Source organism: Passer montanus, unplaced genomic scaffold, assembly GCF_014805655.1.
Source record: "Passer montanus isolate IOZ18808 unplaced genomic scaffold, ASM1480565v1 scaffold76, whole genome shotgun sequence".
In the NCBI taxonomy this organism is placed as follows: domain Eukaryota; kingdom Metazoa; phylum Chordata; class Aves; order Passeriformes; family Passeridae; genus Passer; species Passer montanus.
Window position 1 is genome coordinate 1,436,820 of NW_024372813.1, and position 223,645 is coordinate 1,660,464.

The 223,645-nt window shown below is 47.0% G+C and overlaps 2 protein-coding genes across 11 annotated transcripts; both read left to right on the plus strand.

The window, feature by feature from the left end:
- The first annotated feature begins 13,715 nt into the window (after window positions 1-13,715).
- NEXMIF (neurite extension and migration factor) lies at window positions 13,716-171,743 on the plus strand. Of its 2 annotated transcripts, XM_039731301.1 has the most exons (5): window positions 13,716-13,799; window positions 122,829-122,963; window positions 162,570-162,694; window positions 166,318-170,593; window positions 171,428-171,743. In XM_039731301.1, the coding sequence occupies exons 3-5, from the start codon at window positions 162,619-162,621 to the stop codon at window positions 171,615-171,617; spliced, it is 4,542 nt and encodes a 1,513-aa protein (XP_039587235.1). In that variant the 5' UTR covers window positions 13,716-13,799; window positions 122,829-122,963; window positions 162,570-162,618; the 3' UTR covers window positions 171,618-171,743. The 2 variants fall into 2 exon arrangements, with proteins under 2 accessions (XP_039587235.1, XP_039587234.1); XM_039731300.1 differs by lacking the exons at window positions 122,829-122,963; window positions 171,428-171,743 and having other exon boundaries at window positions 13,722-13,799; window positions 166,318-170,980.
- Window positions 171,744-191,844: 20,101 nt separating this feature from the next.
- On the plus strand, window positions 191,845-206,649 carry RLIM (ring finger protein, LIM domain interacting). Of its 9 annotated transcripts, XM_039731331.1 has the most exons (5): window positions 194,483-196,307; window positions 196,798-196,870; window positions 200,770-200,958; window positions 203,225-203,308; window positions 204,128-206,649. In XM_039731331.1, exons 2-5 carry the CDS (start codon window positions 196,843-196,845, stop codon window positions 205,660-205,662), a joined length of 1,836 nt encoding a protein of 611 aa, XP_039587265.1. In that variant the 5' UTR covers window positions 194,483-196,307; window positions 196,798-196,842; the 3' UTR covers window positions 205,663-206,649. The 9 variants fall into 9 exon arrangements, with proteins under 9 accessions (XP_039587266.1, XP_039587267.1, XP_039587268.1 ...); XM_039731332.1 differs by lacking the exons at window positions 194,483-196,307; window positions 196,798-196,870 and adding an exon at window positions 191,845-192,399; XM_039731333.1 differs by lacking the exons at window positions 194,483-196,307; window positions 196,798-196,870 and adding an exon at window positions 191,845-192,351.
- Window positions 206,650-223,645: the final 16,996 nt, after the last annotated feature.

The following is a 223,645-nucleotide window of genomic DNA, read 5'->3' on the forward strand; positions in this document are numbered from 1 at the left end:
TTACAACCTTCCCTTTATTTTCCCTAATTGTCTGCTGGTTGAGCTGCTGACAGCAGGACTGTAATGGTGCAGTTATCTCCCAGCTGCCAGAAATGGCAAAGGTTGATTGAAAATCTTATTTATGAGGAATCTCCTTTTCCTGCATCGTGACAAACCCCAAACTATGGCTCTTCCCCTGCTCTGCAAGAGCTGATTTTGGAATTAATCTGTCTGCTGTTCATCCAGCAGATAACGGGAAAAACTGTAAATAGTAACATTTCAATCCTAAGATTGTTTTCCTCTTGGCACAAAGATGAGAAATTACTCTGGTCTGAAATGTGCAGGGAAAGGGCTTTTCTCAGTGAAAAGTTTTCCATGTTCCAGGCCTTGGACATCCCAGAAGGTCCTGACAGGGTGCACAAATCGGGAATTGTCTGTGAAATGTCTGGAATCAAAACCCACTTTAATGCCAAGTCTGATTGTGTTTGTGAGGGACAATTTCAGATGAAAGCTGATGGATTTGTCACTGGGGATGGACTTGGCAAGGACTGAGAGTCTTGGGCATTACAGGTTTGCAATGAGGATGGTTTTCAGGTGGTGAATGCCAGGAGTGATCAATAATTGTTTGAATCTGTAGGGTTTGCAGGTTTAAGGCCATTACCTGTCTCTGCCACCCTTTTGGTGCCAGTGGATGTGCTGCAGCTCTGTCCAGCTCCAAATGGAATGGCAGGAGGGAACTCTGGACAAAGGCAGGTCCTAAACCAAGAGGCTGCTCATACAGTAAAATGTGTTTTAAAGAAGGGCAGCGAGTTTCTGGAGAGGACTGAAAACTTTGCCATGCCATGGAGTTGCTTATTAAACTCTCCTGGCTGTATTGGGTGAATTGCTATGGAGAAGCAGCAGCAATACTGGGTGTCTCTCCTGTCTGCTGCAGAGTCAAACTTGTGCTCTTTTTAATTTTTTTTTCATTTAAATTTTGAGGTTTTATTCCTGTACTGTGACTCCAAAATGTCAGCACTGAAGCAGATGCTTAAAGCACTGAATGGGAGAGTGATGAATTTGGAGAGACTCACTGACCCTTAGGACAGTCTGCCTGGCACCTCTCAGAAAAGCCTTACAATTCCCACAGAAACAGATTGATTTGGGGGCTCTCTCCCAGCCTCAGTGGATCTTGGTAATTCTGCTGTGCTGCAGACTGAAACATCCCTTTTCTAAACAGCAGCTTTTCATATTCTGGACTCGTAGCTGGTTGTTCAAAATTCAAGTTATCTACTCCCATTATAAAATCTTTGCCTGCAATTTTAGAGTAGAAAAAGACATTTATATTTTTTTCTCTTTACTTTCTGTTTTTAGAGGAAATGTGTTTGTAGAAAATGGACTTTAAAAAGGGGCTGCTTCTTGCAGTCTGTAGTGATCTGTTAACTGTGAACTTAGATAAATCAATCCTAATTTCCATGTAAAAACTTTTTAGGCTCAGGATATCAAGTCACAACACACAAAATTTGGGCTATTTTAACCTCCAAGTTAGGAAACCTAACGAGTTATTGACAGGGAGGTTGTGCTTTTTCCAAGTGGCTGTTCCAAGCTTACTCTTTGCAGATGATCCCTCAGGTTATCTCAGCTCTTCTGTTCCATGGAGGTCTAGTTACCTGCATCTCTCAACACTGAGATTTTGTTCAAGTTTCTTTTCAGAATGGAAATGTAAAACTTACATTGTATAGGAAGTTGACATGTTCCAGAACAACACAAAGCTCAGCTGAGATGAGATTGTGTAACCCTTGTGCTGGAAGACTCCTTACCCCTCTCCTGTCCTTCATCTGTGTGTAGATAATTCTTACTAAATAAAGGATTTATCTTTGTGAATAGAAACGGCTGTCCTGTCACAACAGCTCTTCCAGCTTTGCAGCAATTCCCAGAGGAAACCGTCACTGCTGTGGAATGTGAGCCTTAATTCAGCAATTGTTTGTGGTGCTTGGTGGTGCCAGTGCAGCAGGTAACCAATCCCGGGTGTGGGTTGGCAGAGGGTGACTGAATTCCAGTGATCCATTGGTGAGTTCATGGATCTCACCTGGATTCTGCCCCCACTCAGCTTTCACACCCCCTGTGTTTGTGTGTGGAGCTGCCAAAGCAGGTGAGGAGCTCGTGTTGGCTGCATCCCCCTGATGGGAATGAACGTGCTGGTGAGAAGCCTGACTGTTTCTTGCTTTAAAACACTGTGTTTTTTATAAATGTGAACTCTGAACGTGTGCTCAAAGTAGAGCAGTTTTAAGAATCTGCTTGAACCCTTGACATGACAGTGTAATCACTGACTGGATTTCTAATAGCAGCTGTAGCTCATTATCAAAGCAGAATGCAGGAAACATTTATTATTATTATATTATTATTAATTACTGCACTGCACTGTATTGATCTGAGCCACGACAGGCACTGTCCTGCTGTCACTGAGCTCTGTGAGGTTGTGCACAGGGCATGGGGGGGGATGGATGGATGGATGGATGGATGGATGGATGGATGGATGGATGGATGGATGGATGGATGGATGGATGGGAGATCCTAGATCAGCCTGGGGTGTTTCAGGTCTGACTGGATGAACTTTCAGCTGTTGTTTTTAAGTGTTTATTTGTTCTGCCCATAAATCCTGTAATGGTACAGTGCAGGAGTGCTCCATAAATGTTACTGACATTAATGGAATGGCCACATCATGGACGGAAGGACAAGAGGTAAGTTGTAGATAGATATAGATATAATAATGTATAGAACAGATAGGATTCATCTACTTCTTGACTTTAGTGGATAAATCTGATGTCTTCATAAGAAAATCCTTGGATGGTTAATTCTTGAAAACTAACTTTTAAATTCCTCCCAGGTGACTTTTGACCCTTCTGCAGATGTTGGGGCTAAACTCAGGGAATAGCCTTACCCAGCCTGGAAAATCAGCAGAAACCTTGAGAGAGGACTTCTCCAGAGGCAGGTCTGCAGGCTGGGGTGTGGGATCTCCTTCAGGTGAGAAGTGTCAGTTGTACTAAATGGCACAGTGGATTTATTAGTTAAAAGAAAAAGAGCCAAAATGCTTTACTGGTGTTTTTGGGCAGAATTTAAAACAGCATCCCCAAAGCTGAAAGAATCATGTAACATCTCAGCTCCCCCACATTAATTTCCAGTTTCTAATGCCCTTTATAAAATTGTCACATAAAGCATTTTAAGTCACACCAACATAAACTTGTAAAGCTCTCAGCCTTGTGCTGGAGAGGGAAAAGGAGACAAGTTCTTCCCCTCCATTATGGAGAGGAATAAAGAGCCTGGAGCAGAATACATCAGGTGGTGGGGTGTCTTTGAGTGCCTTGTGCAGGGCTCTGCAAGTGCCAGCTGAAGATTTTACTGGCCTTGTGCTCGCACCAACAAATATTTAGAAAAGTGAGGTTGAAGAGATGAAAAGTGTCTGTATTGCACTTGCCAGAGAAAATGGAAAGTGAAGGTCAGTCTGTAGATGGGAGGGAACAGCAATGGAGGAGTTGCGGAATGGGCCGTGAGCTTTTAAAACATGCAAATACATCTTCATGTGTTTGCTCACAGAGTTGTAAAAATCTTTATTTCTTCAGTGAATTGAAAATCTTCCTGGCTTTTGAAGAACACAGATAAAAGATTCAGCTTATTTACAATTAAAACCAGGGAATGTTCTCTGGGGAAAACAGTGTTTGCAGAATCTGTAAAAGGTGATGAGTGATAGCGCGTGTCGATGCCGCTACTTGCGATTGCAGAACGTAGGATCCTTGGCAGGATCCAAGGGAGGGGGAAGAGCACAAGGCACAAGTATTTTAGGCTGGAGTTGTTCCTTCTGCCTTGTGGAAATTGCTGCACTTCAAAGCCCACACAAGGACTATGATGGTAACACACACACACAATGTTTCTGAAATCTACGGGGTAAAAATTAATGACCTGATGTTGTACAGTACAGAGACTTTTTTAAAAGAAAAACAATAATTTTTTTTGCAGTAGTTAAATGTCAGAGGAAGGGAAATGCAGAGTGCTGAGCTTGGGTTAGGGGAAAAGGAGGATTTTCTCCATTCAATCCCTTCACTCCCAACAGTGAGTGCTAATCTGGGCCCTGCATGATGGGTGGCCACGTGCAGGGGCCCCTTGGGCTTTGTGTGAGAGCTGATCTCTCCTCAGACATGACCTTGTGCCTCATATTCCTCCCTCTCCCCTTATTGGGGCTGTAATTCCTAAAAATTAAATTCTCCCTAAAACACTTCCTGTCTATAAACTGGAGAGAGCATTTGCAGCTTCAGTTTTAGGGCTGGGCTTTATCCCACATTTTCTGTGGAGAGTTCTCTGCTGCTTCCAGAGGTGACCTCAGTGGAATGGGACACTGAAGGCTCCTCTGGTGGCTTTGGACATCTGTAGGCCCAGCCTTGCAGGGAGAGGTTTGTTCAGTGAAATGCTGCTTGGGGAGCTGTGTCACAACCTCTGCATATTCCAGTTTGGGCTTCAGGTCACCTGAAACAGCAGCCTGCTCCAACCTGCTCCAGGTGGCTCTTGTCTGCTGGGCTCAGGTGCTACTGGGGTTCTCCAGGTGTCTCATTTTCAGCAGCAGGTCTGGGTGAGGTAGCTGTGCTTCCAGAATGCTCAGGGAGCTCTGCAGACAGCAGCCAGTGCACATGATTCCCACGGCATGGAAAGATCCATTTGAATGCCACATCCACTAAAATTCAGTGTTTACAAGAACCCTGCTTAGTGCTGCTGCAGAGAGCAAACCTGGCTGCTGAAGGTATGTTTGGTGCTGTGCTGCTGCAATATGTGGAGCAACTGCATTCAGTCTTGTGCTTTCTTACCAGTCCCTGGAATTTTTGATGTTAGGAATCTCCAGCTAAACACAGAAACCTTCTGTCACCAAATGTAGAACTCCGTGGCTAAAGTGCTACCTCCTGAAGAGCAGCATGAGCAAGATTTAGCCCATGAGGTGGGGTTTTTAATAGTTGCTGTTACCTGAGCTATGCTCCCAGCAAAACTGGTAGTTGGAATTTCGAGCAGTTAATGAATTTTCAAATCAAAATATGTTGTAACAAAAAGTGGGTGAAAGTTGCTTAAATATTCCTAAGACTTTGTGCAACTTCTGTCCTAGGTTTGTATATGAATTACTTTAATTCTGTTAGATTTAGCTGGATATTTCCATGATGCAATGGCCTCAAAGCTGGGAAGAATTTATTGGTACAGCAGCCATGTATCCAGCATGTGTTGGTGTGGGGTGTTTCCAACACTTTGTATCTTCCCTCAGGAGGGAATCACCTGTGTGATTCACAGGTGAGTAATGCTCTCAGCTCCTAATTCATACAGGAAATGCCACACAATCGAGCTCTGGTATGTATAAATGTACTGAGTAGGTCCAATGAAAAGGGAACAGCAGAAGCTGGGCTGCAGCACTGAAATGATTTCCTGATGGAAATGGTCCAGGAATCATTGACAGCAATTCAAATGCAAATAGCACTCGTGAAAACAAAAGGGAGCCATAAAAAACTACTTTTTAATGGATGATCAGCTCTGGAAGCTGAAAAAAGGTGGGTTTTGTTGATTATTTTGTGGGATTTGTTTAATATAATTGAAGGCCCTAAACTTTCTAACTATTATTTAGCCTGCTGGGAAGAAGTCAAGTTCCAGTAAATAAATGCCCATGTGATTCCAGTAGGTATCTAGGAAAGCAAATCCTCCAAATGGCTGTTTCCAGACTTGAGAGCAGAGTCCCTGTGGAAATTCCTTCAGTGGGACAGAAGATCACATCTAATGGCAGTCTCTGCTTTAGGCCAAAGCTGCTTTACTGACACTCGAGCAGTCCTATGGAGATCCTGCTCTAGCTGAAAACCACACAGACTTTCACAGCCCATAAATCCCATGGAATACATCTCTTAAGTACTTTACTGAAAGGAATGTTAAGCTCTTTTACTAAATCTGCAAATTACAGCTATGTGACAACTCTGAGTTTACAGTCTGACAGCTCACGTCATCAGTCGGAGCGGGATGAGCGGAGTCAGAGGCGGCATCGCTTGCTGCTGACTTGCAGGGATCTGCTAATAACAATCCACTGGAAATGCTGGAAAGCTGTGACAGCCTGGGAATGGTTTGTGACATCTGTTAAACACACTTGTTTTTATTCCCACTGACTGCAGCAAGATCCAGTGATATTTCATGGAGAAGGAGTGGTTGTGTTCCAAAGCGGTTCCCTCGAGGACCCATGCCACCATCCAGGTGAATTTCTATACAAATGACCACATCCCAATACCTGAGCCACATTAAAAGGAAGTTTCTCAACAGATTGTTCCTCCCTGACTGCAGGAGCTAATGAAGTGAAAACAGTGGCCAGTGAACTCTGCAGGAGCAGGAGATGGAGGAGGCTGGTGAAGCCCTGGCTGTGTGGGGAGTGAACACTCACTAATGACTTCATGGTTCAGAGCAACTCAGCCCTGACTTAAACTGAAATGGGCAGTGGCAGGAGAGCTGTAAACTCGCAGGTGCACCTGTGTCATCTGAGGAACTCACACACGGCATAAGCGTGAGCAGCCAAGAAGAGCTGTGTCTTTCTAAAGAAGGCTCCCTGGATGAGCCAGTTGTGCCCTGTGACTGAATACAGGGCTCCTTGCAGTGCAGCTAAAGTTTCTATTTTGTAGGCACTATCTACCTGTTTTAATGCACACTTGGCCTGAAGTTCTTACTGAACCTGCTGTAAGACCTGTGGGAGTGTGGCACAGGAGCTGAAGGAACATTGGTTTGGCAGGTTGGCAGGACAGCCAACTCAATTCAGCCAGTGCTGCTCTTTACAATAGGTGCAGAAAAGAACATGGCTGTAGAAAAAGCTATACTTGCTGAATCACCCAACTGTTGCCAGCAGAGTTTTTGAATCCCAGACCCAGTTGTTGCACTGCAGACTGTACAGCAGAGGTGGGCAGTGGCTCTGAGTGTGGCAATGAGTATGAAGGGAAGCCCTTGGCACTGTCTGAGGACTGAGCTGCTGTTCAGCCAGAGGTTATCTGGGCCATTGAGAAGCTGGGATGAGCCTGGCTGAGGCTGATTGAAGTGTTTGGTTACCCACTGCCTAAATATCCACAAACAGAGAAAATTAAATAATTGTTATTTAAAAAACCCAAACCGACCTAGAGGATAAAATCTAACTTTTCAATTTTTTCCAAAGGCTTCTCCAGCAGTTTGTGATTCTTTCCAGGATTCCATACCTTCCCCACCACCCTTAGGGCTGACAGGGTATGAGAACCATATAATCTATAAATCCTCCATCTTGAAGGTTTTCTCCCATCTGAACAATTCCATGATTCCATGGTTTTATAATCTATAAACAAGCTAGGATGAATTAGGGACAAGTTTGATGCAAGGAAGGTGTGGTAACCTAAACCCTGGTGTTTCAATCCAATGAAACCAGAGTGTTTTATGCTTGGGAAGTGCAGAAGTGAATCCTTTAAATGTGTGTGCCCTTTTCCTGTAAGAGTTGCCTCAAATGAACACCTGTAGCCAAGTCCAGTGATCACACACATCTTGACACCATCTTATTTCTGAGGAGCAGGACCAACGTAAGGAAATGCTCACACAGCTGAGAATATCTGTTTGTCCTAGAAGGAAGATCTCTAAAAATGTCCAGACTTCAGCCTAGATGAATGTCTGTGGATCTCAAAATCTTGGGCCTGCCATCACAAAAGGCTCTATAAAAAGGTTGGAATTGGAGAGGCTGCTGCAGGTCCCGTGGATAATTACCTGGCTCCGTGTGCAGGGAGGTCACTTCACACAGGCAGTGCAATTACCTCCTGGACAAATGGAAAATGAAATTGCAACCTTGTGTGTGATTGCCAAGAAGACAACCCAAAGTGCTGGCTATGAGCAGAACCTCTGCCCTCTGCGTGGCAGGAAAGCTGGCACTGTTCTCCCTGGAAACAATGGATTTGAAAACGTCCATCTTTTAAAATGTGCCCTTTCAAGGTGTGCAGTGAAAGATGATGAGCTGCTAAGTGTTTGCAGTGGTTTCTGCAGCTCTCAGTCTAACAGAGAACTCTCATCACCTGAGACCTCCCAGGGTGCTAGTGGGAAGCTAAAATTCAGACTGGGTTTCAGCAGAGCCCAAGCTGACAGCAGATACAGGGCTTGGCTACAGCGGATGTGATGCACCGAGAAGGTTTGAATGGTCCTGTCAGTGATGGAGTAATCACTGAATGAGTGAGTTTTCCCCCTTTTTTATTCAAATTAGGGGCAAGAAAAAACCAGCATACCAGCACTATAGTGCCCAGGGTGTGTGGGTTGCAGAGGACACTGAGGTGGAAGTCCTGTCCTGTTGAAGGTGGAGGCAGATGATTGATAGGTCTGATAAGCAACAAAAGAAAATTCACTGAGAGATTATGAATTACAATTTTTTTAAAAGCCTTTGTAGTCACTCAGCGTGTAAAAAACTCCTTAGTTTTAACTTTACTCTTAATTTTGGGGAAGGTAATGAAGGATACAGAAAGCACCTTTAACTTGTAACTTCCTGTCGTGATTCTTTGTGTTGTTGAAAGCAAACATTTGGCTTAAGGAAGATTTGCACAGGTGTAAAGCTTTCCTTGTATGAATATTTAAACAAATGGGGGTCTGTCACTGAACTGCAATTTAGTAATTTTTTTATCAGGCTTGGTTGGGTTGGAAAGCATTTCTTCTGTTAGGCTATAAAATAAAAGGATTTTTCCTTAAAAATAAATTCATCAAAAATCTCTTGTGAAAATGCTGAAGCTAAGTGGAAGGTTTCCAGTAAAATCGAACATTATTATGATTTTTTAAAAGTGTGTGTAAAATAATCCAGTCTTCCAAAAAGATGCTTGAAGTTGTTTGGATAGAGTTGGCATCTGCCAGAGTCGAGTCACACATAAGATAACATGATTGACCATTTTTGGCATGGGATGGGCTAAATTGGCTCATCTGTTGGCTGTCAGTCTCTTCTGAATTAGATCCAACGCTTTGTAGGCACGTTTCCATCTGGTTAAGTTTAGGACTCAAGCTGTTTATATATTAAAAAAAAAGTATTTTGTACCAATAACAATTTCTAGAAAAAGGGTTTTGCTTATGTTCCATTTTGAAACTATTTGGTTTTCTTTCCTGGTTAAAATAACCTCCTGAAGAGTGAAAGATGATGTGTCCATGTATTATGTTAAGACCCTTGAAACATGCAAATAAAATGGAAAGAAATTAACAATTTTATATGTACATATTTAAATATATGTATATATGCATGCATATCATTCTGTAATATGTGACTCCTCTAAATTGGAAAACCAGATTTTAAGTCTGCTAATATTTTAACCATGTGCATTAGGAAAGGAGGATGAATACATGCTGTTACACTCACATTGAGTCTTTCTAAGATTGGCCTTGCATTATTTTTATTCTGAATATTTGCCATCTGGCACTGGGAGCTGCAGTATTTAGTGCCACAAATAATAATGAAAAATATGGTAATAGCTCGTGATACTTTAACGTAAAAATATAAGACAGAGGGTATAAAGCTCTGGGCGTATGATCTTACAGCTGCCAAAGCATGTTGTTCCCTCTGCCCTTGTTTTCCATAAATGAGTCTTTGATTGGAGACAGCAGCAGTAATGGGAAAGTCATTGGTTAATGCACATTAATGAAACTGCGTTACTGGAGTTAATGAACTACAGTCCTGAAGAAAAATGAGCAGGAAAAACGCCAGGGTTTGTGCCATTGTGTTCAGGTAGCTGTGGCTGCACCCAAGACATGCCAGGAAATGTCTCTGACTCCACATTCACCTGAGACAGAGAGGCCTCTGTCTTCTTCACATCGGAAGAGCCCCATAGAAATGCCTGAACTTTAAACGAAATTGCCTTTTCCTTCTGTCTCCCCCATCAAAACACAATGAGGAGACTGTTGCATATTCAGCAAAGCTGTTGTTCTTGCTGCAGTTAAATTGCATAATTAGATGGGGCTTAAAGAGAGCTGAACCCTGGTGATTGTGAGGCTGAGGCAGAGGTGAGACCAGCCCATGGAATATATCCAGGTGAGCTGCAAACCAACTCACGGAACTGACTGATGAGGTGTTGGTGCTTCAGGAGAGCAGTTCCAGGATTTTTGGGTTCAAAGGCAGTGGGTGTTTCCTGAACGTCCCTTTCAGAGAAGAGGAATTCACCTTTATGATTTCTGTGAGATGGGTTTGTTTCTGAGAACTGGCCAAGCAGCTCTGGGGATGGCAAGAGCTCTGTGGCCGTGTTTTGTGGCAGCTCTGTTGGCATTAAAATCAACTCCTTCCACCAGCTCTGCTCTATGGGACCTCTGCTCACCACTGCAGCATCCTCTGCACTTGAAACAAGAGAGAAAAGCACAAGGTGCCTCAGGGCACGAAGAGTTTCACCTTTCCTAAAGAAAGGAAATCATTTATAGAACACTACAAGTAACAGCTCCACCCACAATAAGCAGGGCTTGGCTCTGCTGGTCTGTGGAGCAGCCCCAGTGCAATAGGAAAGCTGGAATTGCAAAACAGAATTTGAGATTTCAGCTGTTCCCAAAGAGTCCTGAGCAGCCCTTTGGGCTCTGCCATCTTCACCCAGCACTTCCAGGTGCCAGCCAGCTCAGCCAAAGCAGCAACTGGCCTTGAACCCTGGGACACCAGAAATTGCCCTGAACCTCTGCAGTTCATTCTTGCCAGCCATGGATTTACTGCCTGTGAGAAGATCAAACCTGCAGTGAATCCACAGCAGTTGGTGACTCTGTGATGTCCTGATCCCTTTGCCTTCTCCAGGTTTTGTTCCTGTGCTGTGGCTCGCTGCAATACACCAGGCCATGCTTGAGACATTTTGGCTGCTACTGGTTGCTTTTCTTCTTCCCTTTTTTGATTTGAGATGTTCTGAAAATCCCATTTGTGTTCTACTTATGCCATGGGCAAGCCAGACTCCTCTGGTGGACCTCTGCCTCTGGTATGGTTTAGCAGAGGGGCTGTGTATAGCAGAAATTAGTTGTGCCACAGAAGAATAAGGATTTGACCTGTATTGGGTGTGCTGCAGTGAGGCTCCCATGAATCTGGAAAAGAAGGAATGATGAAGAAAAGAAGGAATGATAGAAAATGGGCACTTGAAGACCTGGAAACCACCATGGCATTGGCCTCTTGTCATAATCCATATTCTTTTCTCTTAGACTGACTCCTGCTTCCTAGAGAGACCAGCAGGCAGAGGATCCTGGCATATATCCATGTCTGGGCACATGGATTCTGTGTGAAGACAGCTGGAAGGCTGGGACAGATGTGAATGTCTGATCTGCTCCGTGGTACAGGTTGCAGTGAATGATCACAGTGCTGGCTGCAGCAGGGCGGTAGGAGAACAGCAGGGCTGTGGGGCAGGGCTGGGCTGGCAGCACAATCACCCCTGGCTCAGGGGCTGCCATCCCCTCCTGCCAAAAGGAGCTTCCTTAGCACCTTGTTCTCACACCTGTGAGCCTCTGTGACAGCCTGGAAAATGAACACCCTGCCAAGGGTACCCTGTCAGTGCCCTTCCACAGCTGTTTGTGGCAGTACATGGAAAGATCACAGTGCACAGACTGTTAATTTTCCAGATTGCCTGAAATACAGAAATTCAGGCTGCCTGTCGATCACTATTGTGGTGGTTCTGTAACTGAAGGACCTTCAATGAGCGGTGTGGGTAAGTGAAATTAAAGGTATTATATTGTTTCAAGGATAATCTTTAAGCCTTACATTTGTCTTCCCCCTAAAATACAGCACTTAAATAAATACTTGGGTTGTCTTTCTAGACTGGCTCCAGGTGCAAGGCTCACTTAATTGAATGTGTCTTTTCATCTCCACCAAGACCCTCCCCAGCTTTACTTCTAATCTTATCTTGGTGATTAGACTCAGGTGATTGCCATCGCCTCCAGCACACAGCTCCAGCGTGGCACCTTCCCAAAGGCACTGGCAGCAGCTGGGTGGGTCTGCCAGGTGCTTCTGGCCATGTTATTCCTGCCCTGGGAGGTGCCTCAGCAGAAGAGCTGCCAAATTTGCTTGTGTGCCTTTGGTGGCACTTTTCAAGGGCACAGCCCCCGTGTGAGGTTGCTGAGGGCAAAACCTGCTCCCAGCTCATTTTGAAAGCAGTTCATGACCACCATCCACCTGTGTGTTTATTTTAGTGAGCACTGCCAGGTGTGCTGTCACCATCTCACCTGACCCTGATTAATTACTTATTTATATTACTCGAATCTTTCTGCCAAGAAAATGACGGGGTAGTGAAACAAAATGCAGCATTACAAACATGCAAAGGTACAGGGACTGAAGTGTGTGATTCCCACAGCAATGTGGTGAGGCTGGAGAGGAAAAACATCACTTGGGATAAGACTAGGAAGTGCTACTTCCTAGAAACTGTGACACCACCTCACTCTGTGGCCTCGGGCAAATCATTTACTGCTGGTCTCAGTTTCTGCACCCCTTCAAGTGTGTGCCCTGACACAGTGGGAATAAATAATTTATTCACACGTGATGTATGGCATGTCCTAGTATTGGGTACTGCTGTTAATGAAGAAAAAATGAGATTAGTTTCTTATTTGCAATGCTGAAGGTTCATGTGCAATATGCTCTGAATTCAGAGAGCATTCCATATGTTGTCATATGTTCTTGTTTTATTACTGCCTGGATGGGGGTCTCTGATGCTGTGGGAACAAGGACTAAGGTGCTTGATACTTTAATATTTTAGCCACAGAATTAGCTAATCAATTTTTACACTGTGTTGTTTAAGATGAAAAAGCGACTCAAGCGATAACTTGACTAGAAACCTCTTAAATATCACAATGTCACAGTGAACTTAAATAAACCTAAAGGCTAATAGGTGTGTCTGGTTTGCCTTCTATTTGCTAAACCGTTCTGTTGACTCAGGAGATGAAACAACAGAAGTTTCCTCGGGTCCCCGGTGCACAAACTCCGGCCTCGGTGCACAAGTGAGGGGACACAGGGACACGGGCTGCGGGGGGCTCTGCGAGAAGGGGAGGCTGCTATCGGCTCGCACTCTCCGGAGATGCTGGCTCCTGCCCTGACTGCTTGTCGCCCTCCCGCTCGGCAAAAGGCAGCGGCTGGTGCGTCCCTGCCTCCCCGGCACCCCGGCACCTCCTGGGCCAGCCTGAGATGAGGCAGCCTCCTCCCGGGCATGGGCATCTGAAGGTAACCCACAGCTTTAGAGGCTGTTATTAACAACGGGATCGTGAAAATGAACCAGAAAAGCTGCTGCAAGCCCTAAGGTGATTCCTATATCCACTATGGAGAATTAAGCCGGATGGCCAGCGCTGGGAGCGAGTTCCGCTGCCGGGCTCCGGCCGAGCCGTGCGCGGGGGTGACACCGCTCGGCCCATTGTCCCCTCCCCGCCGGCCCGGCCCGGCCCGGCCCGTCCTTCCAGGGCCGGCCGTTCCCGGCGCCCCCGCTCCCTCTCCCGGTGCCGCAGCCGAGGGTTCGGCACCTGCCCGGGCCCGGCGCCGGCCGCGCGCCCTTTATGGCCGGGCCGGGCGCGGTGCGCGGGTCCCGCTCCAGCGAACAATGGCAGCGGCGGCGCTGCCCGGCACCTCCTGAATGGGCGCAGGCCTGGGGGGCGGCGGCGGCGAGGAGGAGGAGGAGGAGGCAGCAGCGGCGGCGGCGGGGCGAGGCGAGGAGGGAGCCGCCGCCCCCCATCCTCCCTCCCGCCCTCCGCCCGTCCCTGCGCAGGGAGCGCGGGGCCGGGGGGCCCGTCCGTGGGGCGGCGGCGGGAGCAGCGCTGAGCCGCAGCACCGGCAGCGCCCGGCGGGCGGGGGACCCCCGCTCCATCGCGGGCCCCGCGCCGAGGTGAGTCCCGCCGCGGCGGAGCTTCAGCCACACGCACCCCCAGCTCCCGCGCCGGCACACCGCGGGGGCAGCGGGGAGGAGGAGGAGGAGGAGGGGATGCTGATGGCAGCGCCGGCCTGCGCGGAGGCCTGCGGGGAAGTTGCGGGGTGTGCGAGGGTGGTCTGAGGTGACGGGGGGGCGGCAACTTGGCGCCGTGTCCCCCCCGGGCAGGTGCAGCGCGGGGCGGGGGCGCCGCCCCGCCGGGGCCGCGGGGGCCGCGCTTACTTCAGCCTCGGCCAGAACAAAAACATAATGAAGGAGGGGGGATGGGATTTTTATTTTTATTTAAGGGAAAAAGAGGAAAAAAAAAGCCCCAGCCCTGGGAGTAGCTGTCACCGCGCGCATTAAACTAGAGAACTGGCTAATCAAATAAAACTGGCTCATTGTCTGAAACTCTATCCCAGCGCAAAATGCGGCTGTGAATGCAATTAACCATCTGTCTGGCGGGCGGCGGAGCGCCGGGTCCGTGCGGCCGGCACCCGGGCGCTGCCGTGCCCGAGCCGCGGGATGTGCCCGGTGTGTGTGCGAGGAGGATGCTGGAGCGGGGGGGGGAATCCAATCCTCCCTCGGCCCCGAGGCGAGCGAGCGAACCCAAACAAGCCGCGGGGGCCCGGCGGTGGCGGCCGAGGCGGTGGCTTTGCCGCGGTGATGCTCCCGCGGGGAGCCCGCCGGGATGGGCGCGTTTCTGGGGGAGCCGGGCCGGGAGCCGTGGGTGGATGCGTGAGGCCGGAGGGAGCGATGCGCCTGTGCGAGCCGAGGCCTCAACGAGCCTCTTGCGGGAAAACAAAACGGCTCCGCGGTCCTTAAATCCTCCCGGAGGTTTTTTTCCACCCCCCCCGTTTCCGCCCCGCGGTTCGCTCGTCCCCCCTGCCCCGCGCCGGCCCCGAAACCTCAGTGCAGCCATCAACATCCTGGTACTCGGCTGTGCCGCGCCGGAGGTACCTGCTGGCACCGCCGGAGCGGCGTGCTACTGCGGTAACACCGAGCCCGCCGCACACGCTGCTGCTCGCTCTGCCGCTACACACGCTCCTGCCTCTCGCTTTGCTGTTTTTAAATTTTTTTTTAATTTTTTTTTTTTTGGTGCGCGTGTGGTTTAGTAAAGGAATAATACAGAGGCTAAAAAAAAAAAATAGCGGCAGCGCTCAAGCAGGTAGGATGCAATTTAAAGTCACTTCAGCTAATACCCCATGCAAGACTGCATTTGTTAAGGTATGTGAGCTGTGCAGAAGGCAGCAGTCTTTAGTGATTCACTTTTGAAAAACAAATACTTGACAAAAGAACCAGACCTGCTAAATGGATAACAATTATGTAAGCCTATAGTAGGTTTTGATGTATGTCAAGTCTGTTAAATAAATCAACCTGTTCAGTGAATAAATCTGCTCTGCACCAATGCTTTATTATAATTTTTTTAAGGAGAATAAACCTGTGTATTTAAGACGTTTTTACTGATGTGAATCTCGTGGCCAAGCCCCATAGCTGCCAGTGACACAAGACAAATCCGTGGGGAGGGTGGGGTGCAGGAGCGTGGGGAGGGATAAGGTGGATATTAAAAATACACAAAGATGTGCATAAGGATTCCTAGTGATAAAATTCTCACTGATCCATGTCTTGATGGAGTATTTGCTTTGCAGTGGCAATGGCCCATACAAAGCTACATTGATTTAGCTTGCTCTGTTCACGATGGCAGTTCTGGTGAATAATTATTTTCCCAAAAGCCCTTACCAAGGGAAGAAAGAGAGTCCCTGCTTGGCCTACACAGTAGTACAGTATCTTTGAAAGCGCGTATCCGGCTGCAAATAAAGAGAGCCAGTTCAAGTGTTACTACACTCAGCAGGAATAAAAGGGAGGCAGAAAAGGGGAGCCCCCGTGTGCCTCGTCCCCCTCTCCCTCTCTGCTCCTCGCCCTGCGCTCGGCTTTGGGGGCGGGGAGGGGGATTTTTCTGGGTTTGTTTTTCCCTTTTTTTTTGGTGTTTGCTGTTGCCTTTTGGAGGCGAGGCTCTGGCAGCCCACTTAAGCGTTGAGTTCTGAATGCTGAGGAGTCTCTTTCAGATTGAAAAAAAGAGAAGAGGTTGTGGCCAGGGGGTTTTAACTTCCGTAGCCGGGACAGGGACTCCCTGTGTGGGGCAGTGCCTTGGTGGTGTCCTTCTCTTTTGAGATGGTGGGGCCTCGTGGATGGTTTCGTGATGGATCACGTGTGTATCTTTTTTCCTGGCTCTGCAACGAAACATATGAAAAGGCTCAAATGTGCCTGCAGGACCAAGAAGGCCCCAGGCTTGGGGAGAAAGTGTTCCCAGACAAAGGGGTCTGGCTCAGGCTGGATCCTGGGTGTGGGACCCAGCCAGGGATGCGAGGTGCATTTTTTGGATATTAAGGCTTTTCCATTGTAGCAGCAATCCAGCTGTGCTGCGTTCCCCCAGCACAGCAGTGAACCATCCCCTTGAAGTTTATGCCCCGTTGCAAACAAAAAGCAGCGTTAGGAAATAATCTTTTCCTTGGGCAGAATCCAGGGAGGAGAGCCATGGATGCTCCAGGCCTTGCCCTGGTCCTTGTGTGGGGGCTCTTTGATGCTGCCGTTGCTGAGTTTGTGTTTGGCCCTGAGAGGGTTTGGGTAGCCTGGCTGTTTACCAGAGGAAAATTGCTATTGCTTCTCAGTAATGACAGCTTTTGGTCTGTGAGGGTATGTTAAAAAAATATTTTGAGAATTGGGAGCAAAATAATTGTTATGTAATCCACCTGTTACGTTCAAAGTCCTGTTTTCCACCTGGGAGAGGATTGCACTTTTTTATTTTTATGCTAGATCTTTGTGTACTTTTAGCCCCGCTTGAGTTGGCTTTATAATCATTACCTGTGTATACAGTCAGGTGCTTGACGAGCCTGATTTTGTGGATGCTGCCAGCAGTGAGTAAATGAGCCATGTGGCATGAAACTGAGCAAACCATGTTTTGCTGGTACCTTGCTCTTCCCTCTTTTCTCTGAGCTGGTGCTACCCACCCCTGGTGTCACCTGTCACCTGTGCAGGGGTCTGAGCTGTTCTAGCACAAGGATTTCTCTGTCTGATTTCTTACCTGTATGTGGTGTGAGAGGCGTGGTGGGATCTCAGCCTTTTGGGCTTTTGATTTTAGGGCTCCTGGGTGCCCTTACAACCAAACACTAAACGATTGCCAGGCGTTGTGTCGTGTAGAAAGCAGTGAAGTTACAGATGCTGAAGATGATGGATTGCCTTGAGCATCCAGGTGTGGGGATTTGCCTGAAGGATGCAGGAATTGAGTATAAAGCCTGTGCTGAGGGTTGGTAGCACTGCTGAGCTGCATGGACACGAGGAGAAACAGGGAGTGTTTGGGAAAGCTGAGCCAGAGGGAAGCTTGCAGGAGGAGTTGTCAGTTCTGCAAATGAGTGTTGAACCCTCATCCTTAGCAAATTGTCTTAGGAACGGCCAGGGGAAGTGGCTTTGGTGCCGTGGTGCTCTGGACTCTGGTGGTAGTGCTGGGTGGATTTTGTTTGCAGTTCAGGGGAGTAGCATGTAATCTGTGTAATGCTGCTTTTGTGTGCTCTATTGCAAATTGATGTCTGGGGAATGACATGAAGCAAAGGCTCTAGACCAGCGGGTCTGTGATATTTTTGTAGCGATGTCTTTTTATTCAAAGCAGGTGTCATGGAGATCTTTCATCCCAGGATTTCTTTCATCCCTGGCGTTTGTTAGCTTGTGTTAAAACTTTAAATCTTGAGAATTTCTTCTGTACAGAAGGTGTTCCTCATGTTGCTCTGGCATGGGCTGAGCGATGATTATGCAGTCTCCAAAGAGTGACAGGGATGAGGTGGATCTGTGTCTGCATGGCTACGTCAGCCCTGTGAATAATCCAGGGACGTGGCCCAGTGCCCTCCAGCCACAGGCAGGGTCTGTGCCAGCTCAGCTGGAGGACCTGCCCAGGGCTCTGGGAGTGGGCAGCGTGGGCGTGTTGTCCCTGGGCAGAGTTTTCTTCTAACCCTTAAGCATTCAGGAGGTGATTTATGCCCAGCAGTCTGAGCTCGTATTTGCAGTCTTGTTTGCCTTTAAAAAAGCTTTTGACTACGAGATAACTGATTTGCTTAATTTATCCAACCTCTTGTCTCGATAGTCTCCCATGATGGAGAATTCTGCTGGCTAATTGTTGCCTTTCACTGATCTTATACATCTTTGTTTTGTGCTGCATCTTCAGAACCTCGGTGGATGTGTCACTAGAAGTTTCTGACCAGTCCCCTTGTCTTCATTTACGGTGTTGCTCCCTGCTGGGAAGGTGGAACCACAGTCTGCTGGCCCAACAGCGTTGCTTCTGCTTGGACCCCAGCTAATTAATTACCCCATCAGTTCAACACCTTTCTGAATTGTCACTGTCAGGACTGTGATTTTTGTCTCTTCCAGTAGCTGTTGTTTTCCTGAGGCATGAGACCATGAGTGTCTCTGTCTTAGGAGGGAGCTGGAGGTCTGCCTTGTGGTGTCCCTTGAGTGGTGTTGCAGTGCCAGTCTCTGTGTCACTGGGGCTGGCAGCAGCAGCAGAGCTCGTAGGCCTGGCCTTGACACCAGTTTGGGCTTTTCTGCCAATTTATCAGCTTCCTCCTCTTGCCTCTGCAGGGTTTCTGTCGTGCAGAAGGGACTCCTCGTGGTGGGTTTGGTGTGAGGGTCCCATCCTGCCTTGTGGTGTTCCCTGCAGGGGTCTGGAGCTGTTCCACACTGCTCCACCGAGGCCCTTGGAGAGAGGAGAGTCAGGATTTCCAAAATAACCCCAAACAGCCAAGGTGTTTTCTGCCTCTGCTCTCCCCCAGGTAGGGAGCTCCTCACTGTCCTTTTCCTGACGTGCTGACACTGCTGAGGAGGTGGCTGGTGAAGGAGACTCTTACATTTTTGAGGGTATTTGCACCCTCAGATGGAGGTTATCAGCAGATGAGCTCTTGTGGATCTTGCAGGACTCCCAGGAGTGCCAGGACGTGGCTTGGGGTGCACAGAGCACTCCTGAGCACTTCTTGGTTGTTTCATTCCCAGCACGAGACCTGGCTCCTGGGGAGGGCTTGGGCACAAATTCCCAGCTCTTTCCCAGTTCCATCCCAGGTGAGGTCTCTGCCATGCTCTGGAGCTGCTTCTGGAGCTGTGTCCTTATTAAAAAAATTCAGATTCCTTTCCAAACACTTGGGAGGATTTTAATTGTCAGTTACAGCACAGGGGAGCCAAACGTGGGAAAGACAAGTTCTGTGGGTGAATTTTGTTTCCTGTACAATGTCCCAATGAATGAGATGAGTCTTTGATGGAGGAGAGAAGCTGAAGCCTTATGAAGGGCCTGTTTATTGGCATTAATTATTTTTTATTAGTTACAGCATCCGTAGTCCGTTGGCAGTAGAAGAGCCCAAAGTAAGAATATTAATTCTTCAGAAGTTTTTCAAAGCTTGCATTTTTCATAAGAAGCTTGTGAAGCTTCAAATCTAAAGCTTCCAAAGCCTTTTTTTTTTTTTTTATTCTTCAGAAGTGCCACTGAAGCTCTTTTTTTAATTTCTTGTATTTTAGCTGAAACTATGAGTTTTACACATGGGAAAAAAAAAAAAGTTCTTTCCCATCCACTGCATTGGCCCCAATTTTCAGGTCCCTGCCTGGGTCAGCTAAGCCCTCTGCAAGCATCAGCTGTGCTCTGGAGAGCAGGTATGGACCCTTTGCTCCTAATTTCCTGTCCTTTCCCCCCTCTGGCTGGGGTTTTACTTGGTGGCTGAAGCACAGATGGATTTGAAATGTGGATTTGTTTGTGACTGGCCACTCAGGACAATACTTGACCTTCACAGTGGTTGAATAACTTCGGAGAAATACTGAACTGCTTCATGGGAGCGAGGAGGGTGGCTGGGAATTTAACCAGTACAGAGGGAATCTGGTGTCTGTTTGGCCAGCAAGCAGCATTTTTTTTTTTCCTGGTAGCCTTGCAAGGTCATGTTTTAATACTCTGAACATGAATTTAAGGGTCATGCTGGTATTTCAGTGGTAATGCAGATGGATGCTGGATCTTATTTCATGTTGCTCCAGGGAATGGAGCAATTAGTAATCTTGGCTCTCTCTGAACCTCGAGGGGGAAAATGAAAATTGCCTTTTTCAGGGTGGTCACTGTTCTCATTTGCATGAAAAAGCTGTTGGGGAGTGGGGTGATTTTAGCTACGGAAAGTTGTGATGTGGGCTTTTTTGTTTAATGTTATTGCTGACATTACATGGACAGGTTCACTTCACTGACAGCTGTGCCTTTAACATGACAAGATGGGTGGAATTTTTGGGAAGATCAGAGGGGGAAGTGCTGCTGACCACAATTTTTCAGCTCGTGTTAAAGCAAACAAGCAAACCCCAATCTCCCTGACACCACTGGCTCTGCAGGGAGCAGCACACAATCATTTCCCATGGTTTGTTTATGCCTGCCTCTGAGAAAATCTCCTATATCAAAATCACCTGTCCATGCAGTGACTCGTGTGTGAGAGGGAGAGATTCCTTGTGGAGTGCATGGAGCAGGAATTCAGCTGGCTCTGGCACAGGCTGATGGTGACAGGGGGGCTCAGGACCATTCCCAGCCCGTGGCTGATGTCAGCCCAGCCAGGCATGGCAAAGGCAGAGGAACCCTCAGCCCAAACCTCCTGCAGAGCAAATAATTGTCCTAACCCAGTAACCTTCACTTGCTTAATTGCCTTATTTGTCTGGTTAGTTTATTGTTTGGTGGAGTTTGTAGGAAGAGGAGTTTTGTGTATTTTGTGGCTGTTTCTTTGGTTCATTTGTGCTCCTTCCTTGGCTGCTGGGTTTGAGCAGTGCCTCCTCAGCAGACACCAACAGCAGCCTTTTGGGAGGTGGATGGGAGGCTGGGCAGGCCACTGAGTTTCCAAGGAGCTTCTGGTTTGAAAGAGTGAATTTTTGAAAGGCTTGATTGCTCAGCATCACAATTTATGGCTGTTCTAGGCAGCACAAAGTTGTGTTTCAGGATTTACATTTGTGTTATGGTTTATGTCCCTGCACAGTGTTGAGCTAAGAACCACATGCTCCTCGCAGTTCTCTCTTCTTCTGCAAAGGGTGTTTGAACTGGTGCTTGATCACCAGCAGGGTCTGGTGCTGATTTCACCCTTTGGAAGCATTTCTGGCTTTGCAGGATGAGCATTGGTAGTGCTGCAGAGCTGGAGCTCGTTAGTGACTGATGTGTTGCTGTTATGTGGAATTACTGATGCTGATTGCTGGTGTGTGGAATTACAGGTTCCAATTCATGTGTTAAGCAAACCCTGGTATCTCAGGTTCTCTCTGGATTTTTTCCCTATAAACTGCATCCTCCCTTCCTCCCTTGTTTATGGTGTTCACCTCTCCATGGACAGTCTGTGTGCTGGATTCCTCACTTAGGATGAGTTCAAGACTGCCTGAAATTTAGTTCAGGGGGAGTTGGGAAGCATCTTGGATTAACTTTTCACCCACTGGAGGGGTTGTTGGGTAAAATGAGTGGCTTGAGACTAAAAACAAAACAGCCTCAATGCCAGCAGGAGTGGAGGAGGGTGGCTCCTGGGAAGGGATTGCTGAGGGACATTTCAGTGAAAGTGGTGGGGAAGAGAGGAAAATGCTGCTTAAATTGTGTTTTGAAGCTTTTTGGCCTGGTGTGGTATGGGAAAGTCTTCATCTGCATTGTGATCGATGAGTTTGTGTGTGGTGGAGTCCAAATATTGTATCACAAATGCTTAATGACTGACTTGAGCCTTAAGCCTCATGTGAAGGCAGGAAGGTTTATGTTCCCCTCTGCAATGTGCAGGAACCTAAAATATCTGAAATCTGCAGCTGACAATGTAATTGATGAGTTCTCACCCTGCATTCCTGGGCTGATGTTAAAACAAAAGGCAGTTTAAGGGTATTACAATATTTATATTTAATCTATATAAAATATCTATATATTGTATCTCTACAATAATATTTAAGGGTATGATCCTATCTTATATTCTGTTATTCAGTTAGGCCTGGGCATTTGCTGAAGGGGCTGTGTTAAATCACTCCTACATTTGTGAGGATCAGGTTGAAAACCTGATGTGTAGCTTGGAGTTTAGTTGGTATTTTTGTTATTTTGTTAATACCTTCATCCCCCTCCCTGCATTTATGGGTGCAGCCATACCCTGTGGTGGTGGCTGCTAAACTTGTTATCTGTGGCTGTTGGAATAATTTCTCTTTGGGGCAATGTAAGGCTGCTTAAACATAAATGACAAGAGGGGAGCAGAGGGGTTGGAATGAGCATTTCCAGGTCTCTGCAGGGTCCTGCTCAGAGTCCCCAAATGCTTCACACTCTGCTCTGTCTATCCTTGAACAACTTCTGTGCATTGCACGGTAAATGGAAGTCAGAATAGTTTGTTTGATGTTATTTATTCAAATCTGGAAAGGATGGCTGTGCAAAGACCAAAGAAAAATGGTTTTAGTCTGACAAATGCCAAGGGTTTTTGTTTTGTTTTTAAAGCCCAAACAAACCCTTTGGGATCCTTGGCTGGGTATATAATAGCATGAAATACACCATTCCTTTCATTCTGCTCCCTAAAAATCTAATTTTTTATGCATTTAAAGTGGGAGTTGAGGCAAAAACAGAGTTTAGCGCTGTTGACCTATATTTATGAAAAGAGAAGGCTTGCTAAGTGTTGCAAGAAAAGAATATATAGTGCTGTTGGTATACTCTGACAAAATGTACACACATACTAAAACCACTTTTGGGATTCTTCATCTTCTTACTGAGTGTTTAAGCCCTTTCCAGCCAGATCCAATCCATTTTTGCAGTTCATGGCATGTGTATTCAGGCTGCCATTAATAGCCATGAGGCATCAGTGGAGAGGGGCAGCAAATCAGGGAGTCTAGAGCAAGCAGGGGAGAGTGGTGGTGCTGAAACCCTCCCTGATCCCTGGGTTTAAAGGTGAACTTTTTTCCCCTGTTTCCTTTTTGTTGTTTTATTTTTTAATTCAGCCCACTCTCTATAAAGTGCAGTTTAATGGTTATCATGCTGCTTGTTGCATAACTGTGGCACAGATGTTATTTTTTTGTAATGTTGCCTGACATATTTAAAAGGGAAAGAGAGGAAGGGAATTTATACCCTTTGGAGATGAATATGTGGAGCCTATTAGTCTTAAAAAAAGTGTGAAGAGCTAGTTAGAGCTGGAGCTGGCACATCTCTGAAAGGCTGATCTGTGGAGTGGAGCTCTTCAGATAAAGAATGAACGTGTTTTATCTTCTGGAGTTTGTTGTGTGTGTTACCAGCCAGCCTAAAACCCAAACTTGGTGGGGTACGTAATGTTTAGGCACATGATTAAATATTTTATGGAACTGAGACCAAATCCAAATGCATATTTAATAAAATGCTCTCCAGAATTAAGTTTTATGGGATAATCACTGGTGGTGCTCAGAGTTAAAGGATGTGGAGATGAAATACCTCGCTCAGCATGGGTAGTACTGAATGTGTAAGTGTTTATTTCATTGCAGCTGCAAACAACACCTTTAAAGTTGCTTGCTTACGAAGCTTTGACTGAGAGAAAATGCAGTTATGAGCACAGTTTTAGCAGAAGGAAAAAAATTGCATTCAGGCCTACCATTTCTGGGAGGAATAGGCATGAGAACATGAAATCATCTCCTTTTGGCATTTCTAACAACATTAGAAGTTCTAAAATAGTAGAAATGCAAATAAGTAGAGTGAAAATGGTAGATGCTGTATTTATATTTATTTATGTATAATAACAGAATGCCTGGTGTTTCAGATCAGCACAGTGTGCCTGGATTCTCAGAGTATTTGTTTTATAAATGGGGATAAAGCTGCACAACCCACCTCTCCCTGCTCTACAGAGGAGCAAACCAGCTCACAGGAACATTAATGACCTGCTAGAAATGCAGTGGGGAAGTGAACCCAAGAATCTTGGCTTCCCAGCCCTTGTTTGAGCCTGTGGGCTGGGCAGTGGGATAATTGGGATAAATTGATAAGGGGGAAAGAGGAGAGAAGAGGGAGATATGACACCCACTGTCATGGAGCATCTTTTTGAAGTTGTGGAATAAAGAAAATTCAAATGATTCTTCTGAAAGAACTTGAAAAAAGCTCAGGTGAATAGTTATAAAAACAAACAGAAGGAAACCTGAGAGTGTTTTTGACTTGTTTCTGCCTAGGGCAAGACATTTAGGTTAGTTTTTATTTTGCTTTTGTTCTGCCCTTTGCCCCTCCCCCTTGCTGGATTACCTACTACAGGAAATAACAAATTAGGCAAAATAAATCCTAAATTACAGTTGGAGGAGGCAGGAGCTGCTGGGCGAGGGTAAAATTGCAGGTGTAAATTGGAGGGCAGTCCCTGTGCCTGGGATTTTATTGCCCAAGAAGCAGGTGAGGTGGGCTGCGAGTTCATCCCTCAGCTCTGGGGGTGCTGGGTGGGGAGGACACGGCTCACCCTCCTCCCTTGCTCCACCACAGCCACTTGGCAGGTGGACACAACTCCAGGGCTGGGAATTTTCTTCCTTTCCATCCCAGTGACACCCATGCAGTGTTTGGTGCGTGGTGCTCTGAAAACATCCTCTTCTGGCTAAGGAAAGGATGGAAAATACAGGGCTGAAATAGAAGGTTCGTGCTGATGCAAGCTGTGTTTACTTTTGGAAATTCAGTTTATTAAACTCAAGGCTGCAGAACTCCAGGGATCAGTGATGCTGTCTGAACATCACCTTCCGCACCGCACAAGCAATTTTTCAAAATTACTTTTTTAATTAAAAGTTGTATCGGTTTAACGCGAGTTAAAGGAAAGTTCACAGGCTTAGCATCGTCTGAAACACGCTGCAGATTTGGGAGAGAACCTTTCCCTGCCTTCTAAAAGTTTATCCAAAATAGTGAATATGCATGGGAAGAGAGGGGAATCTCCTCCTGGGCTCGGCCTCTGAGGGATTGCAGGGTGAAGGTATTTATTGATTATCAGTCCAGCTCCACTTCCATTACCTTCAGAAGGAGCTGCAGAGCAGCAGAGTTGGAATATGAACATAAGGAAAACAAGGAGGACTCGAGGTACAGCAGAGGAAAGTCAATACAGAGCTTATTTAAATGTCAGCTGCCTGGAAGAGCTGTGCTCAAAAGCTGTGAGCAGAGATTAGGGCTGGGACACGACTGGAAGGGAGGGAGGGAGGGAGGTGGCTGCTGCTGCTGCTGGGGGCAATGCCTGCACAAGGAATATGTTAAGGAGGGAGAAGAAACTGCTGACTGAAAATTGCATCTGACAATTAGTTCTGAGCAGCTAATTGGAGAAGTTCCGTGGCTCTTGGACAGGGGAAGCCTGTGACTGTGGTTGGTGGGCGATCTGATCCATGTTAACAGTGTTATTCATCAGCGCTGCTGACAGGGATAAGTGACACCCATTACAAATCTGTTTACTACCTCTAGGTAATGCATTTAGTTTCTGAACGCATGTGCAGGGTAGGGAGTCTCTGTGAGCACAGGGTTTCTGGAATTTTATAGAACCATGGAATATCCTGGGTTGGGAGCGACCCACAGGGATCATCAAGCCCAACTCCGAGCCCTTTGAATAATTTTTAATCACATTGACTGTACTTTTCCCAATAGGTCAGAATTGTAATTCTGTGGCATTTGTCAATGTAAGGGGTTTTGTATTTGGGGAGAGCTTGTGCAAAAAAATTGCTGGTTTGTAGAAGCCTGATGCCTGATTCTGAATTTCACGGCCATTTTTATTTTGGAAAGTTAGCCACTAATTACATGCCATAATAAGAAGTAGTTTTATTACTGTTGTACCAGAAATAAAATTAGGTTGAGCACTTTCACGCAGGAAACATTATTGGAGTCAACCTCCAAAATGTTGCACTTGGGGATGTGGCTTAGTGATGGACGTGGCAGTGCTGGGATAATGGTTGGACTCGACGATCTTGGAGGTCTTCTCCAACCCAAACGATTCCATAAAGTCCTCAGCATTTCAGGCAGGACTGGAGGTGAGAAAGATGGGGTGCTGTAGCTCATTGCAACCCAGCCAAGTTTTTGTTTATTTTGTCAGCCTCCTGCTTCATTCTGAATGGAGTTTGGTGGTTTTGTCTGCAGGGGGGTGAGTGCTTTGTGCATGTGATAGCCAGGGAACCCGAAGGCTTTGACATCCTGCCCGTTCCTGGCAGTGCTGCTTCCTTGGCAGGGCCAGACTTTGTCCTGACCCTGATCAGAACCCGTGTGGTGTAACAGGTACTTGCTGAGGCCAGTGAGACCACGACCATGGGAGCAAAGGGCAAAACAAACTCTGCTTTGGAAGTGTTTCTTTGCCATCTACACAAACACACAGCAACAAGCCTTTGTGCTCTTAGCAGCCATCCCTTGCTTTCTGCCTCGCTGTCCCACGCTGCCTGCAGAGGTGCATTTACTGGAAAACATCCCAGCTCTGCACGTGATCCCCTCCTGCAGGGAGGATGGGAGAGCAAACACCGTGTGATGGGCTCTGTTTGCACTGTGTGATGCTCTTCTGAGCAGAAGGCTTCCCACCAGAAGACAACTGGTTGTCCAGGAGGGCAGCGGCCACGCTGGGCAGGCAGGGATTTTACACGTAGATGGGATGTGAAGCAGTGGGCTAAAGTTGCTGTCCCTCTCTCTGGTGTTGACTTTTATTTTCCAAAAGCTGTGGTGACAGCAGAACAGTGGACAAGGGATGTAGGTTTGCATTTAAAATACACAGGAGGCTCCACTGAGCCAGCATTGACTTCTCTCTTGGCCCTGTAACAGTGCCATCACTTTTCTGTCCTCTTCACCCCACTTGTTTAATGGGATTATTAATATGGATGTGTTTGCTTCCCAGGAGTGTCCTGAAAATCAGTTAAAATTGGAAAAGTGTGTTGAAGAAGTCTCTCAGTACTGCTTAAAAAATTTAAAAACGTTAAAAAATTAAATTTAAAAATGTAAAAATTTCTTGATTTCTTTTAGTAAAGAGAAGTTTACTTCTCAGCTGGAGTTTCCTTTTTGCATTTTTCCTTTTGCTTGTGTGTGGTATCCCATGGCTCTTCCAGTCTGAATCCTGCTTTATAAAATATTACATTTTATCCTGTATTGGAGAGTCAGATTTTCAGTATGTATCTTATTACACAGAAAGGAAATAGGAGGCAACCTTCAAAATTTGGGCTGTAAAACTTCTTCCCCTTCAGATGACATAGAGGACTTCTCATGCTTAATTGAAAGGTTCTGGATTCTATTTTCAAGACTTCTATTCCAGTGAAAGGTGGAGAGCTCTTTTTGCAGATTACTTGTGGCCAGAACTGATTTCTTGTCCAAAAATTAAACCCTTTAGCAGTTTTTTAAAAGGCAGCTGGGGAGCCAGTGTCAAGAGGGGGTCGAGTTAAGAGGAACACTCTCTGTAGCATTTAAATGAAATATTTCTTGGAGGGCTCTTCTGAGGGGGGTTATCTGTAGGTGGTGTTCAAATCCTTGGATGTTACTGGCAGTTGGATTGAAGATGAAGGGAGGGAACAAGGACATGAATGCTGGGAGGAGTGAAGAGTTTGCTCTTGCAGGGCAAGGAAACATGGCACCTTCCTCCCTTACAGTCTCACCTGAAGCCCATGTTTCTTTCCCCTCGTGGACTTCTTTGGTTCTCCTTTGGTTGTCTTTCCCTTCAGTATCAAAGCTGCATCCCCTGAAGGTTGTCTTGGCTTCTGGTACTGAGTTCACACGGGGAATGAGATGAAACAAGGCAAACTTGGTTCTAATCACTCTCGTCTAATTCTGCTGCATAATGGAGATGAGCAGTACTTACATAACAATATCCTGGGATGTTAATAGATTTAATAACCCAGAAAGGTGGGAAGAGGTTCTGAATTACCTACAAAATGGCATCTAACTAATGAAGTTTACGGGCAGCTCATCTCTTTGAAGGAGAGTCAGATGGTAGGAGCGAGACTTCTGCATATGCTCAGAAGAGGGAACAAAATGAAGCTGCCTGTCCTAATCAGAATAAAACTGCCATTAAAAATAAGTTCTGAGATGCTGTTGGATTATGCCAGTAATACAGGGCTTCTAATTCAAGTCTTGCAAAAATGTAAACAACACAGACTCCTTTAGATTAAATCTTTTTTTTTTTCCAAGTGTTGATATGTTCCAATCTTGGGGATTAGAACTCTGTATGTGCCCAGCGAAAACAATCGGTTCATTAATGCTGTTTTGTTAGACCTTGCCCCCCTCTTGCCATGGTGATAAGGGACCTTAATTAGATCCCAGAACAAATGCTGGGGAGCTTGACAAAAAGGAGAAACATGGGGAGGGGGTGGAGAAATACTGAGATGTTGTTAGCAGATACATGCGGAGAGCTGCATCCTGCAGAGGACAGACCGTGTTCTGTGGAAAACGCTGGTTTCCCTTCCCAGGAACACAGCCTGTGCTGCTGGGCTGGGAACATCCATGGGCAGTGTGTAGGACTGGCACTGGCAGCTCCCTGCACATCAGATCCTGCTCCAGGGGCCGCGAGAGCGGACGAGGAACGCGGAGCTGCGGATTAAAAATGTGCATCCCTAAATCTGAGCTGGATGCTGCTGATGGTCCCCCATGGGAAGTGGCCACATCATTGGGTTGATTCATGTGTGGTTTGTGAACAAGAAAATGTCTGTGTGGGGAGGCTTGGAAAGGGACGAGGAGGAGAATTCAGAGGATTTTTGTGAATACCTTCAGCAGAGAGGGCAAAAGCAAAAGAGGGGGAATTGTGGTGCTGAAGGTTGGCAAATAATGCTGGCTGGGAAAAGGAGGAGAGCTTTCTCTGACTCCATGTGGTTTCAGAAAGGCAAGCGTGCAGAAACATGAGCGTTAAAAATTAAGAAATGCTGGGTTATTCTGTTTGTTTTCTATTATTGGGTGCTCAGGTTACTCCTTCAAAACTTCCCGTGCCATCATTTGAGGTAGAACATTAACTTCAGGTTAAAATCCCAGCTTCTCATTAACTGCATTTCCAGTCTGAAATCCGAGGACTGTGGCTATCAGCTCTCATACCTTTCTCTCCAGTCTTAAATTACCTGCTGCCTGATTAGTTGTACTTTATAATTATTCCTTACTTAAATTGCCTTTCAATAAAATAAGACTGTCTCTTTGAGTCTCTCATAGGAAGTGTGTTTTTCTGGCCATAAGACAGTCATTCTCTGAGCAACTAATTTATTAATTTATTTTTATTTTCATGTCAGGTTTTCTGTGTCACAGTGACATATCTGGGTACACAGGTGAAGATGTTTCAAGTGAAATTTATTGCATTACAAGATGATGCATAAAAGCCAACCCTGTTGTCAAGGTCTATCAAGCAGTTTAAAGCTTGGAATTGAATCTCTGTCTAGCCTAATATTTTAGAAACTTTTAAGTAAGAACAAGGTGTAATTCCTCTATTTTAAAAAATAGGCCTGTGCAAAGCATGCATCAAACCTGGCAGCATTTTAGTAAATATATCAAAAAGCAAATTCAGGTGCCTGTAGACCTACATCTCATTTAAACACATTATAGTAGGTGCTAAAGTAATCCTGTGAGAGGCAGGTGTTATCTCTGGGTAAACACAGAACTGTCCATCAGCCCTGATGATGTGGGAGTGCCTCTGCCTGATCTCACTGAGCTCCATGTGCCTGGGGAAGCCACAGGAAGGAGCTGAGTGGCACTGAAAGCTGCTGGGTTTGGGGGTTTGTGCCAGTTCCTTCTGAGCTGCTTGGGTTTGGGCAGGGTTTGGTCATCAGGAGTAAAAAAAGCTCCAGGTATCATGGGGTGCTGCCCTGGCCAGGCTGGCTCTGACAGTGTTCAGTAGGCTCATTTTAACAAAGGTAGCTTTGTTTTCCCTGAAATGTGTTCAGAAAAGAGAAGCTTTTTGAAGTTTGCTAAGTACGAGATGTCTTGCCTTTTCTTACTCATCCACTATTTCTGTGTGTTTCCAATCCCTCTCTTTAGGATATTTTTTCAAGGTTAACAGGACCTTCTTTACAGTTCCTGCTGTTCTTTCAAAACCCTGGAATTCATTATTTTTTAATTTATCTAGAGAGCATGGTGGCCTTAAACATCCAGCACTATGCAGAATTAGTTTCTGTTTTGCAAGAACAGAAAGAGGCTTCTCTCTGGAGCTGAATGGGAACTGAGGTGGTCCAGTTTAAGTTTTCCAGTTTTCCTTTGCAGACTGAGAGTGACTATTTAAGCTTAAACAAGCTGTAAGGGTTATAAAGGAGATTTCATGGACCCTCAATGGAAAGGAATTTCAGATAAATACATACAAGATAACTGTAGTTTTAGTAACATTAATAAAATAAGAGATAAAGGTAAAGTAGGGGGAGGAGATTTGAATTTTCAGATGGAAGAGTGAAGAGGGTGAGCAGCCTCTGCCTGCTACTTAATTGGACCTCAGAATAAACTGGAGACCAGGTGTCCCTGCTCTGTAAACCTGTGGTCTGCAAAATTATTGTCAGATAAACATTACTGCAGGAAAGAAACCTATAAACTCAGGTTTTTATGGGTTATAGCACTGTTAGTTGTAAATAACACCGTAAAAATGCACCCTTTTCAGACAGATGCTTCAGGAGAAGTGAGTATGAACTCCTGCCCATCTGTAGGAGTCTGGTTGCTGCAGAATTCAGGGAAGGTCTCAGTGGGCCTGGAGCTGCTCTGGAAGTGGCTGCTGGTGTGGTGACACCAGAGCAGCACGTCTGGAAATTGCCTAAATCGTTCTTAAAGCTGCAGGGGTTGCTTCCATGGTTGAACATCTTGGAGTTCTAGGAGGAAAAAAAGCCAGGCAGAGGATAAACAAACTACATCACTTAATATTAAGCTGAACTCGCATATGGGTTTTAGTTTGAAAGGAATAAAATGAATATTTCCATCTTCATTGTTAGTGCCCCCCTTGGCAGACTCCCTGTGTGTGCTGGTGATGGAACTGTCTGACTTGGGTTGGAGTTGCTCCTGTCAGAGCAGGAAATGCACTGTCAGGGTACTAAATAATGTGATTAGATGGTCTAGAGGATTTAGTCCTAAATCATGATTTATTTTTTAAGCTGTTGTTCCTAGTGTTGTACATATTAACTAAGAAGGTCTGTTTGGCTTTTACTAAGTGAAAACATTGTAGGAGAGTTTTTAAAGTCACCGTTTAAAGCTCAGATTATGAGTTAAAACTCAGACCTTTGCTAATTCCCACCAGTGGCTGGCTGGCCTGTGTGCAGAGGAATACAGAGAACCAAGAGGGAGTGCCAAAATGCCAAATTCCCTGTTCCCCAGGGCAGCAGCAGCACGTGGAAGGTGTGTGACTGCAGGAAGACACCTCTGAGTTAAGCTGATAAAACCTCTCTTTAATCCTTACTCTGGTTTCCACCTACTTCAATTAATTACGGAGATGAGTTGTTAGTGGTGAGTTTTATGAAACCATGTGTAAACAGTGTGTATAATGAAAACAATAAAGACCTCATTTGTAGATCAGACATTAGGGAGATAGGATTATTTCCTGGCTCAAAGCAGGTGTCAGTTACGTGGATAGTTCCCTTTGTGTGCAAGTTTCATGGCAGGCGAGTGTTTTGCAGGGAACAGTGCACTTTGGAGAGGTGTCTGCATTTCACAGGCTGGATTTGTACAAGTGCTGTCCAGCTGCTGCATCCACATCCTTGCTGGAGCTGTGTAGTCATGGTGCAGCCACAGCAGCAGAGAGAGATGTGTGTGGGAGAAGTCCTTGGTGGCCTGGCTTCTGCTTTTACAGTTTCTCCTGAGCTAATTGTTGGAGCCTTGCATTAAAAAATGAAACCTAATTAAGGATTATGTGAGTTGAACAGTGTATTTGCAGTGAGTCTGTTGGAAGTCTTGATTCGACAACTCGGTGTGTTCTCTTGAGAGAGTTCCATGATGTGTCTGAAGCATGTCCAGGAGCAGGGCTGTGAGAGAAGGAGTCAAGGTCATATGGAAATGATGCACAGCTTGTTCAACACCAGATCAGCCATCCCAGCCAGGCTTAGGAGTCACTTTCCAGGTGTGTGTGCTTGACCCCGGGGAGAGCCCTGCCCTGGGGCTGGTTGGCTGCTGTCAGAGGCAGCTAATGCTTGTCCTGGGGCAGGAGGAATACCACTCATCTTCTGCAGCTGGGCTGCTGTTACTTCTTTCCAGCCCTCCTGGGAAGAAAAGTAGTCCAGCAAAAAAATTTGGAATGATAGCTGTGCTTAAGGGAAGGCTGAAGCTGCAGGGAGCATCACACCGACATCTCCAAAAAATACAGCTCTGGTGTGGGACACGCTTTGGCCGTGGTGTCTCTTGGGTGTTGTGGAACTGGTGTCACCATCTGGCAGGTCAGGTGATGCCCAGGCAGCAGAGCTGCTGTCAGCAGTGGTGATGGGGTGGATTAAGCTCTTTTCTGACCCAGGGATGGGGCAGCTGAGAAGCATTTTAAAAGCTTTTATTCCATTTTCAGTCTCATGTGAAGGGTGAGACAATACAGATATACAATACAGTTATAACTCACATCATCACAATCAGAAGCCAACTATTTTTTAATTACAATGCACTATAAGTGTTTCTTGGCCTATCAGCTTTTGCCATACCATGCTGCAAATGCCTTAAAACCAAAAATCTAAAATTACCCCATGTGTGTCCTACTACAGTGCATCTTTCATCGTTCTATTTCTCTAAAGTATCTAGTCTTATTGACATCCTTTGAAACTTGTTTCTAGTTCCATTTCTCTCTTAACACTGTCTGTCCTGTTCTCATCTCAAAGTTTCCATACAGATGTACACTAGGTGAGCCTTCTGTCAGGCTTTGAGAATTCCCAGCAAATCCATTTTCCACAGGTGGCAGACACTGGGGAGCAGCAGTGGTGATGGCTTAGTGGTGACAGTGGGATGGCAGTGGTGATGGTGCAGTGGTGATGATGGGATGGCAGAGCCCAGGAAGCAGGGGTGTTGACAATGGGATGGCAGAGCTCAGAGAGCAGCAGTGATGATGGTGCAGTGGTGACAATGGGATTCCAGAGCCCCGGGAGCAGCAGTGATAATGGTGCAGTGGTGACAATGGGATTCCAGAGCCCCGGGAGCAGGATGGTGATGGTGGGATGGCAGAGCCCGCGGAGCAGCAGTGGTGATGGTGCAGTGGTGACAGTGGGATGGCAGAGCCCAGGGATGGTGCAGTGGTGACAATGGGATTCCAGAGCCCCGGGAGCAGCAGTGGTGATGGTGCAGTGGTGACAATGGGATGGCAGTGATGATGGTGCAGTGGTGACAGTGGGATGGCATAGCCCAGGGATGGTGCAGTGGTGACAATGGGATTCCAGAGCCCCGGGAGCAGTGCTCCATCTCCAGCGGCGCTGGCAGTACCGGAGGAGCCTGGAGTCTGCACGGGGCTGGATGATCATGCTGGCCTGGAATGGTGCTGGCAGGAAGGCTGGGGCACTGCCTGGCTGTTTGATTTGTCTCCCTGGCTTCCCCTGCCTCAGCTCCTTTGTGTTCCTGGCAGGGAGGCTGCATCTCGAGCTGCAGATGGTCACGGGGAGCAGGGAGGCGTGAGCTGGCGAGGGGCTGGAGTGACCCGGTGCTGGCAGCCACCAGGCAGGAGGAGCCGAGCAGCCACTCACACAGAGCCTTGCAGGACTGATTTACTGCTTGCAGGACCCTTCTACAGAATACAGCAGCCTGTAATGTTGGTCTGTATATATTTAAAATACAAAATTCGTTACAGTTGTTCATCTCGCAACTTCCCAGAGTTTCTTGTTGGTTTAACCAAGTGATGTAGTCAGACTCGTAAGTGCAAAAATGTCCAAGAAATTAAATTAGCAAGCCAAAAGTGATGGCATGGAAGGGGGCAGGAGGTAATTAAAAGATAAGGCTTTGTAAAAAGCTTGATTCAAAGATTTGTAAGCAGATGTTCAGAGTGTAATTTTTTCTTTGTGTTCACTGGGAAGTTTCTGTTCTATTCTTGCTTCTCAGTTGATGACAGAATAACAATACAGCTCCAGTGTCTGTTGTGAACAAACTTCTGTGTGTTTTTTTCTGTAAAAATCCTTTTTTCAGTATGTGGAAGTTTACCAGAGACACATCATGGCTGTGTGATTGTATGCAAGTGCTAAACGCTCTTGGTATCCATCAAATTTAGTTCTGCTGTAAAAGCAACACTCTGGCCCTGTTGCTTACTGGTGATGTTCACTAGCAAGTGTTTTTAACTCTTTTTTTTCTTTACAGAAGGTTAAACTGAGAGCAGGAAGTTATGGTCCAGTTGTGCTGTAGACTCCCAGTTCCCAGCGATGTCAGTGATGACAATCAGGCTGAACAGCAAAAAAACCTCCTGTTCTCCCATTGAATCATTCAGGGCAGGGTTCCCTGCATGTAACAGGAGCTGGTGGGTGTTCATCCCTTCAACACAATGCATGGTGTTGAAGTAATTTTATTTATAGTACTTTCTGTGCTCTAGGAAGACCTGAAGCAGTGGCAGCTACAAGAGCCACTGCAAACTGGTCTGCCCCATCCCTGGAAGTGTCCAGGTGTGATGGAGCTCTGAGCTACCTGGGATGGTGGAAGGTTTCCCTGCCTATTTATATAGAAAGAGATGAGCTTTAATGCCCCTTCCAGCCCAGGACATTGTGATTCTGTTTGTCTGGTCCATGTAAGATCCCACATGTACTTGCAACTTCATATTTCTGCAGTTGCACACCAACTCCTGATCTCCAGTGGGGGTGCAAGCAGCGATCACCGGGCTCTGCAGGAGTGTCTCAGAGTAAATGAGGTTGTTAATCAAGGCTGGGGCTTCCTCTGCTTGCTGAAAGCTAATTAGGACTTGCCCAAAAATATGCATTTGAAATGGCCTAATTGAACTGTTCAGCAGTTTAATTTAGCTGTGCTGGAGGCCTAAAGTTTTGGTTGTTGTTGTCAGAGTAGGAGAAGACATTTATGGTTTGTGGTGATCATTTGTAACAGTGCAGTTACACTGCAGCTCCATCTTCCAGTGGAATAAACCCCATGTTCCAGTGGATCAAAAAAGAATCAGAATCCCACTTCTATGGCTTGGATGCAACAGAGAGCAACCTGATCCCCATCTCACTGGCTAAATTCAACTAGAGCCTTTCCCGACTTCCTAAACTCCCCACTATTGTTTTAAGTGCATGTATTCAGTATTCTTGATGCCTGTCCTAAAGCTGCATAGCATTTCTGTAAAACACAAAATACCTTGTGACACTTGCCATTTCTTACTACATGTACGACCTCTGGAATATCTCCAAAGCTCTGGAAAAGAATGAGATTTTCAGTAATGGCTACAGGCATTAAGGGCATAAATACTGTTGAGTATCAGTGGGATTTATGCTCCTAAGTTGCTGTAAATGCTTTTGAAAGTCACATCCAAAATGCATCGTTAAGAACAAGATATGCTGCTAGTGGTTTTTAAAGCAGATGTGTGATATAGATGAACAATAAAATGAAAGGTGCTTTATAATGTTATTCTTGTGGAAGAATTGTTAAATACATAATTATTACAAACAGCTGAATTTTGGAGAGCTTTCTTGTCAGGATTGCAGTTTAGTATGTTGAAATTCATCCAGCTTCAGAGAGAAACCAAGGGACTGAGATTTCAGGGCAAAACTCCTATAGTCTGTTGTTAATCAAGAAGAAATTTCTATATATTCCTACTGAGACAAGAAAATACCCCCAGTTCCCAAGAAATGTTCTAGTACACTGATTGTTAAATGTAAATGAGACCCTGTCATTAAAATCCATAGATTCACAGTGCTAAATGACAAACTGCAGTTACCACATCGCTTAATACACCATTCTTTTATTTTCATATCTTGCAGGTTTGTTACTGCTCAGTGGTGTCTGGGAGGTTTTCTGGGGTTTGGGCTGGTGGCTGTTGTGTCTGGGAGGTTTTCTGGGGTTCCGGGTGGTGGCTGTTGTATCTCCAGTGGAACTTTGTTTTCCACTGACCTTTGAATTTCCTGAAGGCTGGAAATGTGCTGCTGCTCCACGAGCAGATTCCTCCTGCTTTTCTTCTCACAAGTCCCAAACTGTCTTTTCCCCCACGTGCTCCAAAGATGGACCATTTCCCCCTCCTTCCTTCCTGATTTCAGCACTGTGTGTCATTATTTAGATTTGTAATTTCTGACTTCTCTTCCTGAAGAGGTGGCAATTCCTCTGGGAGCGTCTCCGGCGTTTTGCCTGTGCCCAGCTGCTCTCCCATCATATCACGGCGTATTTATGGGGCTGGGCACTCCTATTAGCAGTTGTAGTTACATATTTAAACATACTTCACATAACTAATTATGTTTCATGGCCTGTAGCCAAATTGACTAATTCTGCCTCCTTGAAGCTCCAGAAAAATACACATATTTAGAACGTGGCTAAAACTTCCCTTTAGTGACTCAGTGACGTCTCCCTGAGGTTGGGCTGTTTTAAGTGGGCAAATAAAGGTGTTTCAATGTGAGAAAATTTTGATCTCATTTTCCCATCTGTCTTGTCTCCTCCTTTTTTTTTTTTTTTTTGGAGCCTGTCTTTGGTGGCAGCTGCTCCCTGTTCCAGCCAGGGGGGCTTGTTCTGCATGGATGTGCTGCTTGGGCTCCTTCACATTATCAAATGCAAAAGATTTGTCTTAAGTAACTCCTGAGGTGTCTACTTTTAAAACAAATCATCACACAGAGAAAGAGGCTGGGCCAGCTGCTTGTATTATTGCCCCAGAGAAGAAATACAGACCAACTGTGTTGGAAATGGAAGTGGTTGGACATTTAGAGTTGCTGGTTTTTATTTGTAGAGCTGATTACAGACTTTTACAGGCAATTATCAAAAATAAGGAAAGTCTGGGAATCTTTTTGCCTTGGTGTTGCTCCGCAGGTTGTGTGTTCCCTCTGAAATGCTCATTCCTGACCTGCTGCAGGCTGGGGCTGGGCATTTCTGCCTGGTGTCTGGCTGTAATTCCATTTTGGAGCCCCAGCGTCCCACCTGACAGCTCTCACATCCTGCTGCCATCACGCTAATTGCTTGGCATTCCCAGGATTTTGCTGCGAGGTGTTCATGTGCACGGATCTCCCTCTCACAGGTGGAAGGGGGGGATTTTTTTTATTTATTTGGTTTTGCTAGCCTAAGTTAGGTTTGGAATGGGAAGCCATTAAAGGATAAAAGCAACACACAAGCCTGTAGAGGTCAATTTAACTGGTATAGCAGCACAAAAACACACAGAGGACCCATGTAACAAAACCTAATCGGCTTTAGCTTGAGGGTTACCAGAACCCACAACTCCGAGATTGCTGCTATCAGTTACATTTTTACAGTTCAGCACTATTTTTTATTGCAATTGAAGCACGATATTTGTACCTATTAGCCTTTGAGTTTCCTCTTTAGCTCCCTCCCCATAAAGCGAGATGCAGCATTATTATTAAACTGTTCTCCGGGCTAAACACTGTGAATGTCATTCATGTCTGTGTTTATTAATAAAGCAGCAAGAGGGAGAAGCTTTAGCTTGTCTGGTTTGCTTGACTTGCATCAAGGATAACTTCGCAAGAGAGAGGGAGCTTTCAATAAGTATTCAAAATTGCATAATGAAAAGGTTCTGGAAATAATTATAAAAATCAGACTGAAATCACTTTGGAGAATTGTTCAGGGGTTGGGTTTTTTTTTGTGGTCGGTTTTTTGTGGGGTTTTTTTTTTTTTTTACATTCAAATTGGCAATGAAGTGTAATGAAGACTGTCAGAAATAACCCCTGCCGCCCACGCAGGGTATATATAGAGATTGTATTTACTCTGCTGTGCAAGCATCTACTGCAAGATGGCACATTAAAATGTGAACAAAACAGCACATCCCCGCTCCTGGATGCCGCAGTGCTGCTGGGATCTGATAAACACTTGGAGTGGGGAGCTGTGCTGAGTGTGTGCAGCAGCTGTGCCACGGCCTCCTGCCATCCCCGGCCACCAGCTCTGCCCCCACCAAACCTGGGCATCTCCTCCTCCTCATCCTCCTCCTCTTCCCAGGGCAGTTTTCCAAACCTTATCCAAAACCTGGAGTGTGGAAACCCAGGGCACTGGGAATATTTCTCCGTCTGCTCTGGGTTGCCCTGACCCCCAGGGGAGCACTGACTTTGACCTTCATTCATGGAGAAAGTTTCCAAGACTTCAAGACAGACCAGAATCTACAAAAGTGTGAAATAGATTATACAGAGCAGTGTAGGTGTATCAAGAGAAACCGATACTGGAGCGCTCAAACTTCCCAACTTTCTGCAGGTCTCGCTGCCAGGTGTGTGAGCACCCCCAGGGAGTGGGGTGGTGATGATTTTTGGTTGAGGTGTCTGAAATCAACACAGCTCTTCTTCGCTCTTCAGCACCACGATTTATTTTCTTTCAGGTCTAAGCTTTTATTTTTCCCCCCACCACAAAATTGTTTCCAGTCCTTGTCGATGTGTGTGTGACCTTCAGTGGGTAATCTCTTAATTAATTTTTGTACTGAATATGTAGCATATTGAGACGTGAGCTTTAGGCACTCATCTCGGAGGCTGTGTTAATTCCAAAAATCAAATGCATCAAATTTGGCAAGAAAAGCCCAATTGCAAGTAACCAACCTCTTTCTGCTTCCCTCTTGCTCTTTCACCTCAAAAAATGTCATATTGCCTATATTTGCATGTGATAATTTAGCATAAAAAGCATTTTGAGCACCCTGGAATGAACGTTTTGACATTCAACTGGATGTTTGCTTTTACATTTGCCATACTTGGGTGCACCTCTGTGAGAAATGCATTGCAGAATTTTTGTATCTGAGGTTATACAAATTGTTTTAAATGCTGGTAATTGATTCCCAGCTAATGCTTTCAGCATGGGTTGCTCGGGCTGAGAAGTGCAGGCAGAGGTTGAATTTGAAATTGGAATTTATTGTGTTCCTGTCTTCCTTCCATTATGTTCTGAGTGCTGGGGGAGAGCTGGTGGAAGGATTTTTGTTTGGTTTGGCTTTGGTTTTGGGTCCTGTGGTGAGGTTGGTCTTTGGTTTTGTGGTAAGTGGTTTTTGGTTTTTTCTGTTTTTTTTTTGGGGTTGTTTTTATTTTTTTTTTTGAGACAATGAGAAAAATCAACTTTCTAGTCAGCAAAAAACGGGCATGTGGCTTTTATGCTGCAATCTTGTGGGCTCCCATTTCGTGTGTTCTTGCTCTAATTAAAAGGAGTGTTCCTTACAAGTGTAGGTATGGTAGAGGGGGAGAAAAAAATGTGTGGCTAGTTGTTGGCAGCAGCTACTGTTTGCAAAGGGATGTCATCACCTTCAAAATTTGTTGTTTGTAAGAAGGCTTTTTTACCTCCCAGTGCTGCAAGTAGCATTTAAAATAAGCAATCCTGAGAAAAGATCATCAGAGTTCTTCTATTTTTCCTCGGCTATTTTTTTGAAGATACTGATACAACTACATTCAATGAGTTTTTCCATATTGTATATAGATTTTTCATGTAGCTGTAGTAGGGAACAAAGGTTTCATGTTGGAAAAAAATAGTGTTTGTAAATTCTTTGGGGGAAAACTCTGACAGCAAGATTTGAAATTAATTTCCAAGTCCTGTAAATTTTAAAGGATTTAAAAATCTGATTGGCCTTTTATTATCTTGTCCAGATGCAGTATAAACAATAAAATTAAACCATTATATTCTTTATGTATTTTTCATCAATAATTGAAATGATTTCTTGATGTGGAAATTCTTGAAGGGATTAGTTCACCATAGCTTGGATGTGCACTGTGGTGCCATGATGAGTTATTTACTGATTCTGGTTGGGAGGTTTGTTCTCTTTTTGTTCTCTCTAGGATATTTTTGTCTGCATTTATTAGTACAATACTGAAATTAGTACAGCGACCAGTTTTCCCTGGCAGAAAACCGCTGTGGACAAAAAGGAAGGTCCACACACCTAGAAACTTCCTTTGTGGCTGTAAAATAAGTGACTTGATGATGATAGAGACGTTGCTCAGACTGGAGAGCTCTGCGCTGCCCAGGGTGAGCTGAGCAGAGGAAATCCAGGGGATGGCACCAAATGGAGATGTGCAACAGCAGAACTCTGGATTTACACTGATTTATGAGTGTAATAAAAGTGCATCTGCCTTGACTCTCGGGGAGGGTGCTGTGCAGGGCCAGGAGATGGCCTTGATGATTTTGTGGGTCCCTTCCAACATGGAATATTCTGTGTTTCTGTGATCCCTGTGGATCCCTTCCAGTCCAGAGCATCCTGTGGCTCTGGCTGTGCCTTCCTTGGCATCTGGGCACCACTGGGGAGGGGGAAGAGCCCAGAACCGAACATTCCGGGGGTGTCTCCAGCCCTGCATCCTCTGGCAGCTCTGGAGTGCTTGCCAGGGACTGGGGGCTGTGCCTGGCCTTTTTCCAGCCCTCCCAAAGTTTTCCCAACCGTGTGGCACGGAGAGGCCACAACAAAAATAAAGCCAGGAAAAACTAAATGTGAAAAACGCCAGTCACTTGTTTTTAAGATTTTAAAAGTTTAATAGGAATAAAATGGTTATAAAAATAGTAATATAATTAGAGTAATAAAAATTGGAACAATTGAGATTAGGACAATATGAGACAATAAAAACACAGAGTTACGGGCATCCGTGTACCTTTTTCTGGGCAAAATAAGCCCGGAAAAGGACACACGTTAACAGAGGATTAACCCTTAAAAACAATCGCCTGTTGCATATTCATACACCTCATACATGATGCATAAATTCCATTCAAACAAAGGATTCTGTCTGGTCAACATCAATTTCTTCCTTTTAATCCTGGGTGTCTTGAGGGCTGGGCGAGGTGGGAAGAAGTTAGTTTCTTCTGATAATGGAGCAATAAATTCTTTTTCTCTGAAAGATTTAGGTGTCCTGTGGCTGCTGTCTGGTGCAAGTACCTCATTCCTTTCTTTAAAAAAATATCCCACATACATAGTTTCTATTTCAACATTATATCCTAAAACTATATTTAACACACTTGAGAAAATTAATACAGCATAACTTTCTAACATAACACACATATAATATTCACTTTAATATTTGCGAAAAGCCAATCATAAAGTAAAAATAAAATTTTTCACACTAAAGCTTACTTCGAGAACTAAATTTGCCGTAATGAGTAACACCAGGTGCTCTGGAATGGTTCACATTTGGGTGGTTTCGGTGTGATTTTGTGTGGGCCGGACCCTTCGGCCCTGCCCTGCTGTGGCGGCGGCGGGGCTGCGTGCCCGGGGCCGGGCAGGGTGGCACGGCCTGGGGCAGCCCTGGCACGGCCAGCACAGCCTGGTGGGGCTCGGGAGGCCGGGCTGGCTTCCCGGGAAGCCCGGCAGCCGAGGGGGTTTGTGCGCAGCCCGCCGTGGCAGCGATTGCGGAGCATATGGAGTGCGAGCAGGGCCCGCCGAGATCCCGGCGCAGTGGCGGCATGGGGGGGTGAGGCGATTTGGAGATCCCTGAACTCCTGCCTGCCTTTCCATCCCCCCTGGGAGGGTGAGGCGATTTGGAGATCCCTGAACTCCTGCCTGCCTTTCCATCCCCCCTGGGAGGGTGAGGCGATTTGGAGATCCCTGAACTCTGCCTGCCTTTCCATCCCCCGCGGGGTGAGGCGATCTGGGGATCCCTCAGCTCCTGCCTGCCTTTCCATCCTGCACCCCTGCGAGCATAGGGTTCACCCCGCCCCGTGGTGTGCTTGGTATTTTATGCTGCAGCTTTGCTTTTCTTTTTTTTTTTTTTTTTTTTTTTTTTTTTTTTCCCCTGTTTCCCCTGCGTGGTTGGGTTTTTGTTTGGATTTTTTTTTATTGTGGTTTGGGTTTTGTTGCTTGTTTTGCTGTCTGTTGTTGGTTTTTTTCTTTTCTTTTTTTTTTCCATCCCAGAGAAAGGCAGAGGGAAAATGCTCGGTATCACCTGTAGTTATTGGATACGTCGCTTTTTGGGAATGACATCAGTTTATGTTTGCTAAGCCTTTAATTTGAAAGATAAACCTCTGAAATTATCAATTGCAAGCCAGACTGACCCTTCTCCATCCATATGAGGATTTTTTCTCCATTTCTAGCACTACCTGTCTGGGTTTGAGCACTGTTTTAGTCACCTTTACCTTCCTTGCACCTCACAGAGTTTAATTTTTTTTAAATTCTCAAAGATACTTCACCAAGCATAAATATTTCATTCTATATTTGCACACCTTCCTTACCATTGGACTGCTATATTTAATAAATAAAAAGACAAGAAAATAGTTGCTACAGTTGCTTGTTACACAGAGCTCAAATTTTAATGATTAATGTAAATAAACATGGTCTTTTCAAGTTTAAGTCTGTTTTAAAAAAATCACCAAGACAGTGTTGTTTACATGAAAATTGTGAAAGTAAAGCCTGTTTTTATGAACATTAAATGGCCTATAATCTCACAATAAACAAGTTTTTTAAAAATAGTTAATAGGTATGTTTATGAATACTCACATTGGATTTTTTTAATAAGTCACTTCTTAGTGTCTCCCAAACCTTCAAAGACATCAGCAATCAACTTCATGGAATAATCTTGTTTTTATGTAAGCATTAAAACCTTCATATTAACACTTGGTTGATTTTGAAAAGCAGATCCTAGAGTAGATCCAGAGCTTTGCTTTTTTTATGCTGAGTTTCAGGTTAGAACAGACCTTCAAAATAAGGATAAGGAAGTTTATAATGGTGTGGAAATAGTGCAGCGAGTGTCCAGGAGTCTTGTTGATGTACAGTTACCACAGCAATTAAATGCCATGGTTTAGTTTTGCCTTTTGACCTCCCTGCCAAAACCATCTTGATCTAGTTTTCAAATACCCAACTTCTTGTCACCTTTTCTCAGTTTTATCTCTGCAAACCTGTGTTCCTGTTTGTAATCCCAGGATAAATGCTCAGATCCCAGAACTCTTGGAACCTGTGGGCTTTTCCCATCCGAACCTGAGTCAGATCCATCCTCCTGCTGCTCCTTTCCCTTTCCCTTTCCCTTTCCCTTTCCCTTTCCCTTTCCCTTTCCTTTTCCTTCAGGACAGCATTGCCCTTTCCCAGGATGATTTTTCCTGGTGTTTTCCCAACAAGAGTAGAGCAGCAGGGTGCTCTGGAGCTCCTCTTTCCCACATCCCTGGCTTGACAGGGCTTTTGGAAAACACAGCCTGTATAAAAATAGTTATTTTTCCATCCCGTTAGTGGTGCTGGTTCGGTGGTTGTGGGGTTTTTTTTGGTTGTTTTTTTAAAGGGCTGATGAAAAAGATAATGCTGCCAGCTGGAGATGGGTGAGGTGGTATTCAGTGTTTGTAATGTTCCCCTCCCTCCCCCAGCCTTCTTTTCAAAGGAGCTGGAGCATGGCTGAGTCTGCAGCTCGTTCCTAAGGATGAATTTACCCGAGCTTGGGGAGCAGTTCCCTGTGAGGTGGCTCAAAGTGGCTGTTCCAGCTCAGCTCTGAGCTGGGGCTGCAGAGGGAATCCCCAGTGAGGTTATGGGGCTGTGTGGGATGGCACCAGGGGGTGTAAGGGGTGTCTCCTTCCTTATCCTGCTTCCAAAACCCTTCCCTGGACACAGCCACCTCTGCCAGGTTTGTGGCCCCTGGCACAGCGTCACCAGAGTTTTGTCAGCCAGGAAAAACTAAAGCTCACTTGGAGAACTAAAAATTGCTGTAAGAAGTGACACCAGGTGCTCTCTAACTGTTCACATTTTGGTGTTTTTGGTGTGATACTTGTTTGATGGAGACCCTTTAGGCTCAGCCCCTGCTGTGGGTGATGCCAGGGTGGAGCAGCTGGTTTGGGCAGGTCCCACGTGTGCCTGCCCTTCCTCCCTTCCCCTGCTCCACTGTCAGCGTTGTCATTCAAGTGGTAATCCTGCCTCATTTTCACTGACTAATAGTGGTGATTAACCTTTTCAATTTTGACATTATAGATAATAAATCAAGTGTATTGGCATCACGTCTGCAGTGGTGCAAGTTTTTAAAGGATAACAAAACGGGAATCAGAGCACAGCACAGGCACTGCCTGCTGTCCATTGTGGAAGGGGTTAGGGTTGGAAAAGACCTCTCAGATCATCACACCACCACCAGGCTCACCACTAAACCATGTCCTAGTGCCACATCCACACGTTTTTCCAACGCTTCCAGGGATGGTGACCCCTCCACTTCCCTTGGCAGCCTGTTCCAATGCTTTGTAACCCTTTCTGGGAAAAATGTGTTTCTAATATCCAGTCTAAACTTCTGCTGTTCCCTCTCCTCCTGTCCTTGTTCCCTGGGAGCAGAGCCTGACCTCCCATCTGTCCCCTCCTGTCAGGAGCTGTGCAGAGCCACAAGGGCCCCCTGAGCCTCCTTTTCTCCAGGCTGAGCCCCTTTCCCAGCTCGCTCAGCCTCTCCTGGGTCTCCAGCCCCTTCCCCAGCTCCATTCCCTTCTCTGGACATGCCCCAGCCCTCCATGTCCATCTTGTCCTGAGGGGCCCAAAACTGCTCCCAGGACTAGAGGTTCCTCAGCAGTGCCCAGCACAGGGAGATAAATGATCACTTCCCAAGTCCTGCTGGCCACTGCATTGCCTGTAAATGAGCACTAGCTGCGGTCAGCTGGGGGAATTTCAGACATGTGCATCCATGTGCTGCGGGTGAGCCTGGAGTGCGTGTGCAGGGACAGTTTGGTAATCTGTTTATAGTGTTGGACGTGGATATTTTCAGATCTTTCTCCCCCCGTGCTTTCAGTCTGTGGAAGGAACAAATCCTGCAAGGATGAGAGCTCCTCCAGGGAAAGGCAGCGAGGGCGGCAGTGGGGATGGAGGGAAGAGAAACTCAGTTTTGTCTCTTCCCCTCTGTGGCTGTGCCACATGGGACAGCCAACCTGGCACATGGTGCCTTGCTATTCCTGGTGCCATTCAGGGGTGACAGTGCTGGGACACTCCATTCACAGGCTCTGGGAATCCACAAGCTCCCCTGACAGGTAGATCCACGAGGATCACCATGGTCTGTTGAACATTTTGCTTTGTGGCATTGCCCTGGACAGAAACGTGTGACCCCTGGAGGGGCAGCGAGGAGCACAAGCTGTCAGTGGCAGGCTGGGTGCAGGCATCTCTGTGTCCCTTTTTGTCCTTCCCTGCTTGCCAGCCTGTCCCTGCTGCTGCTGGGGGTCCTGCCCAGCCCGTCACGTGTGCCAGGTGTTGTTTGCTCAGGTTTAATTTGCCGTGGTGCATCGGAGCGCTGGCAGTCACATGATAGCTGGGGACCTCACTGTGCCTTCCTTCTCGGAGATATTGTTAATTAAATTTTTTATGAAGGAGCTGAGGCACACCAGCAGCGATCTCCTTTCAAGCAGAAATGTAGCAGGCAGTTCCCAAAGAGACCTCATCTGCTCTCTTCTCTATGAAAATCAATTAGTGTTATGAATGTGTGATAGCTTCTTAAAAATCTGTCGTGTTGGAGAAGTCTTTGCACCTTAGAATGGCAGAGGGAAGGATGTGGCCTCTTGCTCCTCCTCCCTTCCCTGCTCCCTGCCCTGCTCTGGCTGCTGAGCATGGCTGTGGGCATCCACTTGAACTTTCTTTTTGTTCAGGTGCCTCAGGTTTTTCTGAATTCTCATTTAAGGAAAGAACAAGCATAGAGTTGTTTGGTTTAATAAGGGGGACATGTAAATGAAGACATCCATGCTTTGGTACCTCTTACTTCACCAGCATCCCCAGGCAGGGGTTTGCTGTAGAAATTCTTGTTTCATGTTCTCTAAGAAGCACTTTTTATTTAGTGAGTGACCCATGGTACAAGCTGTGGATGTGGCATCACTGACTTTGTCATGGGGCAGCCATTTGTGCTTGTACTTAAATGCTGTTTTAATTCTCTCTCTGCAGTGTAAACACCATCTCCTTGTTGACTGTTGTGTTTGTTTTTTGAACTTCCTATCCAAGCTTAATCACTGATTTTATTTTCCCCCACACCTATCCAAGCAGAGCTACACACTAAAGAAGAAAAATATCATACTTACATGCTAAAATGCTTAATAGCTATGTAGCAGTTATAGACAAAAGATCATTTTCTCAGCATGACAGTGTTACTGGAGTAAATGACTTCAACCAAATGAAAAAGGTGATGTTTGCAGTATATATTTTTGCCTAAGCCTTTATTTGCTGTTGTGGCTTATACAATATTTGACATCTAGAATATGCTTTCAGGAGATTTTTCTAAACAAATTGTGTAAGAAAAGAAAATGAGGGATTAATCCACGAAAATATAAAAGTTGCTTTTGAAACCACCTTCCCAAAAACACTCAAATTGGAGAGTAGCAATTTGCCTTTTTACCTGGGATGCTGAAGTGTTGCCACTGCTGTTCCACCTTCCTGTCACTGCTTTGTTCCCTCTGTCACAGAAGTGACTTTCACCCATGCAAAATGTATGATTGCACAGGCTTTGACCTTTCCAAACTGCTGTGCTTTCCTCCCCATCAGTCCTTAGAGAAACAGCACAGCTTTCCCTGCTTCGCCTCTCCTGGTTCACATCTCAGAAACGAGGCAGCAAACCCATCCTTCTGCCTGCAGACACACAGAGACATCCCAAATAAACATTCCTGGGCCTGCACTTACCTTAGGGAGAAAGAGAGGAAGGATTTGGTGAGTTCTGAGCTCGCTGTTTGCAGGGTTCACCCATTGCAGGCGTGCAGCCCATGGATCATGGAAGACTCGCTCCGGGGGCAGATGCTTCCCTGGCGGGCTCTGGCACAGTCCTTGTCCCAGCTCTGAGGGGACTGCTGGGGGCTCTGGGAGCTCAGGGATGTATAAAAGGAAAAAGGAGCATCCTGAGATGCAGAGATGTGGGTGTTGGGTTATTCTGGGCAGCCAGGAGCAGTATGGGGAGGGAGAAGCTGGGATCACTGGTTGTTGTCTCTCTTGTTCATCTCCTTGTCCTGACTGCAGAGCTTTTGGTCTTTTCCTCTGCCTTGTCCCTCACTGTCATCATTTTTCCTGGTTATTTACCTTCCAGTTACGCCTGTCCATAAGATCCTGTGGGGAGATATTGTTTCAGGCCTCACTGCAGGTGCTGGTCCTGTTTGTTAAACACCTTTTCCTCTCCTAATACATCATAGACTCCAAGCTACTCTGACAAGGACTTCAGACTCCTTTTTGCACATGTACACCTGGCACTGTGAGATCTTAGACAATGCTCTTAGACAATGCTCTCAATGCTCTTTAGACATTGCCACAGATATGTGGTGGCATTTAATCTATGTCAGATTATATTATCTTTTTTTCCTCCCTTTCCTTAGAATTTTGGAGGTGTATGAACAGTCTCAACACCTTGCAGCAGATGTCTGGGTTCCCAGAAAAGTATTGCTTAGCCTTTCCTTACAGATCCTCATCTGCAAAAAAGAGGTAAATAATTCAGGCATAGTTAAAGGAATATCATGAGGATAAATTGTTTTTTGAAAACTGGCGTTGGAAGTGTTTTAACTGCTTGGGATCTTTCTGTTCCCAAAGTTCCAGGAGAACTGTTCTGGATGTATGTATTTCGTGATTTATTTAGCAGGCACTTCCAAGCATGTGCTGAGCTGCTGCAGTGAGCCAGAGCCTGAGGAGGCAAGCTTGGGATGACTGTTTTATCTCCAGGTGATGGACAAGATCTCTGCTTATTTTGTGTTTTCTGTGCTTGGGAATGTGTCAGCTCCTGGTGTGAGCAGAGCCATCAGTGCTGCACCAGCCAGAAAAAAGCCAAGTATAGGCAGCTGAATTTCAAGGGTGGAAGGTAGTTTCCAGAGGAAGTGTTTATGGGAATGATAATTTCCTGGTTTTTACAAACATGCTGTGCTCTGGATTTCATTCTGGAGCCCACCCCAGGCCTGGATCTTCTGGATTCAGCTAAGGATTTCTGCTCTTTCATTGCCTGAGCATCACCCTCTGCAGTGCTGCTCTCCAGGTGGCCCTGCAGTGTGTGGATGTACCTGCTGCTGGCAGTTTGGAGTTCTTAAGATGTGACTTTTCCCAGTGTACAAACCAAACCAGCAGAGATAGATCTCATTTTCAACTCTTGCATAGTTTTTAAACATTTACATTGAAGTCGAGTATTAATGATCCAGTGGCTGTTCCACACCAGGGTATAAAGCATTTCAAAGTCCTGCAGGCTGCTGAATTTTGTATGGAGGCAGGTTGAGCAGATCTTTAATTGAGCTCCCAGGAAAATCAGGAGAGCGTGGTGTGGCTTTCAGAGTGGCTTTTCATTCTGAGCTTTGTGTCTGGGAAATGCAAACAGTCTCAGCACCCTCATCTCCCTGGCATTGTAGTTACTACAGGATATGACTTAATGAGTAGGCAAAGAAAGGTGTTTGCAAAGCCTGATGTGATATTTAGCTTTACCTTTGCCTGAGGTTTGCCTTTAACTGTATTTATTTTTGTGTGGAGGAAATAGTCATGTCAAAATATGCAAGAGGTGTTGGTGCTCTGCAGGCTCCTGCCCTGGGGTGGTGTGTGGCTGTGTCACTCTGTTCCTGTGGTCAGCTGCCTGGATGATGGTAAAACACACCCTTTTCCTCATGCACAGCTGCAGCGTTTGGGGTTTTTGGAGTTCCCATGTACCTGCAGGCTCTGAGGTGATCCTGGGGAGCAGAAGGCATGGGGTGTCTTACAGTGTGCTGTCAGCAGCTCTGGGAGTCCAGCTCTGGGATTCATTTATCACCAAATTCATTTATCAGATCTGCTGCATTTACCTTGTTCAGGAGTTGCTGACATGGGATCTCCATTGTTCAGTCTGTTTTGTGTCTTGCTGATGCCAGACACATTTTGGTAATTTAGTGATATAATAGTATTTCATCTTTATCCCAAAAAACCAAACAAAAGCCTTCTTACCCAAAAAGCCCTTCAACACCTACATTTAAAGAAGATGTTTTGCAAAGAGGATCTCTTGGAAATCCCTTGGTTCTACAGTTTATATTGTAATGGTTTAAACAACTAAGTATGTCATAGAATCACAGAATATCCTGGGTTGGAAGGGACCCACAGGATCATCCAGTCCAATCCTGGCCCTGCACAGACCTCCCAACAATCCCACCCTGGGCATCCCTGGGAGCATTATCCAAACTCTCCTGGAGCTCTGGCAGCCTCGGGGCTGTGCCTATTCCCTGGGGACCCTGGGCACTGCCCAGCACCCTCTGGGGAAGAACCTTTCCCTGATCTCCAGCCTAAACCTCCCCTGACACAACTCCAGCCATTTCTTTGGGTGCCATCATAGGTCACCAGAGAGAAGAGAGACTTTTGTTGACTCTGTGTGTTCTCTTCTGTTTGGGTAGCACTCTGTAAATGGTGAGTAGTGTCACACCCAGCTCGCCAGCAATAATGCAGAGCATCCTCTGAAGGATCCAGATGCTCCTTGGCTCTGTCTCCTCCTGCACACCAGCCATCTTGTTTACAGAGCTCAGGTATTTCAGTACCACAGGTATAAATCCACACCTGCCCTGCCAACAGAACTTGTTCCTGGATCAGACAGAGATTGACAAGACTTTTCCCGTTTGTTCTGCATCACTTGCTGCTTCCCATCAAACCAGCGAGCTGAAGGAGGCAGAGGTCCTGCAGGAAAAGGAGTTTGTGATCTCTTAAAGAGTGAATAGCAGCGTGTGTACACAGGGGACAGCACTGCACTGCTCAAGTGGGCTCTGCTTAGATGCTGTCAGATCTGGAGTCTTTAAACTTGGACTTATTTTACATGGAATTCTTCAGGGTTTTGGAAGAGGGGGAAAAAAAAACTGCTCTCTTGTGGAACTCTGCTAGACAGCAAAAAATCCTCTGTGTTTTAATAAGAAGCTGCTCCCTTTCTTCTTTCCTCATAGAGTTTGCTCCTCTCATGTTGATTGAGCCGTAACTCTCTCGGGCACCTTTGCAAACACAGCCTCATTGATGGGAATTATTCCTGGCTTCCCTTGTCCCCATCCTCTCCCCTTCCTCCCCATCCCGTGGGTGCCTGGGCTCCAAACCACCAGGCGTCTGCAGGCATCTCTGAGCCAGGTGCTCACCTTGCTCTGTCTTGCAGGGTGTGGAAGGTAGAACCTACTGTTCCATGCCATGGAAACGCCAAACTTCCCAGAGTAATTAGTGATTTCCAAGATGTAAACGTTCATGGGATACTAGCTTTCAAAAATGAACCTACATCAAAATTTCTTGCTAAGAAAACCTTTCCCTCCTGCTCTCCACCACAGGCCCAGGGATTTTTTGAGCCTTTGTAGGCTCTTGGCTGCTCTGGCCTCAGCCCATCATGAGTTCAGGGCAGTTTAGGTGATGGGGGAGTGATTTGGTGAATACTGCACGTGTAAACCCCATCACTAGTCCCTGGATGCATAGGAGGATGGATTAGGAAATGGAACCCTGGTGAAAATAGCTGTGGTGTGATGGAAGCTGCTCATTCTGCTGACACGCAGGATGCTTAAAAACAAAGGCTCGTCCCCCAAAGTTTCAAGCACTGCCATGTAATCTTCTCCCCACTGAACTGAATTGTTCCTGTGGTCTAATGGGAGTTGTGTGGCTCACTCCCCTGCACTGGGCTTTGAGGAGCAAGCAGGGGTTAATATTAAAGCAGAGCCTGCTGCTTTAGAAATGGGGGAAAGTAGATGCAAATTACTGTGAATGCTAATTGTTTCTATTTGAAAATTCTTGTAGTGTTTTTCTGAAAACACTCCCATTAAGTAAGCATTAGGTGGATGGCTGAACTGCTTGCAGAAAATCTCCTCAGCCAAGTGTGGAGGGGCATGGTTGCATAAGAAGATGAAAAATGCATATGGAGCCTTCTGGTGTCTCATATACCCTTCCTTGGGAGCTTGGAGCTGTGCCTGTCACACAGGGAGCAGCGTGGACTTGAGGCACTTGCGTAAAAAAAGGGGAGGGAACAGATTCCTAAAAACGTGTGTGTATCTGAAATCCTGGTGTGGGAAGGGAGTGTCTGGAACAGAGCAGGGTCAGGGAAATTACTCCTTGTTGTACCAGACACAGGCAGGTATCTGTCTCAGCCTTCCCAGTGGCTGTGCTGCCAGTTTTGTGGCCATCCCTGTGGCTTTTTGTGCAACCAGGGCCTGATCCCATCCTGTTAAAAAAGTGAGGATCTGTTCATTGACCAGCAGTCCAAGGGTGCAGCCCCAAGGAATGAGCACAGCTCCACCAGCTCTGGGATCACTCATCCAGGTGGGAAGCTGGAAACAGCTCTGCCAGTCCCCCAGAGCTGGGCTGTAATTGCATCACAAGTTGGGTGCCATCAAATTAACTGCGAGCTGCCACAGCCTCTTCCTGCTCCTGGGCCCTTCCCTTCCTTCCCTGCTCCGTGGGCTCGGGTGAATGCAGTAATTGGATTGCCAGGCAAGCAGGGTGGGTGCTCTGTGTCATGCTGCAGCCCTTTCATCTGCATGGAGCCTTGGCAGCTGTGCTGAACACAGCAAAGGCAGGAGGGCAGCTGGCAGGGCTTGCTGTGGGGGAGTGGGAAGGAGGAGAACAGGGCTGGCTCCCTCCCCATGCTCAGACTCTTGCCAGGGTGTTCGCGTTTTACACCCGTGCTCATGCTTCACACCTGGTTTCGTGTTTTACACCTGGTTTCATGTTTTACACCTATGTTCGTGTTTTACATCTGGTTTCATGTTTTACACCTGGTTTTGTGTTTTACACCCGTGTTTGTGTTTTACGCCTCGTTTCATGTCTTACACCTGTGTTCATGTTTTACACCCGTGTTTGTGTTTTACACCTGGTTTCATGTTTTACACCCGTGTTTGTATTTTACACCTGGTTTCATGTCTTACACCTGTGTTCATGTGTGTGCTCCTCTCCTGCTCTGCTGGCAGCACAAGCCCGGGGGCACTTTTCCTGCCTGACACAGCTCCCAGCATGTGTGCGTTCCTCTCCTGCTCTGCTGGCAGCACAAGCCCGGGGGCACTTTTCCTGCCTGACACAGCTCCCAGCAGTTTCCATGTTTAAGAGGCAGGGGCAGGTGATGCTGTGATGTAAAATGCAGCTGTGAGGAGGGCAGCAGGGACAGCTCAGGGGTTGGGCTCAGGGCTGGGCTGGTCCAGAGCTCTGCAGAGGCTGTTTCAGCTCTGGCTGTGTGCACTCCAGTCAAGCTGGCCAAGTGACAGGGGGGTTTGAATGCCACGGTGTGTTTGTCTTCAGCTCTGTTGTGGTTTAGTGGTGAGTTGGGTTTTTTCCCTGCTTCTTGGATGTGGTGAAGGGAGATGTAGTGGGCTGGTCCACCAAAGCCTCTCTCTCACTCCCCTCTGCATGGGAGAGGAAATGTAATGAAGGGTTCATGAGCTAAGGTCCAGGAGGGATCACTCACCAAGTACCATCACAGGCAAAACAGGCTTGAATTAGAGATATTCATTGAATTTATTACTAACAAAGCCAAAGCAGGACAATGAGAAGTGAAATAAGACCTTCAAAACCTGCCCCCCACCTCTCCCTTCGTCCCAGCTCTACCTCCTTCCTTCAATGATGCAGGGAGACAGGGAATGGGGGTCTTGTTCCAACCCCTGCCATGAGCAGGGACATCTTCCACTACCCCTGCTTGCTCCAGGTCCCTTCCTTGAACAGGAAATTCCCTGACTTGTAGCCTTGCTTGCTGCTCCTTTGGGATGGTGCAGTTTTTGCCCATAGCCAGCTGGTGCCATACACATGGCTATCCCAAACCACAAACACCTGCTTTGTTTAAGGCAGGAATTTTGCAATCAATAACTTTTTATTTGATCCTAGGGTTCTTTAATCTTCCTGCCATAGTCTCAGATTAACATGAGAATTAGGTTTCAGGGACTGATGGGTTTGCTTGTATTTATCCTTTTGTTTGTGTTGACAGATAATCCCATTACTGCTCATCTTAGTAGTTTGATGGCTGTGATTGCTTCTATTACTGATGTCTGGCTTTAAACCTGTAAGCTTATTTGAGCACTTGATTATACCTTTGGCACTGAACGCCTCTCCACCCTCCTGAGGAGTGGACAGGATGAGTATGAATATTCTTGACTTAAATGCTTGTGAAAAAGAAATTACAAAAAGAAAAGACAGAAGCAAAAGGCACACAGAGTTCAGGAAAATACTTCCTTTGACTTCAGAGGGTTTCAGATCTGTTAAAACTGGATATGGAATGGCTGGAGCTCCTTGCATTGTGTCCTTTCTTTGAACTTTGCCTTGTTCTGAGTATCAAGAGGTGTAAACCATAGCAGAAATTATGGAAAGGAGCCCAGGTCTGTTGGGTTGCCTCTCCTTTCTCCCTACAAGAGGAAATTCTTACTGTGCTCCTCCCTGCCCTGTTTTGCCCTCCTTGGTACAAATTGTGTGCCCCACTGAAGCTTTAATTTTGCTGTTGTGGATTTAATAATTCTCAGTGTTGGAAATCTGCAACCCATGTATGACCAGCTGAAGCTTGTAGTGATTCCTGCAAGGGGTCTGGTCACGAACAAACCAGTTACTGCAGCTCAGCTGAGCCCCAGCAGCCATGGCCACCACCGTGGGGCACAGCTCTGCTCCAGGAACCCAGAACAGCTGGAATTACCCTGGGGAAGCCTTTGCCACTGGGAGCTGCCACCTGGGCAGGGAGGTGGCTGTGTGTCCATCCATGGTTCCATCCATGGTTCCATGCATGGTTCCATCCGTCCATCCATCCATTCATCCATCCATCCATCCCATCATACATCCATCCTTCCATCATCCATCCATGGATCCATTCATCCGTCTGTCCGTCCCTCCTCATTCCTCCATCCATCCATCCATGGATCCGTCTATGTCCATGGATCCATCCATCCATTCCTCCATCCCATCATCCATCCATCCATCCATCCATCCATCCATCCATGGATCCGTCCATCTATCTATGTCCATGGATCCATCCATCCATCCCTCCATCCCATCATCCATCCATCCATCCATGTATCTGTCTATATATCTCCATCCATGGATCCATCCATCCCTCCATCCATCCATCCATCCATCCATCCATCCATCCCTGTGGCTCCTGGAGCAGGACACGGGGCTGCTCCAGTGTTGGCAGGGTTGGGAGGAGCCGGTGGCTGTCCCTGCCTGCCTGGGCCGAGCTGCCTTGGCTCGTGCAGCAGGAATGGCAGGGAACCTCTGGAACGTCAGCAGGAGGATGTAAACGTGCCCTGCGGGACTGCAGCAGGCACCTGCTTCTCAATTAAATTAAATTAAAATGAGGGAAAAGATGTTTGGCGTGCAGGTTTGCAAATACAGGTCAGCGGAAGGCGAGCTAGAGGCTTTGTGGTGAGGATTGAAAGGTGTTCCTGCAGTGTTTCTCTCTTCCCCAGAAAAACAGTCTGGATGGAGCTTGTGTGGGGAAGGGCAGGGGGGGAGCAGAGGGCACTTCTTACAAGCCTCTCACTGTGTTTGTGGCAGGAGTGATGCTGAGCTGTGACACTTGTATTGAAAAACCCAAAGCTCTAAACAGTATAAAAAAATCCAAGATACTTATTTTAAATGAGCTGCAAAGCTTCCTGAGCCTGTAGAAACCAAAAAAGGTTTGTCTGTTGGTATGTCCATCCAGCATGAGTTGTCCCAGCTCAAATGCATCTCCTGTGGGAGGGAGTGGGTCCTGCCCAGGCTTCCCTGGAGCTCATCCTGATGGAGCTCTGCCTGGCAGCAAGCAGAGGTAGATCCGTGTATTTCTGGGGGTCTTTGTACTTCCTTGATGTTTTCCCACTGCTTGGAGCTGTAGAGACCCCTGGAAGGATGGGGGAGTGCATGAAGCCTTCAGAGGCTAAAAATCTGAATTTGGCTGCTGCAGTGCTTATCCTCCAGCAGCCTTTTGTCTCTTCAGATTTCATATTTGAATATTTTTATATTAATTTGTAGCCTTCATCACTCGAAAGCAGTGAATTTGCTTTCTTCTGTCTGGATCTGGATTGTTCAGTGACTTTAAGAAGAGAGGTACAGTTTTGCTCTTATGTACCTGCTGTGGCTTCACCCAAAATTTAAGCTGTGATTTATAGAAATTAGCAAGTTTTTTTAACTAGCCAAGGCTTCTGACAGCTCTTTTTTGTATAGAATTTTATTTTCCTGAATAGTCAGTAGGGTTGTTTTATTCCCTTCTAAACGGCTCTTATAAATATCAAAAGAGTCATAAAAATCCTTATAAATTTTTTTTTATTGATTCAGGAAAAATAAACCTAGGACTTTTACTTAAAGGGTAATAATAGAAAATAGTTGTGGTTTGGCTGGTTTTTACAGGAGTATTCTTAAAGGAGCCAGTTTGAGGCACCCATATCTTACAGAATGCTGTTTTGTTTTACTGATCAGCTGGAATTAGTCAGAAATCAGTGTCACCAGATTGTGACAGAAATCAGAAATCAGTGTCACCCAAAATACACAAATGCATCCTGTAACCTGGAGCAGCCTCTGGGCTTGGGATCTGAGAAAAAAAGGGAGTGGAGTTATTTAGATGGCTTTTGGATCACTTCTTTCTCAGACTACTTAATTTTATTCTTTAACATAATAATTTGACATTCCCTTGGTTCACCCCTTTGGATAATTTGGTGTAAAGTTTCAGGGGCTGGGTTTTCAGGAGGGTTTGTGAGAAAGTGGTGGCCACGGAAAGATGTCAGCAGAGGAAATACAGCTGTCACTTCACAGCAGAAATGAGCAGCATTTCCTGTTACAGCTCTCAGCAGAACGCTTCTTGTTCCATCACTGACACCATTCCCCAGTTCTTCCCCAAAAATCTTCTCCAGAGTGTGCCTGCACAGCTTTATTAAGTGTGGAGGAGATGGAACTTCGGGAAAGCCTGTGAGTGGGCAGATAAAGATGGGATTTTTGGGGGAATGGAGTGGGTTGGGATGGATGGGGTGGGACAGGAGGTGATCCTTCTCCCTCCTGAACAATCCCAGCTGCACGATGTGGGATTGGGATTTTTGCGAGCAGAGGAATTGGTATGAATGGATTATCAGTCTTGTCAAAAGGTGCCTTGTTAGCCATTACAGTCTATTCATTTGTTTTCCAGGGTCTTCATCTAGACGTTACCTAACAAAAATGGAAGTTTCAAACATGCTTTGGGATGATTGTTAGAGCAGGGAAAAAATGGCATTCCAATGGTTTGTGTTGGAAAGAACTGTAAAGCCCATTTTGGTCCAACCCCCTGCCATGGCAGGGACACCTCAGTGTCCCAGGCTGCTCCAAGCCCAGTCCAGCCTGGCCCTGGACACTCCCAGGGATCCCAAAGCACCACATTTTAGCACAGCTTTAGTTCTCCACCCCCGTGCTGTGCCTTGGCCCCTTTGCCATCTTCCCTCGTGTGTTTGCCCAGTGTCACATTTGTCGTGGTGATGGTGCAGGTGCTGCAGAAATCACGTCCACGTCTGCTTGTTAGAACTCTTTTTTGGTTTTTTTTTCTCTTTTGAATGGACTAATGCAGCAAGAACATATTTCTGTCTGTTTATTTGCTCATGCTGCATGCTGTTTTATGGAACAAGGCACACTGAACACACCCATTTCTTTAAAACAGGGAGCAGCAACTGGTTTTGCATAATTTCTAAATCCTCTGGACCACAAGTGACTTCAAAAGAAACCCACAACAAAACCACCCAAAACCCCACTATAAAAGTAAAAGGCAAATTGAGATACCAGACTACAAAAGTATTCTGAATAATTGGGGATTATCCTTTAATTTCATGAATTGAGGAAGAACTAAATCTTTTTCTTTTTGTGCAAATTCTGTATTTCACCCGTGATGATGATTGCTGGTGCTGGGGATTAAATGCTGAGAATTTCTTTTAAAAACTCGGCTGTGGTACCTGTGGCCCTGAATGAAATCACAGAATCCAGGTGGGAGCTGCTTTTGGTGGTGGTTGGGGAGCCAGGAGGAGGTTTTGGGCTCCTTTGCCTGGGAGTTACCATAACCAGGGAAATGCTGGGGAGAAGCTGATTCTTGGAAATGAGTTTGAATTTTTTTTTTGTTTTAATTTTTTCCTGCTGCAGCCTTGTGTAGCCCAGATGCATTGTGCAGGTGCAGAGCAGCTCCAGGAAGCAGAGAATGGCATGTTCAGAGCCATTGATGAGAACTGAGGTTACTTTTAATGTCTTGTACCACAAGTATTTCGTGTATTTTTCGTCCTTAATGGCATTCAGGCTTGTTATAGGAATTAAGCACTGTGAGTTAAAATAACAAATCTGCACTATGCTTTGCTGGGTTTTAAATCAAAATGGCATTCTTTTTTCATGAGCCCATAATCCTTTCTTTTATACAGTTTGATGCTAGCCAGCTCTTGCTTCCTGAGGCAGAACCATTAGATATCAAAAATATAATTGCTCTCTATATGAGTGCTCCTTTGTAGCCCAGCCCTTTCATGTTTTGAGGCTGCAGCACTTTTATTTCTTTAAAAATATTCTATTAAGATCTTCTGAATTGTGAATCCCAGCCTCCACAGGTAAGGGGTCAGTGCCCTGTTGGGAATCAGCGGAGAAGTGGAGGTTCATGGTTAGGATTTGCTTTTTGGTGTGGGAGTTCGGCTGGAAATAGTGAAATCCAGAGACAGGAGACTGTAATTATCCCATCAGTGCCAGTTGGGAGTTAATTAATCTATAGTTCCCCACCTGGCATCCAAAGTGGAAACTGTTTTGGGTGAGGGAGAGAATAGTAATGGCTTATCTTGCACTTGCTTGAGTGTGAGAGGTTTGGAACACACAGATGCTGAAATATATACATTGCATTTATTAATGTGCTGCAGGAGCACTGCTTTGCCTCATTCCACACAAAAATACGTGGAGGTGTCTGATTTGTGTGGACAGGTGTTTTAAAACCCCAGGGGGCCTTTTTTGTTCCTTGCTTCTTTCCATTCTGTATCTGTAATTAAAAGCACTGCAGAGACCTGCAAAGCAAACCCCCCGCCCATCCTTCTGTCCCTTGGGAATTTCAGATCCCTGGACGAGGAGAGGCTGTGGGAAGTTCAGCTGACCTGTGCTGGACACCAGCAATTGCTCCTCTCTTGCTGAAGGTTAGAATTATAAAAGCCCAAGTACACAGACATTTCCTTTAATAATCCAAACCCGTTTTCTCTAGTCTGCCAGAATTGGGAGCGTCTGGTGGTTTCCATGGAGAAGGATATTTCTTACAAGGCCCAGCTATTTTTGCAGACTATTTTGTAATGTATTTGAACTTGCAGTCTTGTGCTGTTTCTGTTCTCCTGCTCCACGAGCAGGGCAGGGAAATACAGCCAAATTCCCATTTAGGAGCAGCCGAGGGCCTCTGTCCCGGCTGGTTCTGAGGGTCAGGGTGCTGTTTTTGTGCTGTCCCCCCTGGTTTTACTGTGTTTTCCCCATGCAGGTGGGAGAGGTGGAGCTTCTCCTGCTGTGCACCAGCACAAAGATGCTGCTCAGACCCCAGGAAATGTTCTTTTGGGAAAGGTAATTTCACTGCTGCTCTTTCCTGTTCTGAATTTTACATGGTCTGAGTTTGTTTTCCAATTGACAGCTTGGCTTTCTCCAATTTTGTAATTATATATAAAGTTTTGTCTAACAAATGCCATTTCTTCTTCCTTGATTCCTCTAATTAGAACTTAAACTGTGTTATTGGTCCTTCAGTGCTTTCTTCTCGTGGCTGCAAGAAGAGAAAGCTCAGAAAAACGTGCCTAGACAACATCCTGTCTTTGCAGCTCGTCCCCTATTGCTTCAGTGTTGTCCACTACAAGTTTAATTACTGTGTGAGAAATACTTTTCTCAAGTGGAGCCAAAATCTAGGATTTAAGCCAAAGTAAATTAACAGTTCTCAGAAAACCTGGAGTCCCAAAGCCAAGAATTTCAAGGCTTTTAGGCATCTCTCTGTTATTGGCAGGCATCTCGTGATGTCATGTGGTAGAACAAATGGACACCCAAAAGCTGGAGTCAGCGTTGTGCCAGTTTAGCAGGAAAGATTAAAACCAATTTAATTTAGGGAGGCCAAACTGAAAATAATGATTATACACAGAAACGGTGGGGTTATTTCATAAGCCATATCTGTTCTTCTCCATTAGTGGCAAATTTCCAAGCTCCATTCTCAGTTCCTAAATTTGCACTCTAGTTTTTCCTTTTTATTTTGGGGGGCAGAGGGGACTGCTTATTTGTGAAGTTGTATTTGATTAATTGTATTTCCAAATGTGTTAAATGTAGTACTCTCTCTTTTTTATTTTCCCTTCTTTTTTTTCCCCCCCTAAATTGCCATACTACACAGACCAAACATTGAATTTGGTATAAAATCACTGGTGTTCAAGGACTTGGAAGGAAAAGAGCTATTGGCTGATGGAGTGAGGTTAACATAACAACGTTTGAGGAAAATTCCTGATGATGATTTTACCTGGTGTGTGCAATCAGGAGGGCTCTGCGTGTGTGTGTGTGTGTGTGTGTGTGTTCAGCACAGAGCTGATAATAAGAGTCCCTCTTTGTGTCTGCTTCTTGCAAACACAAAGCCCTGAGGAAGAAAGGGAGCTGTGGTGCTCTCAGGCTGTGGTGGTGGCTCTCTCTGGGGTGGTCAGACCAGGTCCTGCAGATCCAAACGTGTGGGATGTGCTGGGAATGTGGGAGATCTGGGTTCTGCACAGGGGAGAGCTGTTGGGAGCCGTGGGGGTCCTTTGGCTGGTAAATCTTGTTGGAATCCAGGCTGGTTTGGGTGGGAGGGGACTTCAAAGCTCATCTCATCCCACCCCCTGCCATGGGACACCTTCACTGGCCCAGGATGCTCCAAGAGGGCAAAGGCAGCAGGGCTGGAATCTCCCCCCACTCCACCTTGACCTGAGCCCTCTCCTCTTGGTTCAGGGTCTCTCCTGCAGCACAGCCCCGAGGGGAGGGAGGTGTGGGGCTTCTCTGGCATCCCTCCCTCCTCCCCAGCATCTCCTGGGTCTGCTCAGCTCCCACCAGCCACGGCTTTGCTGTTTAACATTCCTTGTGACAGTGCCAAGGTTCAGAGGCTGCAAAGGGTCTGGGGGCTGAACAAATCCACCCTGCCTGGTGGGCACCAGCCATGGCAGAGCCACCCAGGCTACTCCAGGCACTTCCAGGGTGCCCACGCCCTGAGCAGCCACCTGGCCATGTGCCACCTGTGTCCCTGGGCCAAGTGTGCAGCCCTTGCATGTCTGGCAGTGCTCATCCTGTCCTTAGTCTGTGTGCTGATGTGTTCATGAGTGTGTGTGCTCTTGTAATCATAATAATTTTTAAAAGGGAATTCTGTCCCTGAATTTGTTTGTGGAGACCTGTATCCTGTTGAAGTGCTCAAGGAAGGAAATGCAAAGCAAATCCTGATATATCAGCTTTGCTTCCTGGGTGCTGGGAGGGAGTCACCCAGCAGGGAAGGTGGGATGGCAGCATCCTGTACCAGCCCAGCCTGGGCTGGCAGATGTTCCAGACCTGGGTATTGTCCTGTACCAGCCCAGCCTGGGCTGGCAGGTGCTCCAGGTCTCTCTGGACAGGCTGTGGTGGTGTGTGGTTCCTGCACTGTTGCCATCCCTGGTGTGTCCCTGCACGTCAGAACCATTTACTGCAGCTGGTGGGCAAATGGTGCAGTGTGAGAGTGAGGAGGGGAGCAGCACAGAGAGCAGGGTCAGAACATTTTACTGTTTATTTTGCACCAATGATTATTCACTAGGTGTATGTGCATTGTCACAAAATGCATTTGCTCATGCAGGAAAGCGAGGTGGGCTGAGAACGAGCCCCCAGGAAGTGGACATGTGTACCTGTGTGTATGTACACCTGATAACATAAAAGGTGCTGCTGAAGGAGCTTGCTGGGTGTAGCTGTGACAGAATCCACGGAGAAAAGAGGAATCGTGTATTACAACCAATGTGACTGACTGAGTTCCTTGTTTTGATGTTTGCTGTGGGTGTCAAGGATGTATAAATGCAAACAGCACATTCATAAATTATTTTGCGTTGCTGGTAGCTTTCTGAAGAAAATAATTTGTAATGAGCTTCATTTATGCAGCAGAAATAAAGATGGGATTAGGCGAATATTGAACTGTAAATGCACTGGTGATTTTTGGCTTTTGTGAGTAGCACAGAGAATCTCATCATCTATCTCTGCTCTGATCTTGAATATGCAGAGCTGGCTGTGCCTTTCATGCAGCAGCTATTTTAGTGTGCAGCAGTCTGGCCTTGAGTGTGTTTGGAGAGCTTGGCAGCAGCACCTGCCCGGGCTCTCCCGTGGTCCTGCCGTGGCTCAGGGGCTCTGCTGGGCTTTGTGAGCAGAGCCTGGCCTGCAGAACCCCTGCTCTGCCCCTGCCAGGGGGGCTCAGCTCCTGGGCTGGGCTGTGCTCCTGCTTTACCCTGCAGCCCCACAGGTGAGGAGGCTGGGCTGCACAGGGGTCCAGGAGCTCCCACACGAGGAATTGGTCTTGGCAGGAGTAGCAGATGTTACACCTGGAGTTTTTGCCTTCCAGGTGTCCTGCTGGGATTCATGTGCTGTGAATTCCCAGCTGTGACTGGCCAGGGCTACCTTTGAGTGGCTCACTTGGAGGATGTGCTTTTTGGCCAGACTGAAAGGCTCCTGTGTGGTGGGCTGCAGTGTCTCAGCCTTGATGTATGTGAGGAGTGGCTCTGTCTGAGGGGATTTACTCTGTGCAGAAGCTGAGAATGTGCTTTAGCACCCCTGGAGCTGCAGGCACCCCCCACACCCCGTGGCCAGTGCTCATGTGGAGCATGGGCTCACTGATGTCTCACTGCAGGGTGCACACAGGTGTCCATACTGACAAGCCCTGGTTTTGCTGCAGAAGAAGGGTGCATCAGCTCATTTTTGGAGTCTGTTAGATGAGGAAATGTGCTCTTTGCTGATGCATTTTAACGAGGCTGCTGAACCCTTGGGTGATTAGTGTATTGGTGCCACAGCGTGCACAGTGCTGAGAGCACTTACAGCCCTGATCTCAATTTCACACAGGTGCAGACAGCAAATATTTTTTCTTAGCAATTTCAGGCTCACACACTCAGAACGAACTTAGATATCTTCTCCATTTGTCTCTTTATATCTGCTGTGCATAATGGTTTTGGAGGGGTTGGGGTTAGTGACAAGCCATGTGTTTTGGGCTGAATTGCTTGAACTGAGCCAAACCAGTTGTGTTCTTGTCAGCCAGGTTCACTGAGGAAGCAGCTTCTTAAACTCTGCCCATACCTCTGCCCATTAAATGAGGGGCTCTGAGGCAGGAGCTTTGCCATTGGTTTCACCTGCTGGTGTAATTTTGCCAGTTCTGACACAGGGTTGTTCAGCCTGCAGGAGGGAGGGCTCTGAGTAGACCCCAAAGTCCCTTCCAGGCCTAAAGGGGCTCAAGGAGAGCTGGAGAGGGACTTTGGAAAAGGACATGGAATGCCAAGACAAGAGGGAATGGCTCCCACTGCCAGGTGGCAGGGATGGATGGGATATTGGGAATTAGGAATTGTTCTCTGGGAGGGTGGGCAGCCCTGGCACAGGGTGCCCAGAGCAGCTGTGGCTGCCCCTGGATCCCTGGCAGTGCCCAAGGCCAGGCTGGACAGGGCTTGGAGCAGCCTGGGACAGTGGAAGGTGTCTCTGCCCATGGCAGGAGGTAGGAATGAGACAGTCTTCAAGGTCCCTTCCAGCCCAAACCATGCTGGGATTCTGATTCCGTGATGACCAGTGACATTCTCGGTGCCCTTTTTTTTTTTTTTAATGAGCTAATTCTTTAGCTTGAAGGTCTGCTTCATCTTATTTAGCCTTTTAGACTTTGCAAAACAGCCTTGCCCCTTGTTGGGCTGCCTGGAATTGTACTTCCACTTTAATTTAGTCACCTTGAAAGAGGACTGCCAAAAACAAAGGCAGGATTCAGTGATATGGATCAGCTTACACCAAATCAGCATTGTTGCATGAGAATATCTCTTGCAGTGAGAGGAGCTTGAAACCTGCAGGGTGTCTTTTTATGAAAAAAGCAAAATATATACTTATTTGTATGCATAGACCACCTAGGGGAGTTTCTTTTGAATTTTGCAGTGTTTTAAACACTCATTGATGTGAGTGCTTATTGCAAAAGCAAGGACAAATAAGATGTACAGTAGCTAAAGGGCCATTTTTGCCTGGAGGTGCACAGGAGAGGAGTAAACAGGATTCATTAGAATCAGAGGAAGGAGGAACAGCTGTGGGGACAGGTCCCCTGCCAGCACAGTGGCTCAGGACCTCGCTGGTGGAGCAGTGTTTCTTACACCTTTTAATAGATGCCAGATTAAGGTGCTGCCTCAGCTACACAGGCTGCAGGGTGGTGGGTGTGAGTTGATAAACAGTCTGCATTTCTTTGTTGGGTGCTTTGCATCTGATGGTTTCTCTTGCCCTCACTGATGTCCAGCTCTGGGATATTCCTCACTGATCCTTTCACAGACGGCTAAAACCAGTTCTAGGCTTGGCCAGCCCTCCTGAGCTGGGACAGGCAGGACAAGGCAGAGTTGCCCAGCCATGGTTGCCTCCTTGGGTTGGCTTTTGGGCTGACACATGGAGCAGAGGAGTTGCTGTTTGTGATGTTCACAAGAACCCCTGAAACTTGATCAGAACGGAGGAAAATAATGAAATCTGGACTCTGATACATCTTACTGCATAGAAATACATCCTTTATAGTTTTTGGGCAAAGTTTCATGTCTCAATTTGCATGCTGTAAGGGAATAATTGAATTACTGAAGTCTCAGAGAGAGGAAATGAAAGTTCAAGAATTTCTGAACACAAGGTGTTGGGTACAACTTATAAGATGGGGGGTACCTGTGGGCCTTTTAGGGCCTGTTGGACAATTTGCACATTGGGAATAATTGAATTAGTGAAGTCTCAGAGAGAGGAAATGAAAGTTCAAGAATTTCTGAACACAAGGTGTTGGGTACAACTTATAAGATGGGGGGTACCTGTGGGCCTTTTAGGGCCTATTGGGACCTTGGACCACTGAATTTTATTTTCTAGGTTCTGGTGCAGTAAATTTTAGGCAGAAGTTTTTATTTTGAGGGCTCGCAGTGTTGCAGGTTTTCTGTGCCCAGCACACCAAATTGAAGGTGGCTCTAGGATGAGTTGTAAGAAGCTTTTGAGTGGTAGCTCAGAAGTCATTTGATATGTATTCAAAAGCAGCAGGAGGAACTGTTCGTTCATCAAACTGTGGGTGCTAATGTGGTGTGGTGAGCCCACCCAGATCTCAGCACTGCTCACCAGCTTGGCACGGACTGCCAAGGTGACTGGGAAACTTTGGTGAAGTTTATGAATTTAATACCCAATTATTAAATAATTAAATAATTATTAAATAATTGGGTATTAAAACCAATATCCTGCGAGCTGGGAGGCTGCTGTGTGCCCAGCTGCCCTCCCTAACTGGGTGTTTGAGTTTTGAATTTTATTATCTTCCCGTGCAGGTTTCTGCTGATGAGTTTAAAAGCACCTGTGAGCCTCTCCTGCAGGTGGGAGCTTCCCTTCCCTGCTCTCCGAGTCTGTCATTCAGCCTCGCGTTTGAAATCCTTGGATTCTTCCTGAAGCTGGTTGAGAGCAGTGCTGCCATGGTGTGGGATGGGTTTTTAAGCTGAGGGGGAGGCTCGTAGGCTGGATGTACCTTTCCATCAGCTCCCAGTCAGTGTTGGCATCCCTTGCATCCAGGCATCATTCCAGCCTTTTCTTCTCCGGCTCCCTGCCCTTTCCAAGGCTCTGTAAGGGGATGATGGCCCTGCCCCATTCCCCCAGACTGCCCTGGGTGTGCATTCCTCACCCTGAGGCTATTTGGGGAAAAATAACTCCCAGGAGTAGCCTGAAGCTTGTAGGAAGCAGCTGTGGATTCCCAGGATGTGCAGGCAGACAGGGATGGGGCCAGGTGTGCAAGGACAATCTGCTCTTGTGGCTGTCAGGTGCTTTAGGGGTGCTTCTTTGAATTGTTGTGAAAGATTTGATTTTTCCTGTTGTTTTTTCTTAAGTGGCCTCAATCACCGTGGTTTATAGAATTGATTCCTCACCGCCTTTTCCCGGAAGGTGCCATCACACCTGAATAGACCTTTCAAATTCAGCTCCCTTGAAAATAATGGAATTAGGCTGCCGTGTTGTTCCCGTTTAGGAAATCAATCTCTTTTTGAAAACTCCTCCCCGGGCTTTTAGGGGGAGCAGAACCTACCTGTTTGAGGGATCTGCCTCCCCTCTGCAGAATTCTCCTGCAGACATCTGCTGGTGGTGGGCATCCCTTGGTGTTCACTTCCCTGGTGGGGGGAGATTTGCTCTGATTTTGGAGCTGCCATTTCCTCCAGCAGTTCTGTGCTGTTGCCTCTGTTAGTATTTAATGCTGATTTCTTTCCACTCTCCCTTCATCTCATGACATTTCTGTCAGCCCTGGACAAACAGCGATGTGCTGGGTTTTGTTTTCGGCAGCGGAGCACAACCAGCAGCCTGCATTTCACAGCCATCCCCTCTGCCAGAGCTGGAAACTGCTCCTCTCTTCATTCACAAGAGCTCATTACTGCTGCTGGGTCCTCCGTGGCCTCTTTCCAGAGCTTCTTAGTCCTTTCAGAGCCAATTCCCTGCTTTCCCTGGTTGGACACCGAGGCGTGGGGATGTCCTCGCTGATGTGTTGATGAGAGGCTGTGGATCCATGGGTTTCTTCTTGACAGTCCTGAGTGGTGCAATATTGTGTTGGCTGCTCTGCTTTTCTTATTTCCCCTCTTCATTCTGCTGTATTTTTATATATATAAATTATACATATATAAAATAAACAAGGAAGTTTCTGTAGAAAATAAATCGTTGTTGAGAGAGGGCAAAATGACACTAAATTGGCAGCTTTACAGAAGGTATGATGCCTTTGATTGATTAGTTGTCAAAGAAATGTAATGTACTAAACATCATGAAGATTAAGGATGTGAAGATGGTTAAAATTCAAGTTGCATAAGTGTTTGGTGTTAGGTTTAGAGCCTCTTCCAGAATTTTAATTTTGAAAATGCAAAGTATTTGTTTTATGCTATTCCTTAGGAGCCCTCTAGATGTTTTGAAAATTTTGTGTTCTTCAAAAAACAACAACAACAAACAAAACACAATCTGAAATATTTAGTATTCACAGTTCATGAATTAGATAGAGACACTTCTTTCTTTTTTTTTTTTTTTTTTGAGATTAATAATGAGCTTCTGAGATGCATTAGACACCAGATAGAGAAACTGAGCACCAGAAATAATAGTAGCATTATCCTGAACCTCATAATTACTCTCAGGGTCTGATTTATATTGTATCTACTGTTCATGAAATAACAGCAGCATATTTTGGAAAGGGGCTTTTTACAATGACATGTAGTGATAAAAGAGAAGGGGAATGGCAGGGCAGGGATAGATGGGATGTAGGGAAGGAATCCTTCCCTGGGAGGGTGGGCAGGCCCTGGCACAGGGTGCCCAGAGCAGCTGGGGCTGCCCCTGGATCCCTGGCAGTGCCCAAGGCTGGTTGGAGCTTGGAGCAGTGGGATGGTGGGAGGTGTCCCTGCCCAAGGAATCCTACAGTCCCTGGCTACCCAAACTGTTCTGTTTGATTCTGACAAGAACCCCCTCCAACCTGTGCTGCCAGCTTCTGTTGCCCCCCTCCTGAAAGACCCCGATGAGCACCTTGCTGTCCCTCCTGGAGCCTTCTCTGCAGACCTGCACAGACACCACACTGCTCTTCTCAGGCATCTCCACTGCTGTGACGCTGAAGAGGTGAAAAAAATGAAGAGCCCCAGACCTGACAACAGTTCAGCTGGTGACAAATGACTGTCACACTGACCGGTGTAGTCTGCTTGTTCCTATTCCCCTCTCCCTTCAGAGTGATATGGAGTTGGGCTGCGAGCTGAAATCGTCTCTGTTCGGTGCTGGCACCAGCAGCTGGGACTCAGCGTCGTCACTGCCACCAGCTGCACTTCAGGAGAGACCAGGGAAGGCTTTTTCAGACATGCTGGCAGCTGATAGGGACCTCCAGGCCGGTCTGACCACGGCAATTTGCCAGAAGCTGCACCATTTGCAGGGATTTGGCCTCTGAAAGCTGCCCTGGGTTAGCGAAGGTGAGGTGATGACAGCTCTGGTTTTCCTTGCGAAGAAAAACTGAGAAGTTTTAGGCAGGAGTTTTATTGTTAGGCCCTGCCAGTGCCAGCAGGGTTTTGGGTTGTCCACAGACACGTCTTGCTGTGAAAAGGCACTGGGGTGAACTTTAAACTTGTGTTTGCTGTGGCTGTATTTTGCTTTTTTGAGCTGTATTTTGCTGCTCTGAGCTGTGTTTCCTGTTCTCTTCTGAGTGTGGGGGGATGAGGGTTTATCTGCAAACCCTCTGCAGCCCTGTCTGGGTGTTTCATGTGCTGCAGACCTCTCACACAGGGCTGTGGATGGAGGAACCTGTCCCTGCATCCTGCTCCCAGCTGTGCCATGAAGCCAGTATTCTCTCCCTATTCTCTGTGCTTTTTTTTGCCTTTCAAGTTGGATGTTGATCATCTCTGCCACTTGTGTGGTGGACCTACAGTGACACCAAACCCTCCCACGTGCCCCAGGGGTGTTTAACCCTGCAGCAGACAGTGATGGCCTCTCACCATCCTGCAGGAGCAGAATGAGCCAGCTGCTGCCTCTGCTGCTGCCTCAGCCTGGGGTCTGCAGGCAGCCCTTACAGGAGCTCCTCGTGTGGTGTCTGGAAAGAGTTTGTCAGAGCAGACTTGAGATGAAAGTCACTAAACTACAATAAATGGGGAGCTCCAAGGTATTGCTTTTAGAACTTCATTTAAGAGCATGGCAGCTCTTTAAACTGATTTCGGTAATGAATAATTAAAGCCTGAAGTACAAGAAAAGTAAATATTTCATTGAAATGCTAAAGAGAAACTATAACATCTGTTGAAGACAAAGGAGCTTTATTTTTTCTTCTCCTTTCCCTCAACAACTTCTTGTCCTACATGGAGGGCCCTGGTCTGGACAGGAGGAAGCAGGGGGATGTGGAACCATCAAATTCCTCCTTTTTAACCACTCTCTTCTGAATTGTCCTTCTTTGGTTAACTTGTGGATATAATGATTCAGGTAATACCCCATTTATTCCTTTCCTGGAAATGTTTGTGGCCCTTGTAATCACAGAGGTTGGGAAATTTTTCATAGCTGTTCTGTTGAGAAAAAACTGTGTCCAAGCTCCAGTCCTAAGCTGTGTTCAGCAGGAATTAAATAGTGACTAAAGCAGATGAATATGTGGACTTGTGTTGTGTGTTTGCCATTACAATTAATAAAACCTTCCTAGAAAATGGCTGATTAAGAACTGAATGTCACTAGCTAGTAAATTAAAAAATGAGGCAAGACCTTTGAGTAATTTCTCCTGATTCACTCTTCTCCCCCCCACCATGTTCTGGACTCTTACAAACATCAGCTTATTTAGGGTCTCTGTGGTTAGAAGTCAGGTTAGATATTGGTTGGGGCTGTGTTTATTAAGCAAGACTAGTGATTCCCAAGGGCTGTTCCTTTCCAGAAAGTATCCAAGCAATCCTCACCAAAGCCCAGCAAGGATGAATAAATGATTTGTGTAACTGGTAGATCAAGTACAAGCATTCAAGGTTGATGAAGAACTAATTTCCATTTAAAAACGAAACCAAACCTAATCTGAGGCATTAGAAACAATAAGGGTGATGCTTTAAAGGCTATTTATAGGCAATGTTTATCTTCATTCTGCACTGAAGTCTCCCAGGCCCCAGGTGAGGGGGACCTACCTTGTACCTCAGGACATGACAGCAAAAGCAGATCCAAATCAGATCTGCAAAAGCAGATCACTGCTGCCATGGGCTGTCTGTCCACGACAGAGTCACCTGTGAGTGGCCTTCTCCAGCTCTGGTTTTCCTGGATTTCTTGTATTTCACAAAAGCCATGGAGTGATTACCCAGCCATGACTCTGCCCTCCTCCCAGGGGCTGCGTGGGTGACGTGCACCAGGTTCCCACCAGACCCAAATCCTGAGATTGTTCCCAGTCTTTTCTCCTCATGACTGAACTGATTGTGGAGCAAAGCTGTTCACTGATCATTGCTGGATTAGTCACTCTGGCTCTGATGTCAGAGGTTGCTTGGGATTAAATTTAATAGAAGACTTGGCTTTTGCAGCATCTTATTTTTTAAGTGCTTGGATCTCTGAGTGGAGCCCTAAATTTGGGTTAAATACAGACTGCATGGAAGGGTTTGGCACTGGATAAGGTGATCTTTTAAATCCTGGAGAATCTGGAGCACCTTCCAGAGTTGCCCGGGCAGGAGAGGACAGACAGGACAATTCTTTATATCCAGAGAGATATAAAGAGGGCACAGAGCTGGAGGGGTGTGAAGGAAAGCTTTGGACTCAACACCTTGGGAACGTGGCCACGAGCTCAGGTGCCTGCAGATTTAGGGGGCTGCCACACCTGGGGGTTCTTGGACCAGGTGAGCCCAGTTCGTGCCCCAGCCCTGCCCCAGGCACTGAGCCCTTCTCTCTGTTCAGCCTCTGAGCTGCTCCATCAGAGCAGCCACCAGGGAGCTCTGGATATTGGCTGGTGCTTGTCAGGCACTTGAAGATTAAATATGCTGCGTTGTGAACAAGTTTTTGCTTTTCTTGTATTGAGCTGGGATACTGAGGTGATGAGCATGGTGTAAATATCTGGAGAGAGGAATGCTGAGCATGGTAATTTGTATTGATCTCAAAAGCTAAAAGGCCTTTCTACAGCACTCTGCTTTCTTGGTGTATATGATGGCCATGTAATAACAGAATTATTATTTCACCAAAAGAATCAGGAGGGGGAGGAGATTATTATTCTAATAAACTCATTTTGGAAAGAATAAATAATTTGGTTCAAGGTGAAAACTTGTGGTCCAACTTAGTGTGGGATTAACATATTGTGTATGTTTGAGCATTTCTTGGCTCTGCAGAAACAGTGGTTTACAGGCTAATGTTTTGTTTTATTTATAATGACCCTCTGCTTAGAAGATCTTTTAGAGTTTGTTTTTGGTTTGGTTTTTTTTTTTTTCTTTTTCTTTTTTAAAAGGCTGGCATTATTAAAAAAGCAGTCTAAAAACAATGGTCCCTTATCCCTGAGATAAGCTTTTTATAAATGTGATTTTTTTTTCCTAAACAAACAAAGCCCCCTAATTATAAAGGATTGCAGCTCTCAGATAGCACTGGTATGATTTAATTTGCCACTTGCTGTCATTATCTGAGTCATTCCCAGGGAAGAAAACACAGAGAGTACTCCTGGATGTGCTGCAGCAGGGCTGACACTGCTCCAGTACACTGTGGTAGTGATTCTTTGGTGGGTTTGTTCCTTATGGGTTCAGTACACAAAATTCCTGAAGTGTTTAGAACATGTAAACCCTTTCAATCTGAGGTATCTGAACAATTCTACAGTTACTAGTCCTTCTTCTCTTTTTCAGTTTTTATTTATTTTTTTTTAAATCCGTCACTATCTGAAGTGTGAAGTGTTTTGAACTGGCCTAATTACATGGTCACTGATGTCTTTTGATGAGCTGAAATACAATATTCCAAAGCTGTTCCCACTCCACCCTGAGGAATGGTCAGGATTAGATTTGCTGCAAACATTTGGCAATGGGATGGGGATTTTCAGCCCTGCCTGGGTTGGAAATACTCACTTATTAAGGAGATCCTTATGAAATACCTGGAAAACCCTGCTGAGTAGTTGGTGTTCCTCACAGAGACACGTTGTGGTGTGCTGGGAGGGCGATGGCTGAGCAGCTGTGCTCGGATTCCTTTCAGCACAGTTGTGCCTCTGCTCTGCCAGAGGCAGCAGATGATGCTCCACAGCTTGACAAGGGCCTGTCCCGGAGGGATGGAGCTGGGTGAGTGAGCTGACAGAGGTTCTAGTTCACAAAATGGGCTGGAATTATTAATTCTGGTAGTGGGAGGGTGAAATATAGAATCCTGTGTCTGGAGAAAAAGGAGGGGCCACCACGTTAAACAAGCACTGGTCCCTTCTGAGCTGCTTCCAGAAGGAGCAGTGCATTTTCTTTCTTTATTTTTTTTAATATGTGCTCAAATTATTTAAAAGCTGCATGCGAGGCAAAAAAACCAACCCCATGAAGAAAACACAATTAAAACATTAATTATTAGTGCTGGGAGTATTTTGAGTCATTTTTGTATTCAATCGGCTGTAATTAAATACTCACTGAACACAAAATTAGGTCATATATTATGTAAATAGGATGAGACATCCACTAGCTCCGGCAACAAATGTGTTGGAGTCCTTGAGGGTACAATTCAGGAATGGACTCTTGGAGCCTGGTGGGTTCTGTGTGACCCTGGTCTCCCTCTGTGCCCACCTGGGCAGATCCCGTGGAGGATGTGGGATGTGACCGTGCTGGGCCACCTGCTGCACCTCATGTTCTCAGCCAGGGTTGTTCTCCCAGGGGAAAGATTTCCTCCGTGTCCCCAGTGCCTGTCTCTGCTGTGACCCAGCCACGTGGCTTGAGCACATCCTTTAGACACAGAATGAATTTAGGGGTATTAAACAAAAATTAATAGATGCTTTGATGGTTTCGCTGAGCGATGCTGGGAGCGCTCGGCACTGCCCAGGATCAAGCCCTCTATTCTCTAACATGACACTTGATAACTCCTGGTTTAGCAGTCATAATTGCAAATGCCAAACCTGATTTTCCTCCCTTTGGGGATAGTGGAAGCAGTAACAGGTCCATTATTATTAATCAGAACGTTTGTGTAGCTCTTAAAGAAATAACAAATACAGAATCAAGCTGCTGGGTTCTCCTCTCTTCTGACAGGGGCTTGCTGGGGGAAGCAGCATCTCCTGTCACTCTGAGCTGCTGCATCCTCATGTCCTCCACTCATTGTTCTCCTTGTTCCCATCTCCACAAGTGGCTCTCAGAGCCCTCCCTTCCCCAGCCCTTTTTTCCCAACTCTCCAAGTTCTCATGTTTAAATCCAAACATGAACACCGTTCCTTGTCCCCCACCCCATCTGCTTCCCACTGGAGCAGCTGCTCAGGGCAGGGTGGAATCTCTGTGTCTGGAAGGGTCCAAAAACCCTGTGGATGTGGCACTTGGGGACGTGGTTGGGTGGTGGGGGAGTGGTTGGGCTTGGTGATCTTGGAGGGATTTTCCAACCTTGATGATTACACAATTCCATTTTGTTCCCTCATGGAAGAGGCTGCAATTCACAGCCGAGGAGGTGTTGTACATCAAATATTCTGTTGGAGTCCTTCAGGTAATAGTTTTCTACATTGTGTGCAGTTTGGTGCTGTTTGTATTCTTCAGATGATGGAAGAATCAAATTGTAGTTGTCTATATTTTGATTTTTTAAGAGAGCTAATGTCTTTTTTAGCCTCTCTCCTTCTTCTCTGGCTCCCCCTTCCCACCACCCCAACCAAAAAAATCTTTATTTTATAGAATTTCTTTTTATAGCCCACAACTGATTCTTTGTAGATCCCTGAAAAAAGCAGGGTGGGTCTAAATCAGTAAGAAGAGATCAGCCTTGGCGCTGGGTCATCCATGGAGAGGTGCAGTGGGAACTCTGCTGCTCCCAAACCCTGGCATGGGGATCCCAGTTAACCCACAGCAGGGAGATCAATGAGGATATTTCTGTAGGGGAGGTGCCATGTGGTTTTTATACCCAGGTAGCATTTTTTCCTAACTGTCCATGAGGTAGGGAAGAACTCATCTGGTCTGTGCCTGTGGAATTGGCATGTCTGGAATCCTCAGGAGAAGAGAGGATGGCATTGTGGGGCTCTGGGGAAGGGACTTGTGCCTGGGGTCTTTCTCTCACCTCTTGCAACTCTGAAAGCCAGGTTGCACAGTTGTCTCCCTTGTTTGCTGTGCCATTTTTACCTCTGGAATTGGGGTGTAATCCAGTATTTGGGAATGGAAAGCTTATTCCTCCGTCTCAGCTGCAATAAACCTACATGGACCTTCAGGGTTGATGGTTGGGGAATGCAATCGTGGGCAGCTTGTTGGAGCTGGTGCTGTGACCCCAGCAGTGGGATGTCAGGCACTGTGTGCTTGCAGTAACTGTGGAGGGAAAACGAGGCAGAGTGGCCACTCTGAGGCCCTGGTGTTTCACTTTCAGACTTCCTCCTAGCTGGGAGGGTCAGGCTTGGCTGCTCTCAGCCCCGTACTGTCAGGAGGCATGGATTCAGCTTATCAAGCAGTGCTGGGCTTGCTAAGTGCTTGGCAGACATTATAGAAAAGCGAGATGCTATTCATGCTGCAGTGGATAAGGAGTTGGAAAGCTTTGGTTTGAGATTGCGAGAGGCTGAGAGGAAAATTGAAGTCATGGAGATAATGATCATTGGACCTAATGCTGCTCTTGCTGAGAATGCCAAAGGCCAGGTTGTAAGGCGTGCAGAAGTCCAGTTGATCATCTGGAAAATAAGTGCAGATTGAGTATTATCATCTTGGTGGGAGAATCTGGTGAATATATTGATGGAGGAGTGCAGAGATTCGTGTGCTGGTTGCAGGGTGTTGGTTGAGTGGCAGAAATGTGAGGTGGAATTTTTCAAGTGCTTCAGTCGTGTTAGTGAAATGTCAAGCTGCTAAGCACTGATTTCCCAGGACAATAAACCAGTGAATATTATTGCTAATATTATTATGACACAGTGGCTTGAAACTGGTGCATATGATGCAACTCCAATAACAACAAAAATCTGTGGGGTTTTTTGATAACTGTTGGGGGATTGTGCAGCCTAAAATATCAGGTGGTAATTTTAATGCTCTGTGACTTCCATGCGTCATTTGGATTTGGCTTTTTCTCGTATATCCTAAAAAATAGTTCAGTTTGATGACACTGAAAATCATCCAGAGTATTCTGCCTTCTTATTGCCAATAGTTATAATTTAATAAACTTGATACTTACATAAAAATCAGCAGAGAGAGACATCTGGACTGCAGTTGCTGCCATAGGCCTACAGCTTTTCTTTCCTTCTTTTTCTAAAGAGGAGAATGAGATTTTAGTTTAAACTGTTTTTACCCAGCACATTGTGTGCCAATAGGCAGTGAATAGATACCATCTCCTCAGATGTGCACACAATCAGATTTTATCCTCCAGCACTGGAGGTTCTGTGTGCAGCTGCTGACAGAAGATTTTATTTGCCTGACAGAGGTCCCTGTGGACAGAGAAATTGCTCCCCACTGACAAGAGTGGTCCTTCAGCATAATTTTGGATTGTCTTCCTTCAGAATTGTTCCTTTTTAAAGGTCGCCCGATTTCCTCCGAACTATTAAACATCCTCTATTAAGGAAAAAATAAAATAGTTGTGCTATAAATAATATGAAAATTACCATTGTGACCTTTTTCTCTGCATTTCTTCAGTTTCCTTGACCTGCTTTCCTCTCCAAGGGGCAGCAGTGATGTGTCCCTGAGCCCGGGCTGGGAGGGCACACGCAGTGGTGCTGGCTGTGCCTGATGTGGTTTCATACCTGCTTGGGAGGGGTGTAAAGAGGATCAACCACTCGCTTTTGGTATCCTTGCTGGTGTGGCAGATCTGTGGTGTGCCTGGTGCTGGTTGTTCCTTGCAGGAGTGCTGTGTCGAGCCTGCTTTGGGTTCTTTTCTTTGCAAGAGAAGCAGGAATTGCTTACCTTGGTTTTTTGGGAAAACAGTTGTGCACAGTAAAGGTATTTGTGACACTGGGTCCCACCTCCCACTGCTTGGGATTTCAAACTTGGTTTTCCTCATCTGAAAATGGATGGGTGCTGGGAGTTCTCCTGTGGCCTGGGGCTTTCTGCAGTAAAAGAAATTGGAAACCAAGGGTTATATACTGGCACAGGATAATTTAACATCATGCAAGGTCAAGCTGAACCTCTCTTGACCCCTGTTTCTATGATGTACTTTGCCCTGAAAACCACATGAAGTGGGTGGAGTTTATTGCTTGTGAGGGTCTTGGTCTCTCTGATGTAGTGTGCACAATTTGGGGTGGATTCTGTGAGAGTACATGTTGGATTATTGCCTCCTGGGTTACTCCACCATCACAAGCGGCCAGCAGTGTCCCTGTGGCATTTGTTGGTGTCTGTGTCGTGGTGTGCAGTGAGAGGACACACGGACCAGCTCCTCTCCCAGCCAGGGAGATGCTTTGGAAGTGCCCACGGCGTTTCCATGAGCTGGCTGGTGACACCCTCACTGCTGTCTGTGGACACGTCCTGGCCCGTGGGGGACACCAGACAGCCTGGCCAAACAGCCGGGAGAATGAAGCAGGGCAATTTACTCATCTCCCAAAGGACCAAACCTGTGCCCAGACCTGTGTGTTGTACTCAAAATGCACGGCCACAGTGCTGATCCCACATCTCACAGCTGTTTCCACATGCTGGGTGGGAGGGGAGCAGTGGCTGCAGCTCTGCCGGGAGAGCTGTGGTGGCCAGAAGTGTGTGAGGAGAGCACACAGTGCGCAGGAGCATCAGCAAGGTGGGGTCTCAAGGTACAGCATGGGGCTGTCACCCCAGGGAAGGCTGGGGCTGACTTCAGTGTGGGAATCACCCCGTTTTTGAGGGGCTGAGATGTTGTTTCACCAGGGAGATGTGAAGAGGGTTCAGGGACCCATTGGTGTGCGGAGGACCCATCACCCCGACCTTGGGATGGTGAATTTGACACAGGGCTGCTGTCCAGCCTTGGAGTGCTTTTTCCTTCCAAGCAGCTGCTTGTAGGACCCACGGGGCTGTGGGGGAACAGAACACCCCCTTGCCCAGCACTTGCTTCCAAAACTGCACTCGCAGCAAGGTTTCCATTTTAGGGTTATTATGAATTCCTTATGACTTTTGGTTTAACTCCTGTGCTTTCCTGGGCCGTACCAGAAAGTGTGGGAATACCCTTCCATGTGCTGCTTGAAATGTGATTTTTGATTACCTGGGGGATTGCTTAGGAAATCTCTGGGCTTTGTTGCATTGCACATGCTCCGATCACATTTACAAGCGAGCCACACACTGGGACAGAACTAGGTCACTGGAAGACTCCTCACTGGACACATGTTTAGTTTTCCTAATTCACCCCCTATATTAAGCAACATAATTGGGATTTTAGGGGCAGCTGAGTCTTGCTGACCATAGCTAATTTTTATTGTGGGTCCATCAGAAGGTTGAATTTTGAAGGCACAAAATGAGAGGTTTTGGTACATGGGAGAAAGTGGGATATTTTGTCTTTGACTCGCAGTGGGAGGTCACAGCCTTTTGTGCTGGCAGCTCTGAAACCAGCACAAACTGGGGTGATTAGCTCCCTTTTCTAATGAGTACACAAAGCTGATTGTGAATGAGCCAGTGGGTTCATTGTGCACCCTTGGTCTGCGTTTAATCCTTTATGTGAGACCCCCTTTTACACAGGGACAGCAATTGGAATCCAATTTACACCGGGCTCGGCATTAAATCTCCTTACTCCAGCGATGCTGGCTAATCAATGGAATTGAAATTCCGGTGCCATCAGGAGCCTCCTCCCTCCAGCTCTGCCACTCTTTCTGCTGTGTTTTTAGGAGAGATGAAGCCCTTTAAGTGGGAAACACTTTGTCTCCCTAATACAAGAATAAACAATGTCTCGCTTCTTGGCAAAACACATCGCAGCGCTGTGTAACAAGCAGCAGAGATCTTAAAAGTCCATCAAGAGATGTTATGGTAATTTCACAAGAACGACCACCTTGCTTTTAGTGAGAATTATCTAAATATGAAGATAAAAGGAAGAAGAAAGGGAGCTTGACGTGTAGAGAGACACATGAAAGGTTTCAGGAGAGGCTTTCGGTGCTGCACAGAAATATTTTGCAGCTGAGTTTTCTGGCAAGCACCTGAATAGCAGGAAGAGTTTCTGCCTGCCTGGTTTTCACTTGAACAAGCAGGACTTGTTAAATCAGTTTTGGGGGATATCAGAGATCAGTAAATTAAAAAAGAGGAGACCTCAATCAGCCCCTCCCAACAACTTTAGGAACGGTGGGATTACAGCTGAAGGAACTTCCCCCTTGTTGCAGCTGAGTCAGGGGAAAGTAAATCAGATTTTGTAGGAGAGTCAGTGTTTGTGCACCCACATGTGATGGGGAAGAGTGATTTCAGAAGTGCTGAATGCCTGGAAACAAAGCAGATGAAATATCTCACCTGGCTAGGGTATAAATGGGAGTGCCATGAATTGTGGCTTGCTTCTGGAAATTTTGGCTGGTCATGGCTTTTGAAAGCCAGCCCACTTTGTGCCATGGAACAGCTCAGCTCAGGAGCTGCTCAGTTCTCATCCCCATCCATTATTTCTGGTGCTGCAGCCCCCTGAAATATTCATTCTGCCTTTTATTCCTCAGGGCTGTTTAATACCCCAGGCAGAACAGTGACCTGGAGGGTTTGTATTCAGTTACAGCCACTGTTGTGGGACAAGCTGGTACCTGGAAAGCTGACACTGGTCTGGAAATTAATGAGTATATATTCCCATTGCAACCTGCGTGCCAGGTGTATTTATTTAAAAAGTCATGAGGCAGCCTCCCCAAAATGAGAGGATACTTTTCACACAACCCCCTGCGTTAGCGCTTTGTCTCTCACCTTGTTTCTGAGCTGTTGGGATGCACACTGGTTGTTTTTGGGGTGGCCTTGCTAGTAAATCCTGTTGGTTTGTTTATCTCCTTCCACATGGCTGTGTTGGTGCCCTTTTCTCTCTGTGCTGTCTGGTTGGAGCTGTTGAGTTGTTTTCTGAACAAGGCAGACTCAAAGGCCTTGAGAAGTACAAAATGTACCTGCCTGCCTGGTTTATGCCATCAGGCTTGATCCTCATCTTGGTTCCCATCAGCACTGGTGGCTTGGTCCTCAATGGTTCACACTTATTTCCACACATAAATATAAAATAAATTTAAAACCACTCCAAACCAAGCCCCCACAAATATTGTTTCAAGCTCCCATTCAGAGATGCCAGTTATCCATCCACAGGCCACTGAGGATTACCTGGAATGATGATGAGGTAATCATTGCATAATAGACCCAAGTTTTAAACCACTGGATTTTTTCAATGGGCAGATTTTTTTTTTCCCCCATATTTTTTCTTAACTTTGCCATTGGTGCAATTGTGGAAGGCCTGGTTGACTTTTCAGGCAGAGCTGATCTGCCAGCCTTTAAGGTGAGGCTATTTTATGTTTTATTTTGTGTAAACCCAGCAGTCTGAATTAAGGACAAACACCCTGAAGTGTGCAACTGAGCCTGTTTTAATAACTGAAATATTTGAGGCCATTTGATTTGGTGAGCTCTTTTTCTGTAAAAAAAAAAAAAAAAAAAAACAAACCAAAAAAAAGGAGCAATCTGAGCTCCAGCATTTTGCAGGGAACATTATTTTGTGGAGAGAGAACACTGATCTTATTTGCCAGAAAATAAATGGATGTTTGTGTTATGACGCCTATTCAAGTACTTTCTTTTATGTATGTGCAGGATGCTCTGTCCTGAAATCAGATCTCGTCTGACTGATACATTTTGAGGAGGGTGATTCTGACTCTTTCACAACTTTCAAGTGTAAACGTGTTAATGTTTTGCCCAGCACATTATTTCTAACAGGCTGAACTTTCATTGTGTTTTCGCAGTTTGGGTTTAGGTTTAACTCGAGGCTTTTCATAGCTATTTAATTCCTCATAATTTCTGACATCCTGGTAGCCTCACAGCTCCCCCAAGATTGCAGAGACGACCACAAACACCCAGCCTCCCTGGCTTTAGTTTTCAAAGATCTTCCTTTCTCTCCCCAACCTCCCAGCTCCCAAATCTGAGCCCCAGGGGGAAATCGGAAGTTCTTCCCCAGACCTGTCAACTCTTGTGCTTTCAGGGTGAGCCTAATGATGTTGAGCCCTATATGATTCTTTCACACTTGTCTACTTCAATCTCACCCTGCAAGACAAGCAGTGGCTGTGCACAGGGAGGGGATGAAAGTCCTGCCACGGTGAAAATCTGCAAAACATACGCACAGGCTGTGAAGGAAATTTGGGATCAGATGCAAATCCTGTGTGTAGCATAGCTGGTTGGGTTGTGGGGTTTTTTTTCCCCCTGCAGTTTAATATGATTTTTGTCTCGCTGCATAGGAAATCAAATCAGGTTTTGGAGGGACACGGGGAGGGATCAGAGTGAAGAATTATGCTGAGTGTCTCCCATCTGCCTGATGGTATGTAGGTGGGAGTAAATAGCAGGATTTCACTGTGGAGAGAAGAGAAATAGTAGTGAGATTGAGTACAGAGGTAGCCACAAGCCTAATGCTTCAGAGATTGACCCTCCCTGCCTTTTTTAACCAATTATGAGACCACTTGTCCTCAGGACATTTTGTGCCTGGAGGCTCCATATAAAAATCCTGGGTGGCATTAGGGACTCATGTAAGCAGTGCAGGCAGCCCACCCTGTCCCCTGTGGTTTTGCTCACTGAGGATGGGTAGGCAGTGCCACCAGGGTGAATTTTGGGAGCAGCTGGTGTGCAGCATCACCAGACTGCTCGGACCCCGGAGTGTGAAGTCATCCCTTTTTTCCCTGTGTTTGCTTTTCAGCTTAATCTCTGAGCAGTTTCCTCCACTTCCATTTTTCTGGTGAGTCACAGAGGAGAGGAGAAACAGCCTAAACACAGATGGAAATGAAAAATCTGGATCCTGCTGCCTCAGTTTCTCTCCAGAGTGCACTCTTTGCAGACAGCAATTGGAAAATGGTGTGTGGGTGCTACAAACACCCCCAAAATCATGTGGAGACAGGGCCTGTTTCCCCCTTTGCTGTTAGATTGGTTTTATACACCATATAAATCAGGTTAATGTTGTGTGTGAGCAGTGCTGGCTGCCTCTTTTCTGTTATCCAGTGTTTTTTTGTTCCTTGTGGGTATTTACCAGCTGGTTTTGTACAGGACTCTGGTTTTGGTGTGCCAGAAAAATACCCGAAGCCATGTAGGCAAATTCTGAGCTTCTCCTCCCCTACAAAACTCTGTAAGACTCAGTGGAGATCCCTCCCTTGTGTGGGACTGAGTGACAGTCCCTGAATGAAACAGGTGGAGAGGAATGGGGTGGAAGGAGAGAAAAAAAAGAAGTGGGGTAAAGCAATCTTCCTAAATTGTTACTGCTTTATCTATGCTTTCTCATTTCTAAATAGACCTGGGTCTTATTTACTTATCACTCTTTGTAGAGGGCTCCCCTGTCCAAACCCAGGCTCTGCTGAATTTCACCTTTCCACACACACACACACACAGCTGCAGCTCAGCATTACTTGGGCTTGTTTTTGTTGGGTTTTTTGGAGACTGTTTTGCCAGCAAATGCTGATGTCATATCTCTGGGTAGTTAAAAAGCAAATTCAAGCAGCCTGTGGTGGAGAACCTGTGGAAGTGCTGCTGCCAGCCAGGTTCTCAGGGAATGCTGGCCCCTGCCCAGCGGTCAGGCGGGTGATTTACTGAGTGCCTTGCCCATTGCTGTGCAGCAGCCACAACGGCTTTGTGGAGTTTCTAAATATTTTTTAAAGACCTCTGTGGTTGGGTTTTTGAGTTTCTTTGTGGTTTGCCATTTGGGCAGTGTTGAAAATGACAGTTTTTAGTTGTGGGTTTGAAGATTGTGATAGCAAATTGGAATTGAGGTGTCGGAAATGGGGCTTTGCAAGAGGCAGATTTATAAACCAAGGGGGAGCTGAGGAAATGTGAGCTTTTGTGAGGCTCTGCCATTGGGCTGAGGGTGTTGAGATTCTTGGCTGGACGTTCCTGAGGGATCAGCAGTGAAGGAGGAAGGTGTGTCCCCAGAGCAGCGTGACTGTGTCCCCCTGTCTGCGGTGGCATTGCTCACCTCCAGCTGTGTTTCTGCCTCATCCTTGTGGGCTCTGCCTTCAGGGCCTCCTCCTGCCCCCTTCCTGCAGCAGATGCTTGACTGCAATTGGGCTAAACACAAAATGTACCAGGATTTTCAAGTAAAAATGCACATCAGCTGCTCTATTTGTGTCTGCTCCCTCATTTCTTCCAGCAGCTTTGGGCAGTGAAAGCTGCAAGCTTCTCCATTCCAAACTATTCTCCCCAGCTGGACAGTGAGAACCAAACCAATCACTGCTTCCTCTGGGAGCTGAGAAAGAGACTCATGAGACTTGTACCTAGGAAAACAGGGTAGAAGCAGCAGGTTTAGAAGAGTTTGCACTGATATTCTGTCCTGAAGACTTCCTGAAAGCTGTGCTGAGGGCAGATCTCCCCGTCCAGAGCTGTGTTGTTACCCTGGGATGTGGCTGGGCACCCCAGAGGTGTTTGGAGCTGTCAGTCCCAGTCTACCCATGTGTTAACCCAATATTGTGTTACTGCATACCTGCACCTGTGACTGCTTTTAATCAATATGCACTATGCTAAACATGAAGTCCAGAGAAATCCCCCAGGGACGTTTTCTTTATTTGACTGCTCCGAAATCCGGTTCGAGCACGTTCAAGTTACTCATCCAACATCTGCTTGCTTTTCTTTCCTATCAGCTCCGATTCAGAGGTAAACTTTTAGGGATAACCTTTGCCAGCTCTTCCCTGAATACTCAGTGATACACAGGGAGCACAGGAGCGTGCTCAGATGGTTTTAATCCACTCCAGTGATGGCAGGATGCAGCTGCCACCTGCAGACCAGCATTCACAGGGTGACCCTGACATCCAGACTGTGCCTAAAAGGTTCTCCGTGAACCCTAAAAAATGGGTTCACTGAGTTTTTATTACTATGATTATTCTAATATATTTTTTTTGTCCTTTTAATCCTTCATGTGCAACAGCTTGATTTTGGGGTTGGTGGCACTGGAGGGAGGGAAGGGAGGGACAGTTGGTGAGGAAGGAGAGTGGACGTGGCTGGCACGGGAGCTCTGGGAAGCTGGGAATGGTGGGGAGGCAGTGCTTGCTGCTGGCATCACTCATTTTCCTGAGGTTCAGCACAGCAGCCATGAGGAAAAAGCTGACTGTCATTCTGATCATCACTAACTCAGCCTTCTACACCTTCACTCTTTTGGGTGTGTTTGGAGAATTCCTCTGGCAGACGCCGTTGCTCCATTAAACAGTTATCCCTGCTTGCCCTGGTTAGTCACTGCAAACCAGCTGCTGTGTTTGGTTCTAACCTGGTGCTCATCTGCTACTCCTTTTAACAAATTAGTCACAACAAATAAATGCTCTGCTTGTCTAAATGGCCCTTCCATCCTGTGGTGCTCTCCTGAAGGCTGATTTGTAGCTTTCCATTTCGGTCCCAGTGCAGCCCTTCCCCAGGATTTGAACAGACAGGTTGCTGCTGGCATAAATTTGGCAAGTTTTAGTGTGAAGAACAAGGCTATAGAGCAGGCTGGGAGGAAGGGAACACCTGGACTGTTATTTTAGGTGGCCCATTGTTTCCTACCAGTGTGCCTTTGCTGCTTGCTCCAAGCCCTGTCCCACCTGGCCTTGGACACTTTCAGGGATGGGGCTTTTTTGGGCTCCCTGTGCCAGGGCCTCTCCACCCTCACAGGGAAGAACTTCATCCTAATATCCCATCTATCCCTTCCCTCTGGCAGTGGGAAGCCATTCTCCCTTGTCCCATCCCTCCATCCATTGTCCCACGTCCCTCTGTAGCTCTCCTGGAGCCACTTTAGGCACTGGAAGGAGCTCTTAGTTCTCTCTGGAACCTTCTTTTGGGGGGGGGGGTGCAATTTGCCCTTTGTTTCAGTGGTAGTTAATATTAAAAATAATTCTTATTTTGTGTCCTTTGTTCTTGGTCACCACACTGTGATTTTTTTTTCCTATTGCAAATTAAACACGAGACGTTGTGGTGGGTTGCAGACTCAAGGGATTAATTCTGCAATTTCCAGCCTGACGTTCTTTTGTCCTGGAATGAAAATGGTCGTCTTAGGTAATGGCTATTTTTATACAGCCATTTGTTCACTGAGAACTGGGTTGAGACCTCCAGTAGTGTCTCATTGACTGCTGAACAGCCATCGTGCAGTGCAGATCACTTCTGAGCTTGGCTACGCCCTCACCCGAGATGGAAAAGCTGGTTCAGAAAACCACCTCGATGGTCTCCCCCACTCAGGGCTCCCCTTGCAATCTTGTCCCTTTTTTTTGGTGGGACTCAGGAAATCTTCATTGTAGGTCACAGGTAGAAATACCAATGTGCAAGTTTGTGCTTTTTTGTTGTGGGGAAAAAAGAAAAAAGGGAAATGTTGCTGCAGTATCTTGTGGTTCACTGGAAGGACCACAGTGCTTGGGGTGTCTGGAGTGGTGGCAGGAGCTGGGAGGTTTCTCTCCTCCAGCAGCATATTTAGGCCGGGAAGGCACAGCTTCAGGTGTTCTGCAGCTCTGGGAAGGGATTTTTGGATTGTTTGTGTGTAGCATAAGTTTGGCCCTTCTGAGCCCGTGCCAGCAGCTGAGGTGACGAGTCCCTGCACTGCTCCTGGCTGTGTGATGCTCCAGAGTCTCCCAAAGTCATCACTGGGCCCTAAAAAAAAAACCTTGAAGAGCTTGAAGATGCTTCTGCATCTTATGTTTTTTTTTTGAAGCCCATCTCCAGGTGGTTCTGGTGAGGACACTGGGCGAGGGTGCTGGAGAGTTTGTTGTCATCTGCTGGTGGCATGTGGGCTCCTGGTCCCCTGGGAGAGGAGGAGATGTTCCTGTGCTTCCTGACAGAGAAATTCCATCTTCTAAGTGCTGAAGAGGCTTCCCAAGCGTGTTTGTGGTTAATTCCCAGCCCAGGGGTGATGCCTTTTCCTTAGAGAAGAGGAAACTGAGGCAGAGACTCACCGAGTGCCAGAGGCACATTTAAAGCCCTGATGGTTTCACTGCACATCAGCTTGGTTGGGCCAAACTTCTAAATTAAAAAGCTCTATTAAAAAGACATTTAAAGCTCTGATGGTTTCACAGCACATCAGCTTGGTTGGGCCAAACTTCTTCTAAATTAAAAAGCTCTATTAAAAAGCTAATAGTGAAAATAGTGGAGCAAGCCAAGCTCAACATGCAGAATGGAAAGTAGAATATCGTAAGCTATGGGGTTTTAGTCCTCATGCAGTGGAGATGCAGGTGGCTATTTCTTAGGAATTATCTTATTTAGTTAACACCAAATAAATGCTATTGTTGCTTCTTCAAAGCCTTTTTTTATTGAGTTTTTTTTGTGTTGTTGTTTGGGGTTTTAGGGGGTTTTTTGGTGTTTGGTGGGGGTTTTTTTGTCTGTGTGCGTGTGTTTTGTTTGGTTTTTTTTGGGGGGGGTTGTTGTTTTGTTTTGTTTTTGTTTGTTTGTTTTGGTTTTGGTTTTTTTTGGTTGTTGTTTGGTTTGGTTTGGTTTTGGTTTTGGGGTTTTTTTTGTTTTCTCAATAAGCCCAGCCAAACAGCTAGGACATTGCCCTGGTGCTGCATTGGCTCATGGATCACAGTGCTGGGAAGTTTGTATTAATCAGCACTCTGCAGTCAGTGTATTGTTGCTTCATTAACCTACTTGTTTTTAAGTATCTGTAAATCACAAAGAGGGGAAGTCCTGCTGCTTGCTGAGAAAGCAGCCCTGTTTGCAGCATCTCTCCTCTCTGAAGCACATTTCTGGTTTGCACTTAGGGTTTGGGGGCTTCTTTTCCCTGTTTTTCTCACCTGTGAAATTTGTGGTGTAGCTTAGAAGGACATTTCAGATGTGTGTATCCAAAATTGCAAGTGCTGTTGCTTTTAACATCCAAGCTCCCTGGGGATATTTGGTTCTGGAATACATCTATTCTCCAAGTGTTATTTCACTGCTCACAATGTCACAGCTAAGGTCTTGTTGTTCAGTAGGTACATTTTATTTGTCAGGATGCTGTATCTTCCTAAAGAGGCAGGGAACTGCAATAAAAAATGATTTATTTTCTTTTTTAAGTGAATCATTACAGGAGTTGTTAAAGGACTCTCATAAATGTTGTTATTGGAGAGCTGGTTCTGGGGTCTAGAGGAGGAGAAAAGGTTGGTGTCAGGTTGTACAATCTAACAGTGATTATGTGTTAATATTTCCCTGGCTAACAGTGATGCTCTTCAGTGTCCTCTGCTTCTGAAGAGGACTTTGAGGGGATGGGAAGAAATAAGGAAAGGTTGTTTGTGCTGCTGATACTGAGGTTTGTGCACTGGTGACTGCAAATCCCTGAAATCCTGTAGTGGTGGAACAGACCTGGAACTCATCACTGCTGTCCTGGCTTTTAATCAGAGAACCACAGAAGGGGTTTGGGTTGGAAGGGACCTTGAAGATCATCCAGTGCCACCCCTGCCATGGCAGGGACACCTCCCACTGTCCCAGGCTGCTCCAAGCCCCAGTGTCCAGCCTGGCCTTGGGCACTGCCAGGGATCCAGGGGCAGCCACAGCTGCTCTGGGCACCTGTGCCAGGGCCTGCCCAGCCTCCCAGGGAACAATTCCTGATTCCCAATATCCCATCCATCCCCGCCCTCTGGCAGTGGGAGCCATTCCCTGTGTCTGTCCCTCCATCCTTGTCCCCAGTCCCTCTCCAGCTCTCCTGGAGCCCTTCAGGCCCGGGCAGGGCTCTGGGGTCTGCTCAGAGCCACCTTTCCTTCAGGCTGAACATCCCAGCTCCCTCAGCCTTTCCTCATGGCACAGGTTCTCCATCTCCTCTCTGGTGCCATCTGAGCAGCTCTTTGGATTGTTTTTGGACAGGACAGGGATGTCCCTTGTCTCAGAGGTGCCCCTTGCACAGCCCCAGCTTTGGAGTGTGCAGCCAACAACTCGAGAGCTGCTTCTGCTTTCCCATTGTTTCTCGGAATTGCAATGTCAAGATGTAGCAAGGAGGAGAGGATGTTTTCTGTCCTCTCTCAAGAAGTCTCTCGGTGTCTCTGCTGCTGTTGTTGTCAGTGCCAGGGCTGTTGAAATCTCTATTTAACGCTGGAAATCAGAGTTAGGGCACAGGGCTTCTCCTGCAGCCGAGCCCCAGCCGTGACTCATGGTGGTAATTTGGAATTGCAGGCACTGAATGTGCAACTTGCTTTCCTCTGCCACAAGGCCCATTATGCAACAGGAACTGACAAGTACATTTTTGAACGTTTTCACTTACTCCACATAAGCATCGGTTCTGAAATTTGGAGAGCTTTCTAATTGAGTGATATTCTCTAGGAGAATCAAATGTATATTAACAATTTTTTTTAAATGTAACAAGGAATAATTGAACTTCAATAGTATCTGATTACATTTGGTGTGTTTCAAAAATCCATTTTTTTTTCTTACTGATTTCAATTGCAATTGCATTTCTATATTTGTATTTTCCTGCCTTGTGGAAAGTACCACATGCAGTATTGGCACTGCAGTGCCTGACTTCTGGATGAAGGACTTAATCAAAGTAAATCTGGATGGTTTCTGTGAAGTGCCAGCCAAGGATAATCATCATTTTTGTTGCTGTTTACCAGCCTGTCCTACCTGTTGCGAAATGGAATATAATCTGTAAACACACACTCTGGGTTTTAAAGTCCTCTTCCCCAAATTCCTAAAGCGTGTAACACTGCCTCTTGATTAATATTTAGACCAAATTTATTAACTGAGCGTGATTTTTCTTTTAAATTAATTTATCGGTCTCTTTCCTCGTGCTGCTAAAAGAGACAAAAGCAAATCTGTCGCTGTTATTTAGATTTATTTCACAGACATATTTTCCCATTTGTGTGGATAAATGCCGGTCTGACTTCATCACCATTTTTAGATGTTCTGCAACGCTGAACACAAAATATGAGCTGTCCTTTTTAGAAATAGTGCTCAAAACACTCTGTACTCGTAACCCATTTGTACAGCTGGGCGAGCGGATGCGCCCAGAGCCTGAGCAGGAGCTGCTGAGCCCTGGCAGTGCCAACAGGTTTCATGGGCTCGGAGAGGAGCACAAACTCTGGATGAGCTTCCAGGAGCTGGATCTGGCTCCCTGGAGGGTGGTAGCACTGCTGTCAGTGTGGATTGCCTGGCACTGCTTCCGTGCCAGCGCTGCCTGCGGTGGGCACGGAGCTGGTGGCACCTGGCTGGACGTGGTGGGCAACCCAGCCCAGCCTCTGCTCAGCTGTCCTTGCCCTGTTTTCCCAGGTTTTTACCTCCTCATCCCTCCTGGGAAACCCTTGCCCATGTGCCTTCCCCACCCATGAGCTGCAGGGAGAAATTTGAAAACAGGAATTGAGGCACTTTCTGAGTTTCCAGGTGTTTGCTTAGATGAGATGGGGGGGGGCTTCATCTGTGCAGAATGGGCAAAAAGGGCAGAATGTCCCCAGTGCCAGGTCTGTTCTGGCTCAGTGGCCTTACTTTCCACGTGCCCTGGGCCAAACCACGTGTTGCTGAGCCCTGGAGAAGTTTTGGGATGATTGATTCTTAAAACTTGTGGTTAATGCTGTAAGTCTAAATAGAATAACGATGTAAATGCTGCCTTTTGTTGTCACTGCTTACAAATCAACAAGCAGCACCCCCTGCTCCCCAAAGCCAGCAGAGCTGGGGACAAAGTGCATTTGGTGCTTGGGGATTGTCTGCTGGAGCTGCTGTGAGCCCTGCCCAGCCCTTGTGGGGCTGAGCCCGAAAATCTCCGGGATGTGCAGAGCTGCAAGGCACTGGAGCTGCTTTTGATAGATCAGGAGACACAAGCCCTGGCTTGTCAGGAAGGGGACAGCTCAGCATCAGCCACTTTAGTCACACACCTTAGGGGCTGTGAGCGGTGTTTGATGGAGCGGAGCCCAAGCTAAGGCGAGGAGGAGCAGCTTGTAAAGCGCTTTTTGTAAACACCACACACCCGACGTGGCTCTCTGCAATCCAGTGCAAGCATCTCATCGCTCCTGGTTTATCCTCCTCTCCTGAAATGTGCTCGGCTTAAGTGGAAGCAGCTGCCTCCTGCACGGGGAAAGGAGGCAGACCCTCCTCTCAGCCCCTGCCTTCAATTAGCTGCTGGTTTGCCTGGAGTGCTGCAGTGTGACCACTCCTACTGTCAGAGCCAGGAGGAGAAATGCAGCACAGTAATGAATTTGTAACTAGAGAGTGGGGCTAACGAGTGTCCTCAGCACAGGAATGCAGTGGGCATATATTAAGCCAGGTGTATAGAGGAGGGAAAAAAGAAAAAAAAAACCCAAAAACCAGCATCTCCAGGCTGGATTTTATAATTAGGGCACATGGTGTAACTCTTTTGTTTTGCAGAAGCCAGCTTTATTAATTGATGTAGAAGGTTGCTGTGTGCTATTCATTGTTTGATTAAAATGCCTGTATAAATAATTAGGCCTCTTCTGTTTGTTTTATTTTTGCACCCGATTTACATTTCCGCACGGAACAGAAATGAATTAGCGAATGCGTTTATTCCCCAAATATTTCAGCTTGTAGCTGCTCTCCCTCGGCCACCCCCCACTGCAGTAATGAGGTGACCTTTGTGCCACGCTGGCTCAGACCTCAGGAGCTCTGTTCTCTTTGGAGGAGCCGTGGTGGTCCTCCCTCCTTTGTGTGCGTGCTGCGGGGGGCTGCGGGCTCGGAATCCCTCCGGAAAACACAAATAAACGCGGATATTCAGGCTCTGCTGGAAGCAGCAGGTCAGCGCCGTGGCTGCTGGTATTTTGCTGAAGAAAGGAGGTTTCAGGCAGGCTGGGTTTGTGCCTGTCTCCTTGCAGGGCTGTGGAATGGGGTGAAAATGCTGCTGTTTGTGCAGCAGCTGGAGAAGCTGCTGTACATCTGGAGCCAGGGTGGTGAGGGCCTTTTGAAACTGTGTTATTGTTATCAGGGACTGCCTTTCTGTGGTAATATGTGAAAAATCTGCCTGCCTGCAGTACCTCTGAGCAGCCTGTACATAATCTTTATCCTGGGAAGAGTTTGCCGTGAGCTGGCGCTGTTAATGTCTGTGCATCCTTTGAGTTTTCCTTGAGGAAATTGTCGAGGAGCAGTGATGACCAGACTTGGTCATCGTGGTTCCCTGTTTTTTCCCTGGATTGTGGTGGTCTCCCCTTGCCCCTCTGGAGCCCAGCACAGCCAAGGCTCAGATGAGGCACTTGCACAGATATGAGGGTGTTCTCCACTTTGCAAAGTGCCCTGAGGAGGTCAGTGGTGATGCCTACGGACTGGTGCACCTTAAAATGTCCTTTACAACCTAAGGTCTGAAAATCAATGCCTTAAACCGTGGTCTCTTATGTTTGCCTGTTTGTAAAGGCAGAATTAAAGAGAAAACACCGGTGCATGGAGTGGTTATGCATGGCCAGGGCATCACGCCCAAAATGATCCCTGCACAAACAGCAGTTGTGGTAGAAAATGAGGAGAATTTGGGTTTTTTTTCACCTGTTTTCCCAGCCCTTGATCTCTCTGTGGTCTGCAGTTTGCATGGCTTGTCCCATGGGTCGGGAGAGGCTGTCAAAGCTTTCCTTTGGCAGGATGAGCTGGTTCTTCCCCTGGCAGGGCTCAGCCAGCAGCACGAGCTTCCTGAAGTTTTTTCAGGCATGGATCGATCCATGAGCACAGTTTAACAGCAGCTGCAACAAAAACCAGGGAGAGAGAGAGGGAGAAAGAGAGCGAGCTCCATGCGGCTGATCCCCGGGGAGAAGCGGAGAATTGTCGCTGTAATAAGAGAGACTCAGTCAGGAGTGAGTCTCTCTCCCTGGGAAGGGAAGAGCAGGGACAGTGTGGCTGAGGCAGGGCTGTGAAGTGCTGCTCTTCATCCTGCAGTCTGCAGCCAGCCCTTGGTGCCCTCCCACTGTGACCTTCCCAGGCTGCAGGGAGTGCTGGTGGCATCCCTGCCACTGTCCCCTGAAAGGCCACACTGGGGCTGGAGGCTCCTGCCTGGGGGTCTGTGGTGCTGGTGACACTAATGTGACAATGAGCCACTTCGCAGTCACACTCTGGGGTTTACCCCAGCGTTCTGTGCCCCAGCTCTGGGGCAGGAGTGGTTTGGTTGGGGGCTGGCTCCAGGAATGGGTTGGTTCTGGTCAGTACCTCAGTACAGCACATCCTTTGCTGATGTCTTTTTATCAGCTCTCCTCATCCTCCTCGACAGACCCACCCTTCCCAGATGGTTCAGTGGTTTGGGTTGGAAGGGACCTTAAAGGATACCCAGATCCACCCCCTGCCATGGCAGGGACACCTTCCACCATCCCAGGGTGCTCCAAGCCCCATCCAGCCTGGCCTTGGGCACTGCCAGGGATCCAGGGGCAGCCCCAGCTGCTCTGTGAACCCATGCCAGGGCCACACCACCCTCACAGGGAACACTTTTTTCCCCAGTACCTAATGTAAACCCAATTCCTTTGGGTTTAGAGCCATTCCCCCGTGTTCTCTCTCTCTGCCCTGCTTTGTTTTTTCCCTGCTGTGGTGGGGCTGTGTCTGATGTGAGCACACCCGTGCCTGGCACTGTGCTGGGAGAGGTGAGAACTGCCTGCTGCTGCCAGCCAGGCTGGATTCCCACCCAAAACCACAGATTCTTGCCTTTACTGGGGCTTTGCTACTACTGCTGGTTTGCCTGCCTGTGTTGTGGAGTCGCAGTGTGCACAAACCCCAGCAGGCTTGGCTGAGCTCTCCGTGTCTCTCCTGTGCTCTAGGACAGGCTACAGTATTTCTTCCCTTCCTTATTACTAAAAACTTGTGGGTTGTTTTTTTTTTGGTTTTTTTTTTTCTCTTTTTCTGAATTTGCTCATTGCATATGAGAGCCCCTTGGAGGAGGCTGCTAGTGTGGTTTGGTGTCTGAGCTGTGCCTGGTGAGGCTCTGGGATTGCTGCAGCCCCATCCTGCTGGGAGCCAGTTTTAGGAGCTGGCTGCAGGTGCTGGGAAAGGCTGGCAAAGTTCAAACTCACAGAACTGTAATTTAATTTTTCGGTGTTTTTAATTTGCAATATTTTTCTAGTAAAGTTATTCTTTGGAACAAAGATACTATTTTTTTTCCCTTAACCTAAATGCTGCATCCTCTATTTATTCCTTTTCCTTTCCCTGCCAAGCACAGAGCAGTCAATGGGTGGAATTTTTTGCAAGAAATTCAGACTTTTCAATTTAAAAAAAAGTTGAGAACATGCCATAATGCTATGCATGTGCCAGTGAGCAAGTTGTAATGCACACAGCCAAATCAAAATGATCCCACCCTCACTTTTTCCTATCATTTACAAAAACCAGCTGGAAGGACTCAGCCCAGCAGACTGTGTCTCTAGCAAAGGGGAGCAAGAATGTTTGGGTGGTGTGTATAATATCAGGTCCAGTGCCATTGTTTCAGGGCATGTGTGCTGGCTGGAAGGAGTGGAAATTCGGATATCCGTGTCTAAATCCGGATTGAGTTGTTCTGCACTGTTTGGTACGTGACTGAATCCATGCCCAGCCACAAAATGAAGCGAGTTGTGCTCATCTGATTTGGGTATTGAAGGTTTAAAGTGATGTGTAATGTGCTTTAACACAGAATCATGAAATCATTTAGATTGGAAAAGACCTTTGGGATCATCAAGTCCAGCCGGTTCCACAGCACTGCCCTGGCCACCACTGACCTGTGTCCCCAAGTGCCACATCCACAGGTCTGTTAAATCCCTCCAGGGATGGGGACTCCCAGCCTGAGCTGGGCAGCTGGAAAGCCCTTCCAGTGAAAAACTTGATCTAATATCCAATCTAAACCTCCCCTGGCCCAGCCTGAGGCCGTTCCCTCTCCTCCTGTCCCTGTTCCCTGGAGCAGAGCCCGATGCCCCCGGCTGTCCCCTCCTGTCAGGGAATTGTGCAGAGCTACAAGGGCCCCTCTGATCCCCCTTTTCTCCAGGCTGAGCCCCTTCCCAGCTCCCTCAGCCACTCCTGGTGTGCTCCAGCTCAGTTCCCTTCCCTGGACACGCTCCAGCCCCTCCATGTCCTTCTCCAGAGCTGCCCCCAGGACTGGAGGTTCCTCAGCAGTGCCCAGTGCAGGACAGATATTCCTGCTCTAAAGTTTCTATAAATAGGGTCTGTGGTATGTACCAGGTCCATATTTGTTCTCCTAAATATGCATATTTTGCATAAAATTGCACATGAACAGTTTTGCTGTTTTCAAAAATTGTCCAAATGTATAACTTTGATGACAAAAATCTTCTGGCTGAGAGGGAGTGGGAACCACGTGGAAAGTCTGAGTCAAATGCTGTTGTTGCAGGTTGAATAGCACAGAAACGTATCTGTTTGAAAGACAATTTTTTTTTTACAGGATTTTCAAGAAGTCCAAAGAACAAAACTTGAAACTGCTAGAATATTTATTTTCACTTCATGCCTTTTAGTTTACTTAGAGCTGTAATCAGTCAACAATTTTCTGTAGCAGTGATATGGTTCTAGTTTTTCTGGCCACTGGAATACGTGGGGTATTCTCCTGTTTTTAGACCAAATTACACTTTTCCTGCCCTTATGTATGAAAATATCATGATTTGCAAAAAATTAAGCTGCTGGAGCCTTGCCATGTTGGAGACAGGGCAGGGGTAGTTTGAATATCAATGTAAACACAAAGTAATTGTCTACAGTTTGGCTTTTCTTTTTGACAAATGATATCTTGGGGTTTTTAAGGAGATTTTAAACTACAGAGTTGTCTGTCATTGTCCTCAAGATGGTCACTTTTCCTTGTGTTGTCCATTTAGGTGACCACGGAGGATTTGGTTGGTGCTTAATGCTTCCCTGTCCTCGTGGTGTGCGTGGCTCCAGCCCGTGCTGCTGGCGTGGCTGCCCACAAATATTCCCTGTGGAGTGCCAGGATTATGCAGTTGAGGAATAAATCCAGGGAGCTGAACATGTTTCACTCCTGTTCTTATGTGGCTTTTTGGCCCTTTGGAGGGTGCCACCAGAAAGGGCTTTTCCCCCCTCTACTCTCCATTCACACTGGAGAGGGTAAATCCCAAAAGTCCCAGAGCATCTCTGCAGATGCTGGAGCCATCCCAGGGCACAGGGAACATGGCTGATGGACAGCAGAGCTCCGGGCTCAGCAGGAATCTGGAGGGGGAAGGAGCTGGAGTTGGTTGGAAAGATGCAGGGTAATTTTATTCCTTGTCATTTCAGACACGGCTCCGTGATAGTCCTTATGATCTTTAGCCATGCATTAATCTCGGTGCTGCTGAGCTCCACACCACTGCTCTTCCACCATTATAGTGCAAGGTTTCTGTGCATTCCAATTGGAAATAAATTTCTTTATTACACATTCTTTGACCTTGGCATGTTTGTAACCCTGGCGATTGTTAGAGGGGTAAAAGGAGGACTTCTGGGAATAATTGCCTTGTTTGTTCTTTAGCTCTGAAGCATTGATACCTGCAGTTCTGGGCTGAGATAATTAAATCTCAGAATTGCAACCGCACCGAGAGAATCTTTCTGTTTCTGCGGGCAACGTTTTATTTTTTCTGTGGGTATAAAAGTGCAGTTTCCATTTGCAAACCCTCCACAGTGACTTTTGGAAACGGGTCATGCTGGATGTCCAGCTAGAGCTGTTTTGCTTTGAGGTTGCAGTTCTGTGAAATAGATGTCACCTTAAAAATAATCCCAGGAAAACGTGTGCGGGAAGGGGAGTCAGGAATCAGGTGGTGCTTCTTGGTATCCATAGCGAAAACAATTTTAGAAACCACTCCTCTCATAAATACTGCATTTTTGGGATAGCTCTTCTTGTATTCTTTATTGCCAAATGCACTGGCATGAAAGCAGCTTTCCTCAAAAATTAATCCATGCCTGCTGTCTTTTCCCGATGGGGTGACAAGCGCTGTTGTAAGCAGAGCTGTGAAGCTCCATGAAAAAATTTAGGGCAAAAAATTTATTAAGGACTCGAAAAACAAAATGTTCAGATATTTTGAAAATAAAAACCAAACCAAAACAAAAAAGTCCCCTAAATCAAACGAAACAACCTCTTCCCATGGCAGCTTGAGTTGTGCTGGTGTGAGCGGCTGTGCAGCCTCAGCCTGGAGTTCCCACTCCTGCTGCTGCATCCCAGATCCCTCCGGCTGCAGAGCATCCCAGCACAGCTCAGCCTCAGCTGGAGCCTGCACTGCAGAGACAGGGAAGGAATCCTTCCTGGGAGAGGGGAGAGGCTGCCCAGAGCAGCTGGGGCTGCCCCTGGATCCATGGAAGTGCCCAAGGCCAGGTTGGACAGGGCTAGGAGCAGCCTGGGGTGGTGGGAGGTGTCCCTGCCATGGCGGAGGGGAGAACAGGATGATCTTTACAGTCCCTTCCATCCCAGATCACTCTGGGATTTTCTTTTGTGGCTTTGCTGGTGATTTGCTGAGTGGGAGAGTGGATCTGCTCACTGGACTCACCTTCCTCCTCTGTGAACTTGCACAAAGGTCTTTTGTTTCTTCTTTTTAAACACTGCCCCAGTGTAAGAGTAGGTTACGGGAACAAGTAAAATATTTTTTTTAAATGTGTTTTCTCTGCTCTCTCTTTTCCCTAAGGACACAGTAGGATATTCTTCCAGTGTAATCGAAGTCATTTCAACACCTTGTTTTCTAGCACCTACAATTTATACAGAGAAACCTGGTTGTTCTGTGTAGAGCATCTAGAAAAAATAAAATAAAAGCAGAGAGAGTCGTGTTAGCAGCTGGGGCAGCCTTGTTGTGCTTGTCAGGATGTCAGCTGTGTTCACATGGAGGCACGAGCCTGTCTTGGGTGAGAAGCAGCCTGGGGGAGACAAGGGCTTGCTGCTGGGGTGTCACCAGTGCCAGGGTGAGAGCAGGAACCTCCCCAGGGGCTCAGGGAGAGCAGCATCCCAGGGCTGCCTTCCTGCTCTGGGGGTGCCCAGGAGCCCCTTCCTCACACAGCATTTGTAGGATCCTAAACCCACTCTGGGATGAAGCAGCTGTGTCACACGTAATGGAGCCTTTCCAGCTCAGCCAGGGCTTGGAGGCAGCACATCCTCCTTGGAGGTGAAGCTGGAGGCAGGGGAGTGTCCAGAGAGGCCGTGGCACCTCCTGGAATACAGCTGGACATGGCTGTGGGAATCTCGTGGAGTAAGGGGATGGCACCTGTGGGATTGTACTGAGGGGTTGATCATGGGGGAATAGCCCCAGAGTGGGGGGAGCTGGAATAGCTCCCAGTTTGGGAGCTGGACTTTGGCAAACAGGGAATAACTCTGGATTCTCATCACCCTTGAGCTTCATTGTGGGTGCAGCACAGGAGGAAATTAGAGCCCATGTAGAGAGGCTGATTTGACATGGTAGCAGACAGTGTGATGGGGCAGAACCTTTGCAGAAAAGAGAGCAGCATGGGTGTGTTTGCTTTCCTGCTGAAATCCTGCGTGGTGCACACCCCTCCAGAGGTCTGAGGGTGTTGGCTGAAGTTTCTTCTGAATTAGCCAAGCTGAAAGAACTCTCTTGGGCATTAGGGCTGGGGGAAGAGTCAGGGAACTGCTGTGCAAATGGCATCACCTGTGCTGTGTGCAGGTTGGTGCAGTTTAACCAGGCTCCTCTAACCCACAGAACCCCTGAGGATCAGCACAGTGACCTCTTAAATGTGCTCATCTCACGTGGTGTTACCTCCCAAGCAAAAATAACACAGATCTAATCACATCTCAGCATTGAATTCACATTAGCTGAAGAATTAGGGATTCAGGAATGTGCCCTCTGAAGGCTCCCTGGGTTTTCCTGACAAACCACAGCATTTGGCTCTTGCTGGCCCTGTCATGCTTGGGTCATGCTTTATTAGAATTCCCGTGTTTCATTTGCATGTTAGCCCACAGTATCATCACAGAGCTACCAAAATCCTCTTCTTTTTCAGGACTTTGTTCCAAGTTGTGCTGTTCCCTCTGCTGTGCATCCTGAATTTCCAGTGGTATTCCTTGCAGGCTGGTTGTGGGGCAGGGATGGTGCAGGAAGCAGCAGGGTGGGGTGTTCAGTTGCCCATTCTGTATTGGGATCTCAGTGCTTCCCTCTGGAAGCTCTCCCAGAGTCACATTCCTGGTGATGGACAGATCTGTGTCTGCATTATTGCAGTCTGGGAGGTGCCTTCCAGAGGAGAACACTGTTCCCCTGACATGGGAAGGTGTGAAACAAGCTGCTTGGCTCAGGCTGGCTGTGAATCCTGCCTCAGCAAGCAACAAACATTGACATTTTCACACGGTAAAAGCCTGCCAGCCCTCCTTGTAGTGTTTTGGGGAGGGAAGGATTGATCAAGAAGTTCATGACTTTATTGGGAGCTACCACAAGGGCTGCAGACAGTGAGCACAGCACTGTGGCGGTGCTGTGAGACTGGGAGGAATCCTAGAGACACAGACAATTCCATTAAGAACTGCAAAAAGCCCTAAAATGTATTTGCTGCTGTTCCTCTGCCTGTGTAAATAGGATATCAGGAGCTGGGGATGCTCGGTGCCAGGTTTGCAGTGGGAAGCTAGAAGGGAGCCATCGAGTTTGCTGAAGGATGCTCAAACCTCCCTTTGTCATGGTGATGAGGCAGTGCCTGGGCAGCACAGGCTGCCAACCTCTGCAGAGGTTCCTCTTGTTCTCCTTCAGAACATTTGGAGAAAAAGAGAGACCCTGGGCACGGAGTGTGCAGCAGCCCGGGCTGAGGCACATCAATAACCCATGAACACAGCCCCGAGTGGGTGCCAGGAGAGAGCCTCTGCATGACCTGCCTTGCAGATTCTCCTTCTTTTACAGTTTAACCTTTTGTTAAAGTTCCAAAAAAAAAAAAAAAATGGAATGCTGAGGTATTCTATGGCTCTGTGTCTGTCTGCAGCACGGCTCAGCCCAGGGCTGTGGTTCTGAGGTTGGATGAGGAGCTGCTGTCTGCCATCCCTTAGGAAATGGAATAAATCCCATGTGCTCAGTGCTCTTGACTGCAGAGACACTGCCAAGGACAGCCTGGCAGCTCCATGTGCCAGTGCAAAGGTGTTGCCTGGATGAGACTCGCTGCTGGAGCAGAGAGGGAAGGATGACACCAGGTTTTTTGGTGTGGGGTTTCCTATCAGATTGGCTGGCTTGGTTTTGATTTTCCCCTCCTTGGTGCTCTGAAGTCTCTTTTAAAAGAAAATTCCATGGTTTAGTCCTTCAGATAACAACCTGCTGGATGGGGCACAGCTAACAAGTGTCACTCTGATGACAGGAGTCATTAAACGGTGCTGTAGGCTTGCATCTGGCTTAATGTAGTTTTTTAATTATCCCCTTGCAGTAGAAGGTTGATTTCAGTTAGTTGTTGGTACACTGTGAGGTGAGCAGAAGAGGAGGAATGTGTTGCTATTGAACATGTCCTCATCCAAAGGCCTAATCTGACCTGGCAGGATCTCCTTGGGCAAAGTCTGATGGACTTGGAGACAGTGTTGGCTTGGGAAAGGTTTGTGGCCCTGGCAGGGGGGGTCTAAGAGCTGCTTGGGTTATTTAAAGCAGGTCAAACAGGTTTTTTCACCCATTTTGTTTCTCTTTGCAGTTTTTGTTACCATTAGAGACCTACTGCAGTTTTGGGGGATCAGGGATGATTGGACTGAGTCCTTCAGCTGTGGTCTGGCTTGGGGGAGCCATGCATATCTGCTGATACTTTGATTTATTAAATTGGTCCAGGTTTAGATGAAGTACTTATGTCAAAGTCCACAACTAGATTATATCAGTGCCTAAGATAAGAGGGGGAACAGATGTCAGAGATCACCATGGAAGTTCTAAACCTCTCCTGGCTGCTGGACATTTATTAAGGTTTGGTCCAATCTGGTTCCCTTGCAAATGTGTACCACAATCGCCCTAGACCAACTGTACATCCTAGTAGGGCAACAAGATTTTCATCTCAAGTTTTCTTTTTTATTAATTTGATTCCATTTTTCCTGCTAAAAGCCCTCCGTGCTGGTTTTTCTGCTTGATGTTTACACCTTTCAAGCACATATTGATACACATCTCATCCAACTTAGCTGTGCTCTTGCTTAGAGCTGGACATATTCAAATCTTTTGATCTTCCCAGAGAAATTTTTCCCTTCAAACCCTTAAACATTTTTGTTGTTTTCTTTGTACTCGGTTCCATTTGTCAGTGTCTTCTCTGGTAATGAGGTGTCCAGAAGTGAATACATTATTCCATTTATGGATTAATTACATCTGTGCAGAGAGGAGCCTGGAACATCCTGCTATGTGAGACGTGTGTGTTCTGCCTCTGAAACCAAGCTGTCCTTTTAGCTGCCACATCCTTCTGCAGTTTCATCTCCAGCTGCTTGGGCTCTGCCTTTCCAGCTCCTCTTTGGGTGGGTGCATCCCCAGCTCCAGCTCCTTCCTGGAGCGTGGCTGCGGTTTGGTGATGTCACCTCACCTTCAGTTCTGGTTTTTTCCAAAGGGAAGAATCTTTGTGTGACTTTGCCATCTCCTTTCAGATCTGGCAGTCTGGGGAGGGCTCCTCAGGAGGGCAGGGAAATTTCTTGAGTGCTGTTCACCAGGTGGTGCTGAGTGAAGTGAGGCACCTTCCCAGATTTGCCATGTCCCAGGCAATCAAAGCAAGACTTCCTTTGTTGGTATTTATTTTTCCTGTCTAATCCTGCAATACATTTCACTGCATAGCAGGTGAAACTAAATAAACTCTATTCTTTCCTCTCCCACATCATTAACAAAAGTGTTAAAATTAAATCTAACACAGACCCATGTGATTCCTTGGCTGTTTTCTCCAACTGCTTTGTTTCCAGTTGGCCTTGCAGGTGCTAAATCCTAATCCCTTCCAAAGTTGAGAGAGTTGAGGCTGCTCAGAGTTTTGCTTTTAATTTTAGGATTGTCTCTGGAAAATGCTCCTGTAATCCACGTGGCATTTCCATTCTTCTTTTGCTTAAATAAATAGTTTGTGCTAACTGACTGTGCCTGGAGAGGTGTTCTCTCTAAGACTCTACTTGCAGCTTGCTGAGCTGCTCTCTGCAACAAATACTTTATTTTTTAAATTTTTTCTTTTTTTTTTCTCCCCATTTTTTTGCCTGGAATAGAACTTAATTGCATCCATCCATTTCAGTAATTTCCAGAATTAGGTATTAGCCTTATGTTTTGAAGGAATTTGTTAGATTTCCCTTTGAAAAGATAATTCTTTACAAATAACAACACTTTATTTCCTTGGTTAATTGCACAGATTGAGTGATTTGGCACATGTCTGCATTTTCCAGATACTCCCTTTTCCCCTCCTTCAGTGGAAGCTATTTTTGTAAACTCACCATCACTCTGATAGCACAGGCATCTTCCTTTAATTTACTTTTGAGGACAAATTTAATAAAGGAATTCCCCTTCTTAGCCATATTGGAATAATTCCTTTTTATATTTTATTAATTCCCCTATTTCTTCTTAACCAGGTTTTCATGTGGATGTTTATAAATAAGTCTTCCCTCATTCCTTAATCCTTTTGTCCAGCGTTAACTCAGACTGTATTTTATTGTTCCCATTTAATTGGCTCTGTAGGAATCAAATGTCCATGTGGTACTTGCTTGTTCTCATCCTTGTACAAAAAAAGATTTTTTTTTAGTACTCAGCTCTTAGGAAAGCAGCAAAGGCTTAAATGCTGTGGGCTTGGGGAGGGTCTCTGCTTGCAGGGTTTTGGGGATTTTTTGGTAAAGTTTTTTTAAACAATATTATATTAATCATGGTGTTCCTCTGAAGTTGCCAGCTGGCCTCTTTTCAATATGGAGGGAATTTTTTGGCCTCCCTTTGATTGTCCTTGAGGTTGCTGGTGGTGCCTCATGTGGAAAGTCTTACAGAAATGGAGCTGGACTTTCAGTGCAAAGGAAGCAACCAGCTGATTTACCTGAGCTGACACCATTTGTGGCCACTGGTCCCAAATTTTAGTAAGCCCGTGATGAAAAGTTAAGATCCAATTGAACTCTCCTACAGCTACAATGCAAAATCATATCCCAAATAAATTCAGCCTAACTTGGAACTGCTCTCAGTCACTTCAAATCCTCTGCAATGGGTTGGGCTGGGAATGTTGTTTTTTTGGTTTTTTTTTTACTTCTCATTATTTTTCAGTCTACATTTGGATTTGCAGCCAAAGGCTACAGCCTCTTGCAGTTGATTTTTTCAGTGCTGATAACTCAACACAATAATTTAGTCAACCTGATCTTCCCTGTTGAATTTCAGCTTATTGGCATTATAATTAATTTTGACATGTAACACCACCCCTCCAACTTTCACTCCCAAATCTATTAATGTGTAATGATGAAAAGTATGTGCTGTGCATAATATTGTTTGGGAGTTATGGATCTTACATCCTTGTTGTCGGGGAGTAAAAGAGTATTAATGCATTAATTCCTGCTGGCTGCAGCTTGCTGATGACTGGAGAAGTGCTAAAGTTTCTTATTTTGTGGTGACAACTACTCTCAGTCTAAACCAGCAAGGTTAGAGGTGAGTTTTTAAAAAACTTCATACAGTCCTAGAATGGGTTGGGTTGGGAGGGAGCTTAAAGCTCATCCTGTTTCACCAGGGAATGAGGGACACCTTCCCCTATCCCAGGCTGCTCCAAGCCCCATCCAGCCTGGCCTTGGGCACTTCCAGGGATCCAGGGGCAATCTCTGAGCCAGTTTTTTCACGTCAGTCTTTCTGCTGCACTTCCCAACGTGCTAATCAATTATAAATCACTGGACTTATTGCCATCACGCCCAGCCTCGTGGTATTCATGGGGCTGCAGCGTTTGCTGCCCAGTTTTCATCAATTTACAAAACTGACGTTGGCTGTTGTCACAAAAACCCCGAACCCTCCCAAAAACCCCTCTGAGCTCTGTTTTTTTCCAAAGGCCGTGAGCGATTCCATCATCAGTGTGTGGTTAGGTTTCACTCTCCTGCTGCACTCAGTGAAAGTGGGAGCGAATGCCCAGGAGGAATTAAGCTGTAAAGGCACGGCGGAGGAAGCGCGTTAGAGGCAATTAGCAGAAATTTAACAAAGTAGATGAAAATCAAACCTCAGTTTCCAACCCTGCACTCCACGGTGCCACTGGTGGGTGGTGTTTTCCAGGAGGGGAAAATGTGGTGCTGGCAGCTCACAGGGCCTTATCCTCTCTCCTGTGAGTTTGGGGTGGGCAGGGAAAGGTGGAGAGGGACTGGGGACAAGGGATGGGGACACAGGGAGTGGCTCCCACTGCCAGAGGAATATTGGGAAGGAATAAGGGGATATTGGGAAGGAATAATGGGATATTGGGAAGGAATAATGGGATATTGGGAAGCAATAATAGGATATTGGGATATTGGGAACGAATAATAGGAAATTTGGATATTGGGAAGGAATAATGGGATATTGGGAAGGAGTAATGGGATATTGAGAAGGAATAATGGGATATTGGGATATTGGGAAGGAATAATGGGATATTGGGAAGGAATGATGGGATATTGGGATATTGGGAAGCAATGGAATTGTTCCCTGGCAGGGTGGGCAGGCCCAGCCACAGCTGTGGCTGCCCCTGGATCCCTGGCAGTGCCCAAGGCCAGGCTGGACATTGGGGTTTGGAGCAGCCTGGGATGGTGGAAGGTGTTCCTGCCCATGGCAGGGGTGGATCAAGATGGTTTTTCATGTCACTCCCAACCCAAACCATTCTGTAATTTTATGAAGTTGTTCAGCCTTGGGACACAGTGAAAATTTTGGGAAATTTATATTTTCATGGCCAAGAGTCTTTTTATTTGCTTTATGTTTTATGTTACTGTCATGCCAGTGTGTTTGATGGAGATGCCAATTCCTATCTGTTCTTGGGTTTGAGTTTTGGTTTTGTTTTTGTTTTTTTTTTTTTTTTTGCTTTCTCCCATCCTTTATTAAAGAGAAATAGGCTGATTGTACTGCCTGGGGTGCAAAACCAAACAGCTGGTTTGGTTTGAGATCAGGAGGGGAAGAAACAAGAGCACAGGAGTGCTTGGAGAGAACGGGAGCAAACATTTAGGGGCAAACCAGTTTCACTTTATTCTGCAAACAAAATGGAAGCATTAGCAGAAGGGGCATGACTGATCTGCTGAGGGCTGGGGTGATGGTCTCAGTGCTTTTCACAATAACCATTCTGAGTGTGCCCTGTCCTTGGTGTGCACTGAAGAGCCTCTCCAGCCCTGCAGCCTCCGGGAGATGCTGAGGTGGAGGAGATTCTCATTATTTCTTCCACAGCAATATATTATATCCCCATTGTTAGCAGCAGTGCTGCGCTGGAACACTCGCTGAAAGGAAATCAAGACTGAAACGGACCAAAATGAAGCAAAAATGCTTTGGCTGGGTTCAGTTTGGGGGGCCTGTGAGGAGGGTGGGGAGCTGCAGATGGGTGCTGTGCTTCCTCTGCAAACCTGGAGAATCCCTTGGGAAGGGATGGCTGGGAAGGAAAAGCTGCTCCTGAGCAGGGGCCAGCTCAGGCAGGTCCTGTCCCACCCTGCTGTGGTGGATGGGAGGCTTGGGGCTGCAGGAGGCAGAGGGATTTAGGTCACTAAATCCCATTTAGGTGGGGATGGGACTCAGCTGAGCGGGGGTCTCTGCTGGTGGGGTTGTTGCTGAGGTAGGATTGCATCCCCACCCCACTGAGTCCACCCAGCATGGGGGTGATGGGTTGAATCTTTCAATCTGTGACAGTTCTGAAGGAGGGTGAGACCCTTGGGTGGTTGTAGAGCTCCTGCTTCCCAAATATCAGTGGGGATCTGGGCACCTGGCAGCCCTGGACCTGTGCAGTGGCACCAAGGTCATTGTGAGAAACAACTGGGAGGAGGAGGAGGAGGAAGAGGGAGTTGTGGAGGTGAGGGGCTGTTTGCACAGCCTTGGAGCTTGGCCAGTTGGTTCATGGCCATCCTCCTTTGCTGTGCCCTGTGCTGGGCCCCTGTCCAGCTGCAGGATCCCTGGGAATGACCACAGCCCAATTCCCCGTTCCCCTGGGCATGAGGAGATGGAGAAACCAGGAGTGAGGTCTGGTCTGGGAAGGAGAGGTGGGGGGAAGGTGCTTTTCAGATGTAGTTCTCATTTCTGATCTGATTTGTAATAAAAGAAATTTATTTCCCCAAGTTTTGGCCCTGACAATAATTGCTGAGTGATCTCTCCCTGTCCTTATCTCAACCCACAGATCTTTTGCTGTATTTCCTCTCCCAGAACCAGCTGGGGAGGCAGGGCTGGAGTGGCTGAGTGCCCACCTGGAGTCCAGCTGAGGTCAACCCACCACAGTGTGCCAGTGCTCCTTCCTCTCCATACACACTTTGGAGACAAGAAATGAAAATTCCTTTTGGAAATGGTTCTCCAGACCAGGAGACACCAGGGTTCTCAGCCTGGCTGGGAGCTGCTGCTGCTGCTGAGCAGCCTTTCTCCAAAAACTCCCGAATTATGGGTATTGTGAGTTTAATGTAAAGGTGTCAGGTATCTCTGAAGAGAAATTAAGAGAACGTCAAAGGTAAAAACTAAACAAAAGGGCAGACACAAAAAGGCTGTAAATGAGGTGGAAATTGCAGGCAAATAGACAATAGAAGAAAGTTTAAGTAGCAATTTGTACTCCTTTGCACAAGGAAATGCACTTCATTTTTAATAAAAAAAAAATCGTGGAGGATGCTGCACTTCTAAATACAGAGCTAAATATACCCTGGAAAAACCAAAACTGGTTTTTGTGCAGCCACTCCGAACGCACACGCAGCAAAACAAAAGTGAGCAGTGATTGACAGAGTTAATCTGTCCTTAATAAATGTTTTATTTAAATATTCATTTTCCTCATTTGCATGAATGCCTCGCTGCAGGCCGGCTCTCAGTGCAGTACCTGTTCCTGGGTCCTCATCCGTGAGGAGCGGGCTGGGGTCTCCAGCTGTCCTCCCAGGACGGAGCCTTCCCACGGGCATGGAAGTGGGGAAAGATCAGTTTCTCCTTGAAACGAGAGCCCACCACTTGTCCTCTCACTTCATGTGAGATAAAAGCAACAGAAGGGACAAAAACCTTGCGAGGTGAGAGCTGCTGCTGTGCGCTGAAGGTTCTTCATGATGGTGAGGATGATGATGATAGAGCAGAGAAGAGATGGATGCATTTCCAAAATATTCCTCACAGTTTTTCAAAGGGAAAAAAAAAGGGGTTTATTCTGGCTGTAGTGGAGTGATCTCTCCCAGTTAGGGTTCTGGAGCTGGGCTGGAAGGCCTGGCTGGAGCTGAGGCAGTTCATGTGTGCCCTGGGAATGTCTCGCTGTGACTGGTGCTGGAAGCATCACGAGTTAACTCAGCACCCACAGAAATCCATGGAAATCCATAATCCTCCAAGTGGGGCTAAGGTGGTTGTTTTCCATGCAGAGAATTGCTGGATTAGATGAAATGCCCATCAAAACTGCAGCTGCCAGGGATTTGGAGGGTGTTGCTAATTAAGGGATGTTTGCATTTGGTTCCCATGTCAGCGGGAGAAGGAGGAACAATTTCTTCCTTCCTTTTCCCCTTCCCTAATCCATATCTGAGCCACACCAGGACAGCTCCCGTGCTGCTGAGGAAGACTCTGGTGGCTCGTGCTGGCCCGCAGCTGGCAGAGCTGCTGTGCTGGGGATGCTGTCCCTGCCCTGGGGTGCCTGAGCCAGCAGAGCTGCTGGGATGTGCTCCCCATCCCCAGGGAAGGGGGGTTTTTCCAGGTGGTTTAGGAGGATGGAGAGTCAGCAGTGCCTGGTGCATGCTGTGCTGGGGGGCTTGGAGTGACACCAGAAGAAAGGGGGATGAGTGAAGAACTTCACCCAGTTTATCTCAAACATTCTCAGAGTCATTCTCTGGGATCTGGGCTTGGCCAGGGCTTTCTTTACCTGTTGCTGCAGCCCCAGGCAGGCGTGGGTCTGATTCCTCCCCAGCAACCCCAGGTGTGCCATTCTCTGTAGGAATTCCTTTCATCTCACTCCTCTCAATGGGAAATTTGGGACTGCCTCCCCCTCGTTGCTCCCAGCTCTAAAACATTCACTGGGATAATGTCTGTGACATGAGGGCTTCCTCCACACCTCCTCCTTCTCTGGCTCCTGATCCCCCTAAATGTGTCCCTGGGACAAGCCCTTAGCTTTCCATGGGGATTTTGTAGAATAGATTTGGTAGAGCTGGGGAATTGAGGATAAACACAAAATATTTCTGTGTAGTAGCAAAGAGATCTTGATTTAGGTGAGAAATCAGTGGCATAAACAAGGTTAAGTGTTGAATTGAAAAGAAAGCCAGGGAAAATGTCAATATCCTCTCGCTAAAAGAAAACAAAATTAAATGACCCCACCAAACCCCACCTTATCTGTCTAAGTACTTGAGCTGGAATATCCACAATTCCTCCCGTGCCTGTGCTGGGTTCAGGTGCTCTTTAAAGCTCAGATTGCTTGTTTATATGTGAATTAGTGATAAGATTTCTGTACTGCTTGTAAGAAATGAGGCAGAATTTGTTTCAAAGATCTAATGAGTGCTGGGCTGTCTGCAGCCAGCAGAGCATCTCTGTCCTGCCTGGAATCAGGCTCTGTCAGCTCTGGCTGTGTTTGCTTCAAGAGATGCCGTCACCATCAAAGATGCTCACTATAAATGATTCTGAATGTGTGCATTTTTTGCTTTACAGCTATTTTTGCATACCAGGATATTAAAGGGAATGTGTTTTCCTTGAAGGAGGTAGTAAGTAGTTTGTATGTTGGAGTTCTTAGAACATGTGCAGAGCGCATTTGTTTTATCTCAGTTTATCTTATTTTGCCCGTTTGTGTTTGTTTACAGGTTGGTTTTTTTTGTAAATCAGGTTTAATGCTGAAAGCCATTTATAGAACTGAATAATGCAAAGCTGACTCCTGAATGATGATAAATGCTTGAAGGAGAAAGGATCTCGTGTTGCTTCAGCCTTGAGTATCCCACATCGAGCAGGACAGCTGGATGATGCTACCTGAGAAGCTGTGGCTAACCAAGGTGCTGCCTGCTCTTCTTCTCCTGATGAAAATCATCTGGAGAAGATCTGGAAATGATGATGATGATGATGATGACTTAGCATGGAACAACCTGGTCTAGTGCAAGGTGTCCCTGCCCGTGGCAGGGGGGGTGGAACCACATGATCTTTATGGTCCCTTCCAACCCAAACCATTCTGGGGTTCTAAAATCCCTTCTTAGAGATGTGGGGAGCAGATGGACTCAGTAAAAAGCAGCTTATTAAACTGTGGGTTTGTTTGGTTCATCACTTTTTGAGTGTGTGTGTCTTAACAGAGGCTCAGGGCTGCGACTGTCGTTTTCAGAATTCAGCAGGTTCCTTTCTGCTGCTGTGGAATGAGTCAGTACAGTTCCTGCTTTGATTTACAAAATTGGATTTGAATCTCTTTGAAACCATTATGCTAAATCAATTTTTAACATAGCAGAGCAAGGAGGTACAAAGCCTCCCTTGTTCTCCAGTTGTGAACTCTTTGGATGAGCGAGCACTGTATAAACAAGACTTAAACAGCACCAAGGGGGAAGGGCTTTGCCAGGCTAGAACCATGCCATGGTTTGGGTCAGAGGGGACCTTAAAGCTCCTCCTGTTCCACCCCTGCCAAGGGCAGGGACACCTTCCACTGTCCCAGGCTGCTCAAAGTGCCATCCTTGAAAATTTTCAGAGATCCAGGGGCAGCCACAGCTTCCCTGGGCAACCTGTGCCAGGGCTTCCCCACCCTCACAGGGAAGAGTTGCTATCTAATATTTAACCTGCATTTCCTCTTTTTCAGTTTGAACCCATCACTCCAGTTCCTGATGGAGCAGGAATGGAATAGAGTTTTGCTCTGTTCGTGGCTCCAGCAGGATTTGAGATCCCCCCCATCCTTTGCTATTTGGGTTTTTGGGTCTCCCCCCCACCCCAGCGTCTTTGTGGCTCCAGCATTTGAGATTTTGAGATCCCCCCATCCTTTGCTATTTGGGTTTTTGGGTCTCCCCCCCACCCCAGCCCAGCTCCAGAGCTGTCAAGGCATCAGATGAATCACCCCTGTGATGTTTGGGATTTCTGGCAGCACTAGCATTGGGCAGTCATCCAAATCTGGCAAGGCACTGATAGGAGTGAATGGGAAGCTCACGTGGTTCCATGTGGAAAGCAGGGCAGGAAGAGTTTGAAGATGACTCTGAGGAGACACAAAGCCTCCATTTGCCCTTTATCCTCCTCTGCTTGTCCCAAATCCCTAACTGGCTTGCTGTAGGCTGGGGAGGGGACAAACCCCTTACAAAACACTACATATGAATTCCAGACAGCATTTCAGGCTGCTCAAGTGCTCACAAAATTCCAGGTTTTTCATTGCCATCCTTCTTGCCTGGTGCCCATTTGGAGAGGCCAACTGCACATCCTGTGTGTGATCCTCACCCAGCAGCTTCTGCCCCCAGCCCTCCAGGGAACAAGATCTGACAAAGAGCATTTATAAGCTTTATGACTTTAATTAAAACTTGGAGAATGAGACCTTCCAGAAAACTTCATTGGCACTTTTAAAGAGCCACATCACTGAGCCCTGACCCCATTATTGTTTTTCCTCTCTTCTGGGAGAAAAAAAAAAAAAAGAGGAAAATTTGATCTCTTTTACTCCTCAAGTGAAAAAAGGGCACGTGGCATGTTATACTTGACCAAATTTTAGTTTGTAAAAGCAAAAAATAAGCACAAAAGTGAACTGCAAAATAACTAGAGTTAGGGAGGAAGATGAAGAGCAGGGAAATTTCAATCATCCTAAAAATCTCCTTTAGGATAAAAAAAAAAAATCTCATGCAAGATTTGGGCAATTTGCTACAGGATAAGTCTGATTGCCTAAGAGTTGAGGATGTTCCTGAATCAACAATCCAGAGCTGGGACAGGTGCTCAGCCTGGAGAAAAGGAGGCTCAGGGGGGACCTTTGGGCTCTGCTCCCAGGGAACAGGGACAGGAGGAGAGGGAATGGTCACAGGCTGGGCCAGGGGAGGCTCAGGGTGGATATTAAGGAAAATTTCTTCATGGAAAAGTTTGTCCAGCCCTGGCACAGCTGCCCAGGGCAGAGGTGGAGTCCCCATCACTGGAAGGATATAAAAACCCCATAGATGTGGCACCTGGGGACACAAGTGAGTGGTGGCCTTGGCAGTGCTGGACTGGATCATCTCAGAGGGATTTTCCAACCTAAATGATCCTGTGAGTCCCTGATTTTAAGAGCCTGGGGTCAGAGCTGTGCTCGTCCTGTCTGTGCTGTCTCATGGTGTTGGGTATTTCTGGTTTGGTTTTTGTTCCTGACCCTTGGGCTGTTCCTGCTTCTGCAGACCCACTTCTTTTGGAACAGCCCATAACTGAGCTCCTGGGGCCTTTAATTTGTTGGGAAAACATGGTTCTGGTCCAAATTTTTGACCAAAATGACAACTTCTTTCTAATACCCGTCTGATTTGAGAGGGAGCACCTGAATTTGCTGATAATCTGTGATTATTCCATGCTAATCTTGCCATTGTAGAGGATGGCTCTGCTTGACACTCAACAGACGAGTTAATTATTTTCCTTTATATCATCTGCCCTCCAGGCCAGACTTCCCAACAGCTTTTGGTCCATCTTTGTTACCTTCAGTGTTCAACATGGATTAGTTCTCTATGCTCTCCTTGCCTGTTGTAGGTAAGATTGTTCAACATCTCCAGAAACCATCATTTTCTGTTCCTTGGGTGGCAGTTTTGCCAGATAAATCACCACTGCCTGGTTGTTTTGCAGGCTGTGGGATGTGTGGTGCCCTTTGGAGCAGGCAGCCCAAGCTAAATCCCAGGATAAGGCTTGGCACAAAAGCTCAGGGTTACAGGCAAACAGGAGAAAATCTCTGGAACCTCACAGTGCTGCCAGTGCTGGAATATAATAAAAAAAACTCTCAAAATGCTGCACTGAACTACTTAGTTCTGAGCCAGGATCCCAAAATAACCACCTTTCAGTTGGTAAAATAAATTATCAAAGTCTTTCAGATCCAAATGTAATGCTTGGGCAAATTAATCCATTGTTGTATTGTTATAGTGCTCTAATCATATTTTTATATATCCCAGGAGCTGGAACTAAGAAGCATTTTGCTGTCAGTGCAAACACAATAATAAGAATAGTCTTAACAAAGTGACGTGCACTTAGCTGACTTTCTGAAATACATTTCAGCGGAAATTACAGATGCTTTTTTACTTTTCATTATCATTAAGGTCCAAATAACTTCCTTGTATTGAAACCCAGGTTTACTTTATCTGCTTTAATAATTATATTGAGGCTCATTATGGACACCTTGTTTGTAATTCTGGCTTTTCTTATTGAATTCTGAATGTGTTATTACAAAAGTATGTACTTTAACAGATGGAGTTATATTATGGCAACGTTTAGTTCCAGTTGATCTTTTCTAAAGAGCATGCTGAGTGATCTCGGGCTAAATACAACCAAGACAGCATCTAGCTGGATTTTATTTTTTTTTTCTCCCCTAATAGCATTTTCTAGGCTTCTTGGGGGAAAGCAGAAACCAAGAAATGCCACTGGATTGAGCAGGGCAGCTGGAAAAGGTGGGATGATGAAGATCTGGTGATGGGGAAGAGGTGTGGAAGCTGCATCAAAGGCAGGGGAGAGTTCTCCAAGAAAATATCATAGTTGATGTCAAGGTTGTCTCATTTGCCAGTGGGATATTGCTTTAATGGTGTTCTTTTTTCCTCTCCAGTTTACATAGTGAGATCAAGCTAATTAAACCATGTCTAGCTCTGGGAAAAGATCAAAATGTGAGCTTTTTTTATTGCACTTTATTAAAACCTTCACCCTGTAATGGAAGATTATAGGAAGTACTTTGCTACCAGTGCATCTTGCTCATCCCTGAAAAACTCAGCTCCTCTTTTTTACCAGAAGTTCATTGGTTTTCATTGTTTTTTCTCCAAGTTGATCATATTTTGGGAACTCTCAGAAGGTACACACCGATGGGGTTGGGTAGATCAGGTAAAAAGGTAATAATAAGTAGGTGCAGTGAGGTGTTTTATGCAAAAGCCAGCAACAGTGAAACCTCCTGAAAAGTGTCTTTTTCTGGAGAGTTGTGGAGGAGTTGCATAGCCCAGTTTATTCAACACATTCCTTGTCCCACACAGCTGACTGGGAGGACACTCAGGGGCCTCCCTGGACTTAAGAATGGTTTTCTTCACAGTCTCCTGACATTTGAATGTATGTTTTTCCTATCCAATTTTGCATTCCTAAAAAAAAAAAAAAAAAAAAAAAAAGAAGAAGAAGACTCAAAACCAAATCAACAATCAAAAAAAAAGAAAACAAACAAAACCAAAAAGGAATGCAGGGCAATGAAAGGTGGTAATTTCTGTTGAGGTTAAATGCAAGCAGGGGCTCAGTGCCCTTGGGGTGGTGGTGGCTGGATGCCCTCCCTGTGGGACAGCAGCTCCAGGTGTGCTGCTGGATGTCCCCAGAGGTGCCTGGTGTCTCACAGAGCCCTGGCCATGCAGCTGCTGGCTTTCCCCTCTCCAGGGTCACCCTGGTGAGGGTCTCAGTGCCTGTGTTGGTGGCACTGCTGTCACCTCACAGGTCTGGATTACAGGAGGCTTTCCGGGCTGGTATTAAAGCTGGGAGCTCTTGCCAACATTAATATATGACTGAATTAGATCATCATAATTATATTTCGAGCTGCAATGATTTCAGAGGCGTTGGTGAGGGCTCTCCCATGCCTTCTCCCCCTTGCAGAGGAGCCGAGGTTCCAGTGTTGCTTTCTCCTCCACAGGGGAGGCACAGCTCTGGTGGGCTGGGAAGGAAGCTTCTCCTGGCTGGGCTGAACTGCAGAGTGCCTCTGAGGTCCCACTCAAATCCCAGTTTCTCCAAAGAGCTCTCCATTTTGAGCCTTGATGGTGGCTTGGAGGGCAGGGAGAGGAAAATAAAGGGAAGCTTTTGTTTGAGGTGTGTTGTCCCCACCTGGCAGGGTGGCAGTGTGGCTGTGCTCATCCTCACCCTGCCAGAGCCCAAACAGAGCGGGAAAAAGAAGGGAAGCTTTTGTTTGAGGTGTGTTGGGTTGTCCCCACCTGGCAGGGTGGCAGTGTGGCTGTGCTCATCCTCACCCTGCCAGAGCCCAAACAGAGCCTGGGATGTGCAGGGGGACCAGGACATGTGTTCTGCAGGATCTCCCTGTGTTGGTAACCGTGCTGTCTCCTGATGAATAATTGATAAATGAAGTGTGGAAGCAGAGCTGGATCCACAGGGGTCAGCACGAGCCTCTCCTCGCCTTGATGGGCTTTTAGATGAGGCCCTGCAGAATAACTGATGGTGGGTTGGGTTTGTTTTTTCTTCTTAATCTGTGCAAGATCTTAAAATATATTAGGGTTAATGAAATCAGTGCAATTGGGAAGCGCTGCCTGGGACGGACAGATGGCCAAAAGCACTTGGAAGCACAAGTGGGTTTGCACCAGAAGGAGAGCTGGGATCTGGCTGATGGATGCCACGTGCCATGGGCACGGACTGCTGATGCAGGAGGAGGGAGCACCCTGAGCTCCCACCCTGCTGAGATGGTGCTGGTTTGCTCCACCTGAAGGTCCCAGTCCTGCTCTCCTCCCGCTGGAATAAATCCCAGCCCATCCATGGAGGCAGCGTTTGAGCTCCCAAGTAAAATTTTTTCTTTTAAAGAAAGCAGTCCTTGTCATAATTAAAGATATGTGTGTGCTTTCTTTTCCTCTTCAACTCGAGCAGCCACTGAACACACTTAATAATGTTTTTTGCAGTATTTCGGTGGTATGAATGTACATGGAAATTACAGCAAAGGCATCATTTTTTTAACAGCTGTGTTTAGTTGAATAACAGATTTAGAAAGTGCAGACTTTAATTAATCTGTGTTTTCTGCTGGGATTTCAGCACCATCTGATTTACTTTTCATGGCTGAAAAGTGTAATTGTAGTTTTTCCCTTTAGCTGCGAGTTTATCCTCCCAAGAAATCAATTTGGTTTTTCTTTTTCTTAAAGCAAACTCAATATCAAACTGATGGTACCTGGGATGCAATACAGGTAATGCCCTGGCTCAGCCTGCTGTGGAGTTGAGAACAAATATCTGTCAAAAGGTTTGCCTGGAAATGCTGTTTTTCCTCTTCCCTGCCTTGCTGTATATCAGAGCAAGCATCCAAATCCTGTATCTGGGGCTGGAGGGCAGATGGGTGACTGGAAGGTCAGGACTGGTGTTACTGGAGAAACCTCTGAGCAAAAAGGATTTTTGTTATCTTTGATTCCGTTTTGTTAGTTGGAATTATGGTCGGGAGACTCTCTGTGTGCCTGCTCCTCATTGTAAAACATGTTTGTGTGAGACTGTTGCTGTAAGTCTGCAGATGTTCCTCAAAGAATTCTCTCCTGGAGGTGCTGGGGGATGCCTGGGGATCACAAACAGGGTGGAAGCAGAGTCAGGGGTTGGGGAGCTGCGATGTTAAATTGCATTTCTCATGCCTGTTGATCACTCATTGCTCCATCTGTCAGGATCAGTTGTGGGTGCTGTGAGCATGCAGAGGTTCCGTGGCTCTGCTTTGGGATTTTTCTTTAAAATCAGCCTGTTGTGGAAATGTGTCCTTGCCCCGCCTCTGCTTTTGCCCTGGGACAAAGCTCCCTAAGCTGAGACAGAACTCGTGCCTGGGTGGTTGGAGTTGCTCAGCCAGGTTGCTCCTGTCAGTGTCTGCTGGCTCTGGAGAATCCACAGGGAAATGAGTGTCCTTGTCATCAAATCCTTGTATGAACCAGCTTTTTCTCCCCTGGGAGGGTGGGCAGCCCTGGCTGCCCTGGATCCCTGGCAGTGCCAAGGCCAGGCTGGACAGGGCTGGAGCAGCCTGGGATGGTGGAAGGTGTCCCTGCCCAGGGCAGGGGTGGAACTGGATCATCTTCAAGGTCCATTCCCACCCAAACCATTCCATGGTTCTATGAAGAAGGAAAGGTGCTTGGACCCTCTGTGAGTAGTGGTGTGCTCCCAGCAATGCTTGTCATGAGCTGGGTTGGTTGGAAGGAAGTTTTTTACAAAATAAGGGCATCACTTTGCATTCTTGGAGAAGTCTGTGTAATTTTAGTTACTGTCAGATGTGCTTTCCCCCGTTTCTATTTTCTGAAGTTGGTGTGGGGTGTGGTGTCTCACAATGGCAGAAGGGAAGCAGCACTTTTAGAGTCCAAGTGGAATCTTAGCATGGCTGCTAATCTGAATAAGAGAAAAAAAAAACCAACTTGATGGGCTTTAAAACTTGTTTTAATTAAGGTTTTTCCTTTCATCCCACCAAAGCCCTGAATTAGCTGCTTCATTCTCCCACGAATACACACAGTCCCTGCTGGCATAGGCACTCAGACACATGGAGAGCTTCAGCTGAAGGGTCAAATCCAGACTGGGAAACACCCTGTGCCCAAAATGAATTAAAGCAGGGCTTGGGCAAAGTTAAAAAAGGCCAAACTACCCAGCTGCCTGCCTGGTCTGGAGGATGCTGGGATCCTCCAGTGGGTCCTGTGCTTCCCAGCTTTGTGAAGAACACAGGACTGGGAGAGCTGCTGTTACCAGCCAGTGGAGCTGTGGGTTAGGCAGGCTGGTTTTTTTGCTTCATAGAGGCTTGTCCACACACTTGTGCCTTTTTGTGGCTCTCCATACCCTTGCATGGTTTTCCTCCACACCTTTGCATGGTTTTCCTCCACACCATTGCTTGGTTTTGCTCCACAACCTTGCAGGGTTTTTGCTCCACAACCTTGCATGGCTTTTGCTCCACAACCTTGCAGGGTTTTGCTCCACAACCTTTGCATGGTTTTTGCTCCACACTCTTGCATGGTTTTCCTCCACACCATTGCTTGGTTTTGCTCCACAACCTTGCAGGGTTTTGCTCCACAACCTTTGCATGGTTTTTGCTCCACACTCTTGCATGGTTTTCCTCCACACCATTGTTTGGTTTTGCTTCACAACCTTTGCATGGTTTTTCCTCCACACCATTGTTTGGTTTTGCTCCACAACCTTTGCATGGTTTTTCCTCCACACCATTGTTTGGTTTTGGTCCACAACCTTGCATGGTTTTTGCTCCACAACCTTGCATGGTTTTTGCTCCACAACCTTGGATGGTTTTGGTCCACAACCTTGGATGGTTTTTGCTCCACAACCTTGGGAGGTTTTGCTCCACACCCTTGGAAGGTGTTGCTCCAGTGATTTTGTTCCCTTGGGCTTTGCCCCTGGAGGTTTGGGAGATGCTTGGTGGGAGCTGGCCGCAGCAGGGTCCTGAACCCAGGTCTCTCTGCCTGGGAGATGATGCTGTCTGTGATCATCTGGGCTTTCCAAGACATTCCTGGTGTGATTTCTGCTAAAACCGGCATATTCTGACACAACATTCTGTCATCAATGAATCGGTGGACAAATTCAGCAGGGATTTTTCGAATAGCTCCGCTCTGCAGCTCTGGTGCTGTGCCAGCACATCCCGTCGGTGAGGGGCCCTCCTTGGAGAGGCATTTGGGACCTGGTGTCCCATTCCCCGTGGGGTGACCGGGGTGCAGCCGAGCCCCGCGCTGGCTCCGGGCGCGTCTCTGGAGCTGCTGTTCCTGGGGGTGACCCGCTCGCTGCAGAGCTCGACCCAGGCACGGTGCCAGCCCGAGGGAAGGCTGACAAGCAATCAGGAACCCAAGGAGCCACCTGCACTCCGCGGGGAGCCAGCTCCGAGCCGAGCCCGTGCGGGGCCGCTCCCTCCCCAGCTTCTCCATGTGCCAGGACGCTGCCTCGGCTGGAGGGGAACCGAGCGGGTGTGGAGAGCGATGCGGTGGGGCTGGAGCATCTTTGGGGCCGCTGATGCTGCGGGATGTCCGAGGGATGCGGGACAGCCGAGCCGAGCTGGTCAAAATGTGAAAATCGCACTGTTTTGGCTGTGTGAACCAGGGTGCACCGCCAGCAAATAGCCTGAGATTTCGGAAAATAAGGCTTTTTAAAGAGCATTTGTATCCTCTGCTGGTTGGTAAGAGTGGCCCAGGCAGAGGGGTGGCAGGGTGTGCAGGTGCCGCTGTCACTGCTCTGCCCCCCCAGCCCCATCCCCACTTTGGCAGGTGGGGTTTGTCTGGAGAGGGAGAGCTTCAGATGTGTGTGTGTGGCCACGTAAACACTTGGGTTTTATGTCAAAGGAAGGCACGTGAAAATCACCACCAGCCCCACGCTGCCCCATGCCTGCCATGCACAGAAGGATCTAGCCCAATATATCCAATTTTTGGTCTCTTATTAGGATAGGCCTTGATAGAGTCTCTTTTAAACAGCAAGGGAAATTCACTCCCACCATTTTTCAGGGGCTGCAGTAGTGGATTCAGAGCAGTCCCTGCCCTCTCCCTGCTGTGCTGACTGCAAGGCGAGGGGAAGCCGGTCTCCAAAGTGCTGTGAGAGGAAACTCACTCTTGCGAAGCTGGGCCAAAAATGAAGTGTTTTTATAGCATACAAATGTTACCTACAGCTATTTATACACCCTCCTCAAAGGCTATTTATACCCTTCCCTGCTTTTGTGCTGCTGGCTGGAGAATATCCTTACATTCGATGTTTTCGGCAGCGTGGGATGTTCTTCAGCCGTCGCCCGACTGCAAGCACTGTCTGTTTCCAACATCATTCCTGGAAGAAGAGGGCAATTCATGGGCTGCAGCCACTGCCACAGCTCTGAAAGCAGGGTTGGCATCCTGGGTGCCAGTCTGACGAAGGGGAGAAGGGGATGAAATGCCTGATGTTAATGAAAGCCATCGCTTCATTCAGAAGGGGTGGCTCCTTGCGTTGAGGGTCAGGAGTAAGTTTCTCCCCCTTTCCCACATCGAGGGTCAGGAGTAAGTTTTCCCCCCCTTGCCCACACGGTGCAGTCGATCAGGAGCAGTGTAAGGTTATTTTATTGTTTCCAGGAGCGCCGGACCCAGGCTCCCTGCGGGAGGTCGCATGCTTGGCTTGCTGCATCATTGATCCAGCCTGCCAGAGAAATTCTTTATTCCTCTTAAATGTGGACTTGCACTTAGAAAGCAAACAATCCTTTAACGTTTCTAAGGCTGAAAGCAGAAAAACGAGTGGCTTTTGTCATCAGGGATGCTGTCTTTTTTGATCGCTCTGGGAATCCAAGGGAATGTGCTACCCAACAAAGCAATTTTGTTTAAAAAAAAGGGGAAAAGGGAAGGGATTGCAGCTTCCTGTGCTCTGGATAATTGAGGCTGTCTCCTCTGCATCTACACGGCACTCCAGTGACTGGGTTTGGAAGCTGAATGGTTTTCAGGTTTCCCTGACTCACACCATGAAGTTTCCAGTTCAGTCTGTACCAGCCAGCACTGGTGTGCTGAGTTTGGCAGCCACCCCTTCTTTCAGTCATGGATATTTGCTTATGACAGATAAACAAAAATATCTTCATTATCTTTGGAAAAATGCTGTGTCCTGTTGAAATATCATTGCTGTGTCCGAGATTGGTTTTGTTTTTAGAAATGCTGATGGAATGGCTTCTTGTGGGAGGCTTTTCCCAGAGGAGTCCCCAGGAGCAGAACCTGGTTTGCCTTGCTCTGCTGCATTTGAATTTTGCCTTCCTGCAGCTCAGGTTGCCTCTGTCACTGCCACTTATTCACGAGGTGTTCTGGTGATCCTGTGTGGATTATCCCTGTGCCTTGTGCCACAGGGCTGTGGTGCAGAGGGAGAGATGCTCCTGCCCTTTTCCAACACTGATGGGGGCCAGGACAGCAGTGATGCCACTTTTCAAATAGCAGGAAATTGGGCAGCAATGCTTCCTTTCAGTTGGTGCTTGGTTTTTCTTATCCCAAGCCAAACTTTTCCAAGGTTGCCTGCAAGTTCTCTGAGAGCCACAGGCTCTGGCTCTGGGTGCTGCTGACGGGGAGATGCTTGTGCCGTGTTTGTAAATCCTCCTCCTCTCCATTCCCCTCACTACTTCTGTTGTCCCTTTCTCCACAGTGATGACAAAGAGGCGACTTTCTGTCATTATTTTGTGCAGAAAGAACCTTCCAACTCCTCCTGAACCTGCGAATGGATTTCTCAACCTCCAGCTCTCTGAGGTGTAAATGAGATGGGAGCGGGGGCTTTGCACAAATCCCACCTTCTCGCCAGCAGCCTGCTCCCTGCCTGCTTCATTTGACATTTTTCTCCCCTAATAGGGATTATTTTTTCCAGAAATCCCCCCCATATTTGTTAATTGTCAGCACTGCTAAGCTGGTGTTGGGAGGTGCTGGCGCTGTGCAGCACCAGGGGCAGGGACCCCCAAATCCTGAACAATTGTGATGTACTGTGCAGCTTGGGCAAAGTGCATTTGTTGCCTTGGAAACAAATAGCAGCAGTGAACAACTCAATGAAATTTATGGAATCAACTTCAATAAATCTTGATGATAAACGTGCAAAAACATACCCAGTTTGATGAAGACCTCCAGTATGCAGATGTGAAGGGTGGTAGTAAGTTATATAAGTGCTTCGGCGCCGATTTTGGGCTGCCACGGTCGTGTTCCTATAATATGGGCTTTTTTTGTTGTTTCTGAGGAAGCTGTCTGCTGCTTTTCATAGATATGGCATTTAATTTTAATTTCCAGGGTATCTTTTAGTTTAATTGGCATGCTGGATGATTACAGTGGGTTGTTTTGTCTTTTGCAAAGCCTGATTCATATCGAACTCGGGATAAAAATAAAACTGAGAGCGGTGGCAATCCAAGGGAGCACAGAGGGCCACGTCGCCCGCCTCCAAGAAGGGTGCAAAATTTCACAAATTAATTAAAGCAGTTATGTAGGACATCTCCCTAATTCCTTGTATCGGCCTGTGAGTGTTACAGAAGGGGACAGGTCAGGGGTTTTGTAGTTACGGCAGATTTCTCTCTCACATGGAAAGGTCTCTCTATTTACCTGTGCATAGGGACAGGGGAGGTTTATTGTATCTCAGCCAGTGATATTTTCTAAAATTGATATTTTTCGTTCCTGGTTTGACCTGTGGATCGATGAAGGTTCAGGAATATCAGTGGACTTGTCTGGAGATGATGCTGTACACCTTTAACACAGCCCTTAATGCAACAAGATGTTTTCCCATTAGTTCCCTTGCCTCTTCTCCTTACAGGGCCTTATTTTCATGATTTTCTGCCAGGTCAGGAAGCACTGGGAATATTTATTTCTTCCTTCCATGGTGTGCTGGGCCCCAGTTTTGCCCTTCAGCAGCTGAAGGGGCTGCATGGGGCCGCAAACTCTCTCTGTCCCCTGTGCTGCAGCCACCTCGTCCTGCTGGGCTGGCACCCAAACCCAAGCCTGTCCCCAGCGACTGGGGTGTCAGAGAATCCCAGAATGGGTTGGTTGAAAGGGACCTCAAAGCCCAGCCAGTTCCACCCTGCCGTGGCAGGGACACCTTCCACCATCCAGGCTGCTCCCAGCCCCAGTGTCCAGCCTGGCCTTGGGCACTGCCAGGGATCCAGGGGCAGCCACAGCTGCTCTGGGCACCCTGTGCCAGGGCCTGCCCACCCTCACAGGGAGCAATTCCTGCCCAATCTCCCATCCAGCCCTGCCCTCTGGCAGTGGGAGCCGTTCCCTGTGTCCTGTCTTTCCAGGTCATGTCCCAAGTCCCTCTCCAGCTCTTCTGGTGCCCCTTTAGGCACTGGAAGATGTTATGAGGACATTTTCACCTTTAAGAAATTTCCTCCCTGTATCTTAAGCCAATTTCTCTGCAGATGCCTTTTTTCCCACCCTGCCCAGTGGGTGTTTTGGTTTTGATGGATATTTGAGCTCTGTTGGGTGGACTGGCCATCTCCTAACACTGACCCTCCCTTTTTCTTCTCTTACACCATCTTTTCTTACTCTTGGAGTGAGATTGTTCCAGAAAGTAAGGACTTCATGTTAGTGCTGTCCTTGGACTATCAGTGAGTGCCCAGCCAGGATCCTGCTCCTGCCCTGGCACCTGAACTGTTGCTGTTGTTTCAGAGGCACCACTTTAATTTGTTACCTGGATCTGCCCAGATTCCCAGCCAAGCCCTCGTGTTGCTCAGTATCTTCCCACTCACAAAGTCAGTGCTTCCCCATGCCAGCTTAATATGTTGGATGGATTAGGAAAATCCCTATGGATGCTGAGGATCACACCTGCAAATCACCCCAGGCCTGGTACTGGAGCTTGGGATGTGTGTCTGCAGAACCTGGGGCTGCCCAGAGCTCACAGCAATGGATTTTAATTTATTTTATGCTGGCTGTATTCCTTGCCTTGCCTGGGATCAAAATCTGAGTTCCCCTTAGATTTCCTCAGGTGTGGAGGGCTGGAAACCCAGAGGGCTTCTCCAGCAACCCCGGGCACGTGGGATGGTTGCTGAGCTCTGCTCTGATGTTTACAGACCACCAGAGCTCTTCCCATTAACATACAACTGTATAAGACAGCTTGAACTCCATTAGGAGCTAAATTTAGTGACTCACTAACTCCTTTTTGATATGTTTTTATAATTTCATTGTATTATGACACTTGGTTTTAAATTTGCATGAGTAAATGAGCCTCTTACTAAGTCAGGTAAAAAGATTTTTCACTTATCTACCATGAAATAAGACATTAAAAAAATAGTGAGTGGAGAAAGCAACGTATCCTTGACATATTTAGTTTACATTTTTTCCAACTGTGCTGACTGAACATTTCTAACCATTAATGATCCAATAAAGCTGTTTGTACCGCTTTAACAGGCTAAATAATTTCACATTAGGAATACATTTTGTAATTAATTTAGTATTTTGTGGGGGAGTCCTATTTTTGGAAAATACAAATTTACATTTAATTGCGCTCACAATCTGACTCGGAAGATGCAGCGAGTGGAAACTGCCCTTTTATGGTTCACCTCCAAACAGGAAAGTCCATGGAAGCAGTTAACAGTAGTGAACAACTTGAATTGGGATTTCCATGACTGGTTCAATGAATTCCTGCAGGGTTCCTTAAAAATCCCCCCTGGGCAGGGAAGCTCCTGCAGCTGGTGAAAGATGAGACCACACACCTTCACCCCTGGGGTTCCACCAGCTTCTGATTCACTAACATGGATTTATGGGTTGGCTTTTTCAAGTATTTCTGAACTTTCATTCAGGATAACCTTGGCAAGACCTGAACAACTTTGGGATTTGCACTTCAAAAGTGTTTTCCCTCTCATTTCATATTGGAGAGGAGACCACCCAAGGCCCTGCTGCCAGTGGGATGTGTATGGGGAGCATCCCTTTGTTTTGTTCAGGTGATGAGCAGCAAGGAGATGGCACTGGCGATCCTTTGGTCCTGACCTGGGCTCTGGTGATGATCTCACAGGAGGTGAAAGTTCCTCTGTTAATTATCCAGCTTTTTGTCCATCTCTGTGGACACCACCAGCTTTAATTTTTTTGTGTTATGATAGTTTTTCTTCTCTTTTTCCCCATTTCATTAACAGTGACAGATGCTTTTAATTAAAAAGAAATGACAAAACAAAATCCTGAGTAAAACAAAAAGAGAATATTCTAATTTGGCGTGACATTATGAGGCAGGATGGCTCCTGGCATCCAAGGTATGGAAAAGGTCATCTTCCACAGCTCCAGCCTTTTGCAACAGTGGAATTAAGTTCAAACTCAGGCTGGTTTTGAAGTCTTAAGTCTCTCCAGGGATTCCTTTCATAACATCTTCGAACTGGATAACACTACAGTAAATGAAATACACTGCACTGGATTAAAGGGTTATTTCCCCTGTGTATCGAGCTGACACAGAATCCCAACCCTCAGGTTGCCTCCAAGTTGTCTCTATCTGCTGATCCCCTCCCTGCTTTACATAACAGCTCCTGGAGTCTTTGCAGGGAAAGTTTTGCCATTATTTATTCGGCTTCGGCGCTTGCGGAACGATTTTATGCAGCCAGGAGCTGAAATAAAGCAACTAAATGGGAAGGAATTTAATGGGCATCAAAACATGAGGGAAGCAGTGCAGGGAAGAGCCGAGCTGCCTCTCCAGCTCTGTAATTTGTACTGAAACACAGACTGTGGCTGTGCCTGCGTTGCCACTCACACGCTCAGCACAGCGCCCGCAGTAACAACGGGGCTGAGAAACGCTGCTGTGCTCTGGGCTGGCTGCTCCAGCAGCTACAATTTGTTAGGGGTCGTTTGCAATGTGTTTTCTTGTAGAACAAATGTTCCTTTTGACTTTGAACTTGGTGCCTGGTGCAGCTCGTGCAGATTTTGTTGAGGGACGGGCACCCAAACTGCTGCCGTCTGCTGAGCTCCAGGGCACAGGGGAGGTCTCGGAGCACTGGCTCCTCCAGCTCTGTTGTGCCTTCCCATGGCCAGTGCCCTGTGCCAGGCTGGTCCCCTTGGTGCTGGGGAAGGTGGTGTCTGCAAGCTTGGCATAGTAAAGCACAGTGGACATCTATTGAAGCTGCTCTGGAACTGCACAAATGGTCATGGTCCTTTGTTTCTGCCACCAGAACACCGATTAAAGACCTGTCCAAATTCACGAGGAGCCTGTGAAACACGAAATCACCAATAACATTTTGACAAGGAAAAGGGAGAGAACTGTTTCTTCTCCATCCCTGGCTCCTCTCGTTTTATTTTATCCAGGGGCTGGCTGGGTCAGAGAGAAAACAGGAGTTATGTTATGGAGTGTTTATTTTAAGATAAAATGGATTCTCCATATGCTTGATCCATTTGGGCATGGCAGGAACAGGGCCCTGTCCTGTGTGTGTACCTCTGGATCCTGTTCCCTGTTGAATCTCTTCTCCCGCACCACGGTTTTCTCAGGATGTGCTCATGGGTACCTCTGGAATAACCAAGGCTCCTCTCAACCAACCCAGACCCCTCTCCTAAGAGCTGGAGGATCGATGGGGCTGCTGCTCTTCACAAGGATGGGGAGATGCTCCTGATAACTCTGACATGCTTTGTCTCCATGAACTTTTGGGCTCTGTGGAAGGTGCTCAGCAGGATTTGTCCCTGCTGAAGGGTTTCTGATGGCAAGGAGCTGACCCCACAGGTGTCAGGTTCCTCTGTTTCCAAGTGTTACTCACATATAAACACCCAAAAGCATTAAAAAAGTGTGGGAAACGATACTTTGGGGATACTGCTGTCCACGAGTAATTAAAATTAACATTTTTGAACAATCGGGGACCAAAAGCAAGGGCAGGGAATTGCATCTGCTGGAGGTACCCTCATGCTCCCAGAGCCTCCGAGACGGTCGCTGTCTTTCCAGGAGGTCTCAAATCTCCTTGGAAAAGCTGGGACATATTGAAAACATGCTCCAAGCTTTTAGCACTTCCTCCAGATTATTTCTTCAAGTATTTAAAAATATATTTTATAGCACTAAAATAAATGTTAATGAGTCTGCATGGCTTGGGGCTAACAATAGTATTTCTATTTCCATCCAGCAGCCTGGCAGGGCATTTGGCGATGGAAGAGCTGGATGTGGAGACCTGGCTGTTTCTTTCTGACTTGGTCCTTGATGTCTTGAACAGTTTTATTCTCTTGTGCTTTACTTTCCCTGGTTTGCTAAATAGCAATGAAAAAGCTTCCTTGCTTTGTTCAGGCACTTGGGATTTATCAAAGGCCTCTGGGCAAGTGTTAAATGCTGAGCTGGGTATAAAAAGCGTTATTTAGTGTTATGTTTATACCTCTTCCATGTTAGCATGTATTTTTATATACTCCTTGTGGTGACCTTTGTGTTTTTCCAACCAAGCAGACAATCTCCTTGACTCGGGGGGTTGGTTTTTTCCACTGCCTGCCATGGCATCTTCCAAGTAATTTTGTAAATATGCTTTTTTGGGGTGTTTTCAGTGTTTGAGCTGGGACTCATGGTGCTGGAGGTGCCAGTTGCATGCAGAGGATGGGAGAGTTGCCACAAAGAAAATAATAGCATGGAAGTCCATTCCTCTCATTCCTCACCTCCCTTGTTTTTCTCAGCTACAATCAAGGATATTTTAAGGATCCCAGGCTGCCATGTTCGATGGGCGGTGATTTGGGGGGTACCCTGAGCCTGAAGGAGCCTGCAGAGGAGCAGGGTGTGGGGAGAGGTGTGGGAGTGAGTGGGATGGCAGGAATTCAACCCTGGCACCGTGTCAAAGGCAGCGAGCCCTGCTCGGAGCAGCTGCGTTCCCCGGGACTGCAGGAAGCCAAATGGTTTGTTTGTCTGTTTACATGGATGTGTGGGGCTGTGTAGGGGAAAACCACTTAGCAGAAATTCTGCTATTAAAGCAGATGGTGGGAGATTAATCTGGTTTTTAGGGGGGTACTTGCTGCTACGATGACCACGTTATTAATTCCTTCCCGTGCTAGGAGTCCTTCCATCGTTGCAGGGGATGGGGGAATTGTGTTTCCTGAAGCTCCCTCTCGGCTCCTTCCTCGCTTCCTCACGAGCTGATGTGGTATTTTGGGAAGCAGAGGAGCGTTTTGTCAGGGTTGTTGTTGCAGTTTCTCCACCCGTGCTCCTTCCATGCTGTCCTCTGCTCCAGCCCTTTGCAGTGCTCCCGTGGCAGTTCCAGCTGCCTGCTGGCCCTCCTGCAGACCAGCAGAGCCCCTTTGCTGCTGCTCAAAGGCTGCTTGTTAGCCTAGATTTCCTTTTTTCCCTTCCATTTTAGAAATTGCTCTTTTTTCCCCCCTGCCGTATCACTGACAGCCGCATTCTCCTTGACAGTTGTGATATTTGTATGTGTGCATAAAAACAGTAGGAAGCATTTATGTAGGTGTCACTAATTTAATTTAATATAATCTGATCTGTATGTATAGGGGAGGACTGCTCTGTGCTGAAAATGCTTCTCTTTATTTTACAGTCTCCATCGTCATCAAATACAACTCCTGTCATTCTCCTCTTCCATTCACCTACCCAAAGACCAAATCTGGAAATAGTAACCAAAAGAGAAGCCCACGTCACGCACAGAGCAGGGAAAGGTTGAAATAATTGAAGGGTAAGTGATCTTTTTTTCACTCTGATTCTGTGTGTAAAGCTACAATAGGAAGTGCAAGACTGGGTAAAGAAGCTGTTAAGCACACACACAGCTGCTCTGTGTGCAGAGTGGAAAAAATGACTGAAATGCTGCTTTGCTGATCAAAGCAAGGTGAGAAAGTGCCCGGGAGGGGCAGTTTGGAGTGCTGGTGCTGGTTCTGCTGGTTCTGGATCCGTGTCTGCTCCTGCTGGGGGGAGCAGAGGCTGTGCACAGGCTGGCATGGCCGTGGCTGGTCTGGAGGAGCTCCGAGCCGGGATGTCGGAGTCTCCCGCTGCTCAAGAGCTCTTGTGTCATTTCCTTCTCCCTTCCCCACTCCCAGCCCCTCTCGGCTGGGCTGGTGAGCTGTGTGCTCCTGTGGGGCAGGATGTTGTGCCTTGCTGCTGCTGCCTGCTGTCCCTCAGCTCCGGGAGCCTTTCCTGGAGAGGAGCTGGCGGTGCCTGTGCCAGGATTTTCCGAAGGGAAGCGTTGATGGGGGCTGGAGGAGGCACACACTGCCTGGCAGAGCCAGGAGGCCTCTCCCTGGAAATGTTTGCCTCCAGGCTTTCCTTTTGCTGCGAGGGTGGTGGATGAGATAGGAGGAGATAGAAAACCAGCTTTGGTGAAATCCAGAACCCTGGCTGAAGCATTAGTGAGCTCCAAATGGTGGGGAGCTTGCTTTCCCACCCCATCCCCAGCTCTGTGCTTGCATATATTCTATATTGTATTCATTTTCCCACCCCATCCCCAGCTCTGAGCTTACATATATTGTATTTCCACACATGTTCTCGTGTAGATGGACAGGATACGCCTTCGCTTGCATTTGAGAACTTCTCTTTAAACATCTGGGTTTTCTGGTTTATTGCTGTTGTGGGTTTGTTGGGTGGTTTTTTTTTTTTACCCCTGCAATGTTTGTTCATGCAAAATTCATATCTGGGAAGGGCATCTAAAATCCCTGCTTCTGAGTCAAAAAGGGAAAGTATGGAAGTGAAAAGAGAGATTGTATCGTTTAAGAAATATGATTCATGAATTAATCCTCGTCTGCTCCACCATCTGTAGCGTGTGTTTCAACACAGAAATCCTGGGTTATATCTCTTTAAAAAGCTTTCTTCTTGCTGATTGCCTGTGTTTGCTGCAGCTCTAACAGGGAATTTGCTTCTTTTTGGGGAGAGAGTGGTGGGATTTATTCACAGCCTGGGTGGGTGCCCCCACCTGTGTCCGAGCTGTAGGTCAGCTGGACCCAGCAGCTGAGGAGGCTGCAGAGCCTTTTGGGAAGTGCCAGCTCTCTGTGAAATGCCATGAGCCTGGTGTGCAGGCAGAGCTCGTGCATGGCTGTTTTTGTTGTGGAATTGTAGCTGCATCTCTGGAGCAAGAGATGGGCAGTGATGGCAGGAGGTGCAGGAACCTGTCGAGATCCTTCTGAGAAAGAAGTGACTCTTTCTGAAATGGACTGGAGCTCCAGAAAATAAAGCTGAGATAGTTCCCATCTTCTGTTTCCTGGTGATGTTTTTGTGATTTCTTTGTAGATAAAGAGAGAGGGGAGGTTGCCCATCGTGTTCCCAAAAAGAAGGTGCCATGCTTTGTGCTTCCAGGAGAAATGGGGGATGAGGGACACTGGGAGTTTTGGAGGTGACCTTTTTCTGATTTGACTCTGAATTGTTTCCCAGATTTTTGCAGGGAACAACTTTTCTTTTTAAATACATTTCTCAGGTTCCTCTTCTTGAAGCAGTTCAGACCCAGGATGGCTGAGCCCTTCTCATCCTTCCTGGACAGTCCCTGAGCAGAGAAGTTTCAATCCCGCATCCACCATCAGGGCCTTTCCTGGATTTCTCCTTTTCCTGGTTATGGGATGTGCCTCATCCCTTTTCTCCCATGCCTCACGTGCTGGTAAAAGCTGAAGTGTTGTTCCCGTTGTTCTGGAGGGGGATCTGAGCTGCTGGATGGGGTGGATGTTGGGTGGCCTTGCCACAGCTCACGGTGGCCTCAGCCCGTGGCTTGGAGATGCTCCCACGTGGCCACAGCCCCTCCTGTGCCAGTGCCACTGGTGTGAGCACAGCCCTGGCTAGCCCTGCTGGGGCTGGTGGATGGAGGAGATGCAGGAGCTGAGTGCCCCAGTGAAGTACTGTGGGTTCACTGCCTTGCATCCATCCTGCTGTCACGCCTCTCTGCCTCCCTGACTCACTGCCATCCAGCCTCTCCTTGCAGTTCCTCTTTGCTCTGGGAACACCCACTGGACAGGGCTGGAGCAGAGCCCTGGTGCTTCCCGTTGCCTCGGGAGCTTCTTTTCTAATTGAACATTTAAAGCCAGGATGGGAAAGGAAAATGCCTTTTTTCAGGAGCAGCAATAAAGTGTTGAAAGGAAGGAGGATGTGGGGGATGCTCTGTCCTGTGTCCACGTGCTGAGCCCATCGAGGCTCTTCCATGCTCCCTAAGAAATGTCTCCCCATTCCCTCCATTATCACAAATCCCTTCCTGCCCACTCACCAGGGAACCCTTGGATGTGCTTTGTGACACAAAAAGTCAACTCCACAAGCACCCAGAATCCCAACACTACCATAAATAGCTGTGTCTGGAGGGAAAAGGGCATCAGCAGTGGTTCAGCAAATGTTCAACCCAGATTGGAATTAGGCTGAAACACATCCCTGTCCCAGGGCCAGGGCCAGGGAAGGGCTGGAGCTGTGCCAGGGCAGGGTTAGGTTGGATATCAGGGAAAGGTTGTTCCCCCAGAGGGTGCTGGGCACTGCCCAGGCTCCCCAGGAATGGTCCCAAGGCTGCCAGAGCCGCAGGAGGGTTGGGATACCACTCCAAGGGGCAGGATGGGATTGTGCCCTGTGCAGGAGCTGGATTCAATGATCTTGTTAGACCCTTCCAGCTCAGAATATTCCATGCCTCTGTGGCACACCCTGCATGGAAAATGCTGCTGTGAACACAGGTCAGATGTGTTCCTGGCTCTGTCCATCTCACACACAGACACACCTGGGCATTCACAGATTTTGGCAGTAACTTGCTCATTCCTTGTGTGCCTTTACAGTATTTCACCATTTTGTATATTTCTTAATTGCCTCAATCAATCATTTTTGTTTGGTGAGAGTTTCTAAGCTGGCTTGCCATCCTTTACCTGCCCCATGCTGCTCTGGGAAGCTGAGATGGTTTCCTGGGGGCTCTGCTGCAAACCTCCAGCCCTGTCGGGTGTGTGCTGGTCCCTCCTGTGCCAGCTGATGCTGGTAATCACTTCTCCAAAGTCTCCATAAAACAAGGGTTATGGGCTTTGTGACCAGAGAATGTCTGTGTTTACCAGTGTTGGCATTTTGTGAAATACTTTGAGCTCCCACAGAAGCTTTGCAGCTAAAACAACCCCACCAAACCAACAAGAGGTAAAACAAATTCTATCAGAAATGGGAAAAAGAAGCAGTCCAGGCAGATTCCAGTTTTACTTTTTGTTTTAAGCTTTGATTAAAATCAGCAGCTTTTATTTAAAGTAGGGAAAAAAAAGTATTAATGCTCACCTGTATTTCCACCTCAGTGTGGGGTTGTAAATGAGGGGTCTGGTGGATCACCCCAGCTCCTCCTCCCTCTGCAGGGTCCCCTCTGATCACACAGTGTCCCCTGGCAGGGTGACAGTGCTGGTGGCACAGGACATGTGACTTTCCTCCAAGGTTTCTTGTGGACAAAGAAAGGAGAAGCATTGATTCCCCATCAATTCTTTAGGACCCCAGTGAAACAGCTGCTTGTTTCTCCTAAACAATTATGCCAAGATGGAAATTGGCTGGTGTCTGTATGGACTTTCTGGATGGGGAAAATTAAGCAGTAATAGCTGGAAAAATAATATGGGCTATGAGATAATAGATGCCTGAGGGATAAAATTAAGCAGTATTTTACAACGAAGGAAGAGGGTTTGGCAATAAATAGTTTGCCTTTGACTTCCTTTTGTTTGCCAGAGGACTGATGTTTGGAAGAGGTTGTCCTGGGCTGTATTTTCCAAGCAGATGTAGGAAAATAGTGAAGGTATGGAGGATTTTCAGTCCCTCCCAGAAGGCTGGTGCCAGGCTGGGGTGCAGCTCACCCTGCCAGCACTGCCTGTGTGTGGGATGTGACAGGGCTGTGACACTGGAGCTGCTGTGGGAAATCCCACCCTTGCAGGGGGATGTTTAGAAGAGAATAGCAAGGTTTACCAAACAAATGGGGAAAGGATTGGGTTTAAATGCCATGGGGAGCCCAGAAAGCCCAGGGAGGGGTGCTGGCATGTTCAGCACCCCAGCAGGATCCCAGGGGAGGTGATCCCACTCTCCCTGGCTGCTGTGCTGTGAGCAGCCCCTTCCCAGCAACGCCACAACCCTGGGGTTTGGTTTTGTTCTGCCATCCCTCCGTGATGTGCTTTCTGCAACAGCTCCATGAGCTCCTGGCTGAGGAGGTCATTTGGAAATGCTCTTTCCTCCATTTCAGGGGCCTGCTCAGGCTACCACCATGCCCTTCACTCGTGCCCAGGGAATGTGCCAGGGTGGGCTGGGAAAACGCCGTGGTTGCCTCCTGGTGCCAGTGGGAGCATCGTGGGGAGTGCAAGATTCTCTGCTCCAGGGGCACCATCGTGCTGGTTCCTCATCACTTTGCATGAAATAAAAGCACGGTTCAAACAGAGGGGCAGCCCCTAATCCCACCTTCCCAGGGATGGATTCGGGTGCAGCAGGATGAGATAGGAGATCTTTAGCCCAGGCCAGCTGCTGAGAGCTTTTCATTTCACAGATCCCAGGGAAAGCCTCCCTGCCAGGTGGGGGGATTTCCTCAGAGTGGAGGGTCTCAGGAGAGTTCATCCAGAGTCCTGGCTGTCCCCAGGAGCTGAGTGGGACTTGGGAATGCTCAGCACCTCTGCAAACGAGGCCAAACGCTCTAGTGCATCCAGAATGGAATCATTAAGTCGCTGTGCACTGAGGCTCTGGTTTTATTCATGGAGTGTAATGTGATTCATTTGCCCTTTTGCTCTCGTGTTGAGCAGGCCATCATCTCGTATGCATCGCTGGCTGCAGGCACAGCTCTGCTTAGTTATTATTTTTAGGGTTTTTGGCTGGGAGGGAGCAGATCTTTTCATCATGTGCAGAGTGGCTGCAGAGCTGAGTGGCCACAAATCTGGTGCTCTCCCAGCCCTGGTGGGGAGCTTTTAGCTGAGCTCAGCTCTGCTTCTCCAAACCCCTGGTGAGGATGCCTTCTCCTGCTCCAGCCCCAGTGCCAGGGCAGTGCTGGAGCCCCTGCACCTCATCCAGGGCAGCACTGGAGCCCCTGCACCTCATCCAGAGCAGTGTTGGAGCCCCTGCACCTCATCCAGGGCAGCACTGGAGCCCCTGCACCTCATCCAGAGCAGTGTTGGAGCCCCTGCACCTCATCCAGGGCAGCACTGGAGGCAGGAGGGGCACGCTGGGGGAACCATCCTTGGGTGTCCTGGTGAGCCCCAGTCCCCACCAGCCCCTTGCAGAGGAGGGTTAAGCTGTTTGCTGGGTTAAGCTGTTTACTGGGGAACCCAAACCCCAGGTTTATGGATGTGGCACAGGATCCTGTGGTAGATGTAGGATGGGACCTTGCTCTCTGCCTGATGAACTGATTGAAAATGGGTGAAGGACACTGTGGGTGCTCACTGCTGCAGGTGTCTTAGTGCAGCCAAGGAGGGAAATTATTCCTCCTTGGAGTTAAAAGAAGAAGGACACCAAGCAGGGCTAGAGCAAAGGATACAAAAGGATGGACAAAATGCAATTTTTTTAATTTTAGCATGGGAAGCATCAATTAAGCCACTAATTCCTAAAGAATATTAATGAGTAAATCAGTTGGAGTCACTGCCTGTCATAGTGGGACAGGCCCAGAGCGTTTCAACTCTGCATGTTGGATCTGCACCTGCAAAACAAGTCAGAACTTCCCTCCCAGCCCTGACTGTGGTGGCCAGTCCTTTTTAATCACAAAGCCCTGAACTCTGTCCTGCTGGCACATTCCAAGTGGTCACCCTGCATGGCCCAGTGACCATCTCCAAGTCCTCAGGTGACCCTGGGTTTCTGATGCTGAAGGGTCACAGCACGTGTGAAAATCAGTGAGATTTTAGAAGCAAAGGGCAGGAGGAGGGGAGTTAACTCCATGTATTTCTTTTCTTTTTTGCCTTGTCCTCTTCTTCCTTTTATCTCTCCCTGTACACTTCAGAGCCCAAATCCATGCTGGGAAGGACCCACAGAAAACAACGTGTGAGGCACAGGCGAGGGGCAAGGCGTGAGCATAGTGCTTAAATTGATGATTTTCTTACACTTTGTTGATGGGGAGGCATAAAAGAAGGTCAGGTGTGGATATAGATAAGGGGACAGCGTTTTCAGAAGAGCTTGGAGCCAGGAGCAGTTTGGGAAGGGGAGGTTTTTAGCCTCCAACGATTTGGGAAGACAAAAGAGGTGGAAGCAGGAGGTAACAACGCCGACCTTCGCCGCTCTTTGTTTGCAAGAAATGCACAAATCGCTGCTGATATTGCTGAGTGCTTTCCTGCTGCTTTGTGGCTTGATTTGGAGCTGCAGCCCTTCCGAGCCTGGTTCCTGACATCCAAAAAAACCCCAAAAAACCAGAAACCCAAACAAAACAACCAGACAAATCCCGGCCGACGGAATCGTAATCGTTCTCTCCGTGGTGCCCGCTGGGAGGACCGGGACACCAACACCTTCACCTTGCATCAGCCTTACATCCTGGGTGGATTTGGTACAGATCAGTGCATTTTGGAGAGTTCTAGAAAGGTCAGAAACAGAGAAGAAGCTCTAACAGCAGTGCAGCAACCAGCTGGCTGTGCTGGGTTTCGTTTCAGTGCCATAGTAACACCAGGAGCACCGTGCCCACTGGATGCTGTGCCCCCCTCTTTTTGCCAAGAGACAAGCCCATAAGAAGGTGTTTCCTTCCTGGAGAATTTCTCTGAGGCAGTAATGGGCTTTTTGGAGGGTTTGGTGCTCGTACCCAGAGATGTAAGGTGGGTGATTTACAAGGCACTGTGCAAATGCCAAATTGTTAGGCAGAACTGCTGCTGATTTAGAAGGCAGTTAAAGCTCTGAATGTGCCAAGTGCCAGTAGAGTGTTTCTACAGATGGAATAACTGGAAATATTGGAGAGATTCCAAAGGTTTAATCAAATTCAACCAGGTTTTTTTCCCCTTTTTCTTTTTTTTTTCTTTTTTTTTTTTTTAACTGCAGAGTTCTCTGAGGAATGCTGGTAGAAATAGTAGATTATTCCACTGCCTTTAGTACCGTGGGGGAGATTTTTACAGATGAATATAAAGCAAACACACAAGACTTTGAAGCAAACACATGAGTGGGTCTATAGACGAGGGCTGGAGCAGCAATGCCCTGAAATGCTGGACCAGAGTAGGGAACATCTCAGATTTCCTGGCAGGAGGCTCCTTGGAAGCAGAATGATGGGTTTGCAGTCCCTCAGCACAAAGGGAGGTGGCAGCCACAGAGTCCCTGGTCCAGTTCTGCTGGACCCAGGCAGGTTTTGGTGGGATTCTGGGCATCCTCTCCGTGCTCACAGTGCAGTGCTGGGACATGCATATGTTTCTGCACAGATGCCCACCTTCCTCTAGTCTTGTTGACAGCCTTTCCAAGGCTTCTTATTTAGCCAGACCATATGTGCTTGGGCATGGAGATAGTGGGATGTGGAAAGAGCAGCGCATTATCCTTGGGCTGCAAACACCATCAGGAGCAATTCCCAGCAAATTCTGCTGGTGCAGAGATCCAGAGCTGCTGATCCTGCATTGCAGGGCACAGGGAGCCATCAGGGGCAATTCCTCCCCTCATTTGTCAAAACCAGGGTCCAGAAAGCCATTTCCCTTTGTTCCAGCCCCAAACCAGGGTCCAGAAAGCCATTTCCCTTTGTTCCAGCCCCAAACCAGCTCTCACTGTCCACTCCTTGAATATTCATCCCCAGCATGGATGGAGGCCACGGGGGACAGGGGAAATGGTGTCTCCAGGTGCAGTTTTGCTGCTGAGGACCAGGCTGGGGAAGGGGTTGGAGATTTTTCCATGGTTTTTCACTTGTTGGTGCAGAAAATGGAGAGCCCATCCCCATTTCTGGCGGCAGGGTGTTGTTTGGGGGGAGGTGGCAGGGCCAGGATGTGGCTGTCAGGAGTGGCTGTCCCAGGAGCAATGCTGGGGGTGCTGGAGCTTTTTCTGGGTGGGGGCTTTTTTCAGCAGAATTTTTGGGTTTTTCAGACAGCCTGATTGGATCCATTAATTGTCATTTATTTATTCTTGTAAGAGAAGTTTCCTGCTTTTCCTGGGGTGTTTGGTATTGATCCTCCCTGGATGTGGGTACTGTCCCTCCGAGGTGCTGCCGTGCTCCTGGCACAGACCCCGTGTGGCTCTGAGCTGTGATTCTCATGGAATAAATGGCTCCAAAGCCATTAGCCTCAGTGCCACAGTCTGCTGCTCCTGCTTTCCTGCCCCCACCTCCACCCTGCCATTGATCCAGCCTGCTCCCTGTTTGCTGCAGTCAGGGCTGCCTCTGCTGCTGCGCACAAATTGCCTTAAAATTGAATTGCTTAAAACCATTTCATAAACATTCCCTCCCCTTCCTGATCCTGGCCACTGTGCCAGCCAGAGCTGGAGCTTTCATGTGATGCTTTCATGTGATTTTACCTGGCCAGGGGGTGGGGCAAGATTCTCAATTTTTTGGGTGTGTTTGTGTGGTTTTATTTTTATTTTTTTTTTAAGTCAGTGTAAAAATTAAAGCTGATGTGGTTATAGGAGTCAGCTCCCTGAAGAAGCTGTTGTCTGTCCATGGATCTGTGTCTTTGGTGGTGTATTCCTGCCCAAAGGATGTCCTGGTGTGCCTCAGCTCCTCCTGGCTTTGCAGGGATCGGGATTCTCTCTGTGCCATGTGCCACCAGCCCCTCTGAGATGAGAGCTCTGGTGCTCGTGCTGCCGTGCTGGGCAGTGCTCTGGCAGCTTTGAGGCACAGGATCATTGCTTTCCTGCTGGTGAGGCTGTGGTGTGAGCAGAGGCACTTGGGAGATGTGGAGTTGTGGTATTTTGGAGGTGTTTACCTGCTGTAACACCCCGGGGCACAGCAGCTCCACAGCAGCATGGTGATGGTGTCTGGGATTTTGGAGCACATCCCTCCAGAGCACCTGGGGCTGCAGGGAGGAGGTGAGCCCCTGCTCACCTCCCTGGAGCTGAGGAGATGTGCTCAGAGGTGCAGGTGCCTCTGCCTGGGGCTGCAGGAGCCTCTGACAAAGTGACACAGGAACTCTCTGTGTCAGACACATCCAAATGCAGCTGTGCTGATGTCAAAAAGCTTTGTAAGGACTGTGGAAAGAAAGCTTGGAAATAAGAAATGGCTTTGCAGGTAGTTGTAGGTGTCACCCTGCAAAGGTGTGTTTGTACAAAAGGTGGTGTTCCATTGTCCCTCACTCACCACCCATCCCTCCAAACTCCTGTTTCTCCTCTTTACTCCAGACCCTCTCACAAGAGCCCTTCTGCAGCAATGTTTATCTCAAGTGCTGCTATATCAGGATCCATTGATCTTGTCACAAGATCATCTGCAGCCACCGGAGCTCTGAGGGTGGAACAGTGACACGAGCTCTGTGCTCCTCTGGGGCTGGCCTTGGTGCTGCTGGGAGGCTGCACCAGGGTGGGACTGCCTGGATCTTCCTCGTGGGCTGTGACCCATCCCAGAGCATCCCCAGCATGGAGGGCCCAGCCCAAGGTGATCATCTGATACAGGGGTCTCCTCCAGCCAGGTCTTAGGAGCTCTTGGAGATCTGTATCACACCTGAGATAGCTCAGCTACCTCAGATGGCATAAAATCACCAGGTTGGCTCCTGTGGTAGTATTAGAAACAGAAAAGTTTTAATAAAAGGCAAAATAACAAAGCTCTTTACAGAGAAAAACCAAGAGGCTCCAGGTAAAGCACCTCACAAAAGCAATTAGTTCCTTTGTTCTCTTCTTTTTCTGGTAAATTGCTTAAGCAGGACTTTTTGGCTTCTGTCCAGTTGGGTATCCTTAAGTTTGAGGTGAAGTCCCCAAGGTCCTATGAGGTGTCTTTTCACCTAATTGAGAAGAGAAACTTCTGGGTTTTTTTCCTTTTTAAAGAGATAAAGGACAAAGTATAGTTTTGTCACTCATCAACAAGTGGCCCATTGCTACAGTCATCTGTCTCCAGGAGGTGACAGGACCCAGCTGAGTCTCAGTCCTCTGGCACCCTCTTAGCCAGTTTGCAAATCTTTGTGGAAATCTGCCTGAATTCATCCTGGGATTCCTCCTTCCTGCCCTTGCCCAGGTCCTGCAGTCTCTGGAACACTCCTTGCACATCCTGGAGAATATCCTGGAGAATATCCTGGAGAATATCCTGGCTGGGCCTTCCCAGCACTTGAAAGTTTCCTTTTGTGTAACACTGAAAGCTGTTAGAGCAAGCTCCTGCAGGAATATTTCCCATGCCCACAGATGTCCCTAAACTCTTCTCTAACCCTGTCTGCAGGAGGTGATGGTGTGGCAGGGCAGCAGACACACCTGGCCCTGTGAAGCCTCCTTGTGCTCACCCTGTGACCTCCCTGCCTGCTGTGCTCCTCCACCCTTGTCTCTTGATGGCAAACATGGTGCTGCTGCATCCAGTCAGTTTTTCTGTGTCGTGGCATCTGTACAGGCTTCTTCTTTGGGTATTTCACATGTAATAATAAGAAATCAGTGTAGTAATGATGATAAGAAATCAGCTTTAATTTTACACTGACTTTAATGGTGGTGAGGCCCTGGCCCAGAGCAGCTGTGGCTGCCCCTGGATCCCTGGCAGTGCCCAAGGCCAGGCTGGATGGGATTTGGAGCAGCCTGGGATGGTGAAAGGTGTCCCTGCCCATGGAATAAGATGTTCTTTAAGTTTTCTGCCAACCCAAGCAATTCTGTAAGTCTTACTGACAGCCCTGAAGTTCACCCAGAGAACCCAACACCCATGGTGGAAATTTATTTGCACATTTTAGTTCAGGCAGGGCCACCTTCAAGTGCAGACAGCAATTTCAGTTTCTGTAGGTGTTGTCATTCCTGTTGTCCTGTCAGGCAGGAGGTGGCCGTGCTGTCAGGCTCAGAGCAGGCTCAGCAATAAACCTTGTCAGGAAATCCTTGGTTTACTCCTGCTCTGGAGCTGGAGGTGAGGTGCTGCTGCCAACATGTTGTGTTCCCAGCCCTTCTTCTCATCCTCAAGCTCTTCCTTTACATCTGTTTTGAAATGTTATTACCTCTGGAGCCCGATTTCCTCCCTTGTCCCAAGAAAAAGAGGAGGAAATTTGCCAGGACAGTGCCGTGTGTCTGTGTTTTACAGTACTGACCTCATGTGCCACAACCAGGTGCCACCCCAGATGTGCTGAGGGTGGCTTGGCTGTGTCATCCTGCCCTTGCTGGAGAGGACAGGACAGGACAGGACAGGACAGGACAGGAGGTACAGCCTGAAGCCCCTCACCTGAGGGCCTCTGAACTCAGGCAAACTGAGTGCTCCCTGTTGAGGTTTTCAAAGGAGAGAGATGGAATCCCAACCAAAAATGAGATTATAAATCAGAATCTCCTCTTCTGGCACAAGTGCCCCAAAGAACAATGTTTTGAGGGTCACTCGCAGGTTTTCCTCTTTTTCTCAGATGGACCAGAACATTTCTTTCCAAGGAAGTAGAGAAAACATGAACTGTCTCTTCCACTCAGTAGTGATTTTTTTGTCAGCTCCTGGTGGTTGTTCCCCAGCCTTGGCAGGGAGGCACTGGGATGTCCCTGGAGCCATCACCCACCTGGGACCTGCTTCTGCTCTTCCCTCCTTCCCTTCCCACACCACCCAGGGCTCATCCTGTGGCTCTTGGCCAGACAAGGAATTTAGTATTCAGGAAGTTGGGAAGTTTGACTGTCCTTGGGCTAATTAGCTCCTTGAGCACAGGGGAGCTCAGATCACAGTTCAAATGGCTGTAATTTGAGTGAGCTTGAGACAATAGGAGAGGATTAAGTAGCAAAATTGTGTCTATTACTTTGGCCAAAAAAAAGGAAAAACTGTTCAATTTGAGTAGAATATATAATTTTCTGAGCATGAGGGTTAGGTATTAATGTGGGCTTGGCAGAGTTCATCATTTGTAAGACTGCACTGAGAGTTCTTCACGTGCTGAGATCTGAGATCAAGGCTGGAAGTCAAGCACAACTTTCTGCAAATTCCCCTCCGAACAAAGAATTGGCCTCAACAAAGAGGTGACTGGGGAAGATTTAATTGCTTATTTTTGTAGGAGGTCCTCCTAAATGGTCTTCTGGTCTTAAACCCTGTGGATATCTATAAAATTTTGGAGGTATCTTTTCTCAGAGAGGAGCCCTGCAAGCATCTGCCTCCCTTTTCCAGGCTAAGAGCTCCCCTGGAGGGGATCCATCTCCAGAGGTCTCTCCCCTCAAAAGGGCGTGGTAGAAACACAAAAGCCCAAACACCCTGGGGATTCAAAACAATGCAACCTGGAGTGAAAGCCTAGCCTTTCCCCCTGTCTCTGCTGGCAGCAGATGTTGGAATCCAGGTGTTCTGCAGGCAGAGGGCTGCATGTGCTGCATCCCTGGGAGTCCTGAGTGGTGTTTTCATGCTTTTAGTGGCATTGTGCAAGGCATGGCTGAGGGACAGAATCATTCTTTGTCCATCTAGAATGGGTAAATGGTGTATTTTAGTTTAATTTTTTTTTTCTTTTTTAATACTGTGTGCCTGCATCTGTTCCGACAGGGGAAAAACAATGCTAATTGGAACATTGGATGGAGTTTGGAATCAATGAGAACAAACATTACGAGACTGAGAAATTTAAAGGGAATTTAGTCAAAATATCTGAGCTTAAGGACTTCCAGGAGTGGTTTTGGTTGGCTTAAACTTGAGCATGATGAGAATAAAAAGCCTTTGGTGGCTGATTTCTGCACTAGCTGAACTCACAGGGCAGTGTGAGAGCATGGGTTGGGTCATGGAATTATTTTGGTTGGAAAAGCCCTTTAAGATCTTTGAGTCCAGCCATTCCCCCAGCACTGTCAAGGCCACTTCTGACCCATGTCCCCCAGTGCCACATCCACATGGCTTTAAATCCCTCTAGGGATGGGCACTCCACCACTGCCCTGGGGCTGGGCAGCCCTTTGAGGGAATAAATTGTCCCTGTTATCCACCCTAAACCTCCCCTGGCACGCCTTGAGGGCAGGGATGTCCTGCTACTGCTTTTATTTTCCTGTAAAGAAATCAGGTTTAGCATTGTACAGATAATGCAGGAAAACCACCCAGTTTTGTCTTTTCTTGCTGTCCCACCAATGTCTGTGACCTGTGAGGGATTCAGAAGGTGTTGGATCAGCAGATCCCTGCTGGAACAGGTCCTGCCCATGCCAGCCATGATTCCAGGGAGCATTGTGGAGACACTTGTGCTGCACTGGGGAATGTGCTGAGGTACCAAGCAGCTGTGGTTGTATTTTCTGTGTGGATAAAGAGGTTCCTGCACAGCCATACTTAGGATTTATAAAGCTTTTAGCTGAGAATTTGCTGTTCAGGACAGAGGGACACAGAGAGACTCTAATGCTGCCTCCAGTCTCCTTTGAAGCCTGGGCAGAGGTCATGTTTACAGGTGTTTTTTAATTTTGGCTTATTTCTTCAGGTCTGCCCTTTTTTTTTTTCTCCTCTAAGCTGAAGGCTTGTGCTTCCTTGGTTCTCTTGCTGGCCACCTTTAAATCACTCAGGGAACGAAGCATTGGCTTCACCAGCATTTCCTTTATTCCTCCTGTGTTGGCTTCTTTGCTTGAAACCTCTCAGTAGGCAAGGGGTTAAACAGCATCCTTATGGTTCTTCCAGTTACCCCATCAGGACTGTTTAAAAATTAGCTTCTCCCCACTTACTGCACTATAATTAGGATCCAGGAGTTGTGGGGAATGATTTCACAAAGTGACTTGGTGTACTCGCCCGTGCACCCCAGGGAGCCAGGCAATTATGCATACATAATTCCACTCTTTGAATATTTTCTCTTTCTCTGCATAATTTCTCTCTATTCATCTTTCCAGTGTCCTTCTGAGATAAACTTAGAAGTCTCAGCTTTCAGAATTTAAAAAAAGCTCCTGTGCCTGCATGTGCACTATTTGCATTTGAGCCAGCAGCCGTTCTGGGGGCTGTGGCAGAGGGGAGAGGCTGGCACAGAGGGCACGGGCCTGGGGAAGGAGGCAGGTGCCTCTGGGCAAGGGTCAGACAGGGGCTGGGAGCCACAGAATAGAATCACAGAATTGCTCAGGGTGGAAAAGCCCTCTCAGGTCCAGCCCAGCCACTCCCTCAGCACTGCCAAGGCTGACCCGTGTCCCCAAGTGCCACATCCACATTAAATCCCTCCAGGGATGGGGATTCCTCCACTGCTTGGGCAGCTGTGCCAGGGCTGGACAAACATTTGGGCAAAGAAATTTCTCTTAAAATCCAGTCTAAACCTCAACAAAAGGTTAAGGCTTTGAGAATCCTGATCTGGTGAAAGATGCTCTGCTCCCAGCTGGGGGTTTGGTTGGGATGATTTTTAGGAGGTTCCCTCCAGGGATATTTTGGAGCTGCCCCTTTCAGGGGTGTGTTTTGGTTCTCATGCCCTGTGTGTGCTGTTCTCAGGGAATTCATGGCAGCCTGGCAGGGAAGCACAAGTGACTGCAGCATCTTTCCCCTGCTCCAGTCAGTTTATCTCTATAAACTTGCTGTTGACATGATGCAATTTCTCCTGGTTGCAGTGCAGCTGTAGAGAAGCAAAGTTGTGATAAAAGACAACTTGTTGAAGGGATTCTTTGTCATACTCACGATTCATCTACAATTCCTTTTTTTCCCTGGCCAGGAGTGTGGTGGTGCTTTGCAATTATCTTTGCATTTGATGCCTGTTCCTTCTTCCCCCCCCACCTCTCTTTCTTCCTGATTCAAGTTCCCAATTCATTCTCTCTTCCTTTTAGCTTCTTCTCCCTTTTTTTCTGTTTTATCCAGCACCTTCTCAAGGCACTGAAGCTGTAAGTGCTGCACTGTGGTCTGAGGAAGAGCTACTGTTCTACTTCCCAAAGAAAGCTCATTGTGTAGTGCCCTGAAAAACGGTTTAAACAACACAAGGGAATAAAGGCACCACATTGCTCTGAAAGTTTTCCTTTTCTTTTCCTTTTTCCTTTTTTATTTTTTATTTTTTAAGGAATAATACATAAGCTGCTAGGAGAGGGCAGAAGTGTCTCCTGCTTCTCTCTGGTTGTGCCTGTCAGGCTGTGAAATTCTAAGGAAACCTGTGTTTTTACATGGGAGCTTGAAAGCTGGACACCCCACCTCCAAACCTTTGCTGTTCTCGGCATTATCCTCATAATCCTAACAAAAAAAATCCTCAGATTGTTCCCAAACAGCCCACAATCAAAGCTTACAAGGCAGTAGTGTAATTACTTGCTTTCTTTTTTGGTGCCAGTTTATTGCCACCTTATGTAAGACACTCCAGCACGTTCAAAGGGGCTTTTTAGCAGTGAGAGCTCAGTGATTCCACTCCCAGCAGAGTTATGGGGGCTGGCAGCAGGACAGGGATGGGTTTGGATCCTGGCTCCAGTTCTGCAAGTGGACAGAGGCCCTGGGTGTGCCAGAGCCATCCATCCCTGCTGGACCCAGCCCTGCTGGATCCCTCTCAGCCCCCCAGCCCCACCTGCAGCAACTCACCCTGGGTGCATCCATCCCTTCCTGGCCAAAAAGGCTTTCAGGCACCATTTCAAATTTATTTAGCCAATTAGTCAGGTATGTGCATGGGGCTTTTAAAATGAAAATTATTTTAAATGTTATATTACACACATATATATATATATATATTTAATAGTTTATATATAATATATATATGTATTTTATGTACACACTATATATTTATTGCATATTTATTTATATTATGTATTTAGAAGTCACATAAAATTAATGACACCTTAAGGCAATTAATGGGGTAATTATTATCATGACTGTTACTATTGCCATTATCATCACCATCCCTATTCTTTTCCCTCCTCATCACTGTCATTGTCACCACCATTCCTGGTGTTTCCCAGCTGGCAGAACCTCCCCAGATGTGCTGCTGAGCCCTGGGTGGTGAGGAGTGATCCCTGTCTGTCCCAGGGTCAGGGAGTGCAGGGCAGTGCTGGCTCCTGCTTTAACATCAGGATCTTTATCCACAGGGATTGCTCCAGTGAGCCTTGTCCTTTGCCCAGCTTGTGGTGGAAAGAGGGCATTTTGGGGTGGAATTTTGTCAGCTCTTCCCATCTCTGCTCAGCATGGCCACTGTGGCATCAACCTGTTTAAATAAAAGGAACTTTAAATTCAGTTCTCTTTTCGCCACTGGTGGGTGTGGACAGTGAATATCCACTGGTCCCACTTCCATGTTTGGTTACCTTTCCAGTGATTTCTTTCCCACTCATACAGCTGAGGGAGCTGGGAAGGGGCTCACCCTGGAGAAAAGGGGGATCAGGTGGGACCTTGTGGCTCTGCACAACTCCTGACAGGAGGGGACAGACAGAGGGTGGTCGGGCTGTGCTCCCAGGGAACAGGGACAGGAGGAGAGGGAACGGCCTCAGGCTGGGCCAGGGGAGGTTTAGATTGGACATTAAGGAAAATTTCTCCATGGAAAATGCTGTCCAGCCCTGGCACGAGCTGTCCAGGGCAGTGGTGGAATCATTGTCCCTGAGGGGATTTAAAAGTTGTGTAGATGTGGCCCTTGGGGACAGGGGGTGATGGTGGCCTTGGCAGTGCTGTGCGAATGGTTGGACTCAAAGATCTTAGAGGGCTTTTCCTTCCTAAGCAATTCCATGATTCTCTGATTTTATGGCTTCAAACAATGATGCCAATTTGGTGCAGCTTAAACACAGAAGAGGGAAGTTCAAAGAAAATAGCTCTTTAATTGAAGCTAATAAAGAGGAAATGTTTATTTTGCTCATATCTGTGTTGTGCTGTTCTTAAGCCTTAAGCTGCACCTAAATCTACTTGTGTTTCCATGTGAACATTTATTCCTATTTCTGTTTGTGCTCTGCTTCCCCAAAACACAGGCAGGGTGCAAGGGTAGGAATGTTCCTGCCTGGCAAAGCCACCTTTGTGGAGTGAAATGCAAATGTTGTTTTGTTTCCAGTAGTGCTGCAGCCAGTGGTGATTATTTTGGTAATAACACCCAGAAGGAAAGTCACCCTTGGTTCTTACAGTGTGTGAGTGTCAGCTTTAAAGACAGCAGCAGAAAATTGGGAAGTGATGGAGAGTTTGGGACTTGGTAGGGAGGAAACCCAAGGTGGATTTCCTGCAGTCTCAGCCATGTCTGTCACCAGCCCACGGAACCAGGTGACAGACACTGCCCAGGAGCCACAGAGTTGTTGTGATCTAAACTGCACAGAGATACCATGAGCTGAATTTCTGTGATTTCTCCTGCTTTTCACCACGGATTCTCCAGCAGGACTCTGGGAATGCTCAACTTCGTGGAGTTGAGACAGGCTCTTCCTGGTGAAAAAATCATTTTAGAAAAACAGGCCCAAGCAGTTGAAGGTGTGATTCCAGCCACAGCATCCATGGATTCATCTCCTGAGGGGTTTGGAGACCCCGAGGGGAAGCTCCACCTTTGGCAGAGGAGGGCTGGGGACACGGGGACCGTGCTGGGGACACAGGGACCGTGCTGGGGACACGGGGACCGTGTCACCAGGCTGGTGACACACGTGTGGCTCACGTACCCGAGCTGCTCCGGCCAGGCTTGCCCAGAGTTGCCAATCTGGACTCCAGGGAGTTCTTTGGAAGCTGCATCTTGGCAAGCAAGGGCTGGTGACAGATGCTCACTCTTTGTTTTTCCCGGGATAAATGGGGCCAGGCTTTTGGAGGTTGTTATTATTAGCATTGGTGTTCCAGGCTTTTCAGGACACGCTGCCTCTGCCACGCCTCCTCTCCTGGGACAAGAAGGACATGGAGGGGCTGCAGAGAAGGGAACAGAGCTGGGGAAGGGGATGGAGCACCTGGAGAGGCTGAGGGAGCTGGGAAGGGGCTCCGCCTGGAGAAAAGGAGGCTCAGGTGGGACCTTGTGGCTCTGCACAGCTCCTGACAGGAGGGGACAGCTGGAATGGTCAGGCTGTGCTCTCAGGGAACAGGGACAACAGAGGGAACAGCCTCAGGCTGGACCAGGGGAGGCTCAGCTTGGATATTGGGAAAAATTTCTTCACTGGAAGAATGGTTAATTATTGGAACAGGCGGCCCAGGGCAGTGGTGGAGGCCTCATCCCTGAAAGTGTCCAAAAACCAAGTGTTTGTGGCACTTTGTGGTATTCTTTATTTGTCTTGGTGGTGTACAGGCGAGGGCTGGACTTGGTGATCTTGGATGTCATTTTCCAACCTCCATCATCCTGTGGTTCTCCCCTGGTTTCTCCACTGGTTCACCCCCAGGTTCCAGACTGCCAGCTCTTGGGCTGCCTTCAAAGCCTTGTTCCTCCTGCTTTTTCCCAGTGGCACAGATTCCCAGGGGCTTGTAAGGTTGTGAAACATTTTCTGCGACAGCGCTGTCACCCACGGGAGGCACGGCACTCCAGCTCTTCCTCCTCAGCCTACCTGGCAGAGAGAAAGGCTCTTCCAGCACTCCTGCAGCCACGGGGGCTGCGTGTGGCAGGAACAGTTCTGCACTTTGTGCTTTCCTTATCTGGGCTTGCCTGACCTATTTCTGCCTCTGGCTGTGGGCAGGAGCACCGTGTTTGCTTCCTCACCTTGTTTGCTTCCCTTGGAACTCGTGCAGGATTTAGATGGAGCCTATCCAGGTGTTCCTCTTGGTGTTTCCTCCTCCTCTTCCTCATGTTTCCCTGCCTGTGTTGCAGCACCTGTTGGCTCTGCACAAGTGAGAGTGATGTGACATCCCTGCAGGGCACAAGGGTGACAGCAGGGCAGGGGATGGCAGGGACCTGGCAGGCTGAGATGGTCACGGGTGGCTGCTCGTTCAGACCTGGTGACACAGGTGACACTGAGTAATTACCAGCAGCATCCAAAGGTTGTTGCTTTGGTTCCTGGAGTGCTGTCAGGTGGGGTCATCCCTGCTGGGATGCTCTTGCTGTGGTCCTGGTGGGGCTGCTGGTGCTTGGTGGAGCCCAGCAGGGGAACCCCGGCTGCTCAGCCAGCACAGGGGTTAATGGATATTCAATGGACACCTCCTGTGCCTTGGGCTTGCTCCTGACAGCAGTTCTGGGGCAGGGGGGGCAGGAGGGGAAGGACAAGAGGCAGCATTTCTTCCCGTGGCTGCCTGCTGGCTTTGGGGCACAGAGGGACAGGCTGGGGCTGTGGGGACAGAGCCTGCCCCACACAGACCCCGTGCTCTGGGAGAGCTGGGGGTGTCCAGCCTGGAGGGGAGAAGGCTCCAGGGAAGCCTTACAGCCCTTCCCAGGGCCTGAAGGGCTCCAGAAGAGCTGGAGAGGGACTTGGGACCAAGGGTGGAGGGACAGGACACAGGGAATGGCTCCCACTGCCAGAGGGCAGGGATGGGTGGGATATTAGGGAGAAATCCTTCCCTGTGAGGGTGGAGAGGCCAGAGGAGCTGGGGCTGCCCCTGGATCCCTGGCAGTGCCCAAGGCCAGGCTGGACAGGGTTGGAGCAACCTGGACAGTGGGAGGTGTCCCTGCCATGGCAGGGCTGGAATAAAATGATCTTTAAGGTCCCTCCCAGTCCAAAGCATTCTGTGATTCTGTGGTTCTCCGTAGAGGGAATTTCTCTTTTCCAACTGCATCATGTGGAATGTGGACACTGATATTTAGGATATGCCAAAGGCAAGCAGACCAGAATCCCTTTTTTATCACAATACTCTTTGATTAAGATCATTACAGCGACTGGGAGCAGCACTGCTGGTACGAGTGAGTTGGTATTTCTGTCTCACAGGCTGCAGCTCAGTGTTCAAGCTGTCAGCCCAGATGCAATTAAAAAAAAAAAAACCCCACACCAAAAAAACAACCCAACCCCCCCCTCCCAAAAATAACAGAAAACCAAAAATGGTTTTCATCCATTAAGCCATTTTAGAGCTGTGGTTTTAAAAAGTAGATTCTAACTTGCTGGGAATATTTTTATGGATATGTATCTACATGTTGTAAGGTTTTCAAGAAAAATCTCTTGTACATCTTTGGATTTCTTTGCTTTGTTACGTGAGAAGGGGCTTGTGCCTGTTAAATGGACCTTTGATGGAGAATTGGTCCCAAACACAACTGCTCTTTGCATGCTATTTTAAGTCCAGTTTAATTTGCCTTTCAGAACTGGGTTTTTTTGATTTTTTTTTTGAACCTCTGTAAAAAGAGGGCAACAATGCAGTTCCAAGCAAACCAACACCATTTAATGCAATGGTGACATCATGCAGGTAAATCAGAGCAGGAGCTGTAGTAACTGTGACTGTTTAAGGGTGGACTCAGGGAAAAATGTGGACAGACTGGATAAATGGTAAAAGATAAGGAACATGGTGAATCCTTACATGCTCAGAAATTGTGAGACTGGCTTAAACCATGTGATTTAAAAAGTAAATCCTGATTTCTTTTATGTGTGTGCTGGGTTTTCGAGCTTCCAAGTCGCACTTGTTTTATATTTTCAATTTCTTTACAGTTTGGTGGGCCAGGCACAGGCTTTGGTTCAGGTGAAACTGTCAGGTCTCAACTCCAGGAGCTCCAGCGTTGGGAAAGACACCAAACAGTCAGAGCTGATCACACAGGGCAAGCTGGAAGCACTAAATTTAGATCATTTAAAATCTTTCCCCTCTGCAGTGCTGCTGGGGTGTTAACCAAGGTGAAAAAAACCATGGAAGTGCTTTGAGTTCCAAACTGATCCCATCCTTTTCAATCCGAGCATAAATTCTGTGGTGCTTCACCTCCCTCCCACCACCAGGCCCAGAGAGAGAGGGGAACACTGTCCTTTTCCTCCCCATCCATCCAAAGAACTGGTAGCAGGGATCTGCTAATGAAATATTGGCAGATCCACGCCAGGAGAAGCAACAGTAAGAGAAATCTGTGCTGGTAGACAGGGGAGCTGCAGCAGTGACCTGACACGACTGAACCAATTCAGCCCAGAGATCTGATTGCTATTGAGAGAAAATATTCCTGGCTCCAAGAAAAGGAGGGTGAAAACCCTTTAGTGGGATGGAGTTGCACCATCTGTGACACCTGCATTCAGTGCTGGGCATAGGGGATAATAGGGAACGAGATTGTGCAGCAAAACATGCGTCATTTACCTCGGAATAAAGAGGTTTAATTTCTGAAAGGCTCTCAGCACATCTTGAAGTAAATGGGAGCCAAGGACGTTTGTCATCTGGCAGACTGAGGCACGGAGCCGGACTGGATGAACCTCTCAGGGCTTGCACATGGAAATTTCCTGCCTGTCCGTGGGTGGGTGGAGTGGGGAGGATCCCTGAGGGAGCCCGGCTGCCCCTGGGCCAGCAGTGTGGGGCTGAAAGGTGGCTGGGGGCCAGAACCACCACGGGGAAATGTTCTTGTCCAGTTCCTCCTGATGCCTCAGGTTTAGCTTTTCTGTTTTTCAGATTCTGTGCTGCTTTAGTGTGTGGGTCTGGGCTTCACATTAGGGGATGGTGAGCTCTGCACAGAGCAGGGAGACAAAACAATTCCTGCTCCAGCTGGGGACCAAGGACAGATGATCCAAATTCAGGCCCAAGAGCACAAACAATGTGGACTGAAGAGAGAAAAACAAGGATGGGACTGCATGGGCTGGAGCTGGAACTGGACAATGAACTGCAATATGCAAATGGAGCAGAACTTAAAAAACTGAGAGACCCTGTGACACTTGTGCATTTTGTGACCATTTTGGTTCATCTTGGGTTCATTTTGTGCCCATTTTGGTTCATCTTGGGTGCAGCCCTGGCTGGGCTCTTGTGCTGCCCAAGGTGGATCCATGGAGGAGATCCTTTTAATAAATCCCTGCTTTATTCTTGCCTCTGTCCAGCCTCTGCTCTAGGTCAGCCTGCACAAGGCATCACTCCCTGCCCTGGCTGGTTGTTGTCCAGGTGTTTGAGTGGCAGCTCAGGGATGCAGAGTGAGCCCAGGGGCTGGGGAGCATCCTCTGCACCCCCAGCCTGGCCCCTCTTCTCTGGGCAACTTCAGGTACCAGAGCAGTTTGTGATGGGTTATCTCCTTGGTACAGGTGTCTCTGTTAAAGAAAAAAGGCCAGTGAATGTTTCATATTCTCAGAATTTAAAGATGTGTTCAGTTGATGTGAGCCTTGGAAGTCTCCACCTTGAGCTGTGCTATTCAGTTGCTCCCTTGGATCTGGGTTTTTTCACAGAATCACAGAATCATTAAGGTTGGAAAGATCAGCAAGGAGGAGTGAGCCCTGGCTGGGCTTGGGTGCAGAATCAGAGCACTGCAGGATGCCTGGGTCTCTCATCCCAGGGGATTCCCACCTCTTCCAAAACCCATTACACATAAGTGGGGTCTGTCATTTCTGGCAAGTTATTCCCAGACAAATAGCAGTGAAAATGTTTTATGGACTGAATCACTGTGAGGGGTTTAATTGCTTCCTTTCTGCAGCACTTAATTCTTGCTGGGTTAAGTCACTCCTCTGGCAAGACCTTTGTGTTTTTCAGGTGAGGATGAGCCCAAAGCAGAAGCCCTCAATCCATCCCATAAATTGTTTTAAACCAGGGGTGAGGCAGGCTGTAGCACTCAGGTTGCTGCTTGGCACGGGAAGAGCTCTGGTTTTCCTACACAGTCATGGAATCACAGCCTTATTCAGGCTGGAGAATCCCTCTGAGACTCTCAGGTCCAACCAGTCCAAGGCCACCACTCACCCCTGTTCCCAGGTAACAGATCCACATGGTTTTTACATCCCTCCAGGAATGGGGGTTCCACCACTGACAGCCTGTGCCAGGGCTGGACAGCTCTTTGGGTGAAGGAATTTCCCCAAACAGCCAACCTGAGCCTCTCCTGGAACAATCTGAGGCTGTTCCCTCTCCTCCTGTCCCTGTTCCTGGGATAAGATCCCAAATCCCCCCGGCTGTCCCCTCCTGTCAGGAGCTGTGCAGAGCCACAAGGGCCCCCTGAGCCTCCTTTTCGCCAGGCCGAGCCCCTTCCCAGCTCCCTCAGCCTCTCCTGGTGCTCCAGCCCCTTCCCAGCTCCGTTCCCTTCTCTGGACTCATTCCAAGCCCAAAATGTTTTTAAATACTGACAAACTTGCAGATGAACCTTGGGGAGCAGAGCCCAGCCCTTGGAAACAGCTCCGGGCTGGCCGAGCTGACAGCTCCGTTCTCACTCAGCCTCTGACAGCCTCCACCTCCCCGTGCCCGGCCTAAATTGGCTCCTTTTGAAACCACTCACATTTCTTGGGGTGCAGTGTGAGCTGTGCAGCCCTGAGCTCAGCACAGCCCATTTATCAGCTCCTGCTCAGGGGTTTTTAGCAGGGATATCGTGTGGGTCTAGCACGCGGGCCGGGAGACGGCATCCGGCACCTTCCCCATTAACCTCTCCAGCGTGGCGAGCCAAAAGCCCTGGCTTTGGATTGCTGCAGGGCCTGTCCTGCTGGGAGAGCAGCCTGTCCCCTGTGCTTTAAATATACTTGGACATGCCAATCTCCTTTTTTAAGATCCAGGCTGGGAAAACAGACTCTGCCTGCAGCATCATTAGCGGCGTCACCTCGCCAGGGTAATATCCAGGAATCCTCTAAGTGACTTTAAGATGCTGTGCTAATGCCTTTTTCTTAAACAAGAGCCATGGGCACAGCTAGAGGACTGGTTTAGGACTTAATTTATGCGTTGCTCTGGAGTTTATTCAGTGGGTTGTTCTCTTGCTAAGACAAAGGATGGATATTTCACAGTGGTGGCTTGTGTGAGACCCCACGTGTCCCCAGCACAGGAAGGCCATGGAGCTGCTGGAGCGAGCCCAGAGGAGGCCAGAGTATTTCACAGTGGTGGCTCGTGTGAGACCCCACGTGCAGAGCTGCCTCCAGCTCTGAGTCCCCAGCACAGGAAGGCCATGGAGCTGCTGGAGCGAGCCCAGAGGAGGCCAGAAAGGTTATGGAAGTGGTGTAATCCTATCATGTAACTCCTATCCTGTGAGGAAGGGCTCAGGGAGACCTTAAAGCTCCTTCCAGTGCCTAAATGGACTGTGGGAGAGCTGGGGAGGGACAGGGGCCTGCAGTGACAGGACACAGGGAATGGCTCCCACTGCCAGAGGGCAGGGATGGATGGGAGATTGGGAAGGAATTCCTCCCTGCCAGGGTGGGCAGGCCCTGGCACAGGGTGCCCAGGGCAGCTGTGGCTGCCCCTGGATCCCTGGCAGGGCAGGGCTTGGAGCAGCCTGGGGTGGTGGAAGATGTCCCTGCCCATGGCAGAGGGTGGAACAAAATTATCTTTAAGGTGCCTTCAACCCAAAGCATTTTATTGTTCTGTGAGTCTCTGTCAGTATTTCCAGACAACTTTCCTGTTCTTCAGTCAGGAAAATTTCTTTTGCATCAGCAGGAAGGCTGCAGTGGCAGTGACCACCTCTCTGCCCACTGCCCACCACTCCTCATCCCACCATGGTCACCCTCCATGCTGGAGTTCACAAACTCCCATCTTCCAGCTGTGTTTTTTTCAGCAAAGACCAGATTTGATCAATTCTGCTTTGGGATTTTGAGTTCACCACAGGTCCAGGACCAGGACAAACATTTCAGTTCCTTCTTGTCCCTCCTGGCAAAGGCTCAGCCCCAAGTTCCCTGCAGCCTCCATGCCCATCAGTGCTGCTCCTCCACTGCTCCCAGAGGCAGAATCCCTGATTTTCTGCAAATCAAACGCCTGCACATCATTTGTTTTAACCAAGATACCTTTGAAAGAGTTTCTACAGACTGAATTTGTAATGCACATTTGGGGAGGGTTTTTCCCACCGTTAGCAGCTCTAATGAAATCCCAGGTCAGTTTTAGGCAGCCTGTTATCTCTGTGATCTGGAGCTCTGCACTAATTTCCTGCAGTCTAAATCTTCCAAATGAACTTTCTTACTTTGGGGTGGACGTGGCGTTTCCCTGGCACGGGTCCCTGGGGCTCAGGAGGGGCAAACCCCAGGCTCTTCTCCCTGGGCAGCAATTACCCCATGCACCTTTTACCCTGACTTTGATTTTTAAAAGCCTCTTGTGAGGTTTGAATGTCTTCACTTTCAGCTCTGTTCCCCCACTGGCTTTATGGTCAGAGGGATTTTGTTCTTATTTCCTTTCTTATGCACATGTGTCACCCTTACAGGGGTACCAAATCTTTCCATCAGCAAATCATGGAATCACAGTGATTTGGGTTGGGAGGGACTGTAAAGCTTCTCTGGTTCCAAGCTGCAAGCTCATCTGGTTCAGGTTGGACATTAAGAAAAAATTATTCACAGTCAGGGTGATCAGAAATTGGAAGGGGCTGCCCAGGGAGCTGCTGGAGTCCCCATCCCTGGAGGTGTTTAAGGGAAGACTGGATGTGGCACTCAGCGATACATTTGGTTCATTTATGTACAGGATTCTGCTTTGTCCCTAGACACTATCCCTGTTGGTTAATTTGATTTAAATGAGGTTAAATAAAAACCTGCACAACGTGTTTTGCTGGACTTCCATCAAATTGCTCAACAATAGCACCACTTACAGTGTGTACAAATATGACTTTTCCACTCTCGGAGTGAAAGTAATTTATCAACAAGTGGTCCTTGTCCCTGTACCGTGGCAAGTCTTTGTGAAATCTACTTTTTAGAGCAGGCTGTGGTTTATGCAATGTGTGTCTTCCTTACAAATGTGCTGTATTTTTTAAATGTTAAGATGCAGAAGAATGAAAAGCAAGCGTGCTGTTTGGAATAATTTTTGAAGGGGAAAGCTGTCCATTGTGCAGACACTCCTTGAAATGAATAGATCTGCATTAAATGTGTTCTTGAACTTGCTGATGGACTTTGATTCCATCCATTGTGGAGGATATTTCACCAGTGTAAGGGAAATGGTGGAAGGGGAGCTGGGTGATTTATCCTTCCATCTCCACCTTTGTGTTTGCCAGCCAGCAGAAAGGGCATTGTTCCCTTCCCTCTTCACTGTTTTTTTGGGACACTCAGTGGTGGGAACACCCTTCTGCACGCAGGAGACTTGTTTTTCTGCCAGGTTTTTAATCCACACTGCCTGCAGAGCTGTTTCCCCCACACTTGGTGGTGTCTGTCCCACGTGGATGCAGCACAGCCCCTTCCCACAGGATCCTGCCCTCTGCACCACACACTGAATCCAAACAACCTCAGCTGACCCCTGGCAGTGCCCAGGACCTGCCTTGGCTGCCTGTCCCTGCTTGGAGTTTGAAGATTTTTGGTTTATCTGACTGAAAGTTTTAATTTTATCTCATTAGAAATCTGAAGTGATGAGTTGGAAAATAAGACAACACAGTGTCACAGTCTCATAGTGTCTCCGTGGTGGGAGATTCTTTGTCTTGGGGTGGGAGCTGATGCCTCAAGTTCTCCAGACCTGGTGGGAGGTGCTGGGATCTCACCTGTGGTGCAGAAGGGAGGGATCCATCCATCTTCATCTCAGAGGATGGAGGCACAGACCCTCCTTGCAGGCTGTGAGGCCACAGAGGATGCTCCCTAAGGCTCTGTTGGTTTAGAGCTGGGGGAGGGCAGAGCTGAGCAGGGTTTGAGGTCAGACAGTGGCACCCACGTGCTTGGGGCAGACCCTTTCCTCACTTGCCACAAAGCCCTGTCTCCACTAAAAGGATTTAGAGACAACTTGGTATAAGAGGAATTTTAAATCTTCTTTGTGCCTGTCGATATTTCCTTGGAGAGATGCCCTATTTTTCAGCTGGATGGATGGCCTTTCCCAGGCATGGCTGACACTCAGCATGTCAGAGATGCAGCGTGACCCGTGTGTGCCAGCCTGGGTGGCATTGGGAAGGCACCTGCAGCCTGGGAAAGGCCATGGCCACCAGAAAACCTCTTGCTTTTCTGAAAATTCTGAAACCCTAAGTGTTGTTATCACTGAATTGATGCGAGCAGCCATCTGGAATCTGGAATCAGCAAGGAAAAACTGGGGAGGCTGCAGCATTCCAGGCAGGCAAGATGATGGCTCCAGAGCAGGCAGCCTCAGCTCAGCATTCCCTGGCTGATCTCAGCTTTGTGTCTCTGCACTGATGTTATTTTAATACAGTTCCATGGCTGGAGTTGCTGTGATTAGCAGAGCAATTTGCAGCGCGCTCTTCAAAATTGCCAATCAATTTGAGCCCAAAATAGACAGGAGCTGCTGCCCAAAAAAGCCCTGAGTGGTTTTGTAAAGTCTGAGCAGGATTCGAGGTGCCTCTGTGACGTGCAGGATCCCCAAGCTCCTGCCTTGCACCCCTTCTCATTGCAGAGTGGAGAACAAGACTGCTGAGGCTAAAGGGGAAGGAGGTGTGGGAGGGATTCTGGTAAATCCCTTGGAGGTGGCTGTGTCTCCTTGTGCTGCCACGGGATGCCAAGGTCACACCCTTTTATCCCAGCTCCTTTTATCCCATCAGGGCTGGATTTAGGAGGTTTAGAGGTGAGGTTTAGAAGAGGAGCGACTTTCTCCTTTTAGATGATAATTGTGCACCCTGGTCATCCCCTGGCACTGACTCTGAGGGTGGAATTTGCTGGATTTTGGCCAGCTCGGGCCAACAGCAGTGGCAGCAGCTGCTGGAGCACCACAGGGTGCAGATGGCACCGTGCAGCCACATCCATGGCACTCTTCCTCCCTGATGGTTTCTACTGCCAAGCCAGAGCCCGTGGGCTCCATTCTCCTTTGCATTTCCCCTCTCCTTGCTGTTTTCAGGAGGAATATCAGCCAATGCTCTGGTAGGGGGATGGAGATGTTGGGCTGGGGAGCTCTGGGTCCATCACATCCATCTTTCCCTTGGAAACTGAGATGTGCTGTCCCTTGGGCAAATTTGTAGCCAGGACCTGCACAAGGGGGTCACCCCTTAAATCTTGGCATGTTTGAGGGTCAGGGTGACACAGGTGGGTGACAGAGGGGACATGAGCAAAGCCCACACAAGGGGGGAACCTCAAGGTGCGTCCTGTGCGTTGTCTGGTCTCGGTTTTCCAGGGGAATTGGTACAAAACCATGAATTCATCCTTCAGCTGGAATTTATTAATCTGTTTTCAGTTGGGTTTTGACTTTGTTGAGATCTTACTCCTTACAGTGGGAGGCTGAGAAGTATGGCCAGAAATAACATGGGATTTGAAATGTGTTTTAGCTTTCCTAAAGAAAAGCTGGGGTTTTGTTTGGTTTTACTTCTTCTTAGCAGTTCCATCATTGCTCTCAATTTATCTGGGGCACTTTGGAACTGACAATGAAGTGTCCTTGAGACGCTGGGAACGCATCGCTGCTGACTCCCGAGAAAGTTTTTAAAAAGCCAGATTGTTTATTTTGAGGAAAAATGACAAAACCCTTATTTTGTGGCAAGCAAAGCCCTCAGCAGGGCTCGGCATGAGGAGGGGACAAAGAGAGGCCTGGAGCCTCCAGCCAAGCTGAAGTTTCCCTCCCTCACATCGTCCCTCGCGTCGTGAGCGCAGATTTGGATACAAGTTTTTTATTTTTACTGAAGAATTGATTTCATGGCTGCCCTAAGTGAGCAGAGCTGTGATGCATTAACTGATGTCAGACAGGGGATGTTTACCTATTTATCTTGGCTGAGGCAGTGCCTGTAGTATTTTCTTCCTCTGTTCTCCAAGACTCATTAAACGTTATAAACACCAGCGAAGCCCTAATGAAACAATTGCATCCTCATGGCTTGATATGCAAAGCAACACCTCCAGCAAAGGCTGATAAATGCCTGTCTTTATGATTTTTTCTTCCCGCTACATTTATATAGAGGGGGAACATATTGACTTGCTCTGCTCTGGAGCCAGCTTGGGAGGGCTGGGGGTGTTCACCTGGAGAAGGCTCCAGGGAGAGCTCAGAGCCCTGCCAGGGCCTGAAGGGCTCCAGGAGAGCAGGGGAGGGACTGGGGACAAGGCATGGAGGGACAGGACACAGGGAATGGCTCCCACTGCCAGAGGGCAGGGCTGGATGGGATATTGGGAATTAGGAATTGTTCCCTGGCAGGGCGGGCAGGCCCTGGCACAGGTGCCCAGAGCAGCTGTGGCTGCCCCTGGATCCCTGGCAGTGCCCAAGGCCAGGCTGGACACTGGGGCTGGGAGCAGCCTGGGACAGTGGGAGGTGTCCCTGCCCATGATGAGCTGATGAATGAGCTGATCTTGATCCTTTCCATCCCAACCCATGCCTCCATTTGTGCTCCCCTGCGCCGTGCCCGATGCTGCAGGTGGGATGTTGATCCCTGGCAGCCCCAGGTTGTTCTGTGTCCTCTCCCAGCTCAGGGCTTCATCCCTCGTGGCTGGGGCCAGTGGCTGCTGGCTTTGTGCCTGGCTGTGCCCTGTGAGGCCATGCCAGGAGCCGCCGGCTCCTCCGAGAGCCGCGGTGTCAACGCCGGGGGAGTCCCGGCCCGGCTGATTGGTGTAGCAGGGTTTGAATTCTGCACTGAATATGACTAATAATCCATGACCTGGCTGTGATTATAGATGAAAGAAAGCTGATGAAGAGACCCTGCAGTGGCACAGAAAGGAATTAGCCATTGTCTAAAGCCGGGGCAGTACCGGAGCATTTGGATTTCACATCTGAGATTCACGGGTGAATAATTCAGCACTTGAAAAAATGCTGCAGCCTCAGTGTGACATCGCCACATCTTCTTTCAGTGATATCCAAGACTTTAACTAAACATTGCTTCCCAGGGAGCTGGGGCAGCTGTCCAGATATTTTTCCTCTTAAGTATCAGCATTCCAGATTGTTACCTGGATACAGATAGAGATTTGGACTGATATCTTAGGAGATGCAATCTCTCTTAATGTGGGATTTTGCCTTCAGAAATCACCTCCGACCTTCAGGGGAACCCAAAATCTTCCCAAGTAAAATTAAGAGACGTGGCTTTAGATCTAATTGTTGTTTCCATCTAATTGTGTGATCTGCTAAGGCCTGGGGAGTGGGGATGGGGTTGTTTGTTATGGGGAATTTTGAATAAATGAAACAGTTCTCAAAGGGAAAATGTTGGTGGATTTCTTAAATGTGAGTAGGAAAGTGGAGGAAAAGTAGGTTGTGTATAAAACAGCCTTGGAAAATGGCTTGATGTTTTCTACAGGGGCCCTGTAACCCTCAAACTAAATCCAGTGCTTTTAAATCTCTGCATTTGAGTGGAAAAGAAGAACCACCCAGGAATGTAAGTGTTAATGTGCTCCTACAACCTCAGCTCCGCTTCCTCCAGCGTATACATTAGTATAAGTCTTTAAATAAATGATCACATATTATTCCTCAAATAATTCATCCATTTTCTGAATTATTAGCTAAAAATGGATGGTATCTTATAATTGTCATCAATTCCAACTCCTTATCGGGCCTAATAAGTTCTTTTCTCGGTGTGATAAGTGTTTTGATCATTTCCTTTTCCTACCTCCCCTGATTCCCTTTATAGTCAGAAGCATTGGCTCCTTGGGATGCACAGCACAGAATGAGACTGGGAAGCTGTTTTACCTGGAAAATCTGTGGTCCAGCTGTGTCAGCTGCAGGAAACTGCTCAGGAAAATAAACCCAAGTCAGTATGTGCTGCATGTTTTCCTGAAGTGTGGCTCACTTTCAGGCTCACCTTGCCAGGCAGAGCCACTGCACCAAGGTGGTCTCAGGGCAAAATGATGGTAATGATGATGTATTTAAGAGCTGTTACCTGCTTGTGTAATTAAAAGTTTTAAAACCAAATGAGAGAAGTAACCCCAGCTTTGTGCTCTGGAGCTGAAAGCACAGGCACTCCTTTCCAAGCACGAGGAATATGCAGGAATTGCATAAAGTTGGAAGTTTAAAAAGGAAATCGTATGGAAGGGCCCATCTGCTATCAGTGCAATCATAGCAAGGAAAAATCCTTATGAAACTTGGGAGTTGTTCAGGAATATTCAAAGGATCTGGCTAGAAACCTGGCTATAATGTCTAAGTGGATTTTGTCTTCCACATCCCTGCGGAGCATCACCCTTTTTTGGGGGGATTTCTCACCATTGCCTCTTTTCTGGCAATCTTTAGTTTCTTGAAGGTGATGGCTTGGGATTTAGCACATGGCATGGCCTGCTCATGAAAACAAGATGAGCTCTGAAGTCCCTTCCAACCAAACAATTCTGGGATTCTGGGATTCCATGTCCCGCAGTAAGGGAACAGCAGCTCCCTGAACCAGTTCTTTGTGTAAACCATGGGAGGAATGAGCACTCCACTGTTTGGTTTCCTATCTGTGCTTTTATGAAAATTATGTGTACTTTAGAAATTAACACTTTTTATCCGGGGTCCACTCTGGCTAATTGCTAATAAGAGACAAACGAGATTTGTTAAAATTTCTTTTTCTCCTATAAAATTTCTAATTTGAAGATATTAGAAAACAGAAATGTTTACCCCACTAGGGTTACTGCAAATATCCTGATGAGCTTTCACATCCTCCTCCGGCACCAGCCTAATTTCCCTCTTTAGTCCAAACTTTAATATATTACAAATTCGTACAGAAAAAAAAAAAATTCCTCCTTTCCTCCTTCTTTTTTTAAACCTGGTGTTCTTTTTTTAACAGGCAAAATAAGAGAGTATTTCTCATAGGGAAAGAGGCAATGGCAAAATTTAGGACTGAGACGTTTCTTCAGCATATCCCTGTGAAATCCAACTCTTTGTGCTGTTTCAGCTCTGCATTAATCCATATCTCTAAACAAAATTTTACACACCCTTCTTCAGCTGAGTTGTTTCATAAAAGCCAGCGTGTGAGGGACTCTGAAACATCCCCTTTCTTCATCAGCTTCTGTAATCTTAATGCACTTGACCTTGGCCTCTCCTGTTTCCTGATGAGGTTCACAGGAAGAGTTTGTTAAGCTTTTCAGACACTGCTTTGTCAATGGGTCCATAAATACAGCAGCAGAAAGGGAATCTGGGTAATAAGTGCATTTAAATGAAGCAATTCTTCCCATCAAGAAATCTCCATCCCAAACTATTCTTTATTGGTTTTTGTTATTTTAGAGCAGACTGATGTATAATTAGCTTTGGAGAGTCCTCGTGGTTTTGTGAGGTTAATACCCCACGATCCAGCTGAATTTTCAACCTTTGCAGATTTATGAGAGTTGGAGTTTTCAATCATTCCACTCTAATTTTCTCAGAAATCCAGGCCCTTAACATTTCTGATTTTATTTAACTTCATATCCAGAGATGGAGTGAAAACTACATGTTTGGAATACAGTTGCTTTTAAGGAGGAAAGGCAAAAAGCAACATCATGGGCTGTCTTTGGGCATCTTTGCTACTTAAAGGGAGCTTTGAAAAAAGATGGAGACAGGCTTTCCAGGCAGGCAGACAGGACAAGGAGAGATTAAACTGCCAGAGGGGAGATTCAGATTAGGAATGAAGAGGAAAAACTCCCCTGTGAGGGTGGGCAACCTTGGCACAGGGTGCTTGGAGCAGCCTGGGTGGTGGAAGGTGTCCCTGCCAGGGGGTGGGATGGGCTTTAAGGTCCTTTCCAATCTAAGCCATTCTGGGATTCTATTAATTAGAAATGTTTTTACTTCTGGCCCTCACAGCTAAACCAAAGTTTGTGTTCTTACTCATTTTTCAGGAGATGAAAATCTCCCCCTCACTTGCCAGTGCTTTTCAAAACTATGCAGCTGCTGACACTAATTATTGCTTCATTTCCTTCCACTTCTATAAAATATGAGAGGATGACCAAAAAAAAAAAACCCCAGCAACTCTTCTTAATCATCCTCCCTTGCTCTGGGTAGGCAGGAATTCTCTTTATGCTTCTTGTCCTGAAAATGGGGTGCACTCATTGAAACCCTCCTGAGGTCCACCTGGGCTCCTGCATTTCCTCACCCTCATTATTCCCAGTGGAATATTTACCCGGCCCCATGTGCAAATTCATCCCTCATTTGGTAAAATGGGCTGTTTAATTCTTCCTTGCTTGAATCATCAAGGTTTCCCCAGGTTCTTGATCACAGTGTGGAGTGGGGCTGTGCTCGTCTGAGGCCACAGCCTTTGTTTGTGGCCCTGGGCCATCCTTTTCCCTTCCATTTCCCCAGCCTCTCTGTTCTCCATTTCCCCACGAGCGTCCCCTGCTCTCCAGGGATTCTTCCCTGACTCTTCCCTTTCTTGCTTTGCATTTTGGAGCTCTCCTCTCTGGGGTCTGGCAGCTCTGCCTTCCCTAGCCCAGGACAGTATTATGCTGAAGCCCTGCACATTTCAGACGTTCCCTCATGCGTTTCAGCTGCTCCAGGATTTTAATTGCCACCTTTTTCCCTTTGTGATACGCTGCTGCTCTTGATGTCTGAGAATACATTTACAGAGAAAGCTCCTCTGGTATTTAACGTGTGCTTTGTCAGGAAGGCTGTAATTTTGTTCACTTCCTTCCTTTTGCCTTTAAGTTGTTTGTGACAGGTCTTGAAACACTCACACCTTATGTCCTCTCAGAGTAAGGTCAGAAACTGTCATTTATCTGAGAGCTGGCTTTAAATAGCCTGTTCTTAATATCATATCTGGGGGTCTGCTGGAGTTGGGGCTTGGGCTCTGCAGTAATTGTTGCATCTGCTTTCAGCTGAGGAAAAGTGGAGGCTTGCTATGAATATTAACAACTCATCCATCCTTTGCACCTTCTGGGAGCACACCAGTTCTGAAATTGTTTCCCCTTTTAATGGTTTTTGTGTTCTCCATTTTCTCTGCAACCTCCTTTTTCTTTAATCAACTTTATCCCCCCCCAGATTTATTCCTAATTGGAGGCTTTTATCTGTATTTATATCTAAACCTATTCTCAGCTAATGTTGGCCCTATCAGGCCTTACCTTCTTGTAGGGTTTAAGATGTCTCACTGCTGGGATTGACCCACAAAACCCTTCTTTGTTTCCTATTTCTCCTTCACTTGGGCTTTTCTCCTGTGTACTCACCATCATTGATAGGAAAAGCCCAGGGAACTGCTGGGAGATGCAATTTCCTTGTGAGATTTCTCTGGGAAAATAGCTTTGAACCCAGAACCCTCAAGTCCAGCATCCCTTTGGTGGACTGGAGCAGCATTTGGTGGTGGGCAGAGAGGGAGGATGGTTCCACACTGTGCCTTTCCTTAGGAACTTCACCTCTCTGACCCTGTCAGATCTGGAAACCTCAATACTCTGTATTTTTTCCTTATTTCAGCAAAAATCAGAGACCCTTGGCCTGGGCAGAAATGTAAATTCATGGAAATAGGGCTTTATTCAGAGAGGTGAAAAGGCACCCTCATTTCCTGGCACGACAAAATTTTGAGCACTTCATCCCCCAGTTATGAAATTATAGTGAAAAAAAAAAGGACCAAATGGCATCCCTGGAATAAAAAGGATCAGAAAATCTCAGAATCTGGTAGGAAAACAGCATCCTTCAGGGCAGTGAACGACCAGCCTGGCATTGCTGTGGCTCTGCTGCTACCTCACCACAATTTCTCCATGGGAAGTTCTCTCCTGTGGGATTAAAGAGGGGGGGAAAAAGGGGGAAAAGAACCCAAGAAAAAAGCAGCCAAGCAGAAAACCACCTGGGTTTTGTCCTCTCCAGGGTGCAGCTGCCCCTGTCAGCACGGGAGGAGGGGTGTGTGGTGTCCTTGCTGCTGGGTGCTCGGGATGGCGCTGGAGGGGAGGCACTGACAGGTGCTCAGCATTTTGGGGAGAGCCTGGGTTCTGCTCCAGCCAATTCCTGCCCTGAGCTCTGCTCTGAGCTTCTGCAGCAGTGGCTGAGGTCCTGCAGGGGCAGGAGATCTGGTTAGGAGGAGCATGGTGTGTTCAGCATCCCCCATCCAGGGGAGAGCTGAATCCTCTCCTACTATTACTCCTCTGACTGTAAATATCTCGGAGACATTTACATGGTATTTCTTTTTAAGTATATAATGTTTTCATTCAAAAGTATCACAATTCTTAAAAGACCTGTCAGAGGCTCTGACATGTAATTAATTTCTCTAAAGCTCTTTTTCTGAAAGATACAACTGCATATATAGAACACCTGCACTTATTCACAATTCTGCAGGAAAAAAAAAAGGTACAGCTTCTTCTTCTTCTTTGCTTTCTTCCCCCATTTCTCCATAGAAAGATTCTCCTTCACTTTGGATACTCCCTCTCCATTCCCCTCGTGAGCTACAACACTCAGGATGTGGAAGCTGTGTGTAAACTGGAGCTGGCATGTTGGCTTTTGTCTGGGTGTGAGTGACTTTTTGTCTATTCAGCTTGAAGGTAAAACACTCTTGCAACTTTAATTCCAGAGCAGCCAACAGAACCTTGTCCACCTCCCAGAATTCCCACGTGTGCAGCTGGGCTTTCAGCCATGGGCTCATGGGATGTTTCTTATTTTTACCTGGTGGATTTTTTTTCCCTCCTCTGCCTGGGCAGAGTATTGAGCTCTCTGGTGTAATGGTGATACCCAAGAAATATGAATGAGGTGGTGTTCAAGCAGCAGTGGATAAATATTTGTATTTATGTATTGTATTGAGATGTAGATCCATAGATTTAAGTGTCCCAGCACTGGATTCTGTGACATGACCAACTCATTTGTTTTATCCCCTCTGAGTGCATCCAGGGCATCACTGTGACCATCCCTGGCTCTGTTGGGAAATGCCATCAGCCAAATCACTGCTGCTTCCCAAGGAAGAGCCTGCAGGGAGTCCTGGGGGGAGGAGACCTCTCCAGCAGGTCCCTTGGCACAATTCCTCCTTGGGCTGGCACCTGGGGACCTGTGGAGCTGGAGAGGCTGAAGGGGATGTCACCTCCCCAGGCACCCCTGACAGAGTGAAGTGATGGACCTGTGTGCTTTGTAAACATCCATTCAGAAAAGCTGCAGCAGAAAATGGCATTTTCTGGCTGACAAAGAAGCAAAGCAACTTGTTGTTCTCTTTGTAGAGGGCAGCCATTGAGCAGATGCATTTTTTGGTTGTATAAAAGGATGGCATTTCCCCTTTTGTCTTTGTAAAATCAGTGTTAACAGGAACATGCTTAAATCCTAAAGTTTGCATGGGCTTAAGTGATCAGCAGGTCCATCATTTATGTGGCTGGAGGTGAGTGAGGGAGCATGTCCAGGATTTTTAGCTCTGCAATTTGGGTGCTTCCTTCCAGCCCTGATCATTCTGGGATTTTGCAAGTCTAGGAACTTCTAGAACAAGAAATAATCCAGTTTGACTCCAAGGAACTGGTGAGGGGGACATTCCAGCAGGACCTTGCTCTGTGTTGGGAGCAGAGGGAGCTGCTGGAGCCTCAGCTGGGACATCATTTTCCAACCACGTTTGCCTTCACTCCAGCAACCCCAGCACCCATAAAACCTCTTCAGTGTCTCAGGAGGGTTTTTTAAAAGAGAAAAAAAGCATCTCTCAGGTTTCTTGGCTCCGTGGGCTGAAGGACCTGCTCGAAGGCAGCAGGAGGTTTGTGGCAGAGGGTCCATTGTGGTGCTGTGATTTTGTGCACGTGGGCTGGTTACTAACAGGTTTTATGTGGCCCTGTTAGCACTAGAAATAGGAAAATTGACAGGAATTGTGAGGAATGGGGAATTTCCTCAGCTGTGATGCTGAGGGTTTTTAGAGGCACTTGCAGACTTTCACCTGACCTGAGCCATAGGGCTGCAAGGGGTTTCTCCAGGTCAACGAGCCCTGTGCATTGCTACCACAGCTCTGCATCCTGGCCTTCTGTCCATTAATTTGTCCATCTTGTGCTTAAAACGAGTTGGATTATTGTTCAGCTCCACTGCTTGCTTCCTGTTGCTCCTTCCCCTCCATCTCCTTGCTAGCCAGTGACTCTCTGTGGTGCCAGCTGTGATCTTAGCAGGCCAGTGCCCTGAAGTCCATGGTGCAATCAGCAAAAGTGCTTCTGAATCCTTCCCTGTGACTGAACGTGCTGTGCCTGTCCTTGAGGCACAGGCAGACCCCCGAGCTCCTGCCCTCCTCCCCAGAGGCTGCAGTTCATCTGACCCCACGTCTTTGCCCATCCCTTCCACCCACCATCCTCTTCCTCCATCCACTCTGGCTCCAGTCAAGTTCATCAACTTGGAGCTCCTGATTTTCTTCCTGCCAGCTCTTCATAATATCGTGACCCCAGCAGTGCCTCTCTTCAGTGGCCTGACACCATCTGAAATCTGAATTCTCTCCCTTTTATACCTCAGTCTGCAGATGACTCTTGTGTTCTGTGCTCTCCTGCTACCCAGTGTATTCCCTGCACACTGTCCTTATCCCTGCACCTCTCCTGATTTAATTTTTCTTGCCTGGGACCAGCTGTTCTTCTCCTCTTTGTTATCCCCAGCCTTCTGTTCCTTCCTGCTCTGCATCACATCCAGCCCCTTTGTCAGCTTTTCTCCCCTTGCTGCTGTTTCTCCCTGTCCCTTTTGGGGTCTCTCCTGGTCACACTGGTCCCAAAGGTCTCAGCAAACTTGGGTTGTCTGTCCCATCTGTACTTCGTCTCTGTGTGACCCTGTGGGAAGATGGACCTTTCTCAGTTCTTCCCAGGAGTTTTTGGAGCTCAGCTCTGCTCTCTGGGGCTCTGCAGTCGAGGAAAACGCTTGTCCCCAAGCACATCCCCTTTGCTGCTGCATTTCATTGCCTTCATTGTCTTCTCCAGCCTTTGGATCTCATCCACCAGGAACATTCCTGGTGTGCTTCCCTCCCCCTTGTGCACACCCATCCCAAAAATTCATAATACTGTGAGATTAAGGGTCTGCAAACTGTCCCTTTGTGCCTTTACTTGGCTGCCTGTGTGCTCATTGCTCACCCCCTGTCTGTCCTGCTCTCTCCATGAAGGTTTGCCCTCCAGTATCCATCAGAATCAAGGAAAGATGGACCCCTTCCTCGTGGATGCAGCCTGGGGTAGTGGCAGGTGTCCCTGCCCATGGCAGGGGGTGGCACTGGATGGGCTTTAATGTCCCTTCCCACCCAAACCTTTCTGTGACACCTCAGCCCCCTCCCCAGCAGCCCCACTGGCCCATGTGTGGAGCCCATGGTGGTTTCCTGCTCTCCTGAGACCCCTCTGCTTCTCCCGAGGCTGAGGATATTTTATTAATATTTTCATTAATAGATATTCTAAAAACTTAATTTATTAATACTTCTATTAATTAAGGCACATTTAACAGGCAGGAGATATTATCAAGGAGACACGAAGCTGTAGCCTGTCAGTGGCAGATGCAGAGCACCTTCCACACTCAGACATTAATCTCCTTCATGGAAAAATAACTCTGATCTCTGCTCTGGCTTTTGGAGCCTCTCCTGCTGCAGCCTGTCAGCAATGGAAGGGCACAGAGGGAGCTCAGGCTGTGGGGAGGGTGCTGCCAGGAGAAGGGTCTTACCACAGTGAACAGGCTGGTGTTGGAGAGCTTTGAGATGGGGATTTGCATCAAAGGAAAACTCTCGGGGTTAGTTAAATATTCCTCTAAATATGCAAAGGAATGGAGTTACTGATGCTTGTTATTCTTATCTTCCTCTCGGTGTCACAACATCTTTAAGTTGGGTGAAGGTTTCACTTACTAAGGCGGTTGTAAAGATTTCACGTTAATTAAGAGGACTCCACTGCAAATCTGAATATGAATGAAGTTTGGCTGCTGAACCCCAGGGCAATGAGTGCTGTGGGAACAGCAGACACTGACAAATGTTGATGTGAAAAGTAAAAAGCCAAACAAAAAAAACCCCAAACCCAGAAAAACACCTAAACCAATGCTGCAATCTAGTACCTGTTCTGTGAGAGAGAAGAAATTGAGTTTGAGTTGCCAGAAGGGCATAAAATAGATTTTGACTTGGATTTGCAATCAAAGAGGTGAAATGCTGTCAATCAGGAGCACTGATGAGGGTTCTCCAGTGCCAGCCATGCCCGGGTTCCAGCCACATCACTCTTCCTCTGCAGGCAGGTGGGGGCTTTGAAGGGTGGGGGGCCCTCAGGGGAGGATTGGGAAGATCTGGGCTGGATCCTCAGCTCAGGTTCTTTGCTCTGGTGAAGCCCCACCAAGCCCAGCCAGCCTGGACTGCTCATCCCTCCCTGGAGCTGGAGCTTCACCCAGCTGGGGGCAGTGGGGGCACTCTGAGGGGTCTGAGGCTTCCAGGGACGGGGCTCCTGTGGTGAACAGTGAGGCTGGAGATTCTTTTCCACAACAAACTGCTTTTTGGGGAAGTTTTTCATGCCTGCCAGCGCTGGAAGGGCAGTGGCTGATAGTGAGGGTGAGCAGCTGTCACTCCACATCTGTGGTTTTTTCCAGCTCCGTCACAGAGCTGCTGTTGATGAACTGGGATGAATCGTCTCCTTCATCTCTCCACTGATCCATCTGGAGATGGATGGCCTTTCCTGGCTGGACACGACTAATGTGCCTTTGCACAGCAATTTTGGGTGATGTGGAAGGTCCTGCAGAGGTGCTGAGCACCTCTCCACCTCCCAGAGCAGGACTTGGGGGAAGGAAATGCTGATACACAACATTTTCACCTTGCTGAAAATACATGGGACTTGGCTTTTGGAGTGGAAAAGTGACAAGCTGAGAGCCTAAATAAATTGGATTTGTCCTCTTAAGGAGGATGCAGGCAGCGTGTGAGGCTGTGTGGGGGTGTTTTATTGTTGTTATTTTTTATTCACGGTTCCTTGAGCTGATCCTGGGGATTGCACTGACTGTGGTTGTGTTTCTGGAAATGTGCAGGTTGGCCAGATGCAGTGGGGCATGGAGTGAACAGAAAGAGGTTAAATTGATGGATGACCAACAAGAGCAGGATTGTGCCTCAGAAGACCAAGAAACTATCCTGATTAATGGGGTGAAAGAAAATGGTAAGGAACTTAATTATGGTACATGAGGGAGCAGCGACAACTTGGAAGCCAACTTATTTTCCTAATTCCTTTTGTGCTTTTAATATTAGCAGTTTGTGGGTATCTCTGCAATGTGGAGCAGGGGAGTAAATGGGTGTTTTCTGCACAGGAATCATTCCAGCCATAAATCTACACCTTTTTAGGCCTTAACAAGAACTGCTATTACCTGTGCATGGGTATGGCTGGAAATGTTGATGTGCACATGCGGTTTGAATTAAAGATTTTTGTTTGGTTTCTTGGGGAAAAAAGGCATCCAGGACTTCGTAGCCCCTCTTTCTGTTGGGAATATTTCCCTCTTGTGGCATTACAATCCAATATTAGCAAGATTTAGCTGAAGGCTACTTAGTCCCTACAAACTGGGGGAAAATTAGAGATTGGGTGGGAGAATGAACCAGGATTAGTGGGAAGGGAAGGTTGGATTTGTGAGCTCGTTCTTGCCTGTGTCCCATCAGCCAGCACATGGGATTGCCTGTCCTGTAATCCCTTTTCTGCACAGACAGGTGGTGTTCCTGGGAGCCACCAGCAGGGCCGGGGAAGGATCAGCCCCTTGCAGCAGCCTCCCAGAACACCCAACTTCATATCTATTTCATTGATTCCATATTTGCTCTCAGAATAACTAATTAGGAGTAACAGTGCTCAGCTGTCTGAAACCCTGATTGAAATAAATAAGCCTCCAAGCATTTTCTGAGGTCATTTGGACTGTAATCTCTGGCCACAGTAAATGCAGAGGGGAGGCAGAGCCTGATGCTTTCATTCTTCAATGTGTTTTATGTTTAATTTCATGGCTTTTTACATTTTGTATTGGCCCATAAATCTTGAGATAGATAGATAGATATATTTTACTTATATATATAAATTTGATCCTGTTAGATGTCAAGGACTTGGTCCTCTGACATATGTTCAGATCTTTCTGTCAGCTCTAAACAAGGTGGTAGAGACAAATGTTCTTTGCCAAAACCTTGGAGCAGCTCCAGCCACGTGGGTGCCCATGAGGGCCCCAGAGCTCGTGCTGGTGGCAGGTGAGGCACATGCTCACATTTGCCCCTGGGTTGTAATTTGGGAGCTGTCCCTGTCAGCCCATCCCCTTCCTGACTATACAGGGTGAAGCTGCAGCTGCTGGAGCTGCAAAGGGATTTTGTAGCTGTGGTCCCTTTGTCTGATCCAGTGGACAACAAAGTCAGTGCTGCCCTGATCAGTAAGGAGGGGATTTTTAGAACCTCACACCAATTCCATGGAATTCAATTAAACAGGGCTTAAAAAGTGCTTTAATTACACATAACTCTGCTTTAGGTTAGAACAGACCTTAAAGCCCATCCAGTGCCACTCCCTGCCATGGGTAGGGACACTTTCCACTATTCCAGGTTGCTCCAAGCTCCATCCAACCTTGGACACTTCCAGGGATCCAGGGGCAGCCACAGCTTCTCTGGGCACCTGTACCAGGGCCTGCCCACCCTCAGAGCTGAGAATTCCTTCCCCACATCCCATCCCAGCCTCCCCTCTGCCAGTTTAAACTTTCAGTTGAACACTGCTGTGTGGGAGTTGCTGCTGAATCCAAGGCCAGGAGCCAGCACAGAGCTCTGGAGCTGCCACCTCCCCTTGCCCGTGTGCTTTTGGGTGGATGCTGAGGGAAACTGGGAAAAGTGGTTTTGCTTCTGCAGCATTTTCTGTGTGAGCTGCATTCCCTTGGAGCATCACTTGAACATGGGCCTGATTTTAGGCTGATATGGAGTCCCAGAAAATCAGGCTTTGGCATTTGTATTTCACAAGAGTTCAGTTCACTCACACAAGTATAAACCTAAAGAAATGCCCAGAGAGGGTTTATTTTATATAATAGCAGCTTTGCCTATTGAACGCAGCTTTTGAGATTGAATTTCAGCTTTCTGCCTCCCCCTTCTTTGAGTCTTACAGCATTCACAGACATTCTTCTTTTATCCTCAAATTTTCCATGCTTCCTGTCAGCTCCAAGCTGATTTTTATTTTATTTTACTTCTGAAGTGGAACTGCACTGGTTAATTTGTTTTGGTGCTTAAGGAAAACGATACCACCTCTGCATTTCTGATCTGAAGACTGGTGGGAGGGACTCAAAAATCAGCTTTTTTATTTATTTCCTTCTTTTAACCATTTTCAAGCAATCCAGTCTGGCCTTTCCCAAGTCGTTCATGTTGAAGATGATGACAGTCATTGCACTGCACTTTTGGTTGGAGTTAAGGAGTCTTTGGGAAAAGGTTTAAAGTCCTGGGAGTGCTGTGAGGCTCTAGCTGCAGTTTGTGCTTTGTTCAGACTTCACTGACGGCTCCATCCCTAAGGCCCCTGTAGCACAAAACTTATAGGAATGAATTAGGGGATTTTGACCTCCTGCTTGGCACCCTACTCCTTCCATGGCATCCTGTTCCTTTCCATCCTCTGCCCCTGGGGGGTTTTCCACTGTGCTGGTGGTACCTGTGCCAGCACCAGCCTCCCCTCCCCAGGCTGCCAAGGATGCAGGAGATTTACTTTCCTCTCAGTTTGGAATAAGAGCACTTGTGGAGGGTCGCAGCAGCCAAATAAATCCCTTTGCATGCCCCATTTAATGCCACATGCTGCTGCTCCAGTTGTGTTTTAAAGCACTTGTCCCTCCTTGGAAAGCTTTGGCTCTCACCCCTCTGCCTTCAGCGGAGCCACCAAAAAGGAAAGACCTGAGCTGTGACAAAAGCACCAGGCTCCGAGTCGGCAGAGCTCTCTGGCTGGGATGAATGCACTCATTGGAATATATATTTTTTTTAATACAGAGATATCAGAGCGTGTTCATGGATGAAAAGACATCGTATTTAAATTTCAAGGGTCATACCGTCCGTTGAGCCAGGAGTCAGATAAAAGTACATTCATAACTTTATTCTGCCATAAAAGAAGCGCAACGAGGTAAAACTAAAAAAATCCTTAGGTTAAAAAATCCTTACATGACTAAAAAGGCATTTTTAGCGATTAGGGAAGAATGGCAAACCCCACAATAATTCTAACAATAATTGCTTTAAACTCTGTGTTATCTTCTGCCTTCCCTTGGCGTGGACGGTGACAAAAAGACCGCTGGGTTTTTAAAACCAGCCATCACTCCCTGACTCCGGAGCAGTGAAGCAGCTCAGGTGTGTGCGAGCTCAGACCCCGCAGGGGGGGTGCTTTGTTTCTTTAAGAATCTCACTTTCCTGTTAATTTTTTCAATGTTAATGAGAACATTTTTATTAGGCTTGTTTTGTTTTTTTAATAACATTGTGAGGTTTGAGAGGCAGTTTCCAGGTAACCGTATGGATATGAGGAGGGAAGAGCGGATGCGGTGCGTGTTTTGAACGTACTCTTGTACCTCTTCCAGCTGGCTGCGGGGAGCAGCCTGTTTACCTCTGCCTTCCACGCACATCACCACGTTAACTGGATGCAAGATTGCTGGGAAGGGCTTCCCAAAGGAGCACTTGGGAAAAGTCACTGGGAGAAGGGCAGCAGGGTGGCGAGCCTGAGACCTTTAAGGGTGGTAACCTTTGTAACATTCTCTCTTTTTCTACCTCCAAGGGTGGTAACCCCTCTCTCTTTTCTGTCCCTTCCCTCCATCCCCGCAGAGTCGCACGCCCTGGATGGTGATGAGAGGCCCTGCAGCGCCGCCGAGGCAGCGGCGCCGTTCCCGGCGCTGAGCGCGGCTCCCAAGGAGGGCCCCGCGTGCCACCGCGCCCCCGCGGCCAAGAAGCCCTGCCTGCTGAGCCCCCCGTCCCCGCTGCGCCTCACCGATGTCCCCGAGCACGCCTCGGACGACTCCTCCGCCCACGCCATCTCCCTCACGTCCTGCGTGACCAAGGGCATGAGCTCCTGGTCGCTGCCGGGCGACTGCGAGAAGGCTCCTTTCACCATGATGGAGCCCGGGGGGATGTCGGCGCTGACGGGAGACTGCCTGATGCAGCCGAGCCGGACCTGTCTGGGCTGCTTTATTGAATCCAAGGACGGCATTGATGCGGAGCCGGGAATAAGCTTGAAAGTGGGGGATATAAATAGGGATTATGACACCTGTTCGGTCTCTGATATAGGGATTCACTGCATGAGCACAGGAGAAACCATGAGATATGGGGATCAACTGCTTTCAGACCAGCTTTTAAGCTTCCCTATGCATAAATCGAGGGCAGCGGACAAAAGAGATGCAGAGAAATCTGACAGTGATTCAGAGGACCCCACTCAGAAAAATTATTACGAGGGATTACTATTAGACAAATGCAATGGTGAGGAACCTTTACTAACAAATCCCAACCAGGAATGGGGCTATTTTGAATCTTTCATTAGTGAAAGTAAAATTGAGCTGCTTGACCTCTGCTCCAAAAATGAGCTTTCTGTAAATCTGTTTTCTGAGGAAGACGTGGACAATTACATGTTCGATGATGACGATTCCACCTTGGGAAGTGATGTCTGCTCCCTAAAGATTAGATACGAATCTTTCCAGGACAATGTGCGGGAGAAGACCACCACACTACAAGAGGATGCCCAATTCAACTTCTTCCCCAGCGTGTTCAGCAACTGCACCAAAAGGGACAGCAGGAGCACCCTGAAAAGGGGGCCCAGCGGTGCCACCGACCCTTCTCAATTCAAATCCGAGGAAGGCATCATCTGGGGGGAGGAGGAGGAGGACGGCGAGGAAGAGGACGGTGAGGAGGAGGAGAAAGCTGCCTTAAATAAATCTTGCAACAGCACAGAGATGGTGCAGTACGTGGGCTCCAAGAGGAGCCACTTCTTGGACTCGGTGAATTCCACAGAGGACTCCGGGGAGTTCAGCGATGACAGCACTTGCACGGAGTCCTCCTACGACGTGCTGCGGGACATCAAGGACTGCAGCCGGTACCTGGCCCGGGACCACTCCGGCTCCTTCATCCAGCAGAACTACGGGCTGCGGGCAAAGAGGAAAGTGCGATACAGCGACGACTACCTGTACGATGTGGATTCCATCGAGAACGAGAAGATCCTGGACAAGAAGGAGTGGCTCCCAGATGGGCCCAAGGAGGAGGACGACGACGAGTGGTGCCCCAAGAAACGGCGAAAAGTCTCTCGCAAGGAGCCCCCCGTGATCATCAAGTACATCATCATTAACAGGTTTAAAGGGGAGAAGCATATGCTGGTGAAGCTCAGCAAAGTGGATGCCAACGAGACAACTGTTACTCTGAACGAGGAGCTGCTCAGCAAATACAAGAAGCTGGCCCCACTGAAGGGCTTCTGGCAGGAGAGGCAGCAGAGCCGGCTGGATTTGCTCAGATCGTCTCTCTACCACAAGCAGAATTTCTATCTTAATGGCTCAGATGCTTCGTTCCTCCCTCACCCACGGAAGCGAAAATGCAAGCTAGCAAACAGGCACCGGATTCAAAGAATTAAAGCCATCGAGCAATCAGTGAACAAGCTGGGCTCTTGCTCCTCTGATCACAAGCAGCCTTGCAGCAGTAAGGAGGACGTGGGCCTGAAAGGGCTGCCGGCATTAGCCATTGCCACCCCCAGCTGTGCCAACGGATTACACGTCCACGACATCGCGGGCATCGCCGTGAAGTGCAAACCACAGGAGCGGGAGCACAAGGGGACGGAGCGGAAAGTGCTCCGCAGAATCAAATTCAAAAGTGAAGCCAGGTTGAAGTGCAAGAAGATTAAAGCTGCCACCAGTACGGCAGAGGACTCCCCAGCACTGGAAAACCAGGACTCCGCAGCGCGTCTGAAGGACGAAAACAGTCCCTGTGCTTCAGACAGCTCCCATCTCCCAGAGTGCCACGAGGATAAGGTTGCTAAAAATTCTCCTTTCCTACCATCCACCTCCTCTTCAGACAAGCCTCTGCCATCTGCTAATATCACCACCAATGTACCCCTGATCCCTGGAGGGTATCTGCAGACGTTGTTAGATGCTTCAGATCTGTCGAGCAACACCGGTATCCCGTACTTTGCCCAGCACCCCTCCGAGCAGCAGCAGCAGCAGCAGCCGCTCCCCAGCATCGTCCCGCCGGAAAAGCCCTTCCCGTCCCTGCAGCCGGCGCAGAGCTGCGTGCTCTCCCCGCCCTCCGAGTCGGAGCTGCAGCAGTCGCCCGGCCACTTGGAGATGGAGCAGGGCAGCTTCGGCAGCATGTGGCCGGCCAGCAAGGGCAGCGAGCGCCAGGACTTCCCCGGGGACATGCCGGAGGCGGCCGGAATGCCGAGCGAGTTTGCGCCAGGCACGGACGGCCTACCCGCCTCTGGATACACTCAAGTAAATCTGAATAGCGGCAAATTGCTATACCAAAAAAATTACATGCCGGATAGCCAACAAGTGCAGTCTGATGATTCTTATCAGTCATGTCATTTCAATAATGGAGAGGGGCGCTTTCATTTCCAACGAGGTACACTCAGTACGGATGATGGCAGGCTCATTAGTTTTGATTCAGTGGGTTCATTGTCAGTTAGTTCTAGCAATTACAGTTCTTTAAGTTTAAAGTCTTGTGAAAAGGATGGCGAGGATGATATTAATGATGATTTCTTGGCCCACTGCAGTCCCAAGCTAGTGATCCAGCAGAGCATAGATGAAATCACCCCTTTGAAGGAGTCCACGGACCTTTTAGACATTTCCAACTTCACACCTGATAGGTTCCGCCAGTCGTCACTTTCGGAGATGTCCCCTCCAGACACTCCCAACCTGTCCCCACAGATAGCTGGCTCTGATGCCAAGCCTCTGGGCACCCTGAAGGGCTTTCAGGAGAGCCCCCAGGCCTCCCTCAACAGTTCCGAGAAGGTCAAGTGGAACTGTGGGGTCCTGCAGACCGAGGATCAGGCAGATAATGGGTTTGCTTTAAATAATCACCAGTTCCAGTTCCATATGTTCAATGATGAAGATTCTGTCAGCCTTCTCGAAAAGAGTCCATGCTTGTCAACATTTAATGAGCCATCTGGTCAAATTAGCACCAATAGCAAAGTGTCAAAATCGAAGAGGAAAAGTTCATCCAGCAAGAATGTGGGTACAAACCAAAGCTCTTCCCAGAAAGCCACCCGGAAAAAATCACCCAAAACCAACAAAGGAACCGATAAGCCGCAAGGGAAAAACTCTAGGCAGGCACCCAAATCCACCAGGAAAGGGAAAAATGCAGCAGGAGTCAACGGCGAGAAGGCTCCAGTTGTTGGTGGCAGGGTGGTCACTCAGCTGGGCACCGTGGCCACGGCCACCAAGGGCGTGGCCGAGGGCACTCAGCACTGTGGCCCGGCAGGGGTGAAGCTGGGCAAGCACAACGGGCTCTCTGGAGAGTGGGCACTGGGAAAAGACGGGGGCACGGGCTGGTCGGAAGCCAGTCTGGGCAACGCCACCAGCCTCCTGGACGACGACCAGAGGGAGTTCGAGGAACCTTCCAACATCCTGTCCAACATCGCGTCGGGAATGGCCGATGTCCAGAGGTTTATGATGGCCTCCATTGAGCCCTTGTGGGGGCCCGTCAGCCACAACAGTGTTCCAGACATATTCCGGTCACCGGAGTCCAACAGCCTGAAACTGAAAACTCTTAAAATTTTGGCAGGGACGTCCCAAGAGTCGAAGAAGAAGGCGAACAGTGGCTCGCCGGGGGCGGCGAAGAACCACAAGTCAAACAACAAGGGCTCAAGCAAAAACAGCAAAGCTGTGACCTGCGACCCCAGTCGCCCCAACTGCTCCACCGGGTTCACCACGGACATTCATGCTCCCTTTTTTGATAAAAACTATAGTAACCTGAGCACTTTAGGCAATAATGGACCTACCCATAAAAAACTCTACCGTCATAAATCCAGTTCGAAATCACTGAGGGATGAGAACTGTAAAATCAAGCGGACGGACCGCGAACAGCCCCACAAGGACCCACCCGTGACAGCTGCTTTTGAGAAACTGAGGTAATGCTGCACCAAACTGGCTGGAATGCCCCTAACCTCCCTCCCACCTGCTAGGCCCGCTGTTCCTCAGTTTTTCCTTCCTGAAAGCAAAAGTTTGCATGAGAAAAAAAAAAAAAAAAAAAAAAAAAAATTCCCCTTTTGCAGTTTTGGTTGGTTTTGGTTTTGGGGTTGGTTTCTTTTTTTGTTTGGTTGGTTTTTAAAATTATTTTTAAATGCATGAAAATACTTATGACTTGCAAGCTACCTAAAAGAATGACCAATTTTCTGGCTTGGCTGGGGTTAAAAAAACTAACAAGGCTACTCTTTTCTGCTGTTTGGCTTCTTCAGTTTTTAATTACTTATTTATTGGGGGAAAAACAAAAACTAAAAAAAAAAAAAGAAAAAAAAGATTACCCGCTCTTTTTAATGATTTTGACAAGGAAAGACTTTTTTTTTTTTTGGAACATTTTGTAAAAAATAAACCACAAAAAAAAAAAAAAGAAAAAAAAGATTACACGCTCTTTTTAATGATTTTGACAAGGAAAGACTTTTTTTTTTTTTTGGAACATTTTGTAAAAAATAAACCACAAAAAAAAAAAAAAGAGGTTCTGCATCCAAAAGCCAAGATCTCAAAACTTAAAGGCTCTTTACTTTGCAAATGAGAACTCGTTCCTAATTGAGCTTCACGTGGCAATTTTTGAGTGCTTTCTGGCCCCCTCTGCTGTTGTGTCTCCTAACCTGCATCATCTAAAGCTGCATCTTCTCTACCCGCCCGCCTTTAGCGCGTTCGCTCCGTCGTGGTGACTCCAGACGAGCTAACTAAGATGGCATCAAATGTTTGATTTTTTCCTGCAGGGAATCAGACTCCATTCTTCTTAAAGCAGAAACAGCATTTTTGGGTTTTCCTGTATTTGAAGAAGAGACTCCCTTTTCTAGAAAGACGGTTGATGTTTGGTTCTTTTCTTACCATTTTTTTTTCCAGTTGTTTTTTTCTTTTTTTTCCCCCCACCGGTTCCTTTTCGAAATCTGCCTTGTGGTCTGTTGAAATGTAAGTGCTGAAATGGAGAGTTTGAAATTGTGGGAATTTTATTATTTGAAAGCAAACCTAATCTGGTATTCTCTGTGAAAGACTGTTTTAAAAGTCATACTGTTGTACAGTAGTTTATGCACTATTACCCACAACAACAAAAAATTGTGCCAAACTATGAACAAGTGACTGTATTGTATATATTTTTACTTCTCTATCAACATTGGGTTGTGAGTGTTTTCTGCAGCTATGCCTTTTGGTTTTACTAGAAACATTCCAGTTGTTAAGTACTAACCACCCCCCCTTTGAAAGCACCTGTAACTCACGATGAAAAACGATATTGTTCACTGATACAACTTACCAAAAGTTTTATGGACATGACTAGAAGTGTGCCAAATTTACTTACCTCATTTCATGGATTCACCCTGTGGTTTAAAGCTCATAAAGGGAAGAAAAAAAAAGGAAAAAAAAAGGAAACAAAAAGGGGAAAAAAAAAAGAAAAAAAGGAACTTTGAAACCGATGCTGGGAAATGGTAACGTCCTCTCTTTGAAACCATGAGCAGAAAAACTTAATGGTGAAATGTTGAGTTTCATTATAGGAGAGAGTTGCAATGGTGGAGGAGTTCAGAAAACCACTGATGGTAAGTTTGCCAGGAACTCAAGTGTCTGCATCCAGAGACTACAGAACAGCTGCTTTTCAAGTGTCTGTTTTCTTAAAGCAAAACCTGTAGCTGAAGATCATTTGAAATGCAAAGTTACATTGCTAATTCTTTGTATCTCAGTTTTATATATTTTATAAGAACCTGGGATAAATTCTGAAATAGGTATAAAACCAGAACTAATACATTTCATACATTGAGTGCTATTCACTTTTCCTTTGAATAGTTTCTTAAACATTTTCGATGCAGAGCCTGTCAGAAGCGCTCTCCCATCATAGCTTTGGTGTTTCCTCCATGTCTAACCTCGTGATGCCAATATAGTTTGAACTTTCAAAAGCAGAGTCATTAATTTAAAACACAACTCAGAACCTTTTCTTTGATTCAGTTCATGAAACAAATACAACCAGTGGAGCTATTTGTGAGCTCACCGATCAGGGCCGGATCATGACTGGACTTTATTGAGACAGCGTTAAGTATTGAATGCTAAATGTATTCTCAAAAGGCCTTATTTGTAACCCTCCTCACCACACCCTCGCCCTCCATGAGAATAAGGAACCCAACAAAGATCTATTTTCCTTGTGCAACTGAGAGCCTGTGCGTTTTGCTGCTGATTTCTCATGAAAAACCTTGATATGCAAGAGCCCTGGGAGCGACTGGGAGCAGAGGGATGTGAGGCTTGGACACCTCATGCAGTAGCAGGCGGTGAGGAAGAGGAGCCTGTCTGGCAGTGGACAGATCACGTTGCTGATACGGCCACAGGTGTAGACGTGGTGTCACACAGAGGGCAGGACTGGGCTCAGGTTTCCTCCCAAGTCAGTTTTTTTCCACCCACAAGCCAGACAAAGCAGCAGAATTGGTTTAAGTTAATTCAGCAGAAAAGCAGAGCAATCACTGAAAATCAAAGTGGAGATACAGAGTGTTAGTTTAGAATCGTGTTTTCAGCTCTTACAGATCTTGGGGTGCAGTTTAGCTCAGCTCTGCGATCCCAGAGAGAACAGCTCAGTAGTTGCATTGTGTTTTATTTAAGAGATGAAAGGACGAACTCTGAAAAACAAATTAGTAATTAAAAAAACATCCTGTAAGTTCATTTTTTTCACGGAATAAATACTGGCGTTGCCTGGAGTGATTTGCTCTGGATGAGAGTGGTCCCTGGTGCCCCATGGCATGCAGCGTCCCACCCCAGCTCTGGCTCCAGGAGGGAGATCCAGAAGATGCTCAGGATTTACTCTGGAGACAAGAGCTGTGGTAGGCCTCCATCCTTGGGCTCTGGGCTGGCCTGCAGCCACCACACTCTCCCTGCTTCCCCAGCAGCTCTCTTTTCTATTCACAGGCTCATCAAATACTACAAGCTCCAACCACTGCTTGGTGTTGGCATATCCCAGGTTTTGAGCATTCCCCCCACGTGCTGCAGGAGTGGGTCTGGCAGCTCCCTTCTTTTGGGTGTTCTGGCTGCTGCTCTTACAAAGACAGGTCAGGCCCAGGGCTGGGATGTGGCACAGACCTCCTTTCTGACCCAGAACCATCAGTTGAAAGCACATTTCACCTGGCCTGCACTGTGCTCCTTATGCTTAATGTTATGAATATGGGACTCATAATAAAACCCCTTGTACTGGACGGGATAGCAATACTTACTGCATTTGAGGAATGTGCAATAGGGCATGAAGATCAGGCATGAAACATCAACTGTTTTATCCATGAATACCCAGCTGGCTGTTTCAGAATGGTGTTAATCACAAATTCCAGCTGCCTTGTTGTTCTCCTTCAGTCCTTCTACCATTCCAGTTGCTGACAGTTTTGGTGGTCATCCCATGTCCTCCAAAAGTCTCTGGTGGGGAGATGTTAAAGAGCCTGGGTCCCTCATATGTGGCACTGGCTCTTCCCTGTGTTTGAAAAGGTCATTGCTCTGCTGCTTGACCCCAAAATTTAGAAATTGCCTTGAGCCAACCATTTGCCCTCCTCCCTTTTGATCTTTATAGAACATTTGGGTGGGAAGGGACCTTTGAAGGCCATCTAGTCCAACTCCCCTGCAAAAAGCAGGGACATTTACTAGACCCGGTTGCTCAGAGCCTGACTTGACCTTGAATGTTTCCAGGGAGGGGACAGCCACCACCTCTCTGGGCAACCTGAGCCAGCGTTTCACCACACTCATAAAATATTTCTTTCTCAAGTCCTTGTTAGCAAGGCTGTTCCAAATCCCTTCATTCCCAGCCTGTGGATCCCAGGGATTTCCCCATCCCAGGTGCAGCACATGGCATTTGACCTTGTTGAACCTTATGAGGTTCCCCTAGGCCCACTTCTTGAGCTTGTCCCTGTCCCTGTGGATGTCACTCTGTCCCTCAGGCACGTTAACCTCACCACTCAGTTCAGTGTCATCTGCAAACCTGCTGAGGGGACTCGATCCCAGTGTCTGCATCATTGGTGAAGAGACTCCACATTGCTGGTCCCAGGACAGACCCCTGAGGGACAGCACTCACCACTGATGTTCTCCTGGACAGTGAGCTGTTGGCACTGCCCTCTGGATGTGACTGTTCAACCAGTTCCTCATCTGCTGAACACTCCATGTTTCAAATCCATCTCTCTTCAGTTTAGAAAGGTGTTGTGGGGGACTGTGTGAAAGGCTTTACAGAAGTCCAGACAAATGACACCTGGAACCCTTCTCTGTCCTCACTCCATCCTAGAAGGCCACTGGGCTGGCCAGGCAGGACTTGCCCTTGGTGAAGGCTGGCTGTCCTGAGTCACCTCCCTGTCCTCCATAAGCCCCCGCAGAGTTTCAGGAGGGTCTGGTCCATGGTGTTCCCAGGCACAGAGGGGAGGCTGACAGGGCAGTGTTCAATGGTTTAGTTTTCCCAGTCATCCAAGACTTCACCTGACTGCCAGGACTTTTCAGATACTGTGGAGAGTGACTTGGCAACTTCATCAGCCAATTCCCTCTGGGCTCTCGGATGTTTCTCATTCAGGTTCCTCAGATGGTCACAAACTTGATTTTCTCTTAGAGTGGGAGGGACTTTGCTCCTCCAGTCCCTGTCCTGTGGTTCCACCGCTCATGGGAGATGGAAAGAGAGGTTTCCTTAACCTTCTCATCCATAGTTACCAGTCTGCCAATTATGTCACCCCTGCTTTGACCCTTCCTTTTCATGCTGACACACCTGTAGAGGCCCTTGTTATTCTTCAAGTCTCTTGCCACATTCAGCTCCATCTGCATCTTGCTTTCCTCACCCTGTCCCTGAGCAACCTGACAGTATCCCAGTACTCTTCCAGGATATCTGTCCCTGCTGCTGCTGCCTGTGCATCTCCTCTTCCCCTTCAGCTTGACCAGCAGGTCCCAGCTCAGCCATGCCAGTCTCTTGCCTTCCTTGCCTGATTTCATACACCTGGGGATTGAGAGTTCTTGCTTTCTATGAAAAGCATCCTGAAAGATCTGCCAGCTCTGTTGTGCTCCCTCATCCCCAAGGGCAGTTTCCCAGGGGATCCTACTGATCAGCTTGAGGAGCCAGCACTTTACTTTCCTAGGATTCATCTCCACCTGCCTATCACTACCTCAAGGTTTTCACTTCCCACCTTTGCCTCATCCCTCACCATACAAGCTTTTGTTCTCCAATTGCATTTTTGTTTTTCATGGCACTGCTCACAGCTGTGGGAGGACAGGGATGTGGGTCCCACCTATCCCTGCCTGCCACCCACACCCCCAGGGCTCCCTGCCCTTCTTGTGCTGGCTCCCATCCTCTTGCAGTCTCACTACAACTTCCATCCTCTTCATGCATCTCCTCGTTGGGTTCCAGGAGCTCTCTTGACTCTTGGGAGCGATGAAGCCAAGCCACACAAAAGATGTTTATTCTGCAGCATTCCTTAAAATGTCTTTTCTGCTTCATCTCTTTTCACTCCTGCTCTGGGGCAGGATGGGAGGACGGTGCCAGCAGTGCTGCTGAGCCATGGTGTCACCATGGTCTGGGTGACTTAGAATTGGCACTGGCATTAAAAAGCAGGGACCAGGCACTTCCAAAGGTGATAAAACCATCTGAGAGGAGAATTCCACAGGGCAAGGTGGTAGTCACCACTCTGCCACAGGAGCATGGGTCTCCCATGGCACAGGAATAGGAGAGATGTCCTGCAGAAAGGAATCCTGCAGCAGGAGCCAACCCAGCCCACGGCCATCGATTGCATTTAGAGGTTTTGTAAATAGAAAAATATCAGTGATGGGGATCCAATAAAAACCTTCTGGGTTTTTATTACAAAATACATCTTAACAGGTTTACATCTTGCTTGGGTTTTTTTGGGGTTTTTTTGGTTTTTTTTTTTTTTTTTTTTTTGCATCTTAACAGGTTTACATCTTGCTTTTTTTTTTTTTTTTTTTTTTTTTAGCACAGGAGGATGGATTTTTAAAAAAAAAAAACATCTTGAGAATAATGACTTGTGAAGCAGAGGTAGCCAGGCATTTTGGGAGGAGGAGGAAGAGGAGCAAGAGGAGGGCAGGGGCAGCCACAGGACTGTCCTCCATGCTGTGCTGTCTTTCTGAGGCTGGGTCGGCTTGGAGAGGAGAAGCCAAGGCTGGCTGGTGATTGCTTGGAGAAACCATTGCTGCTTTTTTTGGTTTTTTTTTTTTTTTTTTTTTGAGCACAGGAAGATGGATTTTTTTTAAAAAAAACATCTTGAGAATAATGACTTGTGAACCAGAGGTAGCCAGGCATTTTGGGAGGAGGAGGAAGAGGAGCAAGAGGAGGGCAGGGGCAGCCACAGGACTGTCCTTGCCATGCTGTGCTGTCTTTCTGAGGCTGGGTCGGCTTGGAGAGGAGAAGCCAAGGCTGGCTGGTGATTGCTTGGAGAAACCATTGCTGCACTGTTTGCTCTTTTAAAAAATCAGGATTGCTGTTAATTTTTCAGCACTATGGGCCAAACAAACCAGGAACCAAAATAAAGATGTTTTAAGCATTGTCATCCTTTAGCTGCTGGACCATGTTCTTTCTCTAAGCTCCCGATCTAGCAAAGCACTTAGGTGGGAGCTCACTTCTGGGGGCTCCTGTGCCCCAAGTGCTTTCCCAGCCAGTGAGGTCAAGTCCCAAGAGAAATTCCCCTGAATTCAGTGTAAGTGGGAAGAGGATCAGGAGCGTGGACTTGGGTTGGTGCAGGATCAGGCCCTCGGTCTTTGCTTTCTCAACTGTGTGTTGGACTTTGCCTGTGCAGCTCCCAGGGTGTCCAGTGGAGGTTGCATGGTTCAAACTGCTGACATCTATTGGAGAATGTGCCTCTTTATCTCTTCAGCATGTGAAATAATGCAAAAAAAAAAAAGAAAAAAAAAAGAAAATAAACCAAGTACAATGTCTGTGGTAGAAGCAAGGCTTTTCAAATCTGTTTCTCAGGTAAACAAGTGACACTAATGACAGTGGAGTAACAGCCATCTAAGGGAATTGGGATCTGAAGCAGGAGGATTCCCTCCATCTCGCAGGATGCTTGGGTTGCCAGACACGTTTACTGAGCCTTTAAACACTTGGTGCAAAAGCAAACAAGAAATCAAATCGGTCTTTTCACTACCCTTCACTAGCTAGACAGACAGACAGACAGACAGACGTCCATTTTTAAAGCACAAAGGGAAGACTTAAACCTAGACTAAACCACACACACACACAAAACCAAGGTACCAGTGAAACTCCTTTTGTCTCTTACCCCCGGTGGGAAGCAGGGTAGAAATCCAAGGAGCTGCTCTGTTCCGCTGCCCCGGCGCCGGCTGGGCGCTTCGACTGCTGCCTCCAGAGATGTGAATGTACTGCTCCTTGAGTTCCCTTCCATAGAACTAGAGGCACCTCGCTAGGAAGTTGCTCCTGTTTTATGGTGCTAAAGAAAACTTTTATTCCCCCCCTTGAGCATTTAAGAACTATTAAATGGCCCTTTTTATGAATGTAACATATCCATTTCTGTTCCACATTTTACACTGCAATTTTAACATGTTTGGAAATGATTTGCCTTTTTTCTTTTAGAATAAGCTTTATAAATATTCTGTAGAGTCAATTGAAGTATAATTCTTAAGGATCACTCTAAGACGCCTACAAAATCTTGTATATTTTTAAGTGTGCCAATTTGTAAAATATTTTGTAAGTGTATATTTTTCTTAGAAAAGTGCTGTGAAGTGTTTGTATGTGTGAGGTTTCCCTTTTTTTGCACCTTCGGGTGTTAATAAAAGGATGTATACTTAAGAGTTTCTGGTTTTAAAAACCAAAATACAAAGAAAAAAATTAAACTTTTGTTGGGAATTTTGTAATAAAAAGAAATGTTGTGAAAGAGTGTAGTGATATTGTGTAAAGGAAACTGGAAAATTTGTGAGCGCTTTGCTGTTTTATAGATCCTCTTGTAAATTATTCTTGTAATATTTTGGGTTTTGTTGTTCTTGTTGCAAAGGTTTTAAATATTTGTGACTGACTCTGTATGGTGAAAACGTCATATTGTTAACTTGCTGAGTTTTGTTATATTGTTTATGGAATAAATAAAAAAATTTAAAATCTCATTTTAAGATCATGTATGAAGAAGAAATTAAAACTGCCATTTATTGAATATTAGGAATCGTTTCTTTAACCAAATCGCTGCAATAGATGAGGATGTGTCTGGCTGCCCCCTCCCAGGGCACTCCAGGCCCTTGCCTAATTGGGCTGATGCTCATTAGTGGGAAGCACATCAGGGAGGGAGGTGCGGCTGTGGGTGGGGAAAAGGGGGGGAAAGGCTTGGATCACTCCTGCGGTAAAGTGGGGCTGCTTTGACTGAGAAATGGAAACCTCAGCACGGCTACACAGAGCTCAGGCTTGCCCGAAGGGAGCGGAGCCTCTTCCCAGCCCTCTGTCCCCAGCAGGGTCCCTGTCCCGGCACTCCCACACTGGCTTTTCCTGGGAAAGAGCAGCTGTGTGCACTGAAATGCCACTTTCTTCAATTTCTTGTGGAAAAGGAATAAAATTTGTCTTAAAAACAACAATTCCTTTTATTAGCACTTGACAGGAGTAATGGAGGAGCGGGGCATTAATTCAGGCTGGGTCATTCCCAGCCGTGCTGCAGAAAGCAGGACATGAACACTGTGTTCTGCAACTGGATCCCTTGGCAGGGGCTGGGAAATAATCCCCAAAAGCAGAGCTGCTGGCTCTACAAGCTGCCTGTGCTCACAGAGGGGTTTCAGATGAGTAAAACAGGGCCCAGGAGGGATTTCATGCTCCAGTGGCCGTGTGGATCCTGTGCCAGGAGCCCAGGGCAGGGCAGGGCTGCAGTGGGGCCATGGTCCAGGGAATCCCACCAGCAGCTCAGCTTTGAGAGGGGCTCAGCTTCATCTGGCACTAGAAGCTCTCCAATAAATAAAACACACAGAGGGCTGGGCCAGGCCCACGGCCACCAAAACCATCAGGTGTGTCCCATGTGGGATCAATCCTGTGATCCACGGGCTGAAAATAGTTCTGGCTCATTAGTGCAAGTCTTGGGGAGAGACTTTTCAGCAGGGGGGTTGGGGCATGGTTTTAAATGAAAAAAGGTAGACTCAGACTAAATGTAGGGAAGAAATTTTTTATACTGAGGGTGGCGAGGCCCTGGCACTTGTTTGTCCAGAGAAGCTGTGGCTGCCCCATCCCTGGAAGTGTTCAAGGCCAGGTTGGTTGAGGCTTGGAACAAACTGGAAGGCTGCTGTTTCTCTGAGCTATTATTGCATATTTTCTCCGTAATCAGGGTTAAGTTGCTCAAAAACTCATTTTGAGGACCCTGTTCAATCTCATGCTTTCTCAAGTGCTGCCACAGCCCCACTGTGTCAGCTGCCTGGGCCACCAGAGCCTTCATCCACCAGAGCAGTGCTGCAGAAAGGACATGTTAAATGGGGTTGTGTTTATCCACTGTATTTATATTATATAAAAGCACATGTAATTAAAGCACTTGTAACTTCTAGATGAACCATCATCCATGTCTGTGCAAGGCCCAGTGGCTTCTCCTTGTGAGTGAAGGCAGAGTCAGATTTTAATTGGGATGTAATTTAATATCACCAGCTTCTCTGTCCTGCCAGTGGGAGCAGCTGCCTCTGGGGGGAGTTTGGATGGGGACAAACCTGCCCTGGGTGACACCAGCATTTCCACAGTGTCTCTGGGGTTGGTTAGTGGCCTTCACCACCTCCCAAAGCAGCAACAGAATTTTGCAGGCAATTCCACAGGATTGTTTGGAACATACTGGCAGGCTGGAGGCCTCTAGAAGGTGTCAGGTAATGACTTAAATTGAGGATGAATTTGTGTCTCTTCATGCAAGGAAGTCAACAGGGGAAAAAATGGGAACTTCTTTGACTGGGGTATTCATAAGTGCTTCTCTTAAAAATATTTCAAACTTAGAAATATATTTAGAAATATATTTAACTTCCTCGAAGTCAACAAAGAGCCCAAACCTGCCCAAAATCTCAGCCATGCTGACCCCAGCACAGCCCAGCTCCTGCACAGCTGATCCACTGGCAACATCCCATCCCAGAGGTTTCTTCCACCTCCCAGCACTCCAGGTGTGACCTGTCATGAGAGGTGCTGTGTGGTCTATGTTGATAAATGCCCACAGGCTCCCCCATCCCCCAGTTTTTATGGAATTACACCTCTAGGAGTAGCTTTTGCTTGGCAAATGTACTTTGTGTTGCAGCAAAAGCACTGGTTCAATAAAGCACTTAAACATACACTTTATCTTGAGCATGTTGGAGATTATATCCCTCTTTAGCAAAGCATTTAAGTATGTGCTTAATTTAAGGATTTAATTAAGGATTTTAATTGTAGACTTCAGTATGTGCTTACCTGCTTGGCTGAATGTGGGTGAGATTACTACAAGCTGAAGATTTTGACATAAAGTCAGTGACTAATTCTGTCTGAATGAAGGTGTTACATTATTCTCACACAATGCAGTTAAAATATAAATAGGAAAAAGGCAAGAGGCAGTTAACTCAATTCTTTCAGCTGAAAGCAGCATCCACGACCAAATCTGAGCAGATGAAAATCTAATATTATTAGTTAGAATCTCTAAAGTGGCATTACAGATCAATAGAAAGGAGCACCTTAGAAATGAGTCTGCAGCTCATGAGCTTTAATTATGAGAAAGGAAGGATTCAGCCATCGTCTCCCTCTCATCAGTGACAGCGACCTTGCAATGTAAGTGGCCACCAACTAATGGGCTGTGGCATCATTTCTCCACTCATTAGGGGATTTAAGTTGATTTGCTAAGAAAAGAGACTTTTCTGCCATTGCATCACCAGCCTGTCTTTTGGACCATTTCCATAACTTTTGAACTCTGTGACAAATTTCATCTAATTGACGGGGGGAAAAAAAATATTCCAAAAATATCAAGCTCTGACAAGTTGAATGCAAAACAAGTGTCTGGGTTTCTGTTTCTCCAGTAGCATTTGCTGTCACTGAAGAGCCTTCCCCATCCCAGGACTGGGACACTGTGCTGGTTTTGGGTGAAATGGAATTCATTTTCTTGACAGTGCTACAACAGAATGGTTTTATCTTTTTGTGTCATACCACAAAGCTTCACAGCTCCTAACTGGATTTTTCTTTTGAAGTTTATATATTGAGCCATCATAAAATGCAGAAGGGGAAGTGATTGTTATCCAGAGAGACCAGCCAGCTGACACACCTACAGGGCACCCATCTGAGAGCATTTCCTGCAGATGAGTCGCCCAGGAAGATAACCCAGGCAGCCAAAATGACAGTGTGGGCTCTTACTGATGCCTTTAACAAACACAGGTGAGTTTCTGTGGAATTTTACATCTTGTATCTCTTTGTTTTCCATGAGAAGCTCAAGACACATTTCTGCTGCTTGCCTATACCTGCACCTTTTTTTTCTTTACCCTCAGATTTCATTTTGAGATCTCAGACTACATGATTATGCAGTATTAGGCTTCCAACCTTTTAATGGAAATAACAATGGGGGTGAGTGGCGATAAAGGCAGTTCCAGACAGCAAATCCACTCGCTGAGAGAAAAGTACTTAACACTCTCAGGAGCAAGAGGCATTTTGCAGCTCAGGTGTGTGGCAGACGTGCCTCAAGAGGGTGGCTGGAAGCTGGGATGTGGATATCAAGGAAAACAGGGAACACAGAGCCACGGTGCCTGTTCAGCCTGGCAGTGACTATTTGTGTGAGTTTGCCTTTCAGTATCAGCACTTCAGGGAGGTGCCCAGCATCAGGATCTCAATGCACATCACACCTCTTCTCAGAGGGCAGGGGAAAGAGAAACCTGTGGCATTTAAAGAGTGGGAATGAGAAAAATGTCCTGAGCTGTGATGCCAAGGCTGTGGTGACCAGGATCCTTCGTGGCTTGCACTGGGCAGTGTGGTGTGAGCACAGACACCTCTGTGTGCAAGGCAGGGCTGGGACTGACACACTCCTGTCTCAGCTCAGAGAGAAGCAAAGCTCTGCCAGTTCTGAGCTGTAGAAGGTACATGACCTGCAGATGAGTCAATCTAATTTTATCCTGTAGTGAGCACTGGCGCACCTGTATAATGAATAGCACATTATCACATCTTTGCTTGACTATCTCAATATAATATATTAATATAGTCTTCATAGCCTTCGGTTATCGTGTTATTTAATCTTTAATCTAATGTATTTGGAGCAACTGGCTAGTGAGATGCAGCCCTCTTTATCCTTCAAAGGACAACAATAGCAGGAATAAATGTTAAACTAAAGGAAGGAATAAAAAAAAAATAGCAGCTTTATTTGTGCTATGTTGAGATGCATTTCTTGGCAGCCCCAGAGATTCAACAGTCTGGTATTTATCACGACAAAACGCAGAAATGTCTGATGATTACATGAAGGGAAATAAAGAGACTGAGCATAAACTGCAGTCTGAGAGATAAGGGCACATTTTTACAGCAGGCAGCTGCTAAAACAGGGCTATGTGACACCAGCCCCTGCTGCAGCAGAGGAGGGGACACGGGCCAGGGCAGGGACAGGGGCAGAGCTGCAGCCAGGAATAAACAGGGCAGTTTAATACTGAGGGGCAGAATTAGGCAGCCTGCTTAATCACATTATTTACCACCAGGAGGATTATTTTTAAGGAATGTATCCCTTCTTCATCTCCCATCAGATAATGCTGCAAAATACTGGCATGGGCTGTGGAGACTATTTAGGATCTTTCTTGCTGCAATGAGCCCCTGGTGTAGTGTTCAGTGAGGGAAACCTGTCCAGCAGTGCCCAGAGGGATTTAGCATCACCCCAAGTCCCTTGAGGACATGGTCTGGATCCGTGCTTGAGGCACCTGCTCTGCCCTGGCTCTGGTCCAAGGTGGGTGCCTGGCAGGACCCCTCTGTGATGCTTCCAGTCTCTGCTGGGGTTATGATACCAAGATGATGGAAAGCAGGAGCTGAAAAGTCACTCTTGTTACTGAATCCAAGAGCTCCATGCAGCTCCTGGTGTGAGTGAGACAGTCACTGCACAGCTCTGGCCAAGGCTGTTTGACACTAGGGCTGGGATTTGAGAACAGAAAGGTGCAGATCTCTCTGTTATTGCCAAGTGTGTGAAGTCTGCAACCCTACAGGGGACGTGCTGAGGTGGAGACTTGTGTTGCTTAAGGAGAACAGTGGCTGGGTGGCCAAGCTGGGAGCCATCACCAGTTTAATTTTACGGCTACAGTTATGAATCAGGTCATGATTCCAGCACAGAATAGGAAATGTGCCATTACCTGAACTGCTCTGGACATCACAGAGGCCACGTTCTTGGTTAAAGGATGGTGCTGAAATTCATTATTCTGTACAGAGGGACAGAAGCTCCTGAGTTTTAGCAGTTGAATCCCAGTGGTGGAAGTCCTTCATTTCCCTGGCATGAGCACAGAGCAAAGGAACACATGATCCCTGTGGTTTGGCTTCGTTTCATCCTTTTGCAGCATGGCATATTTGATGCAGGACTCAAGGGAAAGATGAATTGCACTCTAAGAACAATTCAATGAAAACATGAAAACAATGGACATGCTGTATATGATACAGATCTTGTAGTCTTTGTAGGGTTAACACACAGTTGTACCATGAATCTCTGCATGGAAAACTCTTCTGATGGATATTTTCCTCATCCTTTCTGCCCCAAATAAAACTACCATTTTTTTAGGATCAATTACCTCCTCTTGTGGAGATGAGAACATTGCTGAGTTCCCTGAGCAACCTCCAAGGATGGAGAGCAGATCCTGTCTCTCAACAGTGCCAAAGGCATCAGAAGCAATTAAAGAAAAATAAGAGTTGATTTGAAGAATGTAATGATCATTCATCTAGCTGCAGAAAAAATAGGGTTTTATCACTGAAATATTAGAGAGACTAGCATTTATACTCTGATAAGTAGTATGGTAATGCAAATCGTGGGGGATTGTGAAGGAATTTTGAATGAGTTAGAGATTGGACTTCTGAATTTTTTTAGATAATGTGATTTGTTTTTCTTATCTTCTACACAGGTACGAAGGGTGAGGTTGGCTCACATTTTTACTGCATGGTGCAAAAGGTCACAAGACCTCTAATTACAAAACCTTTTAAGGATTTGTTAACTAATTAACGCTGCTAACAAGGACATTTATGTTTCTAACCTAATCCTTAAATATTTTGTCTTATGGGCTCATGCTACAGTGTAAACTTTCTTAGCCAATTATGTTATAACACACAAACCTACAGTACTGTACTCTAAAATTCTAATCTTTTTTTTACTTAACATGACTGCTTTAAACTATAAATCCACATTCTCACTTCTAGTACCTAAGTTTGGAAGCTTTTTCCAAGGTCTCAGATCAAATACTATGTTTAATTTTAAGCTTTAGCTTACAAGCCCAAAGTTCTGAGAGTTCTCTACATTTCAGATTCTAACAGCAAATAATTTAATTTTAGATCAAGAAAGCAATAATGTAGCAAATCAATGCAAGAGGCTAAGGCTGCTCCAAGTGGGCAGGGAGAGACTTTCTGACTCCAGTCTAGGCCCAAAGGAAGAAGCCAGGCCCCCATGCCTGCTTTTCTGCAGCAATTTTGCCTCGCAGCATATCATGCCCAGCTCCTTCTGTAACCATTCCTCCAGCTCCTGTTGGGTGCTCACCCTTCATGGTTCTCTTGTGTCCTGTCCTGTTGAGGCAGATGAGCTCATTGCAGGGTAAACTTAAATGAGGATGGCGACCTCCAGGTGCAGGAGATAGAAAATCAAAGGTGTGTAACAAAACAAGGTGGTTTTGAGGGAGAAGCTGAAAATTGCCATAGCCTGTAATTGTCTCTGCTCATGCTTTGGTGGCTGCCCTTGGACAGGCAGTTTTGTCACTCTGCTCAGCTTCTTGTTGCTCTAACAAGGGACAAGGAGCTCCACTGATCTTTGAAAAGCCTTCAGTAAGTGCCATGTTTTTCTTTCATGTTCTGGATGTCCCTGCTACAGCACACATACATCAAACCCTGTCCATAAAGGAGTAATTAAATGGCACTGCTAAAGGGATGTCTTAGGATGGGCCTGATTACAGCTCACCCAGAAATGTCTTCCCAAGTCTCAGCCTCTTTGACGTGATTCTCCCCCCTTTCTCTGAATTTCTTCCAGCATTAATTTCAGCCAGTCCTGGGATTATTTGAAAAAGGGCCTTGGGGGACTTGTTCAAAGGCACTGCCACCACGGACGACGTTGCTTTCTGAACTGAAGCATTTCACTCCTATCTGTCTGGACATATGAGCTGCTCAGCACTGCTTCATTAGGCAAGTTATTTTTAAATTCCCAGAAAGAGCAAAACATTGAGAGAGGAATTAGCATTTGCTGTTGAAACAGCTGCCAAAGAGAAGAGGCAGAAGGCACTCCGGGTGCCCCCTGCTATCCCTGGGATTAACCAGGCACCAGTACCCAGTCACTGACACACTCTCAGACTGCACATGAGACATCAGAAATCATGCCCCAAGATCAGGATGGGCAAGTGACCATCAGAACTCTGTTCTGGATGTAAGTAAGAAAGTGACCATCAACACTGAATAAGAAAAAATCTTGGAAATGTCTCTCTTCCTCCAGCCCCATTCTGTGTTTCCTCCTTTTTCTTTCCTGAATTTTTCACTTAAAGGATTTTAACTCTATTCTGGTTTCTCCAGACAAATGAATGAAGCAATAAAGCCTGCCCAGAGTCTTTGCTTCCTCTAAACAAGACCCAGTGGGCACCCAACACTTTCCAAATGCCAAGGGACTGCAATAAAGCTGATGCTGTTTGATTGCATTCTCCTCTGTAATGAGTTTAAGTTTCCCAGTGGCTGATGGTGCTCTTACAGGCCAGAGTTAAAGCAAAAGGCTTGGCAGTGAATTGTCTGAGGCACATTTTGGTCGCTGTTTGCAAACGCTGATTGCCCCGTGGTTGGTGCTGCTGAGGGCAGCCAGGATTCCCTCTGATAACGTTAATAATGCAAAAAAAAGTGTTGAATATGGGAAGGGGAGATAGATTAGGTAAAAATAGCCTTTTCACCTCTCTGGGAGCACACAGGCAGCACAGCCAAGGCAGTGTGCAGGTTGTGCTGCCTGGTTCACCCCTCCCTTCATCCCTGCCTGCAGCCACAGGGTTTCTGTATTTATCCAGAACAAATCTAGCAGGAGCTGTTCTCATAACCTGCTCCCAATTCCTGCCTAATGAAGGCCGCCGGATTCCTCTGAATTATTGCTTCTTCAAACCAGAGTGTTTCCTTTGGAAAAAAAAGATCTCATTAAGTATTTCCAGTGATTCTTCAGTGACAGGCACTCTGCCACGGTCAGCAAACTCTGTGTGGATTGTTCCAGTGGACAGCTTTCCCCAGTCCTAAAAATGCACAGCAACCTATATTGATGTCCAGCTACCAAACACCACTCTGCCAGATAAATCATGGAGCCACAGAATGATCTGGGTTGGAAAAGACCTTAAGGATCATCCCCATTCCACCCCCTGCCAGGGGAGGGACATCTTCAACCACCCCAGGATGCTCCAAGCCCCATCCAACCTGGCCCTGAACAATTCCAGTGATGGAGCAGCACAGCCTCCAGGGCCTCACCACCCTTTAGGGTTAAATCTGTCATGTGCCTTCTCAGAGACTGCATTTAAAATGTCCCTTCACCTTTTATCTCTTAGTAAACTGTGTTCCCTGGGTGTTTTCTCACCAAGGTGTGTTTTCCAGCCCTCAAGGAAGACTTCCTGGAACCCACACAGAGGTAATAAAACCCCTCTTGTCTTCCTTGGTGCCTCACTTTGTGGTTTCTTGGAAGCATTAGCTCCTCTTGGCAGAGCATCTCATTAGGAGCTCATCTTCAGCTGATTATTCCTCTTCTGAGTCACTGCTTTCCATGACTTTGTCACCCACCCCTTCGTCCAGCTGCTGCTCTATTCTTAGGCTAACAACTTTACATCTGGTGGCACGAAAAACATGTTGTTTATTTAAACTGAGCTCATTAAGTGATCCAGATTAGGTTCGGTATTGGCGACCTGCCCCAACTTCTGTGCAGCTGCAGATCACCAGTAATGATCTGGCATTTTCTCACAGGTCAGCGATCACACGTTAAGTGCTGCGGGGTCAAGATCGGGCAGGAAGGGAGCTCTGCCTGTTCAGTGCTCTGCTTACAATTACACTTAGAGGCCTATCAGTTAGTTTTCAATCCAATTAATATTTGTCATAATGACACATTGCTCCTCTTTCTCAATCAAAGTACAGTGACAGACAAGATCTGGTCTCTGGTTGAAGGTTTCTTCTAACAGCTCTACTACTGTAAACTATGACATTAAGGAAAATATCTGGTTAGCAGGACAAAGCCTCCTTTTCATAATGCTACAGTATCTCCTTGAAATGATTTATCAGCTTATTATTTGGTTGTTTTGTTTTTTTTTTCTTAGGTATCCTTGATCAGAGACTGTCCAGGAGTATCTCCCATTAACCTTTAAGAGACAAATGGCTGGCACAGATCTCCTGTGGCCCCTTCCCTGGCAGCTGTTCCCTGTGAGGGGCCCAGTGCCCTCCCATGTCCCTCTGGTGCCCAGAGCCAGGGCCCCAGCCAGCCACGCTCGGTGGGGGCAGAGTCCCTGTCAGTGCCCAGTATTTTAGATGAGCTTTCTTGCCTCAGGGTTTTAATAAAATCAACGAACTTCTGTGCTTAAAACCTGGCAGAGTTGGCCTTTTCAGAATAGAAATAAAGTTCTTTCATCAGGAGACAAGTTTTCTTGAATTAATACCTGCAAAGGTAAGTTTTCCAGAGAGAAAGGACAAAATCATCATTTAACTGCACACAGATATTCTTGGATGGCCTGGAACAATTTTGTCAACCAGAAGGAAAAATAAAACCTTGCTTTTTCCCCCTTGACTTTGGTTAGTTCTGGCCTGAACCGTGCTCAGGTGCAGGGACACAGCACTCTGGTGACATGAGCAAGCAGCTCCATGTTGGGGTTGTGTAAATTGCCACACTGCTTTCTACTTCATCTTCTGTAGCCCAAATTTTTTAGGTGCAACTGGATTTACAGCCCCTAACTAGGTGAGTAAACAGCAGAGAAATCCTTTGGGATTAAGTGAATTCAGAAGCAGAAGTTCACACATCCTGCATTTGTCACAGACTTTGTGTGTAACTTTCTGCCAGAAGCTACAGAAAGACAAAGTCAATCTAAAAAGTAAACAGCAGCCCAGATTTAAGCCCAGGTAGCTGGAGAAAATCAGAATTGCTGCATTTACGCCTCCCAGCTGGCTTCAGCTCCTGGCTCTGCCTCTACTTGCAGTATACAAAGATCTCAGTTTGGTGGGTCTGGTATTTTTAATTTTTTTGCTCAAGTTTAGAAGCTCCCAAGAGATTCAGATTTCCTCACCTCGCTGCATTTGGATTATTACTTAGCTATATTGAGAATAAGTTATTTTAATATCTTTTTAGAAAAAAAAATAAGCCAACAATTTTTTCATCTATCACTGCATACCTAATAAGCAGTTTTTAAAACCCTGGGGAATTTAAAGCAAATTTATTTACCCTCATTGAAGGAAACAACATTAAACTTACCAAGGAAAAGTGTTGCAATTCTCTTTTGCTATACACACAGTAGCAAATTGAAAACACTTAAGCAGGAATTACACCATGCTTTTCCTGTAGATTTTGGATTTTTCCCTATACTGCAAAGTTCTCTATGCAAATATATTTTCCCCTGCAACCTTTTGAAATATGCTGCTACACTGCTCCTAATTTTGTCAAAGCTGTTAAGGAGATGTGTGTGCACAGGTCATTAATTGTTATTAATGTCAAGTGGATACTGAAATCCATTAAGTGGTTTTGAAAAATCAGAGCTTATTCTGTACCTGATCGACTCTGTGAAGGCATTTGCAAATAAATCCACCAAATCACACCGAGGCAGAGACTTTTCCTCAGCTGTGTGCCCTGGACCTCAGCTCCAAGTTTTCACTGCTGAGGAAGGTGTGAATGAGCAGGATGCAGCTGCTGCCTCTGCTCCTCACGGGTGTTCATCTCCCTGCAGACTGGCAAATGCCTGCCTCAGGAGCTGGAGCTCACCCACAGGCGTGAAGAGGAATGTTTTATTCCTCTGTTGCTTTGCTGTTTGATCATTTTCAAGACTTTTGGTGAGGTTAATCAAGTAAATGTATTCTGTTGAGGGGGAAAGAGACAAACAAAACGGTGTGTCAGATGTCAGGAGGCTGCTCCAGGAGCACAAACCATCCTCTTATCCCTCCATGCAAACAGAACATGCTCCACCTCCCTTTTGCTCAATAATCCCTAATATTTTACTGCTCAGGTTACTGATGTCTAAACAGAGCCACTTTTATCCTGCTCTGACCTTCCCTGGCATGCAGAAAAGGCAGATTCACTTTCCTGCAGGAGCAGCCCGTGGCAGTGGTGCTCAGGGATGTCCTGCTGCTGTGCTGGCTGCCAGCACTCACACCACGGCTGCCTTACCCATGGTGGGCTCCAGGCTCCCCACGGGAAGCTGCATCAGTTCTGTGCCCATCGCCTGCTCCACAATCATCCACCTTTGGCAAGGGAATGGATTTTTTGCCAGTTTCAGAGGTGCCTGTTGAATATAAAGGAGTGCCCACACGCCCAGCCACAGGGTCTCTGTTTGGGGGTACAGTTTCTCCAGCCACTGGAATTTGTAGGGGTTGGAGCACTGCCTACATAAAACATCCATTTGTCATGGGTCAGGAGCAAGACAACTTTTCCCAGTGACAAATATTTTGGTGCATTAAAACCACAAAATTGCTTTGACATTAAATTATTATTTTTTTTAATTTTACTCACGTTTAACAGTCAAAGCAGAGCTGTTAGGTCATGGTTTGACCCTGCAGTAAATCTAACTGTAATTTCAACAGTGAAGCAGAGGACTGGTCTGATGTAAACTCACTCTCCCCACCCCAATTTACTTTTAAAATCATGAATATTCTGCAAGCAAGTTTTATGCTGCATTAGGCATCACCTCTCCATCACTCCAGCTATGTGGTGTAGCAATACTCAATTGCTTTCTATACTGGTTATTTCAACAAAAATATGCAAAAAATATTAGGAACCTACACCTGCTCCAGATGAAAATGGGACTCCTTCCTGCTCTCCATTCCTAAGGATTTTGGCATCTTCCTTTGCTGGAAACTGATGAGAAATATGCCCTGTACCTGTCCCTTCCTTCTTGCCCAGACACTGTGGCTGCCTTTGAGTTCTCAAGTCTGGGGGAAATTTAAAGTGTGAAGATATAAAAACACTTAATTTACATTAGAGGTTTGGCTTGTATTGTTGAGTAGAAACTCAGCAGCTTCCACAACCTTTAAATGCAACACCCCCCTCAACCTGACAGTGCTATTTTTATAAAGAACCACCAAAAGGAGAAACAAAGGTGTCTTGTGGGCTTCCTGAATGGTGTAAATCCTCAGCAATATGTTTTTCCTCTGTGTATTGGATATTATGAAGATGACTTCCTTCGCAAGATATGATTTTTTGGGCATTAAAATGGGATCTTTCGAACCTCATCTGCCCTTGATAATGTCAGCAGTGAGGGGGAAAACTGCAGAAGTGCTGAACCCTACATAACATGGGAAGTCTGGCACTCAATTAATTAAGACTCACATCTTAAAACCGGAAAATCTCAGTTTTCATAGGGCTGTATGTAGCACATAACACCAGGTGAGAGGGGAAACCCTGCCATAGTTAGAGGGGAAGGAACATCCATGGTCCGAGGTGGAGGAATGTCCGTGTATGAAGGGGAAGGAATGACCATGGTTAGGAAGGAGAGCAGGGTGAATACCCGCACCGCCAGACGCCAGTATTGCCAATATTTGCTTTTTTAGCACTGCTGGCCACCATCGATCTTGCACGGAGTCCCCTCTGGCCAGCATGCACACACCTGAAGCGACACGAAACGGCCCCACACTGAGGGGACCGCGGGGACACGGACCCTCCTGCGGCACCGCACCACGGGAAGGCACCGTTTACCCCCGGTCCCCTCCACGTTCCCCGGGAGCTGTGAGCTGAGCAGCAGCCACAGCAGGCACAGCAGCCCCGCCCTGCCCCACCCTCAGCCTTTGCCCGCACCAAAATGGCGGCGGCCCCTGAGGGGCGCGCTGGGCGGGGCTGCCCTCCCGGGCCGCGCCTGCGCGGGGCCGCGCGCGCCCCCACTTCCGGCTGCCGGCGGCCGCTTCCGGCCCCCCGTTCCTTGGTAACAATGGAGCAGAAAATGGCCGCCTGAGCGGGCAGGAGGCGGCGCGGCGGCGGAGCGGCACGGGCGGAGCGCGGACAGCCGGCACCCAGCCCCGAGCGGCGCGGGCAGCGGCGCACCCACAGCCGGGGGGACGGCGGCGGGCGCTGGGCGCTGGGGCTGCGTCCGCGCTGCCCGCGGGCAGGGCCCGGCACGGCCGGCTGGGCTGCAGCGGGAATTGGAAGCGGCTCTGGAGGGGGAGGGGGCGGCCGTGGCTGCTGCCCTGGGCCTCGTCCGCAGCTCGGGGCCTGCTGCGGGAGCCGCCGCTCTTCACGGCCCTGCTTTGCCGGGAGGCGAGGCAGGAAGCCTTGTTGTGGAAGACAGGCGAGAGGAGCTCTTCCTCTCCCGCTCTGGATCAGCCTGTGACCCGTTCGGACCCGTGCTGTTCGCTGTTCCTGTGCTGAGTTTCTCCCCAGCTGAGCACGTCATCTTTGCTCTGTCACAGCTCCCTGTGCGAGCTTTTCCCTGCCCCTTTTAGTGGTGTTTGTTGGCATTTAAGGTTTCTGTTTCTCTGTTTTAAAACCCTTGTCAAGTCCAGCTGCATGTTTGTGTTTATCTGCTTTAATTGGGGAGCAGTATCAGGCTGTGTATAGGAGTGTGTATGTATGTAATGTAGTGATGATTAAGGTTTGTTTATAAAATGTGTCTTGATTTAGTGGGCAGTAGAAGTCTGACAAAAGGTTTCACAGCAAAAAAACCCTGAATTTTTAAAATAATAGTAGTATTTTGCTGTTTCTCAGGAAGGTGGAGCCTTGGTACAGAGCAGCTCCTAATCAAGAATACAAACTTGACAATACCCAATAGTACCATCACACATCACTTTTATTTTCCTGTCCATGTTGGCAGTATTGGGTAATTTCAACTTGGAAATACTTGTCAAATGTTCAAAAGAACTTCTGACACTAATTTGTCCCTGAGTTTTAATTGCAGTGACTTGTCAAGTCTTTCTAAAACAAATAAACAGTTGGCTGCTTCTTGGACAGTTAATTATCCTAATTGAGGGTCAGATATTTAGTTTTGTTGTGGTGGTCACCTAGCACTTAAAGTGACTCTGTTCCCTCTACAGGTTTGCCATTTTGGAATTAAAATAATGATAGCTTGGAATTATGTTCTGGGAAGGGGAAACACACCACAGATTATAAAATTAAGGGTTTCTTGTTGTGTTAGACCACTAAGGCCCAACAAGTGCAGTGTTCCCTTCATCAGCAGCTCTGGCTGGGTAAATGTTTGTCACTGAAATAACCACACACCAGTATTTTTCAAGCTGTAGTGGTTGCTATCTGTATCATATTTATTTTCCATATTACTGGATGAATTCCTGGACAAGAGTGTTGCAAGTGTCTGCTCTCCAGTATGTCTAGTTGGTTTTTTTTTAGAGGAATGGGTGATCCTTAGATGGAAATGTTTTCAAAATACCTCTACATCAATACACCTGCCTTGCTTGTTCCTTTATTCCTCTTCCCCGTGGAATGTATCAAAATAATCCCTTGATCTTGGCAGAGTCATTCCAGTTGCAGTGGAGGTGTTGTACATGTTTTTAACAATCACAGCATAATGTTCTGACTCCATACACTTGAGTCTAAAGATTGTATTTAAGTCCAGCCTAATGTAGCTTAACACATTACTGGAGTGTCCTAAATTCCTTTTTTTGTAGAGAACTTCATTTTCCATGTGTTGAAACACTTGAATCCAGACATGGTCATTGGGTGTTTTGTGGTTTAATCTCAGCCTTGGTGAAAATTTATCAGCTGCTGAGCTTGCAAAAATTATTTGTGAAGGGATAAAACCAAATGTGAACATTCCCATCTTCAGGATGCTTTTATGAGAGTCTTGTGCTTCTCAAAACCAAAACTTCTAAAGAGTGTAGCAGTGTCATATCTCAGTCAGGAGCTTTGTGTGCTGAGTAGGGATAGCCAGGAGCATCCCAGGGACTGGTTTTGCCTTTGCCCAGGTTCTGGCTGCAGGTAAGATCATAAACACGAGGCTGTGTCTCCTTCAGACTGCTCAGGTTTGTATTAACGAGTGCTTGGTAGGAGCTTTTGGCTGCTCTGCAGTGTTGAGGCTCAGCTTTTGACTCAGGAGGTCTGCAGGGTTGGATGGTCTCGTAAAACCACTTGATGATTGTGGAACACAGGAAAAGCCAGCACATATTTTATCTGAGTTCAGTATTTAAAACCATCTTATGCTCGGAGCACTCTGGGTTTTGGTGTGCAAGGTGTATGTGCACAGAGTCCTGTTAAAATGCTGCAGCTTCCCTGCCTTGGGATGGCATCACAAATGGAATTCTCGTGGTACAGATGCCTATTTAAATTCAGATAAATTTGCCTTCTCTGTATTTCCCACTTCTGTGTTTGTTGGGCAGCGGATCTCAACAAGAACAGGAGCGCACAGGTCGCAGTTCCTCTGTGGCTTGTGCTTGCAGTGATTGTTGCTCTTTCACTGTTGCAGTGCCTGCATTAGCAGCAGTTGTGTGGGGACAGGAAGATTCAGCAGGTCAGAATTTAAAGATGCTTTTTCTTTTCTAGTTGAAAGTCAGTGAGTGTTGATTGGCTTGGTGTTTTTGCTAACCGCAGCTTGTGTTTCTTCAGGAATCAAAACTACTTGTTGGATATCAGTCCTGTTCCTGTGCTGTCTCTCAGGGTCAACACTGGTTACCTGTGAGCAGCTTTACTTCTTTTGAGTGCAGAGTGGGCCTTCTGCTCCTGACCCAGCAGGAAGCTCATTTCTGGGCAAAAAGAGCATCATTTCATGAGCCTGCAGTGCTGGAAACTTGCTGCACCTCGTATACACCAAGCTTTCTCTTGTGTGCTGTCTGAATTTGATGGCAAAGGCAGTGCTATCTTAATTTTATTTTCCACTTGTATGTGAAAAGTGTTGTTTTAGTAAGTGTAGATGATAAAAGGCAAAGCCCAGGATTTTGGCAGTTGTTTCTGCATTTTATTTTCAGAGCTCCATCTTGGTTCCACATGCTCTCAGTGTTCTGGAATTGCTAAGCTCTGCCCTGATTTCCTCACTTCTTTCTGACTTATCAGGAGTTGTTAGTGTTTCTCTTCTTTATCTCGGCAGTTGGTTCAGCTGAAGTGTTTTTGCTCTCTGGTCTGTTGGGTTTTTTTATTCTGTGGAACTTTCTGCCACTGTTCTGCAAAAGTATTCATTTGCTTTCTGTTGTTTGAAATGTATGTTCAGAATGACATCTTGTTTGAGGGCCTTTGCTTTGAAACACTCTGGGGTAGTGAAAAAGCTGAATCGATGTTTAACACTCCCCTTGTTAAAATGGCATTTAAATTTTACAGCGCTTTTCACAGAACACTTCCATAGGATACAAAACTTTCTTCCAGATTTGCAAGAGTGGTGCATGTTTCAGGATAACTTTTGAGTTAAAGAGGACTGGGGGTTCTTGATTTTAAAACTTATGGTAGGTTTATTAAAAAGCTAATAAGAACCTAAATGTGCTGTTCATGACAGTGGCAATAAAAAGCCACAATAGCAGGGAAACAAATCCCAAAATTCATGATGCCACTTGGAAAACTAGAAAAGTTTGTTCCTTTTTACTGTTTATAAGATGGAGATGAGTGTATTGGACCTGTGGTATCAAAGCCTTTGGTGTGATCACAAAAGGAAGCTTGTGCACCTGCACAAAAAGAGAAAGCCAAACAAACCTGACATAATGAAGCTCCATGTATAATGCAAATAGATGACTTTCATTTCACTGTCTTAGGGTGTCTTTTTCCTTTAATGATGGGATTCACTGACAGTTTTTGCTTCTGCTTTTGAGCTTGCAGACTTGAGTGATGAAATATTTAGGATGAAAATTTAGTTTGTGTTATGCCTTACTTCCAGCTAGTTTTGAGTATGGAGAAATTGGATACCGACTGGCATGGAAACTGTTTTTCAACTTTGAATTCTTCTAGGAAAATGAGGTGGAGTGGGTTGGATGAGTGCTGTGTGTGAAGTGGGTTCAGTTTGTGCTTGAAGGAGCTGGGCTAAGAGGACTGCCTGTTCTAGCTGCTGTTCCTGTGTCATTTGAGACATGGAATTGGAGCGAGGCTGGCTGGGGCCGTGCTGCCATGGCACGTCAGAGCTGCTGAAGTCACAGTTCGTGGAAAGCGCTTGGACACGCAGCTGTGCTGTGCTTCTCTTTGAGGCATGTTCACTGCAGCCTGGGCAGGGAAAATCGCCTCTAACCACCCAAAGCAAACAAGTCAGTGCTTCTGGCTTCCATCCTGAGTCACTCCTTCAGTCCAAGGGTTTGATCAGTTCTGTAGACTGCGAGTAGGCAAGGTGCTCTACCGGTTGGAGTAGCTAATTAAGATGAGGGTATGAATCATAAATGAGAAGTTGGCCTTCTGCTGAGGACATCTCTGGAACACCCACGCTGCCATCCTCTTTTTTTCTGTTTATCCAGAGGTATTAACTGTGGTGCTGGGACGTGAGGTAGCTCAGGAAACATTCCTGCCACACAGGGCACGAGGGATTCTCAGGTGAAGTTGAAATACCGGTAACACCGACATGGGGGAGTTCTAGAGGAACTTCTTGCACACCTGACTCATGGGCAGCTGAGTTGTTTCTTCAGTTTAATTAAATTCCATGCCTTGTGCTGTAACAATTTGAGGCTTGCCCCATAAATCTATGAAAATTTTAATTTTAAAGGTGTCACTTTTTCATTTAACCCTGCCAATGAGTGATTTCAGGGTTTGTCGGATTTTCTAAATTCTGCCTAGTTGGTTTAATGAGAGCTCTAATGTTTTATGGGATTTCTTTTAAATATAAAAAACCCAGGAATGCAGGCAAAGGTAGTGTCTTGGTGTTCAATTCAGGCAACTGATGTCAGGAGATATTACACATTATTGAAGGAGGAAGAACTAGAGATTTATTACTGTGCATTATGGTCCATTAGTGCTTTTTCTGGGGAGAATCCTGTAGGCCACAAGTGCTGTGCAATATGGAGATAGGCTGTGTTACTGTTGAAGGTAAGTGGATGACACACATGTTATCCCTGCTTCCTGTCCCCCTAGATTTGAGGCAGTAGCACATTCCTGACTGGATTTAGTCTACAAACAACCTGGCATGAAAGAAAACAAAATAATTCTTATGCTGTAAGAATGATAACTTTGTATTATTGAGGGAATATCCAGTACTATTAAATTGTCCCTATCAAAAAAACCTATAGTATTACTTCCTCTTGAATTAAAGGAATGTAACAAACAATAGCTTTTGTGGGCTTATTGCAGTCTGGAGCAGCAGTGGGGAGACAGGCAGTCATTTGTGCTTGGAAATCTCTGAGGTTGTTGAAGCGTAACTGCAGGGAAGATACTTTTCTGATTTGTGGCAGGATGGGAGCACCAATTAAGAATTCACTGTAGTTACTCTTGTCTGGATATTCAGCTGTTGAAGAATATTTTTTTTAAGGAGACAGTTGTTTATCCTATCTCTGATTCTCTTGCATTGTGCAGTCCTTAGGTGGTCACCCCCTCACTTCCCCGTGAAGAGATTTTCGTACCTGGGTATCTCAGCTGAAGTTGGCAGTAACCAGCAGGTCTGAACTTCCTGCTCGTAGCTGTGACCTTCCCCACCCTGTGTCAACTCAGTGCTGACAAGGAAGGACACTAAAGGAGGAAATTCTGACTCTTTTAGCTTGGATAAGAACAAAGTCTTACACTGGAAGAAAGAAAAGCAGAGTTGAACTGTACTTGCTTATTAGATGGCCAAATGTTGGTTGTTTTGTTGTAAGCTAACAGTGCACCTGTTGCTTTTCCCTCATCAGGCTTCCCTGCATTACTGGCTTCCTCCAGCTTAATTGTCCGGAGGGTGTGAGCTGAGAGCAGCGTCCTGAGGGGCAGATTTTCAGGTTCTTTGTGCCTCTCTGTGCAGGGCCATGGTAACTCCCACCGTGGAAATCCTGCTGTCCAGGCAGATGGGCTCTGTGGAGTCTGCTGAGGCAGGAGCAGTTTAAACATTCCAGTAGGTTCAGTCTGGCCATGGAGAGCTCTGCAGTGGGCTGGGAGGTGAGGCTTACATTGGACAATGAGCTGAGTGCACAGGGAGGAGATGGAAACCAGCAGAAGCTTGGGTTAGGAATCCTGGTTTTCATTTGCTGGTTTTAATATCAGAGCTCTGGTTTGAGGAGTATCATCCCATTTGCTGTCAGCAGTCACGTAGGGAGAATGTGTTGTTGCTGCTGTGTTTCTGTGCCATCTGTATTTCCATCGGTGTAAACTTCCCAGAGAGATGCACAGCATTTCTGGGATCCTGAAATCGGGATATGGGGGGCTGGTGTAACCTGTTAGTAGTTTGCAATAGGGAAATACAGCAATTTTTCACTAGCAGAAGAGTCCTTATGTAGATTAAATTCTTCATTCATCCCACCTCTGAGGCTTTTTTCTCAGCAGTAATCTCCATTCAGCCTTGACCATTAGCTGATTTTATTGTTTAAGAGGGAAGATAAGAGATGATGGAGGAGAAAAGAGGAGCAAATCTAGAAATAAGTACTACTGGCTTATTCCAAGCATTTGCTAAAGAATCACCCATTGAACTGTTGGTAGAGAAGAGATTTTTAAATTCCTCCCCCCCATTTGACTTGTTTTGACTCTCCCTTTTTCCCTGACCAGGAATGGTGCCCCTTCATTTTCTGAAACGGAGTAGGCAAATATCTTTGAATCACGTAGGCATTAGATAGCCAAGGTGCCTGCAAGCATTTTCAGTTAAAAGGAAAGTAGTAAATAAGTAGTAAACAAATGTTATGTTTTGAATGTGTAGTGCATCTTTCTGTTTTAAGAGCTGTTGAAGAATTGGTCTAATGCTTATAAAGGTGTTAATATTGCCATCTTTTTGAAGACATTCCACGTGTTTCCAAGTTTGATGTGTATTCCCAAAGAAATTATGCATTTCAGGGTTTTATTTTGGATGCAAATCTCTCATTCTGCTTGACACTTTAATTCAGATATTACCAGAACCAGTAAGAGCTGCTTTTAAAAAGTATCTTCTCCAGCATGTCTTTAAATAATGCCACTTGGAGTAATAATTCTGCTGCAGAAAGCTTGTAAAAAAAGTTGATTGAAGCTGTGTTCTCACTAGAAATACGTGCCTAGCAAGTGAAGGGCACAGGGATTTCCTAAGTGAGGTCAGAGCTGAACACACCTGGAGAACTATTGCTCAACTGTCCTGTGAATGGGGTCGTTTATCGGTGTTTAACAGCACGTCCAGCACACAGCGCTCACATGTCACATGCCAGTCTGCAGTCTTTAGATTGCTCCAGGGATTTAGAAATGCAGCGAAAGCTGATAGAAAGCTGATAGGCTCCCGAGTGACTCTGGTGATTGCTGCTGCTTCCCGATTCCTGAAAAAAAGGGTGTAATTGCTTTGGTAAAGTGGCAGAACTTCACAGAACCAAACAGCACCGGTAGCCCCAGTTAATATCACTTACTTAAAATCGAGTTCTGCTGCATCAGAACTGAAGACAAAGAGGGTCAGAACAGCAGTTTCCTAATTTTCAAGTCTGCCATAATGGGACGTCCTGTCCTGTGGAATTTTTCTGGTGCTGCACACTGAGGTCATTGGTGCAGTTTAATTTTCACCATAGCAGCTGAAATCAAGTGCCCGTGGAGATCGTGCAGTGCTGCTCTTCTGGAGAAGCACTAATGTAAACTGTGGGCAGTCGTGACTTGACAGCTGTGCTGACAAACCAAAAAAAGATGCTTTTTGCACTAGACAGATGTCTAAGTGTTGGAAATTTTCCAGTGAGAAGCAGAAAAGCTTTATTCTTCCAGTATTTCCATGTCACTTGAAGTATGGTTTAAATGAAAGGAATGTTTTCTGATGGGGAATGTTATTGCAGAGCTTTTTAGCATGCAGAGGATTAGCTTCTTAATCACCTCTGAGTAACTAGATTCTACCAGTTGTACAGGAAAATTCTTGGTGCTGTGAATAGTGAGGCAGAGTGATCAAGGAAACTGGTTATTTTATCTTCATTTGATGTATTTGCATGGCACAGCCAGTGCCAGAATGTCTCCTGCATTTGCATGTGTTCCTTATAATATTTATCAGATACAGACATGGCATTCATCGATTATTTTCCTTGAAAGAGAGACGTTGTCAAGTATTTCATCCAAATGAAAAACAATATGAGAAGGTTATATTTAAAAATATGCAGCCTAGAAGACAGCTCTTTAAAGCAGTGGTGTACCTCGTATATGCTGGAGTTTTGTCTTGGAAATTTGCTCATCAACATCAGTAGTTCAGTAAAAGCTGAAACTTGAAAGCAGATTCCTGTCTTGATGTAATATAAAGCTGATTTTACAAACTCTTTTTGTTTTTTGAGGGAATGAGAACCTGTTCCTTTTTTTGTGCACAGCATTGACAGCATCTTCTTCATTTGAGTTCTCATAACCACTTCATTCTGTTAAAATTCACTAGTATGGTGAAGAGGGTGTTTCTGTACAGGCAGGAAAAGGCAGGGAACACATAATCCTGTGCTCAGAGAGCACAATCAAGGATGGCTTATGCCTTGTACTGCACTTCTGTAAGGCTGCTTGGAGAAGCAGTTGTGATGTTAGGAATATTTTATGCAAAAAGCAGATAATCATGGTCACTATGAATACTATATGAATTCAAAGATGGGCTATGAGGCTTATGGCAGATGATATTCTGTGATCAACTTGCTGCTTTGATGAGTATTTGGGCATCAGTTTTGTTTGTACTTCTTGAGGAGGTTCATGCTTTGTTTGTGATCCCTGTGGTGGTCAGCCTGATCCTAATTAAAGCTTCATTAGCAAACTGCTTTAACCTGTACTTCACTGTCCATTGCAAACACACATAAATTCCATGCTGTATTTCACTGCTCTCATGAAGGGTTTGTTCTCTCCTTTTTTAGGTACTCTTCCACTCATCAAGATGGAAAGCTCAGATTCTAGTGACAAAGGAAGTATTGATCAATCAGAAGCCCAACGGCAGAGCCAGCTGGATCGGTTAGATCGAGAAGAAGCTTTCTATCAGTTTGTGAACAACCTGAGTGAAGAGGACTACAGGCTTATGAGAGATAACAATTTGCTAGGAACACCAGGTAGGTCATGCTTGCCCATGTCCATCCTGCTAGAGTTGCTTGTAAGCAATTTGTGTCATTTTCTGTTCCCCTGAAGCCCTTTCACCCATCTGTGTGCTGCAGCCATGTTCCGTGGTAGGAAGTAGCTTCTTGCTGATTTGTGCACATTTAAATTCAAGTGGTCCCTTGACTTGTGGAGACATAGGATGGTGTGGATTCATCAGATACAGAAGTCTGGTGTTTGTACAGGAACACCCAGATTTGACCAGTTCCAGTTATGAACCCTTAGATGGACAAAAAATCTCCTTTAAGCCTCTGTGTGCAGATTTTGTGCTGGTGAGGTTAGGAATTTGTAACCAGGGTAAGTAGTCAGTATGAGATTCTGCATGGGCATTTTGATGTCATCTCTCAATCAACTTGATGGATTTCCTCCTCATAGGTTGATACCTAATTCAAACCATGACTCAAGTAATTTAAACCTTCTCTTCCTGCTTGTGGAAGTGTTAACCGCAAATATTTCACGCTGGACACCCTAATGGGTGTAGGATGACAAAAATTGCTGCTCAGTTGTCGAGGTTACAGAACCAAAGAGCACATCTCTCTTGAACAGGATGGAGCTGTTGGGTATTTCAGCTTCAGGAAAACTAACTTGGGACAACAGTGCTAAAGTGTCTGAACTTCCCCTTAGCAACGTGCTTGGCAGTGCCATTGTGGCAGGATTGAATTAGACAGAACACAAGCAGTGGCTTGTACCTTCTTTAGAAGCTTTTGATAATGCTTGCCATACATATATGATTTGGAAATATTTTTGGTTCATTTGAGTTCTTCATAACCACTTCATTCTGTTAAAATTCACTAGTATGGTGAAGAGGGTGTTTCTGTACAGGCAGGAAAAGGCAGGGAACACATAATCCTGTGCTCAGAGAGCACAATCAAGGATGGCTTATGCCTTGTACTGCACTTCTGTAAGGCTGCTTGGAGAAGCAGTTGTGATGTTAGGAATATTTTATGCAAAAAGCAGATAATCATGGTCACTATGAATACTATATGAATTCAAAGATGGGCTATGAGGCTTATGGCAGATGATATTCTGTGATCAACTTGCTGCTTTGATGAGTATTTGGGCATCAGTTTTGTTTGTACTTCTTGAGGAGGTTCATGCTTTGTTTGTGATCCCTGTGGTGGTAGTGCTTTAACCTGTACTTCACTGTCCATTGCAAACACACATAAATTCCATGCTGTATTTCACTGCTCTCATGAAGGGTTTGTTCTCTCCTTTTTTAGGTACTCTTCCACTCATCAAGATGGAAAGCTCAGATTCTAGTGATAAAGGAAGTATTGATCAATCAGAAGCCCAACGGCAGAGCCAGCTGGATCGGTTAGATCGAGAAGAAGCTTTCTATCAGTTTGTGAACAACCTGAGTGAAGAGGACTACAGGCTTATGAGAGATAACAATTTGCTAGGAACACCAGGTAGGTCATGCTTGCCCATGTCCATCCTGCTAGAGTTGCTTGTAAGCAATTTGTGTCATTTTCTGTTCCCCTGAAGCCCTTTCACCCATCTGTGTGCTGCAGCCGTGTTCCGTGGTAGGAAGTAGCTTCTTGCTGATTTGTGCACATTTAAATTCAAGTGGTCCCTTGACTTGTGGAGACATAGGATGGTGTGGATTCATCAGATACAGAAGTCTGGTGTTTGTACAGGAACACCCAGATTTGACCCAGTTCCAGTTATGAACCCTTAGATGGACAAAAAATCTCCTTTAAGCCTCTGTGTGCAGATTTTGTGCTGGTGAGGTTAGGAATTTGTAACCAGGGTAAGTAGTCAGTATGAGATTCTGCATGGGCATTTTGATGTCAGCTCTCAATCAACTTGATGGATTTCCTCCTCATAGGTTGATACCTAATTCAAACCATGACTCAAGTAATTTAAACCTTCTCTTCCTGCTTGTGGAAGTGTTAACCTCAAATATTTCACGCTGGACACCCTAATGGGTGTAGGATGACAAAAATTGCTGCTCAGTTGTCGAGGTTACAGAACCAAAGAGCACATCTCTCTTGAACAGGATGGAGCTGTTGGGTATTTCAGCTTCAGGAAAACTAACTTGGGACAACAGTGCTAAAGTGTCTGAACTTCCCCTTAGCAACGTGCTTGGCAGTGCCATTGTGGCAGGATTGAATTAGACAGAACACAAGCAGTGGCTTGTACCTTCTTTAGAAGCTTTTGATAATGCTTGCCATACATATATGATTTGGAAATATTTTTGGAAAATTTTGCTTATTTTCTAAGGTGAAATTACTGAAGAAGAGTTGCTGAGAAGGCTACACCAAGTTAAAGAAGGTCCGCCACAGCAAAACAGTGATGAGAATAGAGGTATATACAGTATTTGTGAAAACTCTTAACTTTAGCACCCCATACGGACCTTAACTTGAGTGCAGGAGTGGAACAAGTTAAGCCTAGGCAGGTGCAAGGTGAGCTTTGTTTCAAAACTCAGTGAACCTTATGTCTGATATCTTCTGCAGAGGTCAGTTTGGGACAGATTTCATTCATAACACATCTTACTTCTATCAAAATAAGGTTTTGCTTAGGTTTATTTCTTTTTTATTTCATTTTTTTTAAGATTCTGTCTGCTCCCTTCTGGGATGCTTTTTGATGATCCCTCTCTTTTAATTCTTCCCTTCCAAAGATGCTGCATTGCTTTTGTTGTCACCCTTCTGTAGAGATTGGTGGGGGATGCTCAGAGGTGACCACTGGGGTTCATTCTTCAGTGAGACAGATTTGCTATAAAGCTCTGCAGATGAAGGTTGAAGACAAACTTAATTCTCTGTTTCACGGTCAATAGATCACTTAATTGTTTGGAAAGGAAAACACAGAATATTGATGTGTTATGACACCTGACATGTGACTTTCCATTTACTTATGATAGAAAATACATGTTCTTTTGATGACTTGTTTGCTCTGTGATGGCTGCAGCCTATCTGTGCATATTAGAGCAACGTCCACTCCTGCTCCCTTAGAAGAGCTCTGGTAGTTACAGAATTGTCACACTGCCTGTGAAACCACAGTTGCACTCTGTAGGATTCAGCACTTCTAAATTGTCACTCGTTAAGCTAAGCAATTATGTTCTTGGAAAAGATGGCTCCAAAATTAGCTCAGTACTCTAATTTTGGTAGTTCCCTGTCTTTTTCACAGGTGCAGAGTCCGCAGAAGATGTTTCAAATGGAGATTCTATAATAGACTGGCTTAATTCAGTCCGACAGACTGGAAATACAACACGAAGTGGGCAGCGAGGAAACCAGTCCTGGAGAGCAGTGAGCCGGACTAACCCAAATAGCGGCGACTTCAGATTCAGTTTGGAAATAAATGTCAACCGTAATAATGGGAACACGAATCCAGAAACTGAGAATGAGCCATCTGTAGAGCCTTCCAATGGGGAGGATTTGGAAAACAGCCAAAGTGACTCTGAAATTCCAAGGTCTGAATCACCATCTGTAAGGCAGCCTGGATCAGAAAGGAGCAGTGCGGAGGAGCTGACAGCTGAGGAGGCTTCCCCTCCTAGAGGGCAGAGGAGAGCCAGGAGTAGGAGTCCAGAACAGCGGCGGACGCGGGCTAGGACTGATAGAAGTAGGTCACCTATTAATGCAGTGAGTGAGGCCCCTCGCAGGTCTCATCACAACACATCATCTCAAACACTCGACCACTCCTCAGCGAGCGAGGCTGAGGGCAGCTCTAGAACCAGGCAGCACGTGACGTTAAGGCAGCACACAGTGGGGACTGAGGTGCCAAGCGAAAACGCAGTTCTGTTTTCCCCCCCTGAAACCAGGCCTGCTCCTCAAGCAGCAGGTTCTTCAGAAACCACCAGCACCAGTGAGTCCACGGCTCCTGGGCAGAGGCCTCCCACCATAGTGCTTGACCTGCAGGTGAGAAGAGTTCGCCCGGGCGAGTACCGGCAGAGGGACAGCATAGCCAACAGGACCCGCTCGCGGTCCCAGACCCCCAACAACACGGTCACCTACGAGAGCGAGCGCGGAGGCTTCCGGCGCACCTTCTCCCGCTCCGAGCGCGCGGGGGTGAGAACTTACGTCAGCACCATCAGGATCCCCATCCGCAGGATCCTGAACACGGGCCTGAGCGAGACCACGTCCGTCGCCATCCAGACCATGCTGAGGCAGATCATGACAGGCTTCGGGGAGCTCAGCTACTTCATGTACAGCGACAGCGATGCAGATTCCAGCGGCTCAGCTCCCAGTCACAACGTGGAGACTTCCGAGCCGCAGAGCGGAGGCGGGGCCGCCTCGGGCAATGAGAATGCAGATGTTAGCTCAGGGGAGGTGTACGAGGGTGGGCACGAGGCTAGCTCAACATCTGGTGCCAGGCGGGAAGGCCGGAATATGAGGGGATCGGTCACTTTTGAAGAAAGTGGTTCTCTACCATTCCTTAGCCTTGCACAATTTTTCCTACTCAACGAAGACGACGATGACCAACCAAGAGGACTCACCAAAGAACAAATTGACAACCTAGCCATGAGGAATTTTGGTGAGAGCGACGCTCTGAAAACCTGCAGCGTGTGCATCACAGAGTACACGGAGGGCAACAAGCTGCGCAAGCTGCCGTGCTCGCACGAGTACCACGTGCACTGCATCGACCGCTGGCTGTCGGAGAACTCCACCTGCCCCATCTGCCGCAGGGCCGTCCTTGCCTCTGGCAACAGGGAGAGCGTGGTCTAAAGCAGAGCTGGGCCAGTGGCCAGGCAGCTGGTGTGATAGTGATGGGCAAAGAAGTCACTTCCTTTATGGCCACTTTTTGAGTGGTACCTCAGTGTATAGTAATGACTCGGAGTGAATCTTCCCTCATGAAAGCATTTTCTCTGGATTCAAGCTTTGGGAATTGGAAAATTTCTTTAATTAGGTTTTTCGAGTTCTAGTCGGTTTGGGTGTTCAATTTCACTTGTCCAAAGACAACTCCCCATTTCAAAATATTTTTTTTCTTTGTGAAGATATTAAGTTCTTTCTCCTTCCCAGCCCTTGCCATCCCAGTCCAATAAACAATTTGTCCTCAAGATTGTGCTTCTGAGGAGTTATTTGAGAAGTTATCCCAGCTCAGTGTCCATGAGTCATAGAGGAATTTTTGCAAGAAATCCAACTCTCTGAAAAAATAATATTAATTTAATTGCACATTTGAACATACTTTTAATTTTCCTCATGGGTTAATATTGGACATGTCTGTGTAAATAACACTAATGTTAGCCCTTTCCCCATCACTATGGCACGCTGTAGGATGAGCTGTTAGCGTAATTGGGATATTTATCTTGTTGTGGAAATATAAGAATTGCCTATGCTTGTTTAAATAAAGGAAAAAAAAAATCTGTTTTAAAATTGTAAAGCTTTTTTGTAGAAGCTCAGTACTTTTCCAATGCACTGTTGTACTAACGCATTAAGAATTAAAATTGTACCATGCTTAGAAATCAAGAACGCTTTTCATACAAACCCAACTACACAGAGAGCAAACTGAACACGAGAGAGCTGCTTTTGTGACTGTGTACCTGTCAGGAGCAGTGCATATCTGTACTATTCATGTGAACAGCTACTGTAACATAAAAACAGTTGGATTAGACATTTAATTGCATTTTAAAAATCGGAAATTAAATGTTATAGTTGCAGTGTTTCGGCTCAGTAATGCCACCAAAAAAAAAAGATGATAAAAATTAGAAACCATTCTAATGGCTGGTTATTTCTTGATATGGTTGCAAATATGGAATAATACAAACCTGTGTGTACTGGCTTGGTCACTGAGGTTTGTGCCCAATTTTTCTATCAGCTTTTCCTCTCAATTTTTGAGGCAATGTTGTAACTTCAGCAAACGAGGATGGATAGGTTGGTTTTTAGTTCTTCACAAGCTTCAACTGTTCTGGTAACCTCTGGACGTGTTGAGTGCTCTGGTGTTGGTAGCCTGTGGTGCAAGTGCCTCAGGGAATAAATGGAAAGCACATCATTAGTATTGGGTTACATTTTAAAATGAGTGCACTTAAATGTGTAGGAGATTCTTGTGACTAACAGTAAAAACCCAACAAACTCTTTATATTCGTATTGAACAGAATGAAAATTAATTACTTTTAAAATTATGTACATTACCTGTTGCAGTTCAGAATTGGAGAATGTACCTCAACTCCCATCAGAGTGTATGTGTGGGGAAACGTCCTTAATTCTCACTGACCCCCTTGTTTGTTTTATTTTCTAAGGTTTTGGGTTTTTCCTGGCTTACATATGCAGCAGGAAAGTGGTTTTTATTTATTTCCTCTCCAGGGCAGTAGTTTGAAGGGATATGAGCTGCTCTTGCTGGCTGGATGGGAAATGTTGCTTGCTCCTCAGATGACAAAACCAAAGCTGGCCTATCTCTTTTTTCCTAATTAAAACACATTTTTGGTGTTTTATAGTGGTGGGTGCATAAACTATAATCACTGCTCTAAGCCATTTTAACATCTCATCAGCTGGTTCAGGATTCCACAGCATCCCAGAATTTTGGGTTATTTTTCTCCACGTGCATTTTGTGCTGTTGTTTCAGTGGGAAGCCCTGACTGGCTGCTGAGCTCGCTTTCCTCCTGGTGGGACACGCCATGGTGGCAGAGGGAACAGAACAGGCAGCTCACGGGTTTGGCTTTTTCCTTGGACACACATCACTGTAAAATTGGAGCTGGCTGTTGATTCTGGGTGCTGGCTTCTCTGTGCCAAAATTTCACAGCAAAATAACACTTCTGAATTTCACAGAGCAAATACTCGCTCTCAGTTGCGGTTTCCAGAATTACAGAGTGTAGAATTAGAAGGAAAAAAACCCTCTCTACGTGAGTACCATGTTAGATGTTGGAAATCAGAGATGTTCCTCTCAGACTAGAGCTGGTGACCACCAGGAAGGGAGCCCATTTTCCCAAACCCACGCGAAGCATGGCTGTGGTGCCTGTCCTTTTCCATGGAATTTCCACCTTGCTAGAACCGCCCCAGAAGAACAGTTTTGTTATAGCTTATGGCATGTCTTAACATTTTATCTTTCTGTAACAAGAGCAACTAATAAAATCTTGGAGGTTTCCCAAATGGTACCAAGAACAAATAATTTAATCTCAGTTTCAGAGACGTTGATCGTTCTCCATGGTTCCTCTGCCTTTCGCAGCGCTGTGTGTGCTAAAGGGGCTGGGGGCTCATTGTCTGCAGCAAGAACTTCATGTAGCTCAGTTAATTAGGGTAATTAAATTTCTATTTATCTAAATTTAGATTGGAGTTAGGAAAAGCCAATATTAACATTTCAGTTGCTTACAAAATGTGAAACACTTTCATAATTAAGACTAATTTACATTTCATGAATTATTTTGATAGTGAACATGTGTATTTAGCTCTTCGCTTAGTTTTGGGAGGTTTTTTTTGTATTTCTGGAGAGACAGCATTTTCACTCGTGCCTGGAGGGGTGTGAAGGGTTAAAAGGGCGAGTTTTGGCACGTTCCTGGGGCTGATTTGTGGGAATGATGGCTTTGGAGAGGCAGAGTGCGCTGTGGCCTGGGTCACAGTGCCACCGTGTGGGATCTGCCTTCAGCACCAGCGGCATTCCTTGCAGGATCAGCAGCTTTTATTTTGATTCCGAAGGATTCTCCTTATCATTTCGAGTGGTTACCATGGGTTTTTTCCCAAATGTCCAAACTCCTGCTGGGAATACCTGGTGCGTGAGCTTCATTCCTTTCTGACAGGACAGACCCCTGCCCACAGCAGTGACAGTGCTCACCGGGCCAAAGCCTTGTGACAAACACAGTTTTAATAATTACATTAGTTATGAGTTGCTGTTGGTTCATAGTTTAATTCACATTGTGAATAAACACAAACTTGGGGGTGCTCACTTTATTTTTTTATTTTTTTTTTCGGGTGGGAGGGCTTTACCTGTGAAAAGTCTGAATTCCTAGTGCTGATTGGACTTCCCTTTCACGTGCATATTTTTTATTTCAAACAAGTTGGGTTTTTTGCGGATAACTTGGATGCAGTTGAGTTGTTTTAAAACCGGTTTGATTGCGTAGGTACTTTGTGCATAGAAATAGGGAATTTTAAGGGCCTTTTGTAGGAAGCAGCTGCAGGACACAACACCCACCCTGATTGTCCATTGTGTCCCCTGCAGACGAAGGGCTTTCCCACCAGAGCTGCCACAATGGCTCATAATGAGTGTCATCCCCGTTTCCTGTCACTCGGCTGGGTTATGCAAATGTGGACTCCAAGGGCCCCTTTCCCGGGTGGCCCAGGGTGGATGAAGTTGCCCCACAACCCCGCGGTCTCACCACAGCCGTGAGGGGATGGATGAGGCAGGGTGAGGAGAGCTGCAGGTGAGGCTGAGGGGGGTTCTGAGCCTGCACACCTCCATCCCTCACTGTGTGACCCCTCCTGTGGGATCCGTGTGTCCATGGGGCCGTGTCCTGCTCTGGGAAGGGTCTGGGGAGCCCAGGAGCAGCCCAGCTGTCGGAAATGTCTGCCTGCTCCTCTGCCTTCTCCCAGGAGGAGGAGCTTTGGATGAAGGTTGGCTTGGAGCCACATGGAGGAATTTACAACAACTTCAGAAATATTTCCAGCCCTTATGTACAGTAGGCTTTTTGTTTGTCCTCGACTCGGGGGGGAAGCAGGAGGCTGAAGACACACAATTAATGGTAACGTACCCAAAGTACTAATAAGTGGTGGTGTGTTAAAAAAAAGAGGTTTGCATCTGTTATACCAGGGCTTCCCAACCTCTCAGATCAACTGTATCTCTTTTGTCTTATGGGGAAACATAACATTGAATTTATTTGATTTATATCTGGTTTTATTCCTTTTAGCTACAATATTTGAGCCCCTTTCTGAATTTCACTCTGCTGGGAAGGCTGTTGGTTGGGAAGCCCTGAATTCCACTGTGAATGTAACACTTTTCTTTATTATTTTTTCCCTTCTTAATTTTTTTTAACAGTGCTTTACATTTGTTTATACTGGACTTGTTTAATACAAACTGGTACTCAGAGGTTGTTGGACACAGTTTGACCAGCTTTGCCAGCTAACACTTAGGAGGAGTTTGTTCCCTATGTAAGGTGTTATAATGCAAATCTAAATAGACTCAATAAAATGCATGAAGTGTTCCTTTTGTGCTGGATCATCACTCCTTGGGTTTATTCTTATGGTGGGAATGCATTGGAGTACACAGTGATGGATGTGGCAGGAATTTATTTCCTCCATACACCTTTCCCCTTGAGGCAGAAAGGAAGGAGCAGGAACAGTACAGAATTAACTCCTCAGAAGAATTTATTACATTAGGACGTAAAAACAAATAAATAAATACCTCTGTGTCCCAGACTTTGTCAATCTGGCAGGGGATAGATAATGTAGGATACAAAAGCAGCAGCTCCAAGTTGTCTTCCAAGGAAAATCTGGGCCCCGAGCAGGGCTGGCAGGGCTGAGTCTCCCTGCAAATGCAGCCAGGATTCAGGGGGAGTCTCACATGTGGCTTAAAGCTCTGTCCTAAAATTAGCAGCTGAGGTACACGAATGGGAAGGAAGTTTTTTAGTGTGTGGGAAGCTGTATTTATTATCTGTGCTTCCCTCACCTCAATCCCATTCCTGGGTAGGAAGTGGGAGCCACTCGCCGAGAGCAGCGCAATGGCATCGGTGCAAAAGGGGACAGGAAGGTGTTGTGTCCCTGAAAAAGGACATTTGGGGTGCCAGGGCAGGGCTGCTGCTCCTCAGCACTGCCACTGGTGCTCTTCTCCAGCAAGGAGAAGTTGTGGGCTGCTGGGATTCTGCTCCAGCTTCACTCTCCAAAGGGAGAGCTGCTGGATAAAAGGGTTTTTTCTCATTCCCACGTGCTTCTTGCTCTTTGAGTTCAGTTCAGTCTGAAACTGGGTGTTTAACACAGGTGTAGCTTTGATTTCAGTGACTATTCATGAAGTGACTCCCACACTTTGTGTGTCAGGAGCTCTTTGCCTGGCTGGTAGCTGTCTCCAACCCCTCATCCCTCTTTCAGTTTGGGTAACCCTGGATTTGATCCTCAAAAACCCTCGATCAACCCCTGAATTGCTTAAAGAGCCCAAGCCAGCCTTGGTGCTCGCGGGTGGCTGACTTCATCCCTCTGTTTATTTTCTTTAATATATTTGAGGTCTTTGTCCTGACCTGTAAAACTTTATATAACCTTGTTCCTCCCTCTTGGTGCTTAAACTCTGTAACCTTTTACGTTGTCTTACTCCTCCCTTCAGGATATATTTCCAGACCTTCTCAGGGGAATGTGTTTGGCTGCTTTGCTGGTCCTGCCGCTGGGTGGGAGGAGAAAGATTGTGTTTGGTGACCTTGTGCATCCCAGAGCGATGTGGGGGCAGGAATAGCCATCCTTTTGAGGGCTTCTCCCTTTTCTGACCCCTCCTCGGTGGGATGGAGTGTTTGGAAAGAGAAGGGGGAGAGTAGCACAGGCTAGCTGCTCCTCCTGCCCGTCCCAGCTATTTCAAGTGTGATTGAACCTGTTCTGGGTCTTTTAACACAAAAAATCCAAACTCAGCTGTGTTGTGGCTCCCTAAACTCTTACAACAAATTTATATAGGGAAAATTAACCCTACTTTTCAGTCTTAGACTGGCTGGGCATTGTCTGTGGCACTAATGAGATGCTGCTGCCACATGCTCCAGCTGTTCCCCTGAGTAAATCCCCTGCTAAGCCGAGCATGTGAAAATGCAGGCGTCAGGTCCCCTCAACAATGATTACTTCATCCCATTTTGTGCAGGGTTCCTTGAGCTCTGCCACCCTACACCAGCAGGGTTCTGGGATTTCAGTGAAAAGGGCTGCAAGGAGGTCCCTTGTGCTGGTGTTGGGGGTGCTGGGCTGCAGCACGTTCCCTGTGACCCTGGCACAGCCAGGACAGGAGCCAGCCAGGCTCCTGGTGCCCAGCAGGGATCTCTTCACACTGCTTTCATTTCTCAGGATGCATTTGCAGAATGTGATTTCTCCAGGCTGAAAGTTTGAAGCCAGTGGATTTGAGCTTTGTTTGTTTCCTGTAGAAAATGCCATGAAGGACAAAGTGCCTGGTTTGGTTTCTTGGCTTTAATACCTTCTTTAATCTTTCCTTTCACAACATTGAAATAGCTCTGGTACTTCTCCAGACCCAAACCCCAGGGTTTGCCGTGTCTGCAGAGCCAGACCTTGGCTGGCCAGAGGGTTTACAGGGGTAAAAACTCAAAATAATTTTATTTCAGGAGGCCATAATGTTCCTCTCCAGAGCAGGGATTTGTGGAATGGAGGTGGGACCACCCTGAGCATCATTCACTTCTCACCATGCAGGTGAAGGGCTGGAAAAGATGCAGTGGAAGAAATAGGTTAATCTCCAAACTAAATAAATCCTAAATAAACTTGGAAATGACTCAGCCTTTGCTGCTGGCATCTTTGGGATGGTTGTGTGTTAATTTGTAAAGATGCATCTAAATAAATTGAAATATTTATGGGATGGAAGAGAGTGGAAGATGCCCTGAGGGCCACTTGCTGCCAGCTGCTTGCCCATCTTCCCCGAAAATGTGACATGGCCAGGAGGGAAAGGTGAAGGTGGAAAAGATGGAAAGGGATGAAGGACAGAGGACGGGAAGGAAAATAGGAGGGGAATTAAACCCAAGGAAAACTAAAGGGTGGGAAAAAAACCCTTTTGAACTGTGCTTGTCTGAGTGGGATTAAACATCAACACAGGTGGAAGAAGAGAATAGGTGAGAGCCAAGCCATGGAGAGATGCAGTGGCTGTGAGGGGGCAGAGCAGCTCCAGGAGGGGCTCGGGGGCACAGCCTGGGGAGGGTGGAGGAGCTGCTGGGGACAGGCGGTGTCAGCTGGCCTGAGCCATGCTCCAGGGAGCCCAGAACAGATTATAAACATCTGTTAATAAATATGAAATAATAAAAGTATAATATAATATAATATAATATAATATAATATAATATAATATAAGTATTTCACTTATATTATTTTATAGTTAATAGTATTTAGTATATGAATTATTTATTATTCCTTTTATATATTATTATTTATTATTCCTTTATTATAAATATATATATAAAAATATATATATATATTAACTAAACATATATATAAATAATATATTATTATATAATTTAATTAATATATAAGTAAAATATAAAATAGAAACACCAAATCACAATGCTGGATGGGACAGGAGTGTGCCAGAACAACAGCTGGAGCCCGCCAGGGTGGACAGGGGGCTGGAAGGGGATTTCTGCACCACCCTGCCCAAAAAACCTGGACTGTGCTCGTGCCTCCAGGGCAGGCTGCAGGTGATGGGAGGGACTGGTTCAGTGTGGCTGCTGTGCCAAAACAGAGAGCACACAAAGCCAGCACAGCCCTGAGCCTGGCATTCACATTCTCTGGAAAATCCCTGCACCAGGATTCCTCCCCTGGGAAGCTGAGAAGCCTCAGAGAAAAGGAAAACCATTCTTATCTCATTTGCTTCTCCTGTGTTGTGCTCATGTGGAATGTGTTTGGAGATTGTTCACCCACAGGTGATTGTTCCATTGGGTTCTGCTGTGAGTTGTTTTCACTCTCTGGCCAATCAGGGCCAGGCTGTGTCAGACTCTGGAGAGAGGCATCAGGTTCATTATTATATTTTTGGCATTCAGTAGGAATCCTTTCTGTATTCTTTAGTATAGTATAGTATTCTTTAATATAACATAGTATCATAAAATATAAATTAGCCTTCTGAGAACATGGAGTCAGATTCACCATTCCTTCCTGCCATGAGGGTCCCCACAAATACAATAAATGCTCCCACTCCAAAGGCAATCCTTGCATCCCAAGGGATTTCTGCTCCCGCTCTAGGACCCTCTCGGGCTGACCCCACACCAGGGGGGGGATTATTTTAAAATATTAAATCTTATTTCAAAATATTAAATCTTATTTTAAAATAAGATTTTAAAGAATAGTAGTTGTGAGTAAAAACTTTGAGGTAAAAACTAATTAAACTATTCAGTAATTGAATTTTTTTTTACTTTTTTTTAGGATCGAGATTTTTTTTAATATAGTAATTTTTTTTAAAGATTTTAAAGTGGTTGTAGATAGGATTATGAGTTTGGATTTGGACACTGAAAGTGTGAAGGTGGAGAAAGTGTAGTTGAATGAAAGATTGATTACTTAGTATGATATTTAAAGAAAGAAGTTGATGTTATATTTGGATTTTTTGTTAGCGTGTTTTTGTAATAATAATTGAAGAAAGTTATGATTAGTAGTTTGGAAAAAAGAAATGTATAAGTAGTTAGAAAATAAAAAGTAGGAATTTGAAGAGATATGTGTTTTGTAGGTGATTATATAAAGAGATGGTAAAAGAGATGAAAGTTGGTTGTAATGCTTTGCAATTTGAAAGGGACCTGGGGGTTCTGGTCGACACCAGCTGAGCATGAGCCAGCAGTGCCTGGTGGCCAAGGAGCCCAGTGGCTCCTGGATCAGGAATGGTGTCCCAGCAGGAGCAGGGAGGTCACTCTGCCCTGTCCCTGCACTGCTGGGGTCACACCTCGAGTGCTGTGCCCAGCTCTGTCCCTCAGCTTGGGAAGGACCTGGGGACACTGAGCACATCCAGAGGGGACAGCGAGGCTGGAGAGGGGCTGGGAGCACAAACCTGAGAGGAGCCCCTGAGGGAGCTGGGGGTGCTCACCTGGAGAAAAGGAGACCCAGGGGTGCCCTCCTCACCCTGCACAGCTCCTGGAAGGTGCCTGTGCTCAGCTGGGGCTGGGCTCTGTCTGCAGCAGCACTGACACAGCCAGAGCACACAGCCTGCAGCTGTGCCAGGGGAAATACGGGCTGGATATCAGGGAAAAGTTTTTCACATAAAGGGTGATAAAGTTCTGGACTCATTTGGTCCTGTTCCCATCCCGGTCCTGTTCCCATTCCCGATCTCATCCATCCCTGGGTGTGTGTAACAAAGCCTGGATGTGGCACTGGGTGCCAGGGTTGAGTTGAGGTGCTGGGGCTGGGTTGGACTCGATGATCTTTAAGGTCTCTTCCAGCCCAGTGGTTCTGTGAATCCTGTGAATCCTGTGAATCCTGTGATGCTAATGTTGGTTGCTGATGCTTTGTGTCTCTCTCCTGGCTCTCCATCCCCCTCCCCATGCCGTGTTTTCCCAGATTCCCCGTACCTGTTTCTCCTGGCTCTGCCCCGCTGCCAGGGGGCAATGCTTTCTCCTGGCATTCCAAACCCCGGTGCCAGGGACAGCCCAGCCTGCCCTGCCCAGCCTGCCAGGGGCCGAACAGCCTCGGGAAGGACCTTTCCCAAACCATTCCTTGGAATAAGGGCAGCGAAGCAGCGGCTCTAGGGGAGATTTGCATTTCAACACAGGCATGATTTTAAAAAATCTCCTGCCACTCCTCAGTGCATCCTTCAAGTCCTTCAAAGGCATGTGCAAATGGGGGTTTTGCCTTTTTCCTTTTTTTTTCTCTTTTTTCCCCCTGAAGAATTATAATATTTAAGTCCTGCAAAAAAGAAAAAATACGGAGAAGAAGACAATGAAAGAAAACAAACCCAGCCCAGAGCCTGCAGGGAGAGCAGCAGTGCCCGGGCACAGCAGTGCCCAGCTTGTGTACACATTGCACATCCATAAATAGATATATTTCTGTCTCAATCTATGTGCAAACTTTAAAAAATCAATACATAGATAGATGCTGTTTGCACATATTGGTCTAAATCATACGTAATTTGAAACTATTAAATTAATACAAAATATTGACATGTGGCTCCTATTTGATCTAGAAAACATACTTGTCATTATGTATATTTAATATGTAAAACACACATGTGCTTTGTAGCACAAATATCAGCTATTACATCTAATTAACTTGGTTTAATCCATGATATTTCAATGTTAATGTACAAATAGATATCTACATACTGAACCACTGAGTTATAGTAATGCAAACACCCTTGTGTTTTGTTGTGGTTTGGTTTGGTTTTTTCTCATTCACAGCCCTTTTGTGGAAAAACTCAGGGTTTTGTCTGATGCAATATGTTCTTCCTCATTTTTTTTTTCTGTAAATTAGGGCAGATCCAGCAGCCTGGCAGAGCAGGAGGAGGTGGCTGGTGCTCCCTGCCCTGTGCTCAGCCAGGCTGAGAGGGGATTTCCAGGGGCCCATGCACAAACACACCTTTGCAGATGCACACACACATGTGTGTGTGTATATATATATAAATATATATATATACATACATACATGTGTATGTATATATATTTATTTCTGTGGAATTTGTGGGGATGGGCTGTGCTGAGCTGCTGCTCCTGGGGGTGCTGGAGCAGCAGGGCAGGGTGTCCCCTCCATCCCCTCTCTGTGTCCCCATGGATGCACTGCCCACTTTTACCCCAGCACTCTCCCAATTCCCTCACAACCTTCCAGCCATCCCCAGAAGATAATTTTGATATCAAGCTAAAATTGCCACTTTTTCTGGTGCCTGTAAGGGAAGGGCTGTGCTTCCCTCTCTCAGGAATGGGATGCAGCATTCCCTCTCCTTGCTCTGTCCCTGCATGCACAGCACAGAGTCCTCTGAGGAGCTCACTGCTGTACTCTCATTCCCTTTGAATCTCTGTTTACCATCTCTTATCTCCTGATGGGGTTTTTTAAAACACTATTTGCAGTAAATATACCCAACTTGAAAAAGAGTTGAGGTGCACATTAAAAAAAAAAAAGCCTGGGTTATATAAAATTAATGCACGTGTCAGCTTTCATCTAATGGCAATTAAAGCACCTCATATAAACAAATCATTAATAGAAAACCGTGGATGAAAGCTGTGTTTTCAGTGTCTCACAGCCTCTGTAACCTCACTCATGAATTATCACCCCTGATCTTTCCCAACCTTCCCATATCTTCTCTTATAGACAAAAATGATTAATTGTCTTGTGACCAGGAGGTACCCCAAAGGCCTCATGGTGCTCCTCACCCCCTGCCAAGTGGAAGAAATAATATTAATGATATTTAAAAACAGCCCTGGTGCTGTGGCTGTGTGAGAGCCCCCACGGGGTGAAGAGGCTGCAGCCCCTGGAGGTGCTGGGGGTAAAATCCAGACCCAAAGCTGCCCCCAGGGCAATGGAAAACACCCAGGGGGCTCCAGGCTCATCCTGGGCACCAGCTGTTCTCAGGGTGAGTAAAAAGTTATTTTGAAATAATTTTTACTTCTAAATGCCTCAGTGGGACAAGGACCATCCCCTTCCAGCAGTCTCCCTCACCAGCTCATGGGAACATCTCCCCTGTTGGGTTCCAGCACCTCGGCTCAGCCTGTCCTCAAGGTGCACCAAACACTCCATAAAAATAATTCCCAGGAAAAACCCTTGCCTCTCCAGCCCCTCTGGACAGCTGGCAGCATCTGGAAAAGCTGCTGAGAACCATGAGCAGCCATGAGGAGAGACCTGGCAAAACACAGGAACAAATCCATTTTCTTTTTAAACTGGTTTATTCTACACAAATCTTTTAAACAACATTCATAAAACATTAATTACAAACATGTGCTAATATGGGGTAGGTTTCTTTATTTTTTTTTTTATTCCAACAATCAGAAATTCACATTTTGAAAGGATAGGCATACTTTTAAGAGACACATTCACTTTACTTCCAAATACAAAATTTTGAGGGATTATAAATCACTTACAAGGAGCAGATGTTAAAAAAAAAAAAAAGTAATAATTTTAAGCTTCAGGATCTGATTTCAGCATTGAATTGAGCAGCTGCCTTTGGACCACTGGCTCTGCTGCCCTGCCCAGGGTGCCCAGCAGGCCTCGGCACCTCCCAGGACCAATTTCAGAGCCACACACAGCTCTGAGTGGAGAGCCTGGAGCACAGCAGAAAAAAATAGAATTACAAAGCTACCACCAGTGCTGCAGCCTTTTATTGAGTCTTTCTAGTGTGGACAGACACGGAGAGGGTGCATCCCACCCCAAAAACCCATGGGCAGACTGTTTTCCATCAACAAATGCCAGCTGTGACAGGGCCTGGCTTTGGAATCTGCTGAGCAGGGTGATGGCAGCAAGCTTGGAGGTCCTGCTTCAAAAACAATTACCCAAAACGGCCAAAATTCAAGCCTCCGCCCCGGCGCTCTCATGTGGAGCCAGCTCCAAAATCCACCCATCCGAAAGCAAATATTTGGCTTCATCCTGCTGGATCTCAGGGCAGGGGAGCGGGGTAATTTCCTAATTGCCCTCAGTCTCCCCAGCAAATCCTGCCTGTGGCTCTAACGGGTTTAAGTGGCTGAAACAGGATATGCTGGGAACGTTCAGGCCTGGGGAAGTGGAGCTCCTTCCCGAAAGGATCGGCTGAAGGAGCTCAGCCCAGCCAGGCTCAGGCAGCTTGGCCAAGGCCCACCCGAGGGGCAGCATCACCTCAGCGCAGGAACCTGCTCCGGTAAACAACTCATCTTACACACCACGATAAAAATCTACGGAAAGGACAAAAAAAGAGCTGGATTCCTTGGCAAAGCAGCCCCTGGGTCTTGTCTCTAAAGCTACAGGAGGGGCTGTGTTTGCGGGGTGGGCTGAGGTGGGTGCAGGGAGAGCCTTGGGGAGCAGGGTACAAAGAGAGGAGAAACTTTGGAGGTGCAAAGCCTCCTCCAGAGCCACGTTTTGCAGGAAACAGGAGGGATTTTGTGCCATTCCTCTGGCTGGGAAGGTGGATCTCAGCCCTGCACCTGTAGGGTTTCATCACCAGGGGACACGGGGACACTCGCAGGGTCTGGCCTTGAGGGGAGCGCTGAGGGCACGGCAAAATATTTGCAAAAATAAAACTACAAAGCCCCCCCGACAGGGGCTGTGCCGGTGGTCCCACCAAAGCCCAGTGATAAGCTCTCTGTCACCAGGGCTTAAGTTCACAGAGTGGCCGTGCCAGCAGATAAAGGACCTGGAGCAATGGCACAGGCTCACCCCTGGAGGCCAAAGGCCTTTCAGGGCTCCATCCACCTCTGTGTTTGCTTTCCTGCCCAGGGCTCTCAAAAAGAAAGGAAACAGCTTTCTGTTGGTTTGTTACTTGCCCATGGAGCCCCTCTCTGTGCCAGTTCCTTGCCTGGCATTACTCAGAGCACCCTGGAGCAGGATTTAAAGAGCACTTGTCAACCCCATCATTGTCCCCAAAGGTTACAAGGGTGCTTGTAAGCACCCAAAAAAGCTCAAGTCCACACTTGGTGGCATAAAGCTGGAGGGAGGGAGCTGCTCTTCTTGCCTTGGCTTTCAAAGTCATTCCAATTTTCTGCTTCCACCTGGAAAAGGAGAACTCTGCCAGCTTGGAAATAATTGAAGCTAAAATAATCAAAGTGACCCCAAACAAAACTGTGGGGTGCAGGAGCACACAAAAGCCAGGAATGGTTTGCAGTGAAGAATGGAGAGACAGCAAAAGTCTCAGCTGGATCTGTCCCCCTGCATTCCGAGGATTTGATCCGAGCTCACCTTTACCCAGGTGAGGATTACGTGGCCACTTATAGATGCAAGTGTCAGCCAGGGTTCAAATCCAGAGCAGGTGAGATCCTCAGCACCAAATCAGGCTGCCCAGAGCAAATTGCTCTTGGCACCCACGTACCAAAGAGAGCCTCTGCTGCCGTGCAGAACATTCCCATGGCACTGCCAGGGAAGGAAGGGCAGGAATGTCCTTGCCCAGCTGCTGGCCACCACCCTGCTGGCTCCTCCAGGCAGCTCAGCCCGCGGGGTGATGAAGCTCCTTGAGTGGCAGCCCCAAAGCACCACCATGGTGGGAGGCAGAGCCAAAACCTCCTGAAATTGGGGGTCTCCAAACCCCACGGTACCACAGCAGACCTGCAAAAGCCCTCTGCTTGGCTGGCAATTAGGATGTGGCCTTCCCACAGCTCCCACAGCAGAGAAATGTTAGGAAACCTCAACCCCAGCTGGAGAGAGGCCAGAATTTGATAAATTTAAGCTCTGTGACTTTGAAACTTGTGTTTGCTTGGCTGCAGGACCTCGGGGCAGGGCAAGCTGCAGTGAAGCAGCTCCTGCATATTGTTCCAAAACTGAAAAAAGCACTAAGCCATGAATCATGGCTCGTCCCAGACAGCTCCCAAAGCCCTGCTCCCCTTCCCATCACAAACACAGCCATCCTGGGAGCCCTTCCAGCTCAGCTGTCCCCCTCCATCCCTCTGCCAGAGCCAGAGGAGTTAAACCCAATGCCTCACTCTGCAGCAGAACAATAATAAAAGAAAAAAGGAAAGGGAAAAAAAAAAAAAAGAAGAAGAAGAAAAGACAACAAGTTGGTTGTGAACACCCTTAAGGTAAAGATTTAAGAGGCAGCCCCAGCCCAGCCCCGAGCAGGAGCTGCTGGGACATGTCCTGTGCTCACTGCACGCTTACATAAGGCTCTGCAGCTCTGCAAACACCACGGGCTGGAGTGGGGCCCTCCCTGCTCCCTTCCACCCCTTTCCCACCCCAGGGGCTCAGCCCCCTCCCCTTGCCTTGCTGGCTCCCCAAGCTGGCCGAGCCTGAGTGCTGGGCTCCCCCTTCCCTTCCCAGAGCAGGGAGAGGGGCAGGAATCACAGCCTGGCACTCGCAGGGGAGGGAGAAGGTTGGGTTTTTAGTCAGAAAACTGAGTAAAAGGCAGCCCCAAAGGGGATGGGGATGTTCTGGGCTAGGACAGGATGGCTCTGATGGGACAGGGGGAGCTTTGGGATGAAGCTTTTTGCTGCAGTTAGGGACCCATTGGCATCACACCACCAGACCACCAGAGGCTGAGCTGAGGTTTTGAGGGCAGTGCAGCCCCTCTCTGCTCACAATCCCACCTCTCATGTGCAGAAATTCTCGCAAACTGCCTGGTGTTCAAAAGGGCCAAACTAGACCCACAGCAGCAGCAATCTGACAAACAAGCCCCAAATACTCCCTGTATGTTGACACTGCTCCAACCTTTGCCCTTCCCATTCCCATCTGTGTTTGCTGATGAGGAGACCTTTCATGGCTGCTGTCCAAACCTGCAGAATTTGTCCTTGTGTCCACCAAGGGCAGGATTTTGGCCAGACAAAGACACTGAGCGTGGTTTTGGGAGGCTGGTACCAGACATGGGTCTGGGATAGGATGAGGGGTGGTTTCCTCTGACCAAGCTGGGGTGGCCAAGAAAGCACCTCATCACTCCAAATCTCCTAGAGGGCCAATAATAAAAGCCATGGGGAAAGATCAAAATGTAGGGGGGGCAGATGTGGGTACCAGCACCCCTCCTGGGCTGGCACAGCTGCTCTGATGCCACTGCAGGGCTAAACAACCCTTGCACTGAATGCAGGCTGCTCCCAGTGCCTTTGCAGGAATATGGAGCAGTTAAGGCAAGGGGAATTCTGTAGGAATTTGGGATTTGAACCATAAATCACCTTAGGAGTGAGGGAGGCTTTGCCACACAGAGTCTGGGTGCAGCCATCAGTGGGTTCTGCTGTGCAGGCACTCCCTCAGCCCACATGGGGTTTGGAGACAGCTCTGCTCATGCTCTGCTTGCTCTGAAGCTCTGCTGTGCAGGCACTCCCTCATGGGGAGTGGGGGTTTGGAGACAGCTCTGCTCATGCTCTGCTTGCTCTGAAGAAGCTACTTCTGGAATTTAAACCTCTCACAATCTCTCCTTTGGGGGGCATTAAGGTCCAAAGTATGATTTAATGAACTTCATCAAACTCCAATGTGAATTAATGCCCCAAAACTCACAGAAGGAGTTACAATGAGGAGTTTTTTATTTCCTTCAGCTGTCAGAGGGCTTTGAAGCTGCCCCACTTCCAAGGCTGCCACCCAAAAAGCACCAGATTAACGACCTGCCCTAGGCTAAGTCTGGCAGATCCCAGCTGGAGCTGGGTTAGGGGGTTAAAGCTCTGCCTCCTCCTGCAGCTTCATCTGCCTCCCGTGGCTCCCAAAACTCAGTGATGGCTCAGCAGAGCCACAGCAGAGGATGCAACACAGGCCATGAAGGGGGAGAACAGTCATGGAAAAGTGTATCCAAGAAAGAGACAAGAAGACATCTCATTTTATATCATAAACAGACACGTCACAACACACCAGGTAATTTTCCAGCTCGTACAGGGACAGAAGGGCCACGAGACCACAAGACCTTACAATGCATCAGCCAAGAGGGGTTAAAAACAGGGCCAGAGGGACATGCAGGGTCCTGAGCCTATTATGTACAAAAGTCCCACTGCTGCCTGTGGGAGGGGCCTCCACTGAGCCCAGATTTCCACAGCAAAGACATGTCCTGGTGTTACAAACCCCCACACTCGCCCGGAGACCAAGGGATGATTCCCACGACACACGTCCCTCTTCAGACATCTGAGATTTTACTGCCAGGTGAAGAAAATGAAAATCTGATGAAGGATGGGTTTGCAGTCAGGATAAATGTGAGTTTTGTTTCTTGCTCTCTCCCAGGAAAAGGCACCCCAGTCCCAGCTGGCTCCTTGTTCACACAGGGACCCACCAGGGCAGGAGAACTTCCCTTCTCACTCATTAGCCACGCTCATTAGCAATCCCTGGAGATGATCATAGAATCATGGAATGGTTTGGGTTGGAATGGACCTTGAAGCTCATCTCATTCCAGCCCCTTGCCATGGGCAGGGACACCTTCCACTACCCCAGGTTGCTCCCAGCCCTGCCCAACCTGGCCTGGAGCACTTCCAGGGATGGGGCAGTCACAGCTTCTCTGAGCAATTTGAATTTCTACAATTTTCTGTGGGCAGTGATGGATTCCTGCCCGAGCTGGGGTTGAGCTCTGCTGCCACTCAGTGTGGTGGGTACCCACTGGCTGTGTGATTCCCTTGCACTCTCTCCCTCTCCCCCCAGATCAGCACTGACCCTGCACCAGCTCAGTGACAACACACGGGCTACGAGTTAAACACTACTGGGGCTGTCAAACCCTTTGGAAAACTGGGATTCCCCACCAATACTGACTCTTGCTTATTGCTGCATAATACACAACTGGCCCCCAAAACCAGCAGAGGCACCCTGTGCCCTGAGCCAGCAGCATCCCCACACCTGTGGGTGCCCCTGAGCCCAGCAGGGAAGCCACCTCCCAGCACAGAGCTGATCCATGACACAGGGGCTCTGTCCCAGCCCTGTGTGCCTCAAAGCCACCAAAGTGCCCTTTTTGGTGGTGATCCCAAGGATCTGGCCCCAGAGAGCCGGGCACTGTGGGCTGTGCAAGGAGCTGCCCCTCTCTTTTGCAGCTCAAAAGCCCAATCATTAATTGCTGGGTGGGAAAACGGAGGTGGAAAGAGGCCAAGGGACCTGCTGGTCTCATCCACGCGTTTTTAAGGCATATTTTGCAGGAAGGGTGTGCTCCCGTGTGACTCCAATGGCTGGAGCCAGCCGAGCTCCCTGTCATCCCAGCTGCAGCTCCCTGGGGGTGTGGGAGAGCAGCGGGAAAGGAGGAAAGAGGAAGATGAAAGCGGGACTCGCTGACATTTATTTGGTTTGTGCATCAGACTAAAGCAGCGTTTCCTCCTTCGGATCTCTGGCTCCAAAACAGCCCCAGGTGCTGGACGGGGATGGGGCTGTCTCACTTGGATGTGACACCCGAGTGACACTGGAGGAGGAGGAGGATGGACAGCTGCAAGGTTCAACAAGTTCCATCCGTGGCCTGCTTGGAAAAGGCATTTATTATCTGTAAACCTCTGTCGTGACGTATAGAAAACTGGGAGAGGAGCGGGAGCTTGATCAAGTTTGAATCCTGGTGAGAGTTCTCCTTACAAAAATGGTTAGGGGGGGAAAA

Bases quoted from the DNA above. Each gene is read 5' to 3' on its own strand.
- NEXMIF (XM_039731301.1), top strand. From the start codon at position 162,619: ATGGATGACCAACAAGAGCAGGATTGTGCCTCAGAAGACCAAGAAACT. The intron at 162,695-166,317 runs GTAAGGAACTTA...CCATCCCCGCAG, and splicing joins TAATGGGGTGAAAGAAAATG to AGTCGCACGCCCTGGATGGT. The intron at 170,594-171,427 runs GTAATGCTGCAC...TTTTTCCTGCAG, and splicing joins GCTGCTTTTGAGAAACTGAG to GGAATCAGACTCCATTCTTC.
- RLIM (XM_039731329.1), top strand. From the start codon at position 202,173: ATGCTGTATTTCACTGCTCTCATGAAGGGTTTGTTCTCTCCTTTTTTA. The intron at 202,411-203,224 runs GTAGGTCATGCT...TTATTTTCTAAG, and splicing joins CAATTTGCTAGGAACACCAG to GTGAAATTACTGAAGAAGAG. The intron at 203,309-204,127 runs GTATATACAGTA...TCTTTTTCACAG, and splicing joins AAACAGTGATGAGAATAGAG to GTGCAGAGTCCGCAGAAGAT.